The sequence below is a fragment of the Hylaeus anthracinus genome, unplaced genomic scaffold (assembly GCF_026225885.1).
Source record: "Hylaeus anthracinus isolate JK02 unplaced genomic scaffold, UHH_iyHylAnth1.0_haploid 12002, whole genome shotgun sequence".
NCBI lineage: Eukaryota > Metazoa > Arthropoda > Insecta > Hymenoptera > Colletidae > Hylaeus > Hylaeus anthracinus.
In genome coordinates, this window is record NW_026534349.1 from 6,690,790 (window position 1) to 6,972,064 (window position 281,275).

Consider the following 281,275-nt stretch of genomic DNA (forward strand, 5'->3'; position numbering starts at 1 on the left):
GGCCTAGGTGTGGAAGAAAATGAACCCCATGTCCCGATTGCGCTTGACAGTGGGCTCGATTTCTTCCGAACAAACTCGAAAAACGCACAGTCCGCGACACAATAGAGAATCGCGGCTCGATCGATCGCGATCGATAAAATAATTCGAGGCTCGACGCATCGCGTGTCGTCGATACCGAACGAGACACGTAGACGATCGATAAAAACGCTGATTGCATTCTTCACCGGCGTGGAACGAAGCGAGCATTTTTTCTGTCTGTTACGTGAAGCGAAAGCAAGAAGAGATAATGCCCGGACAGGTTCCCCGGGCTCTTTGATACCACCGGGAGGTTCGATATTTTTCACGACTCCGGTCCGACCCAGTTTCGCAATCGACTCGTGGCAGCGCGGGACCGAAATCTCCGAGACGTGGCCGAAATGCGTAACGATGAATTTGCTTAAAATATCGTAATCGGGTAGTCGGATACGTGATTACGTGTGCTTAATATTTGGAGAATAGGTAATTCTAGTCGAAAACGAAAGCAATTCGTTTGGGGATAACTTTAACAGCGGCCACGCGACTTTTTGGCTTGGGTAGAAACATGGAAACAAGGGACAATTTTCACTCGAAGAGGCAAGAAAAGGCAGAGTTCGATGTTTTAAGTTTGTCAAACGCATTCGGAAGGAATCTTCTTCGTTAAATTTATATTAAATTTTGATAAACTAAATGTAAAGTAAACGACGAGTGGCACGATTCAGACATCCGCGCCTGTTCTAGTCTATCGAATCGAATCGAAAGTATCGAAACGGGACCTTCGATTCCGAACAATTGGACTTTGAAAGAGATTAGAACGAGTCCCTCCGCGGGGGACACTCCGGGACGATAGGTCGCTCTCGGGATCATAAGAGCCACGAGCTGTATCTCTGTTTTCCACCGCGCCTCAGATCTTATCCGACCTTGCCGTCGGTGCATAAGCAATTTATAAATAATGTATGGCCGTTTATTTATACGCGAGCGCGCGTACGCGCGTAGTCCTGCGCGAACTGGGCCGTGGAAGGAGCGATCGAACAAAAAGAACGATCCCACGAGGAGGAACACGGGATCAAGGGGAGTGAAGAGACACGCGATCGGCCGTATTCGTTTTGGTCGAACGTGATTCATTCAGATGTTACGTCCGTGCTCCCCTTTAAACCGGTCAACCCGATACGAGGACAGCGTTACCGATTTATTCGTTTTTCCGCGACGCGCGCAGAGCCATCGCGTTTTCCGTTTCGCGGAACTTTTCGCCGAACTCGATGACACGCGATACCCGCGATTCTCCGATAATAAAACACTCGGAGGATCCTTATTTGACTAGACGCGTCGCGTTGCCAAGTCTTGGATTTCGGGCCGCGACTCGGGGTTCGCAGCCCCCAACGATCGGTACGGTCGACGAAAGAAAAAGTTGGTCGCGCGCAGGAAGAGGCAAGGAGCGCCGTGCAGCTCTTGCAACCAGGCGACATAAACACCGGACGTTTACAACGCGTCGCGAAGGGAGCGGCGTATGGAGGCGATGAAAAGAGAAACAGGAGAGAGAGGGAGCAAGAGGGACGAGGTGGTATCGAGAAAACGAGATCTGGCACTACGTTATGTCCGTTCGATTACAGATAATCACCCCTCCGCGGCCCGATCGAACCTCATCGACCTATAAATCGACACGGGGAAGCGCTTATAGTAGCGGCGGTTTCTACCCGATGAGTTATCCAATCGTGCTAGGCATAAATGTACGATTATTTCTCGTGGCCGCACGTGTTCCGCGGACGTATGGAAACCGCGATCGAGATCGTAAAGAACGCGTTAATCGCGAGATATCCCGTCGGGGGAACCGGTATCGATGCAAACACGCCGGATTCGATTCGCACCGCGCCACGAGGGAGGTTAATTGTCCACCGGGGAGAGCAACGAACGAGCCCTGGTGCCCTACGCCTTCCAACGGAAGCATCTTGATTACAAGTAAGCATTTTAGCTTCGAACGGAAAAGATCGCTCGACTTTCGTAATAGAAGTGGATGTACGACTGTGAAAACTATTCAGACATAGTTTGTGCATGCTTCCGGAAGCTACAAGACTTTACGTGTAAATAATTCCTGTTGTCTCCGAAAATTGCGCCCTTAACAATTGAAGAGTATAATAAAAAAAAGTTGGACCGCGTTTCGGTAGCTCCAGTGGCAAGGAACATTTCATCGACTCCGAAACAACCTATCGCCTGGACGTGATTAATGAACCTCGACGGTGTGGAAGAGACGAAGAAGTCGAAACATGGAGGACCGAGAAGCGTCTAGGATCTCGTGATCGAGGACGATCAAAGGTCTCGAGGGTTTCTGGTGGATGAAGCCCAGTCCGACGACGCGGATCGCGGCGATCACAAATTATCCGTCCGGTTCCGAGCAGCCGATCGCTGGGCAATATCTCATAGAGCTGTGTTTAGCCTATCACAAAGTGGATGTCCTTGTCGTGACCGTGAGGCTAATTGCCGGTGGTCAGCCGAAGAACGAACGTCGACGGAGGATAAATAGCGGTGACGATGGTGGTGACCGACGCCAGCCACGAGAAAGGCGAAATATCAACGCCGATTCCAAGGTGGATGTCGCCCGAACCGGAGGATTCCGCTTGCTGCTTTATTTTCGTCGTCGTTTCACCATCCATCATCGCGGGTCCTCCGAAAGGACGTCCTCTCCTCGATCCACGGCCGCTTATACGATGGAAAAGATGGATGACTCCCGTGATTCGAGTTTTTAACTCCAGTTCTTCGCCAGGGGGATCCCGACATTTCTCCGTATCGGTCGCAGGCAGGTACGCGAAGGCTCGTAAATGGTGAATTTGAAATGCACCGTACGCTTTTGACTTGGAAAACTCCACGGAAGAGTGGAAAAAGACTCTTTGGAGCCTGAGAAGATTTCAGCTTTGGGGTCTAAGGAGGACATAACTTTGGAGCCTGAGAAGAGTGTATCTTTGGGGACTCAGAAGGCTATAGGTTGGGGTCTATGAAAGCTGTAAGCTTTGGAGCCTGAGAAGGCTCTAGCTTTGGGATCTAAGAAAGCTGTAGCTTTAAATCCTGAGAAGGCTTTGGGGTCTGAGAAAGCCATAACCTAGAGAAGACCGCAGTTTTGCAATCTGAGAATACTGTAACTCTGGGACCTGACTTAACGTGCCTCATCCTCATAGCGATCCCTAGAACATAGACTGATACATTCGCAAAGCATTCATTCGTTGAAGGTAAACGAGCACGCTAAACCTAGCACGGCTTCGTGGGTAAATAGACGAGCAATCCGCGTTCGATAGTTCGCGAGACATTTAACAATGACTCGCGGAGAGATCGGAAATAGGAGGTTCGCTGGGCGGGGCAAGAAGAAACCGTCTCGGCCGGGTAAGTTGCCGGGTGCTCTCCTTCGGAGAGCCCAGCTACGCAGAAATCGCGTTACCAGGAACGGGAGGTTCTCGTTAAGAGAAACTCCGTAAATGTAAAGTCGACTGGTACAGATCTCTCATTGACGTACACCCGACCGGGGTTTCCTGGGAACAACACGATCGACTGCTCCAAACATCGTCCACCGAAGCGTTTTATTTTCGATTAACAACTGCCTGGGTACTCGGCTGACGCAGAAATAAGCGGCGAGAGGACAATCCGTTCTCCCGTCTAACTGCGAGTATCAACTATCCGAACGCGAACCCTTTTCGATTGTTCAAGGGACGTCGATGATCGTCCACTGGATAATTGGCACAGAGCAGGGCTTAGAAGCTGGTCTCTCTTATAATTCTTTTCCAAATAAAATACCACTATTCCGATTTATAAATTAGTTTCCCCTCCTCCGTCTAATTATAAAGGTACATAGATGGTTTTAGTTTTAGAAGAACAATCTTCTTTCGAACTCGCTCGCGAACTGTACTATCCCCCGAAAAACAGAGTCAAGACTTAAACCGGACGTAACCCGCCGAGACTAATATTAGAAGAACGGTGGAAACGGTACACCGCGTTTCTTTTCCATCGCCACTCGTGTCCTCAACGCGAATCGAGGGATCCCAGCTGGAGCGGCTCACCGGTCCCGCGGTGAGCGCGTTTTCAATCGAGTCCATATAAAGGTAAGATGCCTGGCATCGGCGGTCAACCACGACGCGAGGAAAAACGGTCGTTTCGAAGGAAAGGGGAAGCTGCGGCCGACCCTATGGCTTCCCAGATTCGATTAATCGCCGCGGGGCCATCGATACGGGATGAATGCACCGCAAGGGACGGCCACCGACGGTGCTCCATTCACTAGGAAACGAACGCAGGCGCGGGAGCTTTCGTTTGGCTACCGATCCGTCGCCGATCTCTTTCTCTTTCCGTTCGTCGCTGCGCGCAGGTGTACCGTTACAACTGGATACCCGTCTTTACGATTTTCTGCGGCGCTCTTTTTGCAATCCTACGCGTCTCAACTTCGTCCGGGGGCTCCCTCGATCGAGATCAATGATCGCGATACACACGCCCGATTCATAACGATCGCGACCGGGTAAAGAGTCTCCGTGCTCGCTCGAGGCTAAAATAATTATTTAAAAGCTCTATCCTTCTGTGGGTGAATCTTATTTTCGCAGTAGAAACGGGCCGATCGTATAAGTAAACGTAGATTTTTGAACATCTTTTCAGTCATCTTCGATAAGGAGTTATAATCACGCACGTTATCAGAAATTGTGCAATTTTTTGTTTGAAACGACATCGATTCGCTATTTACATATAGGGATCTGACGTTAAAGTGACGCTAACGACGCAATCAGTCGAAAATAATTATGACAAATACCTGCTACAGGACGTTCCTTCGAGAATCATCCCTGTCGTCTATTATTAACTGTGCACCACTTACCTGAAACAAAAAGGAAAAATCAAATTATCGCCAATGAAAACGATTCATCGCGCGCGTTAAGTCCCCAAAGGATGGCATGGCTTTTTAAAATGAAAACCTCCTTCCCGAAGCGCCGAATAAAATCCACAAAGGTTCTGCTCGTCGGCAAATATGACCACAAAGATAACCGCCATCTTGTGGCAAACCCATCGATTCGACAAAAATTGTTGCAACAGACCCGCGGTAATGGTTTCGTGGAATCGAGTAATGTACACAACGTTTCCAAAGGTGCCCCGCGATATCTGAAAAAAATACGAGATCGAGAGAAAATTACCCGGTTTTTCTCGACATCCCTAGCGGTCGCGGATCGGTTTTTAGGGCCTCGGAAATCTGCTGACGCAGCCCATCGTGATCGTCGCACCGTGGCGGCGGTTATTGTTCGCAATTGCCAAGGGAGATCTAAACGTACCGCTTGAAAAGCCTCGACACGGCCAGACACGCGGGATATCACGGCCCCGAGACAATTTATAATTCGATGATTATCTGTACGCGCGGCTATATACCGCGTGTGATGCCGATAACGCCGGAGATCTGCGTGCCAGCGGGGCATAAATTTCGCGTTAAAAAGGTTCGTCGTTTTCGCCGGAGTCACGACAAATTATTGATGATCTTATGGACAGGCAATAGAGATCGTTATCGGGGCCCTCGCTTCACAGAAAGGTCGTGTCGTGCAACACGACATCGCAAAAAGCTTCAAATACCTGTTCGCGTTGTGTTCCAACGGGAAGAAATGGCCACGCGCGTTTCCAAGCGGACACCGACTCGTGGGAGGAGACGGGGAACCGTGGACGTTTCTTGCATCGCTTTAACGCGGTTGCACCGAGGCTGGGGACGAGCCCGACGATAGATTCGACGCTGGAAGGTTGGGCAAAAATAAATCGGGACCGATCGTCGACTAGGAACGAACTGAGTGGGGAATAAGAGAAGATTTATGGAGAAAAATAAAGAGATGCGCTGGAGGGGTATTGGATTAAGAAAATTAACGAATTAAAAAGAGACTTTTTCTATACACTTTTTGTATACTCTACAGAAATGTTACCGAGAGTATCTAGAGTAAGTTGGAATTCTACCTATGGATGACAAATTCAGTGGAAAGAAGAAACCCGTCGACAGCAAACTGAGCCAAACGACCGCGTGCTCTCAAGGCCCAGCAACAAAGATAGCCATTCGGAGGCCCCGAGCAGCCAATATATTTCGCCTCGATTACAACAAAGTAGAGAATCGGCTTGGCCGACGAGGCGAGGGTTCAGCGCAAGATCAAAGACTCCATTCGTCGAAATGGACGAGAGCTTATGGAAATAGGGCCTGATAGAAGAGGCCCTTCGCGATAGCTTTCGCGCGTACGAAAGGTTCAGCGACGCTCCGAGGCGATACGGCGTCGCTTTAAAGGGCATCAGTATGCAGAAGGTCGTCGTGGCAAGAATTTTGGGCTCGTCCCGCGAACGGAGCAACTCGTGTCCCTACCCGTCCGTGTTCGCCTCACCTTCGCAGGCGGACAATAATTCCGCCAGACTTGGTCGAGCGTAACCTGTCCATTGTTAGCCGCATATATTTACTTTGCTTACGACGCGGGCCATAAGCGAAGTACTGTTATCCGCGGCGGTGCTGCGCGTATGACGTATCGTCGCGACGATCTTGATATTTCTTTCTCGCCTCCGCGACAAACGACGCCGTCTAATTTTTCGAAAATTAAATTGCAACGGCGCCACTGGATACTTCTTGAAAACGCTCGCTTTAGCGCGCTGGTAGAAGACTAAACTTCGTGTCAGGCAACATTTTTGGAAAAGTTCGCTATATGGACACAGAAGTCGAGCGACGCGAAAGAGATGCAGTCGGCCCTATAAATATACCTCTGTGTTTATCGAAGAATTTTGTCTAAATTAAATAACAGATTTGATATTTCCAAATTCATTTTTAAGGATACATACAGACGTGAAATTCATTTATGTACGTATTTATTATAGAAAATGTATTTGGTAACATCAAACCTATCGTTTCATTTATTGTAATCAAATTTCTCCGATAGACACAGAGGGTACGAATATGTACGGAACTGACCGTGTGTTTAATATTTCTCAATAGGCTCTTTCAACGGCGTCGTGCATATACAAGGTATTCTTAAAGTCTGGATACAATAATTACTCCTAACACGGTTGATAAAGAGAAACTTCTCCTCGCCACTCCGAAACGGTGCCCGCCATTTCGTTTTCGGAGGGCTCGGGGCTAAATTACAGGTTGCCTCGCACCGTCGACCATTTTCGCCGAGCAACAGCTTTTGCTCGCGATTATTTCGCCGCCAAGAAACGCCGAAATACCGTTGCCACTGCCTCGCTGGCTACGGTCTGGCGTTCTCGCGACCATACACGGACGATTCGCAACAAGAGATTCTACTTTGTGCCACTATTTCGCGTGGTCGCTGTTATTTACACGCGATTCGTCCGTGGCGTTTCTAACATCGATCAGCGAATAGTGCAACACTTACGGGATTAATACTACGGACCTATTACGGTGGACGTGGACGTGGACGTGTATCATCGAAAAAAGCAACCTGCAGCCATTGCGAAACAATCGTGGCACCCCGTATGCACGAGTGTCCCATTGTCTGACATCACCGCGCGATTTCATCGAGAGTGGAAACATAAAGAAGCAGGGAAAAGAAAATCGTTACAGATACGCTGTTAATGGTTGCGCAATAACACACGTTAATTATCCAACGGTCGAATCGCGGAATCAGGAATTACCTCCCGATCGTGAACACCGTTAATTAATTAAACGCGCGCGCGACCACACGAGCGCATGAGGCCTACGTCACTCGCACGCCCGCGACAGAACAGTATCGTTACACGTAGTTAGGTATCTGTGCGGGAAGTATTTCCCAGACTCCAGTCTGGGATCTGAAATTGAATCGATTCGAGGGTTGGGTGATAAAATGCCCTGGGGTCGAGGCAGCGCGATAGCGAGGAGTCTTCAACCCCTTGGTGATTGCCACCGTCGGGTGACTCGATTATAAGATGCGTTGGAAGAATCTACTCTGAATTCTTTTCGAAAAGAGCTCGGAATATAGAATCAATGAAGCCCAAACACTCGAAAATAACTGTTTAAGGATACTAATGCCACAAACACGAGAATTCAAGCTCGTTCATAGCATTGCGTTGGAAGTATTCTACGCTGAGACTTTCTCAAAAAAGAGCTCAGAGCAAGCACACTCGATAGGGCCCAAATCCTCGAAAAGAACTGTCTACGGAAACTAATGCCTCAAGCCCAAGAACTCGATCTCGTGTATACAATGCGCTGAAAGTATTCTACGCTCAGACGTTCTCAAAAAGGGTTCGAGTCCCACAGAATCATAGAAAAGAACTGTCTTGTAGTGTCGCAAACACGAGAATTCAGGCCCAAAGTGTTCGGTGACTTATGGTCGGTGTGTACGCGCACGGAGGCTCGCAAAGAACGCGTGTACAACCATGGGGGGGGGGGGGGGAGAGGGGATCGATCGTTTCGTCGGATCAAAATTTCAGGGGCAGCCCTTCGCCGAGCCCCAGGAAATTATTTCTCGAAGGCCACTTACCGAGGCGCTCACGAAGAAGTAATCGGACAGAAAATACGGAGCCGCGGACCGATAATGGCTGGTCGGGGCCCGACGTGTCCCGCGGGGCCCCACGGCTCTCCCGGTGAAACAACGCAACAGAACCGTGTACGCAGCTTTCGTCGATCGTTCCTCGTTCGATCATGCGCACGGCTACTTTTGATCACTTTCTCACGTTGCCAACCCGGAACGGATCGTACCGGGAAGCCCCTGATCACGGGAATTAAAGCGCGAATCCAGTTCGGGGGCCCTCCCGATTGCGAGAAAATCGCGATTAAATCGCGTTTGGTACCCTTAGCGTTAACCCTTTAAGTACCGTTGAAGACTACGGTCACTCGATGGCTACAGTCGTGCGTTAAAATTTTACATCGATTCGCAGCTTTGACTGGATACACGTACTAGTAAATATGAAATTAAGAGGGAGTGGCTCCAGAGCGCATTTATATAGGTGACACGATTATACCTCCAGAGTTCTTTATATAGAACTCCGGGAGCACTCGCATGCCTCCAATAAATTATGTGCATAATTCGTTCCGGATTCGGAGCCTCGAATAAACGAGTTTAACAAAAATGAATGCCGTTTCGTCCTGGTTTTGCCGAGTCTGTTCGTTCGTACTACTCCAACTTCTCCGAATAATCAGAATGTTGACAAAGCGGGGACTATCGAGTAGAACAACCGTTTTCTTCTTTTCCACTCGGAATAATTTCAATTTCAAACCAACCGAACGACTCAGAAAAATCGCGTAGAATAGCCAGCTCTAGCTAAAAGGGTTAACAGTACATAAACAAGAGTCTAGCACACACTCCCCGGAGTTTCAGGCAACTCATGACGAATAACATTAAGCTCCGTTAGCTCGGCGCACCGTGTACTTTCCGTCGGGGCCCGATCGTCACGTCCCTTGGGCGCCAGTGGGAATCCCATAGCTGGAATCGCCGCGGTACACGCGTTTCGCTATCCTAAACGCAGTTAGCGCGACTTCCGCGGCGGGAACGATACAACAGTCCGAGAGCGTAGCGAGCAGATCTCGGGTAGAGGGCCGCGAGAAAGATTGGAAAAGGTCAAATTCCTTCGATTCGAGGCTCTCCTCGTCAAATTACGAGCCACGAGACGAAGAACCGTGCGACCGAGGAGCCAAAGAAAGGTTGGATTGCGTATGCATTCGTTATTTGCGGTTATATGGGGGACAGCGGCGAAGAGAGAAAGAGCTAGAGTGGGGGAGGTGGGACAGGGGCCCAAGAGGGCCGAGGGAGGGGGGAGGAATAAACCGATACAGAGATACCGCATCCAGGCGAAAGCCGACAAGCCAACAACTCTCGAAAGGGTCCGTGTTCCAGGGGTGCTGGGAGGAAGACGGCTGGAATGCACCGAGAACAGGTCGCAAGGCTGCCGACATTCCGAAATTTGCAACGGCGTAAAGGACGGGGGGAACGTGTCCCATTGTGAGCGTTCACGAAATCGCCCCGCACTGGCCCCCGGAAGAAAAAATCCGAACCGGTGAAGCTTTCGTCGCGGTCGGACTCCTCTACACGCGCATGATTTACACCGCTATTTCTCAAACTCCACTTTTCTACCAAAAAGGAAAACCTGGGGAGGGGGGGGTGCCACCGAGGTTGGATTTAATTATTAACCCTTGGCTGGGCACTCGAACGAATAACTGCGATAAAGGATCAAGGTATCAACATTGTTTTACTTTAAAACACACACGCACACACACACAGAGGAAACAATAAGGATCGCCTTATCGCCACGATATCAACATATGTATATTAGGTTGTCCCAAAAGTTTCTTTCGTAATTTGCATTCAATTATTTTGTGTGGCAGTGTTTATATAAATAGACAATCTAATTTCTTAGATATTGATGTCGTAACATTAGACAAAATATTGTGTATGTATTACTTATTAATAAAACGAAAGAAACTTTTGGGACAACCTAATAATACATTCTCGAGCTGCCATTCGGCGGTACCGTACGCTTCGCAACGTGAATTGATTTTTAACGTTTTTATTTTGCCCCCCCCCCCCCCCCGTCTTTTACGAGGCAATTTTGCTCATCGACCGGATCTGTCCGAGGCTCCGTGTTGTAAATAAAAACCACATAGGAAGAAAGAAAACGGCACGATAAAAGTTCCCGTGTTCCTCTTCTTTTTCTTCTTTTTCTTTTTCTCGTTTTTTTCGACGTCAACTAACTTATGCTACGCTTGGTATTTACGTCCTACTCCATGTTTATTTATACATTATCAGTAGTTACGATTCGAGTGAAACGGAGGAGATTGACCTATGAAAAAGTTAACGTCGATTTCGTGTCGATGATGGTAGACGTTTAACGTTACCGCGATATGGTCTATTGGCCAGATTTATTGTACAGGTTAAATTTTATTCGTCACACGTGGGAATGCCGTTTAACGCTCTCACACAGTTCGAGGATTTTCACGGAATGGAAATAACACATCTGACATTTGCTATTTAAGTTAAATGATGGTTCGATGTCGCCTCACTGGACTCTTTTTGAAGATATTTAGCATTATACGAAGCGACTACGTAGAATTATTTTTCGATGAAATATAATTTCAAGATCGTTTCGTTACAGATATGGCTGCGACTCCGATCGACCTTGGACGTTAAGTTGTTGAACCCGCTTCGAAAATTGTAAAGTTATGCTTCGAAATGAATAAAATTGACCTTGAAATGTCGAACGTCCAACCAGTCGCTAAATATACAGTACATTTCCAATTTGTATTACATACATTAGATATCTCAAAACGGTGTTTTGGAATAGCCTTCGATCCTTGAAAATGTTGGCGTACAAGATTGATAGGCAAGGAATTTTGATGTTTCGCTTAATTAAATTAGAATTATTAAATCGGTATAGCGTATTTAATACAGCATATTTAATAGACAGTTACGTGCACACTTATGTATGAGTAGTTGGACGAGACAAAATTTTGGAGTTCAAACAAAATTATTTTGTAATGTCCGCAATTTATCATTCTCTCAAAAGCTGCGATCAACTCTAAATATGTATATGATAACGCCACTCTTATCTTATCCCTGTTGGTATCAAATTACATCAATATGTACACAATGTGTGCACATCACTCGGTAATAGTAAACATTCTTAGCAAACTCACGCTAGTATCGTCTTCGCTTGTACAACATTTAGCGTTAGTTCGCAGCTTTACCAACCGAATAAAAAACTTTGAACAAAATAACAAAAAAAAAATAGAGCATTTTTCAACGCAGACCTAAATCTCCTAAAATTCAGGGATCGATCGTCGCGCGTAACGTTACGGTAAACCGCGTCAACGTAATACGAAGAATAAAAGAAAGAGAGGGAAACACATAGAGGACTCGATACCATTCATTCCAACCTATACTAATCGCGTTCACCGGTACACGCTCTTACATAACCTCAACGTCCCTCCCGACAGGACCTTCGTCCTTCTCAGCCCGGTCCCGATCACGGACGCGCCATGGAATTCGAGGGCGAGCAAGAAAGAGAAAATGCCCGGTCGCGATGGACCGGGGTACGCACGACACGAGAGCAAGCGAGACGAACGTATACGCTTGGGCAGCGAGCGCGAGAGAGAAGGAGCGTGGTCCCGCGATCCGCCGAGAGCGGGAGTGAGAGAAAGACACCGACGGGGCACGCACACTCCCGGTAGAGAGAGCGAGACCGATAGAGTCCATCAAGCAAAACTCACCCTGTTGCATTCCAGAGCCTCCGCGCTGTGCTCCTCCTTCTGCTTGAAGCAGCTGCTGCACTTGCTCTTGTTGAATATGTTCGGCGCGAACTTCCTGCACTCGGCGCCGGTGCCACGGACGCCCGCCGTGCCGCCCGACATCGCGACACGTGCGAATTAACCGCGACGACCGGACAGCATCCTTCGCCTCTCCGTCCCCCCCCCCTGCCCCCTTCGTCAGGCGTTTAGAACCGCGGGCAACGCTTCCACCTTTCGTGCACGATTCCCTCTTCTTCCGATGTTTCCGTTCCGTAACCGAGTTCGAGCGACCAAATCGTTTCCCCGAGCACTTTTATTCGCGGCGCGATTTCGCTCCGTTCGCCACCAGCCGCCAGCCCGGTCTTCGGTACCCGTTACGTTAACGGATCCGAGTTAACAGGATTTCGTATTCTCGTTTACGAGCGAGGACCACGGCTCGCGAGCAATCGTCCCCCCCTGTACACGAAAATTCCGCGATCTTTCGAGATCCCACGAGAGTCGTAGTAGTCGCGTCGAAACTATCGCGTAACGCGATTATGTATATACGGCGAGACACTTCCCACCGGCATTCACGTTCACCGTTTTTGTTTACGTACACGAACCGGGGGTAGGAAGAATGCACAAGGACGTACGCCCTTCGCAAAATTTCGTTACGAATACCGAGAATGTTTACGCGATGTGTGATGTCACGCGGACGGAACACACACGCGTGCCGTTGTCGACATCGATTTCGACTCCGATTGGCAGCTGACTCTGTCCTTGTCTTCCACGCTCGTTTCTTGTTGACAATCTTTTCCCCGTAAACCCGCTCCGAAAGAGCACGTGGATCGTGGCCACTCCGAATCACACCAAGCTATTTATAGATACACTCGCGTGCACCGTAGTTAAATCACAGCACCCGTTCACCAATCTATCGATTGTTCGACGAATCGAATTCGTCGTGAACACGCGTGCGTGCCGATCGGTCGATCGATAGAGGATCACTGATCTCGTTGCTCCGAAATCGCCTCGATTTAGGAGGGACGTGGTTGCGACGTGATTATTTGGCTGCCACGGTTTACGTTGGATGGATTCTAGCACCACGAGCACCCACGATATCCTCGCGCGCACGCCTGTCTCTGTCGACTGTCACTAAGATAATCCCGGGACGTTGCACACGCGACGGCTACGACCACGACGACGACGACGACGACACTCGAGCACACTTACGACACGTCGCGTCGCGCTCTCCATGACAGAACGCTCCCGCGGACGTCCATCTGCGATCTGGCCCGTTTAACTCGGCCTCCGTGCCGTCCGCAGCGCTCACTCTCGCTCGATCGACCGCAGCGCGCACCTCGAGGCCAGTTACTACGCCGACGCGAAACCAGTCCTCTGCCTGGCCGGAATACAGGGTGTCCCAAAAATGTTGTAACACCTTGAAAGGGGTGGTTCGGAAGGTGATTTGAAACAACTTTTTCCTTAGCGAAAATATTGTCCGAGGCTTCGTTGAGGAGATATTCACAGAAAACCCCGACCAATCAGAGCGCGAGTATGCCGGTGGAGCGGCCGCGGTAGCGTAGGCTACGCACTAGGTGGCCGCTCTCGTATGCTACCGCGGCCGCTCCATCGGCATACTCGCGCTCTGATTGGTCGGGGTTTTCTGTGAATATCTCCCCAACGAAGCCTCGGACAACATTTTCGCTAAGGAAAAAGTTGTTTCAAATCACCTTCCGAACCACCCCTTTCAAGGTGTTATAACATTTTTGGGACACCCTGTACAGCGCCATGGCGTAAGAACTTCGAGCAACGGTTTCTCGTCTCTCTATTCTTTTTTCTTTTCGTAATGTTTTGTTGCCTCGTATGAATTGTCGTTAGTCTTTTTTCTAAATTGGCTCGAATCCCAGACAACCCCGAACACTTCTCCCTTCCCATAACACAGAAGCGAATATACAATGAAGCAAAATTTTGTACTCAAACCTCTGCGTAGAAAAGATCGCAAGAACTTATTATCTAATTGTATTGATATTGCGATCATTTTAGACGTATTTATAACATAGTTGGTATTTGATGACCTGAGTTATCACTCTAAAAGGCTATACAGGCTTTAAATCTTCGAACATTGTTATAAAATTTTCGAGATGCAATTTTCGTACCCCAATTACGATGTCATGTATCTGATCTAATAATGATGCTCCAGCTCATTTAACATTATGATTAAACGCCCTTCGTTAATTTAGAGTAAGGTGCGAGAACATTTGACTGTGAACCAAATGTTTCGCCATATCGATCGCTATAACGACTGCTAAATTTAGATATTAAGCATATTGCCAATAGGATTAAAAGTAAGCCGCCATAGATACCAAAGGATCTGTAAATCTGTATTCGATAGAAAAAGAAACGTTTCTTAACGCTACTTATCCGAGGAAATATGTAAATATAGAAGAATATAAATATTCAGAAATTGCAAATACCTTTACGATTAATGAATCGAGCACTGATGATCTTCGAATTCAGCTAAATTCAGGGAAAAAACTGGAAAATAACGTTTCACGATTTTTCAAAAGATCGCGTTCGAACAAGCCAGGAATACAGAGTACAACTTGAGTCAAACAAACGCTGGTATGGAATCAGCTGATTTTTGCATCCGGTCCGATGTTCGACATTTCTCTTTCCGGTTCATCCAGATCAACGTTCCAGTGTTTGGAAGACTGACTGTAAAGATGGTAGATGAAGCTGGTGACAGGTTCGTAGGCCAAATTATTTTCGGCTTATATACGAAATCTAATAACTCTAACTAGCGCCAATGTACACTACGAAATTCATTACGATGGTATAATATTTACTTTGAAATAAAATTAACCTCACATGTAATTCCTCGTATTCGAGAGATTAATCTTTCATAATCTCTGCTAGATATCCATGAATATTTCACTAAACCGTAAATTTCCATCTAAAGACGGGACTGAGAATAATTTCGAGTCAATGACAAAGTATTTATACACGTTGTATCTATTATTTTTGTGTATTTTTCGCTTCACCTGTCAGTTTTACCTAAATTTTCAACACCACGATGCGTATCTATTGCTTACCGGATTTCGATACAAATAAATTAAATTCTGCTTGAATATATAACAACGTAAAGAATATTGCTATATATGTTAAAAACGTATTTGTATTCAAACAAATGTGACGCTGATCAATTCCAATCAGCATCTTACATAACACATAAAAGGATTAATTTGTGATAAAGTTCATAGAGATTGGTTCCAATTATTCGAACAATACATATAAATATATCCTAAACTTGAAATCAAATCTTATAATTTGAATATATATGAATGATAATATTATACTTTAAATAGAGATAACCAATATATTAGTTGCATTTATACATAATTCTAATTATAAGCGTAAATCATATGACTTAAAGAAGGTAAATATAAAATTCTTACAGGGATGATTCCTCGAATGTTGCCATTATTAGGGAGGTATATGATAACGAAAATGCACATGAAACATTTGAATATGAGTTAGAAAGAGCCTTAGAGTCTGAGTGCAGCTTAATCGTTATCGAACCATCTAAATTAGGTGATGAAACCTCAAGATGGATAGCAGTAGGAAACTGCCTTCATAAGACTGCAGCATTGTTGGGCCTTGCAGCTATAACCACAGGTTTATCAAGTTTATATTTTATGTGCCATATTAATAAACATTATTATTTATTTAATTTATGTTATTATGTTTTACAGGTCTGGTTTGGGGTGATCGGCCTTTCATCTGTGGTCCACTAGGTTTTATATCTGTAATATCTTGTGGACTTTATACTGTTTCATGGCAATTCGATCCCTGTTGCCAATACCAAGTTGAAACTGACACAAGTAAGCTACCCCATGTAGAATTGTTAGCCGTTTTAGGCCCATCATCTCCTACATTTCTTGTAAGAAAAGATGACACAAGAAGAAGAATTCTCCATACCACTATTACACTTGTTGCATTGGGCATCAGTGCATGGAGGGTTTACCAGGCATTTAAGTGAAATGATAAATGCCTGAAAAGAAATAAACTAAGTTGTAAAAAGCAGTAAGGTAGGCCATGCGATGTATTCTACATAATCGTAATAAGGCCTAGCATAGAAATCTGTGAATTAAAAAAAGTTACAGATGTTTTCACATATATTAATGGGGATTGTTGAGGCACATAAAAGATCTGTTTTCATTTAATGTTTATAATTTTTTTTTTAATTTTTTGACTACCTCAGGTGAATGCTGGTTTAACAATAGAATGGAAGATATAAAAAGACGTAAAAATTAACCTATTCTATGAACCTATTCATTATAAAAGCTAATGTTTCTTAAAGCTCCACATTGTTACTCTATGATCTCCATCTTGTTGGAGATTATCAGTTAATTTTAATACAAAGAAAGACATGATTGCTTCGGTGAAACATCTACTGATATAAGTGTTCTTAGAGTTACACAAAATACAACCATACACCTGGAAAGTTGAATTTAGAATTATATATTTTTAGATTGTAAATAAAATAGATAGAATACACTGCATATGGTACACCGACAAGAATGTTGCCTAGATTTTCTCACCCAAAGGTACAGCCCACATTAAAAGAAAATAATGTCTATATGAAACCTTTTAAGGAGTATATTCCTTTAATCTTGCTATTTAGCAAACATATTAATTAGCATAATACACAGAATTTTTATCAATTACGTAAGACTTTTATTATGCAATACACAAATACATGGAAGATTAAAAATAAATGTCACAAACATTCCTGTAAGTGAGCATAATAATAAAGGTTATGTAATTTATTATGATAAAATTTTTCCAAAAACTTGCAGTCTATTGATATTCCAACAAATCCTTGCATGTGTTTGTATACACATTATAGATCTGCTTAATGCATAACAACATGTGTAATGTATTTCAAACTTGTTTTGACAATTTCAAACGAAACAAAAACTAAGCAACATCTTTTACAATTAATGTGTAGCTATATAACAGCCATAGCACAAAAGTTGCCACCTACATCACAAATAAAAACTCTACTACTTTAAAGACATTAACTACTGTATACACTTTTTCAAGATATATAAAAATATAAAAGTTTACTTTAGAAATTGTATGTTTTGTAATGTTGATTTACTTCATTCAGACATTATGAAAAAAAACTATGGTACAGAATAAAAATGAAAGTAGGTAAAATCAGCAACCATGGAATACTTTAAATAAGATTAAAAGTTTATCCTTTTTCCACAGCATGTGTTCAAAATTCAATTTATCTACATTATTACTGTTGTTATTAATCATTTCATGTATATTACAAATACATACTTTATTATAGTCGTATGGAAAAGTGAGTGATTGTAATACATTTATTTTTAATAAAATTAATGTCAATTAATTTATACTACAATAATCTGAAAAATTATACATAAAAATTTGAAACATTACTAATGAATAGAAAAAGCACAAATAAGTGTTCACAATCCTGCCATGACAACAAAGTTCGTACCAATTACTGTATATTTTGTGCAACAGTGTACATGTTTCAATTACTAGCCAAATATTTATCATAACAGTATAGGTTTATTATTCGAGATGATGCATAATAAACTATTAACAGTCAGTAATATCGTATTTCTGATAATTTGCGTGTTAGATAGATTCATTGTTGTGTCATTTATGGCTTGGAAAGATTTAATTGTTCAAGAATCTTAAGCATTTATTTTGTACTTACTAGAAAACAAAATTTCAGCAATTACTATCACTAAACTATATGTCCCTTAACGTTTCAAGTAATGGGTGACACATATGTTTAATAGTGCTTCTGTTTCAATTCCATTAAAATGTTTATAGTATTAAAATGTATATAATGTAAACATATTCCACTTTCGAGTGGCATAATAAAATATAGTTTGGATATAATTTTGTGTATCTCATTTACGAATATTAATTCTATTCTAAAAGTTAATGAAAAGTTTTGTAATTCATTACATTACAAAACTATTCATTACAATCTGTACTTTACATAAGGAAAATTTTATACATACAAAAGTAAACAGAATACTTTGTAGAAATAACAATTATATTAGAACATAGAAAATATAATACAAGAATAATCTATATAAACGCTACATCACAATGAAATTAGTCTTCTTTTTCTGACTTTTGCGCTCGCTTCTGCATTATCCAGAAGTAAAGCGATGGACATAAAGTTCGTAAATATACTGCAAGTCTTGGTGTCACTGGAGCTATTAATACATCTTTTTCCTCCTTTAATATTGCTTTCAAAGTACAATCTGCCACATATTCAGGAGAGTAACCTTCTTCTGTCGTTTTGTCCATAACTGCAAAGGAATGTTGTGTAAATAATTATATTAGATTCAGATTACATCTTCTAATTTACCAACCTCCATAAAGTTGTCCATTTCCTGTTAATGCATTAAGAGAAAGAGCCGTTCGTACATAACCTGGACTTATGACGGTAACTTTTATGTTTTGGTTAGCCAATTCTGCTCTACAACTATCACACCATGCTTCTAATGCATGTTTAGATGCAGCATATGCAGATCTGTCATGATAATTATTAAACTTTTACAAATTACTTTTAATAATTAATACTAAGTAAAAATTGTATTTACCTATACGGAATGGAAATTTTGCCTTGCACACTACTTATGCAAACTATGTGACCAGACTGTAGTTTCACCATAAATGGAAGTACAGCTGTAATAGTATAAATTTTTAAGTAGTAACAAAACATTTTTCTTTAAACTTTTGAATAATATTTACCTTTAGCTAAAGCGATTTGTGCAAAATAATTTGTAAGCATGACTTTTATATCCACATCCACATTAGTATTAACAACTTCTCCTCTATAAGAAATACCAGCATTGTTGATCAAGATATCAACTTTTCCATAAATCTCAATTATTTTTCTCACTTCAGATTGTAGGGAATTAATATCAGTAATATCCAATGGTAAAATTGTAGGAGGATGAGTAGGTATCGTCTAAAAATTGAATTTTAATGTACAATATATAATATATAATGTATAATGTATGTTAATAAATACAAACATACATGATGAGTATTCACTAAAACATTTTTTACTCTTTCCAATTCTGCCTTCCTTCTAGCAATTAGAATAACTTTACAACCACAGTTGTAAAAAACATGAGCTAATGCTTCTCCTAATCCTGAACTGGCTCCAGTGATGATTACAACCTACAATGTAAATTTGATATAAAAGTGTACTACGTTTTTAATTGAAATTATACAATGTTAATTGCATTTACCTTTCCACTGAGTGTTGCTTTTCTTCGTTTTGTTTGCATTATGTCAAAAAAGTGATATATCAACCATGGAATAGTTATTGGAAAGCCAAATAATTTAAATAACCACCATATAATACGCCAACCTTTCAACGTTTCCTGTTTCATGTTTTCGAATACTTTTATTCGATCGTAAGGGCGTAAGAATTCCACGTGCTTTTAAACAAGTGTAAAACGATATAGACTACACAACTACCGAAATCTAACCTTTACACTGTTTGAAGTGAGAATATATTTAATGACTTGCGAAACGAATGACTCATGTTTTTTTCTTTACTTGATTTTTTATCATCAGTTATGCAACAAATATACACGAATTGTAAAATGAACAACCTAACTAGCTGCTTATTTAAGATATTTTCAAATATTTTACTTGAACGAAAGGTCTATGGACTGTGGTCAAACTTTAGTTGCTCGGGAAGCTCTCATTTCATTCTGATATCATATCTAACGTTATCGATTTATAATGGAATAAAAATATTACGTTGTTAACAACAAGCATTAAAATTATGGAATTTTTAAAGTTCCAATATTTATTATTTGCAACATGTATTAGTTGCAACTACGCTAGCAGCTATCCTACCATCTTATTAAAATTTTTCAAGTGCATTTATTTCCTAACTCTACTCTAATATTACACGTACTAACGATTCATTCGATATTCTCGTTTAATTTTGTCATACGAGAAAAAGAATGTCGCGATACTCTAAACATAGCGAAAACAAGGAATTTAAAGTAATCGCATCCATCAGTTCCATTACGAGTTGCAAGTGTGGGTACCGTTCTATGATTGGCCAAAGTTGGCGCGATTTTCACAAAACTAGGTCAACTAATCTATCAAATTTTATGTAAACGATCTCGTATTATCGTTCGGGGGCAACTCGCCACGCGGTATAAGTATGAAAATCCATAGCAGCTACAACATATTTCTATCACGTTGTTTCAACCTAATAGCGTCACGTAATCGAGAGAAAAAAAAAAAGAAAAAATGGAGGAAACAAGTACTTTGTTACATATTTGCTTAACCGTACTACTGTATTATAGTGTTTACTACCATAGTGTCATTACCATAAGTTATTCTAATACCTTTAAAAAAATAAACATTTCATTTTGAGTTCAAGTACTGGCTATTTTATTAGGTTGTCCGGAAAGTTTCTTTCGCGAGTTGCACTCAATTTTATGTGATCCTGTTTATATAAATGGACAATCTAATTTCATAGATATTCATGTTGTAACAGTAATGAAGCAAAATGAATCGTGCACAATTCAGTAATGTAACATAAAACATAAAATATTGTGCATGTATTACTTATTAATAAAGCGAAAGAAACTTTTGGGACAACCTAATATCTTAACAATGATTTAAATTTTCCATTAGCTTCGAATTTTTCGCGCATAATACGACCGAGTGCGTTCTCGTTGATTGGTTCGCTGGCAGACGGCACTACTTTCAACGGCGTTCCGTGATTGGTCGTAGTAAGCGCGCCCCTGTCAGCTGTGCACCGCACTCGTCCGTTGTCCGTCGTAGACGCGGATTCGTGCAAATGGCGTCACTGCCAGTATGAGCGAGCGTATGCTGTCTAATAACGCGTACGGGCCTCGTCCGGGCGCGGCGCCGTGCGGCCCAGCCTGACGGCGAGCGTAAGTGCGACGATATTGGCCAAGTTCGAGGAAGTAAATCATACAAGGGGATCGTTAAATTTTACTCTTCAAGTTGCAACGGTGTGTACGTATCAACGACAAGTGGTGACACGCAGTGAGAAAGAGAGGTGAGTGCGAGATAGAAAGAAACTCGACGAGAATTGTGACCCTTGCGAGAGAAGTGCCGTGTTACGCATACCGTGAACGTAATTCGCGAAATAAACATTATATGGCTATTAACTAAGTTTCAAACAGGTTCTCGATGGTCCAACGATTTCTCCCTTTTCGTAAAACGTACTTCACAGAACTTTGACTGCGACGTTTAACGCAGACTTCTACGAACAATAAAAGCACGATACGATCTCTACGGGAACACGATAGAGACAGCCGATTTCTAAGTAACTCTTAGAACTAGTTAGACGAATAAAAAACAACGAAAAAAGGTTAAACGTACGCGTAGTGCAGTAGTTCGGATGTTACTCTATCGTGACAGGTGCCATGCGTGCATCATTGCCAAATGCATTGTGACGCTTTAAAGCAGCACGATAGTTCCGTATATATTTTTACGGGGCATTAACTATTGAAATCTCTAACAATTCGAATGTCTACTACCCATCTGTCGCTTCGTCGTTTTAACGCGATACAATGATCGAGAATAAATGTTATTCGTCGCATTGAATAATTGAAGATCCCTTATCGCGTTTCATGGAAATTTTTCTAATTCCGTTATTCTGACCAGCCGCTTAAATATATCATTGTTATCGCGTAATCGGAACGGCCATGTTTTTCTCAGCTAAAAAACACGTTTCTCGCGGCCACGCGCACGTGTGGGCGAAGCAGAATGTTTTTGTTTGCACCACGAACCAGTTCCTAAATACGATCGACACGGTTGCATAAGAGTTCAAGATGCGCCCATTTGAAAGGGTTCCCGACGTCTTGTGAGAAAAAAAAAAGTTCAAATCTATTATCCATGACGCGAAGGGGAACAAAATTCTTTTACCTAGAGAAAATAAAATTATCGTAGTACGACCGATGGGGGAACACGCGTGGCATTTTACGATTACGTCACAACGTAATGTGCTATCTGCTTATACTATCGCGTAATTTTCTGCTCTTGTAATTTATCGATGGAGACGAATTTATTGATAAAATCTACATATCCGTGGCACACGTTTCACCGATAGATAATTGAAACGATAACATTGCCGATTATAATATTCCATTCCTATAAGTGTAACGAACATTTTAAAAACCGCGAGGGAAGGCGAAAACCTTCGTAAACGAATGGATAAGGCTGTTAACCTCACTGATACGAAGTGACTTTGGGGTTAAAGGGCATTACACTTTTAAGATAATAATGCCGTGGAATATTAAGAGCGTTTGTTGAATGGAAGTGTAGCAGGGGAAATCCGTCTTACAATTAGTAAAAACACATGCGTAATACGAATGGAAAAATAACACATGACTAATAAATAATGTTCGTCGTTAGATTAGCTCGACTACGTATAATAGAACAATTTTAACTTGTCATCGTATTACATGAGTGTTATCATGTAAAATTTATTTACTTTTTACGTGTTTAGTAGATCGCAGAAGTGGCGTGTTGAAGCTGCTATTGTGAAACCTATTCTCAGAAAGCTGAGATAGTACATAGAATAGGAATAGGAAAGAATAAAACATAGCGCCGTATCTTAAACTATAATAGAAAATTTATTCCACGTGCGTATAGTTATAGCCAATGGCGGATCTAGGCACTCGGGGCCCGAGGCTAATGTTTTGTCAGCTTCTTGGTAAACGCGGCCCTGGTTACATCTACAGGGTGTCCCAAAAATGTTGCAGTTCCTTGAAATGGATGATTCGGGAGGTGATTTGAAACAACTTTTTCCTTAGCGAAAATATTGTTCGAGGCTTCGTTGAGGAGATATTAACGGAAAATACTGACCAATCAGAGCGCGGGTATACCGTTAGCGCGGCCGTGGGTAGCGAAGGCTACGAGCTAAGCGGCCGCGACCAATGTCCTTCGATGCACGTCGAGTCACTTGTTCGCGTACAAGCGCGGCCGCTTAGCACATAGCCTTCGCTACCACGGCCGCTCCAACGGTATCCGCGCGCTCTGATTGGTCAGTGTTTTCCTTTAATATCTCCTCAACGAAACCTCGGACAACATTCTCGCTAAGGAAAAAGTTGTTTCAAATCACCTCCCGAACCACCTCTTTCAAGGTGTTACAACATTTTTGGGACACACTGTACAAGCCGTGTAAACAGGATACGTTACGGTAGATAGTATACTAGTAAATTCCGTCGGATTCTCAGAGAAATATCGGCAGCTATATCTGGGTCGATAACTTGAGGGGAAAAATCTCGTATTCCCCAAACCGGTGTTAATGGATTAAACCGTAATTTACGATACCGACTCTTCGATCCCGATTAGATTGGACTTCGATTTCCGTTAGACGTTTTGGTAACACGTATCCCGGTGAATGTTTGTACGTAGCTTATTAGAAGTGTGCAACACGTGCCGCATATTAATACCGTTAAACAGATTTCGAGCCTTTCAAAAGTCCTTGAGCAAATTCGATTCTTATCAGACGGATTGCTTGGTTGGTGTCAGTATGACGCGGCGTCTACTATATCACTATACTGTAATTGTAGCGACACTATAGTGTCTACTATTCAACTATAATGTAACTACAGACTCTACTATACACCCTATACTTTATGCTCTTCTATCTACTACAGTACTATACTTCCACTACACTGTCAACTATACTATTATACTGGCCCTAAGTGCGAAGTCGTACTTGAAACTTACAGCTTCAACGATGCATGGAAAGTTTTATTTCCTCGTGACCCATTCGCGCAAATCATCTGATCTTATCTTCGCTCGTTCTATGGCATACCTACGTCCACGTAAAAGGAACGAACAGATTTGCGAAACACGGCTGTTCCTACGCGGATTTCGTTTTCTTACTTTCTTTACGACCTCTGTATACACACGCGTGGCTTATTTCCTAAATCGACGGCCAACGTGTTAATTAATTCTGTCACTGGAATCCAGGCTAAGGAGCTTTCTAACGTCCATTCAGTCTGGTTACGACGATCGACGCGTCGTACTTACGAAATTTAACGATCAATGAATGTTTACGTGTACAGTGACACGTATTTAACTGATTTAATACGGTTTTCTTTACGCGTTACGTCAATATACCGTTGCGACGCTAAGAATGAATAACAATCGAGCTCGTAGCCGAGATTATAACAAGTTGAAATAAAAACTTGATCAATTTAACTTCCATATGGATCAGGTGATGTAGATTATTTAACTAGGAATCGAAGTTATCTCGCATGAAAGTTGATTACTTTCTAAACTTTTTATTTCGAGTTATTACAAACTTAAAGGGTTAGTCGCAGTCGGGAAGAGGAAAAACGACATTTCTTTGTGATTTTTTTTAGTTATTAAATAATAATTTGCATACGTAACAATTAAGTATATTATAAAGCATGTTTTTAAAGAACTAAAAAACATTTTTTGTTTTAAGAAACGTTCAATTTATATCGTCATCACAGCCGATGACGTAGACAATGATTTAAAAACATAGGTTTGCGGTGAGCAAGATTTCTCTACATTGGTTTACCTGAAAACAAAAACACAGGTAGATTTCGAAAATAGATTAGTCCAGCGGGTCCCTGAACGAAGAATTTTGGAAAAAATTAATTTAAAACAAGATGGCGTACATTTGAAGTTGATTTTCAATTTTTTTCACTAAAATTAAGCGATTCAATACAGGATAAAAAAAAAAAGTATACCAGAAAGTAAAAAATCCTTCGATCAGGATTAGTCTAATATATTTTCTAAATCTACCTTCAGTTTTATTTTCAGGTGCACCAGTTTGACGAAATGAATTAACCTTTTTTTAAAAAGAAAAATTCTTTTATAATTCTTTAAGACATACTTTGTAATATATTTACATTTCATTAATAAAAATTATTATTTAATACCTTAAAAAAAAACACACACACATACTCACAAGAAACTGTCCGTTTCCATTTTCCTGACTGCGACTAACCCCTTAACAAGTTTCTTGGAAAATTTGGAAATGAACAGAGATCCGGGTTTTCGTTTGATAAATTCGTAAGGTATAATCCGTACGCGTCCGAGATTGATGGCAAAACGTGCGTTTAATTTTAGACGTTGTGTCATTGACCACCCCGGTGCATTCTGCCGGGCGACTGCATTTTCACGGAAACGACAAAAACAGCGATTTTAACCAACTCCGGCCATTCAACCGAGTGGCTCTCGGATTGTTTACAGTATTAATTCACGCGTCGGTGAATGTGTTCCACGGCATGTACGCGGTTCCCCGATTGTATTTATAAACAAGACGAAACGTCGAAAAAAGAGGAATCGTTTCGCGTTCGGTGGACGCGGTGAGCGGGAGAAAATTGAGCGGAAACAAAGTTCAGATTAACGAACGAAACGATAGGAAAATACTGCACCGAGTGTTCTAGCCTTATCGGGTCGCCAACGATAAAGACGGTTTGTTGTGTCTGGACGGTAAGTAGCCGGTTCTATCGGAATCGAACGCGGTCTCAGCCGCTAATGATTTCGCGAAACGGGGTCGACTAACACTACGGAATTCCGAGTATAGTGAGCGCGACCTCGTTTACGCGTTCGCGAGCGGGCCTGTCCCACGTTTTAAATTTCGAGATCGCTTTCCGGATGGTCGGGAAACTGAACACGGGAAAATTGTGTTCGCGCGATGGACCGGCTTCTTTTCCTATGTCGTCCTGGGGTAGCTCGAGCGATCGTTTATTCGCTTGCTAAGCAATTATAGTGTCGTTATTTGAGCTAGGTACTGAGCGATTGCTGCTCGATTATCGTGTTGTTTACTATACTAACATACAATGTTTATAGTGACGCCATACTCTCTACCACTCTATAGGTAGCGTGTCCGCTGCACTCGACAACTTGATAAGTATCAGGTTTAGTCGGATCATCGAGAACATTTCGTGAAACACGCGGTTTGTTAAACGGTAAACAGAACTCGAGAGCAGGTGTGCGAACAAGTCCCGACGCGACTGTGATCCGCAGAGTGCCGCCAAAGAGGGATGCAGGCCGAACTGATGTACAGGAAACCGTTAACGATGACGACCCCCGGACAGAGTTTTCATCGTCCTGCGGCGGTGAAGAAGGAGACCGGTGGAAGGGACTCCAGGGAGTCGATACACTCTGGACACTTCATGGTCTCCGACTTCGAGGCGGAGGCCCAGGACGACGAAGACGAGCTGGCCGTACCCGTTCCCGAAGAAGAGGCCGTCAAGTTGGCGATCATTGCTCCACCGGGTCTGTTGCACCAGAGATTCGCCAGCAGCTCCAGCAACGAGAAAACTCCTCAGCAGCTCAGCATCGAGACGTCCTTGAACAAGGTGTTCCAGTGCATGTCCCTCGCCTACAGGTGAGTTTCTCTTTTCCCTCGGGTTTCGTTCGTGGGACGTACTCAACGTATTATACAGATGGAAATAATTTTGTTATTCGTCATTCGCCGGATAAAACTTACAATAGTATTTGAAAGTTTAACACGTTGACTGCCAGATTAATACTCCTGAAAATTTCTACTGTGATTAAGTTTCGTTTCCAGTAGTCTGGAAATTGGAGTAGTCTTTCCAGACTACTGGAAATGAAACTTAATCTATTTTTACACCTTCATCGAAGTTTAAGAATTTCATTCAAATTTATTTTCTTTGATACTTAACATTCAGAATTAATTTTGTTTGTTCTTCAGTGAAAAGCACTCTCACCCATATATGGGTGACGTGGCGATCAACGTGTTAATCCTCCTATTATTCAAATAAAATTCCAAAGGTCACACTAAACACAACCTAACGGATTCACTAATATTTAAACACCACAGAGGTGATCACTTTGTGGACTACCATTGGAGCCATTCGATTCACCGTCTTCCAACATTAATTATTTTCACTGCCGTATCAATCGTAAATTTCTCGTTAAATTAATAAGAAAACAACTCCGATACCACTGTCTGCGTTGCCGTGCACCTCTGCCGTACCCCTCGAGTCTCGTCCGCGTCCAGCAGCATATGGCACCGTCGGGTGGATTAGGAGTTCGATTGCAAGCACAAACGACACTCTTGCGCGGAAAAAAAAGCGTACTTTGTACCCGCGACAATCTCAACTGAAACGGGAAACAATGGTGTGCACGTTTCGTATCGAACCCGTTATGAAAATACGGATCCGTTTGTTTTACAATAAACCACGCCGTTTTCGCAATCGGGTCCTTCGAGATATTAGTAGGCCAGCGTGCAGTATCCAGTTGTATTTTGAGCTCGGCAACCGGACAAATGCCTCACCGCCCGGCATTCCGGCTGATAAGAGACAATTGAATTAATGAAGAAGAGGCCGTAGAACCAAACGACAACATCGCAATTAAGCCTATCCAAGGCGAAGCCGTGGCTGCCTTTGCGGCAATTTCCGTTTTTCCTTTTCTTTTTTCGTACAAATCTTGTTTTCATCAACGCATCTCGATGACGAAGTCGAGAAGTTACGCTTCGTTCTTGGACGAATTTAATCAGTGGACTGCGTTCGTTCCACTCGTAGAAATGAACTTTTCACAGCGAGTGTTCTTTATGGGTTCTTTCTATACTTTTGGGGTGTCCAGGAATAGTTGAAGTGGTAGGTTCAAATTTACCAAAGATTAGATTCACTTTAATACGTTTCTTTTTATTTTGATTGAATGTCGTTGACGATACACCTGGAAATTTCTACCCTCAAAATATGCCTTGTTTATTAAGCCACCAGATTATTCCTAAAGGATGTGTACACGTAAACCGTATAATCCTGATTTTCTTTTAATTCAATTGTTTAGTAATCAAACGAAAATAAGACACGAGAGATTGGACTACCGCTAACAGTAGGAAACAATTACGAGCATTGTCTACACAATGAGTGATCGATTATCATGGATTACGCTGTCTGAATTTGACTGACACGAAGAATGTGTGGCGTATCTATTCTTTAATTCGGGAAAAACCTGTTAAATCCGCCATTCGGGGATAATCGGTTTAACGCGTACGTCATTATCGGGAGCTTTGCGTATGGTCCATCCCTAATTAATTCAACAACGAAGTCTTCGATTATTTTTAACACCGGATTCGGTCAGGCGCCGAGTATCTCTGTACCGGCGGTTATAAATAAATATCCGTATATGTTCCGTTGGGTATTTATCTACGATTAAACTTTTCGCACCGTGCACGCGACGTACCAATTATTTGGAAAGAGACACTCTACACGGGGGCGTGACAGTGTTAACGAATGTGTTTACTAGTCGCACTTGATTAAAGAATTAACGCAATCGTCCTCTGGAAATACTCGACGATATGATTGGATCAATTTTTTTCCAGGCTTCCAGAAACTACTGGAAATTTCTTTAAAAAAAAAAATTATTTAAGGAAAGTATTACAAATTTCTCGGACTGGAAAATAAATTGTGTTTACCGATAATTGTCTTGATTTAAAAATCAGAAGTAGGGGCATTTGTTAATTAAACGAGACAAGTGGAACATTCAAAATGATACTTAAGACGATAGGCTTAACTGAATTGGGTGCTTGCCACTTTAGGTAATCTTTTTTAATCCCTGTGAAACCTTTGGTTACATATCACCGAACTACCTTGTATCTACCAAAATTAGATTATTTAGGCCCGGGATTTAAACAAGCAAAACTATGAATTAAATTTCCAGAGGAGACGTTAAATAGCTTGTTTAACTGGAAGTAATATCCAACTATTTTATCGCGTACTTTCGTAGAAGACAGTTTCTGGCATGGAATCTCGAGAGACGTAAAAATATTCCAATTAATGAAATTTTCAGTTATCGCTCGAGTATAGTTATCAGACTTCATCTACGATGATTGGAAAGATCTGGTCGCTCGAGAGCCACCTTTGTCCGCGTAGGATACACGTGTGAAAAAGTCGCGAACTGTCAAGGCTGATCGAGTAATCGATTATATTTTTCTTTCCTCGGCGGCAACATCCATTCGACGTTAAAAGTTTAGAGATTGACGCGAGCGTAGCTCGCCAAGATAAACAAAGATTTTCCACGTGCACGGTCACGTGTAGCTAACCACAGATGCGAATAGTCGACCATAGTTAACTGCTATGGTCGACTATATTCGCCATAAAGTTAACCACGCTGCGGTTAACGGCGTTATACAAATGCCAAGTGCAATGTGGATGCAGGAACGCGAGTCGTAGGAACACAGCTGTGTTTTGGTTGCACTAAGTAATGACGAGTAATTACGTAAACAATGGACGAACTATTCGTTCAACTACGTTTGGCAGCGCGAGCAATTATCTCGCAATTTTCTGACGATGGTCAGGGATAAGAACAGGGAAGAGATTTCCTCTTCTTTGTTAAACGTGCATCGTATTTAATCATATTTCGAAGAAGGATATTTAAAAAGAAGAACACAGCCACGCGTTAGTACTCGGTTGGTACTTTGATGTAACAAAATTTTTTGTTTAAACTGGGGTTACAAATAACTAAGTGCGAAGGCACAGAATTAATTTCCACGCCTGAACGCATTATTCTGTCGAGAAAGTTGGAATACGGTGTGGATCGCAGAGTGACCAGTGGTCAGTGCATTGTTAATGATAATCGAGATTGGATAATAAACAAACCGATATCGTAATTCCACCGATAGCGTTTCAGCTATTATTGTTCCGCCTTCGCGATGAAAGGGTTAATCGATTGATGATGATTTATGTCGGAACTGCAATTGGACGCGCGAAGTGAAAAGGCGTATGTATTTTTATCTACAAGAGGAGAGAGATATAATTGTCACGATGACGCAACGTACGCCGTCCATCCTGAACAACAGGCTCGTAAATTTCATTTGCTCGTCGGAAAAAACGACAATAAAAAAAAAAAAGAAACGTACTTTCTAAGTTTCTATTACCCCGAGATAATATATATAGTTATCGATAGGCGATTATGGAAGACGCGCAGGCCGTTGTGGAAACGTTCGTTAAGGAATCGAGGAATTTGCTCTTTGAATCCCTTTAAGTGGATGGCCGTGCTCGAGATCGTCGCTAAAATGTAATATCTTATCGGTACACTCGACCATAATTCCACCTGACGTAATAAAGAACTTTCGAAACGTCAAAACGTTTAATCTTAACATTGTGGAATCGATAAGTATCTGCAGAATGGTCCAACGGAAAGAGGACACTTAGCCATCGACTATGTTTTTGAGCACGGATTGAATTTTATTGAATTTTTCATTTGAAATAATAGATTAAACACCTCTGCATACTCATCGAACAGATCCGTGTCGATAAGCATCTACTCGTTTAACATGGAATTAAACAAATAACGAATCGAAGAATGTTATTATCCTTATATCTATCGTTGGAAACTTTTTTATCTAGATCAGAGATTATTCGTTGGTTAAAATAATTCCAGTCTGAATTATGAAATGAAATTTCACGTTAACTGAACAAATTCCCTGGTCGAATAAACCCAGGAAATGATATTCTGTCTAGTAGTCATCTATTATTCTAATAATATTTTGGGTATTTCTGAGCAAAATAAAAATGTTGTCTTGAATGTTATCCAGCGTTGCACAATTCCATCTGCATCGTTGTTATCACCTATTTTTCTTCGACAGATAAAATGTGTTTCAAAGTTTCAACGATCGAAACTAACTTAAATGGTAATTGTCTTGCATGCAAATTGCAGCTGACCTCCGCGGTATGTGTATCGCAAGTAAACATTCTAGCCGGCAGACTGTTTTCCTTTTTTTCTACGTTTTTTAAAATTGTTCATCGAAGCCCATGTACAATTAGCTTTCAATCCTAATGAATCGATGTTAAACAACTCTGGATCACTAAATCACGGATTAAACTAATATCTACAAAAAATCAAACAAGAAATAAGAAAGTCGTGAGTCATGTAAAAAAAAAATCGAGTTGTGTTTACTATTTGATAATTACTATTAGATAATATTCGATATTAGATCGAATACGTATTTAAAAAAAAAAAAGAGGATGAAGTATAATTAAATCCAAAGTCATATAATGGCAACTAGTTAATTAGAGCAAGCATTAAGCTTCTTGGCTCTGATCTCGACACCTTCGATTTACTTTCCACCAGGGAAACGATTTTCCTTCGCGAAACAATTCGTGCGTTGTCACGAGTTCAGATCGTCTACAATAAAACGACACCGCATACATTATGCGACACTTGCTTGAACCGTTTCTAATGCCAGACGATTCTTTGTTGAACTTGATAACAGACTTTATAAATGTGTGTTTACACACGCTGTTACGCCGGAGCGCAATCCTTTCGTTAGGTAGAATTCCACGTTTCGCCAGCATTTTCACTCCATAAGCTTTCATAAAGCGTTCTCCACCTGGAGAATCCCATGGTCGAACGACTTCATCGCTCGATTAAATCCTCGATACCAGAGACGGGCAAAATTCTCGCTTAGATGAAAATTTCTAACAGCGAAGAAAAAATATATCATTTTCCATCAAATGAAATTAGAAAACAATTCCTTTCTTTCCGGAGTATTTAGCGTCATTCACATTCCCTCACCTCTTGTTTCGGAATGTTGATCAATTCGACGTTCGAGAGACTCGTATAGCGTAATTTTCGTTTCTTATCCTGAAGAGGGTTCTCGACACGTGCTGAAAGATCGGCGATAAATATTTTTTCCGTATAGCCGCTTGTACCTCAAGAAAATCTCGTGATAATGTATATCGGAAATCCCGAGATATATATAGAATATAATAGTCATCGCAAAATTAAATCTTAGCATTAAAAAAAATCTCAGATCTATAGGAACCAGACACGAACCGAATTAAAATTATTACTAGACTGCGGATTTTTATGCGTTTATAGGGAATTTGAATGTGCAAGAAACTACAAAATGCACACAGTGTGCAAGAATATAAAAAATGTTGAGAGTAAAGTTCATATTATAATTATTTGCGGAGTAAAATAGGTTTGTCAAGATTTTATTTTGCATAAAGATCCGCGGTTTAATTATTACACTAACTTCCTAAGAATTATTTCCCAAAGAAGAATCCGTTCTGGAACACTTCGCTCCCCATAAGTCCCGAAACGAAAACGAACAAAAATTAAAATCCAGAGAGCACTCGTCTCCCATTTCCACGTTCACAGTATATGTCGCAGGGAAATGATAAAAATAGAGATTTGATGAAATCCCTTAACTGTTTTAACGAAAAGATGAAATAATATTGTTTAGATATTGAAAGTACTCATTTAGTAAATCATGCGTTATTAAAAGTAGAATAGGTAATGCAACGATACTCATAGAAACATAAATTATTTATACGAGATTAATTAGCAAAAGAAATAGGTACTAGAGCTGATATTTTAAAAAACAAAAAGAATATTTTTAGGGAATGTAATTAATAAATAATTTATGTTTCTACGACTAGTGTCGTATTACCTACTCTACACTCAATAACGCATGATTTACTAAATTAATACTTTTAATATCTAAACAATCTTATTCCATCTTTTCACTAAAACAGTTAAAGGATTTGATCAAATCACTTACTTTCTTCAGGGAAATGACCTCGCAGAGTTGTTATTTTAACATCTCCCGTGAATTGATCACCTACCTTAGGGATTTCATCAAATCTCTATTTTTGTCATTGCCCTGCGACATATACATTATTTACGTACTCCGTATTTGATTAAATTCTGCACCGCCGTGAGGATAGATTCGACCTCGTGCAGCACACTTTGTTCAGCTTTTCCCGGCGATCGGGAGGGCCTGGTCTCGCGCGGGATCTCGCGCGACGCGTATAATACGAAAAAGTGAATCGAGCTAAATTAATGTAAAGGCCTATACGCACACGAGCCCGTGCTCGCGCGTGTCAACGTGTCTTTTATCATGCAAGGTCACTGCGTCATCGAACACACTTGCAATCAGACACACTCTCGTTCGACGTGTTCTGAAACGAGCGTCCATGGACAAACGCGACTGCACTCGTGCGAATCGAGATTGTTTTCCCTCCTTCCACGTTCCAGGATCTCCGCAGTTTCCTTTTCCCCGGGAACGATTAATCCATTTCACGGCAATTTCCCGACCCGATTCCTCGAGAGCTGTTCGCTATTATCCTCTTGCTTTTCCGTGTATTGGCGTATTCACGGTTCGTTATCGCGTTTTTCCAGTATGCCTCCAATATCTCGGCTTCTATTTTCGTACTCGTCTAACTTTACACAGGAATTTTTCTGAATGACCGCACGGGATTCCCCGAGAATGGATCCACGTGGATGGGTCTGCCTGTCGACTGAACTTTGAATTCAACACACCTGTTCTTTGTTTTCTTTTCTTGTGCCACGTCGGTTTCGATATTTATTTTTAAGTAATCCTCAAAGAATGCGTAAGTTTCACGATTCTATTTTTAATTATGTACGAAGTCTCTTCTCAAGCGGATATTACTTATAGTAATTTTTTGTACAAGAAACCCATAAAGGATGAGAGATACTCGATCAGCAAATTCTCTGATAAACAACTACGACAATCGACTCGTCTCCTCCTCGCGGGATAAATCGGCCCGTTAGGTGTACAACTGACAAATAACCTCTTATCTGATAACGGGAACCGCCCCAGTCATGTATAATTAATCGAGAAAATGTTCATTCTTTTCATGAATTTATCGTGAAAGCAAATAAATTCGCCGATCTTCCGAGCGCAACATATAATATTTGTACATTAATATTTTCAGACGTGACAAATTTATGTTCACCGTCGTTATTTGTCACAAAAATTCCGAAACCTTTGTAACGTCGGATATTGTTTCAATGTTACCGAGAAGTTTGTTTTATTTCAATCACCGACGAACTAAAAATACCATCGTTATTGCTTTGTTCAATCGCAACCGGTCGCGGCCTTGCAAACAAAGTAGTTTATATTCGTATAACACTATAAAAAACTTACGCTGCATAAACGGTTTCGACCCGAACGGTTATCTTTGCAAGATAAAATTATTTTACCAATATAAAAATATGCACAAACGCGAATACTTTCAACAATTTCACGCGAACGACTTGTCGAAAGAGAAACGGGTACTTTTTTTTTCAACTAATCATTGCTTGTTTAAAGATTTCATTAGCAGAATCACGGTTACTTTTGATACGCGATTGTTTTGGGCTAAATTTCGAAAATTCTTTCGTTAATTCTTTAATTGTTTTATTAACGGACGACGATGAACCACGTCGTAAAGAGAGCTGAAGGGGGCTCTCGACGCAGAGATAGCTTTTTAATCCGTCGTAACGAGGGAATTGTATTTCGTTACGTTGCTGCATTGCGTTTCATTACCGCAGCGTTTTTCATAGTGTGCCCCAACGAGGTCAACATTACTTTCATAACGCACGGAATTGAATATATAAAATATATTAAACGAAGACAAGGTTCAACAGTCTTCTAACATTTTGCCATGCTTTTTAACGTATTCGCGGTAGGCAATACAGTTCATTGCCGTAAATTACGAGAACGCTTTCGCTTCGTCCAACCACTTTCTTCTTTTCAATGACTTCTAACATAAATTAAGTAAAATTTCCCCCGTGGCGACACGAATGGATCAACGAGCCAAAATAATTAAAACTGTTTACCTATATAGGGTATGGATGTGAAACTCGATGATTTACGAGTAAATTCTTAAGATTAGATTAAGCATACTTTAAATTAAATTAAAACTACTGTATTATACATGGTGATATCATCTTTAATCGGCTCTCTTTGTCCAGTCGCATGACGAACTGCGTAGTGCTTTCACACCGAAGAGGGACAGATTTTTATTCGCGTAATGGATAACGAATAAAACCACCTTACAGAATGTGTTTCCTTCGTTCGTTCCATTTATAATTGTATTTCCTATGGAGTCGAATGTTATTCCCAACATTTTTAGTCTCAAAGTTCCAAAAACTTCAGGTCATGTCAAAAAGTAGATTAGGAAACCATCGTGTTGCATCTCGAGTCGATTTCGATAATTCCAGGTCAGGGATCCCCTGTTGATAAAAGATTTGCTTCGAATTTTGCGCCGAAATCCTCGTTTTTCTCTTCTTCTTTTTTTTTTCTCTCGTTTCAATAACGAGGCCAGACAGAGGCAGACAGAGGAGTGAAGTCACTTCTTGAGAAATCAAGAACAACGAGATAACTCTCCCCTTCGACGATAAGAATAGGTTTGCCATCTCTAAATAACTTGCAAAACGTAATCATAGTTGGACTTAGCGCGGGAAATCCCCCGAGTCATTTTAGGTTTCAAAATTGTGCTCGTAATTTTCTACGTCGAGTTACGTGTTCAGAGTAGATTATTCTAATTTATTTTCAATAAACACGGCTTAATGTTCAAAAGTATCACGCAGGTGCGCTCGATAAGTATTAATATAACCGTGCGATTTATTATTCAATGGATAGATAAGATAAAATAGAGTATAAAAATCTGGAAACCTGATAAGCGATTTGCGCAGGCACTCCTATGCTGAGAATCGACTATTTTTAATTAAGGGTTGCTTTATCGAGCAGTCCTCCTGGAATTGGTAATTTAAACATCATACTCTCGCGGATACATGAAATTTGGCTGTACGTGGTATGTTTCGTGTTCTGGCCATGTCGCTTTGGTTTCTCATCTAATCGTGCCAGAAAAATGCCGGCACGGAACTCGCGTGGCCAGGGTCTAATGTCAAGGACAACATCTGTACCGTTCATCGGCACGTGAATACCGAAACTATCGTTTAGAATTCCCAATGCTGAATCTGTGAACCAAGATTTTTGTTTTTCTTCGATTTTTGAAAGTTGTTGAAACACGTTATCGCGCGAAAATTTCGCCACGCATTTTCTTCGACGAGTTTATATTTAGAGCCAGTTGCCCCCGTTGAATAAACATAGCGAAGTGTTGATTCGACTACGGTTGAGTAAACATCTGCAATTTTCCAGAGTCGAAAGCTTCTCGAGTTTCGGGGTCCCTTTGTATTTAAAAAAAAAAAAATAATAATAATAATAATAATCAAGTATTTAGTTAAGGGTCTGATGATTATATTTAAATTTATTAAGCGATGCGCAATAGTGATTTGATTTGATTTAAATTTAATTTAAACTAATTAATTGTATGTAAATTAAATGTATGTAAAACAGGCGCATTAAGGTATATAACGTGTGCTATATAAACCATATTTGGTTTAAGGCAACAAATAAATAAATAAATAAATAAATAAATAAACGAGTGTTTACGAAAGCGACGCGTAACTGATCGACTTCTAATGTTACGAAAAATTGAGGGCTCAGAGCAAACCTGGGCGATAAAGCTGGATCAGCTCTCGCGTTGACTTTGAAATTTATCGGTCGTTCGAAATGGATCAAGTTTGAGCCGTTTATGGTGTCGTAGAAACTCGTTCAACAACATCCGCAAACTATACACGATAAATGTGTTTACATACCCCTCTGCGTTTATATCGAATTTCCCGCTTTCTGATGAAATGGACGCTGCTGCGTTATTATTCTCCCATTGCACGATGTTTGGACTGAATTTCAACCGTTTGTATTCGTCTGTGAGCTTTCAAATGTTTTATTTCAACGACGAATTGAATACGAGAATTAGAATACGAAAATGAGCAATGAATAATCAATGTATCCCTGATACGCGACAAAATAGTTGAACGAAACAGCTTTTTATTTGCATAATGTAATCTTAATTTTATCTTTACTTTACTAATTCCTTTCTATGTTTACTTTTCATTCTGTAAAGTAAACATTCTCAAGACGCTTTCAGATACGTATTATGACCTCCGATTGAAGGATTTTATTTATTATTAATTAACGAAGCTTGTAACTGTCTCCCTCAATAATTACTAACAATATTTAGTCCTCTGTTCGTTATAATCAGACTCTTATTTTCCGAGCGTGCCCGACACAGAAAGGTTCGAAAACGTTAACGTTAAATCGGTTTGTAAAAAGACTATTAACTGCTTATGAATAATTTATCGATGTCACCGATCGATTATTCGAGGCTGGCTTACAGTGGGTATGACGTATGGGCATTTGAATTTGTTCCAGACAGAAATTGACATCGCCCAAGTGGAATCGGTTCAAAGGGATCAGACTGAGATGGAAGGACAAGATCAGACTGAACAACGTGATTTGGAGGTGCTGGCACATGCAATGTAAGAAAACGCCCGCGAGAAATCGGATATGTCGCGAAACGGAATTGTGCGTTATCGATATGCATAGCGAAGCGTGGCTGCTCAAAATAACTATAGGATCGCTCATTCGAATCGTGTCGGTAAAGTATCCAATTTCTTTTAAATCGTAAAACAACCAACTAAATCGCCAGACCAATTGTTTCTGCAAAAATTTATTTAGATAAAATTTACCCGTTCACTTCACTTAATATATTCAATTATTTTCGCTGCAGTTTGTGACGAAAATAATTGGAGTAATCGTAAAATTTGCCTCTACACTCAGTTTTCAAAAGTATTAGAATATCGAGTGTTACATTACTTAACTATGTACATCGTTACAGGTTTACTCGCTTATTTTCTATCCTACTTAAAAATTGACCATGGACAATTGATAATTATCTCTCTATTTACTTAGTAACCCCATACAGAATTTAGCAAAACAAGCGAGTTGAATTTTGGATGAAACTAGTACCGATACAATTGCGCAGATTGCTCAGCCTCAGGCCTTTCAGCCTTGTTATTCGATCGGTACCTCGGTATCGTGGAAGACCGTGATCCTGTAATTGTTTTGAGCAGAGTAGAAAACACAGCGTTCGTAGCGAATAGCCGGAAGTGTTGTACAGCCCGCGAAACGCGTTGGCTGGCTAATTTTGCTGACCTTTAACAATCGTTCCGCGCGATAACCCGCAAAGTCGCGGTGATAAGGTTGTTGCTTTTTTTATTACTCCGTCGCGAGAGCCTCTGTAGCCTCGGATGAGTCGCCATGGTCAACAGTCCCGGTTCGAGGGTCACATCCGTTGATCGACTTACGCGATTAGTAGTGGATGCTTATTTTTCTTTGGACAAATCCGCGTCACTTACAGCTTCATATTATTAGTAAAATCGAGGGACGATGTTCATGTTTCGCCAGTTCCAGTCGTGTCGGATCGAGGGAAACGAGATGTTCCCGCAGAAGTGAGCAGTTCGGTTCGCAAAAGTGAGACAATCGAAGTTAAAACATCAGGGTTGGGTTGTATCAGGTAACTCGATTTTCGGTCATCTCGGTTTTTCGGTTCGACAGGCAGGAGGAAATAGGTAACGAAGAAGTTTTTACTAAGGTGACCAGTTTAGTTTGGATTAAACGTTACCCGTATAGTGTCATTATCGCAAAATCGAAGCACAGGATATATTCACTTGGAGTATAGAGACGTCAGGTCAAGTTATATGGGTCTAGAGCTCGCGGTGATTTTAGTTTGTTCTCGTTACAATGATACGATCGACGAAGAGAAATTCCGATCGTTTGCTTCCAATTCTAGGCTTATTTTTAGTGCCTCTGTGTATCTATGACAGAAGTTTCCCAAATAACGAGCGATAAATTCGTGATTACGAAAGGTCCCGATACCGTGGCTGTTTCATAATCTCGAGGAAATTCTGTCGAAACATCGAATGTCTCACTTTTGTCCGTGCTTTTCGGTCAGAGATGCTTGCACAGTTTTCTTTGACCTCGTCAATTTTTGCTTTCCTCCCTTAATCACAAAAATAAATAACAATTATCAAAGATCCCGCCCTTTAATTATCATTTTTTCCTAATGCAGCCAAAGCCGCCCGTCCATCGAATATTTTCAAACGAATATTAAACCGACGCGGAATCTCCCTCCGTCATTCGTAACTCGCGTAAAATTTGGCCAATCTTCGTCGGAGACGTTCGAGGAAAGTCGAAGATCGACAGCCAATCTTTTCCATCGTGCCTATCGTCGAAAAACAAAGGTGACGGTGATAAAGTCCTGTAATCTAAAGCCAAATTAAATTGATTCAAGATATCCCCCCGCAAAAATAAGACGGCACGATAGAGATATGCGGTACGTCGGCGTGAAGTTTCTGATAAAATAATATCTTGCACGTGACACGCCAGTGACAAAGAATCCCCGCCAGCGTCGAGACGCGGGTTTCTACGCGCTTTTCTTGTTTTCAAACTGCTCGCGGAATCAGTTTCGCGATCGCCGTTCGTCTTGGCCTACAAATTATACCGGTTGCCATTTGAAATTCCGTCGACGCGTCTCTGCGTTCGGATACGGCCAACTCCGAATCCGCCTTCGAATCCTTCTCGCGCTCGTTTTTCTGGCGATCGTCGCGTGAAACGATTCGGATCAGTGCACCCGGGAGAAAATCGAGGTAAACTTTAAGGGAAACGGGAATTCTCCGTCATGGAAACCTGATCGATAATTGATCTCCAGATCCAGACTCCCCCCGAGTTGCGATTCGCTATTCATTTATCGTTGGTAGATCCGAGGAAATTTAATTTACGGTTGCTTGGTACATTCGCAAGTGCGTCGTTCACATAGTTTTAATGTAAATACATCCGTACTCGGATTATCAGTAAATCATTTTATAATCAAAGAAACATGCTACGTTAATGTTGAAACCGTATAATCGATGGGGTTGAAATTCCTCGAGGCTCGAATTTTATTTTCATTTTCAATTGTGCAATGCTAATATGTAGCTCCTTTGAAAACGAACTATTATCCGCCACCTGCCGATGTCACCTTCGATTTAGAATCTTCCAGATATATTTACGAACAACTATAATATCTATTAACATTTTCTAGGTACAGTGGGTGTAGAAAGTATTCGTACACCGACCAATTTCCGAAAAAAAACTATGTAAAATTGTAATTTATTAACTTATTTTTTATAACTAACGACATTCTACATATTCTCAGAAATCTCTACAACAGATAGAGTAATAAAAGAGAAATTATAAAATTACAATTTCACGCAAAAGTTTTTTGGAAAATTGATCGATGTACGAATACATTCTACGCCCACTGTATCTAAATTTTAAAGACACTATTCCCAGTCGGTATACTCTTTTACCAGCTCTTATACCTCTTGGTCCCAACGTTAATTAAAACAATGATCGGTCCTCGTCGATACCCGATTGTGCAATCGCGTTCGAGACGCGCCTCGTTCACTGACATTTCGATCACAACGTTGCCAACAGCGTTATTTTTAAAGCTGAACGCGGCCGCGAGCCGACGTTGCATCGATTCGACGTTTCGATCGCGGAAATCGCGAGCGAACAGTAGCGATCGGTTGCCGAGCGATCGACGCGGCGGTTGATGTTCCTCGGCCGCGATTGTGTAACGCGACGTGTCTTGTTTATTGCTTAACAACGTCTTCGGTGTTTTCGACGCGGTTACGTAAAAATAACGGCGAAGGGGGAGGAAAAAACAAAGAATAACGAAGAAGACGTGTAATTTTCCTCACGTGCGCGCTCGAGTTCCTCGTTCGTTGACACGGAAACGTATCGAGGTGGCAGAGTCTTACGAGGACCGACATCGCCGGACGGTTGCGTTCGTCCTCGGTGTCGTCGTTGAAAATAACACGAAATTTTCTAGCGATCTCTCTCGTATGAAAGATAATTTAAGGTATAATTTAACGATGATTAAAAATTTTGAAACAAGCCTCTTCCATAAATTTGTTAGGTACAATCGAGTAGCTTCCTTCGCTGATAAAGTGGCTGATGCAACTATAAACAACTGATATAAAAAAGAAAATATCTTTTCTAGCAACGCAAACAATTGTTATTATTACACGAAGGCTTGCGACGTCGAGACACTCTTTCGATTAAAGTCGCTTGCGGAACGAAGGGGATTATAATAATCCGAATCGTCTAAAATATGGTGCGAAAACAAGTATAACGTATGCGTTCAAAGGTATATATGTATATATTAATAGCGTTGCTCGAATTACACACGGAAAAATAATCGTACCGTAAAAACATTTAACCTCTCTCATTTAGGATCGATCTTCCCGGAATTAAAGTTGATAACAGCGTTCGTTTGTCGCGATCGTATCATTGTTGCGGATAAGACGGTAAAACAAATCATTTGAATGACGTCAATCGAAAGTGTTCCGATGGATCTGGAGATAAAAATTGAAAACGAAATTCGATGATTGTAATGATGGCCGGGGGAGGGGCGGGGGGGGGGGATGTTCATACGTTGAAAGACGAATCGAAAACGTGGAATAATTAAATAGTAAAATGTCGCTGAAAATGTCAGTATTCAATAATATATATTCCTCAAGAATTATTTAGAAAATTACAGAATATTTATGCTATGGCGAACCTTACCTCTCTCGAAAAGGTCATTGACATCATAAATAATCGTCAAATGTATTCCGCGTTCTCGATTCGTTTCTTTTTTTTTTCTGAAGAATCAACTTTATTAGTAGAGAATCGACTCGCAAAGGACCATATAGGCTCTTGGTAAATTCGAGGCGTCGCAAGAGGGGCCAGTCGGCGTCGGCGTCCAGGAAGCTGGTTCCTCCTTCGTAACCGGATATCCTCTACCAATAGTCGACGATTATTGCGACTATTTCGCGACTACTCCACAAAATGCGTCGTCGTAAAGTTGGCATCGGGACGCCCGATTCTTTGCTCCAGCACACCGACCGTATCGAACACAGTCTTAGGTTAAAAGGAAGCTAACTATTCCTGCATATCGCCACGTATTGCGGTTCGATTGTCTGGAATATACTTGCGGTGGTTCGTATCCAATCTCCTTTATCAGTTTAACTCGCCGTACTCCAAACCTTTCGTCTCTCAATTGTATCTCTACCGATTATTAACGAACTTCTGCGATTATTCGAACTTCGAAACGTGTAATCGCAAAGCAAACAGCGAGAGAAATTAATTAATCGAGAAGGGTCCAGGGGGTGCGATGTAAAATTATTCGATTTTGTCTGTAACTATTTGCCTGAAACGGAACGCTGTCGGTCACCGGCGACCCGCGTGGCTCTTAGCGTGTTAAAACAGTTGCAGGATGTAGCGTTGAAACCTCAGCTAGGGGTTAACGATGCAATGTGATTTCGTGTCGTTTCAGTTATACTGAAGCAGAACACGTTGGTGTGCCAGTTCGCATCCCCGTTGGATGTTGATACTCATAATAAACCCGAGGTACGTTCACTCATCAAAAATTTAGTACTGTTACGTGGTTTTTAGTATCGTGACGAGTAGATTCTTACACGGAGTGTCCTTTTAAATTAAACTTGGTACTTTTGCTTGCTAACGCTAGAAGAAGAATATTAAATTTGTTTCTGCTATAAAAAAAAAAGAGTTTACATACTTATAACATTCCAAAACAAATATTTGTATTTAAACGAGAGGATCGTGCAAATAAAAAGAACCTTGGGACAAAGAGTGCAAAGGAAAATTCTTTGCATCGAGCCACCCGTTCGTCGACGTTATTTGCAAGACACTCTGTGTAAACGATTAAAAAAAAAAAATCTTTTTACCCCAGATTATTTGGTCGTATATAATTATGTATGCATATAATAAGCGGCGCTAACCGCCGACGGAATAGATCGAATTGCGCAAATTTTATCGCGTGTTTCTAACGCGAAAGAAATTCAAAGCTGTATAATAAATCATCGTTCGTTCGCATGCGACACGCTCGAATATGTGAGTGTAAATCAACGATGGTATCTCTTATCAGGCGGTGGTCTTAGAGGGCAAATACTGGAAGCGTAAACTTGCTGCTGTTACTGCGGAATACAAGAAATGGCGGATGTTCTACCGAAACAAAATCCTTGGTTGGACGAACAAGGATGGCACCGAGATGGTATTCGATCATTATACACTATAAAAATAAATACGACTATGTCATACTGTTCGTTTCACTCAGAGATGGGCAAAATTCTTAAATACAAAATTTCGAATAACAATTCGAGACAAACAAGCTCTTATTGCTCGAACGAAAAATAAAATTGAAACGCGGGAAGATAGATTATTATTTAGAATAATAAGAAACATAGTTGATAAAGGTATCATTATTTAAAATAATAACACGATTACGGAAGCGAACTTGTAGATCAAATAATACACAATTTGGCAAGGGAAAAATTGTACGAACCTTCGAAACTTTATATTGGAAAAACATCGAGTAACATATAATAATACGATGAGTCCAAATTGAAGTTGTAAAACAAATAGGAAAGTACATCCAGTAGTCGTTAACATCAGAAATGATAGCGCAGAAGCGAGGACATTATAATTACACTTCATTCAATCGTTATCGTGACAGTGTACAAGAAATTCGTAAAAACGTGTAATGCGATGCAAAAGTAATTACTAGCTAGTTTACCCTAATTATTAGGGTAATAGTATCAATATGCTTCTTCTATTATAAGATTTTGTCCTTCTCTGTTATCTAGTAACTCGGGTGGCCATATTTATTTCGATTCTAGAGAATTTGCCGTGCCCAATGGTGTTTCTCATTAATAGCAGAAAATGGATACGTTTCAGATGGAATCGATGGACATGTTAGATTGGGGCAGCGGATTGGGAACCTCAGGAAACTTCGGACCGGGTGTAGGCAACACACACGGAGGGACCAGTGGGACTCCAGGAGAAGAGAGTATGATGGTTGATGAGGATTACATGGAGCTGATGACTGATACGTTATTCTCAACAATCAGTTCGAATCAACCAATATACTTCCCCGATCCGAGAGAAATTGGTAATTCACCGATTCGAGTCGAATAACTGAAATTAAGAGAAAACTATATTTTAAAATACCTTTTTTTTTTCTTTTTTTTTTGCAGCTCGCGGAGCTAGTCTGGCGGATTTTATACAACCCAGCCTGGGACCGCTTCAGCCGAATTTGGACGACTTTATGGACACTCTTGAACCGCTCCAAGGTAAACGATTAACACCCTCTCCCCTCGTCCCTGGGAACAACAAACATGAAATAATTCATAATAACGGATTATCGGTCTTGTTTTAGAATTTTTAAATTCGAAGTTGCCTCCCGTGCCCGAAGAGGACGACATGTTTCGAAACAGCACGTTTAACTCAAACTACTCGGATCTCGATCTGATGACGCCCATGACTCAGGTAAACGAGATGGGCCCGGATGCGGCTGTAAAGAATACACCAACCACGCAACAGGCGACCCTGCCGCAGGACGACCAACCAAACGTTATTCAGAATCTTCAATACACTGCTAAAATATATACTCAACCGGAACCAACGAACACATTTAGAAATAGCATGTGAGTGTAAAATGTCATTAGTAAAGCGTTCATACGTGGGATGCAATTGTACATAAAGCGTCGATCGTTTCAGTACGCTGGGCGAGAACTATAGTCCCATGCATCAACCCTACGAGCCGTCGTCGACGAATCAGACCGTCAGGGAGAAGAGTAGGTCGAGCAGGAACTCTGCGAGGAACAATCGTATGATCCAGCAGCCACAGCAACAGCAACAATCGCCGCAGAACGCGTATCAACGTACCACGCAACCGCAAAATTCCGCGTACCAACAGGCTAACCAGCAATCTTTCCCCATGGAGATTCAGAATGTTCAAATGACGGCAGTACAGAATCAAGTGCAGATACCAGCGTTGAACGAACAGTCCGTTCACGCCGGTCAGATCTCGCCAATTGCTGCTGGACATGTCGAGAGTCTGGTGACCGTACAGCAAAGCTTCCCCCAGACGAACTCCACGGTGTCCACGCAGCACAGAGCCATCAGACCCCTGCCACCGGTCGCTCCTATGTCCACGAAGCCGTACAAAGTCGTTCAACCTCAGCAGTGCTACAAATTCTCCGCTCTTCCGCAAACCTTTAATACGCAGCAATGCAAATTCAACGCCAACAATTTCAAGGTACTCGCGATGAGCCGGTTCCCGCGGCCTGTTTTGAATAATGTATCGACCGAGCGAAAGAAGTTGCTAAACGATTCGCAGTCTGAATCAGATCCTCAATACGATTCGCAGACACACCCACACTCGCAGCAACTCGTCGCGGTTTCTGTAGAGCAGCCGTCGCAGTCGCCGATACAATTCAAGTGTCGCAAGCAGCCCGCCAAATTGCTACCGCAGCCCACCGCCTCGAACTCGGAGAAGGAGGAGATCTTCGCTGTACCTAAGGTTGATTACGTAACTTGCAACGGTAGTGCACCATCCAGGAGTGTTCACCGAGCGAAACTGGAGCCCGAGCCGTAGGTGATAGCGAGGGTAACAGAACTCCTGGAATATTAACTGGTAGCCAGCTGTTTTAAAAAAGAACGAATCGAATAATTTGTGTATGCTTAACTTCGTTAGGATTCGAGTGGTTTTTGGTCGCATTAGTATACTTATGGAAAAAGACCATATGGTAATCTCTTGATGATGGTTCATGATTTTCATTATCATATTAGTAAAAAATGTTGAAAGTGTATTTAAAATGTCGTCATGTTTGTTACGTATTCGAGTTTTATCGTCGCTTATACGCTTATTTTGCATGCTGAATTACAAATTAAGTGAAAATGTAAATAAGGTCTCTATAGATCTCGTTAAGGAAGAATTATTTATATATGTAAATTATGAAGAAAATTACTTCGCTTCATCTCAAAACATAGAAACCAGTGGTATCTTGGCTAACCGTTAGCGGTTAATATTCTAGGATTTGTTCGTTTCCGCCGTCACATTCCGCGAGCCTATTCAGGAATCGATCGTCCTGATGGTGTACTGTCCTTGTTAGAATCAGATTAATATGCAGTTATTTGTCGTAAGGTAATCGACACATTTTTTTCTCATGTTACCGATCATGTTTCGTTTCAGTATCAAATGAAACCGAGGAACAGATCTCGAAGTAGCTCCTCGCTAACCACACCGAGAATGCATCCGCCGCCATTAGTGTCTGCAACGAGCGATCCTGCTCTAAATCTAAATAACAATGTTTTGCTCGCGCAGTTACTCACGAATAGTATGTATTTTACGAAACGTAATCATTGCACGGTTATAATTATGCTATTACATTATTCGTATCGGCGCTGACGCGCGATCATTGAGAAATCGTACATGGTATTATACCTTTTCTCGATGACACAGAATATTATGAGAGCTTCAATATCGTTACATAGACACGTCTGGTGTGTACACAATGAATAGTCCGGCTGATAATATAATGTCGGCAATGAACCAAACAGCCACCACTATGAAACACATCTTACCCATGCTTCCACCTTCAGCTTCGCCTACGCAGGTGACGACCACACACCATATTACCACGCCGGTCACTGTCCAAACGATGCAAACTTCTACGGTACAAGCGCAACCACAACCGCAGGTACACTTGACGAATTTTCTCTAAACTTAATAAATAACTTTCTTCAAAATTATCACGTTAACACCTTATATAGTATCAGTTATCACAAGTTTCAAATTGATTTTCTGAAACAATCGTTAATCTAATCAGAGCATCGGCAGTTACGGTTAAGTTACCCTACGAGCGGAATCTAGAACATTTGAATTATCCAATGAGAGTTCAATCGTAGAGCCTTTTGACTTGATTCCCTCTAGTGCAGTTGGATCAGCATTAGTTCTTGGTTCAAGGCTACGATCTTTTCAACAAAGATACAGACTGGCGTGGCCTTGAACAATCAATTAAACTTGATCTTACTCGACACGTTCGGTACGTTATACCGAAGACCATTGAGTACATCGCTTCTTTAATAATTATATAAACTAATTATATAACGTTTATACCGTTAATAATATAGCCACGACTTATGTAATCGATAATACTTTAACTGTCTGTTGCACATTAGGCAATGCAACAGTCTTCTTGCAGCCAACAAATGTTATTAAATACAAACAACCAAGCACACCAGCCACAAAATAGCCCCGGTTCACCGAAGGACAATTCCAACGCGCACAGCCCCCAAGCATTGAGTCTCAGCCCTTTACACAGTCCGATGAGTATAGGAAGCCCGTTGTCGCCAACTCGTGTCTTCGTAAAAGGCGAGCCGGAACGGGGGCAGTACAAGGAACAGAGAAGAGTCGGGCATATTCACGCTGAACAAAAGCGCAGATATAATATTAAGAACGGATTCGACATGCTGCACAGCCTGATACCGCAACTCAGCCAGAATCCAAACCCGAAACTGAGTAAAGCCGCCATGCTGCAAAAGGGGGCGGATTATATCAGACAGCTGAGGTCGGAAAGGAATCAATTGAAGGAAGAAATGGATAGTTTAAGACATCAAATCGAGTGCCTTAATACGTCGATTAGGTAACAAATGTCCCATGGGGAACAGACTTTTCTATTTCTATTTCTAATGTTGTGTACTCACTTCATAAATCGTACATTGTTGCAGTAACTGTCAATCTATGCTTCCCGCAACGGGTGCTCCGATTTCTAGACAGAGGACTAGCAAAATGAAGGAGATGTTCGACGAGTATGTGCGCACGCGTACGCGAGAGAATTGGAAATTTTGGATTGTATCCTTTATCAAACACAGTAATGTAGCGCGTGCTTTGGCGAATTGGCGTTAACATACATCGAATAATGCAATTTATATTTCCTAACATAATAATTAGTTCAGTATATTGCTTGAGCCTCTGATGACTTCTTTCAATACTTCGGTATCAACAGCAAGTATCGAGGATTTATACAGAAGTACAATATTATGGGTCGAGCAGCATTGCTCACTCGTCGATCTCAGACCAGGTAGAATAAGATATCCATTGCTTATGCAGATTTTCTTATCCATTACTTATGCAGGTTTTCTTCTAATATTGCTTCGTTAACTCGTGTTCTTGCTTTTTATTTTAGCCGTTCTGAACTCCCTAAGGTATCTGTGCACTGCCACTGATATTCTGTCAGATCCTGGTCGCCTACCCGAAGAAGCACTCGCAGCAGTAAATCGCACGGAACGGCGACGATCAACTCAGTGACCAATTATGTTACGCAAATTCGTCGTGATACGTATTTGCGTACACGTTTAAGATTTAGTCGCGTACGAGCAGGAAAAGAAACAGTTACCGTAGCTTAAGTCACTTTAGGAAAAACTTACTTGAAAAGAATTCTTAAAACGGTCTTTTTTTAAAAGTAGGCTTTCAGGTTTCCTTCCGCAACGATCATAGTTGAGGAAAACACTTAAGTGCAATTTTCCCCGTGCCCTTGTCAAAATTGTGATCACGAGATTTGTAAAACCATACAAAAGAAGTGCGGGAAAATGTAAATGAATAGAATTGTGAACGATGTTTAATGAACTATAATATATATATATATATTTATATATATTATATATATGTACAGACTGTTAAAAATTGGAATACGCTGATATTTTAAAAACAATTTTCTTACATAAGAGTTATCGCAATTATTCGTATTGAATATTAACAAACTGAAAGTACATTTATATTTATTACATAATTGTGTAGTTCGCATATTTACGTTCATCCAGCATTAAGGAATTATTACATCTTTGAATTGCGGTAACGAAACTCGAGACAAATTTGTTTGTTCTCTTTTCATTGACTCATTGAATTTGTTGTAGTACTTGCCTACATGTTTACGTAATATTTAAAAAGAAAACAAGGAGAATATGTAGAGCAAACCATTCCATTAAATTTCTACTATGCTTATTTTGGACTAAGTATGACATTCTTGGCATTGACTAAAATGTTGATATTTTACGAAACTTATCTTACGCTAAAAATACAGAATTAGTGTTTTTTTTTTCTTTTTGAAATTGTTCTATTTCTTGTTAAATAATGTTTCTTTTTACTTTTAAGACGAAGACATTTGTAAAAATATATTGCGGACCCGAAGATAATTGTCGGTATATTTTTATAATAATCAAAATATACATAATTTTATGTTGCAAAATCTATCTTTGAATATTCTTTTACCGAAATTAACATACAAAATAATTATTTATGTTACAAAATGCGGATAACTGTTAAAATTTTTATATACTATATTTCAATGTACCTTAACTAGAACCGGTGCCATGAAATTGTATTGTAATAAGAAACTGGAGTTAGAAAACTATGCCTTTTGCAGTGAAAAATACAGTTTAAATTTGACTTAACATTTTAGAACTAATTTTAATTACGAATTACCCTCTATAATGAATATACAACCATTGATATTCGTATAGTAGCACAATGCTTGGAAAATAAAAACATTTCTATTGGAAAAAAGATCAACTGCGCGAAGTTAAAAAAAATGGGTTGCTCACAAATTAAAAGTATATATTATATACTAATAATGTTATGAAATATGAAATTTTTAATGTGAAATTTCATGTGATAATGTACAAATCATTTATAAAGGTTCAAATATTAGACCTTAAGCTGTAAAAAACTTCTGTATATTGTAACAATGTTATTGCCTTTACATAATTGTGTATAACAGAACGTTGTAAGCGGTGAACAATCTTTAGTAATTTCTTACAATTACCTTCTGTAATAATCGTTAAAAGAAAATTTACATATTATAGACGCTTATTCCATTAATGTTAACAATATACAGATGCCTTTTACTTACAATTTTTCATTGTATATGTATAAGTGATAAATAATATAAACAAATCAACGAAGGGATGTTTTTTTTGTACAATATGTATCATATAATCGTATAAAAACTCATGTACTGTTATTCGAAAATTTACTTCTATAAAGAAAATTTAAATTTAATTAACTTTCTCTTACTTTCTTATGCTGCCCTACATTAGAAATGGTTTATCACAATAAAAATACTATAGGTTTTCTATTATCTTAGCAGACATTAAAATGTCCATAGTCATTTACATTGCTGTTGCAATGATTCTTTAAAAATAATGTTAAATATTTTATTAATTAATAAATTACTAGTAATAGTTTATGTTGAAACAACAATCGTATAAAAATAGTCACTCTTATTTTTATTACAGTTTTTAAAATTTCAAACAATTTATTAACTAATTGGCAAATGAAATAATTTATATTATTGGGATAAAAGTTAAACATTTATCACAGACCAAATATAAAGATGTACTATTCTTTTCTGAAAGTGGTAAGATACCAGGTGTCTCCTTACAGATGCCAGAATGAGTACTTACACACTTATTTATTACCTGTCCTAAGCTTTTCAAATTCATACTACTGTCTAATACAAAGTTACAAGACTTGCATGTTATTTGGCTTACACTTTCTGTTAGATTAGACACTTGACACTTAGGGCAAATAACTTCTGCAAATTCTTGGTCTGCTGTTAATGCTAGAAATTCAATTTCTTCTTGCGCCATTCTTTCATACTCTTGTAAAATCCATTGTTCTGTATATAATGTACAAGATGTTAAATATGATATAAACTACTTTATACTCATTGTATCATTTGTATGTGTAAGTACAAAAGAGTTAAAGTATACAGAATAGACATATGCATAAGTTAAAAGATTTATTGAACTTACCTTCTTCCCCAAGTATTTCACTTTCAAGTTCTAGAGCTTCCTCTGGATCAAGAGGTTCGTCGATTACTTGAGAAAATGGATTCACATCTGGATCTAGATCCGTAGCAGCAATATTATTCAATTCTTTACGTACGATTTCGGTTAACGTTTCCTGAACATCTTTCGAATTGATTTCTAAACCAAATCTACCTCTATTAAACAACCGTCTCCGATTCTCTCGCATTCTCTGCCGACACCTCTGGAATCAAGTTCGATTGTTAACATACTAAATCGAGGCATAATTATTATATTGCAATTAAATTTTCGATGCTCTTTGAATGCATAAAATGACGATTAACCTCTCTTAGGACTTCTTGCAATTTTGGGGATCCATGTCTAATTTTATTCACACACTCTCGATTTTTTAATTTTGTCTTCATTGTTGGGCTTAGTGTGATATTTTCCATCTCGTTCGTACACTGTATCATGTTCAAAATTTCACGTAAAATGAATAGTGCAAAGTATATAACTTCAACGTAAATGATTTCAAGTGAGCAGGAGCGGACTAGGGTCAACGGTCAACTACGTCAGACGACATTGACAATTCCAGTAAAGTGCGGTAAATTTATTCTGTCTGTTTAAAGCGTTCATTAACACATGCGATTTGTACAGTTTGATATATTCAACTCGATCAAAAATATGAACTCATCGTTAGTCGTTCGTTAAGTAAATAAGCTCTCACGAATATGCCTCTAAAAAATATAAAAGTATTAGAATTAGCTGGATTAGCACCGGGGCCCTTTTGTGGAATGATATTATTAGAATTTGGTGCATCAGTTATTAAAGTAGATAAGGTATAGTTGAGAGAGACTTATTCAAAACTGCAAATGAGAAATACTTTCAAAATTTGCGTTTTTAATTTGTTTGTTTTTAATTTTCCTAGACTGTTGGATCACATGCTCACCCTGATGCTCTTAGCCATGGAAAGAGATCAATTGCATTGAATTTAAAAACTGCAGAGGGTACTAAAATATTTAAACAGTTGAGCGATCAAAGTGATGTACTTATAGATCCATATAGACCTGGTTTGTATTTTTTGTGATAATATTATAATTGGTAATTTGCAAGTATTTATTTATAGAAACTTGTGTTTTTTCAAATTGCTTAAATAAAAAAAGATAATATCAATTCAACAGGGGTGATGGAAAAAATGACTTTGGGGCCACACAATCTTATGAAAACAAATAAGGGACTTGTATATGCTAGATTAACAGGATTTGGCCAAAAGGGACCTTATGCACATATGGCTGGCCATGATATTAATTATTTAGGTTTATCTGGTAATATGAATTTATTATATTTGTAGCATTGATAAAAGAATTTGTATTTTATAATACTTTTTATAATACATAGGTTTATTATCTCTCTTTGGCCGTTACAATGAAAAACCAATACCACCAGTTAATTTGGCTGCTGATTTTGGTGGTGGTGGATTAATGTGTGCCTTTGGAATAATGTTAGCATTGTTTGAACGTAATAAAAGCAAGTTAGGTCAAGTGGTTGATACATCAATGGTAGATGGAAGTGCTTATTTAGGTAGTTGGTTATATAGAACTCAAAAATCACCTTTATTGTGGGGAAATCCACGTGGTAAGAATATGTAAGTATTCAGTTTCAGACTGGTACCAAATGCATTTAATGTATTAATTAACTTTTAATCATTTATAGTTTAGATACAGGATCACATTTTTATGATACTTATGAAACAAAAGATAAACAATATATGTGTGTTGGAGCACTGGAGCCACAATTCTATGAGGAATTTTTAGAAAAACTTGGCCTTTCGATCGACGAATTTCCGCAATTTGATCAATTTGAAGAAAGTCGTTTAAAATTAGAAAATATATTCAAACAGAAAACTCAGGCTGAGTGGTGTGCTATATTTGACAATACAAATGCTTGCGTAACACCTCTCCTAAATTTAAACAATGTTTCAAATCATGTGCACAACAAAGAACGAAATACATTTATATCTGGGGAAGATGATTTAATAATGCCAAAACCAGCTCCTCAGTTGTCTCGTACTTCTGGTAAATCAAAGGGGCGCGAAACGATTCCTGACGCTGGCGAGCATACAATAGAAATTCTCGCGGAATTGAATTTCACATCAGAAGAAATTGCTAACTTAATATCAACTGGAATTGTTACTCAGGGAATGAAATCCTCTAAACTTTAAACACACGTTACTTACTAACTTTTGTTGTAATTATTTTTGTACTTTTTAACACGAAAGTGTTTTATAGATCGGCGGGATTTTGGTGAAAAGTGTGACGAAAAAGCGTTACGCTATATCAAATCTTTTACTAGAAGAAACCACTGAATCTCCTCTCTGCACACCAGTACAGCGGTGCAGAGAGGATTTATTTGTATATATGCTCAATAAAACATACTGTAAGATTGAAAACAATTCATAGCATGGTTTCTTTATAAACATTTCCTAAATATATCTCTCTTAAAAGTGTTTCTAGAGTAGTCGTCCCAGACTGCCCACATTTATTCGACTGTTCATTGACTTTCTACAAACAATTTAGGCTCCTTATGTAAATAATGAGCATAGAAAATAACAAAATGGTTAGCGCATGTGTAATTACGCCAATAAATAATTTTTAAAAATATTTAATATTCGTTTTAGTAACTGTGGTAGACGTACTCATCAGCGTCGATAAAAAGATTTATGAAGACCGTCGATAAAGAAGAACTAACTGTTAACTTGATGATACTCGATGTTATTCATTTGATTGTCTTTTGTGAAATATAATTTAATTTTGTTTGCCTTTCAAATATTTTAATGCACTTTCTGTCAATCCATTAAGCAAGAGAGATCGTTTAAAATAAATACCAGAAATTGTTATTCAATCAAAACTTTTATTTAGTCTACATTAAAATATAATATGGGTAAATCTTTCCCATATAACCAGAACTAGTGGCGCTATCGGTGGCAAAACGCCCAAGTTTGTCGAGGAATAGTTCTAGGTTTTACCGCTAGATGGCGCTATCAAGGTCAAAATATCGACATTACAGTATATTTAAATAAATTGTTTTATTAAATTAAATAATAACAATTTAACTATACTACTAGTATAGCAGAGCTTTAAAGCGTATTAAAATTAAATTAGGATAAGCTTTTTTAACTTTTAATTTATTCTTTAAGTAGTGGCGCCATCTAGCGGTAAAAACTAGAACTATTTCTCGACGAACTTGGGCATTTTGCCACCGATGGCGTCACTAGTTCTGGTTACTAAAACAAATATTAAATATTTTTAAAAATTATTTATTAGCGTAATTACACATGCGCTAACCATTTTGTTATTTTCTACGCTCATTATTTAATTTTTTATCAAGTTAATTGTAAGGAAAATGAGATATTAAGGGGTAAATAGTGTCATATATATACATATATTTTGAAAATTAATTCGGCCTTCTGGCCGCGAAATGGCGATACCGTTTTCGTGTCCATGAATCGCAAGTTTGTACTTATATGGAAATTAAACTATTATGCCTGCATGTATTTTGATAAATTTGGCATAATCAAACATGCTCTAACCATTTTATTATTTTCTATACTTATTATTTACATAAGGTGCCTAAATTGTTTGTAGAAAGTCAATGAACAATCGAATAAATAGCGGTGACCGTTTCGTTACCAAAAAATGATCTGTAGGTGTAGTTGACATTGACAATACTTGCTTAATTCGATTGTTTATTAATTTTCTGCTAACAATCGAAATCGTAACAACAGTGGTCTTCGAATGTTCCTATAAACTCAGACTTTATACCGGGAAAATTATTTGCAGAAAAATAATAAACAATCGCAATAGTTTATAATTTTTAGTAAATTTTTATTGCTGACATTAAAGTCTCTAGCTAGTGAAAGTGTTCCTAGAACGTTGGTAATATCGGTTCTTGCGGTGTATGGAAGATAAATGTTGTTGTGATCTGTAACCAAGTAGATTTAATTGTTTATAGACAAATTTGTTTATATTATTATCAAAATGAATCCAACGGAGCCCACAAGTACGGAAACCTTAAGGTAAGTTAAAGATTGTGAGATATCAGAATAATATTACGGAAGAGTTTTTGCGATTACATTTAGCAAATTGCCGGTCCGCGATTTATAACATGTATTTTCGCAGTAAATATATAATAAGATATAAGAATATAATTTTGAATTTTTCAATTGTCTATTTTACAGTTCCAAAATGAAAGATGTTATCGACGTCTTAGCTATGCAACGGGAAAAGCGAAATACTTTACAAAAAAGTATAACTATCGATTATACCAAAAGTACCGATAGTTTTACAGTTTCGCGATTCATATTCGAGTGCGGTGAGTCTATGATTTATTATAATTTCATTTCAAAATTAAATTGCATCTCGAACACAGATATTCATGATTTTAATAATTGTAGGTTTAAAATTAGAAGCCCATCCATTAACTATCGCCACAGCTGCAACTTTATATCATAGGTTTTTAAAGGATGCTGCTCCTGGAGGTTACGATAATTATGTAAATAAGTTGTCAACATTATTTATGGACATCACACATTTTAGATAATTACATTTACGTAAATTTATCTATGTTTCAGCTAATTGCTGCCACCTGCCTTTATTTAGCAGGAAAAGTAAAGGATGATAATCTAAAAATAAGAGATGTAATGAATGTATCTTACAGTACTCTGCACAGAGGATCCCAACCATTAGAATTAGGAGATCAGTATTGGAGTATGAGGGACGCGATTGTTCAAGCAGAACTTTTAATTATGCGTATGCTAAAGTTTCAAGTAACTCCTGTACATCCACATAAAGTAATTACTAAATATTTTTTTATTTGTGGTAATTAATAATAAAATTTGCATTAAATATTTTAATTTTATCATTTTAGTATATGTTGCATTATTTACGATCTTTACAAGCATGGTTTGGAGAAGAGGAATGGTCTAAGTATCCTGTTGCCAAGACTAGCATGGCACTCCTGCAAGATTTTCATCATTCCCCTGCTATACTTGATTATCCACCGAATTTAATAGCAATTGCTTGTATTAATCTATCATTACAAATTTACGGCGTAGTAGTACCGTTAATGGATGAATGCGATCAACAGCCTTGGTTTAATGTAAGTGTTAAAAGTGATAATCAAGGTTGTAACCATAATAAATTAATTGCACACGTAACCTTTTAGGTTTTTTGTAAGGAATTGACAAGAGACAAGCTTTGGGAAATAATGGAAAAAGTTATGGCGGCGTACGACGAAGAACCAGAAACTAGAGATAACTGATGCACTGTAATCTATCCTTAATGTATAAAACATTCAGATTCATTGTATATTACACAGTTCTGGCATTCCTCTCATGAAAAACTGATAATGACAGAGTACAAAAATAAATCAAGATCCTGTATTTTGTATTTTTTCCAGACCATTGATGGTTTCTTTTAATTAATAAACAATATATTAATAAAAATATAAATAGTTTGTGATTCCCTAAACATGCTTTTCAATATTTATACTACCCATCCAATTCCTTGATATCCCTCTGAAATAAAGCAAAATGAAAACATACACTAGCGAAGTTTAATTCTAATAAATGAAATTTGTATATATTTTCTATTTCGTAATTAAGAAATCTTACGGAAAATAAAATTTATGAAGCACGAGTAAAAATCTATAATGATACGTAAATAAATCTTACACGAATAAAGAAAGTTATAATTATTTAAACGTTATTTTTTCGTAGAATGTTATTAAATAAAATATAACATTGTTTTGGTAATGTTTTTTTATGAATATAATTAAATGTGATTGATCCTGTGAGAAGCATTCTGCATCGCGTCCTAATACAACTTGTTTCGATTGGCGTGAAGTTAGTCGTTAGCAATTTACTATTGTTGTTACTATTGCTATTGTATATATGTATGATAAACAATACTTTTGTTGATTACAAGAAGTTGTTTATTTATTGTATTCGAATGCTAACGAAGATTCTCCCGACGTGTCTTGTTTATTTCGCAGCGTCGTGAATACACGTTCGATTTATAAGAACATTGAACATGACGTTATTGCGCGGTGAATATTTACGTGACCTGTGCAAGAGAAATTTGAAATAATTTCACAAAACTTTAATGACACTTTATAAAACACGATGACGACGATAGAGCAAATAGACACATCGTTACCGTTGAAAAAAGAACGAGAGGAATTCAATATCGAAGACATTAACGATGACAGTAGCCTCGAAGATATTAACAATCTCCTGTCAATATCATTACCATCTCTTTCAGCAAACAAATTACATTTTCCCACTGATCCTAACGATGAATTTCTTCGACTGACTACCACGGTATGTTTTTCTCTTTATACAAAAAAATAATCATGTATTAAACTTGATTTAATTGTTCATAAATGATGAAATCGAAAGATGTTTACAGTTTGCAGATTAATGAATTAAAAATGAATTAATATCAACAAATTATCTGTATTACAGGTCCGTTCTGTGTATTTTTCGTATCTTCATAAATGTTTACTCACCAATTACATTCTTTGCTATAAAGATAAAAATGAGGATATTCCATGCGATCGCTTGAAAAAGTGTGCGAATCAAATGGAGTTATATGCAGTTCGATCTTCGTTAGAAGCTACTTTGTATAGGCAAAATATGTTAAAGTTGGTAAGTTTAAGTATCAATATTATATGGAATGTAACAAATTGATTAGTAATTGAAGTTAAGATGCTTATATATATGTACACAGATTTCAGATGTTAAGTCTCACACCATAGACAAGAAAACTTATAAGAAATTAGTAATAGTTTTAGAAACCCCGCCAACTAAAGTAGACATTGGAGTTCAAACAATGAATTCATGGGCAGAGTTAGAAAGAGCTGATAACATTCAAAGTATCTGTATTACATCTAATTGCGAGGAACTATCCTCTGAGAGGCAAATGTCGCCTATCAAAAAGGAGGAGGATGTGACAAACAAAATTGTAACTCAAAATAATACTCCCGAAATTTGTGGTTATAGTGATACAGCTTCACCTATTGTAAATTCAACTTGCTTTGATGATATGGAAGATACTAAATTAAAAAATGAGTCAGACGAAGAGACCACTAATAAAATGGAACTCGACGACGAACAGACAACTCAAGATTGCAATATTTTTAATCGTATGCAAGATGATACGAGTACTCAGATTACACAGAACCAATTCGTTATTCAAAATGATGATGAAAATTCTCAGGACTCTCTATTACAACACATGGAAGACATGTTTTGCGATAGCGACGATAGTAGCGATCTCATGACGTTAATTGAAAAACATTCGGGTGTTAGTAAAGCTAACATGGATAAAGAGATAAATAAAATATGTTTAGAAACAGATTCTCTCCTTCCATATAATTCCAATGATAAAAATTGCATATCCGAAAGTAAAAATGGTACAAAGTCAAATCTTGTTAAAAGCAGTACTGTAAAACAATCGAATATAAGTACGGGAAAGTATAGTTTTAGTTACTATAAGGAGATGAAAAGCAGAGAAGCTAATAAATCGGTGTTACCAGAACCTGAAACCCCAGAAAGTAAACAGAAACGCAGAGCGAATAGTATTTGGTTCGTTGAACGTGTATGTCAAGTATCGAAATTAAAAACGAAAATGACAGAATTGTCTTTGAACAATTACAGAAAATATGGACGGGTAAAACAAAAATTTGTTGAATTGTTTGGAGAATCTGACGACGAAGAAACGATGCCAGAATCGCCGATTTGTATCGAAGATCATTTAACTGCATGTAAGGAGAGAATAGCCCCATGGATTGTAAAACATTTAATGCCATTTTATAAGAAACGACGAATTAAGGATAGACAACTTTTTAAATTAGTTGCAAAACACATAGCCGATATGCTCATTATCGAGAATACATTTCCTGGTTAGTATTGCGGTACTGTATTTTATTAAAGATTTAATGATAGTAGCGAAGTAATGTAAAAATTAATATAGATGTTTTTTCATCCAATATACTTTTTATTTTTCAGAGCCAGACTGCGTGAGCAAATATATAGAAACATACTTCAAAAATAAAAAATTCATTAGAACTAAACAGGATGTATACTTATAAATTACATAGTTACTTTAATCGATTAAAGAGGGGAAAGAAAGTATTCCTATCGCTTTACTAATGTAGACTTTTAAAGATTTCAAATTCGGAGCCACACGAAGAGTGAAACTGTACATATTATTTTAAAGAGAAAAATGCAATAAAGGAGTATGTTGAATATTGATTGTCCAAAGATATGTATACAGAAAGAATGCAGTATAAATGGGAAAGCGTGATAACTATTTTGCGTATAGAAATTTTGTTGAAGAACAATATAAAATTTTTCCATGAATATCCGTTAAAGCAATGCATCTTGAATAAGCGGCACTGCTTCTCTGTTTCATAAGTTCCTTACATATTTTTTTTAAACGAAGTAGAAATTCTTATAATTTTTTTACCAAACATCGAAGCTTTAAAGTAGTATGTAAGTCACAGTCTCAATTTTGTTATGCTTATTATTTATATTGATATACAATACTTCTATCTATATGTGAGTGTATATGCATGCGCATAAACGCACACATAAATATATGTACATTATAGTAATGAAATACACGTAATAAAAGTTCTCTTGTAATATAAAGTATAACTTAAACGAAAAACGGTAAAACAGTTTAATCTATGCCCTGTACACAGTCCCTTTGATAATTATGAACCTTTGAAGTGATGCTTATAATATAAATTTAAAGAATATAAAAACACAACGTACAAGTTATTAATTTTACTGTTGATTTCAGTACAATAGCAATCTTATCCTTGTATCCTATTCTCACAATGAAACAAGAAGTATATAACAAGGAGATTCAAAACGCCTTAGTTATATATGCTTTATCATTAATAAACAAAGAATTATGATCAGTAAATTTTATACTTTTAACATTTCTTCGTGTAGAGAATATCAAATTATAAACAATTTTCAAAAGATTTACCTCCATTTATAACTGGATTTATCTTATTTACCTATTTGCAATAGCACTGTTTACAAATAAATCTTTATGCTATTTACAAGTTATCCAGTAAAAAACTGTATAGCGAAAGATGAAGTTTTTACTTTATATTTTTTTTAGATGTCAAAATATATTCCTATGATGACACTACAAATATATAAACAATTTTATTCTAACTACTTCAAAAATGCAGAAGAGTTACTTATTATTTTTCTACTGAACAACTTGTAATAGTTTTCATCTTGATATTTCGTTTGTAAGCCATATTTTGAAATTTATAAATTTCATATATTTATATATTAATTGAACTGTTGTATACAATTGTTACTCTGCAAACTCTGAAAGTGATAAATGTCAAATTATAAATTTTTGCATAAAAAACCAGTACTATTATAATACCTTTAAACAAAACAAATGAAAAAATTTTATTATATTTTGCAGTGACTAATAATGATGCTTAGTAAGAAGATCCTTCCAAATGTTTAATTTTAAACATAAATACTTTCACAAATAAGTATTGTAATTTGACATCACAGTATTGAAAGCTCGATTAAATATTGCATAAATACGGAAGGATCTGATAAAAACTTTAGAATAAATTTTTAACACACTCAAATATGACTGTAATATCGAAGGTGGGGAGGAAAATATACTTGCGATAAGTCTTATTGTAACTTATGTATTACGTATTTTTCCAGGTACGTAGTTCTTGTCTATTACAGGTTCTTGCAGAAACATATGCAAACATCGTTCATTTTGTGCTAATGGGTGGCCTGCTATTCTGAAATATTAATGAAATATTTTTCATATAAAAACTTGTTCACATTAAATATACTTTATACTACATTAAAGAATATTCTATTATACATACTTATTAACAAATTCTTCTAAGCCTTTCCTTCTGTCTTCAATAAACTCATCTTCAAAAATACCATCATCTCCTCGAAAAGGCATTTGGCGTTTCCAAGCCTTTCCAGGTAATGGAGGCACTACAATCTATAAATTCATAACAAATAATTTGTATAATATTATCATTTGTTTGATTTCCACATTTGTCAAATTTATATGAACATATATAATCCATCAACTAACCTTGCTATCTCTTTCTAGTTCATTCCTGAGCCATTCAAAATCGCTATATCTCCTTCTTACTGTTGAATCTTTCACTTTGAAAACTGGGAGATTTGTCTGGAAAAACAATGTAATCTCATTACTTTACTGAACTTATTATTTTGTAAACACATTCAAATTGTAATTATCTAAAATGAATGATTTGTTTATTTGGTATTTCACAACTTAACTTCGTAATGCATTAAAGCTGTTCTAACGAAATTTCAATATCAACTAACATATTAGATGTAAACTTGAAACAAAAAGAAATTGCATCTGTGTAAATGTATTATTCGCTATTGAAATTTCGAAAGATATTTCACGTACGTTAATCTGAGTTCAATAAGTGGACCCAAGAGCACACACGTTTTGTGTATCTGCATATTTTTATCACTGAAAGTCAGATAGCAGCCACAGCCCATAATATATGTGATTGCCGTGCATAACGAAATCGTTACTGTCCATCATTATCGTCGTCGTAGCTACAATTATTTTCTAAATTGCTAAAAAATTACATCTAATACGTAAAATAAGCAGATATACAACAATCAGATGCCGCCTCTAAGTATCCCGATGAATGTAACAATATTGCGATCGAGATCAAGCATCGACTGCAATGCAGTACGTTTTCCACAGAAGGAGATAATCACGAAAAATACGGAAACAAAATAAAGTTAAAATATTCGTAAACCATTGAAAATTGTACGAAATTTAAGACGTAAAAGGTCCACGCAGGTATATGTCACGTTTAAGCGGCAAAAAGAAAGTTTGACAATGCGACGATAGTAATTAGCGAAGACTCGACGCGATGTGACAGATGAAAATAATTCTTTCGGGAGGATGACTTTTACTCACCCTCATGCGAACTTCGTAATCGGTATACCGTTTCTTGCCGACGCCGTGTGTGATTGGATTAATCACGTCAATCTCGAGGAAATTTGCAGGCGCTGCATAAGCGTCGTCCAGGGTTTGTTTTTTAACGTTTAAACGACGTGTCGCGTCTACGGTCGTATCCGCCATACCTTTCGATTACAAACTGAATAAACCACTTAAAAGTCAGCTAAAAAATAAATCCGACACGGTGGATAACGTGAGTTCGCCAAATGACAGCGGTGAGAAACTTGACACAATTCGTTCTCATGTGTTACGTCCGTGGTCATGGTGCAGGCTAGTGGAGATAGAGTGGAAACTTACGAATCGTGCTACGTATTTCCAGGGCTGACTCTACGGACTATCTGTTGGGCGCCTTTTGCCAGGGGCGCTGAAGTAAGAGAGAAAAAGAAGGCAAACTAAACGTAGTTAACTAACAAAACTCCATTGTCGCATTCAAACGTAATTTTTCATACAAACTAAGTTGAAAGTTACATCGGGGCACTGGTAACTGCCTCCCTGGACATCTGTATTACGTTCTCCAGAAGATTATCGATGAGTAATTCGTTGTATTTTGTATGTATTGTGAAAAATTAAATTAAACTTTATTATTTTTCGATAATCTTGCCAAGGATATATATACTTATAGTTACTTGAAATTAATGAACAAACTTTGTTGGTAAAGTACAGGAGAATCAACTGATAGTTCAACGTCGACTCTAGATATCGTATGGTTTATGAAAAGAACGGTGCTATTTAAAAACATTTAAAAATTGATTATATATCAGTTGCTGTAGTTACTGGTGATATGCCTGAAATAGGGCAAACACTGATGTACCGAAATAGAACAACTTTCCGTAGAAATAACGTTCGATTTGCGCTATTAGATTGACGTAAAAATAAAACTCGAAACGATTATAAAAGAATGCGTAATTGAAATATGAAAGAAACGAATTGCATAACGACACGTACTCGATTGTGATTAATCGTTACGAGTTTTGTTACTGGATACCCTCGGCGCTTAATTACCACAATGCAATCACAATTGATATTATATCGGGAGAAATGACAATTTTCATGATAATTTTGTACGCATACGGATCGAATAAAAATTGTTGAAGCATTACAATATTTGTCCTAAAAATAAATGCTCCTCTAGGAATGGTCGACGAAAGCTACTTCCTTATGGAAGTGGCCTGTGGGAGGAAGCAGGACGTGATGTTTGAGAAAGACTGCGTTAAAGCAACGATATTTATTGTATAAAACAAACGTATCCTCAAACAGTTACACGAACGTGTAATTCTACCGTTGTTTCTCTCGGTAACGATAACATTCTGAAATTTACGACATAGGTACGAGTCGATGGTTAAACATCTGGCTCACACTATTAGATGCGAGACGTCCGCGGTGTAAGCGGCTGGCGATAATCTGATATCATCAGCGCGAGGGATTGGTCGTTGACGGATATCGCTGTCTCCTGGCCATGCACGGCCAGGACTTCTTGGTGCCACGTTAGATCTAGCTACCGTGTCCACCGCTAGGCTCACGGTCGTAGGATCGTTTAGGCCGTTGCTTTGGATCCTTCGTTGAGCGGCTATCGAGGCTCGTAAGGTCTTCCGTTTCTGCGTTTGAAAGAAAAAAAGAGCAAAAGGTGCTCGATTAGAGGGAGCTTCACCGAAAGCTTTAATCAATCGAAAGAAATTTGGCACTCGCTTCTTTGCTTGAACTAAATACTATAGGACTTACATGTTATAATGCGATATTTCGATGTACAAAACTATAATCATACTTTTGCGGCTCTAATAATAGCGTAGTAGTAATCTGAAGCTTAATTTTAAACATGACGAAGCCGACTTCAAAAATACTTAATGCCAGATAAGTGAAGCGATTTAGGTGCAAGATACGACGTGACGATTGGTCACCGAATTTCCTTTCAACGATCGACGTCGTATTTTGCACCGGTTTTAGTAGAAGCCTGACTACTTGTATCATCCCTAAAGCATGTGTAGCGGAACTTGTGCTCGAATCTATGGTGTGTGTTTATTGGACGATCGTGTATTTATATTGTTACTAGGTCTCATAGTATTCCCACGCGTCGCTCCTACTTCGTCCTGGCTGCCTGCGGTTTACTGATAAACACAGAATTCTGAGGAAAGGACAGCGAAAGATATCGGAAAGATGTTTGATTACGCCAATGGAACTGCGCTTAGGTTTCTTTACCTCGATCGCGCCTCTCCATTTGTCCGCAGCGTGTCTCGCCAGTTCCATCTTCTTTTGCTTGCGGATCTGGTGTTTCTTGTACGCCACCTCGATGATAATCAGACCGATACCACCGATGATTCCGACACCCACGACTATGAACACACCGGCCATGTTCTTCAGGCCCAAGGTGTTGGGCATTTTCTCGAACTGCTCGCACTGTTGCACGTTGCCCTGGAGGATCCAATGTTTGTCGAGATCCTCCATGAAACCGCCTGAAGGTGCGGAATACGGTATAGTAGGTTCGTAAATTCTTGGCAAGTATACAAGTGTACAAGTACATTAATGAAAACTTTGCGTGACTTTAAAGTAGCCTCTAACTGTTTAGAGCAACGAGCGAGCCTTACTTTCGTGAAAGTCCAAGATGGCCAGGGTCACGGCGTCAGCCCATAAAGACCCCTTTTGCAAGCCAATTCCATAACCAGACCGACCAAACAGTTCTCCAGCTGTTACCAATTCGCAGTCCTGGGCAGCCTCGAATTCCAGTCGAGAACTGTCCCAAATGAAGGCCATAAGTTTCCTGCGAGTAGATTGTTCTCAATGCAACTGATTTCCAGGCGACGACATCAAGAAAAATTTTGTCAAGGCCTCGTTCGAGCTCCCCTACCCAATTTTTATATCTCTGATAGCGTCTTCGGCAGTGTCGTAATTGTTGGCTTCCATCGTGCGATACATGTTCGACAGCTCGACCTGTCGACGGAAGTACATGTCCACGGATGAACCCTTCACCGTGGCGCACGTTAGGTTCTCCATGGTGTTTCTGAGCTGCGAACGTAACGTTAAATTTCCGTCAGCCGTGCAACATTTCTGCTACCTTGACTAAAATCAATACTCAACGGCAGCAATTGTAACGATAGCGTATTCCGCGCGATATATGCATCGAATGCAGGGATTTGTCCTCGACGAATCAGATCGAGCTACGTTAGCTACGTTAGCTACGTCGTTTGGAAAACATTTGTTAAATTTGTTGTATTCTTACTCGAGCGTCGTTGATCCCAGTCAATTTTGTTTTTGGTCGTTCCAACACCAAGAACGCGGCCAGGTTGGCAGTGTAAGATGCCACAATAATCATCGCGAATCCTGCCCAGACCATGCCCAACACGCGAGCAGAGAAGCTTCGCGGAGTACCTGGGAAATCGTCGAGAATCGAATCGTCGTTACGTACAATATATTCATGAAATGCTTCGAAAAGTCTCGTTATCGCGACGACGTATCAGGGGGCACGAGAATATCGATATATTTTCACGCAACTACGTTTCTGTTGTCCCTTGTTTGATCGATTTAATTACGCTTCGGTTGGCAAAAGAAGATAATAGCACTCGCTATAAATACATTTCCCGAAGGTTCGACACTAATGATCGCCGAGAAGTTACGCTGCCCGAGGCAGTAACAAGCAAAGTACGTGCATTCTTCTATTCGCGGAATGACAAAAGGAATCGATTTGAGTACGAGGAAAAGAAATGTAATTGCACTTTTCCATGAAGAATTAGCATAATTGCGCTTTCCACGTGTATCGTTGCACCGATGGGAGAAAGGCAAGGTTGTTGGAAGGACGGATCTTGTCGTACAATTTGTTTCTCCGTCATTTCGATCTATTTTCAACCAGGAAACACGGTCATTCGGAATTGTGTACCCCATCCTGTCGGTAATTCGATCCTAGTAATTCAATTAACTGGGTAAGCATCGCGAACCTTCTCCGATGCCACTGTTGAGCAGGACTCCCCAGGCGAACCAAACGGCGCTGGACAAGTTGAGGGCGTCCTCTTCGGTACCGTCAGTGTTTGCTAGCTTGAACCTCCCGAAAGGCGAGAACCGGTCGAGGAGGTACAGAACTAGAGCCACTACGTGCACCGACACCATCACCAGTATCCAAAGGGTGTTGCTGAATGGTTGGAGGAACGATACCAGGGTCGACGATCTTGATGGCTAAAGATCGACGCGTCTTTTTAATATCGTTACCATTTCTATACTTGATACATCGTTTGCTCCATGCGTATACCGTACCTTCTTTTCAAGAATGGTGATGCCCTGATACTTAAAGGGCTTGCTGAATTCGATGAACTCTGCGCGCTCCGGATTGATCGTTAACGGTGCAACGATCATGTCTGCTGTCTCGTTGACCAGCTCTCCGATCAGTCCTGTCCACTCTTTCTTTCCTCCGACTGTAGAAATCCGTAATCTTTTAACTTGAGATCGTTTTTTAAATACTGCGTATATTCGTGGAGGTTCTTAAATTTACTTGTGATATATTTACTTAAATAGCTTCACGCCGCACCTGAACTATTTTTTATCACGTAGCTGCCGAATTGTCCATCGGGGGAGAGGGCTAAGCTGTAGGTGAAATTGATAGTTTTCGACAGTTCTTTCAACAAGTCCATGCAGTATCCCTTGCAGCAGAATGTTCTTGTCGCTGAAAAACGTTTAAACGAGTTGCAGAGAGTAGCAAAAATATGCATAAAGGATTGTTACTCGATGCAAGATCAATCTTACTGTATAATCTTACTATCGTGTTCGGTAGCGTTAAAATGAGGGCACAGAATCTCTTCTGGCAGGCAGGGTTCACCGTCGGTGATTTCACGAACGTAGACAAACGGCTTCTCCTCGATTGTGAGCACTTTTAAGTGCGTAGGGATCATGAAACCCTCCGGTTTGGCGCTTACTCGGCCAGGCCACGTTATGTTCGACTCATTCACGCTCAGCTTCATCTTGGTTCCATTCTGCGACATCGTAAGACGATAAACTCACCGATAACGAACTAATATCCAAATTAGACGAACATAGACTATTTTGTTAAAAGCGATAAGACACGTGGGATATTATGTTTTGGCTGACAAATTAGATATGTTATAGCTAAACATGCGGATTTTGTGCATTTATTTAATTTTCTATATTATTGTACGTCATAAATGCATATAATCCACAGTCTAGCTATGACTCATTCATTGGCTTCTCATTTATCTCGTAAGAAAATCAAATTACGTTTCGAGAATCCCTTAATATGCAGTTGTTTTGACTCGACGCGTTCTAGGGTGGGAAAGCAGTGCCTGTATTATCGATTACGAATGAAAACCTTCGCTCGAAGGTGCCGAAGTGTGAGCAAAGTAGTTTCAGTCTACGATCGTTTAATCGTTTCTAAGCAGAGCGCGTTGCTTACAGTTGGATAAAAGTACTGTCCAACGGAGACCCGTTCACCATTCTCCTTGATGTTAATGATGTCATACTCGGCGAAGATGCGGTCTCCGTTGTCGTCGAAGGCTACCCTGCCGGTAGCACCGACTGGCAATATTTGCTTGCGTATATACCTAAATAAATCAAATATAATAACATCGAAGCAGTCCAATTTTTTTAGCCTAGATATAGTACATTCTATCCTAGTATTTAATTTCATTCTCCTAACTAAAATTCTTATATTTATTCAACAGGTACTTTTATGTACGAGATCGAATCGTTTATTAGAAACAATAGCATGCTTGTACCGATCAGATTCTTAGTCGCGAATAGTGAAGACAAAAGCGTACTGAAATAGCTTCTTCCCAGTCTCCCATATGGCACCCGAGTCTCCGCAGTCCTTGGGCGCCACCGTGATCTCCTCCGACTCGTTCATCACCCTCAAAGCTGACACAAGGATCACCCTGGAACATACATTTCACTGAATCACAGGTCCACGCGGACAATGCTCGCACACACAGACATCCTAACGTTTAAAGTACAGCGGTTTTGGTGAACAATTCGGAATGTCCACCCGGAGAGATTTTGAAAGGTGTACTAGGAGGGTATAGAGATGTGATCCAGTGATCTGAAATCAGTTGTACATTGCTGTGAAATCAAGGTGCGTGTTTCTGCGTAACGCATGCAAAAGGTAGCATCCGGAAACAGTGTTTCTCGAACCTCGTGCACTCGCGGAAGTCTTAATGAGATTTATTTAATACAATGACGATCAAATCCTTACGGATCACGGATTCCTAGGGATCTATAGACCGCAGTTCGAAAAACCCTGATTTAGAACATCAAAAAGGACTTTCTCATCTTTCGAGAGGCAGATCGAAGAGCTGCATAAACTAGGTCTGGGACTACTAATCCTCGAATCTAAAGTGAGTATTAATGCAATCTTCGCTAGAAAACCTATTCGAAGTATGTGTTGGAGTATATATAATTTAATGTTTCGCTGCGCTTTTGTTCGGGATCTGACCGTGCCGTTTTACGCACAATTATTTTTCCGTTACCTAAATATATCGTCTCTATGGAAATAATAAAACCTGGTTGTTTTATTTGCCTAAATATTCAACTCAACATGTATCAGGGAATATATCAGGGAAATTTGAAGAATAGTCCCAGCCCTAGGCGAAAGAAGCGGCAAAGTCTTCGCATGCACATGTATCGAGCGTCTTTGAAATACATAGTAGAGAGTATGGTGGGTAACTTTGTCTAGACACGAAGCTACACGTGACACGGATGCGCAGACGTCAATGTAGAATTAGAAAAGGACTGACAGGCTATCTTCGATGTGAGCCTTCTCTTTCTCAGCGTTAATTAATTTCAAGCCGAGAAGACCTTCCGGTGCATTGGGCGCATCTAAGGCTTGCTCCGTCACGATCCAAACGTATCCTGCGCCGGTCATGTTCAATGCAGCGGCGTCTTGGAAGATCACGCTGGCGTCGGTCTTTCTGTCGTCGATCGGAGAAAAGAAACCCTTGAGATTCGAGTGATTCAGGGTACAACGATGCACTAGAAGAAACGCGTACTCACGAGGCGTACAAGAGGCAGACTCTGGCTTGCGCGTTCTTCATCTCTATCAGCTGGTGCATGAAGCTCTCCAAGCCAGGTTCGAACTCGATAACAGACTCAACCTGTTTGAAAAGACGCATGAATGTTGCAGCATCTATTTTTCATGTGATAGATACGTTGTAAATATAATAAACTGGAGATTATGGATAATCCCCACTAAAGTTGACAGTATTTGTAGGGAGCATATGCATTAACAAGTTTCCCCATTACGAGTTAGGGATTATATAAAATTGCCGGTCAATTTGATAAATGGGATTATGCATAATCACGTCGTATCTTTGTTCTATTAGAACAGATACATTCTATACATTTTCTATACAGTAACCACCCTTTTCTCTCGTAAACTTTACCCGTTAAAGATTCTAAGCACGAAGACGGGAAGCTTTCAGACCCACCTGTACCTTAATTTCGACATCATCCTCTAAGTTTTGAGAAGTGGTTTGAAACCGTCCCAGCAAGGCACGGCCGTCCGTATCGGAGCTATGGATGAAGATCACCTTCATGTAGTTGAAGTGTTTCAACAAATCCACCCATACGTCTGCCTGGTGCGAGTACGGCGGTACCGTGCGCAGAAAGGAGACGTGAATGTTCTGCAAGAATAGAGATCGTGCTTAATTGATGTTCAACGCGCAATTACATAATAATACCGGTAACGTGATAATGACGCAATGGAGGTATTACCGGCAATCTCATTTACGGAAAAACCTTTGAACGAGCTGCAATCTTTTCTGATCTTTTTCTGTAAACTCGTCGACTTACTTTATCCGAGAACGCCGAGTCTCTCGACGAGATCCCTATGACGGGAATGTGATAAAAACCGCTGGTGTAGGAAACAGCTGCTGGCGACAGGTCTCCCGTAAGAGGATGGGACACCACCACCGCGTAGACCTGCTCGGCGATCAGAGACTTGCACACGCTGAGTGCCATTCTAATTGGATTAGAGTCCATTTGAATCACCGTGTGCTTATAGGTCACCCCTTTGCTGACGTATTTCGAATCGAAGTTCAGATGCTGGAAAAACGGGACAACGAGGATATCCTTTTGCCATTTCGCGCTGGTAATTTCGATGAAATTGTGCACTGCCATTCGAAAGTCTCTGGGCATCTGGATTATTAGATTATTACAATGACCCATACAAATCTCAAAATATTTTATTTCTATTTAAACATTCTTAAATTATAATCCGTGATCATATGGTTCCTTTATTCTATGAAGTATTGAATAATCCTCTGAATTTGTTAACAGTTGCATAATAAACATGGTAACCTTACCGAGACTTCCAAGCGTCAATGTTAAGGAAAATCGCTCGACCTCAAAGACCTTCGAACGAATCATCGAGGTCACGTATAGTAAACACCGAAGCTGACGTCGAGAGGCTTTCGGTTGGTCTACGTTAACGAATCTACTTTGGGAAAGGCTCGCTCGCGCGTTACTTACGTCGATTGTTTTCCTGAAATGAGTTTTGCTCTCCTCATTGGACAATACACCCCCGATCTTAAAGAGGGTGGGATTGTTGGCCTGGTGTGCGGCGAGTCCATTGTACACCTCGTCGTTCGCGACAATTAGGAGGAGGAATAATAAGGCTCCTTCGTATTTCGCCATCGCGCGATTCGATCTGCGGCAAACGATAGATTCGAGAAATGTTTGTCGAGCAGCTGAAGGACAGAAGAACAGAGATCACAAAACCGTGGCGAGCGATAGGGCAAGTGCACCGGACAATATTATCCAGATAACAGAATTTTCTTTTTGCAATTTTATACGAATAGTTTTCTATGGACAGATCGAACGGTAACACGAATGGAGAAACAAGTTTTCAAACAGGTGACGTCAAGGGGATCCCTAAAGTGACTCATCGAAAGGACTACCGAGAACAGCTTTTGTATCGAGGATATATCACTGCTGAGGAACGTCATCCACTGGCGAACAACTACCTTCACCTTAGCTTCTGAACAAATGTGAATAACAACTCAGTGAACAAAAAGGATCTACGCCTCTATTACTGTCCTCGTGGATCATCTGAACGTACCGAATCGGGGCCACTCGCTGAACGTTCACGCGACTCCCAGCGATTCTAGCGTCCGAGGATTCATTTGGAAACTGTTCACGCCCTTATCGGAGTTCTCCAGCGAACGGACCCAGCGCCAACGTCGAGCGCGAAGGTAGATCTGAGACCGAACTCGGAGACTCATTGATCCGTTCGGATGCTGCGCACAGACTCCGTCCCCACTATCGCAATTTTAGGGTGTTATTGTATTTTTTCAGGGGATCTATACATTCGTTAACAACGGTTTTCCCTTCATCTCTTCTGTATCGCGTTCCAGGACTTCCAGCAATCGATTGGCGGGGTGAAAAGGGGGGATGCGTCGAGAGACATTTAGGGAAATTGTAGTCAAAGAGCATCGAAGATAGTAATTCAATTAAATCGTTTAATCATCCTTCTTTGCGATCGTACTTAGGCGTTATTATAGGCGTTATTCGTTGTTGTTCACTTATGCCGTTTGCGTTCGACTGAAAGTTCAACCACGTGAACCTTCGTGAACCAGTCAGGACTGTCTTTTGTTTTCCGTAACACAGATGTTTCGATCGATACTTCTCTTTATTTACAAATATTGAGATTTCGACCTGAAACCTTATTTTTATCGAAACAAAATATAGCCTATGTCCTTCCTTAATATCCAATCTATCTCCCTTGCCTAATTTCATCGAAATCTGTTCAGCGGTTTAGGCGTGAAAAGGTAACTAAGTTACTTTCGCATTTATAACATTAAGTATGGATTATCCTGGCAATCAATATTTAACATAGATTAACAGTTTCCTTTTGTATAGTGTATTAGGCTCATCCGGTATTTGATTTGTTCATTCTTCCTATGAATTTTACAGCCTTGATACAATCTAAGTCTGCTAAGTATACAAATTATCGTTCCGATGCTTCTACGAAGAGCGAACCAAGAGCGTCGTGGACGTCGGAACCTTTGAAACTTTTAGCGACCAGTGACGTCTTCCTCGAGCTCGTTCCTCCTTTATGAATAATTACCCCCACCTTCTGCGACGGTCGTCATCGACGGTCGGTGATGTCTGCCAGGCAACACGCGATCCCAGAATCGAAGAATCGCCGCGTGAATCACGGTCGTGGCTGCGGATCGATCGCCTGACTCTTCAATCCTATCGAGCCTGGCAACAGACGCATATTATATTATAGGTAAATAAGAAAAATGACCGAGGATAGGTTTAACCCTTTCTTTACTGGCGGGACTTATAAGTATTAATTAAACGCTGTGAAACCTATTGCGACTTTCAAGTCCACTTCTATGAAGTTCGTTTTTAATTGTTGGATGGCAGCACAAGCTTCTTTTCTTTTGGAAGCTTGTTAAAGACAATTCTATAAAATGATATAAGACCAAGATAGACGCCTAGATTATAAAAACTTTTGAGAGATTCAGTAAATAAAGGGTTAGCTGATTCGTAAACGCGAACAGAGTAGTTTGAGACGAGTTTATCACTTGGAGCCACTCTTCTCATCTGCCAATACTGCGTATCGAATTTTTCCGAGTGTCCCTGACCATTCGAAGACACCTAAAATCTGTGGTAGCCTGCGGTAGAACCTACCACAGGCTACTACATACACGGATTAATGTATAAGAAAATGATCGAATACAGTATTTCTGTTGTACGTTAAGCATTCCAAGCGACCAAGTACGAGAGGAAGCGAACGTTAAGCGTTTAAAGTCGTGGGTTCGGGGGTGGAAAAGTGGGTCGGTCGTAGGACAATAAACCGACAGCCTCATATTGTTTCCAGCCCCACGTGGTGGCGACTCGGCCGCGAGATGCCAAGCGCGTCGACGGCTCGACCGTGTATCGATCCCGTAAGTTTCCACTCGGTGGCGACCTCCTCTGCGTGCGCAGCCCTTTCATCTCGGTTATTTACCAAGCACCCTTAGACCGAGTAAGGAGACTCCTGGAGAACGTGTAAATGGTGAGGGGGAAGTCGTCGAAGGGCAGGTAACCGGGCCAGAAAACACGCAAGAAACGCAGAGAAGGGTCGCGCTCGTCCGCTGGAGAAACGGAAAGCAGTCCTGTTCGTAACGGGTTGTCGAATACCATCGACGACGAGACGAGAGGACGAGCCCTGGGGGGGTTGTACGTGGTCGGAGCTCGCGAACAGAGGACGTTGAAGCTCGCATCGAGGCGGACCGGGAGCAGAGGGCGTCGAAGCCAGTCGAAGGAAGACAGTTTGCCGTGTTAAGCAAACCGAGAGCGTAAAAGCAACGTAACTCCAATGTATTACGGTCCCCCTCGCGCTAACGAAGCCGTTGAAATATGTCGCTACCACGAGAATGGAGCCTGCAGGATTCGGTCGAGCGTGACACTGTCGCCTGTGCGACAGCGTCGCAGGAGATGGTCGGCGCTACAGTCATCGACGAGAACATGAATCAACAGAATCAGCTGGGCTCCCTGTTGTCGATCCACTCGGCTCCCGTCTTCGACCTGAGCAACGGCGTGCCGTCGCCGAAGAGGCCAGCCTCGCTGGCTGTCCAGGCGACGGCTACCTCCACCCCTATCGTGCCGCCCCATCTCCAGAGCCCGGAGACGATCGAGGACGAGGACAACGACAACCTCCTGACGATATCGAGCCTCACCGCCAGACCGTTGATAGCCAAATCGAGGGAGCTCAGGTCGACCAAGTGCTCCTCCGCGAAGAAAAGGAAGCCGAGAAGGTACGAGACCAAGAAGCCCAGGAACATCACCTATGTACCGTTGGACGGCGGCTACGGATGGGTGATCGTCTTCGGGGCGTTTTTCGTTCAATTCTGGGTGGCTGGCCTGGTGAAATCCTATGGAGTGTTGTACGTCGAGGTCATGGAGACATTCAAGGACGCCACGGCGTCGGTCGCTTCCTGGATACCAGCTATTCTGTCCTGTCTTTGCCTCGCACTGGGTAAGTTATAGAGGCGGGCAAAATTCTTATCCAAACGACTCTTTATATCTTAGACCTTGAACCAAACCTGGAACGATAATTCATATACTTACAATTAGCAAACTCAGATCTTATTCGAAACAAAATTATAACGAGAAGAAAGAATAATATAACTATGGTATCCGAGAAACGTCGCGGCTAGATCGTTATACGTTTACCTGCTTCGTCATCTATGACTCGAACAAAAATTTTGCCCATCTCTGAGTAATCGTCGGTTCGATTTCCGTCGGATCGATTCTCGACGAAAGCCTCGTGTTTCGTATCCTTGAACGTGTCGTTTAACGGATGTTCGTATGTCTTGCTCCGTACGCAGCGCCTGTGACGAGCATGCTGTGCCAGAAATACAGCTGTCGGACGGTCGTGTTCATCGGGGGATTGTTCTGTGCTTTAGGATTAACGATAAGTTACTTCGCCACGAGCTTGGTGCATCTCTTTTTTACATTTGGAGTCTTGACAGGTTCGTGGAGAGATCGCATGTGCTTTGATTTGTAATCCCATCGTGCCCATTTGTCAGACGTTCGTACGTTCCATTTGTGCAAGGCCAGTCTAAATGGGTATCGCGAAATTTAACTGGTACATTCCGCGCCTGAAAGCTGATGGAAATGTGCTGATAGCTGCGCATCGAGAACGTTTCACTTTGAGATGCATCTACGTCAGACGGTAACAGGCATTAATCATTTTTAGATAGACACAGACAGTGTTATATCGTCTATGCATTATTGTCAAGATATCGTATCGACGATCTCGCATAATTATATATAAAGTATTAAAACTTTGATATATCATGACTTTGAAGTGCATCAGAGCAAACGTTTTGCGAGCCCAATTTTGTCAAATCCTTTTTCTAAACGTCGAGAGACATAGAGTACCATCGCATTTTTGTGATGCCCATTTAGGCATGTCCTCTGCATAGGTATATACACGTATACGTATATGTAACGTTATAAACGGTGCTTGTTACGTAACGAAGCGCAGACACTGCGCTAAAGTAAAAATGCGAACAGGAACCAGATACCCGTACGATACGCAATATTGCTGAAACACGTTCGGAATATTGCCTTGCATATTTCGAGAAATATTTCTGAAATACACAGAGAATTAATCTTTCGAGAACGTTCTGTAGTTTCTAAAAACACCCTGTACGTGACATTGCTCATTAGCGATGGAGGACGTGTTCACGATTGTTGAAGATTAATTATTCCGTTCGTCTGCTTCCCTATAACGAGTAAGTCGCGAACACGGTTAAATAAATGACCCGTGAGATAATATTTTTATGCTACTTCCTAAAATATTACAACAATTTAAACATTTAACGCTAATATTTCTTGGGGCTGGAACCACATATCGAACTTTTTTAATGAAATACTATCAGCTCGGGTTACAATTAAATCTTCGAATATCTTGTACACTGATCAAGTACATGATTACTCATAGCACTTGAATAGTGTTTCGCGATAGTACTCGAATATTGAATCATTTCAACGATGCTAGTCCCACCATTCCTGAAACGAACGCTTTCTGTAATATTGTATGCGGTGAACGTGTGAACGATGGGCAGATTACTTATTCTCCGCTTGAAGTATAACTTGTGAAAACAGGTTCACCGTGAATGGGACAATTTCAGGTATCGGTGGCGGTCTGTCGACGACGCCTGGCATCATCATCGTCTCCCAGTATTTCGACAAGCACCGCGCCTTGGCGAACGGGATATGCGTATCGGGCACAGCGGCCGGCAGTTTCGTGTTTCCTCTTCTGATCGAGGTGCTGGTGGACAAATTCGGTTTCCACGGGACGATCCTCCTCCTTGGCGGTTGCATGCTCCACGTATGCGTGAGCGCAACCCTCTACCGACCGTTGGAGAACAACTATGCGCCCGAGGACGTCGCGCAGGTGTCGGTGAAAACTGAAAAGATCGAGATAGCGACAACGAAGGGGCTAGGGACAACGAAGCAGCAGAAGCTGGACTTGCTGTTCGCTAACGACGCGACCACCAAGCACAATCTGTTGAACGAATTGTTCCATCAGAATGGCGTGGTGGCCGTCGAGTTGACGGACAGCGAGGAGGAGAAGGACGTGATCGGCGAGTGCCTCAGGATGAAACCCATCTCGAAGATACGTAGCTCCAGTTTATTGCACAGCGTCGAGGATCTGTCGACGGACTCCACGTGCGTGTACAAAGCCAGGTCGTCGTTGAGATCGTTGAGATCGTCGGTGACCGCCGTGTGCGCTCCTCCCCAAACCGAACCTCCGGCCCAGGAGGGACCGAAGACCATCGTCCAGAAGATAATGAAGTACATCGATCTTTCTCTGTTGAAGAATCCACAGTTCATCATGATGTGTCTATCGGTCAGTCTCATGTCGACTGGAAGCCCTTACATGCTCTATTATCTGCCGGCGTACGTCCACGCGGCCGGTTACACGAAATCGGAAGCGGGCTACCTGGTGGCCATTTCCGCCGCTCTTGATTTGTGCGGACGACTGGGTCTCGGTTGGCTCTCGGACCTGCAGCTGTTCGATCGACGGAAAGGATACATTGGAAGGTACATTTAACGAGAAATAGACTTCCCTTACCGGTAGTTGATCACCATTTAATTTGTACGAGGATTCCTAAGACGTCTCCTTTTGAATAAAATACTCCCAGCTAGCTTCTTCGGGACTGTAACAAAACATTGATATAGAAAGTAAAAGATATTATAAAGCTTGTCGCATTTTCAATTACTAGGGTGATCAAAAACTGGTAGAAATTCAACGTTTGTCGTCCGCGAAGTAGGATTCCTAGTAACGTTTTATATTGCATTATTACGAGAATAAGAAAATGAAAGAGGTTCATTCTGATGATTTCTTAAATAAAGTATCAACTTCTCGATAAATTTTCATATATAGATAAAAGAACATTGAAATCATAGCACGCCGAATGTACTGGCATTACACAAATGAAGTATATTACTTATATAGCGAGATATAAACTACTGATGCACAAACAGAAATGTACTTCTAGAATATTCTGGAAATCTTCATGTAACGTTTCCGTAATGTCTCAGCAGTATCGTCTGAAATGTTGCAGAAACGTTGCTGCAACTTGCACAGAGGCGGGCATAAACACGTTGTTGCGACAACTAAGAAAATACTCCATCAAATATTTCAAATCTTACACACAAAAATATTTCTGCAATGTTCCGTGCTGTATGGGTATGATTTTCATTATTCTTACGAAACATAACGCCAAGTAATGTAAAAGTTTAATTATGAAAACAGAATCAACAGATACGTTTTCGTTATTACGAAGAGGAATTTATTGACATGTCTGCTTGTTTTTCTTGTCCTGTTTAACAGCGTGGTGGGTGCTGGAGTAGCTGTGTTGGCGATCCCGATGGCTCATTCTTTCTACGTGCTAGCATGCTCCGTTGGCATGTACGGATTATGCCTGGGTTGTTGGTTTCTCTTAGTTCCCGTCCTTCTTGCTGACCAATATGGAACCGACAAAATATCCTCCACCTATGGTCTCGTTAGGATGTTCCAAAGTGTTGGAGCAATTTCTATTCCACCTCTAGCAGGTATTTAACTATGATCTACGTTTATACCTGTAACATTCGTTTAAAAGGTTAATTACGTTTGAATTGACGAATTCAAAGGTACTCGATTCTGCGTAGTTGTTGCTGAGGTATTGTTCCATGGCTGTACTCCGTAATTAACGTCGGCGATATTGTCGTTGTTAACTAATTTTCAGGTTACCTACGCGATGTAACTGGAAGTTACACCGTATGTTTTCTCTGCATGGGAACTTGCATGGTCATGGGAGGTCTACCTCTGCTCCTGGTTTTTAACGAAGTATCGAAATCATCGAAGATTACCGTTAATGCCGAGAACGGTAATACGCAAGGAGAGGCGACCGTGAAAGAATAAAGATATTTTGCGAATGTGATTAACGAAACGAACGAATGTGTAATAGAAAACTAATAAATCGCAACATTTGTCGCTACAATTATTCCACTATGATGTATTGCTTGGTTCAGTTGTATTCGAAAAAAAAAAAAAGATTTACGATAAATACCTCGGTCGCGGCAGGTAAGGGTGATTTTCTTAAATTTTTATAAATGCACGTATCTAGTTTATTGGTAAATGAACGTTCTCATTTACACTGTTCACGTTTAAGTAAAAATCTTAACGTAGGATTAAAATCGTTGTATGTACAATGTAAAGAACTGCTTCTAAAACTGATTTACAATTGTAATTTGCCTTATATTATACATTATATATAAACAGTATGTACATCATATTTACATGTTACATTATGATTATTTGTAGAAAACGAAGAATTGCGGCAGGTTCTGCGATGAAAAAAAAACAATCTTAGTACGAAATACATATTTTTCATACAAACAGATGTAATTAAACACAGTGATCTTTAATAAAAGTTATATTCTTTTCACTTATGTCGCCTTGATGTTTATACTTGGAAGATAAATTAGTATAAAAAAAGAACGATGTCCGAGAAACTCGATAAACTGTTACGCGATATTAAAAAATAAAGTATAAAGAATTTATCACAGAGTGTACATTATTTTTAAAATTACAAGCAGTCGATAGCAATCTATTTTTCTGTTAAAAAGAATTATTTATCATTTCTATGAATTAATGTTATTCATCCATCCATAAAATTATGTAATTCTAAGTTAATGCTGCAGTGTTGTTAATTAATCACATGTGAAAAATCATTATATCAGTCTACTAATAATGGATGATATTAATTCTGATAAGAGACACGTTAGTAAGTAAAAAGAACTTAAGTTGGTTTCCAGGCTACAATGCTCATTTTGTTGTTTAATTCTTGTAATATTAGAGAGCATGTGAGTTGCTTCTCTGGTGACAAACCATTGATTCCTTCCATTTCGTCGTCGTCATCTAATCCGTTACTGCTTCCATTTTTCCCTTTGCCTTTCCCTTTTCGTTTCTTTTTTTTATTTAGTTGTCGGCAGTCTATGTCACTTGCAGTGTCTGTTGCTTTTCTGATCTATAGTGAGTAAAGGTATCTTATGTACCTCGATTTCTTAATTATGTATTTAATATTTCAAGTGGATAAAGTCTTACTTTTGCACTTTTCTTTGACTGTTTGTCATATTCCAAAGCATCATAATAATTTGGTTTCTCTCGCTTGATTCGATTGGTACGTCTGGTTTTCATTACTCCGCTATCAGGACTAGGAGGGCTTTTGATAGAATTACGTCTTGCATTAAAAAAAGAATGACCACATGGACATGCTTTACAGGCAACGGGTACCTTAATAAATAAATTTATTAAATTCATATACGATATATCAAAATTATATTTTAATCGTATAGGACAATTATAATGAAACATTCATTATATACACATAATGAGAGAACAATATATACATAAATAATGCATAAATGTAAAATTAATTCATTCTAATAAAAATAATTTATGTGTTTACGATAATACTATCACAAAAATATTCAATTCACAAGGGAGTACTTGGCTAATAACCAACAAAAGCATTTTACCATTAAATTCTATGGAAAATTACCTGCTGTTCACATTTGGGACACCCTTTACTGATTGTTTTCGTCTTTGCCATATTACGGAAATATATTTCATAAAGGATAATGTTATTTCTAATTAAAAAATTTGACTAGGAAAAGTATGGTTAAACCATATAAAAATATAATGACATCAGAGTATGAAAATAGCCTTTGTAGCGGTGAAAACACATTTTAAGAGCTCTCACTGTATCGTTAGATGCTTTTTCTCTCACTCAACATCACGCTAATAGGTAATGACAGCAGTAATGAACAAAAGGAACACAATTAAACTAATTCGTACTTCAATAGATAGATGGCGGTAGCAGTCAATTATGCGAATAAGCCAATCACAAAACTTTGTCGTTTCAATTGCGAAAGGTGTTTACGTTTACAATAATACTCCTATTGACGCCTATGATCGAGCTTCTTGATTATGAAAAATTAATATTTGCTTTTTATTACAATGATAGATGCAGCATCTTATGGAAGATGATGAAACATAAACTGAAATGGTATTGCAGCGCACTTCACATACATATTAGGGCGGTGACTCTGAAAATCACATTCAACCTAACCATCGAAATTAATAATGGTAGCCAACGTAAAAAACACTTTCCAATGTGTTCCTATTAAAACATTTTTGAAGCCTAACTGTACTTGATACTCTTGTTTAACAAGCTCTTCTATGCTCTAATCCAGCACTTGCAGCGAGACATTGAACTATTTTCTTAGATTAAGATGATGTTGATAATGACTTAAGGTCTTGTATTGTCCCTGAAGTGTGTATTGATTTTCGAAGTTTTAATAACAACCAAAACAATTCAAAATTAGAATTCGATTTATCAAGATAAATTAGATACTGCAATATCTATACACTTCGAGTCCATATGACGTAATAATTTGTTAAATGTTCTCTGAATTGAATAACAACGAAATATTTACCCCAGAAGTATTGATATACATTTGAAAATATATTCTGATTAGTCATCCTTCGTCAATATTTTAGCATAACAATTGGACAATAATATTAAAGCGTAACTGTAATTTCTAATTGCAAAGTAAATTCATAAGTTTGGTCTCAAATGTATTATTCAGTCAATCTTTTTTCTAGGACAATTTTCTTATCAGTTGCGTCAAGCTTTACTACAACTTTTCATATATGTATATATTTTATCTAATGATATCGAGAAATTCAAAAGAGACGTCCCTTAGATCTAAACTAGTCGACGCAAACAAATAACTGTGTTATGAGTACTTGTCCCCTCGACGACTGATTGTGTAATTATTATTTAACCGTTTCCCCGATTGCGTCAATTCATGTAAATACGACGATGCTTTTAGTAAACGAGTCTCGAACAACTTTGTTACGTTATTAAGTCGAATTATTTCTTTTTTTCTCACATTAGACTGAATTTACAATACTAATCTAAATAGTTTACGAATATCCTTGGTAGATAAAAATGTGGTACGGTATTTCATTTAAACCTTCATTAGCAATCGACAAACAAGAAAGACGATCGCATTTTTCTATTAATGTTAATCAACTTTCTCGTGTATTGGTAAAATTGGGTTTTAAAACGGTATCACGCGATTCGCCATAGCCGTATTTTTCCGCGCCGTTTAATATAATTTCTGCCTCAATGTCTTGCTCCTTCTCGATTCCCTCGCGTTACGATTCTTACTCGGGTTCATTAATTGTGCAGTCTGTCCCGTCGCTCTGATATTATTTCTGTACTCCATCGGGAAACGTTCGTTCTTTCTGTTGTTCGCTGTGACTGAATTTTCTCTGTCGATCGTCGTTTTGTTCTCGATTCGTAAAATCCGTTCGGGATCTTTCGTTTTGCAAATAACGCGATGACCTTTCCCCGGGCACCTCCTCCTACGATACAATTCCGTTACTGGGATCGCATTATTCAGCTGGTGTATGAAACTTATCGAAGTCACTTCAAAACTCTCTTTGGGCGTGACATTAACTCCAACATTTGCACAATTATCAGATACGTCCGCGTTCTGGCTACTATCAAGTACGGAGTACCTCAAACTCTTATCTGTCCTCGTATGTGAACGTTTCACTTCGTACTTTTCGTCATCGATGTTCGATGTATCGGTATTTCTGGCTTCTATTTTCTCTTTTCCTTTCCTGACTTTATGTCTTACTCGACCAGAGCGATAGTCATGCTTCGGCGTGTCCCTCTTCCCCTCTGCGACTGGTGCGTCATCACCAACAACATAAAACCGTCTCCGTTGGACAGGATTTTTCGTTAATCTCCTTTCTACACGAGTCACGGCTCTTTCATGTTCCGTATCATCGTGGAAACACGTTCGACTAACGTTTCCCTTCGATTCTACGTTAAACGTCGTTTCTGGAACGCTTCTCGCCGTATCGCCATCGTCACGACGACTCTCCTTCGGGATTTCATTAACATTTTTATTCCCCGCATCGTTTGGCCGTTTAATGCCCAACGAATGTAATGCTCGCGCAAGGTCTCTCTTAGAAACGGGTATTTTATTTTCCTCGCACGTGCAACAACGATTCTCGGAATCACGGACGCCGTTGGTTCTTTGTTTCCGCGTCATGGGGCACTTTGAAACATGATCTGTATTTTGTTCTTTCAGCTCGTTCGAGGATTTCTTACGAGCACGGGACCTCGTGTTGCGATCATCGCTAGATGCGATCTTCAGATAAGGACAATCACACTGGCAGCACACTAGCTCTAAATCCTTCGAACGAATCGTGTTTTTCTTTCCCACGTAATTTTGCCCATTAGCCTCCGCGTCGCGGGTTCTCGATTTCTCAAAACAACCACACCGTTTAACCTTCATCTGTTCGGAAATCTCTCTCTGCATCGCGATCCTCTGTTTACTCGCAATACCCCTCGGATCGGGCACGCAAAAGTCAACAGTTTTTGCGGCGAAATCTAATCTCTGCCGGCTACTCTCGCGATAAACGTTTTCACAATCCTGGCACAATACGTAGCCCGATACGTTCATTTCTTGGAACGGTACGACGTAATTTTGTAGTTGGCAGTTGCAACAGACCGCTTTAGGAGGCTGTTGTGTTTGAACAATTTCTACGTACTCGTTTACATGCTCTGCTGCCTTTGGCAACGACTGTTTCGTATTAAGCATCAATGTACCCATTTTTTTCGTTTCGCGAGTTGCCTGTTTATCGATGTGTTCTTTTGTTTCTGGAACATTGCGCATGATTTCCTTCGTTTCCTTTAGTAACTGAGATCTATCCACATATTTTTTACCCTTTCTCGTAATCTCCTTCGCAGTGTCCTCGAACTTCTCAAGCACTTCCTGCTTGTTCGTTGATTCGTTCCTCCCGTCCTGGGACGGATCTTTCTTAGCGTCGTTGTGCTTCTCGTTAAATTGACGGTATCTCTTTACAGCGCGTTCTATTTCAGCCTCGTCATCCCCGTCGTAATTAGTCGCAATTCGCGTAGAAGTCTTTTTGTTGCGAGTGTTTCGCCGTCTCGAGCATTTGACGAACCGTCGCTGCGGGAGAGACCTACATTTCCATGGATCAGGGATTCCTTGAGCGAAGGGCAAACCCAGTTCGTTCCATAGTCGGTCAGTGGCGAGACATCTGACGTAACGAGGTATAAAATTTTTTTGCAGGACACGTACCTCCGTTGCACCACAGCATCCTCTCGAGGCTAAGTATTCCCTCCAAGTGTCGGGAATGCCTCGTCGCAAGCAATCGCGATCGTTTTGCTCGTACCGAGACGAAATCGTTAAAAACGGACGCGCTTTTAATAATTTTGCCGTGGAGAATGGACCGCGTACAACCTCGCGAACATTGAGATTATTTTTCCGTAGCCGATTCGGCGACGTCCACTCGTACGTCCATCCGGTGCAAATTTTGTACTCGTCCGATTCCTTTATTCGTATCCCTTTTCTGCATCGAGTCCGTTTGACGAGACAGCATTGTCGATTCTTGGAACATCGTGCCACTGTATAGTTGTATACAGTATACAGGATGAATCATCTAAGGCTGGAACCTAAAATATCTCTGTTGCGATAAGAGAATATATCAAAGGAAATACTTTTTTCCAACAGAAATATTGTGATAAAGAATTTTTTTTAAAGTAAACCGACGTGTTTTCATTGATGTAGTATCGTCGTCGATAGAAAAACAAAGTACGCCACGTATTAGTACGTCGACTTTCGAATGACCTCCTGAAGAATTACTCTTATATAATCATATCTTAGTTAATTTACAGAGGTCGAGCGAGGGAAGATCAACATTTTTGATATTTCGAAAAATATAATCTTCAAAAAAAAAATATTTCCGTTTACGACGTAAATAGATTTCCCCTGAAATATTTTCTCGTGTCATTGAAAGTAACGGAGATATTTGGGATTTCAACTTCAGCTGAGTAATACTGTCTATTGAAAATAATAAAGCTCTGGCGAGATTTTACAATACATGCAAATGTATCGATATTTTTATATAGCGTTTGTATTAGAAAGTAGAGAACGAATAACAGAGATTGTCGTAGGAAAAATACATCAAGGTTTCTTACTGGCCGGATACGTTGTGCAATTCAAATATTTTGTATGAAGCTTACAAAACGTTCATCGATACAGGTTATGGAACAATAGTGTTTCATACATTGCTTTTACGTTGCAATCAAAATTCTGCAATCGCATGCCAACGATATACCGTCCTTTCCTGAAATTTATATGTTTTTCGAAACGGTATATCGAATTCTTTCGAATTATCCGAACAATTAATATTTAGTGGACAAATTTTTGTTTGAAACATCGTTTCTAACGTTTTACTTGAAGTAGGCTAACATCTATACATGTACTACGTAATATTGTTTTGTATAAAACATTCTGAAATTATTCAAAATTGAACTGTTGTGTTTTGAAGCAAATTTGTCCAAGTTTGTTGAAGAAAATGTTATAACTCACGTTATTCTTTGATTAATGTTGGTGAATAAAATAATTTTGTAGATATAATTCGTTCGACATACACAAATCTTAGTTCCATTACCTTGCTTGAAAAGATTGAATTTGTTTAGAAAGAAATTCGTATAACTGTCCCCAGGTGTATGCAGGGCTACCAGTCACTCGTATTACCAACATAGATACTACATTGTACTACGCACTTCACGATAAAATCAGTTGTGTCAGTGGAGTATTGTGCAAAGTGGCGAAAGTGTTTTTCTGATCAATGTCAATGCAAACATAAGCACGATGTCTTTGCTACGTACGTTGCCCACTCTTAATAACGCTACCAAATTAATATCGCGCAGCGTTCCAGCTGTGTCTTATCATCCAAACGTAAGTACTGATTATTTTTGTTTTCCGGTGTCGTTCCTAACCTGACAAAACATACGTCTTACGGCACTTTTAGCGATCAATATCGTATAGTTGCATCTATTATTGGAATACATAGACAGAAAGTTTGACCTTGATATTTGACTTTTGCATAGTTATGCTTCCAATGGAAAACCGCTTAAAAATACAGCGCAGTAAATACTTCGTATTAATAGTCCTGGAATTTTAGGTTATGTTGATATACGATTTCAATTAAATGCGTAAATTATCTTCTCGAAAGTTAATTAATAAAATGCATACCTATGTGAAAAATGCAAAAAGAATTCTTACTTTCACCAATTTAATACTAATATAATCAATATAAATAAATTGAATATTGATTACAAGGATCTATATGTCTTTACTACTTATTGTTATTACTTTATAGGTATTAGATCATTATGAAAATCCAAGAAATGTTGGCTCTTTGGATAAAAATGACTCCCAAGTTGGCACCGGGCTTGTAGGAGCACCAGCCTGTGGGGATGTCATGAAACTTCAGATTAAAGTTGACAAGGATGGAAAAATTGTCGATGCTAAGTTTAAAACTTTTGGATGTGGCTCTGCTATTGCCTCGAGTTCGTTAGCCACAGAATGGGTCAAGGGAAAGACTGTAAGTAACTATATACTTTCATGAGTTCTCTAAATAAATATAAATGTTCAATTGCCTCATATTATAGGTTGACGAAGCATTGAAGTTAAAAAATACCGATATTGCTAAAGAATTGTGTTTACCACCCGTCAAGCTACACTGTTCGAGTGAGTAATTTTTATCGTTTTAATTTATTATTTTATTATTTTTGAGATACAAAACCTACTTTGAATGTTTAGAGGAAATTTTTAAAATTGGTAGTAAACTGTACCGACATCTAACATATTAAATTCTATAAATCAAACAAGACATACGATTTATGTTTTAACTGAAAACTAATTACCATGAAAATAAGTTACAAATTTAATTTTTTTATATTATAGTGCTTGCAGAAGATGCAATTAAGGCTGCTTTATCAGATTATCGTATAAAGCAGGAGGCAAAATCAAAAGATAATACCTCAACTTAAATCTGATATGTTCCATAGTATTATGTAACATTACTTGTGGTTACTCTAGTTAGTGATGTTGTTAACCACTATATACTTTTATAGATTTTAGAATCTCAGCAAAGTATGAACTGTGATCAGAAATAAAAATTACTGTATCCTAATATATATTTAAAGTTCCATGTAAAAATACTTAGCTGTGCTTTATTTTCTTTTATGACAATGAATAAATATATTTAATTAAAAATCTGCTTAATGTAGAGTTTTCATTTACATACGTTTGTTGCGCATAAATACATGTTGTAAACGATCTATTGTATGGCAATTTAAACTATCGATAAAACAGTTTTACTTGTCTTCTTTTCATGTGAACATAGTATGCCACCAATGATGACGCAATGATGGCGGGCCGGGGAAAGAGCTATACCTCTTATCGATGAATTTTTTTTTGTTTTAAAGATTATCGTAATAACAATTTTATGCAAATTATGAGAGAAGAGATACCGAATAAGCCGAGCAGAAGTAACTACTATTTCACCTAATTCCACAGATAGCGAAAAATAAAATGTGTAATAGCACAAATTCATAGCAGTTTCCTTATAGCCGTGATACGGGAACAAATATTTACTCGGATTCTTGTATCTTTATTCATACAATAGAATTGCATTCCCAGAGATCGGTTTCCAAGAATCAGACTTCGATTCAACCGATTAAAATGAACGCGTTACACACGCCTGAGTTCGAAAGCGAGCCGGATCGACGACACGAGCATCCCTCTTTTAAACTGTCATCGCTACACCAATTGATGCTTAATAAGAAGGAATATAAACTGAGTCATATGCAGTTACTACTGTCAATTGCGCGTTTCAAGATAATTTGCGAAGAGGAACAATTACTTAGCTCGTTAATTCGTAATTTACGTTGCCCATAAGTTTCCACGTTGCCTATAATATATTTACGTCGATTAAAGTTGCTCTTATCTATACGAGATAAACGGATATTGATTTCAGCTTTTTTTCTTTATTAAATGTTTTCATTGATCGACAGATGAAATTGTTCACGTGGAATCGTCGTACATATAACTTTTAACGGGTCATTCATGTGTTACTAGATGTGCCACCAAACGTGTAATTATATAATATAATTATACAATCAGAAAATACAGCATTGGAGATATTTCAAATGCGCTTATCGCAATACTGTAGATTCAGTCAAGATATCTGTTACCTATATAACGGATGTATCAATATACAATCACGCATATGTTCCATATAACAAACGTGATAAAAAGTAAAGTATGCTACTTCGAAGATACTCGAAAGAAGTGGAGCATACAGCTCGGCGTTATAAAATTTCTTCAACGTCGAGTGATATAAGCTATTTATTGTGACATTAGATACTCGAAACAGTGGTAGATAAGCACTGCCTTTTTTTTGTTGTTATTCAAACTTCACGTAAGTTTTTTTTCCGAGCAAGAAATTATTAAGAAGTAAATCTTTAGCGGTACAACGACGTACTACGTTTCGAAAAATAATAATACCGTAGCGTTCACAATATTTTAATTACCGAGGCAGTAATTCGATCGTGTCCAGCTGAACACGTGTTGTACACGCGCCATTACTGTTTCGTTCTAATTCCCTGTACAGTCATCAAGTGTTTGTACGCACAATAGCTTCTCTGACAAACACGATGCCAGCGGTGCGCGATATGATTGAAACGATGCAATCTTGCCTCGCTGCATCACAAGCAGTAATTGGATGAAAATTGTTTACGTAGACTTCTATCGATATTTGTTTGCTTTGCGATGCACGTAAATAATCTATAGTCCAAACAACCGAACTGTAGTCGGATTCACGTGTCAATCAAATTTTACGTCAGAATACGCGACAGAATCTCGAACATACTATCGTATACGCTAAGCATTGTATTCTAAAACAACGATATTTTTACTAACCCTGTCTCCAGAGATACCTGCTCTCTACATTATCAAACTCTGATTTAATCCTATTATCGGTATGCACTCATTTGTGTTTTTTAAGCAAGTATATAACCAACAAATAATCTATTTACAACAATTGTCATTTACAATTTTCCCAGCAGGATAAGTACAGCTGGAAAGTAGTGCCTCTACTGTCGTATAATCTTTCTCAGAAACCAGATATAATATATTACGGTTAAAGAAGGTTAAACGGAAACAATTCCATGAATTAGTTCTTCGAAACTGAATAGCGATTTCTCAAGAGATGAGTCGTTTGAAATTTACCTTTTCGCGATAAGCCGAGACGAGAATCCCTTGTGACGATAAAGAGGCGTTTTCCAGATTGGCATTCAATATCGGGCACGAGGAATGCTTATCGCGTTCGATGCTTGTTTTCCCTACCTCGATTTCTCTATCCACAAAATGGGACGCATTTGCGCGCGAACAAACATTAAATTTGAATAGGGCGTTTCGATGCGGGGACGATTCTACATTAGTCCATGGGCCGTCCTCTCGTGTCCCGTCGTAAATTTTCCATTCCCTCGTGTTCCTCGGTGTAATCTCTTTTCCTCTATGCAAGCCTGGAATATAGAAGGTAATAGAGAAAGAGAGCTAGAGACAGGAAAGGAGAAGTATAAAGAGAGTATAACATTTACTAAAGGGTGGGAGAATCGTCGAATGCTGGAGGGAAGGAGCTCCGATGTCAGGCTGAGGCGAGAGTCATGGAGCATTTCCCCCTCCACGTGCACACCGATGCACGACCCTACGTATACATTAACTTAGCGCTTCGAGCAAATTCGGGGAGTCGAGAGAGACGGCGAATGTAAGCCCTTTACTTCTCGCTCTCATTGTTAGCATGACTGAAATCGACTTGTCGGCGAATACGATTCGATCTTGACTGACGGTCGTTCATTCACTCTTGTAGACAGACTATGTCAACGTTTTACAATTACAGTTGCTATTGATCACCTATTCAATCATCTTAACTGCAATTACAGATTACATTTTGCAATCATTAATTACTGTCGATCACCATTACGGGTATAATTGTAACCATGGTCAATCACGATCAACATACAATGTAGTCTGTAACTGTCGATTGGATTACGTTTTATTTAACCACCTTTTGATTGTACATCTGCCATGAACACATCAAATTTAGCTTTTATGTAACACAGATGTTGGAACGCTGGAAACCTTGTTTTTTTCCTTCTGTATACCTCTGTATTCTAGTTATCTCCTGTACGTTGCCACGTACTTTACACATTTTTATACCTGTATGGAACATAACATAATTTCGTTCACAACTGAATCTAAAAAAAGAGTAATTTAGCAAGGCGTTCCGATTTCTCAGGTGGTATTGTAATGTTAATCGCAGCGAGTGGCAATTACGCTCGTAATTGTAGCAATTGCACTTAGCAACTACGACTTTAATTGTGGAGTGACGATAGATATCGTAATTGCTGTCACTGGTAATTACAATTTTCCATCTAGAGGAGTAAACACGACCAACAGTCAAGATCGTATTCCTGTTTGCCGACAGTTCAGGCTTCAGCTGTTGTGTCCAGAGAGAGAAGGACACGCTCGTATTCGTTCTCTTTCTCGCATCCCCGAAGCTACCCGAAGCGGTCAGCTCACGTACACGCGATTCGGCGCGCTGGTGTACGTGTGCAGGGGGAGAATTCTCTATGACTCGCGTCCTCAATCTGACATCGGAGTGGAAGGGTGAAACAGGAGGACCAATGGGCATGGTGGGAGAAAGGATGAAGTAGTGGCAAGCGGCCCTGCGTGATACACAGCTGATCGGTCGTTCTGTGACGGAAGAGCTGTTTTGCTTGCGCGTCGTGCATCGCGGGTGGTGATATCGTCGACTCTACGCACGGGATGACAGTGAACCGTGCCTGAGAATCCCGTATACATGCGATTGTTTATGTGCTCTATGCAATTTGACAAAGTATCGAGAGCAAGAGATACGGGCGGTGGTGTTACCCCAGTTGTTAAACTGCTCGCAACATCGGCGCATTGCGGATCGCAATTGGTGGCGTCAGGTCAATTACATCGCGGATATTATCCTTTATTTCGAAGGAAATCGTTAACACGGAGAAGGTCTATGACCGGATCACGACGAAGTTCACCTTATCAGGGGAACAGAATAAACCACGGCGTAGGTGTGACTAGCAACAGTTTGAAATTGATGAAGTCCGAAGCCATCGGAGAGGAGGACACAACTGCTGATCCTGCAGTTTGTGAACATTGATATCGGTGCACTCACAGCTCCCTTTATATCTATTCCGTGTTTCAATTCAACGTGTATTCGCTCGTTATCGTTTACTTTCGAGCTTATTTCCTTTTTTTGGTTCTTTTCTTTCTTCATTTTTCGTTGCATCTATCCGTTCGTATGACTGTACACGGTAATCGCGCGTTAGTTTATTTTTCTTTGTAGCATTTGCGATCGGTTTCGCTTTTTCCTTCTTTGTACAAATTTCCATACGTAGCGTATGCCTGTATATGCGCGCGCGCGCGCGAGTGTGAACGTGAAAGAAAAGGTTGATGACAATGCAACGAGTCCAAGATCAAGACAATGGAATCAACATCAAATTCGGGGCGAGCAAAGGCAAGGGAAATTATAAGCTAGTGTCGCAGCGTTCGGAAAATGAGAAAAAAAATGTCAACGGGACCAACAAACACGGTGAGTCGTTATACATTGAAATTTATTCGAGTTTTTGAAACAATCGATGGTCGTTTATTTTTTTAATTGGTAATTCAAGTTTTGGTAAAGAAAAAATGTTAATACATAGACGTCTAAAAATATGTTACATTTCAGTCGTGAAAACAAAATTTTTTGGGTAAATTCTAATAACAGGTGCATCGGAGTCGTTCATCTTCTTCTTTCTTCTGTTTTCGTTTGCAGATTAAACTATATTTTATAAAATGTTCGTAATAAAAATGTTTCTCGCTGAATGGTTTGTTTTGCATCGAAGATAGGCAAGATTTTATTTGAATATAGAATGACTAATCCCTATAGCGATTTATTCATGATTCTCACGAATGTTTCCACATGCACGATACAGGATATATCATTATATCGAAGTATAAATTCGAATTCCAATTTTTATTGAACCAGTAATCTATAAAATTTTGTTTGTTTTATTTATTATTCGAGATTTTTATCTTGATAAATTTTTATCCATCTCTCTGGTATATTCTAAAATTAGAAAATGTTTCGGTATTTATCTTTGGCTTTTAACGTGAACATAGCGATTTGTAACGTAATATAGTGTTTACATACTTGTAATAATTTTTTTTATTGTAAATAAAAGTAGAAATTTTTAAATTATAAAGTAAGTAATATGATCTTTTTAGTAAGGTTTTTTTTTCTTCAAAAATATGTATTGTGATTGGATTGGTAATTATTTTGTTATTCAGTTAAAAATGTAACATCCGAAGAAGAACTAGTTCCACCGGATGGAGGATGGGGATGGCTTGTACTTTTAGCATCCGTCATGGTCAATCTTCTTATCCCAGGAACAGTGAAATCATTTGGTGTTCTGTTTGTTGAATTTCTTGAAGTTTTTGATACGTCACCATCTACAGCTGCCTGGATCCCAGCTTTATGCTATTTTCTATATAGTTCACTGGGTAAGATTTGCATATGTTTTTTCTAGCAATGTTTTTGTTGGAAGATTGTAACTTTTTATATAAGCCTTGTTTTGCTTAGTAACTTATTTTTGCTTGTAGGACCTCTTTCCAGTGTGTTATCGGTTAAATACTCATATAGAACGGTAACACTCATAGGAGGAACATTTGCTGCTGTAGGAATGATGCTGAGTTATTTTGCAAACTCTGTGGCCTTTTTGTGTATTAGGTAATTATGTTATTATTAACAAGAAAACATGTTCTTAATACATATTGCGTTCATCTCTAAGATACAATGTAATTAATTGGTTTGCTTTTAGCTATGGTGTTCTGGTAGGAATAGGAGCAGGATTGGCTTTCCCTCCAACCGTGTACATTGTAACTTCTTACTTTGTACGGTTACGTGGACTTGCAAATGGGCTTTGCATATCTGGTAGCGCTTTAGGTTCTATATTCCTTCCACCCATTCTTGGAATTCTTCTACGAGAATATGGATACAGGTATGTTTTTTGTTACATTAATGAGTAGACAGGTATGATCTTATTTTTCTGATAGACATTAAAATTATGATTTAAGAAAGATGGACAGAAAACCGTTCAATATGCATTTATCTAACAGTATTTCTTTGATTTAAATTGATATAATAATATTCCCCTGTGAATTAATATTTTTTTGGATATGTTTTCATTAATCTTTTCAACGACCTAGACAAAATAATAAAATTAAATTATGTTTTCATACACTAATTTTAATTGATTTTGACAAAATTTAATATATTTGTGATTTGTGGCCTTAATTGTCCAACTTTATTGTAATTTGTAACATTGAAATGAGTGTTACAAAGATACAAGACAATTTGTGTATTTTTTTTACGTGCATCTTCTCGTTCTCGTGAAGGTCTGTAAATAAAGTGTTCTTGTCGTAATATTTTGTGAAGATTACCTTGGTGAGTATTGATACATCCATTATTATAATTTATTAAATAAATGTAAAGTTGATTGATGTGCATGCACAGAGAGTCCCTCTCACGAGATGTACAGATAAACCACGCGTGAATTTGTGTACAGAACACTATTGTATATCTCTGTAAATTTACAGCTTTTATAGCTGATTTTACAGCTTTTCTATCAAACTCGTCGTCACTAAAGATAACGAACATTAACTTGTTCGACGTTTGTACGGTAATGTATACATACGTGTAAAGAAACATCATCGATTGTAGAGGAAGTGCTAGGCTCGCGATGAATTACCGACCTCGCCGTTATAACCGAGCAAATTTATATACTAACCCGATGTCTGCAACTGAAACGGCACATGAAGTCGTAAATAATGAGCCGCTCTCGACGTGTTTAGGTAAGAAACATATTCCGTTACATGCGTTTGTTTTTGTTTTTTTTTTTTTTTTTTTTTTATGTGTGTTTATCCGTATTTTAGTCAAAATGTACGCGACCCATACTTTCAAACCACGTAAACAATTACACTTTGAGTGATATGTTTTGACGCTATTTTAAATTAGACCCAACCACAATGTGAAGGTAGCGAGATGGATCGCAAGTACGCCTGGGCCATACGATTATGCGAGGCTTCCCGATTATGCCGTGATGACTTTCATTCATCGTAATAAGGACGACTTCCTTGGCCGGGTGGTTCATTTAAAAACTTCGCACACGATTGTTACAATCAAGATATCGCGATACGTTTCATGAAACGTTTAGTGCAGGGATGGGGAATCTGCGGCTCTCTCGTATATTACGCGAATCATTCATCTTCTTCGTTAATACGCTTTTTAAATTTATTTTTAATGTTAAGTATATTTTATAGTGGAAGATAGCGAGTAAATTTTTACATACACAGTGGTAACTGAAACGAGTGAGTGCCAAAGATATTCTTTCCATTTGGTTTTACATATTACAACACGAACAAAATCCAATACAAAGTCCATTTTTTTTGAATTGGAAAGGTGTCTACACTCGCATATAAACGTGATAGGTTAAGCAGTTTTCAAGTCACGACGAAGCAAATACTCGGGCAAACAAAAATTCCGAAAGCACTATTTCGGGCGTTGTTATCATTGAACAAGTCTATGCAATGTATGAATTAGCGAAGTGACGTGGTTCCCCACTTCTGTCTTTTTTAGTGTAAATACGATACAATTCTTAATTTACATAATTTGCATGCAAATAAGTATTACGATTAAAGTTACTGCTAGCCAACGTAAGTGTGTACATTTTTATTCGAAATACAAATACGTACGATAGTAGATAACACAATTTTGTCTTTTTGAATCGGATTCGCTTTGTACTCGATTAAACAGGAAGAGAACGACCCGTCGAACAATCAGTTAGCGATGCATAAAACCGTGTATATGCAAGTCTTTTGTTGTGTTTGCATACGTAATAATCACGTTCGCGAGAACCACGGAAACGTACGGGTTGACGTTGAAAGTATTTGCATATTTTTACGTGCACGCATTATACGACGGACGCGTGATGCTCACGTGTCTGGTGTTAAACATGTGGCAAAAAAAAAGAAAAAAAATAGACAACGATAACTTCGAATAACTCGTTTCATTTTTCGACGTTACGATTACTGGTAGAGGTGTTCAGTCATAATTGAGGAAAAAGAAAACAAATTATACTATTTATCGTTCCGTCGGACATGCGTTTTTATTTTGGTATGGTTGTTCTTGTTTCCTTATTTATTTAACGGGAACGTGAACGTGTGGAGTAGACGTCCTTATCAACTAATCACAAGTATGAGTGTACGTTAGATGATACTTCAATGTAAGTCAGACAAAACTGCTAGTTCGTGTTGTCATCATTTATTTTCCAGTTTTCTTTCCAGCAGTGGGGTGAACACTGTGCTGCGTCGAATGACGTTTCGATGAGAGAATTTTGGTCGTTTAAATAACGAATAAATCGCGTATCGATTAAATTCTAGTCATCGCAAATCGTGGAACGCGTTACGCGTGACGAATTGAACGTAAACCATTTTATTTCTACATACATAGTTGACTCGAATACCAAACAATAGATGCGTAAGGGTAAAATCTCTGTCACGTCTAAGCGTACCCTTTATTTTTCTTTTGTTGCAGAGAAATGTGTTCCATGGAAGAAGACAGGGAAAACGCGATTTCGAAGAAGATGAACTTCTCTTACGGCAAAGAATATTGTACGCGATCTGAAACATGGTATAAATATAACTGCCGTCCCAATCTATTTAAAACGCGAAGGGATGCGCGTCTCGTCTTTGATATTTCTTTTTCTTTTTTTATTAAATTTTGTATGTCGTTGCGTAGTTTGTCGAAGTGCTAGGTTTCAGGTCGTGGCACAAAATCGGATGCGCCATAGTCTGTGCCCTGATTAAAATATGATTAAGGTCCATAGACTATGGTACATCTGTACAGTACTTTGTAAATTATTTAAATCAATTATTTGAGAGTACAACAAATATTGAATTTACAAGTTATACCACACAAAGTAACCAAAGAACAAAATTAATTTATGCGAATGACTAAATAAGACTTCGCTTGTGATGATTTATCTGTGATAGTTTACAATGTGTGAAATCCAGTATTATTAAAAGTATTATAATATTTAAAGAAACAGTCAACGACAATGTCTTGTATGTTATGGATTAATAACCACAGACTCTATTAACGAAATTGTATATACGGAGTACCTGTAATCCACGGTATTGACTTTTATACTTTTTATAATTTATAAACTCTAAGAAATGCATTTTTATATGTTCTGATTATGTAATTAACTCCGTATGCAAGGAATATAAAGAATAAAGCGTTCCTGTAGACGCTTGTATTTATTATCTTCTGAATTACTTTCATTTTATTGCATCATAGTCTTTACATTAAGATCCTAATAAGACGATCATCAAATATTTAAAAATATCTCCTATTCCATTCCATGTTTGTACAATTATTAAACGAATGTGTTTGTATTCTCATTCATTCATTAACTGTGTAACTTTAATGTAACATTCATAATTTAAGAATGTGATATATTATCAAATTGTCCGATGTCTAGTAAAAGTAACGTGCCTACGTCTATATTTCGTTATATTTTTGTAATTGAATTTGAAGCTGCGCCGTTCACTAATGTTCGTTTCGATTCTATTTTGTTCTTCCCCAACAGCCATGGAATTACCTGATGACGATATTGTAAGCTATATCATTCGTAACGATAGACTGAACGATGTGCTAAAGTTTATTTTGCTTTTTTACAGAGGTGCAGTATTAATAATGGGTGCTGTCACTTTGAATGTATGGGCGAGTGCTCTGTTATACGAACCGGTGGAAAAACACATGGTGCCCGCTTCGCCGTCGAATAAGTCGAACGACCACGACTTGGAAGCAGCATCTATAATCGTAACTAGTCCCGAAGACGAGAAGAAATTGAATAATATGATTTCTTCCGCGAACGAGAAGGCTGCCCCGATAGTACCAAAGAGTGCGTCTAGCGTCGCATTAGAATATTATAAAAATACTCCGGTGCAAACGAGAACGAGAAAAATAAGTATGCCTACGGGGCGAGAAATAACCGGTCAAATGCACAGCACGCCAGCCTTGCACGCCGTTCCCGAACGTGGCGGTGATTTTGGCAAATTATCAAGACGCAAGTCACCCTTCCAATCGCCCAGCACGTCATCGTTCAATTACGTTAGCACGCCGTATCACGGGAGCACTCTTTCCTCTCTGCATCCGGAGAGAGCATCCACGCTGACTCTGAACGCTATATCGAACACGTTCTCGAGAAAGGCTACGGATGAAACGAACAAGAAGAACGAGGAGAAACAGGAGAATAAGTTCTTCGATTTCAGCCTACTCAAGGATCCTATATATCTCGTGATTTTGATCTCAAACTCGACGAACGCCGTCAGCTATACGAATTTCGTTATACTGCTTCCAGCGTACGCGAATTCTTTGAAGTTCGATAAAAACAGGTCTTCCCTTTTACTTTCGATCGTCTCGATTTTAGATTTAATAGGACGTATCGGGGGCTCGGCCCTCTCCGATGTCTCGATAATGCCTAAGCATTGGTACTTCGTTGGAGGGTTACTCGTCTCTGGAATCTCATTAGCCGTTTTACCGATAGCCACGGATTATATCATGCTGTCAGTTTACTGCGGTATTTTTGGTTTGGCGTCCGGTATTTACGTCGGTATCACCGCGGTTATCATGGCTGACATGCTGGGGACGGAAAAGCTAACTTCTTCGTACGGTATTTCGTTATTCGTCAACGGAATTATACAACTGGTCGGCCCGCCCATTTGTGGCCTTATATACGAACAAATTGGAAGCTACGGTCCGATCTTTAGCATCTTGGGAATCATTTTAGTTGTAGGTGCAGCTTTGTGGGGTTTCGTGCCGTTCATTAGAAAGAGACAACACGCTCTGGAGAAAGCCAATCAAATCGAGAAATTGTAGAGCATTCGTAGCCCGGGATCCAGGAATCTCGTGATGACGAAGAGCTTCGTTGTATGATTACTGTAGAAGTTAATATAGCGTGTTTCGGTATATAATGAGCATATAATTATGAAATACTGTGATGTTAGAATGAATGTTATGTATATACCACTGGCACTGTGATGACGTTATACGCGATCCACACGCACATTTTCAGGTGGATTGTTGGGAAACAATTTTCAAAAGATATATTTTTAAGAAACACGAAAGTTTCTCTTTTCTCCAAAAATTGGAAGTATCTTGCCTTACAAGTGCGGAAAAAAAATATTACTCCTTGAAAGTAAGTTCTCGTTGATATTTAAAGAAAAAAAAAGAGCACACTTAGGAACAACTAAGTACTTAGGCCAAAAACGCACTAGCTGCTGGTGCTATCGTAACTTAACGAAGAATGCAATAATATAATTTAGTGCACGTCAAATTTTCTTAGCATATATATAACCGCGAAAGTCGAATACTTGTTTCTACACTTCCCTTGTGAAAGGGGTAAACATGTATATAATTCATAACTATTGTAAACACTTGGACATTAAAAATAGGGCCAGTCAATTTTATTATTGATTCGATTTGTTTACAATTCACCGAAAAACATGCCTTACAAAATAGAATATAAGCACTTTGTAATTAATAAATTACATTTATAATACTATACAATATGTATAATAAATAATGACACGAAGTATGCATATCTAATTTGAAGCATCCTATAAAAATGGGTAACTACTTACACTCCAGGATTAATAAAGAAATTACTCATAGTCTCAACCTGTTTTATTGAGGGGCAATAACTAATAATTACTATTAAAAGAAAATTAAAGAGCGACCCTTTTGTTATTTTTATATGCTTTCTATGTGTAAATATAGAAACGTCTAACGTCTAATATACGATGTTAACTATATAATTTATTTTTTTTTCGATGCATCTTCAGAAGAAGATGGAATTTGTCGGAAGTTAGGGAACTGTTCCCATGGAGCAGATAGTTCAAATCTACGAAATTCTTGTGTTAATTCTAGTGGTTCACATACCACTCGCTTCTTCTCGTCGTCATAGCGTACCTAACACAGGAATACATTTTTTACATCACTTATATATTCAGTGTCCAAACATGTTAAGTTACCTCAACATAACCAGAAAGTGGAAAATCTTTTCTCATTGGATGTCCTTCAAAACCATAATCTGTAAGAATTCTACGAAGATCCGAATGATTACGGAAGAATACACCAAACATATCCCACACCTCCCGTTCATACCAATTAGCAGCATCAAATACACATTCTGCTGATTCTACAGGTGTCAATTCATCAGTGTATGTCTTTACTCTAATACGTGAGTTATATCTTAGCGATAGAAGATTGTAGATAAGCTAGAAATGATCAAACACAAAATAATACTTGTTATAAAGAATGTTAAAATATAGCACAAAGCCTTACCTCGAATCTATATAACCGACTAGGAACATCCATTGCAGTCATATCTGCCAAGCTAAGAAATTGAGCATTATGATGATCTTTTAAGAATGCTAAAGTTGGAACAATTCCATCGGGAGCAATTAATACTTCGAGTTCATCACCAGTAGTTATCTGAACCTTTTGTACAAATTTTGGTAAACATTCGGCAACATATTGACCAAATTCCTTTAAACTTTCTACATCCACAGTAGAAGATTTACGGACCGTTGCTATTGAATAATTAGAACATTTTCTGTATACATCTTTTCATATATGTTTAAAATATAAAATATATATTTACTTTAAAGGTTGACCAGATATACAAAAAGGTTAAAAGAAATATCAGTAAAAATTATTATTAACATACATGATAACATTAAATTATGACAGAATATATACGATAAATAATAATATTACGTACGTTGTATTTCTGTCTTTTCGGTTGTCGTAGTGTTCGTTCTTATTAAAGGAAAAAGATTTGGATAACCTATTGATTAATAATTTATTACATAATATGAAACACAGATGTTAAAGAATCTAAATAAATTTACTTACATTTTGGTGTCGCGACGGGAAAATTTCGTGAGATCTTCAAACAATTCCTCAATAGAGACGTCATCTTTTCAGGAAAATCTCACAGCATGAACTAAGTACACAGTACACCTACACAAATGTAAGCGCCATTTGTACTGTTCCTTATCACGCACTCTACTATAGAAGAAATTGACATATTTCGTATATGTGCACACTACACTTAAACCAAAAATTTTCGAGCCTTTTGTATACCATCCAACCCTTAAAAAAGGTTAAAAGATTTTTAAAATGAGTTTCTTACATAAATTTATTTACGTATTATAACTTGGAATTACAATTAAGTTCATACAAATTTATACGATTATTTCAGTATGGAAACTTATATTAAAGTAATTTTGTTTTATTTTATTATTTATTTATGTACATCATTAGATATAGTTGTAATGTTGCAATATAAAACTTAATTCTGTTTTCTCGTCTATTTATTTGTAAAATAATATTGCACATAGTTAAAATTAAAAGTACATATAATATTAAGTTGTATACAATTATCAACTGCACACAATGTTTTTTAGGGCACACTGTTGTTCAATTTTTTGCATTTCTACAAGTATAGTTGCCACAGCATGCCTTAACTGATGAAATTTTGATAGAGATAGTTCAAATATCTGACACTCTCCATTATTGAATGTCCATTCCATTATAATATGTGGCTCCAAAACCCTATTTATGATACTAAAAATGAAAAGAATAACAAATATATTTAGACTGATACAAGACAAAGAAAAGTACTTTTTAAAAGAATTAATATGTTACTCTTACCTAGAAGAAATGGTGATGTCTACACGCCACTTGCAAGATATTAAATGTGCATAAAACTTTGTTCTGTGTATTAGACCTGCTATCAACTCTGGTCTTTTCTGACCATACACAACCGTAGACAGATCATCAATACAATCAGAAGGTAACCTAAGGAATTAAAAAATTTGTTGGTTAAAAAATTATGTGATAATTGAATACAGTATACAATTGATTGAAAATATACTTTAATTCATCCAATGCTTGTCTGAATTCTGCAGGCTTGACGTTTTGAGACGATATGCCCAAGTGAACTTTCAATATTGTACAAATTACTGAATAGTATTCATCCACAGATTGTTCTGACACGTTATACTTTTGACTTATCCTGTCTAATATTCCTCCTTCTATGTGTTCTTGATTTATTGCTTTTACAGCAACTACAAATTACAAATTTCATTATTACTTGTGGGATAAGGTGTGTACTAAATTACAATCAATGTATATAGTAAAAGTAAACTTACTTTGTATTAAAGGACGAACAAACACCTTTTTTAACTCGGGCAAAACTTTAGTTCTATTTCCTAAAGCATACAAAAGTTGGGTTTGAAAAGTTGACATTTTTATTACGAATTCCTTTATTATACTTTGTAGTACAATGATTGTCCTACATCTGCTGCTAGATGACGCCACAAGTTTGATTAATCAACATTGCAGAAACCTGTGGAAACGTTCTATTTTTTTGTACGTATACTTCTAATAAAACAATAACTAATGAACTGAAAAGAAATCATTGTAATAACGAAACTTTCCGACCGAATTTACACTTCTACGAAATAGCAATCAGAATTCCCGATTCTTTTAACTTCGTTCTTTCAAAATAAAAATTTTGGGAAATCTTATAAGAAACAGTCTTAAAATATTACAAAGGGAAATTTAGTAATTTTTTTTGTAATGTAAATGCATATAGATTATTCTTTTATTAATGTCGATTATTTAGTTTTCCAATACGGGAACGTATTCTAACCGTTAAGTTATTACAAAGTAATAATGCGAGAAAAATTGATGATATGTGAAATATATTAGATGGACGTATATAAAATATAAAGCATATTGTTTAATACTTCAAAATAATATATTACATAAAGCACCATAACATCAAAAGTTGAGTTACAGTCATGCAACTGACCGTGTGGCCTAATGGATAAGGCGTCGGACTTCGGATCCGAAGATTGCAGGTTCGAGTCCTGTCACGGTCGAACGATTAATTTTTTATTTTTTTGGTTTTCTTTAACAGTGTAGTATGAAGTACAAATATAAAGAAACAAATGTTATACGTAAATAATTTATTTTTCAGCGAACTAGAAGAATACTATTCACTTCCTTTTGTTCTATTTAATTCTACACATGCATTTATTCCGTAATTAAAGCACGTGAATAAATTTATGAAGTGGAAGTACCAGCAACATTCTTAAAATTCTACAAACGTACTTATTGTATGGTAATGTTCATAATCTCGTAGTCCGTTGCAAAAGCGATTGCCACATAAATAATTAATAATATTATATAAAAAACATATCGGTGTAATAACTTGATCGTTATAACACGTACTCCGCTCGAACTAAGAAAAATAAAAAAGAATTCCTTCGAGCCGGATTTGAACCAGCGACCTATGGATGTCTAATATATCAAACGTGCCAACTACAGTCCACCGCTCTACCAACTGAGCTATCGAAGGATAACGATTTTTAAGTATAGTTGGACACAGGATAAGCTAAATTTCAATACAGGTGTAGTAAAATCGTTTAATTTTGGATTTATTATCAAAATTTAATAAAAGAACATTTTTCCAAATTAATAAAAAAAGTTACACCCAGGTACTGGAAACTCAAGTGTCGCTTATGGTTGACACTGCGACAACTTGAAACAATATTTATACATATTGCATGCCAGGTGTATCATAGTCATAAATTATGGTAGCATAATAGAGATCAGAGACTTATAAGTGGCAGTAGATTATTATTACCTAGTAAGAATTAAAAATGATTTAGCATGAGCTATGTGTTAGATGTATAGACTAGTTTGCTGAAAACATCAATATAACGGAATGCAATATTTACCATCTGTTTCTTCATAATGGGGCTATCATTGAGTCTCTCGATAAAGAACATGTGTAACGTGACCTCGAAACATTTCTTTCAATAGAAAAAAATAGGGGAGTCAATGTGACGCGAAGACGAAGGAAAGTAATTACGTTACTGAATGCTCTGACATTATCGCAGGCATAAAGGTCGCAAGTATTTTTTAAAATGCTACCACAGATTTTATGTCAGTATATTGGTTTTCTCTAATGTCGTGTTAAAACGTAATTAGAAGAAATATTGCAGTGTTAGATGTTAACGATCATAGGTTATATTATAGGTTATGTAATTTTTCTGAAGAAAAATAGAACTACATACGTAATTGGCGAATGTTTTTATTCAATATTAAAAAAAGGTTTTGGTAGGGGTCATCTGGAATAAATCTATACTATTACCAACTAAGTTAATTAACATGTACGTATAGTATCGTTCAGGGTCACCTTGCATATATCCGATCGATCTTGAAATACAAAAATCGTTGTCAAGTAGAACAATTAATGTGCACCAGTGTAAATGTTAATTTAATTATTGAGACCAATTAGCAAATTGCTAGTTCGTAATACGTGGTAATACGAAGCGACAATAACAGGTTAACCTCTTTAAAATTGTTTACTATACATAAGAAGACATTTGTTCGATCGTCGTATCGATTGTAATTGGTTGAACCGAATAAGCCTAAATAATTAAAATACGAATATCATCCTGTACAATACTAACTTTAGCTTTACTATTCAGTTTTAATGAATAGAATTCTATAGCATTTCGACCCTATATCCTCTAACGAGAATTTATGTTTTATTTCCGCGAAAATTACGTAATATTTTTTTCGTTTGAACGATTCGTATCGATTCGAAGCTTTCCTCCAACGAAATGTATCTGGGAGTGCCGCTTCTCTAATCAGAACGTAGTGAAACCATTTTGATAGAACCACACCTGAATGTCGGTCGTACTTTAGATCCTTTCTTTCGATTTTATTTCACCTATCAATTAGTATAAACGAGCACGTTGTGGCTATGCCAAGATTTATTCTATTTACGGATTCAATTACAATCATTGTTTATCGCTACTGCCACAAGGAAGCAGCTAATCTCTTTTTCCTGTTATGAAATTTATCATACTATTCCTGTCTGAAAAACATAAAGATTCTGCTTTTTTCTAGTATGATTAACATATGACTCTATCCTTATAAGTACATAGACAAACACATAATTTGTCGAGAGGTCTCTATTGCAGAGATGAACAAAACCCTAGGCTTCGAATAAATTTGAAGTTTGCCGATGTGTTTGTCTCGGTTCCTTCTTTGGAAAATGTTCAAAAGAGAAAACGAGACAAACATATCGGCAAATGTCAGATTTATTCGAAGCCTAGGGTTTTGTCCATCTCTGCTCTATTGGTCTCTTTTGAAACATGAGGGCCCATTGGGTCCACGCCAACTTCACTTGTATCGATCCAGAGGGCTCTTATGTCACCGTAAAGACCTATCGACAGATCATTCATAAAAACGCGGTATTATTGTTGCGATATTTCCAAGGCGGCATTCCTAAACATTCGACTTTGAGAAGCGAAGTAGCGAGTTCACGATTGAAGAAGCCTGTAAGTAGAATATATCAATATGATAGTCAATATCGTGCTCCACGGAAGTAAATATCCGATATTTCTCCGCCAGTAGCCGGAAATTCGTACAAGGCATAGTTCAGTAGCATGCAAATTACACGAAGATGAAAAATCCAAAAAATATCCGTAGACGTTTATTGGTTTAATCTGTCGACACGATCCACTCGTGTCTGTATTTCGCGACACTACCGTAATATCGGTTATCGTTATACGATGTCGTGATAATGTTATCACGAGGTTTAATTGCAATAAATGGATGCTATTACTGTGTACAGTATAATTGTGCGTAACTGTGGCGTGCAATAACAGCATACGGTACGAGAACTGTGGGAACCCGTGATACGCATTTCTCCCCCTGTATTAAATAATATATGTGATCCATGTGACTAGTCCCCCTTCGATTGCGTGTACACTTTTTACTTCAATCGCTAGATTTCGATAAAATGCAAATCGTAACCATTTTTGTATATTTCATCAATTTTCTATACGTTTATACATCAATTAGAAAGTCGAACCCCTGCCGTGACGTATGTTATTCCACCCCTGCGCATGACGTATGTTGTTCGAGAGAACCGCATACGTATTAACGTTAGTAACGTCATTTATGTTCTAGGTGCATAATTTACCCCTGCACGGTCATACGTCCCTCGACGATGGCGGCAAGAGTATGAAAACGCGTGTCGCCAACTGTCGGCTGACGTCGGCAGGTGGCGTAACGTATTCCCGACGTGGGAGGGTAGAACGGGTGGTTAATTCCCTCCAGATCGCGCTACTTCAACGAATAGTCTGGCAGCGAAGGCAGAGGACGAATGGAGAAAGAATTGGAGGGACAAAGAAGGTTAGAAGAACGCAGACGCGGATCTGTTCGGAACGTGGTGCGCCTGTGCGAATGATGACCGGGCTGTGGAGGACAAGAAGGAGGATACGAAGGAAGGGGCAGAGAATGGAACGTGGTAAGAAAAATACAGAGAAAGATAGGTGAGTGTAACACGAGAGAATTATAACAAAGCTAGGTAGAGGGAAGGGGCGTACTGGGAAAAGGAAATTATGTAGAGATGAGAGCGTAGAAATTTCGATACGATAAAACGAAACCGAAACTGAATTAGAAGAACGTGGGTCAAAAGTTATGTGAGAGAAGTACGAAGTAGTAATGGGGGTTAGTAACGTTGGGGTGTACTTAACCAAGAAATCACTACATAGAATTATATAACGAAACATCATGTAACAAGTAGAAGAAAAGTACTGATAAAAGGGTAGATAGAGTACAGAAGGACGAAACGATAGGTAACAGAGTAAGAAAGAGTAAACGACGAATGTAAAATGGTACAAGGGATCAGGGGCGTTCCTAAGATACTCACTAACCAGATACTCACTATGCCACCGCAAATTAATCGCTCCCTCCGTCTACTTAAAATTCGTTCAATTATATTAGGTTGTCCCAAAAGTTTCTTTCGTGAGTTCCATTCAATTATTTTCTGTGGCAGTGTTTATATAAATAGACAATTTAATTTCTTAGACATTGATGCTGTAACAGTAATGGAGCGAAATGAATTGTACACAATTTTGTAATGTAACATAAAACATAAAATACTGTGTATGTATTAATTATTAATAAAACGAAATAAACTTTTGGGACAACCTAATATTTATCTTTCTTGACATCTCTACTAAGCAAGCATGTAAGATAATAACACATACCTATTTATATTAGGTTGTCTAGAAAGTTCGTGCCAATTTTTAAGAAACCTTCAAAGGCACATTTGAGTCGTAATATACATTTATTTATATGTATATTTATTGAATTACATAGGTACTATTTTGTTCCACAACCTTTCCACCTTTTAAGGGATGTACATATGTATATATGTTATTTGTCTTCAGCCATTTCGACATATTCAGACCTGCACCACCTGTCAAAAATCGGCATGGACTTTCCGGACAACCCAATATATAACTAATAGAAATATGCGAAGTATATTAGAAGTACATGCTAAACGTTTAATTTATTATAAGGTTTAAACTAAAATTAAAACTACGGGAACATTTTGTTTTGGAATAAAGTAAAGCTCTAGATTTGTAAGGTGGCACACTGTGCGCCACTCGTGTGTCGTGCACCCCTTACGTTCGTTGCACGGCTCGCGCCTGGAGGGGATAGTAGTGGGGGTGAAGCAGAACAGGCAGGAAAGGTGGCGCTCTCGCGCAGTCTGGCGTCGTTGGCCGACGAGTGCGCGTGTAGGTCGTTGCTTGCCTACGATTCGATTCCGTCTCGTTGTACTTGCGGCTGTTTTAACCGCGATACCATCGATCTTCACCGTTCGCAAGGATCGTTCTATCAGTGTCGTAACACAGTTTACTATATGATTAACGGCAGGAAGCAAGAGAACTAGTTACGCCGGTCGATGAGCTCCTGCAACTTGTGCCGTGGAGATCCTCGCATACAGCGGTCGTCGGCCGATGCGAGGGTAATAAGGTAAAGTTTCTATTCGCGACGGTACGCTTGCGAGTTCCTCGATGGGGACTACTGTCCAGGCCGGTAGCGGATCGATTTTCACGAGGAGTGAAGCGGGAGCTATTGCGAGTGGGACAGAGAGAGAGTGAGTGAAAGGGCAGGCTGCGGAGTGAGAGACAAGAACGGTAACAGGGCCAGGAATTTGTTAATACGTGCACTGTCTTACCCCCGTTTACCCTTTGCCTTCTTACTATTCCCCACCCTTTTCTCGCGTATATTCTTCGTTCTTTGACTCGTATTTCGATTCTTCGTTTCGCAATTCTCGACTCTCGAAACGTGCCTTTTCAGCAATGGCGTAACTAGCGATTCTAGGACCCTTTTAGGGGTAGATAATCCTTCCTGTATTTCTCGTGTAATATTGAACGAAATTATACCGATTTTTACGTTTTAAGGAAACGTAACAATCAAACCTTGCGGAGGAAATATTTATTAAATTTTTTGTGAAACTAGGACCGCGACTCTCTTTATTATACAGCTTATATTTCTGAAAAAAAACGCGTGCGATTGAGAAACAGGGAGGGGTGTTTTGTCGTTACATTTGTGGTTTCTTATTTCGTTAATTTTTTCTCCCTGTTCCGCTCGGTTGTGCTTTCCGCTTTGGTTCGTGACACGCGCGCGCGCGCGCGTGTGCATACGTATTTCGCGATCAGAGGGACATGAACTCCTAAGCGAAACTTCCAAGTTCGAACACGCTCCAGTAACACCGCATCGACCATGTTATCATAGATTGATCGCCGAAAAGTATCTCGGATGAGAAATCGGTAGACTGAAAACGTTATCAGACTACCAGAATAGGCGTGGAATAAAATTTCGAATCCTGGAACGTCGATAAGACTTGGGAGAGGGTTTAGCAGTTTACTTGAAAAAACAAGACTACGATACATCAATTTCAGCCATTGTATCCCCCAGTGGCGTAAGTAAGGGTGTGCAGCGAGGAATACTCGAGCTTTATTTTCTAACATCTGTTAGCTATACGAGGCGTTTCCTAAGGTTAACCTTCCCGAAAAAATGAGGTACGACTTTATTTTAGTATTTTCGCAAATTAAAAGGTTTCCACCATAAATTTCAACGGGCCTGGGAATCGCTAGCCACGGCACTGGTAACTCTCCGTACACGAAGACGAAAGCACGTCTTTGCAAAAGTATCGATTTTTAAGCAATTCGACTCCCCCTCGATGATTCCAATCGACAAGTCGGAATTAGAATACAGGGACGATTAAACGGATTATTAGTAGATGCACGGGTGCGACGTTTAGCGACCTCTGCGTGCCAGTGCACAAACGGTAATCGCTTTAAGCGTGTCCTAAACGAATTAGAATTCGTTGACCGGGAGCGAGACTGACGCATCTGCAGCCGCAAGAAACTCGCGAAGGAATCGTGCCTGTGTGTAGATACGCGTGTAATCGTAACAGTGTTGAATTTTCAGTGTATTCCGCGTCTCTGACCCTCTTCCGCCCTCCGATTCTCGCCGGTCGATAGACCCGACTCGACGTGGGCACTGTCTCCGTCTCTCTCACTCCTTCTCGCTGGCTCCCGTGCGGCTCGTGGGACGGACAGAGACGCGAGCATAAGAAACATGGAACGAGTAAGACACACGAAAATCGTACGATCGCGGATTGCATATACGGGACGCAGTGGTTTCCATCTACGTTTCTCTGATCGATATAATGCGACCGCTAAGTGAACGTGGAATGATGTGTAACGTGATGACAAACAAAGTAGCGGTGAAAGGTTGAACGTGTAGACGAATTAGCTACCCTGTCGTTGGTGCGACGCCCGTAGTACGCGCTGCTAGAGTTAGCGGCAGGATGGTGCAAAGCGTAGGATTTAGGAATAACTTCGATAGGTTGTATTTCATAGTTGATACCACCCGAGGTGTGCAAATCTTTATGATACCTTGAATACCTTGAACGTTTCGTCGGGATAATCTGGAGTTAAATGATATCGAGTATTTTAGTGCAATTGGGATTGGAATCCTAGGGAAACGCTGAAGTGGTATCAATGTTACCCGAACGATACAAAAGTCTCGTTAGTTAGATGATAGAATAGAGGTTAACCTTGAATATCGTGTCCCTTGTTTGGCCATTGTTTTCTTAGAGCTACCGTTCTCGTTACTATAACTATTCGCGTTTGTATATAGGCGTGCGATAGGTTAACTCGGTGATAGTTTAACCCTTTCTACTCAGAGCCATCTCGTTGCAAATTGCCTAAACAGTGGTAACGCGTGAAACAGTCATACGCGTTGAAACTCATTTTCTTTTAAGCTACACGTTCTTTCTCTACGTAATATCAGATCATACTTCATTGCGTATCAGAGATGGGCCCTAGGCTTCGAATAAATCTGAAGTTTGCCGATAAGTTCGTCTCGTTCCCTCTTTTGAACATTTTCCAAAGAAGGAACCGAGACAAACACATCGGTAAACTTCAAATTTATTCGAAGCCTAGGGTCTCAGCCATCTCTGTTGTGTACAGTCCCGGACGAAATGATAGGATTTGATGAATTTGTATATTTCATGTAACATAATAGGATACATGCGTCCTATCATTTTGACCGAGCAAAGTCCGCCCATGTTTACACTTCTTCCTCTACTTTCTTTCGTGTACAAGATATAAACATGCAATTCTATGTGGATACTTTGAAGGCCATATCTAATATATAGGGTGAGTAATACGGCCAGATATCCTATTATGTTATATGAAATATACGAATTCATCAAACGTCCTATCATTTTGTCCAGCACTGTATATCACCAGGGCCGGCCCATTAACAAATGGAAGCAATTTTTGCTGAGATGCAAGACATTTTTTTAGCAGCGATGATTAAATCGAAAGGAGTGACAAAAATCATCAAAGTATTATTATTTAATATTCATCTTATAAAAAATATATAGCATTTGTAAATAAATAATTCCTCGTTGTCAAATTTAATAGTAGGATTTGAATGTGAATTCAAGCCCCGCAAAAGGTCACGCCGGCATTGTATATCTCAGTGTCTACGATATAGCGTATTTTGATTACGTTTTTTTTTTTTCGTGTCATTTGAACAGAAAACTTCAAGGAGGTGTCTGTATAATCGCTAACAGAGTTTGCTAGAATTACGACGTCCCCTCCGACGGGACATCCGAGTGCAGAAGGTTGACCCTTTGTCTCGCGAGAGGCAGGGTGGAGAAAGGGAAGAAGCGCAGAGGGATTCGCGAAGCATCGCGACCCGAATTAATCGGTACAGAGAACACCGGTCTGAATCAGGATTTCCGGAAGGAAACGATGCTTCTTTGCTCTTGAGATGGATCCAGGGCCCCCCCTCGAGCAATTATGCTTTTCGACTTCATCCGGCGGTGACTCAGCGACAGAGAACGTTACGAGGCAGATGCGCGCGGGTAGTTGCATACGGAATGAAATTTGATTCATTTTAAACGACCGGAAATTATAGCGCCTTCGTAACAAACGAGTTAATACTTTTGTCCATGTCTGTTAACGCACGACCAGTCTATCATCGTCAACCGAACAGTCAGACTTATTGCAAAGTTCAACTGATCAGAGATTTTCGTTGGAATTAATGGACGACTTTTCGATAAATCCTCTGCGCTAAAAAACGATTCGTCTAGCGGCGGGAGGGGGGCATTAAGGAGGATCTACAGTTATGCTGTAAGTCAATATAGAGTTACTATTGTCGCTTGATTCACGTAGTAGTAGATCCGGCATAGTATTTAGAATATTACAATGGTTCGGAATTTTATATAAAAATAAACAAATTTATTCGAAGCCTAGGGTTTTGCCCATCTCTGTTGTGTACAGTGCAAAATGATAGGACATTTGATGAATTTGTATATTTCATGTAACATAATAGGATTATGTTAAACCGAATTATGTTAAAAACTACGAAAATTAATTCTGAAAGTTAAGTGTCACAGAAAATGAATTTAAATAAAATACTTGAACTTTAATGAAGTTACAAAACTAAATACCAAAATAAATGTTTCATTACGCAGCTTCCAATAGTCCGTAAACAAAATTTAATCACAGTAGAAATTTTCAAGATTATTAGTCTGACAGTGAACGTGTTAACCGACCTGTGGGGGGAACGGTGATGCGTATGACTTGGTGTTTTTCAATTAAGCTTCCCACCGTCCAGGGGAACGGGAACAATGTTCTCGATCTTATCGGCATATTCGCGTTTCATGGGTTGTATACAATGAAAAAAATCGTTTCGCCCGAACCGCGGGAAATTACCGTCTTTATTCGCACGTTTTAATTCCTAAGATTAGACGTTACGCGACGGGAAGACGAAGTAACGGATAATGAGCGAAGTTGGCGAGCGGACAAACGAGCGCTTTCGTCGGGGCGTGTACAAGAGGGTCGTGCGACCAGAGCTTTGGAAACATCCCGATGGTGTATAATGATCAAGTTCTCGAGGAATCCACTCGTTGCCCCTTTCACGAGATGGAGATCCGTGCGGAAGATACTCGATTCTCTTTCCTGACTTTCAAGTACCTCAGGATTTACACGGTGCTTCATTTCCACGGGTCTCCGAATAATAGAATTTACACCATATGCTATTGGGGTTGCGAATAAAGTTTTTAGTCGTGTTTTATTCCGATAGGAGGCGCCGGACTTTAACATCTTTAACCCTTTGACCGCGGGACGATTTTTGCTAGAAATTCTAAGAGGCGTAGAGGTGTGAATTTAAAAAAAAAAATATTAGCTTACAGGGAATGATAAGACGGAACTGTTTTATATTTACAGTTTATTCATAGGACGTTTAGTTCCCCGAATAAAAGTTCAAAACATCGAGAACTTTTCGCTGAATTCGATTACATTTGAAATGGTGAAAATGAAAGCATCGTTAGTCGAAAATTACTTATTTGTCGAAATATTAAAAAATATCATCTTATAGAGGATGACAAGATTAAACTTTTTTTATATTTACAGTTTATTCGTACGACGTTTAGTTTCAGAGATAAAAATTGAAAACTTAGAAGACCTTCTTCTTGAAATTTAATTTTTGCAACGAACTTGTAACTTTTCAATTTTTATTTTCGGAACTAAGTGTCCTATGAATAAACTGTACAGATAAAAATGTTTCGTCTCATCATCTCCTATAAGCTGATATTTTTTTTTAAATTTATTTGACGAACATAAACATTTCTCTGAGCGTATATCTACGCCCTTCGCAGTCAAAAGGATATTCAAGGGCTGATTTTGCTCGTACGAAATTTTTGGCGATCGAGAAGAAATTGTTTCAGTTCTTACTTTGACTAATTTCTTTATAACATTTACGCTTCATGTATCGAATACGGCGTTCGCAATTCAAATACGACGTTCACGATCAGCTAGTATTTACAAAATTTGAAGCTACTTTTATTTTTAACTCATTCCGAGGAAACGATACGTCGTTTCGAAAGTCGTGGCACTTGTCTGATTAACCACGGATTACCAACGAACAGTTTTTGTTTTTTTTTTTTGCCGCGAAGACAGGAAGTTGTACTCGTACCGCGAAACCTTCTTTCGTTGTGTCTACGGCTTAGGCGACTTCGTCTGATGCGATTAAATCCTGGATACGTGCGCGACGAGTGCACCGCAACAAGTAATCTCGTAGGGTCTTTGTAGTGCTTCGAGATTATACGCTTGCGTGCTGGTTTGTTCCCATTCCCCTGTCTTCTCGATATTAGTCCTCGTTATTCTTTCATTGCGCGTATCTCGGTTCGCTTTGCCGTCGCGAAATTTTCCTGCCTAATGAAAAACCTCCGACGATCGCTCGACCCTAGAACCGTCCATCGAAGCACCGCTGCAACAGTGAGACGGATTTTCTGTATCGCAATTTTTATTATATTTTCAGCGTATTCGCAGTCGTTCGATGGAATTTTACTTTATTTTCATACTTTCACTTTCGGTAACGATTGTCCACCGATTCGGGTATATACAATTATATAGAAAGACCTAGCTTTCAATCGTTTTCTGTTGTAAAAGGAACGATTTAGAAGATACGTGAAAGCGATACTATGAAAGATAGAAATAGGAATGAGGAGTATAGTAGTGTAGAAAATTAATTGCATAAATCGCGGTGAGTTTTATTGTTGAAGAATAAAGAAAAACGTATGGAAGCGAAAGTATTAGGGAACTTTAACCGGTTGGACCACAAGTTAGGAGGAGGGGTGGGGGTGGGGTGGGGTGGGAGGAGGCTCTTAGAGAATTGGATTCCTGAGAAAGTGGCAGTCATTTAACTGATCCTCCAATTATTTTGAAGAGTCTAAGAGTCCATTAAGCCTAAAGTAGCGTGGGCGTATTAAAAGAAAAGCAAATTAACGATGCGCACGTTTGGGCCTAATTATCGCGAGGTGCGAAGCCATTTCAAGTTTTTTTTTTTTTTTTTTTTTTTTATTTTTTATTTTAACGTTTTAACAATTATATTATATTGTCTTTTTCAGAGACGACACGTATAAAAATACGCCATAAAATAGAGAGGAAAGACTTGGACAATAAAACGATGAATATTTTTTGATACGATCGGCGTTAACGAAAACTTATTTTCATTGATTTTTAGGAGACAAGTTTCGTAGGAGTCTCTCGTCGCTCGCATAATTATTCACTCTTAGCAACCATTTTATTATGGCATCGGCATTCCATGACGCGCAACGACGATATCAATTGTTCGGTCACGGAATCGTCTTACGTATCTACCGATCGTGACGTCCGCGCCGCGGAATGAATACGAACACGTGAACTATACTATCCAAAAGCGAAACGTTCGAAGCGCACTTGGTTCGTGCAACATAAAATTTTATATTGTACTCGTTGACGTTACCCGTGTCAAAAATAATTAATCGCGTAATATTTCCTTCCTGCGGGATATTTAAGTTTGGATTCACTGTCGAAAGAAGCAGTGAATCGAAGATTCTCTCCGAAGCAAATATTGAACAAAACGTGGCTTGGAAAAAGCCCAGTTTATTCGATGAAACAATACTCGTTCCAGTTTCTCGTAGACTTTCAATTCTGTTACGCTTTTGTTCGATCCTTCGTTTCCGAGGTAATCGACTTCGAATATCTCCTCGCTAATAAAGGAAGCATCGCATGGAAAAGATCTATTCTACGACTTTTACTTGTTTTTGAACGGGCGAATCAAACAGTTTGGCGAAAGTGAGATTCCAGCTATCTACTCGAGTCTTCAAAAACTGTTACTAATCGTTTTGTTTAGATCACAAACATACAGGTCCTCGATCATAGATTGAACGACAGCGGTTGAGAAAAACCGACTTACAGGAATTTCAAAACTAATTTATCATTAACGCAAAACTAATCTCGTAGCTCAGCTAATAGCGTAATCAAACACAAAGCCCGTCTCCTAGCGACTCGAAAACGCGAAACTCGCTTTCGTTTGATTACGTTTAAAAGCGAAAAACGAAAATGGATTCGAACCGTAAAATCGAAGTGGACGGCGTCAGCGTGTCTAGTCAGTCGGTTGTTCCTTACCTCGACAACCCTTCGTGTCGTGGGGTGACGACCCTACGCGTCTGGCCAGAGCCTCCCGGTGCATTTCGTATTTATTATTTATACACCGCCAAGTGTCTACATCCGGTGGATACGGCGCGGGAGATCCACTTCGTTAGAGCCCGTCGTATCGTGGGCTTCGCGCAAAATTATACAATTAAGGGCTTCCCCTGTCCCTTCTTTCGTACGAACGAAAGCTAAATTCGAGTGCAACGCGATACGACAGCCACTCGAATTTGTAACGCGACGAAGCTTTCGCGAGCGACCTTAAGTATTTTTTTTCCGAGATATTTGTTATCCCTAGTTCGTTTGATGATATTCAACAAGCAACTCTCGGTCGGCAAAGGCTGCGCTTGAAACTATTAAAGGCTCGGCAATCGCGTCAACTATCACTGAAACGTAATCTGCTTTGGCGGGATTGAAGCGCACAATTTGTAGGATTTCCGTCTTCATCAGGGAAGCTTAATTATTTACCGTTCTCGTGTTTGGTAACATCTGCTCGCGAAAGAAACCATCCGATTGAGAAATAATAGTTACCGGTAGTTACGCGTGAATCACAATTGTTTATATCGACGTTCGTCCCGCTGCGTTCCATTTATTATTTACAAGGAACGACGGACGCGCACCCTTTGCACGTGCGGGGAAAGGAGACCTTTGGAGGAAAAAAAAAAACACACGTACCACCAGATGCGCGCGAACGCTACATCCTGCGTGAAACGTAATATTTCTGTTTGTTGATCGTTTCGCGCTGGAGACGTATGAATTTTCGAATTTGGCGCACGGTTGCGCGGAGGTCGAATTTGCTAAACAAAAACGCGCGTCGATATTGATATTTCGCGTATCTCGAACGTTAAATATTCGATTCTCGTCGCGAGATAGGACACCCGATGTTATTAAACGTACAATAAACCGCGACGCGCGTAAATCTACATGTTCCGAGAGCTGGAGAGATTTTTTAAACAAGATTATTTCGCTATTCGGGCTTTCATATCGCGAACGAATAACCGATAACGTTGCTGTCACGTTTATTCGACGAATCTCGCTTCTATTATGCGAATAGAGAAGTAAACAAAAAACATGTGCGAACGAAACGGATCTCTGTTTCATCACGGACACCGTTTGAAATTATTTTTTAAAAAACCGTTACCGTTGTCTTCGAATTCGATAGTTTCGAAAAGGATTATGTTCTAGTATAAAAAAAAAAAAAAAAAAATCGCGTACCACGAATTCGACTTGTTTTTAGACGCGGAAAATCGATCACGCCGGTACCCTCGTGGAATATCGTACGATCGCTTTGATTCATGCGCGAAATCGGCTCCCGTTTGGAATTAATGTGTTCCACGTTGGATAACAAGTTTCATCCGTGTTCGTTTGCAGATGAGAGGGAAACTTTTCCATGCGATTTCTGCTCGAGCGTGATTCATATGGATGGAGCGAGACGAAAGAGTTAAGGGAACAAGAAAATCGTCGTTCCTCTGGTCTATGGGTTGGGCCCATCGTCGGATAGCGTACGTCGACCAGGATTGATCTTTCACGTGGCGAAATGTGAGTAACGCATTCTTCACGGATCCTCGATCGTTTTTCGGTGTACTAGCATCCCACAGACAGACTCGGCTAAACTTTCTTCGAAATCAAAACAAGAGATACGCTATAATATCCCACGCACGCTATGTATCAGGTGTAGGAATTCATTCTGTGCGTATGTTCGATATTATTAATATATATTTCAAATAAACTTTGAAACATTTTCAAACTTTGAAATTCAATGCATTTTAAAAACTGAATACTAATTAAAAGAAATTTGGATAGAATTCGTAAATTTTTATGAGAATACAAAAATAAGTAATACGACAAATGTTAGATTCTGTAGTCTGTAGTCGTTTCGAGACAAAATTTTAGGCCTGCAGACATTGTCGGGTGAATCGGTTTGACAGCCAACGTGGTAAAGTAAGAAATAGTTTAAACGTTATTATTTTACGTCGCATGCGATACGAGTGATTCGATATTATCGGATAGATCCCGTGGTAGTACAGACAAGTTTTTTCACGTGTCGGGTGTACAACACACTATCCTCGTTGATTTCTTTCTGCGTCTATTAATAGTACCTTCGAGGTCTGTGAACTGTCTCTCCGACTAACGTAGCCGAGGTCTACCTTCCTCGAGACTGTCGAGGCTTCTCCATCTAAGATCTTACGATTAATCGTTCGAAGCCTTTGGTAGATATACTTTACACCAAACGAGCCAATTTCTCCCCCTATTTGTCTCTGCTATAAGATTCTCGAGTCTTCATCGGAACGAAAATGGAACTTGTAGGGAAATTAATTGAAGTTGTGGTACGAAGATGAAAATATTAAAAATAAATATTCAGGAATGAGAGGTACGCTCAACCCCATAGAATGTGCAATTAAGGTCAACGACGAGCATGAAAAATATTAATTACGTTTATTAGAATGCACGAAGCAGACGAGAGACAAACGAAAGTCGGAAAGCAGATCGAAATTCAGTCATCTAATCGAATAAACAATTTATCGTTCAACTGCTGCTCGAATAAAAGTTTGCTCATTTCTGCCTATTAGCGACTCGGAATAAACGTGTAAAGTCTGCCGCAGCTGATACTGTTGAATCAAGTGTATTGTGTCATGCTCATGACCGAGGGCGTACATATAGGTTGAACATATTTGCTACTCTGCTACAAGTGTGCATACATATTTATAAACCGACTTACGTCTACGTTTGTGTTTAACGGTTCGATGCATACATTCTCTGCTGCTCACCTAACTCCTAATGAATTCTTAGCGCGACAGAGGTATTTCGTAAAGAAATCTCGTTCGTATTTATTTGCATACGTAATTATTTTCGCTTTTGTTACGCTGTCTCGGTCGAGGTTTCATTTAAATCGCGATTTCGTAATAATATTCGCGAGATGCGATTGTTATAGACTTGGTGTAACGAAGTTCCACGGTGTAGGCTGAAATTACCCGATTAATGAATATTTCACGAAATTAGATTTTATTAATGTTTCTACCAGTATAATACAACTTCCCTACGAATGATCCTTAATTGGGGATGGAGGGTTTTTTTAAGCACGTTGTGCAGTTTCCACCTGCATGGACTTCCTTCGCAGTGGTTTCTTACTATACGCATCGTTTTCGGCAGTAATCGGTTCCTTTAATACTAATCAATATGAGACTAATCTGAAATATGTTAGACAAACTACATTTTGAGGCACAAATGTGACTCCCTTCGCAGTGGTTTCCAAAACTTTTTAGACCCTCGGCCTTTTCAGTATACACATTATTTTCGGCGGCTCCTTTAATACCAATCAATATGAGACTAATCTGAAATATGTTAGACAAACTACATTTTATAGCACAAGCTAACTAAATACAAGTGTTACTATTTCATAAGACCTAATCTCTTTATTATTAAACTTTACCAATATTTATTATTCTTTCTCTTACATTTTTACATACTACATTTACATTTTACATATTTACAATATATCACAGTTTGGGAATCACTGCACTAGACCCTATAACGCAACGTTTTCGTAAACGAAATATCAAAATCGACCAGTACGCAAAGAGCTCCAACTAAATCAATGACCCTTGTGAAAGAAACAAAGTACCATTTCTATAAACTGGGGTTCAATGAACCACAGGGTCTCGAGAGAAAATTGATTCGGCAATTCTCATCAATAAAAAAATGATCCAAGAAGTAGGAAACCTTTTCCCTACGAGTGTTTAAGTATTAGAATAAAATGCATGCGAGGAAGGATGAAATCGTTATAGCTCAATGTTAGATAACGAACTCCAACGGGTAAATAAATAGTTTTGAACGGTTGGTCTCGTTTCAGAGCGGTAGCGATCATCCGGCAGCGATGCACGGGAGCCGGTTCTCGTAAAACCGAAACTGTGTTCGGCGAATTGCAGACGACTCGGGACTGGTCGGTAATCGCTGTCGGCACCGAGGATGGTGAGGAGCAGCGGCACTGCAAACGCATACCGGCGATGCACCAATTGCACCGACGTCGTTTATCGCGATGCCGTTGTCACAGTCTGTAGTACGACCCCTCGCGAATTACGATCGATCGGAATCGGGTACGGTAGGAACGGCAACGGCACTGGTACCTCTGGCAACACCAGCTACGCTACCAATTTCGATCAGGGAGAGGGCACGGCCGATTAGAGTCGCCTCTTTCTATATAACTGCCGAGCAGCACGTGATTCATGTAAGTCTTGAACCATTGATTTTTTTTTCTTCTTCTTAGATACCGCGAGCGATATCTTATTTCATTGTACACGTAATTATTTTCTACGTTTAGCCTACGCTGAAGCAGTTGAGGTTTCATTTGTTACGTTAAATTGCGATTTTGTCGAAATATTTGTCTGCGCGGAGTTCCTCGAGGATGGATACTTTTATAAAATCACATCTTCTGTGACGTACAAACTTTGGCCATCGGCGAACAATGTCGTTTGATCGCGGTACCGAGGATTGGTTTGTTGTTGACTTTGAGGGCAACTTTTGTTAGGTAACCGACGCACGTGTTTATGCAATTGTTATCGACGGGTTTCTTCAATTTGTTGGATTCATTTTATTTCCTTTTTGGATTATTCGACATGGGAACGCAAATCTTATCCAATAGGGACTCTACTTTAATCTTTGCTTTGTGCTTCTGTTATTCCGTGTCGTGTACGAATCATGTATCGTACCTTGTATTAACCTTGTTTCGTGTCCCGAAGAAGAACAGTAATACTTGAGTAGTATGAAAAGTTTCTCGGTAGATATATTTCTTTCGTGTCTTCGTAACGACTTTACTCGCTTCGGATAGAGAGACAAAAATTTCCTCCGACGTTGACCCATGGCTCTTATCAATCTTGCGACGAATAATGAATATTTGTTCGCAATATGTCGTGGTTACCTCCATGCTGTACCGCGGAGTCCTTCAGTTACGTATCTTTGCTTCCATTAACGTCCTTGTATTACACATTTCGCTTGTGTTCAAATGTCCAACCAAATTTCCATTATTAAATTCTTATTCTGTTTAATTTTACAAGCTCGTATATCAAATTCCCCTGTACATAGTTTCTTTAGAAGCAAGATCAGTTGGATTTACCAGGTGCATGATTGCATTAAAAACAACAAAAAATAACTAAAAGGATGGAAAGAAGTTTTTTTTCCCTTTGCTCGTTTTTATTAGTAACAGCATGACTTCCTCCACTATCCAAGACGCCGAATCAATCACTATAATATCGCAGCTAATGCGTTCCTAACGATCGCACGTATATCGAATGCACACAGGGTGTCTCGAAACCGTGCATTCATTCGCAAAGTTTGTAAAAAGTTCCAAAGATATTTCGAACATTCGTCGGTCGACGAATAACGTTAAAAGCATTTCTTCAAATATTTCCGATCGTCGGGACACATCGAGTCCGTCGTCGATAACCGCGCCAATTCAGTCCGCGAAGAAACGTTTTCCGCGATGGCAAACAAATTTGCAAACTGCTGGTCGTATTTAGTCGTTCATTTTCGCGTCGATAACGTCGTCTTCTCTCTGTTTGGAAAACACCGACAGCAGTCGTATCGATTAGCATTCGGTGGTTAATGGAAATTCTTTGTTAATTCGGATTCTACGAAGCCGTGCATGCACGTCACGCTTAATTCGATGACACAAGTGTTACGCCCGTGTAGCGTAATACGATGATTAACTGCCGATAAAATCATCTCGTTGCGCGAATACAGGAAAACTCTGTTTGCATTTCCGTACGTGAAACACGAGGCACGAAAGCGTTTACGGTCTCTGAAATAATAGACATTTCTACGAACTTTGAACGAACTTTTTCAGCAAAGGTAAATCATTCGAGATTCATCTTCTAAGATTGCGTTTAAAAAAGATGCATGTACCTGATGTAATCATTCTTGAACAGAATCGTATCTACTGTTTGTTTGTAAATCATTGCGTATACAAGCGTTAAGTTATACAGATTGAAAAATTCTCCTTGACGCTATTACGAACTACAGTAAAGTCTCCTTAAATGCACAAATTTCTCCAAGTTAAATATGTACACAGAAACCATCCTCACCATTGAGGGGAGGATAGCCTTTGAGAGGTCCAGAAGTTCGATCGCCGAGTAGCGTATCCGGGATCGGATATCCCGGTGAGACAACGATAAAACACACCGATGTATCCTGGTGTTTTCGGTCCGTCTTTTTCTTTGGTCGCTGTCCTCTACGTCGGCGAACATCAGTTCAGTCCCGAGCATTTAAGGCGACTTTACTCTAGTCATTTCCCTGCGCGCAGTATTCACATTCGATCAGCCAGTCGCATTTTACCTAATCACCCCGTGCACTAAAACGTCGATAACGACGGTAATTCCGCGAAATGAAAATAATCGTGCACCTTTATCGGTTGCAGCCTTTCGATCGGTCGTCAGGAAAGAACCAGTGCAACGAAAACAACAAATAAGCCGATATCGAAGTTTCGAGCGTGCGATGGAAATTATTTGTCTACTAAAAATACAAACGTTACCGCGTACCTTTAAAGTGATCCTCCTTCGATCACGTCGCGTTAACGTAAGGCACTCGTCGTGAAAACTGCCGCGAAAACTCTTGATAAAAGATTGCTCGACCGTTCGAGACAACCGAGTCTCTCGTCCGCGCTTTTCAATTTTTCACGTCTCGAGCAAGGGGGTTGGCAAATCGAGAGACGACAAGCAGAACTGGTGTCGGAATTATGCAACAGCTTCGGGCATAGAGATGCAAGCTTGATATAGGAAAAAACAACGTGCAGCGAATGTTTTATCGCGTAATTGCGTCGTCTCTCACAATCGCTTATGAGCGACGTTCCGAGGAATCGACGTTTCGTCTCCATCGAACTCGTGCCGCGATTTCGAAGCCATTATTTCCCGCGACGATCGTCAGCGTGATATAATTGTTCCAAAGATGTCGATTTATTTCGTAGATCTTCGCGGAAATGAAAATTCCACGCGTTATTGCGACTCTTTGTGAGAAAATAAGGGGAAAAGGTGGAGCGTGATTTTTTTTACTCTAGCTTTCGTTCGCGAGAAGAATCGCTTTGAAAGCGATCGCGCGTTGGCGCCATCCGACGAAGCGGTCCCGGTGGTTCTCGCGCTTCGGCGAGTACGCGCGATTTATTTTCAAAGTGAATTTTCTCGAAAGGGATGCTTGGCACGCGACGAATTTATCGCACGGCTTCGACTTTTTGCCGGCTAAGCGTTCGTCGTTCGTTTCGAGTTCGACGAAGCTCGATATTTTGAGAAATCCGAGGAACGGATAGACTTATTTTATTTCGAGCTCTATCTTACGAATGGAATTTTTCTACTCTCGCACCCGATTCTTTTCGTCGATTTCGAAGCTTCGATTTCATTGCATTTGCTTCCCCTAAAAACTCAAACCTCTTAAATACTGGGAATCCTTTATTCCAGCATTTACTCGCTTCGAAGAACTTTGATCAACAACGAACCACAACGAAAATCTTATGCGCTCGCGTTAAATTGGATTATGATCTTTTGAGAATGTTTAAAAACCGAAGAGCTAGCTAGCCATTTTCAAAACTTTTACTACGAAGTATCGATGTCGAAAATTAATTAAAAAAATATACACGTAGGACTTGCGATACATTCAAGGATGAAATTGATTCGAAAAGGTGGAAAAGGCTTTTCTGATAGCAACCGAAGGTTACTTTAGCTTCCTTCTCCCACTGTGCCACTCTCGCTCGATATCGTACAACGAACCAGGTTCACGTACTATCGGTTTTTTTGTTTCGACAGGCCACGATAGAGAACTATGGGAGAACCTTGACATATTCGCTGGCATATTGCTCGCTCTTGCACGCGCGAACGCTCAAATAGTGCAAACGACGAGCCTATCGATCGCGTCGCGACTGTTTCTCCCCGAGAAACGTTGCGGTCGCGACGAAAAGTTGCCCGATCGTCGATCGTTCGTTGTTCTTATCGACTTTCACCCGAAAGACAAATCGTAGCTTCTGCTAATCGCGTACTTACGTAGCTGCAAGTTGTATTCTTTTCGACATTCTTCGCGTTTCGGTATTTCCCATCTAATTATCGATCGTATATCGTTCTTATCGACTCCTGTACGAAACACCTATCGTAGCTTCCGCGAGTTGAATTCTTTTCAACGTTTTTTACGTTTCGGTATTTCATCCTTATCTGTTTAGAGGCAACGTGAAAAATTGAACCGAGAGAACAATGCGGTGTGATGTAAAGGGGAGTATAGAAAAAAAATGTGAACACGTTTATGTAACTGCGAGAATAGGAACATTATAGTTGCCTGTGGTTAAACAATATACTTATGCAACAGTGTCAAAGGAAGTTGTCGATCGTGGATGTTAGTTAATCTTTTTTTTTATATATATATAATACGTATGAAAGAAGGTAATTGGTGTAATTAGGATAAAGCTATTTAGCCAAGTTGTAAAAATTATGTGGTACATTCGGTTACGTAACGACTTTGTACATTGTACCATGCGAGCGTATCGTCCAATCATAGATAATTCATACAATTTTCCTATCGCACACGTTCGTTTTTTATGTTACACCGCATTGCTCGTGTAGATACTTTTCACATCGGAGATCAGAGCAGAACACGATCGAAACCTGTCTCACAAAGTGCTTCGCGCCGTCAAAAATATAATTCGTCATTAAACCAATAATCGCATACAAAGAGGTGCGTTGCATTTAGCAATAACGGTATCATTGTTTATCTGGCTCCTCTCGAGCGTCGCGATAATAAAGATACAGGTCCCAAGGCACGTTAGCTCAGAGATTCGGTAAAAGAAAGGAGTTCCAATTTCGACGATTTGGCTCCAATCAGGATGTTAGGGTATCGTGCGCGCTCTAAAACTTGGCACACCGTAATGGGTCACCCCGTTGATTGCGAAACGACACGTGCACTTGAACTGTAACGCGTATCGATTGCTTCGAACCGATCGAAACGCGGCGTTTCCTCGTCTTTCTTTTTTCGTCGATCGACTCGTCATGGTTTGTTTGCTGTTTTACAGAAATCGAGAGGACGAGAGCAACGCGCGGGATGGATTCGTGCGGGGTCTACTTGTCCCAGCTACGGGCGATGCTCGTGAGGAATCTCCTCTTGAAGAAGCGAGAGAAGCGGAAGACTACGGCGGTGCGTACAAGTTTCGCGGTTGCTTTGTAATCGCATTGCGTATAAAAAAAAAAAAAAAAGAAGAAGAAGAAGTAGAAGAAAACAAGAGCGCGCATCAGCGTTGCTCAAATATTTGTAATTTATTTTATCTTTACGGTGTGCGCGAAACATTGTTCGTTTACTGCCCGTGATAAAAGTTTTATTAGTGGGCTCCAGATATTTCCCAACCCCTTGGGGATCCAAGTACTATAGAATAACCACGGACGATCGACGCACCGATTAAATTGCTACTGTTTAAACCAAAATGGACGCAACTCTTACAACTAATCGCATCGACAACGCGATAGAACTAATTTATTTTCTATCTATACGCGTCTATCGAAGCGTTGAAAACTTGGACCGCCATGAGTTGATAAGCGCGAGATACGCGATTACGCGCGAAGAGCGTTTCGCAAGGTGTCGCGTCACGCGCATTTTTATTCCGTTTTATATACCCAGCGAGAGGTTTAACAATTTTATCGTGGAAAGCATTTTAATCGAGTGACTCGCGTTAGGAGGGCGGGGCTAAGTATAGACGCGAATACTTATTTTATGTATAAATCGATTCTCCCTGCTTCTAACGAGCTATATTTAGGTTTACTTTGCCCCTCTGCCCCCCCTCCCCCTCCCCCTCCCTCTGTGGTCGACCCTTTATCCCAGCAAATTGACGTAGAGGTTTTGACGAGCGGCGCTGAATTGTTCAAAATTTGATCATAGGAACGTGCGAGCCGAGAGACTGACGTTTTTCAAACTGTGAATGCATCGTTATGCTGTAACATAAAAAAAAAAAAAGGAAACGAAAACGTCGTACTAATTCCAGCGAAACTTCGTTTCACGAGTGACGCTCGCTTTTTTCCCTATTTGGAGGTATTTCTGAAACGATGCTCGGGGATATATACAATACATGTATATATTTAGAATCTTCTTTGACAATTGGAGATCTATTAACGCCGTTGAGATACAAAGGAGGCATGTTCTTTATTTATGGATACTCCATAAATAGCAGAGTCGTTGCATCAAATGGCAGGAACCACGTTTCGAACAAGACCCGGCGCTATTAGAAGCCAAAAACATTACTTATCGTTAAAAGGACCGATTAAAAGAGCAAAAGTGTCGTAATCGTTTGGAAGAGGAGCAATTATACTCCAACGGTTAAGAGTACCCCTGCGAATTGGAGGCTTCTTAAGAATGATATCCAAACCAGCCAAGAGCGCAACAATGGAATATTCTAACATATAAACGGATGCCTCGAGTTCCCGTAGAGGAGACCGCGGAATAAACTTCTCGCAAGACAGCGTTTTATAAACCAGAGTTATATCGGTAGCGTTGAAAAGCACGAAAAAAGAGCTTCTGAAAATAGCGACGAAATTGTACTCCGCTTGTTGGATCCTTACTGCAAATTGGAGGCTTCTTAAGACTGGTATCGAAATCATTTGAAAATAGAACAGCGTAATACATCGCTGTACTTAACCCTGAAGAACCAAGCTCTTCGAAATATAGTTGCAAGTATTTTTCAAATCGGTGACTGAATTTCATTTTTGTACGCAATTAGTCGTTGACACATTTTATTGGTTCTTTGACAAGCGTCCCTTTTTACTTGGTATCAGCGAGCATATACAGAAACAAACGTGTATAGACTCTTCGGGTTCGCGAGCAATATAGAAACAGTTCGGCGAGAAACTTCGAGCAAGTTTTTCCTTTGCGTCGGGGGATAATGAAAGCGTGCTGTAATTAAGCCAATAAAGCTCCGGTGTGAAATTGATGCTTTTGTTAAATTGTCAGGAACTTTAACGAAAGCATTTACCTTCTATTGGCTGAATTGTAGCACAATTTTATTTGCAATTTACTGAAAGGCTCTTTAGGAGATAGTACAGTAAAGTCCCTTTAAACGCATAAGCTCGGGACCAAACTCTTGTGCGTTTAACGTAGAGTACGTATATTTTCTGATGTTTGCCGACGAGCTTCGAACGTAGAGAAGGACAACGAATAAACACGAAGACGAAGGGAAAATACCAGGGTACGTCGATGAGTTTTACGTCGCCGAGATATCCGATTCCGGATCATGTTGGGATGCTTTTTGTACATGTAAGCAGACTTTACTGTATTTATGTATTCTTTGGTCAAAGGTGCCTCTTAATTTATCCAAATAATTTCTACATACCCTTATTATACATAAATAGAATTATTCTCCTATTATAACTCCCGAAGAGGACGTTTCACACAGCCTGAAACGTTCAGGTTCCAAACGGATCGTTTCCATACCGCTGGAAGAGCCAAAGAACCCGGACAAGAAAAACACATCGATCAGGAAACGAGCAAAAAGCGTCGATGACTTGGTCCGCGTGAAACTTATGCGCAAATAAGGTCTTAGCTTCGGTTTGTAAATCGCTTACCGCTATATCTCCACGGCCGAGGGCATAAATTTGTCCGTGCTCGACTAGCCAGAAGACAAACTTCTCGACGCGCAAATATTTTCCAAAGTAGAGAAATATTGGCATCGGCGGTACCTAAAAAAGAAACCCGCGCAAGTGCCAGCGAAATTACGTCTCCTCCAACGAACAGGAACGCTCGTGTTTCTACCACTCGGGAACATCCTGAGAAACCTGTACTCGAATGCAGAACAACGAAATGTTCTTGTACGTTAAATGAGCTGGTAAGACGAATCGAATATGCATTAGACACGAGGAAGAATAAAAAAAAATGAAACATACAAAGGAAGCAGAGAGGTCGGGGGCAAGGGAGAGAGAAACGTGCACGTTCGACGACAGCGTGCCGCGATTTGAATTCACCAGCGACGAAAAGTTGGAAGAAAAGAGATAAAAGAGGTCCGCGGATGGCGACGAAGTGACTGCGTTTCGCGGACGACCACGTCTGCCAACAGGGGAGGGCGTGTTGCCAATTCGTTTTCGGCGGGCGTTTTTCCGTGTCGCTTTGTGCCAACTAGGCGAAGGGTCGCCGCTGGAGAGAATTTTTCTGTTTTCTTCGACTTCCACCCCCGGCATTTTTTTTCGATCTGATTCACATCGAAGGAACAACAAATCGTTTGTTCGTTCGCTCGCGCAGGAGCGACGATTCTATTCGCGTTTCTGTTCCTCGAATAAAGTTCCGCCGTTCTTCGCTTCGCGGATGCTGCGCGACCACCGCGACAGGCTCTAGTGACTGGCGGTCTTAAAATAAAGACGATCGCGGGGGACCGTTTCGAGATTTCAATGTCGATTGCAACTACATTATTCTTAGTAAAACGAAAGTATGACAGAAGCATAATTGTATCTAAATAGCGCGTGACGCGTTACGAGCACCTTAGCTATGTATTCGGGGCGTTTCTTCAACGTGCAATTCGATGTAATATTTCGGTATGAATTTAGTTCGAGTAACGTAAAAGTTGTATTTGATGCGAATGTGATAAATGCGCCGATTTTGTCCATAATCGCCACTAAAGTTGGCGAATGTGATCAATTCTGGAACATTTACAGTATCGTCTCGAAATAAGCAACTCGGTCAGGACCGGCGTGTTGCTTATTCCGAGACAATACTGTAGACACCTCTTTAATAGAGACTAAACTTGGACTTCCTTAATATCTTGCTTAACCAAGTTCAACCAAGGTAGCTGTGACGAATCAGTAAAGTCCGACCGAGTCAAAACAGGGCGCACGCTAAGGATATCGGAGCGAAATTCCGCCAACTTTCTTCATGTTTTAATTTCTCTATTTATGACAAAGTACAATCAGATACAAAGGAATGAAACACCATTCGAAGAGGTTATTTCTTTCTGGGAGCCTTCTGTTTCTCCTTCCCCTTGAAGATGGTCGGATCGATGACGTTGATGGGCCCGTTGTTCCACAGCGAAGTGGAGATGGTCTCCGTGGGCTCGAGAGTGGAGGGCAGTAGATGCGGCCCGACGAGGAAGTAGACCTGCTCGACCCACGTGGGCAGAGGAACGCCAGCCACGCAGCACTGCCACAAAGGCAGGCCAAGATGGACGAGCATCATGCGAAAGTACACGGTGAATGTGTCGGCCAAGTGGTACCATCGATCCGCGTCCTCTCGATGCAACCAGATACCAGGAGACTCTTGCTCCGGTTTCGCACGGTACACCAGATAGACCTTGGCCTTTCCACTCGCGGGGAAACAACGGGCGATCTCGAACATTTTGCAGCCCCGCGAGTCGGCCGGCGGAAGCGCGATCGCGTTTTCCTGGCTGGCTGAGCTTCCTGGCTCCGTCTCTGATCTCTCCGGATCGGTTTCCAGTCTCGAGGACTCCGCCTGGGGCTCTTTACCGCTGTACCGTTTCAAGGAAGACAGACTGCCGACCTCCATGCGGCCCACCGAGAATTCCTCGCCTGCGAAAACGAGCGGTGGTCAGGGTTACAGGGAAATTTTGCAGAGAGAATACGAGCCCCGGATTCATTCGCGAGAATAAAAAACAAACGAGTCTCCCTGCTGCCCTTTCACCCACTGGCGTCGCCCGTTGGAGGGATTCGTTTGTTTTCATTCTTAAGAATAAATCTGGGATTTCGTTCCCTTTATTCGTTATAAAATTCGCCTCGACTCTAAAGCAGCGTTTCGAAAATAGAACCGTGTCGTTTGTGGTCTGGGCGATCGTGGTCGCCGTATGATTTTTATAACGTCATTGAAATGGTAAAATTAACGTTAAGGCCCCAAATTTTATGACGATCACGATTTCTACAACCTGAACGTAACAAATAAGACATCTTCGCCCTGTCCTGTCCCTTCGAAGAAAAGGCGAAGGAAATTCGTGTCACCCGGGCGAATATCTCCGCGAATAGCAGATGGAGAGTCAAGAGTTCCATGAAGCTTTTCGCGCCAGGTGCGAAGAAAGGCGAAACGAGAGTATTGATTTCTCCCGCGTTTGAAACGTCGCGAATGGAACTATCGAGCGATCGTTAATAATTTCTCGTTTAATAATTAGCGCGAGCTCCAGGGGACACGTCGATAGGAACAACGAGTAAATCGACGCAACGGACGCTGTCGAGGCGTCGACAAAGGAAATCCTGGAAACTCGCGGATAATTCTCGTAATGAGTTACCCGCTATCTCGAGGTTCCACAGAAGCTGAAAGCCGTCGATCGAGGCGTAGAAGTTCCGAACATCCTCCGGGAGCAGGCAGCAATGCCTTTGCTCCCAGCTCGCGATGGCCGTGCACTCGCATCCGTTTCTTCTCTCCACTCGTACATTTTTCACGTAGACGATATTCTCCAGAATCTTAACCACGCCTAGCGTGAGGTTCTCGTAAAAGGAATCCTCGGTAACGACGTCCACGTAAAAGGACATGGCTGCGAGTGCAGTCGCGAACTGCGGCGTGCAAAGAAATTACCAGCTCGTATCATTGATTCGCATAAGTCGCAAGCAAACGATAGAGTACAAATTTTGTACGCGTTCGTACTCCGATGTAACGTGCAATGAAGTTACTAGCTCGTATAATTAATTACAAGTAAACGTATTATTACAAGCAAACGTATCGATAGATTACAAATTTTGTACGCGTTAATACTCCGATGCTTGTACCTACGAGTCTCAGTTAAAGCGGGTCCGCCTCGTGTCCCTTGTACATTCTCGTAAGACCTTCATCTTCCAATTCGTCGCGACGTATTTTTCATTTTCCCCCCTGGATCATTGCGCCCTCTCCCACCCCCCGCAATGCTTCGCTGTATTCTTCCTTCGGTTGGAATTCCGTCGTCTCCTGCGCGGGTATTCCCAAGCTTCGCTGCGGGAGTCCGAGTCGCTTCTAATATTTGCGGAATCGAGGCCAGTCGACTAAATCGTCCGGTTGTTGATCGCCATGGTGACCGAATATCAAACCGAGGCACCGTGTCTGGTTTTCAGCGTTCGCCAGCCCTAGGGGTCGTCGGTATCGAACGCTTGCGCAGGTTCGCTTGCACGACAGGTGTGGGAGAGGGTGCAGGTGGACTAATTATTATGCACGCACGGGGGAGTTTCTTTTCAGGCGGCGTGGCACTGCCATTTCGAATCGGAATGATTGTATACTATTTTCGAGCGTGCATTATTAACTATCAATCGAGGGCAGCGACGTCGGGGCCAATTAGAGTCGTGTTTGAAAGGTTGCTGGATCCGGAGGTAAAAATGCTCCCTCCTTGGTGCGACGCGAGCACCCCTCCCACATTCCCCCGTCTATTATCCTCTATCCGCTATCTTGTCTTTCGACCTCGCTTCCCGTGTCAACCCCTTTCCGAACCCCTTCGTGCTCGCGTCTACGCGCGATCGTCATCGATCTTTCCGTTTAATCCGCATTTATGCTTTGTCGAGGATGTAACGGGATCGCGAACAAAAATACGAAAGAGGGATGATTTTAAAGGTAATCCATAATCGGTAAAAATACTACCGGATGTGGGTGAATTATATTTGAAAAATGAAAGGTACCAGAATTATGTCCGACGCGCGATGTACACCAGGGCGAGGGGTCGAGGGGTTAAGTCCCTTTTCACCTGATTAACACGCTCCGTTGAGGCTTCGCAGTTCAAGCCATACAGTACTGGATTTCACGAGATTCAATATTCGTACGTCGTGCGGTACGGAAATGAGTTTAGCAGAAAAAAAATTAGCGTACACGCTAAACAGGATACTAAACTGAAAGAACGTCGGAAGTGAAGACCTAATGTCTTAGGCTTGCGAATGGAGATATAATGGAGCACCTTAACGAGATCAACGGGGGGGGGGCGCCGCCTAGGGACTACCCGGAATTAGAACATTTTCCTTTAACAGTGCAAATAGACATCTAAACAATTATTAAGCCTTTCACAAATTGATAAACAAGTATTCCCTTATGAATTCAGCAATGGTTTAACGATCCCTTCGATTTGTCTTTTTATAGGAGATCTTCCTGCCACTTTGCACCCTAGGCGTCTTGATCGTGGTCAAGGTCTTGCCACCAAATCCGAATTATCCCGCAATGACAACGCAGAGGCAGGAAGGTGGTATATTCGAGGCGTTCAACAGTTCAAAGAATCACACTGTAGCCGTTGTTCCTAACTCGACGGAAACTTTGGTGAGTACTTGTGGTGAGTCGGGTTACAGATCCGATAAGATCTGTTGCTTGTCGCGTCAATGTCAACGTTGAGATTTTTAATCGTACAATGAAAACCGGTCTCGAGTCGTTTCGCAATGTTTTGCTTTCGTTTTAGAACTTTTTGAACTCTATGAACGCCCTGTGGTTGTCGATGTGGGATTATCCCGGCAAGCTGCCCTTGAATTTTATGGTGTTCGATACGAAGGACGATCTGCAAGCGGCGTATTGGCGGGACCCGTATAGCGTACCCATAGCAGTGATCTTCGAAGACTCCGAACCTATATCACAACGTCTCCTGTATGCTAATTGGATTCTATTGTACAATCTAATGGGATCTCTCGCGTGAATTGAAATTCGTATTTGTATGCTTTCTAGCTACGAGATAAGAACTAATCCTTCGTACACGAATCCACCTTCGCCGACCGAATTGTATTCCGCTCCAGTTACTTGTAGAAAGGATACCAGTCACTGGATGGGTGGCGTATTGTCGATAGAGACCGGTGGATCGTGCCCCGTAAACAATTACTTACACTCCGGTTTCCTTGCGTTACAATTGATAATGGACATTACAAAGATAAGAGTACGACCTTGTTTATTTCGTTTCGCCGAAAGATTATATTTAATAACGACGATATGCTAATGGTATCTGTGCGTGTGTGTGTGTTTTTGCGATTTGCAGCTGGATACAGGAAACGCTGACGTAACCGTACCGGATGTTAAACTCGAGATGTTTCCAAAGGAAGCTTTTACTGCAGGTAAAATTAGGATGTTTAGAATATTTGACAGATATCATCCTGCTGTACGTTTCTGCACGTTGAGTTATAAATAATGTCTATCTAATATTAGAAAAAAAGATAGTAGACTAATGATTATAGAAGAAAGAAGATACCTTTGTTAGAGAGATTACTTTTATATTTAAAAAAAAAAACTGTTTAATTTTTTTCTCGTGGGCATACTTCTAAGAATATCTTTTATTTAGACTGGATGCTGGCCTTTAGAGTTGTTATACCTCTCTTTATGGTTCTGGCTCTTTCGCAATTCGTCACTTATCTCCTGATCCTGATTGTCGGTGAGAAGGAGAAAAAGATCAAGGAAGGAATGAAGATAATGGGCCTAAAAGATTCTATCTTTTGGTAGGTTTTGCTGTTTACGGTAGCGCAGTTCACAGATTCTATTTGATTTCAGAAAGCAACGCATGTTTAATAACACGTTTCTTGCACGAAGCCAATCGATAGAGAAATTTGCACAGAAAGTTTCCGAATTTTGTTCGAACTCGTAAGAAATAATTCCCTTTCTCGTTTCAGGTTGTCTTGGTTCATTATCTACAGCGTCTTTGTCTTGTTGCTATCCGCTGTTGCGGTGATATTACTTTTTACACTTCAGATGTTTCAGCACACACACTTTCTACCGATATTCCTTTTAGTAGTGCTCTACAGTTTTTCCATAATCATGTTTGCTTTCATGATAACGCCGTTCTTCGACAAGTCACGGGTAAGCGTTCGATTAAAAGATATTTTATTTTCGAAATCAATAGCAGCATAAAAATATGCTTCGCTTCTACTTTCCAGACCGCTGGTGTACTAGGCAACTTTGCCGTGACGATATTAAGCTTGATGTACTTTATCCAAGTTTTTGTGAAAGACTCTAGTTCAATCTCGTTCTGGGTAGTCTCTCTACTCAGTCCAACTGGCGTTGCTTTGGCAATGGATAAGGTTTGTATCTAAGAGATGTATTATTAACCAATGTAGCACACGCTATTACCGAAAGATTGGCAATTTAAAGAATATGTTTATAGGCACTTGTACTGGATTTACAAGGAGAGGGGGTTAACTTCGACAATCTTTGGTCAGGCCCTGGTATACCGTTTGGAGGGAGTCTCATCATGATGACTTTAGATATATTTCTGTATGCCTGTTTAGCCTACTATTTCGACTCCGTCATACCGAGTATGTATTTCAAACATGTTCTCGTTTAATACGTTCCTTATTAAATAAACGTTTATTCTAGGCGAGTATGGAATAAAACGATCTCCCTGGTTTTGCTTTACGCCTCGATTTTGGTGTCAGAGAAAAGCTCCACGGGTGGGTTTAATGCATAATAATACAAAGTATCGAATGCATTGGAAACTGGAAAAAATTTTGTTCACAGTCGTATTTACAGGTACCGTCGTCGAATGGCGAGTCGAACTCTTTTATACCTGGCGAGGAAACCAATCGCGACATCGAGCCAGTGGTGCGAGAAATGAAAGGACGCGAAGCTATTAGGATAGTCGGCCTTTATAAATCGTATCACAAATGTCGCAAGCCAGAAATCAAAGCTGTAGATGGAATCAACCTAACCATCTACGAGGGACAAATTACGGCCATACTCGGGCACAACGGTGCTGGCAAAACGAGTCTCTTCAACATACTGACTGGTCTCACTGCACCTACCGCGGGCACTGCCTTGATTTTCGGTTACGACGTCAGGGATTCCAACGACATGCAAATGATCAGAAGTATGACTGGCGTTTGTCCGCAACACGATATCCTCTTTGATCTACTGACACCACGAGAGCATCTTGAATTCTTCGCCGCTGTACGAGGTATTCCAAAGGGAATGATTGAGCACGAGGTTAGTATTCGATATTATCGAATATTAAAATACCTATTGTTTATATAAAATCAAGGATTTGTAATCGAATCGAGTCGTTAACGATACTTTCTCTGATCATCTTTAGGTGCAGAAGACATTGAAAGACATTGACTTGAACGAGCAAGCGGATACTTTCGCGAAACATTTAAGCGGTGGCCAGAAAAGGAAATTATCCGTGGGTATTGCCATTATAGGTGATCCGAAGATCATTATCCTGGACGAACCGACTGCTGGCGTAGATCCTTACTCCAGGAGACAGATGTGGTCCTTTTTGCAATCCAGGCGCCATGGAAAAGTAATTTTATTAACAACACATTTTATGGACGAGGCAGACATATTAGCAGACAGGAAAGCGGTTATCAGTAAAGGAAAGTTAAGATGCTGCGGTAGTTCTTTGTTCTTGAAGAATAAATTCGGCATTGGATATCACTTAACGTAAGTCGAAAACATACTACCGTATTTCCTTGAAAGATGTTCACAGTTTGTTTTTATTTTACGCTTGTGCAATAGTAATTAAACAAATTTCGTATAAGTATTACCTTAGTGTGTGGCTGTATCACTTTCGCGTATCGAGGTCTGACAGGCGAACATCTTCTAAGAAAGTACTTTCAATAATAAAGCGTGCATTCGATACACATTTATGTTTGCATTATAAAAATACCACACAGATTGGTACTTGAGGGAAACGCGAGGGAGCATGCCATTTCCAGATTAGTAAGTTCTCATGTAACAAAGTCGGAGAAAGCGAGACGTCACGGGCGCGAGCTGAGTTTCATTTTGCCGCACAACTCCGTGGAAAATTTTGCACCACTTTTCTCAGCCATAGAACACGAGATTAGGACTCGATCGAGTCGGCTGGGGATTAGCAGTTACGGGGTTTCTATGACTACATTGGAAGAAGTGTTTCTACATCTAGAGAAAGACGAGGGCACCGAGTGCACGATGGATAATTTATCCAAAAAAATGGTGCGTAACCGTGCACTAAGCAGGTCATTGTCGTTGCAATCCAAAAGCACTTCTTATCAAAGTTTGCAGAACGAAGGTGTCACTGTTCAAAACGATGGTCAGGCGAAAGGTGAGTTCATATTAGCCCGCGCAAAGTATTATTGAGATCTTAAATGTATCGTGCTTAATTTTAGGCGCAGGAGATTTACCAGAAGGCATTCAAAATGATAGAAACCCTCCTATTCTCGGCCTCGGATTAGACCCCATAAAGATCCGGCCTAATTTCCTACAAATTCTATACGCTTTGCTCCGCGTAAGGATACTCAGGCTCTTTAGGAACATCCAGTTACTGTACTTCACTATCGTTGCGCCTCTTCTTCTGGTAGTCCTTGGCCTCTATTTGAATAGCATTCAAATGGTTGAAATCAAAATGCAATCTCTCAGATTGAACACTGGTACGTCATGTCTTTCGTTATTAAAAAGCTGTTTTTTTTTTATTTTATTTAAAAGTGCTCTGTCAGATGCTAAACTCTCCTTGAATATTTTTACTTTCCGTTCTTTGAGGAAGGAAAAAATTTGTTTGAACAAACGTATGTACGTATGTGTATGTCTGTTAACATGATTGGGTCTGTACGTCTGAATAGATATCAATGAAACTTTATATTTCAGTTCAACATTCTGATTTCAAAATCTGATTAGATTTTGATCAAAATTGGTCCATGGATAATGATGGTTAACTCTTGATTTTTATTTTTTTATATATATATATATATATATATTTGCTATTTATTCATTGCTTGCATAAACTACATTAATAATGTACTTGGTTAATGTTTTAATTAATATAGTTAGTTGTTTGTTTTGGCTTCGGTAGGCACATACGGCAACGAGACTAAAATTTTGTACGCGAACAGTACCGATCACGATATCACGGACTTAATCGAGGGACTCCATCACGACGTGAAGTACATTGACGAATACTACGGAAGTTTCGCAAATTTATTGAAAATAGCACCGCATATGGCCGCTTTCAATATTAGCGAGTACAATGAACAGAGGATCAACTTAACCGTCGCTTATAACGATACCATGCAACATTCCCTACCAATTCTGATCAATCTTTTATCCAACACCTATCACAGGTAAGATCGATAATTCTTCATTTCTAAATTATTCTAAATTAAAATATTTACACGCAAGATTTGTTGTTTATGATTAGGTTGACCTCGGACAAAAGTTTTTCGAAACCGATCGAAGTTAAGACACATCCCTTTCAGCAAACTTCCCAACCGCAGGAGTTCAATATTGGTACAGGTAGCTCTACTGTGTTTATCGGAATGCATTTCGTACTGTTGCCAATAACTCTAGTTGTAGACATGGTCTACGATCGAGAAGTAAGATATCTTCTTCGGATGTCTGTTAAAACATACACTAATTGTTTGACTAATTTTCAATCTTACGTGCCCTTAGATAAAAGCGAAGAATCAACTTCGCGTGAACGGTCTGTCATTTTCTATGTACTTCCTGACGTACTTCATTGTACTCGTCGGCCTGATAATGTTCATTTGCTTGTGCATTCTCGGCATTATATTTCTCTTCGATGTGCCTTCGCTTCAAGAAATACCAGCACTTATCACTCTTGGCGGTCTTCTGATGCTTTACTGTCCGTCGTCCATTCTCTTTTCGACATGTTTGAGTTATATCTTTGACAAGATGGACTCCGCTCTGAGTATCTTGCCCAATATCGCAACTTTCTTCGGACTTTTCCCTTTTATACTAGTCACAACTCTTGATATGCTAGGTCTCAGTAAGTAACAATCGCAAATAAAATAATTTTTTAAGGATCGAATCTCTGTAGACTCATAAACGTTAAATATCGAATAACTAATTTTTCAGGTGGAACAGCAGCATTTATTTTACATGTAATCTTTTCTTTGTTGAATACATTGTACGTGCCATATGCTGCGGTGTATTATGTAGAACGAGTCCACCTGATGTGCTCCATTAATGCCGCTTGTCATCATCTGACTATGTCCGATTATCTTACCACAGAAATTATTTTAATGGCCTTTGGCGTGCTACTGCATTGTCCGGTGTGGTTCTTTATACTTTTGCTGTTGGACATTAAAAAGAGTGGCGGCAACGTCGGCGATATCTTCAAGCACTTCCTGGTTAGAATATTCTTTACATAGTCTGGGCTCATGCTTGTTACTTTAAATGATCATTATATACATTAAATATCACAGCGTAACGGCGGTTCTATCGGCGAGGAAATAATGGAGAATTCGGATATCGGAGAGCACGAGGACGCAGACGTTAAAGCCGAGAGGCAAAAAGTTTTCAATCTCATTACGTCATCATCCGTTCAAGAACCACCTGTAGTTCTAGTACAGGTATTTAGTTAATTTTGTATTATTCGTTTAAACATATATACGCATTCAATTTTAATTGTATTAAAATGTTATATTTATTAGAACTTGAGAAAAGAATATCGACAAAGAGAGTCAGGATCGTGTAGTTGTTGTCTCAAACAAGAGGAAGAAGCTAATCAGATACAACGAAAGGTCGCCGTAAGAAATCTGTCGTTAGCCGTTGAACCAGGAGAAGTATTCGGTTTATTAGGTCATAACGGCGCTGGTAAAACTACAACAATGAAGATCATCATAGCAGAAGAAGCGGCCACTCGAGGTAGGGTGCAGATCGGTGGTCATAACATTAATTCCAATATGGCAGAAGCTTTCAGACAGATGGGATATTGCCCTCAACACGATGCTCAGTGGAAAAACATTACGGTTAGAGAACATTTAGAATGTTACGCTGCGATACGTGGCGTACCGTGGGGAGACATCGGCAGGTGATTCATTCAAATTCAAATTCAAATTCTTAAAGAAATAATTAGAAATAATGAAAATAATATAAATTCCGTTTTATAGAATCGTGGACTTATATCTTACTGGTTTACAAATTCATGAGCACGCCGATAAGCAGACTCAAGAATGTTCGGGTGGAACTAGGAGGAAGCTTAGTTTTGCCATGGCGATGATCGGAGGTCCAAAAGTTGTTCTAATGGATGAACCTAGTACGGGAATGGATCCTAGGTCGAAAAGGTTTTTATGGGATACAATTCTCGCCAGTTTTCAGGTTGGTTTCTTTAACAGAATATTTGTTTCGATCTGTGATGTCATTTTTTCAATGGTAAACTTCTTACGACAGGGTGGTAGAGGAGCAATTTTAACGACCCATTCGATGGAAGAAGCTGATGCTTTGTGTTCTAGAGTGGGTATAATGGTGAAAGGAGAATTGAGGTGTATTGGTTCTACCCAACATCTGAAAAATCTCTATGGTGCTGGCTACACCCTTGAGATGAAACTCTTAGGCGGCGATTGTACGCCGACAACACCTTCGGGTGACAGGATTACGGGTTTGAAAGAATTTGTTTCCAGTCTCTTTCCAGATGCAAGTCTGGAAGAAAGCTTCGCTGACAGATTAGTTTTCGGCGTTCCCCAACACGCAGTCAACTCGCTGGCCGAGTGCTTTATGCAGTTGGAGAAGGGTAAGCGTAAAACTAACAAGTGCATCGCGTAATATATCTTAGCGCTATGGATCGTTACTTCAATCGAAATTTGAATTTCTAGCCAAACTCGAGTTGGATATCGAAGAGTACAGCTTCAGCCAAACCACTCTGGAGCAGGTTTTTCTCAAATTTTCTCACTATGACGAAACTAACTCGGGAGAATGATAACTCGTAAAGAGGAATGTGTTTGTTCTTATGTGTTGCATAGTGATATAATCGTGGAACTGTTCAAGTCGTGCGAAAAGTGTGATAAAATGTTCTTCTCTTTGAGAAAAGTGATTTGTTCTGTAGTGTTCTGACGCGAATACTATCCAGAACCGCGAAGACAGGAACGTTCTTTGGATTCTAAATATCGAGAACATTATAATAGTTGCAAACAAGATTTCACATTATCATTCGATGCAGACTTTGAAGTTAAGTATTCCTGTTTTAATTCTGACGATCCTGTAAGTGAAAAATGTCGTAATACTTACGATACACATCGATCGACCTAATACAGAAAAAGAAGAATTAGATGGTATACCCTTTTTTTTATGCTGATATTGTTCCGCGCTGTTATGTTCATCAGAGAGTTACAGTGACTTCCTGGTGAGTGTAATAAATAAACAGACGTGTAAAATTGACTTGTAAATAGTGGAGACTGAACGATTAATCCCATTATCAACAGAAGCGGTAATAATACTATTCAACGCTCATCGTCTTGAAATTGTATTGTAATCTAGTCTATTATTCGATTCCTACGAATAGCTCTCGCAATTAATATTGCTGTGGAATTGGAACGTTATTATTATCATTATAAGTATATAAACATTCGTTGACAGGGAAGAGAATAAGGAATCAACGCATCAATATTAAATTCTTTTTAAACGCAGTGAATTCAATGAATTACCTATCTACACTGACATAGTGGATAACCCTGAAAAGGTTTGTTCATTTAGCAACATCTTTAATCGCTCGTAATTATTTCGAGCGTTGTTAACATGATGACACCGTTGTTTAGAGAAAGACGCCGCTATATCAAGAGAGAGCTGCATATATACAATCGAGTGACTTAAATTGTGCATATAATGTAGTATCTAGTATATATTTATAAATATTTCTCCAACTGGCTTGTGGTCTTTATCAAAGCCTTTTGAATAACGAGAAAGACACGATAGGTTGTTAATCTTGCCTCAATAGCACGTAAGATGATAATAATTTGACGTGAGACTTTTCGTAATGAAAACCATTGAAGCATGATAGAGGAATTTGAATTTGATAAAAGATAATATGTAGACAAATTTTTATGGTCCATGAAATGAAACTTTATTGCAACATACGCGTGTAGATTTGATAATTTATTCTAGCTAAATCTAATCACTATAAAGTTCTGTGCTAGCAATATTTCCAATAGTGTATTTACTAATAATACGTTCATTCCTCTTGACAACTCTGAATTTATATTTATTTAGTTTTTTTTTTTGCAAATATGGACACAATTACTCATCATCAGAAACAAAAAATCTAAAACTGACAAAAACAGTCATTTTCTATTACGTTATGCAAGTCTATGCTTTAAACAGTTTTTAAATTTGACAATTTGTAGGTAGGTGTAGGAAGTACTAAATGTCTCATCTTATACAGGTCAGACTGTAAGCATAACCAAATTTGGTATGTGTAAAAGGATTCATTATTGGAAGGAGGTAGTCAAAGGTATTGAGAAAAAAGTGTATGTTCTCAAAACTTTTCGTAGGGGAATGTTTTTGTTTTAGATGTAAACGTGCATACGCTCGATATCCCGAGGACAGAGTCTCGAAAAATCGAGCGAAAAAAAAATAGTAAAAGCACCATTTGGAGGACTGAATGAAATATTTTGTAGACGATAGCACATAGGTAGTAAAAAATTTAAATCTCATCATAAAGGATGTATTGATTTTTGTAAATAAAACTCGTTATAAGAATTATTCATATTATAAATATATATATGTTATATATATTATATATATATCATATATATGTATATATACATAGGAAGTATGAAATAATTTAAAAAAAAAAAAAATAAATAAAAAAAATATGCGCTCCAACACGCGCGCATTTATAGGGATTGTGTACATACGCACAACTCTCGTTCTAGCTAATACCATATGATATAAAATTTAGTCAATTATGGAATTACACGAATGAAAACAAAAACTACAGACAATTTTATGAGAATCATACATAAATATATAAATGTGCGTATATTTATATATTTATATGAAGTATAATATATACATATACGTATACCATTTTTTAAAACAAATGTCACAATTAATAAGATACACAAGGATATTATAAACATTCCTAAAGACGAGAACCGTTGCTGCATTAAGAGATAGGCATACTTGCATTCACGCCAATTAATTTTCTTTCTTTTTCTTTTTTTATCTGTAGTTATACCATCATCTATCTTCTCTACTGATATTAATCGCCACTTTTTGGGCTTTACTTTTTACAGCTCGTTCATACATGTCGAACTTTCATATCGATCGATATATATGTATATACACAAATAAATATACAGAAATATATATTAATATATATATATGGATTTATATTTATGTATGCAATTGAAGAGTTTGCAACGCTAATCATTTCCATTTCAAACATGTCTTGAATATAGACTCGAGGAATCACGCTCAACAAACGAAATTAAATTCCGTTACTAATCTCATTTTAAATTTCAACTTCCATTAATTGAGACATAATTGAGACAATTGATAAATGGCATAATTATCTCTTCTATTGCAAACCATTAATACTCTTTAAAAAAATATTGTAACAGTACCATATACCATTAAATTAATTTCAATTACATTTTGAAATTTAAGCCTTACTTATTCTACAGTGATTTCTAAGGTTGCTATCGAAAACTTTCTAGTACTTCATGTTTTCTACATCGTAACTATGGAGAAGTACATAGAAATATGATGCTGTATAACGCTGTCCTATTATTTACAGAATCTACTGAGATTCCGAGTGTACGTGAAACATTGTTTCCTTGCGAGAATGACCAGGTGCACATAGTCGAAACTTAAGCTTGTAAATTGAATGTAAAATTGATTGCCAATTGGTATGTATGATTTTATAGGAGTAATATATACATATATATATGTATCGAGATACGAACCAGCAACCATTGTCGGCCGGTTTTTCGTTTTGTACATCAACGATCTCGTTCGTACGAGTGAAATGAACGGCAAAAACGAGAGTTTATCCTTTGCACGTACGCACTCATGCACCCACGCGCGCGCGATCGGCGCATCACGACTTTGCGCGTATAGATAAGACACGCACTCACACTCAAGGAAATTAAGAGAGAAAGAGACTCGTATAAAATAGATACAATTATTAAATGCGATTATCATCATCAATAAGCTACACGCCGAATACACCCTGTCAATGAACGATTGACTTTGCGGAACTACGTATTTGTTGTGTAAAGTGAATGTAATCAATTGGTTAACGGAAGCTTTTTCACCAATAAAAAAAGATCAGTTAAACATTTACGAAGTGTCCTTCTTCAAGCGTTACGTGTTTTTTAATTATAAACAGCGACGCATTATACCACCGTGGAGTCCAAGGCAAAATGAAATTTGGGGGGGGGGGGGGGGGGTCTTTCTTGAAGAAGGAACGAACGAAGGACACTTTTAAATTAAATCCTCGTTTTATTGAGACAATAAAACAATAAAGGTTTTAGCTCAATAATGGTCATGCTTATTTGTAGCAATAGTAAATAAGTTTTTTTAGTGGAAAAACTTATTCTTCGTACGCTATAAGCAAGTAAGTGTAACGAGTGTTTTTAAATGTTGATTTTGACGGACTCCTTTGACGGATGCCCTAGGCAGATAACATTCTTGTCTTCAGTATAATGCGCCACTGACTGTAAAGCAAGAAGGCTAAAAAGTGTCACAAATACCGAGGAGTTTCTTGTTTCTTAAATCTATCTATTGTTGCTTAATGTATAATTTAGACTAATCAATAATGATACACATTCCATCTAATTGATACTATTTATTATGTACTAATTAGCATGGTTTAAGGATAAGCATATTTTCTTTTGAAAGACTTCATTTCGCGGTATGGTGCGCGTATAATAGAAATCCACTGATTTTAGATGATCTTTTGAGGATCTTACATTTATACGATGAATTAAACTCATAACATTTGTTACGGTATCTTCCGATATCTTACATTTATTTTTACTAGACGAAAAATAATATTCGTTAAACAAAATTATATTTATATAATCTTTTACACAGTTGAAAAGACAATAGCTTCATTCGGATTAATTGGCTTCGATTTTATATACAGTTTTTGTAAATTATTCAAACTCTTTGTGTTGTAAAAGAAAGATTTTAAACTACCACGAAATTATTTGTACTACTACATAGATAGCATGAATTTCAGGAATTAGCGTACAATACATATTTGTCCTCCATTTGTATTTATACTAATAATTCTTACGTACGTATATAATTATATATATATACACGTATATGTATAGTATATGCTTTCTACCGAACAGAATTTACATATAATGAAAAGTGTTCGTCACGTTTCGTGAACTGCAAGGCGTATCAAAAGATTTCTGATTATCCTTAACAATAGCGAGCCACTTTTACTAAGATATCTTGATGATTTGTTTACTAATGATTGCCGACGATAACGATAATAATTAACTCTGTAAAGGGCGTTAGGTCCGTCGCTTCGGATAAATAAATTTACAACTTTCAATTTATTGTATTATTGTTATATTACAATAAATATATGTATACAAGACGGTTTATAAAATTGCAAAGAAAATTTATTTATGATCAGCTCGTTTCATGATGTTCAACGTACGCATGGTGAATCACTTACAAGCTGCCTGAATGATTTATTGACTTTTAGCGAGAGACAAATGATTCAAGTAAATCTTACGTGGTTTCAAGGGCCAATCGGATAATATCCTCCTCGAAACCAAGCAAAATTTGGTCGAAGCATTTTCACCAATCGCTAAATGTTATTTGGATGACCTGCTTAAAGTACCTCACCCTGTATAACAATTATACTAACAAAATATCGTCCATGGCGAAAACTGTCCTAGATAGTCCTCCATAGATGTTCTCTATTATCGTTACCCATATTTTAAATGTTTCTCTGGTTATATGGTGACATCTGATAATTACCCTTTTTTACAGTATTGTTCAGTATTGTTACAGAGGAATTTCTGCATTTTTTCAAGTGCGCATGCGTCTTGTAATTTAAGGAGCATTTAAGATATGGCCGAGCTCAGAAGTTGCAGAGTCTTATTTGATCTTATTTAGAACCTTCTTGTCCAGGAGCTTTACAGCTAAAGTTTGGGTTAATGAAATGATCGAATAATTTATTAATTACGCAATTTGATTTGATAAGAGTCCAGTACACCAGCGCGTATATGTAAATACATATATATCAGGCAGGCGATCGCTTTAATTTGGTTAATTTGTTTAGAGTTGACATTAGTCTGAAAATGCGGGAAACGAATATCAAAGGCTCCAATACGAATTTTACGTCTGTAAAACTACTCTGTGTTATTGCAGACAGTACAATATTTGTATGCAATCGTCGTAGTTTGACATCATTAACGTTTGAACCAGTTTGAACGTAACACCAGATCGACACGTGAGCCACATTGTAAGTTTTCTTAACAATTTTATTATTAATCATTCTCGCGCGTAATTCTTTGTTTCTGTTTAATTGCCTAATAATAACTGAAAAATTATAAGGATGTCTAAATGCTACTACAAAAGTACTGCTTTTGCTTTCTTTGAAAATGATTTATTCTTACATCATGATTATAATAACATTTACATGCATATAATTTAATCGTAAGATTCTTCGCATTTTACATTCAGTTTATCCTAGAACGTTTTCCAAATTTATTGCTTTTTTACAAGTATGTCATTAAAAAGATCTTAACTATTACAAAAACACCTCTATTTTTACATATAAAATTTCTTTATATACACGATGATATATGTATAGAGAAATATATATTGTAGTACGGTTTTATTTCTATTATTCATAATAAAATCTTGTTTGTCTCAAGTTAATTAAAATACAGACACATATAACTGCATTTAGAAAATAATATCAGATTATTTAAATTTCATCAGAATTCTAAACATAATCTTTTAATTGAAATAGTTTTAATTTAAGATACATGTCGTAACTGTACATAAGAATATTAAAATGCATATTAACAAGATTTTATTATTTATTTCTATCAATATTCTTACATGGAAGGTAGTTATGTATTACTGTTACGAAATAAAGTTTCATGTATTTTGTTGAATTTATGAAATCAGAATAACAGCAGACTTCTGTGTAAGTCTGCAAGCTCCCTTTACTATATAACTTTACATATTTTTGTTACTTTCTGTTAAAAACATGGTACAATTATTATAAATCATAAAAAAGGTGATTTAAAAGTTCTTCTATATTCACGCTTTTAACTATCGATACATCTCTTGATCTCTGTTACAAAATATTGAAAATTACATCCTTAACGTGTATTATATAGCATAGTATATTCTAGAAACATTTCCACTTTTCTTTATCTCATAAAAGAACTGAAATGTTTATTAACAAAAGTAGAAAAAGGATGAGATTATACTAAGCAAAATATAAAAAGATCATTTCAATCTGTGAAGTAAATATTTCTAAATTGTTTTCTACCTTATGAATTCAATTAATTCTTGATACAATAAATTAATTACATGTCTAGTTCTAACTTTGTTCCTAATATGATTTTGAACATTTTAATCACTGAAGCAAAATATGAAATGATACTTACGAAACTAAAACTTTTCAGGACCTCTACACGAGAACATTTTATAAAGCAATTTAACAGCTATCAAATAATGTTTTCATTTGTCCGTGAAATTTCGAGAGGTCCAAATTGTATACATAGAAGTTTTAAATTCCTATTTATAATATATTACAATACATATATTTACCACGAATCGGTCTTAAAATTTAGGCTATTTTAGTGTTGAAATATCCCTAACTTTCATGATTAAATTATGTTTAAACCGAAGTTTAAGACTAAATAAAATTATTATACAACCGATCATTTTAATATTTTGTGCTACCATCGAAAACGCTTTTCATAAAATTCACATTTGTTCTTTACATGAGATCAAAATGTACGAAAATGGTAGCATTCACGTATGTTAATATGTTTGGTGAAGTTACTACAAAATGTTTTAAAAATGCAGTATTTTTTCTTCATTCATATTTGACGAAATTATTGCAATTTTTTACAAACTTTATTTTTACATCTTTTTTTTTCTATGAGACACATATAACTGCATTTCTTAGTTTTACCAATGATCAGGACAATAAGTAGAAAATATAAGAAAAATGCAAATCGTAATCTTAAAAATTCCAATAATTTAGAGTTTCCTCCTTCAGGTGGAGAGGTACAAACGATGATAATCGTTTGCTCCAAAAGCACAATTACATTTTGGACATTTTCGCTGTCGTGTCTCATATCTTGTACGTAAGCAATCCCAACAGAATACGTGAAAACATTTAGTCAAAACTGCGTCTTTGCGTTTTACTTTGCAAGAAGGACAAGTGAGAGTCTCTTTGTACTCCCGTAATTCTTCAGCCATTACTTCGTCCAAAGTTTCTGCGAGTTCTATCTTTTTCATCCTCTCTACTTTACGTCTCAATTGAGCTATCTCCTCCTGCACAAAAATACAATAATAAAAATAACTGAAGTTTCCTATCGAATGTTAAATAGTTTTCGACCTTAATAAATAGGATCAATCATCTTTTCTAAATCGTACCTGTAGTCTCTTTGTTTTGTAAGCTTCTGCTTCCAAGGAACTGGTTTTTTCAGCTACAACTTGTTGTGCTTCCTTCATCTGAGAATGATATTTTTCTAACCGAACAAAAAATATAATGTATACATATATATATAAATGAATATTTTCGTCAAAGAATATCCAAAAATTTATAATCAAGTCTCTTACCTAGATGAAGCTTTAAATCAGCTGCAGACTGAGCGCTTTCGATAGCTTTTCGTTTATGCATCTCCATTGCCTGTTGTCTCAAAGCCAATTCTTTTTCGACGGTAGCAAGGGAATTCTGCAGAAGACGTTCTTTCTCTTCTAATTTACGAACAACCACGTTGGCAGCTTCGACTTGCGTTGTTAACGTAGACACTTGTTCCTTCAAAACGTCCTTCTCTTCTCTGGCCAATTTGTGCAGTTGATTGCTCTTAATCCTTTCAGTCATAAGTTTGAAATTCGCGTCATCCTTTTCGCGTAACTGTTGTATCAATCTAGAGTTCTGTTCTTGCATGTCTTCGAACGCTTGTCCAGTTACTTCCATTTCGTTTAAAAGAGCCTCTTCTTCCTGGAGCCACACACAACTCTGTTCAGCATTATTCTCAGTTCATGGTTTTAAGCAAGATTCGTATTTCAGACAGTTTACCAACAGACCTGGGCAAATTTCATTTAAGATGAAAATAATATTTTTCCGTCTATTTACGAATAGAAAATTAATTATTTTTTTATTGAAGCAAATGACTATTTCATCTTATATTCACCTAGAGAATATGCTAGCAAAGTTTGTGCGAGTACCTGTGAAGTAAGGTAACATGTTATTTGAAATAATATTTCAAATAACGTTAGTTAAAACATGTCCAGATCTGTTTACCAATAGGTTAATAAGCTGTTCTTATTTGATTTATTGCAAATCGTTGATATGGGAATTTACCTGTTTCTGTGAAGCAACTTGGCGCTGAAGAGTATACGCTTGCTCCTCCAGCTTTTTAATTTTTATTTGTGCATCCTCGTCTGCTAACTTTTTGCGTTCCTCGCGTTTGCTTTCCTGAAAAGGGAATGCGTTCATTACGAAATAATTCTATATGTTTCAGGAAATTGTAAAACGAAGTCTTATAATAAACACGTACTTGGATTTTCTTTATTTGTTGGCGTAATTCTTCCAATTCCGCTCTCGTTTTTCGTTCAGCGGCCATTAATTGTACTTTATCTCTTTGCTCTTTTCCAACGCCTTTGTACATATCTAATAATAATTTCATTTCCTTCATTTCGTTCACAGCCTTTCTATAATTATAACGAAACAATGTTAAACGTTAAATAATAAATACATATAAAGCGTAAGGACTAAAATTCTTCACAATGTTAGTTCGTACGTTGTTTAAATATTATATTTGAACGTACTTCAGTTGTGCTTTCAGGTCTCTGACAAGTTCTGATTCCGCAACTTTCGTATCTTTATTGCGATGAGCAGGATCACGGTGTTCAGTTTTAACAGTTTCTTTCTTAATATCCTTCTCGCGTTTAATATCTTTTTCTTTTTTTAGAGTTGGAGAAGTTAATGTCAAAGAATCCGGAGTACCTTTATTTCCTTCTCCTTCTCCAACTTCAATAGTCTCAACTTCTTCTTCTCCACATTCTCGTTTTATCGATACGCCACTTTCTTCTTTAATCTACGTTAACAGAAACATATAAATCCATTATATTAGAAACTATTTTTACATTATTTTTAAGTGCAGATATATTATTTTGTACCTGTGTAGAACCTGGAAGAGAATTGGACGCGTCTTCTTCTTTTCCACTGCCATCCGAATTATTACCTTCCTTATTTTCCTGCGATGTTTGTTGACCTAATTTAGCTGTAAGATCCTCGATTTCTTTCTTTAGCTACAATAAAGCATTGGTATCAGCTACAAAAACCTCAAATTATTCGCATGTTTTTGTTTTCAAAATGTATAGTTAATAAAACATACTCTTGGTATTTCTGAAGAGGCTTCTTTGTATTTCCGTTTATAACGATGAACTTCACCTTTTAGCTGTTGATTATGATTCTGAAGAGATGTTATCAAATGTCTCATTTCTCTATTTATTGGTCCTGTTTGTTCATTTGCAGCTAAATTTTGTTCAAATTCGATTCTTAGCATTTCATATTCCTTTCGTAATTGTGCTAACACATCCTCCAGTTGTATGCATTCTCCGCGCAGTTTTTTTTGAGCCATCAATTCTTCGCTCTGTCAATAATAAATTTATATAAATTCTGTCTAATTTATATAAAGAAATGAATATACTTGCCTCCATCATTTCGATGTGACGCAAATGAGCGTTTTTGCTGGATTGTAACTGTTGACGTGCATCATCTAATTGGGTTTTCAATTGCATTGATTCATTGTATAATACAGAAAATTGCGATTGTAAACATTTGTACTCTGTTGTTTCAACGATTACCGATTCTGGAAGTTGTCGTATCTGTAAATATAAAATATATTTCAAATAGAATTAAAAATAATACTCGATACGATTTTCAGGCAATATTCGATTTTTTACGTATACTTTATTAGAAAGTAAAGAAGTAAACACAAGAAACAAGTAAAAACAAGTTAAACATGAATATTTATTGCACATGAAATTAATTTACATTCTATATCGTGCATTGTAAAGATTTGATATACAGAAACTAAGGAACTCACATCCATTTTTAATTTTTCTACTTCTTTCAATGCATCGCGATGTTGTTGATGCAATTTGTCCAATTCTTGTAACCTATTATTAGCTAACTCTCTTGTTTCTTCTAATTCTCTTTGTAAATCTTCGAGCTGTATAGAAAGCAAAATTAAACGAATTAATTTTAATTGAGAAATAACATTGTATCGACGAAAGAGTACGCCATACCTTCGTTTGCGAAACGCTAGATGCAACCAGGGTATTTGGCTTATTACTACCCTTCTCATCTGTACCATGTATTTGTTGAAACGCCTTTAGCTTTTCAATCGCTTCTCCAAGATGGTGTTCTAATTTATCGTTACGTGCTCGCACTTTATTCAATTCATACTGAAGATCATCTACTTGATTACGAAGTTCCGCGGCAAGTGTATCTTTTCCTGTGATAGTGTCTTGTAGTTCTGACATCTATAAAGTAATATATTCGTTGAAAAAAAAAATACTCACACAAGAATATAACTTGTTAAAGTAAATAAACTTAAGTTACCTTTAACGAAATGGTATGATATTTTTCATGGAGCTGTATGTTTATTGCTTGAAGGTTCCTATTTTCCATTTGTATTTCAGCATTTGCTCTGCGTACCACTTCATCAATATTAGGTGTCTCTTCTGAGATTAAACAGCATGTCAATTTATGTTTTAACTCATTATTTTTACAAAGACATGAAATTAAATTACCTCCATCAAATTCCCCTTTGAGAGCAAGAGTAATTTTTTCATTTCTTTGAGAAAGACGATCAAATGCCTGTACAACTTTAGAAACTGCACGTTTGGAAACTTGAACACGATTTGCTAGTTTATCATCCAACTCTTCCTTATCCCAGGAAGAGAGTTGCATGAGAAACGATGTCGTGGCTTCACTTTCATCTAGAATTAATAATAATAACTGTATAACTTACACATACTTAACGGAGTAACAGTCCTATACAATTTACTCCTTACTTTTATTTTCTGATTCATCTGCTGTTTCAGCATCAAATCTCTGAAGTAATACACGTATGTCTTCGTTTAATTGATTCCAGTAGCGATTTACAACATTGAGTACGGCATCATCCTGCATTTGTCGTTTTTCTAATTGTTCAATCCGTTGCCTTAATTCTGCCTCTACTCTATGACGCTGTTCTAACCGCTATAAGGATTAACGCAACAGAATTAAGTAACTACATGAAGTATCAAATATTTATCAAGTTATCATATATCAAAATTATTAAAGAATGATGCCAAATATTAAAATAAAACGAGTAAAAATGTTAACCCGATCTAGGTATTAGACAATATCTTGAAGTTCTTAATTGTTTAAATTATTATGTGCTAGCAATCTGATACCCATTTTCTATGATTGTGAAAGAAATAAACAACAAAAGTTGAGATTAATGGAAACAAAATGATATGTAAATACTTTTGCAATTGAATGTTTTTTTTTTTGCTGTTTTTTCAATGTTATCCCATTTTACCCGCGATCGTAAATTAGTGTTACGTCGAAGACTTCACCTGGGCCAATTTTTTGTTTTGAAATTGTAGAACTTTCATGTCCATTTCTTCGAGGGTTGATATAGGTCCGATTAAAATAGGTTCGAATTGAACTTTTTTAATGGGTGGCTGGGAACCCGAATCCCCGCTGTCTGCAGGTCGTTTTGACATTTTGTAGTCCTTTCTGAAATCAACGAACGAAGAAAATGCTTCACGAACGATACATTTGTAACACGATTTACAGTTCAGTGTCTACGAAATTTGTTATCGATCAAAAAGAATCCGTACCTTGTACCGTGTATTAATACCTTCAGCGATGCTCTCCACAAATACTTTGGAGTTTCGATATCGCTATGTCATTTTTGTACGTCTAAAACCTGCCGAAAAGAGTTTACTTTCGACAGATCTTTACATTTTATTGTAGATGATCGACAAAAATTACGTGCCCATAACGGAAGCCGCCATTGTGTCACAGCGTTGCGTTGCATACGCGGCAAATCAAAAAATAAGGTGAAAACATCGACATTCACCATGAATACGAAATCGACATAGACGCGAAACACGATCTCGTTCCCTTCTTGTACTCGCCGCTAGATAACTCTTACTCCGAGCAACTTTCTGTTTCTCGCAACAGCAACTCTAGTCTCTTTCTTCTCTACGCCCAAAAATTAAATTCGTTAATTATGCTAGTTAGTGACCCTCTGGCGCTAATTAAATTGAGAGTCCATCTATTGCAAATCGAGCAAAATAAAAATGTGGATAACATCGCCTGTTACCACGCCGATGAAAGATATTTCGTGTTGGGCTTGAATCACCTTTTTCCTTTATTTTCTTATAAATTGTTCGATACAAAAATCTTTAAATATTTGGGTAATGTAAAAGAACATAATTGTATCTTGTAACGTTATATATTTGATATATTTGATACGTTAATTTATTCATCGGTGAACGCTTTAAGAGAGTGCGATTCGTAGTAGGTTAAATTCAAAATTAACGCCAGCGTTTCCATAGAGATCCACCTGGTATGAAATTGACCGCGCGTATAGATCAAACTTGTGAAAAGAAACACTCTGCTCTGTCGAACAGACGAGAGGATTTTTTGAGATTTACATATAAAAATAGGGAAGAATGATACGCAATCGTGCATTCGCTTTGGTTCCTCCGCCCCCTTCGAAGTTCACCTTAAACGAATGGCATCTTAATAATCGTCATAGGTATATATATAATATAATCTAACTTAAAACATATACAAATTATTATAGATTAGCGTTATTATTAGTTGGTACTTTTCATATCTCTATTTTTAACGTTTTCGTTTCGATTTAACCAGGTACCGATGTTCCGAGGCACAGCAAGAGCTAGCGGACCGACTTCTAGCAGAGACGAAACGCGTATGCGAATTAAGCACCGAGAAGACAAAGAGCAACAAGGATGAGACAGATCACAGGCTCGAGGAGAAACTGGAGGACATCGAGTTTTGCAAAAGAGAATTACTGCGCATAAGGAAGGAAGTACTTCTCGAGAGCGATTCTCTATCGGTATACAAAGAACGCATCATGGATGCCTTATCATCCGTGAAGAGGAATGCCCTCGCTATTTGTGAGAAATGTCTAATTTTTAGGTCAGCATAACAAAAATCTGATTATGTATTAATCCGGATGTTGTATTAACAATCTTCGTTATCGCATTGTAGGGAACATAGGCTGGGAATCGATCTGGTTCGCGACGATGTCGACAGAGAATTGTTGAAGGAATGCGAGGTGATCAAGGGTGTCGAAAATCTGCTGGTACGCGTTCTGGAGCAAACTCAAGAACAAATACGCCGGCTAAAAGCAACGCTCTATTATATGGATCACGACCTCGAAGATAAGGAGAACAACCTGCGTATAGACAGACATAATTTGACTTTGAAAGAGACTGGCATGAATTTAAGCATTTATCACGGCACCTCGCGGCTCGATTTATCGTACGCGTCGCTCTTATAGTCCTTTTACTTAATTTTCCTGCTTTCTGTATTTGCAAAGCTTAATCGTTTGAGATTCATTGTTCTCTGTTAAGAACCATCGAGCTGAACGAGTGGGAAATGCAAACAAACAATAACATCGATGCCGCTTCGAAAGAGATAAATAGCGCCAGACCGATGCGTTGTTATATCGACACGATAATAAAACAGTCGATTGACGACTTGAACGATCAGAAGAACGCCACCGATAATGCTTTTATACGACGCATCGATGAAACGAAAGAAGCTAAAACGAAGTTAGAACTACAGCACTCCGAGGTGCGTGGTTCTGTGTAGCTCTAACTGAAACATTTCTAGACTTTATAGTTTACGGTTTATGATAATATCGTACTTCGACGAAAACAATTACGTATAATAGTATGACGATTCTGTAGATCACTCTCTTAATAAGTCAAGTCTTTCCCCCACTATTGCCCTAAAATCAACATAATCCTTATGAATATATAATGCAAAGTAGACCATAACGTATCTTATCTGCAGATAATGCGACAAGCGAATGAAATGAAAGACAATATCACGCGCATAGAGAAATCAATCGCGGAAAAAGAATGCTATTTAGCCCTGGCCCATACGAGACTCGGTAATCGTTGTCAACGACCTGGTCTGGAGCTCACGCGAGACCTGGTAGAGACCCAACTCGTAAAAGAAGTATACGATTTACGCAACATCGTGTCGAATTTGCAAACTGCTATGTTCGAGGTTCGTATCGTGAAATGGTCAATCAATTTGTTTTTTACTTTAGTGTTATTATTATACGACCGAATGTTATAGGCACAGGCATCGCTGCGCTACCTGCTGAAGACGCAAATTCAAATCGAAGAAGATATCAACATTAAAGCGAATACGTTGAAAATCGACGAGGTCGACTGCATGACTCTTCGTCAGAGTATGGACTATCATGCGTATTAAACAACTTATATACAAGTTTATTGGAATGTAATAAAAAATAATGTGTTGGATCTGTGTTACCTTCAAAGTTTGAATAACGCCATCTTGCATTTAATTCCCGCGACAACTAGATGTTTGCGGAAAAGGAGATTACGATTGGTGTACTCAGGGATAACTCCAACTTGTGCATGCGCAGGCACACTGTTATTAGCATCAGTAAAGTATCTAATACGATCGTAAAACTGGCACGCTTACTAAGGGCACCTTAGTCGCCCCAAAGAATGGATGCGTTCGGCAAAGATAAAGTTGTGATGTATTCTAAGCTGTTAGACTAATCGAAGCAGAGAATCCAAGTTATATAATAGTTGTCTCTGCTGAATGCACCCAATGATAGAAATATAAAATAATTGGGATCACCCATCGTTTTCTATAGCTACAGTACTGCAAGAGTTGAAGTCATCCCTGCCCCCACACGAAACGATTAACGACATTATTGTAGATGCATGTATACACACGAGTGTCACCTGCATTTAATAGTATGCGTAGTTTCCTCATTGCTCGTCGCAACTCGCAACTTAAAAACGTCAACATCTGATTCTCAACAGCACTACTGACATTCGTGTGATTTGATGACAAATGCAAATCGAATACGTGTCTCACTCCATATCACAGTTATACGTTACGGATAGATAATTCATTTCCTACTTGTTGTTTTCAATCGGATTCCACTTCTGAATTACAAAAAATGGCAAAGGTTACAATAAACTTGTTACCTGCAGATATAATCATATGCATCTTAGAAGACAGACTACTCGGTTTTTTGGACGTGGTTAATTTCAGTTCAACGTGCAAAAGTTTATATAGAAATGTCAATAACAATAATCAGATTTGGAGGACGAAATTTTTTCAAAGGTACGTTTATTCACGATGAAGTAAATAATTTCACTGAATATTACACGCTTTGTTGACTCTTAAACGACCGTTAATATCTTTTTGTCTATTTGGTGTATCGTGAGATTCTTAGTAATCTTCGGAGTAAACACGACACTTTAATGCTTTATTTACCTAATTAACTAAAACGCAGATTGCTATTTTAATACGTCGTATAATATTCTCGTTTCATAGAGAGTGTGCATAACGACGTATAAGCATCATTCGTATACATATTTTTATGTTATTGTTATGTTTATGTTATATAAAAAAATGGACATATTGAAAACCGTGCTTTAATATGAGAATGTTTTAATAATAAAAATAATATATGCTATTTTTTTCATTTGTGAAAACCTTAGATGGCCACTTTTGAAAGAAGTTTATCAAACAAATAATGAAGTAGATAGTTCAACGATAAACTGGAGGGACGAGGCTAAAGCTAGTTTAAACAGCAGAATGAAGTTGCTTTATCATCTATCATTGATGTCTAGTAAACACTATAAAAAGCATCTGTTATTACCAAACTCCGTGTTTAAGGAGTTCGATCATCTGTTTCTTGTGGAGGAAGGTGCTCACCCATTAGCTTATCACTTTCTTGTAGATGAACTTTTCAGCTTGATCAAAGCACCCGCTATGTAAGTATTACTTTCATCAGATGTGATATTTTGAGACTTTGTAGTATTGATTAATAATTTTTCATATCATATATATTTCTAGAAGTAGTAATCTAACGCATAGGTATTATGCTCTTAAAGTTATTCGATATTTAAAACACTGTCAATTGAGGAACGAATGGAAAAAGTTTACGTCCTTACCACCAAAGGAACAAACTTTGGAACGGGGAGCAGTCATTGTAGCTCAATGGAGTCAACCAGAAAAACATATATCATACTCATATATATCATCAGTATTGGATAATATAGCAGATCAAACTAAAGAAGTACTTAGAGAACAGTACCCGAATCACTCCATATTTTCGACTTCAGCAGATCAATTTAATGTTTGGAAAAATAATATTATCGACGATAATCAATGGAATGTTACGGAATCAAGACAAATAACAGATGCATTGTGCCAAGTATTATTCCAAAAATTAGGATTTTCTGGAAATAGCGAGATGTTTTATTTATCTGAAAATTCATTTATAGATTGTGTAAGTTATAAATTATAACCATAGAAATTCATAATAATTTTCAAGTACAATTTATGTTTATATAAGCAATGATATATTTGTTGGAGTAGGTCTTAGAACAGAGACGTGGAATTCCCGTAACTCTAGCGATAGTATTCGAAAGTGTTGCTCGTAGATTGGGTATCCATTGCGAACCCGTTAACTTTCCATCCCATTTTCTGTTACGATGGAAGGAATCGTAGTAAGTTTTCGATTTAACAATTTTTTTAACAGTAATTTAATTTCATATTTTATCTAACAATAAGTTATATTTCGTTTTAGTGTTTCCGGATCGGAAGGTGGAGAGAATTTTTATATCGATGTTTTCAATGGTGGTCAATTTTTAACTCAGAAAAGTTGTCCTAGAATTGGTGTGGTTTCAAAGTGTCCGATAGAGAAGTATAATATTCATACGGCGGCAACAGCTGTAGAAGTTTGTACATTTTTAAATAAACAAAACATTATTCCATATGCTTCTTCGACTGTAATACTCACCTGTAATTTTTAACAGGTAGTAAGCAGAATGGCAAATAATTTGGAATTTGCCTCCAGACAACACACTCATGATTTACACAGAACTGCAAGATTACTTTCTGCTCTTCAATTTCAACATATGATATTTCCTAATGATGCGAGCATAATTTCGAAGTTAGTTCGTACATATATCTTATGGAATATGGACGTAACGGAACTAGTGGAAATATTAGAAAACATAAGAGACTCGAAGGTATATTTCATATCGTTGATGCTATATGTTATAAAAAATTGTCTGCGAATTTCATTTAAAACTGTATTAAAATTTTGTAGACTTCAGAAGTAATAGCGAAAAGGCAAGCAAATGTTATTTTACGGTTACTTCAGGAACGCCAAACACATTTACCACGAGAGGTATGAATAATTATTTTAATAATTTCATAGGACCATGTTAATATTTCAATTACCACTTAGAATAATAAATCGTTGTGTACATTTTTAGAGAGAAGTGGAACCTAAGAAAAGAGTGCCAGGTATAACATATGCAGTAGGACTGATAATGAGGCACAAAGTATATGGGTATCATTGCGTGATAAGAGGATGGAATGCACGTGATAGTATGTCCCCGTCGTCTATGAATCAACTAGAAATAAGTGATCTAAGGTGTATCACCAGCCGAGATCAAAAAGTTTATACTGTATATGTAGACGATGGATCGTGTCGGTTTGAGGTTGAAGGTAATACTGATTTTATATTCAATTTATAAGCGATAAGGAATAAGCCGTTTCAATGGAATATTTCTGTTTTTATTAGAAAACCTGTCTCTGGCTCCGCAACCAGGATGGATAAATAATGATGCCATTGGTAGATACTTCTGCAAATTTAATGGTACTCATTATATACCGAACGAAGAAACAGCGCGAGAGTACCCAGAAGATGAAAAAGTCCGCAACGAATTACTTGCTACATATATGCAAAGTGATATGTAAAATGATACTATGCAACAGCTTCCTTATCTACTTGGAATACAAGGTAACGCTCATAGAGGAAATGTTCATTTCCGTATAACCTATTGTGGGATGAATGATAAGAAGTCATATTTTCATAACAGGAAAGGATAAAAATAAACATTTTAATTTTCGCGTTTCGTCAAATGTAATCTTTCGTTCTAAATAAATTCCTGTATTTTTCTAAATAGGGAAAAACAAAGAATGTAAAATCTTTCTGTGTACATGTTATTAAAAACTCAGGAATTATAGGTTATTAATTGTAATGGGTTAAGAAAAGAAACACACTACTGATTACAGATAACGCTTATTATATAGAATTAATAATGCTATATAATCGTCCAGAGAACGTAGAGTACCTTCTGACTTCTAACTCGTTCATATGTGATATAGATGCATATGAATATATTATCTGTAATAAGGATGAGAGGGTGATCAACGCTTTAATGATGGCACTACGTTATGTTCGTAAGTACCGTGTACTAATCGATTTATACTTCTTATTCAAGTATTTAAATTTTTAATGGATAGTAAACGAAAACGTGATTTGATCGGGAATAGTTTTACATAAATTAGTTATGGTTTAAATACACAATAAAAAGTACCAATGAAATATATTTATTTAAGTGTGGTCTTTAATCGATTTCACTATCGCAGGCTGTGCTCGACTAACGTATAATCGAAAGCAATCACATATAAATAGTACAAAATTTGTTTTCATAATATTTGCAATACCGTTACCATTCGAAGAAATAAAGCAAACTTCTTGAGTATTTTTATTCTATATAATATATTAATATTCAAATCTAAATAAGTGAACATTTACCGAAAAAGTAGCATATGTGTCTAACGAACAGTGATGAAGAATGTAAATTACATGGTATGGAATGATACCGAAGTCATATGTTTTTACGTATGCTTTTCTCGATCTGAAACATATTGATCCACGTTTTGACAACTATTAACATCTAATTAAAATAACAAAATTGTGTCATAACGAGTAGTGAATTATCGTCAAATTATTACAAAATATACGCGCGGTATGTTATATCTTATGTTTTTAAATATCGTTTTGTACCTGTTATAAGACAATTACTTCAATAGATAGTTCCACTTATGATAATACGTTCAAGTATATCAGATCTATAATCTGAGTATTTTTACTTTTCTTTTTATCACTTCTAATAAGAACAATTAACGTATAGATGAACAAAAAATCACAGTACACTTGTAATATTGTAATATTAAGTACAGCGGATGTAATTCAAGGAGAACTCGATGAGTGAGTTTCTTCTAGTGACCTGTAATAGTAATAATAATAATAATAATTTAATGTTACGTTTATAAGTATTCTGTATTATATAATTCTGTAATCGATACATTGTTAAGAAAGTACTTAAATTATTAAACATTTATATATGTCAACCGTGAATAATACTTTACCGATAAACATCAAATTCTACTTACTTTTCCGTAGTAGATTTATTGGAAGTATTATCGCTAGAAGATGGTTGTATAGTTACCTCCAAAACGCTCTTTTGACCTGAGATTGACATTTAAGAACGTCGTTTCAATGCTTTTGTATCATAGAGATTTTTAATTGTTTCTACAATGTAAATTTTATTTACTGTGTTTATGTTGATACAACGCAGGAGCCCAACTGTAATTGTTAGGACTCGGTACGGTATCAGTTGTCGCGTTGCTCGTAGACGGCGATGCAATATCGTGACGCAGCCACGAAACGCACCCACCTGACGAAAGCGCAGCTGATTTGATAGTGGCAGTGGTACATCCATTACTTTTTCCTTCAGATGAAACATTTTTTCTGTAAATAATATTTAAACAACGTATCAATTTTTGCAAATTTTTTTACGAATAGTTGAAGGGGTTACGTCACCTTTACGGAAAAAATAATTAAAATTTCTCTTGTGCATTAGATGGTAGTTGGAATAAATTGTAGCAATGACAAAAATTCTTCTTGATGATTCCAGCATTTTCGATATTGCAAAAATGAAACTTTTATGTATAAATAATATTATGTTTTCTATGAATGGTAATAAAGCCAATGCTTGAATTATAAAGAAAAACAAATTTTATTTCAGTTATCTCTCAAATATCTTTAATACTTTATAATTTCTACAATTTTTGAATTTTAAAAATTCCGTAAGTCATACGATAGAGAATACATTCAAAAATAATACTGCTCAAGTTTGAAGTCTCGCTATTTTCTTAGCTCGCATCTAATGTATACGTAAAAAAAATTCATTCCGAAGATTATTATATACTACATTCACAATAAGCAATTGATTTTCTCCGGGCGTATGGTATATCGTTATAAAAAGAATTCGAGAAGAGATCGTCTATCTCATCACCTTCAAGGTGACATAACCCCTTTAAAGTAAAATTCGTACCTTAATTTGTTGAAACAACTGGCAGTGTCCTTCTGAGATATCGGATACAATTGAATGGTTTCTAGTAATTGTTCGAATTCGAACACCTTACTATTTTCATTGCTTATCACGCTAACATTGGCAGAAGATGACGGCGAAGACTGCCGTCGCGACAATAAGTGTTTGGACACAATTTTATTGCTGTCCAATACTACTGAAAATTTATACGTTCCGTGTCATTGTACAGACAAATGCGATAAATTACAATTACGATAAGTTTTCGGCGTTTCGGTTACCATTTGGCACTATCAAGTCCGACCTGGATGTCTCCACCTCGTGGTTAATTCTATTAACTACAGATATCTTTGGAAGATCTTTCTCGCAATCTATCGAGTTCGAACGTGTAGCGGGTTCAGACCTCGTCTGACTTCCGCAAGCTATTAATCCGGAAACATCTTGCTGACAGATGTTAGATAGTTGGCCCAGCTTGGGTCGACCGCCGCACAGAATCTGCGGCTGACAAAGGTGCGAGGGACACGTGGAACGTTTATCAGAAAATTGCTCGGTGCACGCAGTGTCGAGTTCGTGGTGTTTATGCGAGAATGAAGACGATCCGTGAGTTGGCAGTGTGGCGTTGCAATGCAACGGGCTAGAATTATGATGTTGTAGATTCGTTAAAGAGGTTCTTGAATCGCTGGTATCATCCACGTGTTGATTGAAACATAATGACGTCCACGCGGAGTTTCGATCTTGCATTTCAAATAAATGCAATAACATAATTTCATCCTCCAGGCTATCGTTGCCGCGCAATCTGTAATGGCAAAATAAGATCGTTTACGTTATCATTGTGTATATGTATTCTGTATTCAACAACGAAGTGAAATAGAAGAGTTTCGTCATTACGCAATTACCGAATATATCATGCGAGCTTTGGTATTTATCTATAAATGTAACTTAGTAATGTATTATAATTTTATATTTTTTTTCTGAAGGTACCTGCAAGCATCTCCTGTACTGTCTCGATTGTTTTGTTGCTTTGTACGTTGTTTGTTTTGAATCCATGGTGTTAACGATTCTGCAACCTCTACATCGTTTTCTCCTGAAAGTATAGTTATCATTGATAAATAAATGAACGAATATAAGAAGCTAAACATTTTTGTTATGTTGGAAAAAACGATATTACTGCGAATAACGCAAATTAGATCATGGTTAAATAATTGTTTCGGATTTAATGAAACGTGTCTTTCAATTAAAGTTTTTCTGGGACTCCGATTATTACAGTACATGTACGGAAATATTTATTTTTTGTTGTAAAACCGAACGTAAGAAGAAGACGGAGATTAATTCGAAAATAGACAAAAGATTGTTCTAGGAAACTGCTTGAAACTGATCAGGAGTATGGGAAGTAGGATTCTCTTTCATAAAATTTTCGTCTGGCTTCTCATTCGTGGGATTTTCATTTTCGACACCTTTATCTAACTTGCATTCCCGCTGTCTACGTCTCTGCATATTTATAGAACCTCTGTTCGAACTTGTACCTAATTTAATGGTATGGCGTTACTACGTAACATTGTACTTTCAAATGCAAAATTATATACTAAGTATTCCGAATATCGAATTTTAAATACGATAGAACAGTTGTCATAAAGACTAAAGCATCGTTCGCGTGGCTAATTTGAGTTTAATAATTTATCTATCATTGCATAGTATAAAATTCAATGGATTCGAACAATCTAGAAAATTCAATTCGTACCTGACATGGTTTCATCGTCCACGTCATTTTCGTCGTTAGAATTGTCATCTAGAAGCGTTAAGTGTGGCTCGTTATGATCACAGTCGTCCAAATATATATCGTGTTCGCTTAATTCCTGAAGCAGATAAAGGTATTAATATTCTAGATTCTAGATTGGACTGCGAAAAACACTGGTCGAATGATCTTACTCCGCTATCGCTACTGCTGCTACTTAACAAAAGAGGCAATGGTTGCTGATTGAGCACCGTTGGTGAAGAATACGATGGAGATGGAGAATGAGCTCCAGTAGTTTGACAATCTCCAGAAGAACCATCGTTCGTACCATGCAGATTGGGCGATTCAGGTTTCACTCTATGTTGCTTTAAACTCGTTTTCGACGAGATGGAGGATAACGTCGACGAGGATCCAAGTGGACGGATATCTGAAAGCTCTACCAATTCGCACATAGGCATTAATTGGTCTCCTGACATTCCGCTATTGTTATTTCCACCAGGAAGGACATTTTGTACTGATCTGCTGTAACAATAGGTGTTAAAGTATATTGTTTTTATACAAAGTATGTTGTTTTATACGAAAAAAAGTACGATTCACCTTGTCGATGTGACGTTTGGATACGTTTCTATCGAACGAGTAGAATTGGAACTATGTAATGGATCTCCAGCAGCTTGCGACTGTTGCTGCATTACCAAAGGCGTTACATTCGACGTTGGTCCGCATAACGTAGCTCCACTAGGTACTCTGGTTGCTGCCATAGCACTTCGAGACATTTCTATCGCCAAACGCTGCGAATAAATATTTCAGTTACGCACAAATGCGTGGCTATAAATGTTTGAATACAGACGTTACCTCTTTCAGTTCATTAATTTGCGTGGCATATTGATTTTGGACAGTAACTAGTTGACTAATGTACCATTGTTGATCTCTGCAACGCTGATAAAACGTCGGTGGCCGTACCTGAAACCTGTCACCCATTTTTATATTATAACGCTCTATATGTAAGATAAAAAGAATTCTTAATATTTTACCGCAATATGAGAGTGTCCAATTCTGTATTCAAATATCCTTCGGTTGCAAGTAAATCTAATCTGAAGAATCTATTGTAACCCCAACATTCGCCGATTTCGAAGTCAGATGCGAATTCTCTAACGATGTTCTTACTTGTATCACGAGATCCTTGGTGTATCATTTCAACTCGATATTCGTATCTGATAAATAGAATTGTGATAGCAAAAAAGCGTTAATTAGAGAATCAAAAAGACGGATTACTTAATAAGAAGTAAAAATATTTTTCGTACTTAGATGTCTCCGGTAGACCAGCGCTTAACTCTAGAAAAACGGACAAATAATTTCCACGTACAACGCCATTTCCATCGGGGTATACTTTTAATCTCCAGCATAATCCGTTAACGTGTAAAGGCGCGGAATAAACTGGATCTGCTTTCAATTGTAGTTGAGTAAAATTTTGCATTGCAAATGTTGCGCTATCGTAACCAGGTACAATTTCGCTACAATAATGAATAGATGATTGTTTGTCTGTAAATATATGACGTTATGCTGTAAATTAAAATACATAGGATCAATGGTTCACCTATGAAAGTCCGCAGGAACAGGCGCAGTCACGAAACTCGTCATTGGTTTCTTTCTCACTTGATGTATCATTCGCGAGAGGTCTGCACTTTTGATAATAAGCTCAGAACGAGTACAAGTATGCAACTGCTGTTCCACTTCTTGCAGTAAAGCTTCCAATTGTTCCGTTTCTAATGTTAAAGAATTCTTTTGACCCATTAACGTTAACAGTTTAGCTTTCAATTGAGAATCCAAACGCGCTATCATCAATTCAACCGCATTTCTGATCTCTCTAACTCTCTCATCCTTTGCGGCTCTTACAGATTCGACATTACGTTCCTAAAAGATCAGATACAAGATAAGAGACGATTAGAGAATCTCTAAATCCTATATATAAAATTTGTACTTACCACTTCTTGAACAAGACTTATCAATTCCATTAACCTTCGTTTCAACTGTCCTACTTCTGCTTTTATTTGTGTGACATGCTGTTCATAGACCTCTTCTAATGGTTTGAAAGTATGCCCTGAATGAGTGCCACCCCATAAAGCACACTGATGACATATACATCTACGGCAGGTCCAACAATAGACGGATAGCTTCTCGTGATGCATAGTACACCTGCAAAAGAATACATAGACAATGACACAAATTATTGCAAACTCCAAGTTACAAAGGAAATACCTGTCTCTATTGGAGTCATCATGCCTAGAGTTTGATATGCTCACAGCTTGAAGTGTATCAAGTTGTTGTGTCACTTCCTCTACCCATCTACAATTTACCAATTCGTGTAAATGTAAAGAAGCTCGGCAGTGTGGACATTGAGACCGCTGCTCTGTAAGCCATCGCCTAATGCAGGTGTAGCAACACAATTTACTGCAGTGAGGACAAAGATGGGCATCTCTAAGCTTTTCCATACAAATGAAACATCGAAAAACTTCTGCCAGTGTCTAAAATATAATTAAGAACTTGTAACAATATGAGGTACATCTTTGAGTCTTACAGATGTATAGAAAAAGAAAGATGAATATTAGAAATAATTGTAATTCGTATTTTTAATCCAAAACAAATTTCAAAGTGAATGATCTATAATTCTATAGGAATGTGTAATAAATTTTCTGTATTTCAACTGTCTAAATGGTTCTGCTTAAAAATGCTATATTTGACTAAGAAGTAAATAGCATTCTAACAAGTTATAACATTTCTTCGTAGTTATTACTATATCATAAAACAAATAAAATGGGGCACCAAGAAATATGTATCTGCATTCCACATCATCAAATACAGTTTTGACATATAAATATCATATTGGATATTTACAAACCTCGACACTGTGATCATCCGAGTTTTTCGAATTAATAGATGTTTCCCTATTAGCCATCCTGTCTGACATTTATTAATAAAAAATTTAATTGGATATTATCGATCGTTAGATGTATCAGCAGCACTCAAAGCTACGCGGATCTCCGACATTTCATCTCGTGGCGTTCAACTATGTAACCAATTTATCGAAAATGTTATTTCCAAAACGTGTTCATTATTAACAATTGTTATTTATAAACTAGTCAGACATACACGAAATGCTTTTCAGGTACTCTAAAAAATTTGTAGCGGAGTATACAATATTGTCATGGCTCTTGACTCACGACAATGATTCGTATACGATGGTTGGTATACGTCATGAGTGATGATTTGCCATGAAGTAAAAATATTCTATGGTAAGCAGTGTAGGAAAGATTTAATCCCGTTAGACCATTTCTTTCAAATATATATTTCTGTATTACTTCCGTAGCATAGGAATATAGGAACCGGGCATAGCTGAACCCAGAGTGAAGCCATGTTCACCATATTACGTTGCCATTGCGAATTCATGAGACTCCTAGACATCTGTATAGAATCTATAGTCTATGGCTAAATGCGCATCCCCTATTCGCTGGTTTCCGACAAGAACCTCATTCATTTATTCTTAAAAGCAGTTTCCGGAGTAGTCTAGAGTAAGCTAAAGTTATTGTATAATATATTATACAATATATTTATTATAGAATATATATATTGTGTAATATACTCTGAAAATTTCATTCTCATATTCCAACAATTGAGATAACTGCTATCCTTTTTATTTAAGGTTGCCGCATAGCAGGGGCACCTCTGCGCCTACGAAATGGCAACCGAACCGACAAATCGGCTAGTATAGGTTGCCGCATAACAGGGGCACATCTGCGCCTACGAAATGGCAACCGAGCCGTCGAACCGGTTAGTATACGTCGCCGCATAGGAGGGGCACAATTCTTGGTGTCACTCAATTTGTTTCACCAGTTACTGACATGAACTTTTCATTCACTTTTGGGCAATTCCTGACACCTCCTCACACATCGTAACAACTTCTGACGCATCCTGACAACATGTACACATGATAAGATATAAATTTTAAGTTTTCAAAGTTATGAGACGACCAAAACTATTATAATATTTTATCAAATCACCCTAATTCTTCTGTATCACTACATCACATGTTATAATAAATATACATTGAAGGAGAAACATATCTTATTTATTGCAATTCACTCCCAAAACATACCTATCCATATTTCCTTCGTGCCACCTCTTCGCGTATCATGTGATCCTGATACCAGGAGTAAAAATCCGACATTTCCCATCACAATTTTGAGAGGAGCGATTTGCAACATTGTGGAAGTTTCGAGAGAAGCAATTTGCAACATTGTGGAAGTTTCGAGAGAAGCAATTTGCAACATTGTTGACTTGGCCAAAATGCAAAATTGGCCAGATTTCCGAAATGTACCGAAAATATGGCCCCTTGAATTAGGCAACCTGTACTGACAGATATGTCGGGCCGGTTGCCTGTCCGTAAGCGCCAACGTGCCACCTCCTCGCATATCATGTTCTCCTGATACCGGGAGTAAAATTTTGACAAAAATCCGATACGTACCATGAATTTCTCGTGTACCAGAAAATAGAGGGAAATTAAATAGAAATATGTCAGGAAATGAAGGGAAATTTGAGGGAAATGTCGCAGATATGAATGGAAGTTAATGGGAAATGTATCAGGAAATGAAAGGACAATAAAGGGAAATGTGCCAGGAAATGATGCGAAATTAAATGGAAATGTCGCAGAAATGAAGGATAATTAAAGGGAAGTGTGGCAGGAAATGAAGGAAAGTTAATGGGAAATGTGCCAGAAAATGAAGATTACAGAAATTAATAACCTATAACAAAAATTAGATATTCCAAATGTTGAATTTCTAAAAATATAGTTTCAAATATATAACCATATTTTTAATTATAATCCTATTTAAATTTCCTGCTGTAAATTGGCAACGTAAGATGGCCGATGTGCCTTCCCTCTTAGCTTCATACTGCACCACGTTCCTTGCCAGTCTATACCCGTTCCCTGTATTCCTATGTCCGTGGCCAAAGTACATAAAATATTTAGTATGATCGGATAAATATTTGGACATCGTCATAATTAGTGACAGTTGTTTTGATTGAACGGTGTAGATGTTTCATGAAATATTATTTATATTAAGTATAGGAAAAAAATACTGGAGTATTTAAATAACATTATCTCGTTTTGCTGATATATTGTTTATACATAAATAGATGTATGTGTATGGATTACATCTTTAGAACACGAATGTTTCAATTTTATAGGGACATCAATAAAACACAATGACATTCTTATTATCTGATGAAAGTGTTTAAAAAATATCTGTTTAGAAGATTTACCTTTTCAGCAATAATAATTGAATGATAATTGATCTTAAATGTAAATTAAAGCGTTAATGTGAATAGCGTTAGAGGTTATATGGTTTCTATCTTTCTAGGACTTATAATATTAATTAAATATATATTATCTAAAAGTGGCTACTTCTTAACATAGTCTCGCATTTTTATTAAAATTTCAGTTAGTTTAGTATACGTTGAATTAATGAATTTTATAATTGATTTTAGATTTACAATTTTGGCTGTATACATTAAATTACATTTAAAACAAAAACTTACGTAATGGCTGCATCACCACTGGTAAAAGTAGAATTACAAACCGACGTATACATGGTGTGTTTACAGCATGCCTTGTCGACAGAAAGTTTCGAAGTAATGGGCCTATTGATTGGGGATGTATGTACATAAGTTTACTTTGTTACTCTAGAATTTTACATATCTCTTGTCTACACAAACACATATCTATTGCTTTAGTATTAATTTATGTTAGATAGTAAATGGTGTTGCAAAACTCGTAGCTGTTACTATTTTACGACGTTTGGATAAAAAGAAAGATAGAGTTGAAATTTCGCCAGAACAATTAATGAAAGCTGTCAGCGAAGCAGATAAATTGACAGCTCAACTAAACCGTCCTGTGCATGTTCTTGGGTGGTATCATTCGCATCCACACATAACGGTTTGTCCCTCACATCTCGGTAAGTATTACTTCTATAGTTACAAAAACAAATTGTAAATTTATAATAAAAGCATCTTTTTAGATATTGGGACTCAAGCCACCTATCAGACTATGGATTGTAACTTTGTAGGACTAATATTTTCAGTATTTTCAGAAAGCAAAGAGTCTAAGGTAAATGTTGAATGAAAGTTATTGAACTGGTATGGTACATTTAATTTATTTTGCTTATTTTAATAATATGTTATAGGAGCAAGAAATCTTTTTAACTTGCTTCCAATCACATAATGGAGAGTCAAAAGAGATTCCATTAGAAATTGTACAAACGTCTCCGATATCGGATAATTGTTTAAAGGTACATTTTTAAATAATACATTTATAACTAACTCTACATGTAATTTTCAATCCTACATATTTAATTCCTATACATGGTTTAGACAATGACGGATTTACCAAAAATTTTGGTTCAAGAAGAAGAAGAAATGGCGGAAACATGTAAAGATCATCATGATATTCTCACCAGTATATATAATAATGCTGGTTAGTTTAATTATTTTAGTATTTGGCGGTTTCCATTGTGACAAAGAGAGAATGATCACGATTATTATTTACAGTAAGAACACGTACATTGGCTCACATAACCGACATAATCACGAAGCCTTTGGTACTGACATTTGAGAGAAGGATAGCTTTAAACAAATTACGCGCTGCTTACCTTCGAAAGCAATTGCAGGAATTACAAAACATGTGCAATGGATAAAAATGTCTCGTTTCAAAAATAAAAATAAGTATTGCGCCCTTTTTCCTCGTGTATTATAAACATAAGTATATTAAGTTGCATACAATTTATTATTGTGTAAGGTGAAAACAAGTTCCACGTACAGAATGTAAAGTTACTTAGAATAACAAAATATAACGAGTTTCTTTACTGTTCAATTTTTCACGAGATTTTTTTTTTGTTAACCAAATAAAAACAAACAAACGAACCTTTCAGTGATTATTTTTATTTTTACCTTTCACGAACAAAGTTCTGGCAATAATTGCACAGTTCTATATTTACACTACGAGAACAACAGTGTATTTAAATAGACTTAAATGTATTCAAAACACGGATTCTGCAGAACGAGAAAGATGTATAGGATGAGAAGGACTACGTGCTAACCTTTTGCGAGGCAGCTTTTCCAGAGTAGTTAACAATTTTGCAAAATCGGGTCGATTTTCTGCATGGTATGACCAGCAAAGCATTAGGATATCCTATAAAAATGTGAAGAAAAAGTCAAAATTATAAGATTATAGAAATTGAAATTTGAATAAGATCGAAGACGTCAAAGAATTATAATCAATATAATATACCTTCACATCACGAGAGGCTTGTAAATTAGCTAACGTTTGCTTCATTCCTTTTCCAACTTGCCAAATGATTGCTTCGGGAGGCTGTCCTTTAAATGGCCATTCTCCGCATAAAAGCTCATACCACACGGTCCTATGATAGGACACGTATTTTTAGATACATTAAACAAAAATACTTGGAATACTTGTTATATTACACTCAATGTTTATGTTACTTTGAAACGTTGTATGTTGAAAACCAAATGCTAAAAAGTTTTGTAATGAATAGAAAAGATACAATATAATAGTACATATACATAGCAAGATTATTCCTGAGTTGATACCTACCGAAAAGGTTTACTCAAAACGAAAGAATTTCGAAGAAAAATAAATCTTTTGGATACAATGTATTATACAATTATACTTACAAAGTAAAGTTATATTTTGTGTCAATTGTGTACTAACCCAAATGCATACACGTCGGAAGCCTCTGTAAAAGGTAACTCTTCCTGATCCCGATTTTGTTGCGGTCTCAGTCGTCGAACAATTTCAGGAGCTAAATAACATAACCAGCCAGGCGGTATGCTCAATGCATTTCCTTGTCTGTACAAGAAATAAAGGATGCAACATTTAGACTTACGATTTGCACTAAATATGCTCGTTTAAATAGAAAGTTTTACCTGTTTCCATAACAAAGCTTTGTAACACTGAATAAACCGAAATCGGTTATGACAACTTTTCCATTTTCTAAAAATATGTTTTTGCTCTTGAGATCTTTGTGAATTATTCCACGAGCATGAAGATATCCCATTCCCTAAGTAATAAGAGGCATGTTTCATATCTCGTTTCTTTCAAAAAATTGTTAAAAAATTATACAATGCTCTTTACGTGTATATACCTGAGAAATCTGTTGAGCGATGATAGTAGTTTTATTCATATTAAATTTATCTTTACGTAGATGAATGTGAGTGTAAAGAGTCATGCCTTTGCTCATACTAGTCACTATTGCCAAGCGAGGAGGCTTCATGCAAGCTCCCATAAATAAAACTAGATTTTCATGTCTAGTTTTTCGGAATGTAGCCACCTATAAATTTTAACGTAAATATATTTAAATCGTGAACGTTACGGTATTAAGAAATGCATTTATTGTACCTCTAACTTGAATGCTTCCAACGTTTTATCATCATCTAAATAATAGTCCATGTTCAAGACTTTAATCGCAACATTACCGTGCCAATAACCTCTGTACACTGTACCAAATCTTCCAGTACCTATAGGTTCTCCAATTTTCAATTCATCATAAGGAATGTCCCATTCTCGCATTGATAACTATAACGATAATCTTATTTAGATGCGATGACGAATCACTCAATGCAAACGTCACATTAAAGTTACGTACACTGTTTTGTCGTGGCCAACGACTGTCTCCTGGTTCTCCATCGGAGACTTGAGAATCTTGCGAATCAACCCTAACGGGTGTTCGTTCGGAATCTGTGCTAACGCTACCAGATCCAGAAACACTCACTGTTCTTTCGCTATCGCTCGACATATTTGTACCTTCGAGTCGATGTGTCTCTAATGTAACACCTTTTTCATTGAGTACAACATCTGGAAGTGAATTGTGATCAATTTTTTCTATGTCACAATGAAATGCAACGTATAATAATTTTGGTACCTGGAAAGTGGAACTGTTGTTTGGCAGGTGCCTGTGGAGTTTGGCTAGTATTGGCAGGTAGCAAAGCTGGACTAGAAGGCGTTGAGCTGTTACAGCTCGAGGTATTTGAACTAGAATCCGCGCCCTGGTAAATTATACATTTGTAAAGTACCGAGTGTTAAATGGATTTCATCTTGACATTAACTTCAAGGTATGTGTTTCTGACACAAACAAGGAATAAATTGATCGAAGAGAAAATATAAAGAAACGTGAACTCATATTCAACACACCTGAAAAGGTATGTTCACAGAAGAGTGTGGATGGGATCGTTTTCGATCCCTTCGATTTAAAGAGCTCAATAAATTTGAGTTGTGGTGATTGGGAGATGTTATACCAGGTTTGCTTAATATCGGAGAAACATTTACCATACCTAAAAATTTGTATTTTAGTCAAAAGTTGTTGGAAGAAATCAATGAATTTTTAACACTTATACGTACCATCACCTTGCCAAGATCTTTTAAACTCATCAATGAGTTCCTGAGGTAGGCCACAAGAAGGTGGTACTTTGGATTCACATTCCCGGTGACATTTATATTTACATTCTTTGCATTTTAAGCCAGTGTCCATAAACATTTGCTTTTCGCAATAGTCGCATGTTGTCATCATTTTAAAAGTTTTGGTAAAGCGGTGAGCAATTATATGGCCCATTCCTCGGGTTACAGTCGGAGTACGAGGTGACTTTGGCACTTGAAGACTTGTTACTGTGAGAAATGAGAATAAAACATTTTTATTATCATACATGAATCCTTTAGAATAGAGATCGTTTACTGAAATGTACTCACCTGTTCCTTTAAAACTGTTATCATCGCTCTCTGCACTAGAATACGGTGGTGACTTAACAGGACTACTACTATTCAGTAACAGACTTTCCCCTGTAATATCTGCATTACTGCTGCAAGATCCTGATTCTGTAGGCAGACGATTTCTTCTACCCACAGGGCCAACAGAATCATTACCACAACTATAGAAACAATAAAAAAAATATTTAATGCTTATCCATAGCTTTGATAAAAATAAAAACTATCGAGAGTTAAAGTTTTACCTTGAAGCTGCATCTCCATTTTCAAGACGGTTCGCTAATTGTGATTCATGAGATTTTGACTTAGTTAATGGAAACACTTCTGGTTGCGATATTGTATTTTGTAAACCTATTTGATGTTTTTTACAAGGAGGCGGAGTTGTTGGAAACTTGATTCCTATTATTAAACAAGAACATTTTATATTAATTATATAATTATATATAGTTTATAACGTGAAAGAATAAAAGGGAAGATTCGTTACTTACCGCGTCCTGTTCTTTGTAAAAGAGGGGTAGAAGGAGGACTAGCTGATGATAAAGACGTAACGGAAGAAGCTTGGGCTAATATATCACTGTTAAGATTATTGTTGTTGTTATGATATGGAATGCTGTCTTCTGAAGGAACAGAACATCTGGTTGTACGACATCGAGCTGGCCTAGGAGACGCTCCGGTACGTAAATGGTGTCTATCCCAAGAATCCCAATACAAGTTCATATCGCTATTATCCATATCGCCTCGTAAAAGAACATCTGAATAAGACGTAATGTCGAATGAAAATATATACAAAAAATATATTGTTCGATGTTTCAATATAGTTTAAGTCTTACCCATATACCGACGAAGATTGTGCAATGCCCTACAAAGTCTACGAAGTTCTTCCTCGTGTCTAACATTATTTTCTCCCAACATACTACCTAACTCATGCTCAGACTTCTCCTTGAGAGCTTCGAGCGAGTTAGCCTTGGAGCAAACCATCTGAAAATTATTATGAAAGCAAATATCTGCCAAATTCTATACATGTACTAAAATTTATTAAATAAAGATAATGAAAATTATTGGAAGAATGATTCATACCTGAATGGAATCCTGTGTAAGTCCCACTACTCGTAACCATTGCTGCAGTGATGGATATTGTCTCATCTCTGCAGGCAATGATTCTACAGCCAGTTTGGCTTTGGTTACTAGTTGCTTTGAATATAATTTGATAAGCTTTCCCTGAAATACATATTACTTATGTTTACAACAAGAAAAAATAACATGCTTTTGGCACAGCATTTGATATATGTATGTTCACAAATATGTATAATTATAATAAGCTGTTTTAATTTTATCATTAACAATGTACAATAAGGACTCAACTTTTTATATTATTTCATCTGTACTTTAAGATTTTCTCAGGACTCATTTTTTCCACTAATTTTACCATGATGTTCATAAGATCTTATTGGTGAGATAATATAGCAAGATTATAAGATAGGCAACAAAGTAGCAATCATAAAGGTACAAGGAGAAACCATTCGGTATATATAAAATTACAACTGTTAAGGCAGTTAAAATTGGAATTAGGCGAATGTCAAATTGATATCAGAGTTTCTTTACATTCGACAACGACTGGTATAAGTATCAATGTATCAGTTATCAATATTTAAAACGTATTCTGAACGTTAATCAGCCTTACCGTATACAGGGTGGAAGAACAATAACGGCAACGATAATAAATGGTCGTAAACGCAGAACAGAGGCGTAAAAATACTCGCGCGCATGCAAGTGCGAAACGCGAATCTATAAAGAAACGCATTTGCAACTTGTTGACAACCACACGAAACAACCCTTCACGAGGTCAAGGCGATCGTGGCCGAAGGTAACGAGGCAAGAAGAACAACGGAAAGGAATCGAAGGACAATTTCTCGTATTACCTCGAGCGTACGAATTTCCTGTTGAGTGAGTTCAGCACTGGTGGAACATTGGGTCCTCAAGCCCTCGAGCCGATCCGCGGAGATGTCAATCATGGATTGAACGACATCCAAGGCTCGACGGATCTCTTGTTCCGCATCCTCGCTGTCCGCCATCCCGCGCCACAATGACGGTCCCTTGTTTTGTTGCACGCGAGTCCTTCTCCTACTTCACGGGCATAATTCTCGTCGCACGGGACCTGTGTCGGTCGCGGATTTATCGCTGGCTCTCCGCGTAACCAAACCACTTATCAACATTGACAACCATCTTGGCCGCCTATCGGTGACGTCAATCGGTGCCCAACAATCCGGGGTCTCAGAGCGTTCATTCGAACGACTCTATCGCGTTCGTAAAAACGCTATATCGCGTCATCGTGGCTTCCATTTAATCGCAGGTCATGTTCACACGACCCTATAATGGGTGTGTTCCATTGAAAGTCTGATCTCGATCCGTGATCTATGTTACTAGAAACTATTTATTATGGAATTATTCAGAGATGGGCAAAACCCTAGACTTCGAATAAACCTGAAGTTTGCCGATGTGTTTGTCTCGTTTCTTTCTTTGGAAAATGTTGAAAAGAGGAAACGAGACAAACATGTCGGTAAACTTCAGGTTTATTCGAAGCCTAGGGTTTTGCCCATCACTGGAATTATTTGGATACAAAATTTATATATTAATCCGTAACTGTTACCTTGGTATTTATTCGAAATGATTAAGACGAACGAAAGCAGAGAATACAAGAGAGAATTACTTACATATTTATTCCAGCGAAATGCACTGGCACGCGATTGGTACCCGAAGCTGGTGATTTTTTCCTCCCATGAATCCACGAACTATCTAAGAATTAGTTTGAAAAAGGAACCAAAGGTGATTATGTTACCAGAGTTGATATTCTTCGTTGGGTGGATCGTAGTTTTGAGAACGTTTATTACAACCTACATAACCATTTGCAACATTTTATGCACTCTGTATGTGGTTAGGGGTTTCTTATCTAGCTGTTTCAGCCGGTCGATGAGTAATGATCATTTACTCGCTACATATCCTGGCTCGGTGTCATATATTCGTTTGACAAAAATTCTGTGTCGTGTGTTTGAATTGTGGAATTTCGTTTAATTACTGGTGTTGCATGTCAGCGTTAAGAAGGACTTCATAGAAATGGTGAATATAGATACGATACAAAAGAATTATCCGCTGCACTGGCTCGTATGGAATAACAACTATGTAGAACTCGAGGACGAGTTATCTTCGAAGCTGGTACGTACGAAAAAATTACATCCGATTATTGAAACGCGTTCGAAGAAATCGTATCTGTCATAGAGCAGATGTCCTATTAAAAGCGCGAATTACATTCGTTATCTCCGAATCATTTTACTAACCAAACGCGATGAATGACATTTTCCTTACATCTTGTTTCTCTCTCCTTTTATTGGATAATAATAGCGGCACTGAGAAAATTTAATTTGCACGTATAATAATGAAAAATAATAAGAAAGTACGTTTATCAAACCTTACATCACGACAAACACGATTAACGTATGTAAATATACGTGATATTGAATGACAACAATTTAGTATTGCTATGAATTTCTAAGGAAATCTTAGGATTATTGAATTAATTTTAATCAATCGAAATGAACTACATTCTATATGTTATTTTGAATACATTATTCGGTATGCTGTCAGAGAGCTTCAAGAGTGAAGCCTCATATATGTCAGAAACCATAAATGTTCACTGACTTGTAACTTTCGATATTATACTTTGAATATATCATTGATCGATCCTATATAGCTTGTAAAATAATTCCATAAAAAATGATGAACCTTGTAAAATGTATTTTAAATATTTTTTAATGTATTGTATTGTAAATAAAAATGATGTTTAATAAAGAATCATTCTGTAGAATGATATTGAAAAACGTGATAACAGAGGACGAACGCCGTTGATGTTAGCAGTAACTTTGGGTAATATCAATTGTGTTGGAGTATTATTGCAACACGAAGCTAATGTCAATACAGAGAATACTCAAGGATGGAGTGGTAAGTACAATTATTTGTTATACTATACTTATATTAGCATACCATATAAATTTTCATTTTTCTGCATTTTTCTAGTGGTTCAAGAAGCAGTTGGCACAGGAAATCCTGAGCTATTACAGATGGTGCTAGCACGTAGGGATTATCAAAGATATTGCAATCGGGTAGCTGGTATTCCAGAATTACTTCATAAACTTAAACAAGTGGGTTCGTTAGAACAAAGCAGAAAGCGTAGTGATATTTTGACGAATATAAACCAAAACGAAATAATATTTTCAGGCTCCTGATTTTTACATAGAAATGAAATGGGAATTTACTAGTTGGGGTAATTAGAAAAATTCACAGTTTTTATTGTTCTCTTTAAGTACAAGCTTTAAACTAACGTTTTGCTTATTGTTAGTTCCTCTTGCCTCTAGAATGTGTCCTAGCGATACTTATAAAGTATACAAACAAGGCAGTAACGTGCGAATCGATACCACATTATTGGGATTCGATCATACCAATTGGCAACGCGGAAATCGCAGTTACGTTTTCAAAGGACAAAGTAAGCATTTGCGCATTATTATTATGCATGGGTATCGATATACGCAAAGTTTATTTTAATCTTCAGGTTTTTTGAGTATTTTTCCTTTTACATTAATAGTAGAATCTTTTATTTATTCTTTAATTGTGTATATTAAATGCAAGCTGCATCAAATGTACCTGTGGCAATTAGATGCGAAAGGAGTTATGTATTCAGTATGGTGGGACAAGAGTCAGGTGACAGAATTACTTTTACAATTAATGTGGTGTACAAGACTTTAGAGTATATACAGTTCCACAAAGTAATGAAAACTTGTCAAATAGATTTGTTATGTAGATATTTACTTTCGTTTTAATTTGTTATTATCTTTATTTGATTTTCATTGTTTTCGAAAAGTTTATGTAATATATTGAAGCTTGCAATGGTAAATGTGTATGTCACGCAATTATATAATTAACTGCTTCTAATATATATTCATTAATATTATTGTACGAGTAAGTAATTCAATATTCATGTATCTTTAAATATAAAATGTTTGAAAAGATATTAGATTTTATATAACTACTAGCGGTAAAGTATAACGCTAATTAGTTTGAATCTTAGTTTGCAGAATAATATATAAGTTCTATTTCAGTAATAGTTTCACGAAAAAATATTTTAATATAAAAACAGAACTTTTATTTATGCAGATGATGGAGCAACGATGATGGAAGTAGATCACGAAACACGAAAAGTATACGTTGAACATATGAAACTTATAGACGTCGATAATATACAATTAATGGATCCCTCTGAGGAAGGTGTACTAGCTCGACTAACAAATCCTATAGTTACTACATATATAGATACGGATAAAATTAGTTTTGAACGGTAATTATACTCTCTATTTTACTGCTAGATTCATGTTTGGTATGAATTTTTTATAACGTTTTCTTATGTTTCATTAGCAATAAAGCTGGCTTGTGGGGATGGCGTTCTGATAAAAGCGAAATAGTAAATGGACACGAGTGTAAAGTTTTTAGTGCAAGTAATGTAGAATTAATAACGAAAACTCGATTAGAACATTTATCTGAACCTGATAAAATAAGGGCTCGCGCTCCACGTACGCCTTTACAATCATTTCTCGGCATAGCGGAGCAACAGCAAGAGAACTGCATTAGTGCAACTACTAGTGTAACTTTCTTGTTAAAAATATTTTTAATATCAACAGTACGTTACTTTCGGAATTATATGTATTAAATTACTTGCTTCAGGAAGAATATAACAATGTTGGAAATCCGTCTAACATTACAGCTGAAGAGTATTTTGATCCAGACGTTGATTTAAACGGAAGAGACATAGGTAGACCAAAGGAAGTAAATACGAAAATTCAGAAATTTAAGGTAATTTATATTGAAATTATATTTTTCATAAGAATGTAATTTTAACGGAGTCTATTACTTATTCATTAAATAAACGTATAGGCGACTTTGTGGCTCAGCGAAGAATATCCATTAAGTTTTCAAGAACAAATTATGCCAATCGTCGATCTCATGGCAATATCTAGTTCTCATTTTGCAAAATTAAAAGATTTTATTCAAATGCAATTACCAGCTGGATTTCCCGTAAAAATTGGTAAATTTTGAAGCCTTTTAAAAACATATTAGGTATACTGATGTTTGATCAATATATAGTTATATTGTGTTTTATAGAAATACCTCTTTTTCATATATTAAATGCGAGAATAACGTTTGGAAATATTTTCGGCATGGATCAAGAAGTACCACATGTAGGCCATTTACTCGAAACTAACAGAATGACGTGTTTAGTCGATGATACTTGTTTTGATGCACCTATGGGATACGTCAAATTAGGTATGATTTCATTATACCTCGTAACTATTAGCTAAATTAGCGATGTATAAAATTTGAGACTCGAGACTCGGAAGCCTACGTTAACAGGGCTACTTGTTTTACAGGTGCTGAGGTTAGAACGCAATTCAGTATTGAGGAAGAAGATGATCTATTACAGTTCGCTATTCAGCAGAGTTTACTAGAAGCCGGAAGTGAACGTGACGAGGTGTGTATCAAGTTTCCAATGTTCGTATTTTACAAAGCAGATATTAATTTAAATAAATTCCAACACTTAATCTAATTCGAACTATTAAGGTTGACATATGGGAAGCGTTAAGGTCTCAGAAACCATCACGGCCAACGACACCTAACATGACCACGGAAGAGGAAAGGCAACTTCAAAGGTATGGAAACATCATACTTATAGAAATGCCGTTCCGGTTATCTTGCTTTGATTTGAAAAGTTCTAAACAGTTTATTTTGCATGTGTTCTTGCTCAACAATTCATGTTCAGGAAGGTGGGTGAAGGATACCTGTTACAAACGTTGGTCTTACGATACTCATTTAAAGAGAACTCCAAAATATATTTTGTTAGGCATTGAAGAAAAATAGCTTTTTCATTTGTTTAGAAATCCCATTTTTTCGTACACTCTGGCAGTCCAGACCTTTTGTACGCATTGACGTACATAGACTAACAGTGCTAGACGGTACTTTTAATGTACGATACCTTAACGAATAACAATAAATTTTAACTATTCTGTTTAATACAGAGCTATTCAAGCAAGTCTGGCGTTGTACCAGGAGAGTACTGTTGCATGTCCGAGTGGCCGGAGTAGTACGAACAAGACGAGCGACATAGAGGATCCCGAAGCTCTCGAAGACACGACAGAACAATTAAGACTAGCATTAAGATTGTCTGAGCAACAGCAATTAGAAGAAGAACAGCGTCGATTACTCGAAGAGGAAACGTTCCGGCAAGTATTGGAGCTGTCTCTGACAGACAAGTGAAGTTTAAAAATGTGCAATAGTAATGAAAGGAACTCGATCCAGCTATACTTCCACGATCACGAGAAATCTTCCGGCCGCGCGATATCGAGACTGTCAAACGAGAAATCATTTCCTACGATTCGTAAAGTAAAACTGTTGCTACAACAGACATTTGTTATTATGGTATAAATAGTTACAGCGTACAGGTCGAATGGTGAAAATCACGTAGCATTAACTATGAAAGTACATGATTTTAATTTATGTTATTTATTTCTTAGCTACATTTTATATGAAGGAAATATGTAATAGTATGAAAATGATGGTACGTAATGCTCAGAAGTCTTGAAAATTACAGTTATATTTCTGGCAAAAAAGTCAGGACATTTTTCTTTGACTCTCAAATCATGTTCGAGGTCAAACAAAATACCAATCAAATACGAATAAACTTCTTCTTGTTGAAAGTACGTACTGTAAGTTACGACTGTCAATATTCAAAATAAAAAGCTTGTAATTCTCAAGCCTCCGATAAGTTATTCGTTTGTCCTCTCTCCTAGAATTAGATTTACTTCTCCGAAATTTCTAGCATCAACATCTAGTTGCACTCAATGGATTAATATTTGAATTAACGTTCTGTGTAACGATATGCTAAAAACTGCCTCCCTTAGTATTTGGGCAATTAAAACTATTCCAAGTTCCTTTTTATACCCGTGATAAAGTAATTGTAAGTAGTGTTTCGATTTATTAAGAGTAGTAATGTAATGAAAGTTTGTTATTTATTCTTTATAGTTTATACATTCTAGATTATTATTCAAACAAATCATGTGTACGAAATAAGAAATCATTAATTAACCTGTTGTTAGCATACAGCAATTTATAATATCGAGAATCAAATATAATTTTACTACATATCACTGTTTCGTAAAAATTTCTATTGAAAAAGATAAATTATTGCTTGTCGAGCGACTTCTTTATTACATAAACTAGTCGTTCGTAGCATAATTGCGATACATTAATTATACCGTAATAAAAAGATATATTTCTACAATTAGTATGCAACAGGTATAATTAAGCGTATAAAATAATATGTACGTAGAAAAATCTGACAAAAATGTTCTATGCTTACCAAGCTCAGATTTTGTTAACGGTAGTCGACAGTATCAGTACTGCCATTGATGGGCTACTCGAATTCTGATTGTGCCCTAAAACAGAAATAATAATGTTTTTATAATAAAATGCGTCCTGCAATATAAAATTTACTCCGAGAAATATTTTTACAGGATTCCAATTGAAAATTAGATATACTTCTGTCGATATCTTTGGTACAAACCTTTTAAATATAGTATTTAATATATTTGCACTCTGTACAAAACGTTGTTCATTCTTATGCGCTTGCTGATGCCACTTTTTACGTACAGAATTCCAATGTTTTCTATGTTCTCTCAACAGTGTTTCTCGTGACTTCAAAGATTGTCCGTCCTAGAATATATTATGCATATTTATTGATTACGATATAGTTAATGATTGAACTCTTGCGGATAACATATGTGAATTTATCCAAATGACATCTTACATAATCTAAATTTAATTCTTCCTTTTCTCTAGATATTGGCGAAGGTATACGATTTTTAGGTATAGCTTCTTCGCAAGGCAATGGAGGCGGCAAATAATAAACATCGCGAACTTCTCCATTTGTATCCAATATATTATTACTTATATTAATTTCGTTTATTATTTCTGGACTTGGACTGCGTACTCTGAAAAGTAAATAGAAGTATAGATTGTGTTGTTTTTTTATATACAACTATTTTTTAATTTTAATATATATAATTAGAAATCAAATGGTTTCCTGCACAGTATTTTACGAGTAATATACTTTAAAGTTATGTTAATATTAGCATAAATGGATGTGAAAATGTAATAACATTAATAAGACAGTTAAGATTATGTATGAGCAAGCATCAAAATGAACGAATAACATTTATATAATACAACCTTCATCATTGTTTTGCATTACTCACTTTGGAACAAGATTAGGATTCCTTGGTTGATTAGCCATCCAAGCCCTGCATATAGGATAAAGCGGTGTATCTTCTTGAAACTGTGCTAAATCAACACTCCGATCAAATAATTTCATTACATATGTATGGTGAAACGATGTATCCAATTGCACTTGTCTGCGACGTCGAACTTTTCTTGTCTGTTGATTACCCACTGATTTTGTTCTGTACATACTATCACTAGAAGTAACAGATACTTTAGTAAACATAAGACAGAAATAATTGTACATATTCAATTAATATTACATTTTTTTCAATTGATGTTTGTAATCTTGCGATGAATTTTCTTCACTGGAATCTGCAGATGATCCTGTATCACTATGTTGAAGCAGTTCTCTGAGAGCTCCTTTCAAGCGATCTCTGGCGACAAGAACATCGCTGTCTCCTAATTAAAGTACATTTCAAGTTTATAATATAACAAAGAATACAGCTATTTTGAGAATGAATATAATACAATAAATTATTATAACTGTAATGAATTAATAATTATTACTAAAATTAGTAAATATAAATAAAATATTTTCAAATACCCAATTCATCTTTTATTTCTAGTTTTACACGTCCAGCAAGCGGAGCAGGAGGTGGATGAATATTTCTTTTCTTTCCCATCTAAAATATGACAAAAAGTAACGATCATACAAGTGCTTTCAATGGCTCTTATTATTTTTATAGTAGAATAAGAGTTTACCATAAAAAAAACATACCTTTTGTAAACACTGTATTTCATCTGCACATCAAACTATAGTTTGTAAAATAAAATACTTTCTATTTAAATAAAAGAATTACTCAAAAATAATTGTTCGAAAAGAGAATATGAGAAATTAATATGTATCTAACAGCTTCTATATTATCGAAAATTCAAATTTTCTAGGTTAGTTGATGGAGTGACGAGATTGGATGAAAACAAAATAATCTTAATTGTACTTTTGTCTTATTCACAATTCTATTGAATAAAGGTTATCACGTTAGTTTGATAACAAAATTATCATTACGAAAAGTCACAAGCCAAACAATTTCCAGTAACTTCGTATACTGAATGACACGCGCTAGTTTTTATCAAAGATACGGCACAATTCACCATTGGATCGTTCAATACAGTTCAATCGGTTTAATCTTTCGAGGTTCTCATTGGTACGTTCTAGCTTTTTTAATCTTTTTAAATCGATTTTCATTGCTCTTACGTTACGAATATATTCAATTAATTATAGTTTTGTAAAATAGCAAATAAATATTTTAAAAGATTGTACCAAAAGCTATTGTTCAGTAAATATCAGATCACAACATACACAACTCCAAGCTAACTTGTTTTGTAATTTTGTTGATCGTTCGCAATTTTTAGAAATATTTATATTACAGATAGATAAATATTTACGAGATGCAGCTACTATTAAGCATGCAAATATTTATAATTGTAAACATGTGCTTAACGATTTCCTTTGCGCATAATTGCATTTTGTACAGTGAAGATTATAAGTGTAAATTAGGAACGAAAACACCGTACAGATTTATAGCTAACTACGATGATTTTCCTCTTGAATATAAACGTATGTACATAGACCGATTATTTAATTGTTATTTATGACAAGTTGCGTGATAAATTAATGTGAAATAATATTTCTTTTAGGTTGTGTTCCAAAGAAGATATGGTTGGTTTTGAGACATGGCACAAGATTTCCTGGCTCAAAGTTCATAACACCTATGATTGAAAAACTGCCAGAATTACAAAAAATTATTCTAGATAACTATCAAAGAAATAAAACAAGTCTTTTCGCCGAAGATGCAGCGTTATTAGCAGCTTGGAAAGTCACCCTTACAGAGGATAATATCATGAAATTGGTAGAGGAAGGTGAAAATGAGATGATTGATCTTGCAGAAAGATATCAATCTAGGTTTCCTACAATCATGCCAGAAGAATACGATAATCAAACTTACAGGGTAAAATAATATATTCTCCATTTCCATTCTTTTGTCATACTTTATAAATATTAAATTAACATTAAATTTTAGTTCAAATACACTGCCAACCAACGTACCGAGGAAAGCGCAAAAAACTTTGCTACCGGTTTATTTGGCAGGTACACCAGTCAGAAAGTTTGGTATCCGGATGCAAAAGACAAGGATCCTGTGTTAAGAGTAATTTTCAATGTTCTATTTTAATAGATAATCAATTTCTTGTTACTTAATTATTTTATTTCAAGTTTCTAGTTTTATAAACGTTGTCGTCGTTGGCTTCTTCAAGTGCACGAAAATCCAGACGCGCAAATAGAGAATGAAAAGTTTTTACAGACTGAAATCTATACCAAGATGTTGCAAGACGTTTCGGAGCGTATCGGTTATAGGGTCGATCACGGTTAGCGTAACGTACTTAAATACATATTGGTTGGCAGTACGAGAAATAAGAAATTTAAATTTCAGAAATCGCATCCTTGATGTACACGATGTGCGGATTTGAAACAGCGTGGCATCCAAATATAGAGTCACCATGGTGTAGAATGTTTTCTTTAAACGATTTGAAGGTGAATTTTTAGGATGGTATACTTAAATTTACATTATTTTAATAGTTTCACTTTTTTTTTGAAATCTATCGTAGATATGAATATTTCAGGTATTCGAATTTGCAGAGGATTTAAAAAAATATTGGGTCGACGGTTACGGTTACAAATTAAATTACGAACAAGCATGTCCTGCATTGAGAAATATGTTCGACTTTGTCACGTAATTATTTATTTTTCTTTCAAAAATGTGTGAAGTAGTATATAACTAAAATTGTAAATTCTCTCACAGATCAGATGATGGACCATTAGTATCGGCATACTTCACTCATTCGGGTACCATTTTGAAGTTGCTGGCTTCTCTGCGAGTTGCACAAGATGATCAGCATCTAATGCATGATATGTTTCCGCTGTATGGAGACGATAGAGCGTGGAAGACCGGTATTATTGATGCGTTTGCATCTAACATCGCGTTTGTTTTATACAAGTAATTATCAACCATCATTTTGTATATATGCGATGATTTATACTTCATCGTATTCTCGATGCGTGTCATTTTTGTTTCAGTTGTTCACCTGTGGGTCCTAGTCTCCTTTTTATGCATCAAGAAAGACCACTCTATCTCCCAGGGTGTCCTTTACATGTACCGTGTCCGTTATCTATTATGAGGGCGCTATATCCTGATCACGAAGTAGAGTGTCAGTTCGACGCAATGTGTAGCATCGAAGAGGAAAGCACGCAATTCGAAAAAGATGCGGAATCATAAAGTATTTAACAAGAGAAATGAACTTTTAGTCATCTTTGTAAATTATACAAATAAACAACTATTTTTCTAGTACGTTTAAATAGAATAATCTATCCTATATCTGGTCACAATATTTGAAATAGATTAAATACAGATGTACAGATTCTCCGAGTTCCGGCCCAATTCATTTGCTTATGCAGATTTTTTACGCGTGTATAGGGTTGAACACCACGAGCGTTTTAGAGCACAGCGAGCACGCGGTACATTGTATTTCTATAATTCAATGTATGCGTAAGGTTGCGTAACGAATTAACCACTCAAGTCGAGGGCTTACCGCGTAGGTTTTACCGATGTAGAATAATCCGAGTGACATATAACCGAATGGTGATCGGTAATCGGTAATCCCTGTCAGAGGGTGTGCATCGTTGGTGCAACGTACATAAAATATCGATACGCGTCGCTTGTCGATACTGTCACTTCTCTCATACTTGGCTCTGAAATTTCCCCAATATAAAACGTCGTGGGCGTTAGCTACCACAGAGCCGATTACGTTGCGAATAGAATCATATTCGCGAACGCAACGCTGTATTTACTTAACAAATAGTTCAGCTTTATGCTAGAAGATGTATCAAGAAAGCTCTAATAGTTTAGCTCTGTTCTTAACAATCTGATAGTGCAAATGTTAGTAAAGTTAGTAAATTAGTACTTACAGGTCGCAGAATTCCGTTCAGGCGATTGATAAATGTAGAATTGTTAAGTTTACCCGAAACATGACTTCCTAAAAACGGTCCTTTCGTCGAATATCTGCAGAGCTGGGCGCCATAGGCGTCCAAGGGCACGGCGAGCACGTAAACTAGCGGTGCCACAGGGAATTTTCGACTCTCGCTTCTACCGTGTCTGGAGCGTCGAATCGCGGCACGTACGCGGGCATAAATCTGACGCTCGTAGGAATCTATGAACAAAAGTGCAGCCACTTACACGCGCGTTAAGTACAATTTATGGAAGGTGTGGGAATATAAATGCACGACGTATCATAAATTTCAGGGTTGGATGGTTGAAGGAGAGGCGTAGAAAGAAGGTGGACTGAGGTGGCTTGGCGAAAACCAGCTCCCTTCGACCCGAAGGTACTAACGATATTGTTCGGGGCATTCGCGAGCGCGGAGTTCGTCCTCGAATTCTCAAGAGGAAACAACAATTTATTTTATCGGAGCCACGGAAATACCCGAAGGACCAGTCGCAAATCACTGCCTCCGCGTGATGCTTTACGATGGAATTTCTCTATCTCTTTCGAGCACTCGCGCGTCCTCGTTTCGCTTTGCTCGTCTCCTTTCTTCTCCTTCCTTTTGCTTCCACAGCTGTTGAATACAACGGGGGTATTGCTGTCGGTTAGAAGAGGGAGCATCCCACGGCGGAGACGATCGTTTTGCAGATGGAGGCGTAGATCATCGAACGTTATGAAATATATAATGAAAAAGGTTCTCGGTGAGAAATGGGGATACGTCTGGCATTCGCGATATATGTATACGGTTGGAGCCATAATCCAAAGCGACAAGGCTGACGATATAAATATGAGATATACGCACGCGGAACGGCGATGCATCGACGCTTGCCCCTGGTCCAGACGGCCCCCTCGGGCGACCAGGGATGATTGAAGCCACCTTCGGTCGTGCTCCTTCGAAAATTCAACTGCAAACGTTGCGACTTTCTCGTTTCAACGGTAACCACCGCAGGGAACGAAACGCGGAAGGGTCTGCTCGGGTCGAAAGTGGATTTCCACGGAAGTCGAATCTTATAGGCGGTTTTAAGCGGAAATATTTAAACTTCGGGCGACGACGAGGCGCGTATAAGGGGGTTTATGACTTCGTATTCTGTTAAACTGAAAAATAATTTTAATCGAGGACGCGCGGAGTTTGTTAAACTTGTCTTGAAAGAGTGTACGCATAATTTAGGTAGACGTCAGACATTAAATCTTTCTGCAGTTGTTCGGTTCGATAAGACCTAAGGAGCCTAACCCAAACCTAACTCAGACCTAAATGCTAAGAAATGAATACCACCAGCAACGGAATGGGAACCCGATTGAGGGCAGGGTATCCTCGATTTCGCAACGATAAAAGGGCAAGCGGTTTGGGGGATAATTCCAACTCGATATTCGAAGGTTTTCGATTTCTTTCGCGAGAGCTGATCGTCGCTAGGTACTTATAAACTGGAAAAACGATGATTCGGGACACCGAGCACGCCGGTGGCGCGGTTAACGAAGTAGTCGCGGCGCCCCGCGCGACGCATTCCGCCTGGCCAGAGGTAAATTGAAATTGGACGCAGTGACGCGAATTATTATAATCCCGAGGCTGCTGCTCGGCTGCCACCGGAAGCCTTGCGGCGTTTTTCCTGCCGTCCTCTCTCCTTGTGCATCGCAGGAGTACATAAAATTCAGACCCAACGTTTCCATCTGCTTCCACGTATTCCTGGGGCTATTCACTTCAGATTCGTCTTGCCGTGGTAAACGCATGGCGGACACGCTGGCAGACTGTGTTCCAGCTGTTGGAACTTAAGAAACTTAAATAAAATAAATGAGAATGATGGATTTAATTGTAATTGTATTACACGTCGATACGTGGTAAGATGATTGGCGCAATTTGTGTCGGTCGTGACCAGGATAACACGGGTGAAATTAAAGTAATAATGTAAAGCAATAATGTACTTACGTTCATATCTTCTGACCGAAGAAGAGGAGAAGCTTCTTCATTTTCAACTTTCAAATAATATAGAGGACATTTTTTATGAAATATTTGCACTTGCACTTAATAAAACAGGGAGTTAATTCCGTCGGTCTTAAATGATTGAAAACTTAGCGACCACGGTGAAGTTCTAGGTAGAAGTATTCTACTCCTGATATTGGTGCTAGACAAATTTCTAATTGTAATATTTAATAAAGAAGCCGAGAAAAACGTTTTCGAAAGTAAGCTTGTTTCTCGCTAGACTAGACGCCTAGCTTAATAATCGAAATTCGCGGATGCATTGTGCTCGAAAAACGGTGGAGCGAGTAACGTCGAATAATTCTTCGTTTCAAGCGCAGCAACAGCCATACGGGCTATCGATTTTTCACGGGTACCTTGTAATGCTTCAACGTCGGGTTCAGAAGCGGTTTAGTCCTTCGGTGTAAATGTTCCCATTAGGCCGCGGCAGGCAAACGACGAAAGGAGGAAATCCTGCAACGATAAACTACCGGCAGGATGAACTGGCTCGCTGCAGTTTAATGTTCGACGCTGCTAAACTGCACGCGCTAAAGCGTGACGCGCGTTCCGCATTAGCAGTCCAACCTTCCTTGAAGAGCCTGGTTTTCGCGTGACGGCGGTGTCGCTGGCAATAAAAACGCGAAATTGATTAGAATTTTGATTAGAATCGACTAGAATTATAGATATGCGAATGCAAAGGCGAAGAGATGTTCTACCTTCGCGCGGAAAACGAAAGGTCTCGTTCGATAACGCGCTCGAATTTCTGAACGGCGGACTCCTAAATAAATTAAACGCCTCGCTACCGCCATTACGTTCAATTATCGCGGTGGCAGCCCACATTGGAACCCACGTAGCGACACGTGTACACCGTGTCAAAACGCAGCGCAGTTTCCACGATTTCGACGCGATTCGACGGCAATCACTTTAATGATCACGCGTTGCTCCATTAACGAAGCGTCCCGAAGGGTTTCTGGGCTTTCTGAACGAACGAACGTCGTCAACGGCGGTCGTGACACGTCGCGTTGAGCCCTTTTGAACGCGTGAACCCTTCTGCGAGCTTCCTCTCGTCCGTTGCTACAGTTTCCATGGAACAACGCCTCGATTCACCTGACTGGAGCTCTTCGCTGCGTTCAACGGAGACACGAACGAAATGGATGACATTCGGAAGCCCAGTACTTTGTAGCACCCCCTAAGCTGAGCCTGGTACCTTCTAGGCCTCCTAGATCTCACCTACAAAAATGTTTACGATTAATTTCCTCCCTTTCGATTCACTTTTAGATCAAGATACATCTCCTCTCAACTAGAGCGGAAAAAAACTACACACCGAGGGAAAAATCTTTCGAGCAGAGGGAGAGAGAGAGTGAGAGTGGGCTAGAAAAGGGGGAAGTTCGTTTTAATTAGAAACAGGACCACGTGGAAGATGAAGGTACAGCGATGAAAGTACGCCGAATGTATAATTGAGTCGAGTTTCAGCGTGGTCCGTTGTTCGTTGAAGAACAACCGTGGTCGAGGAATACTCGAGGCGAGAACTTCGTTTCAGGATTGCATCCCACCGAGAACGTGACAAGGGCTGAACGGACAGATTTAATGACTATTTGATGAGCCAAGTCGTTACGCTGTAACTATTGATAGAGACGCTTTGTAACTATTAATGAACACCCTTTAACCCTCTGACTGCGGATTGCGAGAATTACAACCTGCTGGGACGCGCCATAAATTTTGTTACAACCTTCGTAAACGATGGTCCTATTGTCGTTCGATGATTTATCGAAAATTTCGTTCCAGCGTGTCGAACGTTCTGTTAAAATTCCTTTTATTAATGCCATCGGATTGTTGGTAAAAACGACCTCCCCGTGTCGACATAATTCCCGCATCATGCCCCCTTGTTTTATTAAAATTGAACGAACGTTTTATTAAAAGCATTCCTTTCGACGTTGGCATTGTTTCGTCTTTCATAACCCGTTATTGAAAATTTCACGGGTAACCGAAATTTTCTGTTATCGCGTCTCACCTGGGACAATTTTGTTGTACAATGATAACGAGAATTTGATTGACATTTTCGGACGCGGTTGCGTCGTACATAGGGAGGGGGATAGATGTAAAATTGACCTTTTTTCCATTTTCGTTAGTGTAAAATTTGTAGGGGGAAGGATCAACGAAACATTTTGTTACGCATTGTTAGGTATATTTTTCACTTTTAAGCTGGACTAGCGAGTCTCTCGTGTTTCAGGATAACCATTTTGCGAGGCAAATAACGCAGAGCGCTATGGGGAATGTCTTCCCGCGACCACTGGGAAGCGGGGATTCGTAGGAGAAGGTAAATGTGAGAAGAAACCTGTAATTTAAAACTGTGTAAATAACTTAATTGCGAGGGTATATTTTCTTGCATTATCTTGGACGTACCATGTAACAGACGCTTCTATTTCTGAATTCTAGTTGAAGAAAATTGGACAAATGTTTATTACCCTTATGTAGGAACTGTTTATTTATTGCACGGACGAAGAACGGAACTTTAAATCAACGTTTTGTCTCCTAATCGTTGTAATGTGTATTGTAATCGTTTAGATTTTATAGTATCGATATAATCATTTATATTATATAGTACAATTTGGATTCATTGTACTGTGACATTTGTAGAACTTCGAAATACACGATATTTTTTGTTGTATCTTTTGGATTTGCTAATGAAAGAAATTGGTTTTTTGAATTGTCCCGTTTTCGAAAGTCCGACATGTAATGATCCGTGCGAAAAATTATCTGAACTTAAATCGAGTCGTATATACAAATTTAAGTACCCTTGTGCTTCATTTATTGTTATGACAAAAGAACTCTAATAGGGAATTGTAGATGTTTACATGATGCAATCACGTATATATCATGCAAACTTTGCGAGTTCTCTTTCGGGTAAGACACGTGGAAATATCATTTTTCTTCAAATAAAATAATTTATTGCATAAATGCGTATTAGTACGAAAGTTGCGATAGCATTCGATCTAGCTTTTTCCGAATAATTTCGTTGTAGGCGGGTTTCGAGGGAATCGCGAACTTTACGCGAGAGTTTAACATCTCCCATCATCCAAGACAATTAGCTATCGACTCCTTGGATTCATAATGCATCGCACGTGCATCGGAGTCAATGCGGTTACACGGCTGAACGGAGTTAAACACGCTCTTCAGCCTACATTTGGGATGACGTTTACGCATGGTCGCGTGAGCTTATAGAGATCCTGTCCCAATCGAACGTGTTCCCGTTGGTTGTCTCGTTTCGCTAATCCTCCTGTGTAAAGAGCGTCGCTGGCATGGCAAGGTGGAACTTCACTCAAAATCCGATAATACGTTTTGTCTGGCTGAATTAACTCCAAGTTCTCTGGGACGGTATGGTATTGTTGAAACTTATTTTAGAACGCTATAATTGCGTGTAACTCGATAACCAGACTGCGAATGTTGTGCATCTATAGACCATTTTATTCGTAATGAGATATGTAGCATTTATTTAGACAAATTGATCGACCTATTATACCATGTCGCGTAAAGATTGTACCGTTAGTCGGTCTGTAACACTAGCTGCCAGCTATTAGGCGCGCGGACGTTGTCCCTAATAGGCGGGAACCAGTGCTACAGCCCCAGTGACCGGGTTGCGTCGAATCTGCTGAGAAAAGAAACTTCAATTTAAGGATTTTAATAGGCTACCGAATAAATTGATGCATTCCTATAAAATATAATGCTATATTATTATGGATGAAAATGTGCAGGGTGTTTCATTCAACGTGGAATGTTTAAATGTCTCACGAAGCGCGTCGAAGCCCCTGATAGACGGCAACCGGTGCCACCGCTTCTTCTTTTTATCTCCACTTATAAATTTTAATTCGTAGTTTCCCCAAGAGAACGCAACTATCCACATCTCCCAAATAAATATAACAATTATTACCCGAAAAATATTCTCGAAAGAGCGAAACACCTCGACTTCGGACCGTTTAAGAAGGTCGATATCTCGGTTAGTATCGATCCTGGCGAAAATGTATACGCAGCAAAAATCCCTCAAAATTTCATTCCCGGCACTTGTTCTCATATGGATTTTTGCTACAAAAGCAACGCCGCGCGAAAATATCGAATATTACAGGGCCGATGCCTCCCACGATTCACCCCGTGGCTACGAATTTTGTTGTATCGTGTATGCAACATATACGCTCCAAGTTTTGTCGCGATCGCTTTCACAGTTCCCTCGGGAGGCGGCAATAAACGTACGTAACCGCGTTTTATTAATACAGAAACGATGACGGGAAGGATTCCGACGGTGACTGCTCGAAGTTGTACAGGCGATCGTAAAACGATGGAAGAGATTAGGGGTTGAGGGTAGGATGAAATAGGTTAATAACGTAGGCGAAGGAAAGGAGACAATGGATTGATCAGGGGGTGGAGGAAAGCGAATCGGGGCCAACGACCGGATTAAATGGTAGTTAGTAGGTGGGATAGGTTAACCCCTTAATTGCGCCATTTTGGTCCTGCGAGCCTTACCCCTCGGTACGGACGTTTTCAGTCACGTTTGATTCGTAAGTTCGCCTTACGTAAAAATAACGTGAAAAATAAAATAAAAGAGGTCAGAACACTCGGAACTAGATATATAGAAAATAGAGGGAAAATGTTTAGAAGATAAGCCGTACTTTCATTCGGATCTCCATTCTTTAGTACCTTTTCGATTTTTGTTAAAAAAGGTGAAACAGAAACACGCGATTAACCTCGACTCCGCGATTCCTGGAGGGGTGTTACATTCGCGGCGGTCGTAAATCCATTTTTACGGGCTTTCGATACCGTATCCCGGCGAATCAATGATCGCCTATAAAAAGGTATCTTACTCGAGGCAGCGCACGTATCCGTATTCTCTCGCTTAAATACGCGGCATCTATCATCCCGTATTGTACGCGATATCGCGGCTACGGTTCGCGCATCTATCAGCCGAGCAATATCGCTTACACGGCCCGCTAAAGTCAACCGTATCGGCGTATCAACGCGCATCCAACGGATGTCCATCAATTTATTTGTTTCATATAGTCGTGCGCAGAGGGATGGAGGGATCGTGCCGCGACTTTCTTTTTTTTTATCGGGGAAACCTTGGACCCCACCGACATCCGCCGATAAACCACCGATTCTCGACTGATTGATATTAAACGAGAATCAGGGTGTCCTTATTGTGTGCGTTCGTGTTAAGGGTGAATAATGGCGGCGGACGATAGGGCGTATTTATGCAATCGAACGAACTCGAACTCGAACGTTTTCCTACATTATCGCTTGCCATAAATGCATAAATATCTGCGGTCTAGTTATTAGGGATGCGCATAGTGTATATTATTGTTATTGTAGTATCGGGGAATTTTTAAGGGAGGTATCCCTTATACAATAATTGGGTTAGAAGTATGCAATGAAGTATGTTCGTACGAGGTGTCGTTGAGAAAATTGATCGTGAAAATTTTTCAGATAAAATACGACGTATAGATAGTCTGACTACTGTTCGCTATTTCTACTTACAGCGCGTAACAGCAGCGCAAGTAGAGTCAGCCAACAATGGTCAGACACGCCAGTCACCTCAGGCGCGCGTCCCTACTCAAAATTAATTTTCTCGTTACGATTACCTTTGGTACCGGTGTAATGACGCATTAAATAATCGCGGTTGAGAGAATGGCACGTGAATTCAAAATGACATAAATCTAAAGCATTCAACTTCGAGCTTAATATGGATTTTAAAAGGTAACCACGAACGAGCTTGCTCCGAAATTAATAGGCCAATTTCTCACAAATTTAATTAGCACGTTCATCTCATTCGTAGTAGGGTATATCCCGTTCTATTCCATTCCATATTCCCTTTGGTAAATGGATCGTATGTGGGGGACTAATTGCTCGAAACCACTTGATTGTTGCCTGCGGAGTCACTTATGATATTACACTATTTACGGAATGCCTCCTGGCGTGATTGATACCGTCATATCCAGCGCGGCAAAGTAATTTACCATTAAATATGCGAAACGTACCTTCCGTATCGTGACGTAAAAAATTCCATTTAATATTAGGTTTAACATTACATTTAATAATACGTATTTTTCGTCAGCAGATTTTTCTTTGTTCAGGCCTAAACCACAATTGCGCCGATAAAAGAGATTAAATACATCTTTGAAGTCACGAACGTTCGTCGCGGTGTCACAGAGCAAGTCGTCGAATTATGCTACATCGACGATTCGAATTTCTGCAAGCAAAGCAAAACAATTTCCACGGTTACACCATATAATGCACACGACTAAATACGTACCGGGGAAACTCGCTCGAGTCGTCGAGCGAAACGTCGAATCGTCGTTTCCAATTTTCAGCAGAAATTCAGCAAACGATAGGAGTCTCAATAATTTCGTCGACTAGACGAAAGACGTCCTCACCCATTCGATTCCATCCAAATCGAACCTATCCCCTGCGAGAGACTCGAGGTCTTGGCGAAACGAAAACAACGAGGGCCCTCGATTACTCTAATTGCGTGGTTGAAAAAAAAAAAAAAAGAAAAAGAAAAGGAAAGGAATGAATTAAAACAAGTCGATAAGCAGGACGGTTAAGAGTGGTCTCCTCGACTGGATTGCGCGCATTCATCGATCGGGGATCCCTGTTTACCACCCTTTAGGAAACAGGGCCTCCAATCGAGGCACGCAGGTGCGTGCTTGCGTAGCTATTCGGTAATTACTCGCACCGTATTCTGGGCTTCGCTGCAGTCGTATAATTATTTCTTGAATTAGCGACACTACCCTCGACGGGTGAACGCGTTTCCCAGTGCTTCTGCGTGTCTGGAAAAATGTGAAACCAGACGAGTTCCGCGAGAAACGCTTAATGATTCCGGCTCGTTGGTTACAGAGAGGAATCTGAATTAAATTAAAAAAAAATTTCTTTCCTCGGTGATCGTCACGAACTGTACCTTTAAAAACATGTACTTTTCGTGTATTCTACTTGTACATCGATGTTTATATAGCACTCGTGTCGTAATCGAACCGATTAACTTTCCGTGATTACCTAAAATTTCGATTAAATTTAAACAAATAATATTTTACATCGTTGGACTGCGGATATTATGCGATCACGGTGGATGCTTATATGAAAAACGTATGCAAAACGTGCGCGTGATACGTTTCGTAAAGTAGCATAATAATAATAATATTTAAAAATATAAATATTACATTCGGAGTCTCTTGGGTTTCATAATTTTAGTAAATTACCAAAACGTCGAGGGGAAAGATGAAATATTTATTTAGAAATTGCAACGTAATATATAGAACGCATATAGATATACCACAAAGATACGTGATTGTACCAAAAACGAAACGACAGAATTTATGATTATTCACGAACCCTTACGTGTCACCCTTGACATTTACTGTAATCAAACAAGTGAACGAGGCTTAAAGATACCTTTTTCTATCGAGTGTACAAATATTTCACGTGACACTAAATGCGATATAATTTATATGTTTAATATAGGAACTGTAAATAGAAGTTTGCAAGTAAGTTTGCATAAACCTAGACACTCAGACTTCGAGGTACCCAACCCCGAACGTAAATTTCTCTCACTTTCTATTTCGCGGTGCTCGGTTTCACCCGGGTCAAAATATTCCCTGTTTCGTTTCGAATTTCGTCCACGACCCTCGCGATCCTCCCTTGAGGCAACGCGCAGAATCGTCGGAATAATGACGTTCCATCCTGTGTGTGCAGCTGCACGTGCATGTGGTTACCAGGGGGTGCGTTAACGCCTAGGTTGATGCACCGACGGCGGCATCCTCCATCCACTTGCCAGGTAATTGCGTTATGTATTGACTTGGTTTACCGGAGCGAACGGGAAGGTTCACGTACGTCGATGGGTGGTAAAGGGGTGAAAGGAGGGTGGGCGGGGGAGGGAGTGCAGTCGACGAGTTGCATATTAATTATCTGATAATTTCCAGCTTAACGAGCCACCACCCCTCGCGACTACGTCGCGCTTTTTCGCGTTCGAGGCTCGAGGGGTTGCGATTGTTCGATCTCGAAGTCTGTCGAGGGACGTCGAGAGATCCCTTTGCAAAAGGGACGGGGATCGTCCCTTTGATGGAAACTGACTCTTCCCACCCCCACACCACCTCCTCAAACTCTCACCCCTCAGGAGGAACTTTTTTTTCGTCTCTCTCGGTGGAGACGATTCGAGGGAGTTCGGAACGTGTTTCGAGAAAAAAAAATTCTAGGAGCGAAACAAGTAAAATAATAACAGTAAAAGATCGCAGGAGCTTTGAAGAAAATCACGAGTGCCTACGAGATTAATTACATTAATTAGATAATAAAAATATCGAGCCTCGTTAGCGACCGACGATTGAATTTACTATCGAACGATTGATCTACAAGTTTGAATTGTGTCTCCAGAACGAAACGCAAATTCTGAGTACCGAAATCCAGTGTCACGTAATCGGTTGAATATTCGAATCGGAGTCGCGTAATCATTTTTTCGAAATTACCCCGTCGACTTGTTGAAATTTGTTATTGCAACGAATATCGGGAGGAGGGAAAAACACACGGACCAAGCGTCAGACACCATTTCCAATTAAACAGACATGAATGTAATATAAATACGGGCGCGTCGACGATATAGCCCCAATAAAATGCATATTTGATTATTTATTTTGAATATGATTGGAATTTTAAACCGACGCGTCCCGCTGTCGATAGATTCATGAATTTCAAATACGGCCACATTGGCGGCGCGACGCCATCGTCGCGGCCGGAGATAGGAGAGTAATTTCGAGACGTCGGGGAAGATATCCCGGCATTCGAAAATAGACGTTCGACCGTTTCTTTTTTCCAGTCGCGCGAAGGAAATTGAGAAAATTCAGTGCGTCTCGAATAAGAATAAACCCTTCGTCGTCGAAGAGCGAATTATCGTGTGATTTTATTGGACTCTTGTTCGCGTGGCGCCCATGCGTTTGAATTATTTACGAACCGCTGGCAAATAATGCGAGGAAAAACAAGAGGATATTTCGCGCCGCCAGCCTCGTCGAATTCGCATGCGTCACCGAAACCGTATTTCGTCGTTTCCTGGTGGATGACGTCTTTGTAATAACGAAATGTAGAGGATTTAAAGATTCATTGCTAACAGTAACGTAAAGTGAAGGGTACAGCCGCTTCTTTTTTTATTTTAAGGCCACTTTACTTTACAAATCCAACGTCATTTTAAAGATTATAGTAGATCACTTTAACGTCTTGAAAAATGGAATAGGATCTAAAGTTCTTTCATATATAAGTCACAAGAAAGAGAAAAACTTAGTTTCATACATAACAAAAAATAAAATGTAGGTACTAATTAAATCCTAGAATTAAAACTGGTAAACAAAACAAAAATTCTTGAATTTTTGATAGGGCAACTACCACCTTAAACTGATGTATTTTCCCGCTTGTATTTAAAGACCGATAGACATTAAATAACTAATCCTAACCCCGAGCGAGCGATTAAAAGAGACAAACCATTAGGAATTAACTACGGGACGATTCCTAAAATATTCGATTCGGTGGCGTTCAACGTTAGACTCGGATGCTCGGAAGAAAACTGAAAAGGTGTGAGGTATTTTCATAAAGTATTTCGAAAGAGGCGCCCACCGTTCAGCTTGTCCCGTTGTATATCACGCCGGGATAAAAGTTTCCGTTGTTTATTGCTGAAAAATACAGCCGCTTCGTGGACTCGTCGAGGGAGGCAAGGACTGGAGGGGGACGAAAAAAAGAATTAGTAAAATGTGGTTATAGTCGAGGGGGAGGGATTTCCACGATGCGCGTGAAACATTGTGCTTTCCAGACACGGGCGAACGTTATTCATCGCTCGGTTCTTGGGTTCGACCGAAAATTTTTCCGACGATTCCGAGCCCGCCTCGGCTCTCAGCCTCGAGGGAAACTCGAAACTAGTGGATTCCGGACGCGTAATCGAAGCTCCGTCGGGCGAAACTTCGCTATCGCGTAATCGTGCATCTAATTGCTCCTCTAATTAATAACGGGTGTTGTAATATGAAAATTAAATCGAAACCTAGCAATTGCGGGCACGGCTTAATTTTCTTGCTACTAAGTAATGTTTCAGGGTCGAACTAAACAATAGGTGGAGGTAGCTGTGTATTCTTCATTTAAAAATCGCGTCCAACGCGTGAAATTTCGCGTACGATTTACATTTACTCGTCCGTTTCATGAAACGAAACTAAAATAATAACAACGGCTTAAAAGTTCACCTGCCGCGCCGTGTTTCCAGCTCTTTTGAGCTGCATATTTTTCTTGAGATGGCAGTTCCAGCGGGGGATGCTTTTCCCCCTGTGCCTCGCATCACCAAAGGTCTGTTTCTAAAGCGGCGGGTGCTTCAGAATGTCTGGGGATGTTACTTACAGAAAAATATTCCTCTTTCTCGTCCGAAATTTCTCGGCAACCGCTAACGGCTAAGTTCTCCGGCACTTTGTCCGTTTCGTTTGTATATTCCAGCTTCTTTGCGTAATATCCGAACCGCTTACCTCTTTGTTATCTCTTTTTAGAGAATGGTTTCGCTAAATTGCTCCTAAACCTGAGTCATCGCTTATTTTGGAGAGAGGCTTAAAAAAAAAAAAGAAAGAATGGACAATTTCACCGATTTGACTCTTTCTATGAATCTCCACCGAGTGGAATACATGGAACACCGAGTCGAAACTGGTAAAAGGAACGAACTACCCCCTTAACGCGCGATTGACACGATTTTGATTGTTTACTTCGGCAGAGATAGCCAAACAAACGATTAATTTATAGGAACACGGTTATAATACAGCGCAGAAGAAATGGGAAGTATCAGAAATTAATAGCACTTCGTGTTTCTCGTTTCGATGGTTATAGTTTTATGAACGGTCGTTTTCTGCTTTTTTACGAGGAAGCCATCAGGGGCGTCTCTAGTCGATCCAGCGATTTTCCCTGGAAGGGAAAAGGGATGGGTGAGGGTAGACGTCGGTCGTTGAATGTTGAGGCCACCCGTTCCTCGCTTCGTCTTGCCACGCATGCGAGCGAGCATTATGTATAAGATACGGCTATGTGTTCTCGCGGTGGAACGCACAGAGGCAATGCAAATAAGCCGGCTTCCGGTTCCCCGTGTTTTCGCGTGCAGAGTTAGCACGTTTCCATACGAATCCTTCGAGGCGCGAGCCACCGAGACGTCTGGGAGACGTTCGAATCGTTTCTGCAACTGCAACGTGGAGAAATTAGATTCTTCCGCTTTTACGGAAAAAAGAGAATGTACATGTGCATTTTCGATCGTGGATCGTGTAATTTGTAGATCGTTAACGCCTGTGAGAGCGTGATAGAGAGTTAAGGAGAAGCCATCTCTACGTTTCGGAAATATAAAAGCAAGAATATTTTTGTTATCCAAGGGAGCGATTTACAATTTATTTTATGAACAGTATTTATTTTGTGCGATATGCAGGAAAGCTTCGTTTATAGTGCGAGTCTACTATTTAGATTAATGCTTGTTCCTCTTCTGTTTCTGTTTTTTTTTTTTTTTTACAAATATGTCTACAGGTGTACATAGAGATTTCACTCGAGAAGACCAGAAGGCAAGACGTTGCTCTCGCGACGCTTAAATTTATTCCATGTATACGAATAGATTGTTTACTTAAAAAGCAACTAAGTCCGAATACTCTCCGCACAAAATGAGATAAGACGGGACGTTCCCCCCAGACGGCCTTTTATCCGGAGCCCTGTCTTAGACCGCCAAATGAGAAACTTCGCGATGTTCACAATTCTCTTCGAAAAGAAAATGAAATTCTCTCGTTCAATTTTTATTCTTCCAAAAAAAAAAAAAAAAAAGAAAGAAAGAAACGGTGTGCCTGGAAAAATCTCCCGGGGAATTCCGAACGACTCCTTCAAGCGCTTCGTTAAATTCTGAATAAGGGAGGTCTCTAAAATTCAAGGCGAAGTTCGAGACGGTGTACAACACTATTTCTAGGAATCTGGAGGTGCCTTGCCCGATCTGCGTGCAAAAAAATTCCTTGAGGAATTTTTACGAAAGTCAAGGGTAGTGTCCTTCTATGGATACATCTCTAATTATTTAGTCGAATACAATTTAGTTTTCGAAATAATTTCACTTTTAATTAATTTTACTTTGAAAGATAACTGAAACGCACCTAATAAAATCTTATCCTACCAACGATCGCACGATCGAATATCCACCACCCTCCCCTACAAAAATCGTTGACCCATCTTCTTCGAATTCCTCGTCGAAACCCTACTTCTGCTAAAAATTGAAATCGAATTTGGCGGAGGATGTAGGGAAGCTGGAGAGCCAGATATCGAAGTGGATTTCTATTAACCGTAGACGAATGTATTCTTTCCGAATGGAATTGAAATTTTCCTGTTCTACCCTCGCCTCGACCCGGTATCGACTTTCATTCAGCTTTGAAAAAATTATTCCTCGCGCGAGGGAGGCGTGCTTTACAAAGAAATGAAATCCAGAGGTCGAGTAAGATTTCACCGCGATACCTCGCTCTTTCCCAGTTCGGGAAATTTCTTGATTCACGTAGTCGTTGGGTGCGTTCGAGGGGTTCTTTCATTGCCGTGCTCGGGGCCAAGATAAGCCGGCAGGCTGGGGGCAGAGAGGCGGAAGCCACGTCTTCTTCTGGTTCGCGGGACGACAGGAAAACCGTCGCTGATATGCAAATGCAGGCGTCGCGGCCGCTTTCTGCTAATTCGTTTTGCGTTCTCGCCTCTCGCCTGTCGTCTCGCAGTTCCCCTCGTTGTTATCGTTCATTTTCGAGAGCTAACACTGCCTTTTGGCTTCGTTCTCCGCGGCTCGAATTACGCGTTTCCGCTTTCCGAACGATCATTGGTCCGTTTAACCTCCTCCTTTTCCGTTTAATCGTGCTTGGAGTGTTCGCGAGATATGTACTGCCGAGATGTACAAAATATGTACGATATATATATGTTACGGTGAATGTGATAAACTGGGGATTAGCCATAATCCCCGCTAAAGTTGGCAAATCTGATGAATCATGGAACATTTATTAAATTGATTAATGATTTTACGTAATCTCAAACTCGTGATGCGGAATGTGATAAACTTGTTAATGCATATGCTCTTGATCTAACTGATCGTTGAAACTAACAGCAAATCATATCAAAATAGTAAACACGACATGAATAGAGAAATAAATTGAACACGTTCGATCTTTCAATGCTCGGTAAAGTAAAATCCGCCGTCATCGATTCTAAGTTTATTTCCTTATAACTTTATAATAAAGCGTTTCTGAGCAAACGCCAAATAAAATTTTGTCTTATTTCCACTTGTAGGATGTGTTCTCGAATTTTGTCCGTTAAAACCCGGAACACCCTGTATTATTCCGTTACATATTCTTCGATGTAATATAATGTTTCGTAACGCACAAAACGCTACAATAAATATCAGTCCCTCGGCCACGAACACTTTTCATAATTTACCGTCGTGGACAGTCCTTGTACTTGTTTACCTTTAATCAATAATGCACGATACTCCAATTATTACTGCAAGCTACTCATAGGTCACTTATAGTCTACCCTTCGACCACAAACTGAGATCAAACTTTCGAGCCCCGCGTACGATAATATTGGGAAGTTTCGTTCGTTCTGCCACCGGAAATTGTTTCGTTCATCTATCGTATCCTTCGACCACCTTTCGTACGTCGCAATTAGGGGTGCTATAGCACGGCGCCGGCCTCGTCGCGAATACGAGGAAAGAAAAAGGCGACTCGCGTAGCATTAACGAAGCGTTCCCAGAGAAGTGGGTCACACCTGACTGCTTCGACGCCTGGAGAGGTGCACGGCCATGCAAATGCGCCAGGCCTTTTTCGTTGTCTCGCTTTCAGTCTTAGTTGAGCGTGTACAGTTTATAAAAGGCACTCGGTAACTCACTCCGTTTCAGTCGCGCGATATGGCGAGCACCACGGAAGCGATACCAGGGTTGTTCCTTGGGCACTTTACGTCCCGACGCTATCTCGAATATACAACCCTTGTATATATCGACCCTTATCGCCAAGTAACGTTCCGTTCGATTGTACTTGTTTTCATGGACACGCGTGTCCCCCGAAAGGGAGTACACAAATTACCGAGACACTCTTGTTTAGATGAAACAAGTATGTATTTTTAACACTAGGTTTAGGATCATTCCGACCCGTTCCTAATTTCACAAGATTTTACAGAGATCGTTTGTACATTTTGCCAACCATTTATATCAACTGTTATCTATATAAACAGACAAGGACTTTAATTTTAGTAAATGGACTTTGCTTATTAATCGCGTGCGCTCGGGTGGCCCTTCCAGGGCGACGTATGTAATTTAAATGTGATTTTGCGAACGTACAATTTCAATTTCACTTATATCAGAATACAGCTAATTATTAATTGAAATAATAATACATCGAGTCATGAACGTTCGTAGATGTTTCTCTTCGAAGTAGAGATTTTGGTTTCACAGAAATTTATTATAAAAATGGACCGGATTTGATTCTATAGAAAAATGCCTCGAGTGCAAAAGGTGAAAGCATTACTCGAGTAATAAAAGTCTGTAGAAAAATCTCCGTGAATCTAGCGTTAATTCTTCGAGATGGAAGATGTCTAGCCTCTCTATAGCTCGGGCACCTCGGGATTGCCAAACCCGTACCGTAGCTACGATCGAACATTGTAGCTACAACCCTTGAGGAGCAATTTTGCAATAAGTTTCCTTGTATTATAAATTCAAGACTACATTTGCCACTGGTTCACCAATCATTTTAAAAACCTTTTTTAAACGTGTCCTTGCCTCCACCCTTCGCGCCCGCAACACGGTTCGCGCCTGTCTGCCAGCGGCCGTGTAGCGTTCGCAGAATAAAAAAGCCGTCAGCGCGCGGAATTGTTTAAATTTCAGCTGGTCAGGAACAGCCGCGGAAAGTGCGACTCGCGAGGCGGTCGACGATCTCAAAAAATATGCGAAGCGACAGGAACGACTCGTAACGCGAAAACCACGTACGAAAACCGAACGTTCTCTCTCGTAGTTACGAACGCGACAAAGAGGAATAAAATAACGAGGATCCTTTGCTCGAAAATATAAAGTGTGAAATATACGCGATGCACATAACGACGGGAAATTAATTCTTCGCGACTCCAAGTTGCCACGAACATTGTAAGAATCTGCAGAATTTGCCCCGAAGTGAGCTGAATATTTTTCGAAGTAATTCTCCGGCGCCAATTAAGTTCGTGTTAAACGACGGTCGTGTGTCCGTTCGCGGAACACGTTTCGCCGCGAAATTGCGACCATTCTCGAATAAACGGGCGATGTAACGAAAGGGGCTGCCAGACGCAGCGAGATCCTCGTGTGTGTATTAAATTCGTCATCGTAAATTTCCATAAATACTTCCGTTCCTTTGTCTCGCGAAACGAACAACCCCCGGCGACTCGAGGGTTCAAGAGTCGCACGAAATGATTGCACGTCCTCCCTTAAGGGTTTATGTACAGTTGGATACACACTAAAGGGAGCTTTTGAAACAATGATAATGGAATTTTTCTTTCCTCGACGTGTACAGTTTGTAACTTCGTTGAAAGGTGAGCACATATTTTTTTCCCAACTTTCCAGGGGCTCTGTGCAGATTTACGTTTCAGACTAATTTACTCTTCGGTTGGGTTCTTCTGGGGATGGGGCTTGTAATTCTTAAGGGACTCGCGGAATATATTTTTAATAAGAAAAGGATGTACAGCAAAGACCGGATAAGTGCAAGACGGGATTGACTGGATAAATGCGACTGCTTTTTTTGGTTGAACCTTTTTCTCTTTCACTCTCTGTCCTTTTCTACGCTCGAGCCAAATATAAACACAGAATAGAAACCTCGACTGGATAACTGCAATGTTTCGGTCCCGGTTTTCTTGCACTTATCCAGTCTTTACTGTACTGGACTGTAGAAGGCTCTATTTCAGAGATTCCTTTTAACTCAATTAATTTCTTTTCGTATCAGAACTTAGACTTAACCAGTAGAAGTAAGAAATTAAATTCGAAAGAGTTGCTTGCTTTCCTAACGTTAGTATCGTACAATATTTAACTAAAATGGGGGAAGTTCAAATCCCCATGCCCCTTTTCACGGTACTCCTACACGCACTTAACTTTGAATTTCCCTGACTTAAGAAATGCTTTCGCAAATCCTCCTCAGTTTAAACAAAAATCGCACTCTACTGCGCATCGCCACAATTACCTTTCGTAATATCGAACTCGGAACAAATTCGATGTTTTCTCCGTACACCTTACTTTCAACAGATACCAAACTGCGTTCGCGATACTAGGGTGGACGGAGGATTCACCGGAGGATACCAGAGGATTCCCGAAGGGCGACAACGACGAGAGCGAGACGACGTAAAACTGTGAAGCGAGACCGACGTCGTAATTTACTCTTTATGAGCGGACTTCGCTCTATCCCTTCTAGCATTCTTCGCTACGCACACGCTCCGCGTTCGTTCCCGCACGTACGAGACGGTGTCGTATTCTTCTCCCGTGCTGAACACGTACACGTGGTAACGTCTTGGCGCTTGTGTGGGTGCCGGAGGAGATCATGCGGGTAGTTTCTCCGAGGAAAACGGACCGAAGTATGAGGGAAAATAAACTGCTCGCGACGGGCACCGCGACGCTCGAACAACGAGAATAATGAGGAGCTATTTGTTAAACGTTCGAATTTCGAGCGGTGGGGGAGACCGTCGTTCGCGATGGTCCGAGACGGTTGCCATCGAGAGAAACATGCCTCGAAGAATGTCTGGATGCTGGAGATTCAAGGTAAAGGATTTCGTGTTTGGAGAACTTGGGGGTGGCGAGTGATTCGGGTGGTCGATTGTGGGGATTATTAAGTGGAGAGGTTAGGTGGCGATGGTTATTGGTAGGGGGTGACTCGAAGTGATCGTTACCGACGTTGCGAGGGTTGACGATGACTATCGATCAGATAAAGGTGGGGAAGTGCGTATTCCAGGGCTCGAGGTACAGAATTTCGTGTTTGGAGAACCCGAAGGTGATTGCAGAAGAGAGATGATATTCGATTGTGACGATTATCAAGTTGGGAGAGTAAGAGTGGGCTATTGCCAGGTTTGTGAGGTTTGACCGTGGCTACCAATTGGAAACACCTGACGAAACACAGGTAGCTGGTGAATGAAGGATGGCTGGTGATGTTGACGTTGAACTTGACGAGTGGACGTGACGAAACGTCGAGTTATTCTGATAACCTGACGTTTACTTTCTTCAATTTTAATTTTACTGAATTTTGCTTAGAGATTCGATCTGATCGTGGTGAAAGAACGACTACGGGTCTCGATCGTCACGTCGAGCAACGAATATTACCAATAGACAGCGGAGACATGGTTGTCTTATTAATATCCGACACAGAAGCATCGCTCATCCGCCATTCAGGGGTGTGTGCATTACCGGCCCTCCTGTTTCAGATCCATATTGACGGCACTTCGACTAAGGAGATTCACTGGAGATAACCCTACTTGGCTAGATCGGATTACCATAATTCTCTATTCTCCGTCGAGAATACTCCTAGCATCGATGACTGCGATCTAGTAGAGCCTGATGGCATTCTATTCGAATCAATAATATCGCCCTGATTGGCGGCCGAGCGTAGCCTTAAAATCGAGGAGTTCGGTTCCCGGTTGGAAAGCGGTTTATCGAACGACTCTTGTTGCTCTCTCGCGAATAAAAGAGAGTCACCAGAAAGCCGAGCCATAAAGGGAGGGAATTATCGAGCGAAGGTAAGCGATAAATCCGAGGCGCTTTTTAACTGGAAACGCCCGGTTCTAGACCTTTCCAATTTTTCAAACGACACGCTTCCGCCCTCCGCTTCCAGTTATTCCTGTAATTCTTCCATCGAATTGCCGGCGTCCGGAAGTTGCGCAATTTTACGACTTCTGTTCCTTTTTAAACTCCACGGTTGTTACACTCGAGGAAACTTCCGCCAGGCCCCCCGCGCGTTGCCCCAGCTTTAACTCGCTCGTTCGTCTACAGTCGGTGAAACTTTCGCAGGACCGACCTCGTGATTAGCATGTATTGTTCGAAGGGACGGTTTGATCCCGATGAGAAGGAAGTTTGGCGACGGGAAACGTTGCGCAAGGTCGCGTTTGAATTCCACAGAGGCAGTTGGAGCTTCGAGGGGACAAGAAGGGCTGGTGCGAGCGACGAAGGGGTAAGTATTGTTATTTATACGAATTTGGACGTTTGGTCGGAGTTACCCATCGATACGAGTTGACAAGAATTAAGTGGGGGATGTTTACCTCGGAGGCGACTACAATTCCCATAGCGATCGAGGAAAATAATCCTTACGAGAATCTATGGAAATGTATAATGTATAAGAACGTATGTATGTATAAGAGACATTTGTATGAACCATTCGATGTTGCTGGAAAAAATTGCCGAATATTAAGTGGAGGATATCTGCCTCGCCACATTCGACAACATTCGGTGTCCATAATTTCTATACTGATCGATACATCTTTGCAAGAATCTATGGGAAATATTGTTCGAAGCATGCACTTTCACCCTATATAAGAGATATTTGTATCACCCACTCGTTGTCGCCAGAAAAAATTCCCAAATATCAGCATTCCTTAACACCGAAGTTCGAGTTATTGTTCCGGCGTAATACCGCGTCGTCCTAAAAGGGTAAAACGGTCCTCTCTCTCCCTCCCCCTCTCCGTTTCCGTTTCAGTTATTCGAAACGCTCGACGGTTCGAGATTAAAGTTCGAATTGAACTGGAACCGCTTTCCTGGAATCGGTTCGAATTGGGGTTAATTAAGGATTAAGAGTAAGGAGGCTTTCGTGCCGGGGATACGAAACAGGGGCGTACGATTGAAACACCCTTCTCTCTTTCTTCGTGAATAACAGAGAACGCCACTCGGTGCCGCGAGGAACCTTGGTAAGTATCATACGTACCGCTAGGAAGAAACGGCTGTCGCTGGGAAAGTTTTCAACCGGGCCAGAGCGGAATACTCGTCGTCCCGTGATTTGCATTCGCTTCCTGTTGCGTATTAAAGGGTGAAAAACGTTGCGACAAACTTCCATAATGGTCCTGCAAATTGTGACTCTTGTAAAAATTTCCCTCGGCTCCCACCATAAACCCCCTCCCCCCAATCCCATCCTACCACAGCGGGTGAAATATGATTTGTGCTTTCTCCAAGTCCTTTTATTAGGCGGAAGTTTCCGTCGGGGACGTATGGATGGTTATACGTTGGGTTAAAAGCGGTCGAATTTTTCAAGATATTCTAAGACATTCCGAGTAATTAATTATATCGCCATTCTTATCGATTACTAGTATCGTAGAATTTGGATTTATTGTGATGTGATATTATAGAACTTCGGAATATACAAAATTTTTTGTTGTTTTCTTTTAGACGATTCACCGGACGAAACGAACTCGTATGTATCATGCAAACTTTGTAGTTAGGGAGTAACGGGTATAGGCTCAGAGCACTCAGCTCTCGATATACTCTTGCCTGTTTTTACGGGGATGTAATATCATTTTTCTTAAAATAACATACCCTATGTTACTCCAGAAAAAGTAAGGAAGTTCAAATTTGGCATGAATCGATTAAGTAGCTTTCGAAATTTTTCGTCGAGCGATTTTTGGCGCGTTTCGAACCCTGAGAAATTAATTATCGCGCCGATAGACAAGGGGTCGGTCCGCCCTGGAGCCCGGGGAACGTATCGCAGGGCGGGGGACGGGCCGGGATCGATTGATCTCTTGTCTTTGAACACGAGACACTATTTGCTTCTGGGTGTATACGTAGTTACCCGAAGCTTTGGCGGGTCAATGCATCGAATCGCGGTATCGAATTTCGGGTGTGCGAGACCGTTCCGACTATGCAGCTTCCAGTGCGCGCATTACCGACCTTGTAGTACGTGCCATCATAAACTAAGGCCCGCAGATAGGTATTTGTGGCCAACGGTTCCATTTCCTAACGCGAATACATTCACGACGAAACGGTCACGGCGATTGTAACCGCCAGCCGAAACTTTGGATTTATACCGGTCGCGCGATATCCGAATCAGAGGGTATTTCCGCGTCCTCGACCCCTAATATTTCAACGAACCGTGGACCACTCGATGCCGTTCAGCTTGGAATTTTTAAGTTATCGCCCCTTGGATCCCGTGTTTAATTCATTAGGTAGCAAATTGTTACCGTTTCGGAAGGGGTGGTTCCATGGATTTCTTTCTATCCTAGGCACGCGCCATGAGTGGACTCTCGATATTTCATTTTCAAAGTATTAACGTCGAACTTACCACGTGGCAGGTTAACATTGTGGTAGCACCTCGTGTCCTCGCCACTAGAGGGACACTCAGCATTACAGGGGCTGTGGCGGTGTTTGTAGCTACAGTACGGGCTTAGCAACCCCGAGGTACCTAAGCTAGAGGAGGCCAACGGGCCCCAATAGATGAGAAGTAAGAGATATTGCAAACAGTGTTAAAATAATTCAGGAGTCATGTGAGACGATGATAAGAAGAATGGAAATAAGCTAGTAAGAAGTATGCAGTAGTGCAATAACTTTGTATAATAAGTTACGCACTTTAAATGAACGAACGAACGAGGAACATCACTGCGCGTACCGAACATTTCGCACGAGTCCTCGGTCACGCCTAATATTTATACAGAAGCCATTCCCAACCGACCTCTAAACATCCAGACGCAAGACCGCCAGGTAGCTTTACTGACGCGTCCATTAGCAGACCCAAAACAAAGCGCTCCCTTCCTTTTTTCTTCCCTCCCTCGCTCTCCCTCCACAGGCACCATCACCACAACATCTGTCTATCTCGTGATGATGTTGTACATCATCCTTTAAAAATTTTAATTCTAAATATTTCTTGACCTTTCTAACCACCATTCCCACGCAATAATATATAAAAGAAGTCGGAAAGTAAACTTGCACGTGCCGTCGCTCCGGAAGTTAAGAAGAAATTCCCATAGCCACCGTAACAAACGTTATTTCCATTGTTCCAACGCAGATTCCCCCCTTCCACCCTTTTATTTTTAACGACACGGGAGATCCCAGTTACAAAGCAAACCGATTCATCGTCGACGCGACCAACCCCTTGAAAAACAAGGGAGATCTCGTCGGGGCTCTCGTCATCGTACGTTGCTCCTGGATTCCGCTCGAGGCTTGTACAATTACCGCCTGGGCTCGATGAAACCTACACTAGACACGAGTGGCAGGGGATGTAAATTAATTTTCTGATCTCGACGGGTGTGTATCGAGCCGGGGATGGATGGCTTTTGTGCGGCCGTCTGTCGACGTTTAAAGCCGCCCACGAGTGCATCGATTGCGTCTGTTCGCGGTAAAGCGTGCGCGAGCTGCTAGGGGATCGTTGGATTGTTATCGATCGATTATTCGCGGGCGTAAGTGAACAACGACGAATTCGCGGAGAAGGGAGGTGCATAAAAAATATGTCCCGTTGTAAATAAAACTAATTTAATGGCTAACGATAAAATGGTTGGTAATGTAATCTGCGAGAACGGTTGACCATTCGCTTCGAGAAGTCAATCCAACGAATGTTTCTTTTGTTTCCTCTCCTCGCACTCTCTCCCACCACTCTCGCCCGCTATGTATAGCCATTTTGAAAAATTCCAGAACGTGAGAGTACGTCGTCACACGCAACTTCTACACAGCGATAGCGTTCTCTTGTACTATGGAAACACTGACTTGGAGGTCTCAATTTGTTTGTTTTTTTTTTTTTAGGAGTGTAGGTAGTTTGGAGGATGTTGGGAAAAAGCATGGGAATAAATCCTGGAAGTGCAGGTAATTTGGTACTAGGATTTCTGTACCGACGAGTGTAGGGTCCATTTTATCTCGGGGAAGAAATAAAATTCGCGAGAGAAAGAACGTTCCTCCGGAAAGAAAAACTCGGCTGTTCTGTGTCTATCGCGTGTTTCAGGTCGGCACGAGGACTGTCTTTACTTTATAAAATTGATATAAAAAAAGAAGATAAAAGAAAACTGTGAAATCGATATTACAACTAATAAGAAATACGTGGATTATAAAATTGATAAGTACGTACTAGGAATATTTGGAACAATCCGTCTATCGAAGATGACCAAATTAATTAAACGAAATAATACGTATTTAGTTACACGATGAGTAGATTCGACCAACGATGTCTCGACTCGATGATAACCAGGAATAAGAGAGAATTGAGAAGTACGAGAGTAAGAATCACGACTCCGTAGCTAATTAAAATTATACAGACGTAAATAATCTACCGAGGTTTCTTCATTTGTGATTAACGTTAGATATTTTAAACGAATAGCAGAGGTGACCACGCGAGCAAGACACCGACTGCCATTAGCCCCGATCCCATCGAGCGGGGAATTGTCACGAGGAAGCGTTTCGACACGGTCCCTCGAGTAGTCGAAACCGATTTTCACGCATCGCGGAGCAATCGACCAACGATTCGCGACCGAGCTAAGCTAATTCGAACGGACGCTCTAACAGCTGTCTCGATATTCACGCGTGCACATGGCCTCCGTTCTGCTCGACACACTTTCGAAAGTACGCGATCGCGTTACGATTACCTTCGTACGGTGATTGAAGCGCCGATGAGTCGATGATCTATGAATTAAACGCAACCAACGAAAAATAAAATACCCCTATCCATCTATGGAATTCTCACGAATCGTCTAAATCAATTTTCAAATGGAGTAACGTTAACCTTATCTAATAAAAATTCTAGTTATTCATCGGTATCACGACGACGCTACTCTTTAAACCTCTACAGCCTAACAAAAATCGACAAGTAGAATTCTTTCACTTACTCCCACAGACTCCTCAAACAATTCCTAAATCTTCCAAACGTAAAAATATCAACACCGCCTCAACTTGGCATCACGGAGACCACCGGCATCACGAGTGTCTCGATGACGTTTCCTGGTGCTCTTCATCCATCCGCTCTCGAATCGCGCCACCGTCGAACAAAAGGGGTTGGAAACCGAGTCGGAAAAGAGCGCCACGTCGGAAGACCGTTTCGCGAAGGGGGTCGATGACAAAGGTGCTCGATGGAGTTTGACGGTTGATCGATAGCTCGAGGAGTCGGCGGCGCACAAAGGCACCGATCAAACGGCGAAGCTGTTTAACGCTGCTTTAACGTCGGCCACGCGTCGCGGCCACGGTTGTGTCCCGTTTGTCTGTGTTTATCCACGCGCTCGTGCGCGGAACGATATTTGCCATAGGAAGCCGCACAATGGTCCGTCACACCGCAGCACGACCATGCCAGACGCGACGTATCTACGGCAATGCGGAACACGCCGATATACCTGTATTCGAGTGTCGATACCCGACACTAATCGCCGTACCTGCGCTCTTCGCTTTTTGTTCTAGCCCCGAATAAGAATGTCAACTGTTTGGGGAGGTGGCGAGTCATCTTGCATTTATTCAGTCGATCCTGTCTTGTACTTATCCTTACTGTACTCTGTAACATCGATTCGAGTCGTTCTACACAACGACGATCGAGTACATTTATGAACAATGTAAATTATAATAAATATAAATAAATGCACGCTAACATTTTTTTGCAACAGCCACTATAATACCGAATCGGATCGTTCGAAGTCCCTCCGTTGTCGACGCATGCAGCTGAATAACAAGGGCGACGATCAGGGCGGTCGCGTGTTCGGCTTTCGCGATGGGGTCGTTCATTTTAAAACAAAACAGATAATGCAAATCAGGATTACGCGGAGGTAGTTGTAAAATCGGCTCGGCCGGCGGTCGACGATGGGAATCCATTTGTTCGAAAACGCTGCTAATCAAGCTTCTAATCCGTCGCTTAAAACTGCTCGAAATGAGAAGATTAATCGGTTTTTTGCTTCCGCGCTCTGTCAGCTCTTGTAAGTACTTACGAAGGATTAGAGCGCGCTCGTCGCTGCAAAAAAAAAAAAAAAAAAAAAAACGCGAAATCCTGCAAAAGATGCAGCTTTGAGCGTCGATGCACCTCCGACCCCTCCGCGAGTCGTCCAGAAGAGGCGGACGGAGATAGCGAATCATGGACGTTTAACCGCGACTCCATTTATCGGGGAAACAATAATTAGGGAAGTAATGGAGGGTTGGAGGTTCCGGTGAAATAGCTCTTTGATTTTAACGATGGAAAAGACACGAGATGGATATAGAGAAAAAAGTAAATGGAGACGAAGCCCAACCGTTGAGAAATAGGATGCAGGAAGGCAGGGATATATAAAGAAATACAAGAATTGTAAAATGGAAATGGAAAGAAGTAATTGCGGGTTGCAAGGACGTGATGACGATGCAAAGGAATTGACAAATATTTTTACGTTTGGAAGATTTAGGAATTTTTTTTGAAGAGACTCTGTGACTAGGCGAGAGAATTCTACTTCTCGATAGTTGATTTTTGTTAGGCTTTAGAGATGGATAGGCTTCCATTGCCACAATTGTCCTAGGCACTAATTTCGCGCAGTCATTACAGGAATTCAGGTCAGGCAATTTTTCTAGATTTTCTATTAAATATTGTATAAATATTGTATACAGTCTGTGGTACGACCTAGTATTTAAATTGACGAGCTATTAGCTTAAACAAGTCTATGCCACGACAAGCAACATCCCAACGACCCTCGATTCTCAAATTGTTCTCGTCCAAATAAGTTATTTCGCACCAAGCAGCATTACTCGCATCTCGAATCCGGCGAGACAAGACCTTGAACTTTTCCATGACGCGTAAATTATTCGAAAATATTTTCCCAACTGTCCAGGGTTTCCTAAAGGATTTTCCACGGAAGAAACTTTCTCAGCGATCCAGACGCGACAACGCCACCGATCGCCACTTCCTCGGGGGGATATAAGGGGCTCGAAGTGAAAAGAACTCTAAACGGCAATGAAAGGCCGAATACCGAAACTCGATGCTGATAATCCTCCGGAAGCTCCTCCAGCTCTCGCACAGTTTGTTTCCCGAAGGAAAAAGTTCGGCCCCCGTTTGGCACGCGAGTTCGAATCCTCTTACTTTTTATTCGGTTTCTTCCGTTTGCGTCGAGTGGCCGAGGAATGTGGAAATAGACGTCCGATCAAACTTCCCTGCAAGAATGGAAGCGTAACGTTTCGTCGATGCGCTTTGAAACTCCGATTGTCGAGAGGGGATGAATTGTTCAAGCGTAACCTCTCGTACGACATCTGACCGACTTAACGTTTGCGTTACATTTCTACGTAGAACGAGATGGAAAAGAGAATGCGTGGCCACTTTTTACATCAAAAGATTTTATTACAAGTTCCTAGCCATTAACTCGTTACTAAATACAATCTTTCGTCGCGAGTACAGTAAACTCTCCATAAATACACAAGCTCGGGACTGACCTTGTGCGTTTATCGTAGAGTTCGTATATTCTCTGATGATTCCGGATCATGTTATACTACTCGACGATCGAACTCCTTGGCCCCTCAAAGGGTATACCACCTGAGTGATTGGGATGGTTTCTGTGCATTTATGGTAGAGAAATTTATGCATTCATGAAGACCTTACTGTAATAGCGAGCTAATGCGAACTTGCAATAAGACCTTCTGATGTAAAATAGTTGTATACGAAATTCCATTTCAATAAACTGTCACCTCAATTCCATCCAACAGATGTTGACGTTTTCTAACATAGTAACCTGTCTGTTGTTAAGAAACAAATTTATACACAGCTTCAATACCTACGTTTTCTCTTACACAAAAAATATTTATCTAAATCTAGAAAAAGAATTCCTGAATTTTACTTAAAACTGCGTGTACCTTCTCGAAGAACTTCGACTCCAAGGCTTACCCTCTTCAAAGAATCATCCCGCATAAACGAACCCTTTCACAGTAACTATCCTCCGCATTTATTCTATCTCAACAAAAAAATTTTATTCCACGTCCTCAACCCCCCGTCTTTGCTTAACGAATCGGCCCCGAAGACTCGACCCGTCGCGTCGCGGAACCTTACAATTTTCAAAATGAAAGGAAAGAGAAAAATCCGTCGACCGTCGCACGCATGGAAACGAAGCTCTCCCCGCCGCGCTTTGATCCGCGGGAAGCTCGGCTCGACAAAGGTCTGAATGCCGTGGCGGCTTTCCAATTTACCCGCAGGATGTTCTCGCGCTCGTCGCTGAAAAGCGGCCAGCCGGAGATCATTTTTCACGTAGGTTCAGCGCCCGTGCCGGTTGTCATCGGTAAAACAGGGATTTAAAAAGGTGAACAAGCCTGTCGGGGTGTTCCCGCGTAATGGGGACGACGTGTGGCGAGGTAACCGTGACGTTTTCGTCGTTTCGTCGACCGCGTCTGGCGAAACGGTGCCGACGCGACGAGAGTCGCGCTCGTCGTTGCCGTTTGCCGTTCGTTTGCACGCTCCGTTGGCCGCGTAACTGTGAATATTCCGTCTTCCGTGCATCTGTTGCTCTCCCCCTTCCGGTCGGGAGATTCGCGCCATTCGAGAGAACGGTTTCGCGATCGTGTAATTCACGGGACTGAGAATTACGCTATAATTAGCGCGACTTTGATTCTACGGGACTGAGCTTGGTAATTACTACTACCTTCTTGTCTGGTGAATGTCTCTACCCTGGCAATACCATTTAGCGACGATAAACTGGATCCTGTCATCATTTCCCAAATGTTGCTCGTCGGGAGCCATTCCTTGCGCGAGTTACTATCCATTTATTTGCCTGGGATGTTTCCTTCGTGATATCGAGTTACGTCCTTCAGGAACTCGATTCGATATGTATATTCTGTATCTGCTTTACTGTCGAATCAAATATCGCGGAATTTGTTAACGACGATTGTTGACTGTTGGATACTTCGGGCCCTTGGCGACTCGAAGTCTAAGACCCCGACGGTCAAAAATAAACCAACACCGGAAAAGGTCTCTTGGAGTTAGTTTATGATCTGAAAGAGAAAGTCAGTAGACCTTTTTCTGAGACAAGAGGGCACCGATAGTTTTCGTTGCATTTTTCTACCGAAATACTCAGTTCGATCGTAGTTTTCTTGAGAGCAACAAGGTCGAAATAAAGAGTGTCTTATAAAAGGGAATAACTGAGTGATAATTATTTTCTAGCCCCAATAACCGATATTGACACACTTTGACAGCTCAATTATAATAATTAGACTGTGAATGTTCGTGCGTTAAAGGTTTAAATAAATGTCTCTCAGGCAGAAGATGCAGAGGTGTTCACAGTCGAGTTTCGTAACAACGTTCTCGACTATTAAAAATTAGCACAGTTTCCCAGTTTCGGCGATGATTTAACACGGTTCTAATGCGACGATACGTTAGTCGAGACCAACGGGACACTCTCAGGTTTTCAGGACCGGTTGGCTCGAAATTATACCCAGGGAAATTTCGCCACGGTGTATCTACGCACGCAATTTCCTTGGTAACGTCATCTATCCCCTGTTTCGCGCGCGTCAAAATTATTATCTCGTTAGTAGCAAGTTTTCGGCCGGGATACGTTGAAACTTCCGCCCGGCAGGAAGCGAGCGGCCCGAGAATACACGCCCGTGTTGCTTACCAGCGAAATCGGGAGCCGTCGACGTTTTGCGAATGAACGTTGCCCAGCGCGACGCTGGGTGTCTGGGCGAACAGTCGTCGGTGGCCGTGGTCTCCAAACAAATGAGATTTCCGCCCGAGGGATACGCGCTAACGCATTATTCGTGGTCTTCGAACGTTGCCTGGTGTCCATCGGGGAAATAAAAATAGTCCATATCTGTCTCGAACGATTTAACGCGTTAACGTCAGACATCGGTGGCTGACACTGGACTTTTCGTTTAGGTCGCGTCAGCTACTATGATATAGAAGTTGACATAGTCGTTGAGGGAAAGGTGACCCGATTTTCAAATCTCAAATTAGAGATCTCATTTTCCAAGTCAATATAATCTTAGCGTTCGTGGCAATAGAATGCTAAGAAAGCATCTCAATTTGCTGACAGATACCAGAAAAATAGGCCTCGAGTGCAAAGGGTTGATATATTCTTAAAAATTGCTCCTTTTTTTCTTTTTTTTTTTTTCTTCATTTCTGATAACAACCCATGTCTGACGCAGAGCGTTCAATGATAATACACCGTATACAACGTACAAGATCACGGATTCGAAGGGAACGATCGAGATTACATTCTCTCGTTGAAAATGCTCCGAATTCGATCCATCGGGTTTGGCTTTTAGCGAAACGTGCATATTTTAACGACCTTTCGCGGAGTTCTTCCGCGAAACGATCTGCGAAAATATTTTCGCCGAATGCCGTCTAGAAGGGCGTGAAAACGGGAAACGTCGAGCGGTATCAGCGTCGATTCGGCCACGCTAGCCTTTCAATTACAAATTTACCGACGGATACCCAGCAAAACAAGCACCGCATTCAAATGTAAAATACGCATCTGCCGTTCGGTGCTCGCGGTATAGAGATAACGTAAAAATGCCCTACGCAAATGGTGGATCAATACGCGGGATTTTCGGTAGGGCCGGGGGGAGGAGGGGGGGCAAGGGGGGGGAGGAGGAGAGGGATTCTGAAAACTTCTGCACGCTCGATCGCGCGAACGTTTGAAAAATCATTCACGGAAGCGACGAAAGGGATCGGAGGGAGGCGAAACTATCGGAGAATGGCCATGGAAATCCTCTTAGTCGAATCTGGTAACGGTTTATAAATGAAATTTCCAAATTGCACGTTAAATCCGCTGACCGATAGGGAACACACGAAAGAAACGAACTTTGGCTGTTTCGGAATGGGCGATTCGATTTCGTTCTTCCGAATATCGCCATGGTGAATCGCTTGGAACATCGAAAAATGAAAAGAAAAACAATCATCGCTTTTTTCCCTTTTAACTAAAACTTTAGGGGATTCTGAACAGTTTTGTGCAGTCAGAATTTAATTTGGAGCACTGGAAGCGGTAAAAAAAAAAAAAAGTGTTCTCGAAGAAGAAAAGAATGACGGTCAAATTTTCGGGAGACCGGAGACCCGGGTACCTTGGTTACTGCCATGGTGTATTGTTTTCTAGGGTAAAAAAGACGGTGAATTATCGAAAAGGCGGCGTTAATCGATTTTGATAAAAAGAAATAAGATTGGGTAACATTTATATCAAACTTTTGGTTTTCTGCTTTTCCTGAATTATGTATAGAAACGATAAGAACTATGAGCAGACCGAGAATTATTTTATTCCGAATGGTTAATTTTAAAGAAATGTTCAAAGTTGGACAGAAAAGTTGAAAAGTACGCGCGACAGTAGCTTTTCTTGGAATCGAAACATTAAAGAAACTAACCCAGACCTAATCCGGACCTAACCGTTTCTGAGAAACGTGTACCTTTATGAAGTAATCTTCGCTCGCTAAAACACCATATGCTCCGACCCCCTTAATCTCTCGACGAACGCATTTTAAATGGATTTTTCTTTTGGTTCGATCGAGGACACACGAACCAAAGAAATCTTTACTTTTTCAATCGATTTCGTTACACGAATACACTGCTTCGCGTTTTACTCTATTTAATTTACGATTCACCGGACCGAGTGGACATCCCCCGGACTCTCTAGATCCTCCCAAAGACCCATCGCAGTCTCGAATTGTTGCTCGTGTTCTAGGAGAGACAATTCATCGCCATTAGCGGAACTGAATAAAGCGCGACGCGTGAGAAGAAGGGGAAGCCATCGATATCGGATCGAAAATCCATCGTTGGGAAGCATCGGGGCTGTCGTTACCCGAAGAGACCTCTCTCCTCTTCCAGGGTGTCTCGCACCCTTGGGACGTATAGAGAATGGGCACACGGCGGCGAGAGGGAGGGGGTGGGCTGCTCACCTCTTCCCATTACGTCGAGTGACATCCAGGCTAATATCCTTCCACTTCCTGTCACTCCATCCCAGTGTGTCTATTCCCATCCTGGTGTGTCTGTACGTGTGCGTCGGGTTTGCTCACGGCCCTCGGCCACCGGGGAATATTCGAGGGACCGCCGCGTGGAAAAAGGATGTCGTCGCTTCTGCGATCACCCCCCAACGGAATTCCCTCTGGCGATTTTCGACCCGCTCCGTCGAAACGTCGACGCTTCTTAACGTTCCAGTCGACGACGCGGCGAGAAACTAAACGCTGCGAACGATTAACGCGGTCTTAACGATTCGATACGTGTCGAACGAATAATATGAAGAGCGAACTCGAGAATCTATGGATGGAGCATGGATTATTTGAATGCGTCATATGTACATATTTACGTGGAACCTTTTCGTGACGTTCCTTACAATTTTTAGCTTCTCGAATGGCAAGTCGGGGGGAATTGCTCGATTTTATTGAAAAGAAAATTAACAGATTTCACGCTGATTGCGAGAATCAAGGGATAGAAAATCAAACTCGATAAAAAGCTTTTCTCCGTTAGCACCCCCCGAATTCCAGTATCTCGCATCTGTCACAAACGTTACATTTCCTCGTTAGCACCCTCCTTGTTTCAAAAATAAAATGATTCTCAACTAGGAGACACAGTCTACAAAAATAGAAAATATACATAAATAATATATAAATAATATATATAACATGTGTATAAAATATACATTTCGAATCGAGTAACCTCCACCTTTTCGAAGTGTGTTAATAACGCGACGACCTTGTAACTAATACTTGTCAATATTAATACGCATCTCGTTCGAGTCACACCGAGCTTGCAACATACTTTCACAACGCTTCCAAACTAACAAAGGTAAACCTCAACTCGTGCCTACAGCATCGATCGCCACGAATGCTCCCAGGTACAGCAAACCGCGCGCAAACTACCGAACGCTCCCCCGCAAATATCAAAGACACCCCCTAAACTTGGGAAACTCGCGTCTCAGCCTACCCGTTGAAAAGCGTTTATCCCCGCGAGACGAAATCCCATCGAAATTCAGCCGGGCAAAGTAAAAAAAAGAAGACGTCGGGGCCAGGCGAATCTCGACTCGTTCGATTTCGATTCGCGCGCATAGAAAAAGTTTCGCGCGAGCGTGATACCGACCGGATCCAATCCCGTGCTTTGATCCTCGCTTTGCATTTTAATGACCCATCGTCTGGTTGGCTTTAACTCGTCGTCGCCGGCACGAAAAAAGAATATAGCAAAAAAAAAAAGGAAGGAAAAATGCTCTACAGGAAGAATATTTTGTCGACCGTGAGACGAGCCCGGCTTTTGTACAAGCTGTTTGAAAATCCTCTCGAACCGACGTAAAAACAGTCGACAGCCAATTCGCGGGGATAAAAGGGCGAGCACTCGCTGCCCCCATCGCTCCGAGAGAAAGAGAGAGTGAGAAATTAAATGGTACCGGTTGATTAAAAAAGTTTCTCCGCCGGTTTCGATATCGCCTTTTTTACCACCTCCGCCCCCCTCCTCGACGCAGAACGAGGCTGTTTCACCTGGCGTTAATTGTTAATTAGATCGACGTTGCGCGATACTACGAACGTTGTAGGACTCGCTTCGGTACGTTTTAACGAAGCCACCGGTTTTAAACCGGAATCGATGTAACCGTGGCGCTACAATTGGCAGCGGCGGTGAATCGCGAACTCGCGTGTCCGACCCTCCTAATTAACCGTCCCGGAGCGTTCCTCATTTGCGAGGCAATTTGGCGACTCGGCTACCGGGGAGATCAAACTTTGAAATTACTTGGCGAGCGCACGCTGGAAACGCTTTGAAAGCCAGAATTTTGGGGAAGAAATTTTTCGTGGGGGGGCGGAAAGGAACGAACGATTAGAGGATTCGTTTAGGCGTCACTCGACTAGGGAATAATAAAATTAGAAATTCTAATTTTAACTAACTAACTACTGGATGACGCGATGGGACATTTTGGAAAGAGTGTTTTAGCGGAATAAAAATTTGAGATAAATACAGGGTGTCCCGTAACTGGCGGTCCAATGGAGTAGACGGTGATTCTACGTGAAAAATTGAAAATGGAGAATAAAATTTACTCGTGTGACGCTTTATTTTAGAAAAAGAATAAGTTTGAAAATTTGTTGGATCACCCTTTGCTCGCTTGTATCACCGGTTACGGGACACCCTGTATAATAGAAGCGATTGGTGACTGTTCGCACGTCGCTCGACGATTAAACTTAATTATTTTTACTGCTTTAATCATTTAAAATTACTTATTACTAAACAGTAACTATTTATTGATATACGTCAAGCGAAAATGCGTGAAAATACGATCCCGAAATAAACGGAAGAGTTTGAACAAACAGAGCGCGAAAGAATCGTGTTTGTCGTCCAGTTGCGAGATCGAGCTCGCAAATAACACCGGGTGAACTGCGATCCTTTATTAATGGAACGTCTGTTGCATACGTTTTCAGATTCTGCCCGATTAAAGGGGATTTCTCATAATAATTATTATGTACACCCGTGGAGGCGTGGGAGGGAGACGGGTCGAAGGTCGGGACACCGACCCTAATTAGCGCGAGTTAACGTTTCTCATTTTACGGGCAATTGGCCGAGCCATCGCGCGACCAAAGCTTCTGTATCGTCGTTTCCAGCGAAACTGGACCGTACCGCGAAACCTCTGCTGATTCGGTGCGTATAAAATTTGTAGCGATACAAATTATAAATCTTTGTCGCGCCCGAGTCGCGTGCAGGGTGAATCGAGGGATTAAGCGTAGCATGATTAGTAGAGGTGGAGATAAACAAGAGATTCGACGAGAGGAAGCTTGCTCTGGTAAAAACGGACGAAAAGTAATAATTAGACTGCGGATACAAATGGAAACAATATGCAAGAATATAAAAAAAGATTTAAAGTAAAGTTCACGTTACAGTATTTGCAGAATACAATAAATTCTTATTTACATTTAATTTTTGTAGACACGTTCGCGAAGATTTTATTTTCCACAAAGATTCGCAGTCAAGCAATAATAATACATGCATTCCAATAAGTATTCGTACTCTTTATGTCCATCGGAGAAAGGCTGAATTAAACGATAGGTTTGACGTTTCCAAATACATTTTTCATTACAAAATTTATTCGGGAAAAGTCAATTAATTTTTATCCGCATAGTACGTTTCACCTATGTACATAGATACAACCGTGCGAAGTTGACATCCGATATTGAAAAAAATTCAAAATTTTCTTTTTGCAAACGTTTGCCTATCAATCAGTTGGGATTTACAATTCAATTATAAGCAATTCAATGTTGCCAACGTGAACATTGAATTGCTTATAACTTTCAAATTAAAAAGGGATAAGCAAAAAGTAAATTTTGAATTTTTTGATTATTGGGGGCCAACTTCACATTGGCCCCGTCTCCTTCAAAATTGAATTGTTTATAATTTTTAAACTAAAAAGGGGCAAAAGAAAATTACAACGGAGCATCGATGGGCAAACGTTTGCAAAAAGAAAATTTTGAATTTTTTAATATCGGGTGTCAACTTCACACGGCTCGTGGACACGTATTTTGTATGTACCGTGCAGAGTCGAGAAGTTAGCCAGTGGGCCTGTTTAATTATTCTTTAATTTCCTTCCTATAGTTCCCTTTGTATGATTCAGGAGATTATATCGTAATTAGTCAGACGTCAACACCGCCCCACTTGTCTCACGTATCTCTAAACGGATCCTATAAAATATCAAACCTGCCCCTTTCCTCACACATTACAGAGGGAGGGAGAAACCGACGACATTTCCGCGTTAATTTTCCTATCGTTCGAGTCCCGGATGGAAGCCTCGTCTTTAATAACAAGTGCAGCTTTTAATTAGAAATATTTTCGAACGAGACGCTTCTCAATTGAGAGGGGAAAAAGCTCTTCAGAAGGCGAGCTTTCGCTCTGAAACGTTCCAGGAGTGCCCCAAGGTAGCTTTTTACGGTTTTAACGCCGCCGAGATCGAGTGTTTCTGCTTTTGAAATACGACTGGCACAAAACGCAGCGAGAACATAGAGGCACGGGACGAAATTAACTGAAAGATGAGACTCGCACAATTTTATTCGGACACTTTTGCCGCGGAGGTCGTGAAAGGTGTTGGTAATTGCCGTTGTGGTGGTGGTGGCGGGGGGGTGGGGGGCGGGTGGATGGGGGGCGACCGAACTTTTAAACGCATTTAAACCGCGCTATTAGGGTACCGGATAGGAAAAGTAATTTGCAGGAGTTTGAATTTTAATCGCGCTCTAACGACACGCCCATCGAAAAACCACTCGATGGGAATTAGCGCATTTAAGCAAGCGTCGGTTCGAGGACCGAACGGAGTTGGCGCAATTGTTTTCGTAGTCAGGGACAAACGGATGGCGTCATCAGGAATGCTGATCTCGGTTTGGTCGCGAGACGATCCGGGCGACAAACTTCTGTCCGTTTCAGCCGGCAAGTATTCGAGCTAATCGTTACAAATATTGTTCACCTTGATTACCTAAGAGGGTATTCTAGTCGTTTTTGTTTTGTTTTGTATCTTAATGTGCATGGATTTGCACTGTAACTCTTATAAACTATGTTGTACTATAACTTTCTATAGAACAAATGACTTTAGACATTATAAAATATATATATATATGTCTCTGTATCTATTTAGTACTCTAGTCTAGAACTTTCAAAATATCGATTTCCTTTTTACGAATTTTCTCAGAGTGTAGAGATACTTTTCTCAGGGGGCCCTGTACAAGATCACTTGTACCACGTTTAATTTTTATCACTTTTAATTTTAATCACTTTAATTCCTTATAGATTCAATATAAAAAAAAAAAAGAAGAATCCTCAAGAAGAACTAAAAATTGACGCCCCAGACCGGAATACCCCCTTAAACGTTTCCCGAACAATCGAGTTAGGCAGCTTTTCCCCGACCTATTTCTTTTGGACGTTTCCTCGAACGGCAAATCTCATTTTATATTTATTTCTCTCGCGGGCGTTAAAAACGGTTCAGGATTCGTTTTCACCCAAACTCGTTTGCGAGGCGTCCTTTTGAATTTCGGTTTCACGGTGGAACGAAACACTACGCTACTGTTAAAAAGGTTGTTAGCGCGGCCGCGATCCGGGTTTAAAAACGTCAGCGTTCCGCCAGCCACCGCGTTTCTCGCGATAATTATTGTCTAGGAGGTTGAGTGGCCAGTTCCAGTGGCTCTAATTAGCGTTAGTCGACGTTTCTTCTTTGGGGGGGCCGCGCCCCGGCGCGGGGGCACTTAGTAGGGCCTTTTGACGTGACGCTATCCTCTCGAAGAAACGCGGAACATTCCACGTGAGCGTGATTACCTTCCATTTTGCGCGTTTCGGGCCCATCGATTCGAAAATTTCGATACTCGAGATCGCTAACGGAAGATTTAGGCCCAACGCATAGGGGCGCAACCGATTTGAAATTAGTGTTGTAAACCGTTTGCGCTCTTTGTTTTACCTACTCCACTATCTTTGTTTTACCTAGATCCTATAATTGAAATTTTAAAATGGGGAGGTAGCTGAGACGATTCTGAACTACGATTTCCTTTTCAAAAATGTCGGTGGGGGCTTCGTTTGTTCGATCTATCAAAATTTTGATGTAAAAAATGTATCACGCTATGGTCGACTAATCGCAGAACGATGCGATGAAATCATCCAAATGGTTTAGAAACGTCGCGAACTTTTTCGAATACATAAATTAATTAAGTTTCTAACGTGTTATCGATTTTATAATTCGCTCCTGAATACTTCGCATAATTTTGCTATTCTTTATTAATAAACAGGTGTCTTCCATTTCCACCGAATCAGCTCTGCATCGACACCGAAGAAAATCAATTAAATACAGCAGTTGACAGCAGTTTGACAGCAGTTTGACAGCAGTTCTCCCACGGTTTTAAAGCGAACTTCATTATTTATTAGGAGAGTATGCGCGCGAGAAATTCGTCATGAAACACAATCTGGCCACGTGAAAACCGTTTGATTCCCATACACCGGCCGTGAATATTACCGTGGAACCGATGAGGACCATAATTGATCCGATCGCAATAATTACCGACCCGGTCTTCAAACACTAATGCGATATAATAATAGCTTTTTGTTCGGCGTTACAACTGCGAAACGCGCGGTAATTATACAAATCATAGCCGTGGGGCGTGTAAAATACGCGGCGGGCTAATTTCGATCACCGATACGACACCCGTCGACCACTCGAGAATCGAACGTAGCGAAACGACTACGCGTTGTAATTACCAGAATTAATTACGATAGAATCGTAAAAGAAGAATATTTCATTCGGTGATTAGAGATAAACAAGAAAACTTGTCGACTGTGGACTTTAGTAATTTTTTCAAGTATCGAGCTTATTCACTTGTAAGTAATAAACAGTGAGTCGTGGGGTCAAAGGGTTAACAAGACGAAACGCGATTCTTCAGTTGAGGAGGATACCTCGCACCAAAGAAATATCAACAACAGCGTCCCTATTCTTCGGATTGTCACTTGAAACCGGGAACGACCGTGAGTTGTCGCGCGAAAGTTGAAACGTTTTGTCGACTGAACTTCCTTTACGAGGAGTTAATCAACGTTTAACCGAGAAGCCTCAAGACTGAAAATTCTCCTGATACTATGGCACTCCCCCTACCCCCCTCCCTCTACCCTCGTTAGGAACATTTTTCCCTTGGTTCGCGAAACTTGGGGAAAGGAGGGAATGAAATTAAAACCGCCGCGAGTTACAAGGAGGTATCGTACCCGGGACACTTTTGCATTTAGATGACCATGTTAACGAGCTGTATTACCCCGTTCCTTCTCTGACGTTCGCTTCCTGTTGCTCCGTACCTTTTCCCCGCCGCAGCGACGGCCAAGTCGTGGGAAAAATTCCTAACTGGGACAACGAGACCCTAGGAAACGGCCAATTCCCTCTTCCTTTGACACCGAATATGTGCTTATGTAATTGCTCCCGGAACAAACGAACGCGGGCTCTGTCTGGAGCTAATTAAGCCGCGGAGTCAAATTACACGTTCGACAACGGTTGGCTTTACTTCCTGACTCAGCGTCGATCATCCTGCTAACTGAATTTTCCACTTGCCGATCGCGCGCGTAGACGAGGTCGATGACGAGTAAGGATTCCTTTTTCAACGCGTGGGTAAAATCGAAGAATCGAGATTTCGAGATTTAAGTACGTGCTTTAATACGAGGTGTTAGATTTTTCGATGTTGTAAAGATCGATCGGATATTTCAGGGAAAACAGAGCACGGTTGAAATCGTGGACGCCTTGTTAAGTGCCGGATCGGTATCGATTGCTTCAGTAAGAATCGAATCGGCTTTTGTTTTCCAGCGCCAGACGCATTCTTTTCAGATACGCGCAATTTAAACAAACGTTCATATAAACGTGACAAGCCGAGTGGTAATTTTTACGAGCGCTGTACAAGGATTAAATTGTGTAAATATTTGTGTTACGTAAATTATTTTGCTTTCGAATTCTTGACTCTCCAAGTCCTCGTTATCCGCGTCAGCGTTTCCTATACGATTTCAAACGGCGACCAATTTACATCTCGAGGAGCTCCCGCGTTATTTCATCGTCGCGTAAGTTTTAAAAACATCGAGCGTTCTCTTTTCGAATCCAAATGGTCGTATCCTAAACTTCTCCCCGCCGGGGTGGACGGAGATTTGGAAGTCGTACAGCTCGACGGTTGTACAGTCGTACGATTCGGTCACGAAGCAGTTCCCAACGGCGTATGGGTCGGCAATTAGGCCGGTTTAATCATCGGTATCGGTGGCCACGATTCGGTGCCGTCGAACGACAGATTACGTTCCCGTCGAATATGATATTCGCAATTAACGGTAATGCCGCGTGCGAAATTACTCGGCTAAGTCAGCTACGGTTTAATAATGTAAATCAGGAAGGCGGGGGTACGCGCGAAACTTCCCCGACCTGGAATCAATTTCGGCGAAAGCCCTCCAGTGTCAAATAGCTTGAACAAACTTCGAATCACGTTGCGACAGCACCGACAGCAATACACACACTACCGTTCGCGAGTGTTTGCCCACTCGGGGGACAATGATATATATTAAAGAGCATTCTGGTCCCCGGCTTTCGAGCTATTTCTACGCGTGTACAAGAACACCGCGTGACTCGATTCCTTCTGAAAAAACGCGTCGATATGGGGAAACGGAAGCGACGAATAATAACAGAAATCACGAAATACCGATCCTTGAACACATCAACATTCTTGGATGTTGAAAGACACACGATCGCGTTAACAAAAAGTGAAACGATATTTGGAAAACAGAAAAGATACTAAAAATGTGCGTAAAGATATTTGAACCAACATCTAACAATAAGGATAACCACATAAAAGACGATCGCTATAATAACCAAAGGTTGATGCGACCTTTAAATGCGACGGTTAAATGTGTAAGGGAAGAAAAATTTTTTTGTGAGGGGCTTCGTTTTTAAAAGAATCAACATCGAAGATTCTTGGGGGCACGCTTAGCGAACGAGCAACGTGTCCGACTATGGTCAGTCATTTCTACTCGTAGTCGCGTAACCGATCGAGTAGTTTTTCGGCGAGTATTTTTTATGATATTTACGAATCAATCCAAGTTACCTCGGGCGGCTTCATCGGATGACGCGTTGTTCCAGGCGACGCGTAGAATTTCGTGAAAAAAAAATATTATACCCGCCAGTGTTTATTCGCTCGTGTAAAAGCTGCCACGTTTGGTTTATACCGTCGCGTCGTTGGACGAGGAGCGAAACTAAAATATTTCTGAGCTAACGTGGCGAAGAATATTACTCGAATTTCATTTCGTATCGACGATAAAAGGGAGAGGGAAGTGTGTCGTCGCGAAGGGAACACAATAACATCGTCGCCAAGGGAGGGATTCCTCGATCGCGAAGGAAATTGAGCTGTGATAAAGAAGAAAAAAAGAAGGGAACGGTTCTTTCTCTATGCATACTCGAGCAGTCGACATAATTGCGAGGCACGATTTTCTCGATGTGGTTGGACGTAAAATTTTCTACCTCGGTCGAGTCTGGAAAATCAGGACTGTCTGTTCTATAGGGATCTAAATGTTTAGGCAGTTGAAATTATACATTGAAATTACCCTTTATGGGACTGTACGGAGTATCAAAGAAGATTTAAGGGGTTGGATGTCTAAAACCATGCTTCTTGATCGTTTTATCGAGTGGATTAGGAGAAAAAATTCCTCGCTCGTTTATTCGAAACCGCATGCATTTCTAGATAAAATATTGGATATGAATTTCGTCAAACCTGTATTTGTGGTGGATTTATTGTTCGGGTAAAGAGAATAGCAGTAGAATTTTTAAAAATAGCTACGGGAGCAGGTCTGGTACCAAACTTTTTTCCGAAACAAAAAGAAAACAGAGAATTCTTCTCATGAAATATGTAGACGAAAAATTGCAAATGGTAGCAAAAGAATGACCTTTTCCGAATATGACAAGAGTTACCAGAACTCGTAGAGTCACTCTTATTTCAACTCGCGTCTTTTATTAGAGTTTTCCTTCGGAAATTACTCAAACAATTCCAAATCGACCCTGAGGATTTACATCAACGATGCAATCTCATACTAGCCTTCTTCGCAAGCTTAATTTCAGACACCGCCGCCGCAAGGAACATTCCCTCCAAGGTTATTTCTGACAGACCCCATTCTGCTCGTCGCTGTCTCGATCCTGTTCGGCCCTAAACGAATCAACGCATCTACAGGAACCGTGTACAACCCTCGCACGACGAACCAGCGCGTGTCCCGTCACGGGACAATCATCCAGACCGTGTCCAAACGACAGAGGCAGCTCGAGGGACAAGGACAAAGGGACGCCGTCGGTTTCACGCGTTATGCTTCGCGAAGAGGATCACTCTCTCGAAATTAATTCGAGCTGGACGAGCCAGGACGGAGGTAAGAGGGTGGGAAACCACGTTGGCCTGTAATTTACATCGTTAGGCATCCCTCTGGGTTGCCAGCGCGACGCCGACGGTTAAGTAATGCCGGGAAAGTGTAGATCGATTCGAGAGCGGCCGCGGGGATGTAATACGGGACATCCGGCGCAACCCTGGCCAGGAATTCGCCGCAAGGATCGTGAAATCCTGTTACAGCGGAGCGGATGGCCATTTAGAGAGACAGACGTTCCGGTCCCGCGGATTACAGGCCAGAGAGGACGTTTGACTCGAGACAATCCATTCCGTGGGGCCGAGGGGATGTCTCCGTTCGGGAGACCGGTCCACAGGCGAATTTTGAATCCTCCTCCTCTCGAGGACTCGTATCGACAGATCCTGTATTTACGGCTGGAAGAACTCCGATCGAGGGTCGAACGTCCCTCGGGACTTCCGATGATTAACACGTTGGACGCCATGGCCGCCAAAAAGTCGGTGACAGAACTTTTCATTGAGAGAATTTTTTTAGGATGGAGAAAAATAATTAAATCTGTCGAACTTTCAAACAAATATTTTCATATATATTTCGGTAGTCTGTATACATTTTTTCATCAAGAAATATTGAAACAGGAGCCGACTGTGACGCTCATTTGCAGAGTAATTTTGGTATGAAACAAAAACAAACCGAAAGAAATTTTTATTCTCACACGTTTTTGCTTTTAGGTGAACTAAGAAAAACTAGAAAGAAATTGTGAAATTCGAAATGATTTCAAGTTCGAAAAAGACGTGCTTTTTGGAAAAAATAGAAATTAATTTAAAGTGATGAAATAAAGTGAAATAATTTCAAACTTCACAATTTTTATCTGGTTTTTCTTAGTTCACTTAAAGGAGAAATGTACGAGAATAAAAATTCCTTTTGTTCTTTTTTTTTTTGTTTCGGACCAAAATCACGATCTGTACAATTTCAATATTTTTCGATGAAATAATGTGTACAGGCTATTCAAATATATATGAAAATATTTGTTTGAAAGTTAAGAAAGCATCTCGAGTTGCTGGCAGATGCAATAAAAGAGGTCTCGAGTGCAAAGGGTTAATGTCGTAACAGTAACGAAGCAAAATGATTCGTGCCCGATTCAATAATCTAACATTAGACATAAAATATTGTGTGTGTATTATTAATGAAATGGAAAAAACTTTTGGGACAACCTAACAGATTGTAGTCAACTTTCGAAAATTTAGCTCTAGAAGGGACGTCTTCTTGTAGTCATACTCAACCTACAATGGTTTCCCACTCGAAGAGTTCCAGATGAATTCCACGAAGACTTGCTAGCTCTAGTCAATTACGTCGCAAACAAGGACTTTCTTCGGACCTCCACCGAAAGCTCACGGGGCTTCCTGGCCGGGTGTTAGCGAAACATGCGGGGATTATCGAGTAGGTTAATATTCACACTGGCCTCGTCACGCGCCAGGGAGAACGTCCGCGCTAAAGTGGTCCGACAAAAGCGTGACTCGCTAAAAGCTCGAGGTAGCCCGGTCGCGAGCGGTCCCAGGGAATTTATTAAGCTACAGCACCGTCAATTTACGACTCCCGAGAACAACATAATCCCGAGGAACTCGTGCAGAAATTTCCTTGTCGATCGGTCCGCGGATTGCTCAAACGCTCGTGCTTCGGTACGGTAAAGTAGAAAAGTGGATCGCGGGTCGCTCGCATTCCGTGGAAATTGAGCTTGCGGAATACGCCAGCGTTTTTCCGCTTTATCCCTCCCTCGGACCGATTCACGTTTCGGGCTTGTTCGGCGTGTTCCTTCTTTTCGTTCCTTTCACTCGCCGTTTTTCCCTTTCCTTCTCTTTTCGAGAGAACTAATCTCGATCTCGACGAATTAAAGCTGAACAGGCGCTCTCCTTGAAGCTTAAAAAATGTTCGGAGTTTTCGGGAGCCCCGTGCGGGGAAATCGAATTTCGACGAACTCCGCGGGGGCTCCTTCGTTGAAATATTAATTCCCAGGTCCCGAGGGCTGGCTCGGATTAGAAAACTTGCGAGGGTTCGCCGATTCATTTCCATGTTTCATGTTTGGGAGGGTCTTGTGTTCTCAGAATTGAACATTTTCAGACTCTCTTTTAGCTAACTTCACAAACAATTTCCTCTTTAAGAAATTCCATCTCTCGATACATTCATCCCTACGAAATCGTAAAAATTAAGAATCCCAGGCCCTCCTTTGAACATTTTCATTTTTAGACGTAAACAAGTCATCCGGATGACCCTTTTCGAGTAACCCATTCGTCAGATTCGCTTTCACGAGATTTCCACTCGGGCCAGTTGGTCCTCTCAGGCGATTACTCGTCCTTCGTCTCCTGAGCACGTAAAAAGCCTCGCAAGGAGGACGCCGAAGAAAACACCGAGAACAGAGTCGAGGCCAAGGGTCGGGAAAGAAACGAGAGGCCTTGGAAGAGTCGAGTAGCGAGCTGCGGCGCGGTTATGAATAGCGAAAACCGAGACGAAATCTGGGCCAACGGTCGGGTTGGGTGGAAAATCGCCGGTTACGGCTATGGTCGTCGGCCGACAGATATTAAAGGCCCACCGTCGTCTCCCGGAGTCTCTTAATGCCTCTTAATTAACGTCGACGAGAGGCTCGCTCGTGTGCATCCCTTTACCACCTAGCCGCCTTACCCACCTTACCACCTCGCTAACAGCCTACGGAAATTGCTGCGGTTACGCGTCGTCGTGGAAAGCACGAGAGACAGACCCTCGCGAAAGACTCTCGTCCGCGTGTTTTTCACCAACTTCTTTCGCGACTAAAGGTCTATTTACACATATCCGTAATGTGTCAGTTCTGTATCCGTACCGTATCAAGAATGCCCATTCAAAAACAACAGAAGAATATTTAGAATCACCGACACTGATGGAACATTACGGAACTGAACGAATACGGAACTGACACGTTACGGATATGTGTTACGGTGTACGAACAAATGAATGCATATACAATTGATATTATTCGTCAGAAGTCAATCCAAAGGAATTAAATTCAGAAGTAACTCGAGGAACTCGAACGAATATTTCTCCGGTCTTGTAATATGGTGAAAACAAAAGAATGGCCTTTCGTCACCTTTACGACATAAATAAATGAAACGGAAGTAGGCATTTTCTGGGGCGCGGAAAAGACGCGAATTGCGTATTCGTAACCAACGTCAGAAATTTCCAAACTGTCGAGTCGCCGGTCGAAAAAGGGTGGGTCGAAAAGCCAGGGGCTTTTGAAACGACGACGTCAGCTCGGTTGAAACTAGTTTCCAACTAGTTGGGCGGGATGGCTGATTGGTCGTTAGAAGGTTGGGAAAAAAATTCAACGGCTTCGACGTGTGTGCATACATACAGTCAGTCCCATAAGTATTCGTACCTTCTATGTTCATTGAAGAAGTTTGTCTAAATTAAACGATAGATTCGATGGTTTCAAATCAACTTTTCATTATTAATACGTACACGATAAACATGATATGTCACGCATGTATATATCTATAACGATACATTGATTTGGAAACGTCGAACCTATCATTTAATTTAGACAAATTTCTTCGATAGACACAGAGGGTACGAATACCTATAGAACACTCTATGCAGGGTGTCTCAGAATTAGTGTAAGAACTTAGCGTAAGAAGAATTATTAGTGTAAAGAAATTAGAATTAAGTGCAAAGAATTTAAGCGTTGCGGAAGAAGACTCAAAAATGGAGGTCGAAGAGTTTAATAATCGAAGATTCGAGTACATATAAATTTCCTATAATAGAAATTTAAAAATGACGGGGTAACTGAGACGATTCTGAACCACAATTTCCTTTGCAAAAATGTCGAATGGTGCTTAGTTCTTGAATTATTAACCAGAAACCATCGACCAATCACAGCGCCCGAGTAAATAATTTTCGTTAATTATTCGAGAACGGAGACTCATCGCAGTCCTAATACAAAAGTCCTACTCAAAATCAATTCTGTAAGACAGCTTTATACAATTTCACGCGAGCAAAAGGACCTCTCGAGCACGTGGTCGCGTTCGAATACCTCACCCAGTATATGGAAGATAGAGGATTCGTTACGTACGGGCAGATGCGTGGATTGACGAAGTGTAAAATCGCCAGGGTTCGAACAGCTTCGCTGGCGGAGTGGCTGGTCGATGAGGGAGGGGGCGTGTAATCATGGAATTCCGTGGAATTAGCCCGAACTCCAGGAAAATTCAGGCCGCGGAATCGATTTCCCTCCAGTCCGAGGGATTTTCACTGATTAACGCACTCCGTGGAACGCCGAGACCCAGTTTAAGAGTCTCGGGAGCCTTCAAACGGCATCCAGGGGTCCACGGTGAACGGGCGGGTCCGCGACCAGTCGTCGCGACGTCCAACGGCTGGGAACAAAGGATTCCTCGGGCGTGTTTACCGGGAGGGTGCTTTTAATAACGAGGAAGCTAATTAAAATCTCCGGTGGAGATGAAGTTGCCCGAGTGCGTCGCGATATAAACGAGTATCCTTTTCTCCCCCGGTTTTCCGAGCGAGGAAAGGGAGGACGAAGACTCCTGGGGAAGAGGGACAGTCTTTTTTCCAGGCACAATGGTTTAAAGACTGTTCCTTGGAGCGAGAGTAACCGTGGACGTGACTGAGTACACGATTCGACTGGGATACGCGGTTAATTAAGACGGGGAGGGCTTCCTTGTGATAAGGAAGTCTGGAACTGTTGTTCTTAATGGACGAGGTATTGTAACGTTGTTGCTTCGAGGCATGGGGTATGTCTTGTGTCGAGGTTCGAGTCAAGTTCTTGTAGGCTCTTGGTGCTGATAAATCCTCGGGCCATTCTTTTGTTTTCACAATGGCATATACAACTATTGCTTCGACTATAGTTGATTTCTGATGGTTTGTCTAGAAAGTTCGTTACAATTTTTTAGAAAAATTCAAAGACACGTTTGAATTTAGGTATACAGTTATTGAATAACATAGGCACCATTTTGTTCCACGACCTTTCCACCTTTTAACGGATACACGCAGGTTGTTTGTTTTCAACCGTTCCAATATACAGAAAAGACTGGATAAGTGCAAGAAAATCGGCACCGAAACATTGCAGTTATCCAGTTGAACGTAGAAAAGTACAGAAAGGGGAAAACAAAGCAGTCGGCAGAAGAGTATCAATCGATTAGGATCATAGTACACTGCTCGCTCGTCGAGCGTCAAAGAGGGAACCCCGCAATGGTAGCGATATCCTGTCTTGCACTTATCCAGTCTTTACTGTATCCAAACCTGCACTGTCTATCAAAATTCGGTATGGACTTTCCAGGCAAACCAATATACATATATACATAAATGGATTATCGATGCATATTCACAGAAGTAGATGGAAATTTTATTCCAAGATCCACACCTGTCTTTCTCTCCGTGTACACGAAGAATATTTTTAAACCCTCGCAGCTACCTTGCATATCGCCGCGATCGCGAAGTAACTGTTCCGCACGGAACAACAATTACAATGACAGACCTTCGTCCCTTATCTGTTCGTCTATCCGTAACCTACGGCGAGCTTTATACTAAAATACACAAACGCGGGCGAACCTTTGGTCGTCGTCCGATTGTTCGCGCGGCTTCAAACGGAATTCGTCGTTCCTTTTCAATCCTCGCCGGTACGGTTACTCTATTTCCAGCGATTCGGAATAATAAAGATCGTCGACGGGTTTCCTATTGTTTCGTTGTTTTGCGGCGATAACGGAGCTTTCCAGCGTTCGTTCTAGACCCATTGTTCCACTTTTTTCCACCCCTCCCTACGCCTTCCACGGTACCGAAATTACCGTGAAATACGTTTCAACCCCTTGTCGGTCAGTTCTGCCAGCTGTTTAAATCGATCCCCGGCATTAATCTAGAATCGTGGGAGGCGCATTGTAACGGCCAATTTGCTGGCTTTATTTTCCGGGGATGAAAGTTGATTGAGCTGTTGCGGAATTGATTGAATTTTTTTTTTTCCGGGGGACGAGTCAACAACTATCCGGAGGATTCGGCTCGTATCGAATGTTGCGCTCCCATGGCAAGCGATAAAAAAAAAACCCTCCGCGCTCAAATGGCGCTCATGTTACATCACGGAGAATGACGCGAAAGGGACGTCGCAGAATTGATCGACTCGTTCGTTGGAATAAGGGAGAAAATTCGGCCGAAGGTACGGCCTTTGAAAGGAAAATGATTTTTATCGATACTGTATATTTTAGCTCTCACCCTGTGAATTATTGTAAGTTAAGGAGTTTATATGAAATCCATTGTAACCCAATCCAAGTCGAACGAATTCTTATCTTATTTTGTAATTTAACGAATACAGAAGACAGGCTTCCGCGAGTTTCGTTATATCGTTTTTCGAAATGGTTGTCCAATCTTCCACCAAGTTCGACAGAGAGCGAAAAGAGCCCTCTCGATATTAAAATTGAATTCGAATTCCGTTTTCCTGGCGAATTGTCCAGGCTGCGTGTTCGCGATTGCGAGGGAAAGTATTGTACCCGTGTTTCCTCTTTAGCGATTCCCTTTGGCGGAGGGACATTGTCCAGGGGAATAATAAGATCCGCCTTGGTCCCCCTCGTTCCCGTTACCGACCCGGTTAGCCTGTATTTCACCTGACAAATATTAATCTCGGAATGATAAAAGGGATCCGCTCGTACATCCCGAACGGAACGATATTATCGGGAAATTGGAAGTTACGGCTGACGAGAATTAAAGGCAAAGTATTCCAAATGGGCTTCGACGTGTACCGCGGTAATCTAATTAATGCGACGAGTTCGGTCGCGATAATTCAGCTCATTACCTCCGAACGGTGACTCGAATTCGTCGAAAAATATTCCGGAACGAGTCAAGGGTACAATTTTTGCAACCGTTCGCAAAGTTTTCTCCCTACATTCACGTCCTTATGTAATTTTTACTTGCAAGGGTATTCGTAAAAATTGTTGCGACCTGAAGAGGACATAAGGGGAATCATTATAATTTATGCTGAACGAGGAAATGTTTCCAAGACTTTTCCCAATAATATTATTTGAGTGGTTAATGTACAAAGGATGTATTTTGAAATAAATTGGAATTGGTTGGAAACCTAACCCAGTAGTGGTAACTTCCGATAATTATTATAATTTATATTGAACGAAGAAACGTTTCCAATCCCTCTCTTAATAACATAATTTTAGTGGTTAAAGGATAAAGGATGTATTTTTAAATAAATTGGAACAGCTTGGAAATCTAACAAAATGCAATCACGCGATTCTAAACCTAACCCACTTCGAATGCGATCTGTGATTCAAAATCATTCAAGGTCAGGTGCACAGAAAAATGTATCGTTTCAACCGTGCCGTTTTATTCATTCGCCAGATTTACGAGCTTTTTCGAGCAGATCACACGAACGATCGCGCCTCTCCTCGAAATAAACAATCGTTTTAAACGCAAACAATCGCCGGAACGAGCGATCGGTTACGCGAGAACGTGAAACAGAAAAACCGTCCGTCGCGTCAAATTTATTAATTGATTTATTTCAATCCCTCTCTGCGATCCGATTTGTTCATCCGTTCCTATTTTTTGTATTGTTTTCATTCCGCGTGTATCCCCTTTGCGCCGGGGTACTTCATCGAGTACCCCTCGATTGGATCGTTTTCGATCTCGATTTCCAAGCGGTTGTCGAAATTACGCTCGTCCCAGGGAGTCGACGTTATTGACTCGTTCCACTTGAATATCAAAGCAACCAAATATCCTGACCGTCGGAGTCAATATTACCGACTCGTTCCACTTAAAAATCGTCGCAGCCCCGAGTCTTATCCAAAGTAGTCAACACTATTGACTCGTTCCGCTTGATAATCGTCACCGATCGATCCCATAAGAGTCCTCGATCCTCGCTACGGTGCCAATTACGTAACCTAAGGCGATGCTTCCAGGGGTGATTTTAGACCTCCCCTCGCGAAAAACAAGGTAGGACACAGAAATCGACCGGGAGAAACATCTTTCGTAGGTCCTCGACGACGGAGGCGTGGACTCAACACGGATCGTTCCAAGTTGGTTCCGTAGGGGATCTCCCTCGGAGCGACAAATCGTCGAAACGAAGAAACGAGCCATAAGAAAGTTTTGGTCCCGTAGATAATGCGACCGTTGGAAGAGTTGGACTCGATCGGGGCGAGTTTCCGTGGGGAATATACACGATTATCCGGGCGAGGGCAGAACGATGAAAGCCAGAAGGGTACGCGGAAGTGATCAACGTGTCGGCGGAGGGCTTACAAGATCTAGAGACGCCGGAGGTTTTCATTACGGCACAATAGGCGGTCACAAAAGGGTCATGGTAAACCGACGCTCTCCGACCCCCGGTGAACGTCATAATTTCCCTCGGAGTTCGCCCAAACCGACGGAGTTCATCCCTCTTTTCATCCCCTCCGGGCTTCCTCGTTGAAAAACAAGGTAATCGGACAGCGCTCGAAAGCAGCCGTCGAAAAACTTTACCCCTGATCGTGAATCGGAAGGGGAGGCATCGATCCTATCGTCGTCGAGCTTGAATAACGCCGGATGGACTCCGTTAAATAAATACAGGGTGTCCCACGCAACTGGAACGTGCCTCGCGAATAGTTGGGAGTAGAAAAAAATGTCACTAGTGAAAGTTAAATGGTTTCGGATGGCGCGTAACGTGCAACTAATTTTATGGACTTTTGTGCATCGGTGCACCAGAAAAATGTGACTGCACTTTTTTCATAAAATAGAAACTTATATCTTTTACGGCGCAGATCGATGCAGTTTCCTGTGCTCTACAAATAGTACCAACATACTTGTGCCATAAACTTATTCCTTGGGAAGTTATCGATGGTAAAAATATTATATTTTTTCTATCGCTAATAGTAAGTCAATTATTCAAGCGGCCTGTTTTAACTGCCTCGCCCTGTATACCAACGTAATAAATAATCTTTACCGATATCAATTATCGAACTTCCCTAAAAACTCGAGAAAATTCGAGCTGGTCTGGTAATATTCGGGAAATTAATGGCGACGAGCCGCGTGTTGGCAACAATGTCCGCCGGACAGCGCGATCGAACGAGGAGGACGAGATCGCCATGCGATGATTCCATTTCCCGCGACGACACGTGTTCCCACAGTCGGCTGGAAATGGAAATAACAGCTGGCCACTCGACGAATTGACTCGAGCGGGAATCCGATACTCGAAAAACGAGTCCAGGATCGACTCACGGCACACACACCCCCCCCCCCTCCCCGCCATCCCTCCCTCTATTTCCATTTTTTTTTCAAGGCAATTTTCGATTCCCAGTCGACCGGCACCGGGGAGAAAATCGACGACCGTTCGGACTCGTAACAAATTGAACCTCCCACGCCGCGCAGTAAGAGCATATTTTTTGTTTCTCTTTATCTTTTTTTCCCCCTCTCTCTATTACTCCACCCTTCCAGTCCTCCTCTTCTCCCCTTCCGCGTCGCTTCGTCGCCGACCTTTCACCCTTTTTGTGTTTTTAATTCTTTCGCTGCTCTTTCATTTCATTTTTTTTTACACGCCTCCCCCGAGTTCCTCTTTTGCATTTTTGTTGTCTCTCCCGTTTCGTTGGTCTACCTTAAATTTCTCCGTCTAATTTTTCACGATCCTGCTCCATCCCCCCCACCCCCACCCCCACCCCCGTCCGCTTCCAATTTTTTTTTCTTTCGTCGTGATGTCCGCTCTACGAGGCTGTTTCTCGGAAATAGCCTCCGTCGAGTTGAAATTTTCGAGTAATAGGAGTCGGTGATATCGACTCTGTCCGAGGGCGATTTCTATGTTGTATCGACATCCTCCATCCCTTTGCATTACATTAATCGGCACGGAGCATTTATCGTGCAGTAGCAATCGCGAAAATGATTTTCGCCGCGCTAGCAATGTTCTCGACGCGATATCAATCAATTACGTTTAAGCTAGTCGCCGATTATTATCGCAATTTGTAGCTGCTCGATTTGTTTGCCACGTTTGCGGCCCTGTTAAATGCGATAATTTTCAATTAATTAGCGTACACGCCGCAATATGAAGTAATAACTACAGTCAGTGTTTAACCGTGGGCGCGTATAATCTTCGCAGCGCGCCGTAATGACGCTTGCACAAGAATTAGCTAAATTAACGTAGGTCTGTTAAATTAATTAATTTCGACGCGTCGCGCGCTTGGGGGGGAGGGTGGTGGTGGGGGAGGGGGTATATCGCCATTATCGAAATTAAGTCGAGGGAAACGACGCCGGTGAAACCTTTCTTTTATTCGTACGAACAATTTTTGTACCTAACGACTCGTAAGTACGGACGTTCATGAAAATTGATTTCTTTTACCTAAAATAAAAAACACCCCTTCGTAGATTAGGTGTTCAATCAACCTGAGGTGATCCGTGTTATACACGATTGTAACTCCGGTTGAGCTGCCTAGTTTGAGAATGTAATTTTGTAGGAATGTATAAATAAAAAAAAAAAATACTAACAGTAAAAATCTATTTTCTAACTAAGAAAAAGAGAGTGCCATCTCGAAGCTTATCGACGCACGCGATTATAAATTAACCCACGTCGAAGTTGGCGCCACCCCAATATTCACGTGAAATAAGACCCCCCGCGTGCTTTCAATTTATTTCTATACGCAAAACCTTTCCCTCCTCGGCCCACTCGTGCAATATGTTAACGAGCAGGATTATTTCCAGAAAATTACACACCGTTCATACATTTCCGCGTGTCTACCTTCCTCGTAATCGTTTTCGGATAGCACCGAGTGTCTGCAAAGAGTTTCCCCAAGGATATTTGCATACCTCACGGGACCTCTCGTATAAACACCGGTATCTCCTTTCTTTCGATGGGTAAATACCTCGATGGGAATTGTAGCCCGTCGTCGGGTGAGAGAGATCGAAAGCTCCCCCTGATAACCGATCCTTAATTCCGTTAGTCTCTCATCTTTCCTAAGGCGAGCCAGTCTGATGGACAAGTAAGTCGGCCGGATTATTGGAATCTATCGATAACTCGATGAAAACGATACCGCCGGGGCGAAACACGTCTCGCGAATGAAAGCATCGATAAGACCGCGTGATTCTCGTTCGAGCGAAATTTTTCCTTAGAAGATCATCCCGTTTCTCGTTCAGTTACTCCTACGGTGTTTCGACGTATTATCCACGCCCATTTCGAAAAGTAAATCGACGTACTTTTCTCTCGACGAATATCCCCGTACGATTCAATGTTTCCATGGAGATTTTTCCTGAAGATCTAGTGGTTTTATTTAAATATTATTAACACTCGCCGTTTCTTTCTGTCATGATGAATCAGTTTCACTATTCTTATATTGAATTACAGGTACAAAGGTGTACCGATTTTGCAAGTTGGTGAAGAAGAATATTGGGTATATTAGTGAAATCGAACTTCGTAAGTAAAGAAACTGTTATTGTTGATGATGATGGACGTTTCGAAAGGTAAAAGAAAACATAGCGTGCCATTTTATGAATCTATTTTTACTGTAAATGATTCCGTACGTAACAATTACAACCATAGTTAATATATTGTAGGATATAACCGCTAAATATGCTCTCCCGCCAACAAAACAATTTGCTAGTATTCTTTTTAAAAGGGCGACACTTTAAATTCGATAACAACCGACATCGAGACTTATTTAGAAATATTCCACGAAATTCCGTGTCTACCGCAATTTACTTTTTCCCACCGCCATCGCTCTTTTAGCAAATGCTTGAGCATCCAGGAAATATTCCTCCTCGCGTCTGCCTCGAGATTTTTTACGGGCCCTCCACGTTTTTCCTGTTTCGCTGTACTCTCGCTAAGTCCTTCGTACGAGATCACCGTCGCTCGTCGCATTTGCGGTGCATCCTGCGAGATTGAACGCTTCTCCCTTTTATGCATTTTCCAGGGGCGAACGTGGCGGGACAAACGTAACAGGGAAAAAGGAACGCAATCGATAGTGTTGAAAAAAAGAGGGGGAAAGAAAACGAGATTGCAAGGGGGGGATACATTCTGCATGGACTACTGTACGTGCCATTGTTGTAATTAAAAAAATAAAAAGAAAACGACGAAAGAAATATTTTCGAATATCGATGAAATTGTTGCGAAGACGTGTGTCGTAGGGCGAATATTCACCACTGTGTTAATATTTTGTCGTGTGACATTTGATGTGTAAATATTAAATACGATAACATAACGCGAAACAGGGATGCAGTGGGGTGGATTAGAATTTAAATCTGTAAACTTGCGATATTTTTCTACGAGATATATCATCGAACAAATATGAAACATTTTTTTTCTCGCTGAGAAAAGAAGAATTAAAATGACTCAACGGAAATTTCTGTTTTCCCTTTAAAGTACGTATCGTTAAATACGAAGTCATTCGATGACGCACGACTCGTAATTTATCTTTCTTTAATTTCCCGAGAAGCCTCTCCTTTCTAACGTTTACGCTAGTATATCGACGAAGGAACGAGACAAACAAAATGTTTTTTTTTTTTGCTCGATAAGATACGTCTCGTTAAATAAAAATTCATCGATTGCTGCACGCCTGAGACCTCCACATCCACGAATACCGTCCCCGAATGAAAACGAACGAACGAACGAACGAAATGATTCCCGCGTTTCGCGAGATTCTATTACCAGCTTCTTGCCCCCCTCGTCGATTCGATTTCAATAGAACCGGAACAAGAAACTCCCCTGAAATCTCCTTAGCAGGTTCCCCGCGCGGGAAAAAGGAAGAAAAAACATAACACGATATCGTCCCGTGGAAGGAAAGATAAGGAATAATAAAAAAAAAAAGAAGAAACGAGAGATTAATCGAGCCGAAAGCGGTGACGCGATTACGAGTAAATTGGATCTTTCGTTTCACGATTTCTTCTCTCCCCCCTCCTTCTATCTGGTCCTTTTTTTCTCCTCTTTAAAGAAACGGGAGGAGAGGCAAAGAGCCCGCAAACTCGATTCAAGTGGCCATTAAACCTCTTCGAAGTAACTGCTCGGACTCGTTCGTTTCGACAGTTTCCACGGGCTTTTACGAGCGTTTGCGCGCTCACCTTGGCGACGAATTATATTAAACAAGGCGATCCACCCGGTTTAAAATACTGTCTCACCGCGTCGAGGGCTCTTCCAGCTCCTAACGTTTCGCGTACTCCGCTAATTGTATTTAGAACCGTCGTTATCCGTTTCGTGAGCTTTGCCGTCGTGTGTCTTCTTTAAAGAATCATACGAAACGGAATTAGCGATGCCTGGACCTCTGGAAATCGATCGATTATTCATGGTCGCGTGCTGGGATCGATGGAAGGGACCAACGAATCGAATCCTACACTTTAGGATCGCCGATACATCTCAGTGCAGGAGTTCAAATGGGAGAGGCTTCTCTGAGAATTAGAAAAAGGAGAAGTGCGAGTCGTCCGATAACAAACCATTTTCTCGTTAAAAATTACGTATCTTGAAAGGTGAAAATAAATTTCGCGTGGGTTGTTTTATTATCGATACTCTAGAACGAACGTCTCGAAGAAGAGGCTCATTTAGGAATTAAAAAAAAGACAATTAAAGCCACGTTTGGGAATCGCGGAATTTTTTGATGGCGCGTGTATAATACTACAGATCAGCCGCGTAGTTTCCGTGTGTCTTGAATTTTCGATCGAGCCGAGTGGAAGTTTCCCATTATTGTTTTTCAACCTGGGACTCCTACGGAGAGGAAAGTCTCCAGTGAAAGTTTCTGTTTATCCAGAAAAGGAAACTCCGAACTAACGACCTGGTATGTAAATAGTTGGTATTTAAAGAGATAATGGGACGCGCGTAGTTTAAAACCGACCGATTCTCTTTTCCACGTCGAATCTCCAGCGTTAACGAATTCCCGTAGAAATTCAGCGGGGGTTGGGCGACACGGTGGCCTATTTCAATCTCGACGTGTAAACAGTGGCAGATGCATATTTTACTCCTTCGTAGTTTCACGGTGTCCTTCCGTTACTAATATTCTTTCGATTACGTTTCGTCATCTAGCAGTAAACAGTGAACGTTAATAATATTTCGATAGAACCACTGTCATATGAAACGAAGTTGAAGCTAATCACGGTCCTAGGAATATATTCATGCGTTAATGACCGTTCGTGTTAAATAATTAAGCTGTTAAAACATCATTCTATCTTCTGCCAAATGGAAAGGTCATTTCCGTCGTCAATTCGACTCAAAACCGACCACAATTCTCCTAACAGAGGATTCGATAAATTCAGAATTTATTTCCCCGTGAAAAACGAGGGTATAAATTTTAATTCGTACGTCTTCGGCGGAGAAGAATTATTTTCAAGACCGTTTCGAATCAATGGACGATTGAAAAGCTTTTACCCGCCCAATGGAACGTTCGATAAATATAGAATTTATTTCGCGCTAAGTACGAGGAATTAAATTTCAACCTGTTTCTCTTCTAAGCACAGTAATCATTTTCCAGATTGTTTCTGGGAAAAAAAAGACGATTTACCAGCCTTTGGTGTTTAACAAAACGTTTAATAACTCTCGATTCGTCGATTGGCGTGATATAGGGTGCGCCCAATTCGGCTGACTTTATATTTCATTCCCCGACTCTTTATTCTTCCTAACAAAAACTACGCGGTAGTTTTTAGAAACTTCGCAACTTTGCGTTCACGCGTGGTCTGTTTTTGTAACGGCTGCTAACATTTTCCAGGGCACGTCGACCGTGGAGAAAACGTCGTCCGCGCTTTCCGCGCCGAAAAAAGATGAGGATAATGTTTGAAATAATAAAAAAAACAAAAAAAAAAAAAAGAACGAGGGAAATGGTGGGTGCGAAGGAGGTCAGTTCCCGTTGAAAAATCACGGACCAAGGAAAACGTTAATTTTTCCCTTACTGTCTCATTCCATGGACATTATCTCGCTATTTATCTAGCCCCTGGTGGACGGTTCTCTGTCCTAAGGGAAAGCTGAACGTACACCGAGCCAGATGAGAAATTGCGCGATTTAATAAAGCGGCCAGTTCTTTTCGAGGAAATAATTGTTGAAACGCGAGCGCACGGCGTCGTTACCTTCGCCCCGGCAATTATTTCGATTTTCTTTTTTCCATCGGCAATACTTTTTTATTTTGCTCGCTCGGGACCTAACCCCGCTCTTTTCAATTTCATTTTCAGCCCGTCCGAGACGCCGTCGACGTTTATTCGCGATATTTCGTACGATCGATACGCCCCAAAGAGCAGCTGGAATGTTTTTTCGATCGGAAATTGCAAAAAAATCCACCGGGGACTGAAAGTTCCCGTGGGCTATCGCGGGGGTAGTATTCGCGACAGCGGCAATTTTACACCTGGGGAGAGAACTTAGGAGCCCGAACGCGCGCTTAACGAGAAAACAATCACGTCTTCAATTTTCGCCAAGCGGTTCCGTAAATATTTAGTTTTCATTTTCTCGAGAAGTGTGTCTAGCATTAATATTGGTCTTAAGCGCGGTTTCCTCTAACCAGGGCGAGGGAAAACACACGGTTACACGTTTTAAGGGCGTGTTGTAGGTGACGCGATGATCTCGCGTTATTGCTTCATTCGCGTGTTTCTACGTGGCCGTTCAAAAATTCATCCGGTTTGAGAAAATCACGAGTCGAGTTGATTTTCGATGCGCTGGTGGTAGAGTTAGTAAGAAATAATCTCTTTGTTTATAAATTCAAAATATTTGTTGTCTATGTTTTCCTTGTTCGACAGAAAGACATTGCGAAAATATGAAATTTGACATCCGTTTAAATAACGAAATGTATTCTTAACTAGTCAGCTGTGACTAAAAGTATAAATGGCATGAATTTTTGGAAACGACCTAATATACAGGATATCCTAAATTCAGCGTAAGAATCGGAAATGGGGGGTAGCTGAGACGATTCTGAACCATAGTTTCCTTTGCAAAAATGTCGGATGGTGCTTCGTTCTTGAATTATTAACGAGAAACCATCGACCAATCACAGTGCTCGAGTAGCACGCGCTCAGCCGCGAGAGCATAGGCTCAAGTCAGGATTAGCTGGTGGTTTTTCGTTAATAATTCAAGAACGAAGCACCACTCGACTTTTTTGCAAAGGAAATTGTGGTTCAGAATCCTCTTAGCTATCTCCCATTTCAGGTTTTTATACTAATTCTCAGACAGCCTGTATAGCCTTTGCTCCGTATAGTCTTTTCGATCCAATATTACTCTGCGTTTGACGATTATACCTGTCGTATCTTAATTCTCGTGACACACATAGGCGCTCTGAAAGGAGGATGCCACAGCCATCTGTTTAAAAATCTTTCTTTTCCTAATCCAACAGTAAAAAAATAAAATACCAACAATGTCCACCATTAGTTAATCCACCATCCACGAGACTGGACCAACGAGATTCGCGACTTACGAGATTGCTTCCTCTCTGGCGAACGCCTCATCATGGCCAGGATTCGACTACCGTCCTCCGCCACCTGCGTTCCACTCAGGGCTGCCTTTTTGCGCGACTGTTTCGCATAAGAGCGGTAACGGAACACGATTTACAGGTCGAAAATAGAGCCGCGAGTGAAAAGCTTTTAGTCCTCCGTACGTCGGCAAATATGTGACTAACCCGAAGCTCGGGGGCGCACGCGGGTCAGACCCGCTTCCATCCACCTGTGTAATCGTTCCACCCGTCCCCACCCCTCTGCCTCTGTAGTCGTTCCACCGTGTCTGACCAAAATCGCGTCCCCTTTGAACGCGGCTTTTTGTCCCCGTGGTGCAAACGAACTTCTAATAGACCTCGTGCTTGAACGGAATAATTGTCAGGGCGACCGCTGATAAGACTCGCGTCGCGACGCCTGTGCTGTTGAATCGTCACATTTTGACGCGAGAGAAAACGTGACTGGGTGGAACAGCTTGGTTCCTAGGGTTGCTGAGGGTTGCTGGCCACTAGGGGAGGCCCACTGTAGGTTACTCTCGGATTACTCGGGTGCTTTATGTAGGGAGTCTTATGAGAGGTTGTGTACTTAGTTGAAGTCTTAGATTTTTATATTTATATAGCAGATGCCAGGTAGTTCTATTGAATAGTAGATACTATGCTTTTTAAAGCTCTTGAGGGACGAATTTTAAGTTTTGGATTTCTTATAACAATTTTGTCTACTCCCTCTTTAATACTTAATTCTATATTTTTTATTCTATTGCGTTCTAAACATAATGTCAATGCGCCTCAACAGGTTGGAACTCTTTTTTTCTAAACCGATATCGAAGATACTAAAGCCCTCGTTACAAGCCCGGCAAAATTCAGGGGAGTTCAAGGAAGGAGTTGGTCGATTTCTCCTACCTCGATTCCCTTCGCGTAGCTAGTCGATTGTCTTAGGAGCTTCAACTCCATCGAAGCAACCACAACCGACCACGGAAAATCGTTTACCCGCGAACGTCCGACCTTCTTTTCATCCGACGGTTGCTCGATCTTCGGTGAAACTAGCTTCGTCATCTCCCGAGTCGAACTTCGCCATCCATCTTTCCTCCCCTTTCCCATCGGATGGTCCTTTCCACTTCATTTTTCACGTTGCTACGACCTCTTTTTGTTTTCCCCCGCAACCTTGTTCCCTCGACCGAGCTTTGTCCGTCCATTTCCTTCAATTTCATCGCGTCCCGTCGCCGCCTACCGCGTTTCACGGAGCATTCCTCGACTAATTTGATCATTTTGTTTCCATTTAGCGTTAGCTTCCACTTAGCTTCTTTATTTTACGTCATCGCCGGCGTCGTTTAAGACCAAATTGTTTTCGTTCCCTTTATTTCCGACTCGGGCTCCTTAAAATGTTTACCATTTCTTTGTTTGTTTAGTCGCGAAATTCTCTTGGGTTACCTTTCGCGTCGGATTCTAACGAACGCAACTTTAGCGTCTGCATACTTGCGTAAAACGAAAGGATCGTACGTCAGGAGATGACAACGTAGTTGTGGGGAGTTAACGAATTTTCAACGTTTTTTGAGGCGAGAAACGCGATTCTGAAGTCGGTTTCTCGACAAAAAAATTTTTTTCACGTGGTTTATTTATAAAACTCCGAATTATAAGCAGCATTTCAACAATTTTCATCTTTTCCAACGATCAATGTTAAAAATCCGCTGAAATATTCCCAACCACGAATACAGTAAACATGTCGAGCTGTAGCGTTCACAGCGCAAAATCTGGCGGAGCCTCCGTCGCATCTGGACGCGTAACGAACCTGCCAATTACATGAACGACCATAAACGCGGCGGATAAGCGCACGCGGCAAATCGATACACCGATGATTACAAAGAAAAACAAGGAAACTCCCAGGGACAACTGCGAGCACAGTAATTTCGTTCGTGGACGTCCTTTCTCGGTGGACGGTGAGCCCGACGAGGTCAGGAAGGAAGTGGCTTCGTTGTTTCCCGTTGTTTCTAGCGAACCCCCCGCTCTCGAGGATGTAGGTACACATTTACTCTTCCCGTTCCTCCCCCGCTTTACCCAGTTCTTCGAGGTAATATTAGCGAATTAGCAGCGAGCCAACGTTAATCGATGATATTATCGACCCCGTCGACGTTTCATTGCGATATCACGGAAGTTGGACGACCATTTTTCCATCCCCGCCGCCAGGAAGTTATCGATAAGCATTGCTCGACTCGGTAATGGGCTTTACGAGTTGTTCGAGCGAGCCCCGGCTAACTCGCGAGAGCGAGGATAATTTTATCGAACAGGACGACGTGGGGTGTAATGAAAAATTCTTCGTCGTCGAGCCGTGTTATGGCCGACTAATAACCGGGAGCGTAGGACTTCAATGTTAGTCGATTTCTAATTGAGGAGAAATTCTGTTACAAGAATTAGGGGCTTGATCTCTAGGATATGCGATTTCGTGTAAATACTGATGAAAAGTTGGCTTGTGGACCTTGTTAGCGCGATATACAGTTAAGTCTCCATAAATGCACAAGCTCGGGACTAACCATGTGCGTTTATTTATTTTAGTCGATTTCTAATTGAGAAGAAATTCTGTTACAAGAGTTAGGGGCTTGATTGATAATTATTGAATAATAAAACAGTTTCACTGTTGCATTAAATTGTCTCACCGAGTAATCCGATCCCGGATCATGTTACACCGCTCGACGATCGAACTCTTGGACCCCTCAATGGGCATACTGTGCATTTATCGTAGAGAAAGTGCATTTAAGGTCTTACCGTAATCTCTTTGATTAACCTATAGAGCCACGTAGAATTCGACGTATCGTGTAGATTGTAATATACAACTCTGTACTACAATTAAGGACATTATACTGTGACCATTAGTATCCGCTAGCCAGCTTCTCATCTCTGCACGGTATATGCACGACGTCTACATGAAGAAAATGATAACACGAACCACCGTGTACGTTGCGTTGCCATGGCTATCTTTAACCACCGCGCGCGCAATAAAGTTTCGTTTTACATGATAGAATGGCCCTCCATAAAGCTAGGTTTTCATCGTTTCGCTTTACCCATCTCGCGTTTCACTTTTGCACTCCCCGGTTTCGTCGCTGGATCCCGTGCACGCCTTTACGTGTTCATTCGCGCGGATCCGTGTCGCATGGCTGTGTCAACTCCATTCGATCCTGGCCAATTTCGTCCATTTATTATCGCGAAAGAGAACGGAACTCTTATCCGTTACAGAATGGCGAAACTCGAAATATTAAACTTTGCGTTTGTCGAATTTATAAAGTTGGAGTTGTTTATGAATATTTATACACGCGGGGATATTACGTTGTAACATTAAAAACGAAAATACCACTTTCCAGGACTTTTCGAACCAGACAAAACTTTTACGAAAACATCATTTATCCTTTGACTATCATTCAATTGCTTGAATGTGGAAAATTCAGAGCGATAACTATAGTGCGGGCCAGTAAGTAAATAATTTTTTCAGAGACCGATCGTTTTGTTTGGTCCAGTTTGGGAAACTGTACAAAGCGATGTCTTCATTTTTTAATTTTACGCGAAGGTTGAAAACGCGGATCGAACGAAACCGCCGCGGCTGTTTTACAAAATGTTTTCCCTGTCCACGGTTTCACTCGAATCACAGCGAATGAAACGGATTAAGGAAAGGATTAAAGCTCGAGGGATCGGGATATATCGGTTCCCTGCGCTGGAAAATTAAACGCAGCCAAGGAATGCAAGGGAGACGGTTTCGCAAGAAATCTCGGTTAAAGCTGATAACCAACCGCGCGGATTCGGGTCTTCCCCAGTTTCATTTGCGATTACTCTATTCCTCATCCTCGGGCACACGGAATTTCCACGCACGAGTATATTCCTATCCCCGTGATCGTCGATACCCGAACATTCTCTTCGTATCAATTTCTCGTATCGTTCATCTCTGTCCCATTGAGTTACTATCTTACCCGCGAATATCTGCTGAATCGTGTGTTTGAAGCGAAGAAGAGAAGTACAGCGGAATTTATCAGACCGAACCTCCGGGCCTATCGCCTCTATTCTCATTTGAAAATTCTGAATAACTCGAGGATTCGAATCTAAGTCAAACTAACGCGACAGAAGATGAGAAAAATTGATGGTAACAGGATACGAGAAGTGTGGAATTTTTATTAAAAATAGCCGTAAACTTTTCGGACACCCCAATATATTTATGAATACATTCCACGGCGATAAGTGATTTAGTCATTCGTGATCAGTGATCAGTAGACTGCGGATTTTTATGCAAAATAAAATCTTTGTAAACGTGCCTACAAAAATTGAACCTAAATAGAAATTTATTTTCTTCTACAAATATTACAACATGAATTTTACTTTCGATCTTTTTTATATTCCTGCATATTGTTTCCATTTCGTAGTTTCTTGCACATTCAAATTTCCTATGAATGCATAAAGATCCGCGGTCTAGTGATCAGTCATTTATTGTGTTTTCCCTATGAAGTCTATTCATAAATATTCTCTTACAACGCCAATCATTCGTCTGCAACATTACCTAAAACCTAAGTACCTAGACGCCTACACAGCCCCGACACCTTTTCCGATCGACGTCCTTCAACCCTTATCGTCCGCCCAACGCGAGTACGTTCCACCAGTATCATCGTCCAATTATCGAACGATCAGGACTCGGTGCTGAACGAAGATAGCAGGTTAGACACACAGAGAGGGGAGCAAGTTTCTGGCGAAAACGATAATCGAGAAACCGTTCGCCGAGAAGTCATCGTGCTCGAGATCGGGGGCTGCAACCTGCCTCGTCTTCGGATTCATTTCCGTTTGCCCGCCCTTCACCCCGTTGTTGCCGAAACTCGCTGGGATTGTAGCGGCAAATACCGCGATCCGCAGGTACCCACATAGGTGGTTGTGCGGCTGAGCGCACAAGCCTGCATGTATGTCGGTACTGTAACGGTACGGCGGCTGAGGAACCGAGATTCCGCGAGTTCTTCGCGGCTGTTTACACGAGATAGGTGTATCACCGGGCACTAACTAGGGCGTCGCGCCGCGCCACGCCACCCCGACGCTGGATATTAATTTTCGAGACGCGTCTAATCTCGCGTAATGCGTTCGTGATTAAATAGTGCACCATCTCCGTCGTCTCCCCACCCTCAAACCGCGATGTCTTTTCACCCTCGATCCCTTTTGTCCCTCTTTTTCCGCGAGACTCCGTCGAGAGTCGTGGATTCCGAACCGTTGGGGGTAGTCGATGGATTTTATCGATGAGGGGAGAGTACATTTACGAGAAACAAAGGGAAACTGAGAGGAAGTTTTCACGTCTGCCTTCTGACTCTGTATTTTGGGTCGTTTTTTGGAATTGGGGGGATTTTAAGTGCCGGAAATTTGGAAGATCAGACAACTTTGAATCTAGGTAAATCTAGGTGTGTCAATTTTGCATACTTTGCAACACAAACTACCGAACCACCTGTACATGGTTCCCTATGAATCTACGTAGTATAATTCGATCTACATCGTTGTGTCTAGCACAAAGTCCTCGTATGTACACACCTGCTAAACCCGCGCGTTATTTATCAATAAATTTTGTTTCCTTGGTTTCAACATATTCCTTTCAATGTCCCTCGGTTTCCCCGGAATTTTCCAAAGAAAATATGTAGATCGAGCCGATTCCATCCAGAGCTTGATTATCAGACGCCATCTCACGATTCATCTTCGCTGGTTCGTTTTTAATCTCGTCATCGGCGCCATCGGCTGGCGACAAAACGAGGCGGATCGACGATGCTCGCCCCGTCGAAAAAACACCGATCCATCAAGCGGATCGCGTTTTCGCGCGGTCCGTTGGATCGTTTTTTCCCAAATTGCGTCTCTTCTATCGGACGATCAATGAATTGGACGAACGACGACGAAAGGAAGCGGAAGGGGAAAAAACGTCGCTCCGCGAGCGACGAGGATGTCTCGCGTAAATTATGATTCCGTGTACCTGATCGAACGGGACGCTGTTTGGCTGCGTTGGAACGGGAAAAAAGATCCAGGAATATTTTTCAGAGAAAAAATGATTTCGAGACTGTAACTACGCGCACTATAACTATGCGTAATTATGCACTTTAAATTCAATTCGGTATTGTCTGGAAATAAATAACTCGGTCGAGACAGGTGCGTCGCTTATTTCGAAACGGGTACTCGGGTCGACTTTGTTCCCGAGCATGACGAGGGTGAATCAGTACCAAAAGGGAGGATTCGGCGTAGCGGCAAACTACATAAACTGATCGCTCGAGCATGGATGTTGTGCTTTTGAGAATGATAGAAGATAACATGCTTTGTCATTTTAGCACTAGTCAAATCGAACGAATGGAACGTATATGTACAACTAACAGCAATATTTTAGAGAATACACATGCCAGAGAAAGAGAAAACATTACACATATTCTGTGCTCTTCGCACTCACGGGCCTCTCGCTTCAAATAAAAAGGTGGGGATAGCGAGTTGCTTATTTCGAGGCAGAAAGCAGTTGCTTATTTCGAGACGCTACTGTACCTACGAATAAAACGCCTACAGATCTTTCAATCGTTTTCAACCCCTCCGATTGCCTCGCTAGTTGTTGGCGCGGATTTGCGTCAACCGCGTCCTAGAGGATGCTCCAGTAAAGAAACAGCCGCCTGTCGATATTCGAAGCGAGCCTTGAGAGCTAAATTAGGAGAACTTCGTTCCCCTGCCGCGAAATATCTGCATTTTTACCGACGCCGAGGATTTCCGCGAGCGGATTGCCGGATGTTCGACGGGGAAAGTCGCCGGGAAATATTTGCGTTCCTAGTGGATCTACCATTGGGAATTGGATTCCGGGACATGCTACTTTGTCGCGGAAGAACAATGTCGGAAGATGGCTGTTCTTGACATTGGTCGGGAAAGCAAAATTTCTATGTAGAAGATAGACGAGGAATTTGGGGAATAATAGATGTTTAACGCTAGAAATATCGTAGCTACTATTACCGTAGCTACTAGGGATATTGTTTAGTGGGCACTGTTGAAATAATCACTCTTCTCTGTGTAATTGACAAGCTATTACAAGATTTAATCTTATTTATTTTGTGAATCTCAGATCGAAGCACTATAGATTTTATACGTCTTATACCAACCACGTTCACATTTTAAGTAAAATCTGAAGCAGCTTCGACTCAAATTCCCTTCGTACAAAAATCAGAAAATAGAAGTAGGTTCGATTTACCTTAAACTTCCACTTTGTGAATAAAAAATTCCAGAGCTTTATACCTTCCATACCAACGTTTCTCACATTTCCAACAACCAATTTCGGCTGAAATTTTGTTGCACGAAACTCAGAGAATAAAAGTCAATTTAATTTCACCGTATGCCTCCATTGGCGCATCAATATTCCTTCTTGAGGGGGAATAGGGGGTTTACTGAAGACCACGTTGGCACGTGATGTATGTAAAATATTGCGTTCCACGCGAGAGAGCTCCGTTCTCACGTCCGTCGGACGGCGTGTAATATGACGATTTTGTAATTTTATTTGCAACAGTAATGTCGCAGCAATTTTCCACGGACGTTTCCCAGCGCCGCGGTCGTAATCGCATCGCGAACGCGTATTTCGCGTCGCTGTCGCGTCAGGTATCAATCAGAGCCGTGTTTGTCGCGCGTGATCTCGCGCGCGTTACCACGCGAGCGTGTAATTTTATTTCGGTCGGGGGATCGCGTTGAAATTAATGGCGCGGCTCTCCGATGCGTGTGTCTCGAAATGAATATGGTCGTGTTTCGTACAGACTTTTCGCGGCTGTTCGAATAATTTACTACCGGGACGGTCGAATTAATAGAAGACGCAGTAATTGGCACGTTTGGAGACGAGGGAAATTTTAACGTAATCGCTGATGGTACGGAGCGGTTCGTGCGACTATGAACAACGAGACTTGCTATCTGGAAATAATATTTTCCATTAAAACTGTTCCCGATACTTCGACCTTCGAATCGATTTGTTATTCCCATAGCATTTTCATGAAAAGTTTCCTGGCTTGGCATTATTATTACGTAACAATGTTACTGCGTTTCCATCGAGTCTAATATGACGTTCTTTATATCCTTTGCAACGCGAACGTAACCGTACACACGTCACCGGTATCCGGAAAAGGTCGACGGTTGCAAAAGCGTATGCAAATGACGCGGGAACGAATAAAAGACGGGATTCGAATGGGTTTTGTGTTACCTTTGTTGCTCGTATTTCGATAAACCTCTGAACGTACTTGTATTACGCGCAAATATGTATGTTCCCTATAGCTAGGTACACGCTCCACCCCGCCCAGATTTACACTAGATTTATACGCCACCCGTTCTCGTGTATATCACATTGATACACGAGATAAAAATGTATAAGCGTCGTTGTCAAAAAAAGAAAAGAAAAACATATAAAAAGCAAACCGTGGAAATTTATTATTATCTAGCGATAATTCATTGCGACACGTTTTCGATCTAGTATCGTTCGCGTCGGTTCTAAAGTAGGGAATAAAAATAAACTCTGTGATGCTAGATCGTCGAAGATTTTTCAAAAAATGTCCTAGTTTCGCCAATTCTCTACGTTTTCCTGTACTTCGTGTTCCGGGGGGGGGGGGGGGCCTTGAAATTATTCAAAACGCGCCGTGCTGTTTCGCATTAAATGTACATTAAATGATCTCGGTTGGCCGTTTTCGTCGATCCACTCGGAATCGTGTACACTGTCGGTCAAAAGTGCGGAATCAAACCTTTTAAGAGAGTCGAGAAATCGTTCTACGTGTAATTACTAAAGATAACGGTCTTCTAGCTAATCAGCTTTTTTTTTTATTATTATTTAACCTACTCCTTATTAAAGAACTCGCCGTGCACCTAACGCTAAAACAAATTCCTTCAGATACTTCTATAAACTTGTACCGCACAAGGATGAAGGCTCGCGAGAAATCCGAGAAGCGGTATGCAGCCTTCTGATTCCGAAATATTTCTCGCCCCTCTGGGTTAAACTCAGTCACTCGTCACGTGACTCTGATCTTCCATCGCTGATCCACGGACGAGCAGCGCCGGAGAAGAGTCTTGAATTAATTATGTTCTCTTCGGGATGTTACAGTGGCACGTGTTTACATCGTTTCCCTTATTAATTTCCACGCCGCGTGTGTAATCTGACGGCGTATTTCGCCTGAAATCCCTTCTATACCCTCGCACCCCCCGTCATTTTGCTCTCTCGCGTTTTAGGGAAGCTCTCCCTTTATCGCGGGAGACGTTCCTCTAGGAAAAATAGGTTCGAAAAAAGTATCTCTACGATTCTCTTATTTTCCGCGCTTGTTGCCTCCTTGCGCTTCCCTTTCGCCCCTTCGCCCTTTCGCCGCGTCTGCGCGAGTCGTGCAATTTCAGCGTGAAATTAATTATCGTGATACCATTAGTGGCTCAAAATGGCGTCGCCGCGGGGAACCTGTACGGGTTCGCGCGGTATTCGCGAATAATCCGAAATTCGAGGAGAATTAATCGCAACGTGGCGCCGATACGAGCATTTTTAATACGCGTGCTGCAAATATTCGTATTTATTTTAATGGATCATTATGAGAGGGAGAAATTGTACTATTGAAGGTGGCGGGGGAATACCCAAGCATTTTTAATAAATACGCTTCGAATATTCGTGTTTGTGGCTCTCGTTATTTTAATAAATGACGCAAGCCAGGAATTATCTTACTCTAGTGGTGGGGAGTAAAAAAATTTCTATGTAGAAGATAGACGAGGACTACGTAGCTACGAGACATTGTTTATTGGCCACTGTAACCTTTTGTACAAATGGAAATTAATGATGACGTGATGTATCTCTGAACATTTTTAATAGTATGTTTCGAATATTGATTTTCATGCTCCTCCTTATCTCAATTCGATTTCGATATTCGATATTCGATCGTAGTTTAAGGGAGAGCATGCTAAGGAATCATGCTTTTCCATTTTGCATTTGCGTTTCGGTGACCTAGGGCGTTCGATTGATTCCGATCCCGTTATAGTTTTAATGCATCGATTCGGTTCTCCAAGTTGGGGTGCCCCGAAGTTCCAGAGTTAAAAACACTCCAAACATTCACGAATACTTCCAACACTTCGAACCGACCTACTTCTACATATCTCCGTTCCAATTCCACCCCCTTTCCGGGTACCATCGCAATCCCCCCCCCCCCGGTAACGATTTCCTAGATTTCGCAATCTTTAGCATTCGAACACGAATAATTATGAAACGAGCGTCGAAGAATGAGTTGGCTTCAACTTTCTGTAATACTTTTCGAAACGCGACGGCTCGCAATAAATCCAATTTAAAAATGTAAATTTAGCTCGTAGCGGTCAACATATTTTTCCCTTCTTTCTTTTTTTTTTTTTTTTTTGAGCGCCGTCGGCGATTTTCTATTTCGAATTCGGGGTCCCGCGGTTTCGAGCGGGCCAACTCTGGAAAATTGAAATTTAATACTCGCCGATACGAAGCCGCGTATAATTCCTGGCCGTGATCCGGCGCTAATTACGACGAATTATCCGCGATGAAACGGCTCCCGCGCGAGGATTAAAAATCATATTTTTAATAATGGGGTATTACGTTCAATTGTGCGCCAACGATATTTTAATATTCCGTTTATTTGGATTGGATGTCATTGTGTTAGGATTTTTGGGGAATATATGGAAATACTTGTGCGACAAGGAAGGAAAAATAATTCCCACGTGTTCCTAGTTTATTAAACAAGAGGACCACGGAGCTAATAATACCAAAAGTCGAATTCGATTCACCTAGTCGAAGAGTAGACCGCGATTAAATTAAGAGAATTTGTTTGTACGTGTAACAATACGCTCGTATTAATTTTCCCCGTGAATAGCCGTGTTCGTGGACCCGTGACTGATTCGCGAGGTAGTTTACGATCCCCTTTCGCGCGATCCGTGTGTACGACATATGTATTTTTTGAACTGGGTTAAAAAAAAAAAGAAAAAAAAAAAAAAAGAAGCGACGCGCCACGTAGCCCGTGAAAATCAGTAAAATGTTTCGGTCACTTTTCACGCCGTCGTCATGATACGCCTGGGTCGAAGTGCATTTTTCGACAGGCTAGTAAAAAATCTGTCCTTTCGCCGCGGCCTTTTGTTCGTTTTGCATTCGATTATGCTTGTGTGCTGGCCGTTCCGCCATATTGCACGGTGGCCTCTGTTCGCCAATCCCTTTTTAGTTATTGGAAAAATGGACCTGCTGCTCTCTGCTCTCGACAAAATTCTGTGCGTTCTATCACTCGGACCATGTAATAAACAAGAACAAGTAAGGACGAGTTTATCGTTTGTTAATGTAAACGCGTAATTGACTACGAAAAAAAAAAAGAATAGAAAACTTTACGTTCGTGCGAAGGCGAAACACGCGACTCACACTTGGCTGCGATATGACGCAATAGTGAATCGGAATGCGATCTCCAATGTTTATTTACCTAACGGAGTGTTCAAATTACGAGGTCTACTGCTTCTTTTTCTACAATAGTCCCACATCAAATCAGATCTTCCGAATAAACTAAGGAAACCGTTTAGCCCACTAGCTAAATATTCTATTCGTTTCTTCGTGATTCATTCCCATTTTCTCTTGTGCAAGTAACAGGTGTTACCATTTATAACAACGGACGAATAAATCTTCGCTTTAATTTCAAGACAAAAATATAAGCCCGGAGTACAACGTAGAACTAATACCAACAGCTTGACACTGTTAATATAAAATTTAACGATGTCCATGGAAAAATTAAATGGGACTCACCCAAGAAACGGATCACCACAACGCGCGTTAAAAAGTGGGAAATTGAAATATCGGGGAAGCAGCACCGACATGTTAATGTACGTTATTACACGCATTATCGTTAATGCACATTCGGCTCTAATAAACTTTAAATCCCGCGTACGCGCGTCAGCCTTTAACGAGCGTCAAAATTAATACGCATTAAGCTTCCAGTCACCTGAAAAATACAAATATGTCGCGCGACAAATAGTTGTCCGTTCGATGTGTGAAACTTTCTTTTTTATCGCGAAATTTGGTTACAGCATCCCGTTCAGTTTACCTAAATGTAAACGAGTCGCCATTTCGAAAGAGGTTCTCTCTGAATCCACGAGTGTTTTACTCGGAACATTAATTAACGTCGGAATTAAGTACAACTCATTTCAAATCAAGACATGAAAGAAGAAGGCGAAGGTACAAGGTGAAACGTTTTAATTAAAACATTGATATATTTCGACGAGCATCCCGAGCTGGATCAGCTGGAAGGAGGATATTAAAATGTCGAAGAAAACGGTCGTTCGTGTTCTCGGAAATTAGAAATATTCCGAATGCTATTTATAACTTATAAGCGGCCCCGATTCGAAGCTTATCCTTTTCGAAATAGTAAAATAGCTGGTAAACTTTTCGTTCGCTCGCCCCGCGTTCATGTCGCGGATATTTTATCTCGCTTAATAAAAGATTATTGTTAAACAGTGTCTCGTTGTTGAACGAAGTTTTCAGAATGATCCCGTTCCAAATATTAATTAGTCCCCAACTTGAAGAGCGTCAAATTGCAAACAAAGCACAGACGGAATTGCATAGGCTTTTCTACCATCCCGAAAGTTCCAATAATATTTCGAATAAATTGAACTTTCAGTTTTCTCTAACTTTATAATATCACGGGGGATTGTAGATTCATGCATTAATATTTAATTAGTACGTGTAGCTTCGGTCGCATATGCGCTACGAAAACACCATGCGCTCATAGAAATGTTAATTTTCAGATGAGAAAGGGTCAATACGAAGACCTCGAGTCAACTCGACTCGCATGGTAGCTTAAACCAGCCCTCCTCTTCCTCAAAGGGATAATAAATATAAATGCGCAGCTCCAAGGGTGAAGTTACTTCATCATCTGTTAATTGCGGGTTGCTAAATAGCTTTCTGTGTTACTCTACGTCGCTACTAGTGTTTCCAATTTCGATCATTCTATTAGTGGTAATTTGTACGTTATTAAATAAAAAACAAAAAAAAAAGAAAGAGGAAAAAGCGCAGAGGAAAATGTACATTTTCGTTCGATAAATGATTTTTCGTTAAATTCACAGATAAAACATTTTTTCAGGGAAGTTTCGTGGAATTATAAATAGTGAATGCGTGACGTAATAAACGGTTAACGGACTGGAAATTTATGTCTGATATTAGAATAGTTTTAAACCGCAGAGAGGGTTCGTTACGTTGAATGTGAAGCGCGAGAAAGCAGGGCATGTATAGTACATACATAGTAGAGCACGCAACATACATAGATAACGTGACCACATCGAACCGAACCAGAGGCACCGACTGCAAAATCGATTATTAATTGTTCTTGAAACGTGCACGTGTCTCGCTATCGAATACTTGAAATTTCCGATATTTCACGCCAGCGTCTTTCGAACCGGTGGTTCTCGAACATATCAAAGGGGAAGAGAGAGCAAGCTCTCGGGAACATGTGAAAATATCGCTAAATTGTCTATCGGTAGTAGCAAAAACGATGAAAAAGGATCTCGATACTAAAATGCTCGAAGATTCGCAGCTGGCGAAACTATTAGTACGAGTTTGTTACAGTTAGGTTCCATACGAAGCAACAGAAGCGATTGCGTCAAATCGCGTATAATGTACTATACGAGTACATCCTGTAACGTTTATTCACTCTAATGATCCTTTCTCCGAATAATAATCTTTATCCATTTGAAAGAAGTGAGAAAACCACTGTGGTTTTATGGATCGTCGTGGTGAAATATTAAAAAGCTTGGAACATCAAAAAATGAAAGAATCGCTTTGAAAAAAAATTTTTTTTTTATTAAAATTTAAGCGATTCCGAACAATTCTACGCAAAGAAAAGTGAATTTGGAGCACTAGAAGTAGTAAACAATTTTTTTTTTTTAGAGACTTTGTCCGCTTAGTCCGCTCGTCATTTGTTCCTGGGTTCCGGTAAGTCAGCGATTTTTGATACTGTGCTCCTTGTACCAGCCGTTGTTCTGCTCGACGTACTCAACAGATTTTGAATACACTATTGCACGTCGAACACGTTCGCGCCCATAGTTAATAGGCGTCGTTATTAATTTTCCACGGACGTGTGTTACAATTACGGTGGCGCGGGAAAAGAGAAGTCACAATCGTTGCTCGACGTTCCTCGTCGTGGCTACGAAACGCGGAGTGAATCTTCGCTGCGCGCGCAGCGCTTGCTGTTGACCCATCGTCATGGCAACCGAGCGACGAGTCTACGTTTAAGGTAGACGGACTATGGCCAGACGTCAGTGCACGCGAGGACGTCGAGTCGTAGGTACATGTTCTTTTTTCCGATCGGATCGTGACGTTCGTCTACCCTCGCGTCTGTCCTAAGAGTTGATACAGTGCTTGTGTTCTACGTCTTTAAGATCAACGGACAACCGCAGGGTCCGTGAGGCCAGAATTCGCTGTCGTTCCAGAGATCATGGAGTGACTGATTGCCGATTAAACGAACAAGGTTAGAATTTACAATTTTGTTCTCGCGATGCGTATACGTGTGTATGGGTTTTCTCCGATCAGGAAAGCGTTAACGAAGAAAAGATTATAACGCGGTCGTTGCTCCGGAGCACGGTGTTGTCGTTACGAACGGAGTTCGTTGACTAGCGTTTGCTTCCACGGCAAAGTTGAAGCGATAAAATGTGTATGTAATCGCGAACGCTGTTCTCGCTAGTGCACGGAAAGCGTGATAAAAAGAACCGAGTACCCCGCGAAGTTAACAACCGTTGACATTATGCTTCAACGTAATAGCCGATGGAGTAGTAAATAGCGCTTTAAGAGGAGAGTAAAACGCGCCAAAAAGAAAGGAAAATGGCGCCTCGTTTGACGATCAGTGTTCGACTACGGAGCTATTAGTCGATTAATATCGCAGATTATGAGTCGCTAGGAAAAGGATCCGTAAATCGTTTATGGCTTTTTATTACGTACGAAATAGTTTATTTTAGATTTGTACTTGAAATATTTATCACGCAATGCAGAACTTTTTCCTGTATATTCTTTGAAAATGTTTCATTTGTATGTTTCTATAATGCTCGACCAGTTACACCTTTCAATAGTTTTGGATGTCGCTTGGGAGAGAGTTGAGGGTACTATATTTGACCTTGCAATTTATCATTTCCCACGTAATTTCTAAGTAAATAAATTAGAATTAAATTACTTCAAAGTGGAAATAAACATGGCTTCCGTTTTAACGATCCAAATTTGCGTACGAAGGGATGTTCGTAGCAATTCCAAGATTACCGTTCAGCGGAAAACACGGGTAGCCATATTTTAATGTTGGTAATGCGAAACTGTCGTTACTAACTAGCGTCGCGATGCGCCGGGACGCTAATGGAAACGAATGTTTCTCAAGTGGTCCGGCTCTGTCAACCATCGTTCGAGTGGTTCGCTCTGCTTTTAGTTTTGAAGATCAGGTTAGGGGCAGAGTGCGCCGTTTATCAAGTTACGATGAAAGCGGTCGTTATCTTCGAGCCGAATGCACTTTCGTGATTTTTCGGTGCGTTCCGGTTTTGGTTAGATTAAAAGCTTCTTCCACGGACTCTCGACCCTTTTAAAAACCCTTTGGCTCTTTCCCATCGAAATTTTTCCGATTTCTGGAAATCTTGATTCCAGCTTCCTCTGAAATAAAAATTTCATGCTTGCTACGATCGTTAATCTCAATTTTCGTCTATCGCGGATTACAAATTCTTGGTTTGATAACGCGTTGATCGAGCGTATTTTTAATATATTTAACGTTCTTGATCTCGTTGAAGGAGTACATTAACAAGGTCAAAGTATTTAAATATATTATTAATGTTCTGGGTTAGGTCTGGGTTAGCTCTTCTTTATTTTGTGAATTAATCTACGAGCATCGCACTGAATTTTATTCATAGGTATTTCATGTCCTGTTACACCGATTAAATATTTGAATTCCCATTACGGGTTATACTTGATAATAAAATACCGAGGCTATTAGTTACAGATAATCGTGTCGTTAATAATAAACCATAGCCGTACACCTACAGTCATTTTTCGTTAATTATCAACGACAGATTTACATAGCCAATGGGATCGTTTTGGTTAGACGGAGCTCGATCTTTGCCGTTAGCGACGGGTTCGGAACAGGTCGTGTTATTTATAAATCGGCGCGTGAAAACATTTACCGAAATTTCGATCCGCGGCATAGCTACCAGACGTCGTCGACTTCCGCGAGTTTCAAGGTTATTGACGCGCTCGCGTCCAAATATTTTCCTTTCGAGTAACCGCCTCGGTCTTGTTTTCGTTCCACCCCTTCAAACGGAGGCCCGTTCCTCAAACAGACTCCGAAGAAAACGGTCTTCGACCGCTCCTCCGGCTTATTCCGTTCACGGATCCCCGTCGGCATTTGCATCCAGCTCGCGTAACTTATCCATTTACGCGAACCGCCGGAACGGAGAAGCTGAGCCCGGTTTTCCTTTCGTTGAAACTGTATTGCGAGCGTCGCGACGGACGGCTGGTTTTCCTCTCGTTCGAGCGAGTTTCGAAACGTGCAGCGACGCGCACCGTGGCGTTGAATACCCGTGCGGGGTTTGCCGGAGTGCCCTGGACTTTTGTTGGAGCTAAAATGGAACTCGATTGATAAGATTTTTCCTTGAACAACCGCCTCATCCATCGAGGTTACCTTTCGGACCATTTTTAGCTGCGTTCCCTCTTTCAGGGTGGTCTAAGTGTATTTTATAGAGGGTGATTACTCTTACATTTTATGGAAAAATTTGTTGTGTACAACAGTTGCGATATAATAGTTTTGTATACGACAAGTATGTAGTGAAAAATTCCAAAACTAAAATGTCGGTAGGTTTAATGTTAAAAAAATAATTTAGGAAGTAGTACATCCACTAAAAAGTACACAGATCTCGAAGAGGTTAAGGATCCCATACTAACTCATCTTCCAAGATCCAAAGTATACATCGTAAAAATTTAAAAGCCTCCCGGCTATCTCGAAACGACATCCCCTTTAAAATTTGGAGAGACTTCCCGATTTCGATATATCAAATATTTCGCGACCACACACGCGCCTGCGCGCACCGCTCAACAATTTTCAAAGAGTAAACTTTTAATCGCTCGTCGACCGCGTGTTTTCAACGGGATATTGCGTGTATCTGGTTGGTTATTATAAAATCGCGACGCAATTCGCTCAGCGTGAAATCGTTTAATAAACGACATCCACCCTCTGTGTATTGATGAATTTTGAGGGGTGCGACGGGATGAGGGGGTTCGGTGAACGTTGTTCGCAATTTTTCACCCCGGACGGGAGGGACGCGTGTATCGCGAAAATCCGTGCTCTGTTTCGTAAACACGCGAAATTTATCGGACAGCTATTTTTTTTTGTTCGGGTGAGTCGAGCTTGTTAAATATTTTCTTCCAGAATCCTGTTGAATATTCTCCCCTGTAATCTTGTTACGTATTTTCTGGCCGAAGAGGACAGAACCCCGAATATTTTCCACGTTGTTTTATTTGAATATTTCGCCGTGGGATTTATTAGACACGTTTAGAAGAGCGCTTGTTCTCATCCTGAATGTTAACGCTGAAACTACCGAGCCAAAACTTGGAATTTCTTCAAAAAATCGCTCGATTATTAACGAATTAATTTTATCGAGTAATTAGTTTATATCCACCCTTTCTCTAACTAGGAAGGTATAGTTATGTATACATATAATAATGGAAATATTTTAGTCGATGTACTTTTGGCACGCGAGAAGAATGATCACGTAAACTCAAACTGCGCGTCGAACGTCCCTACGGCGCAGCAATTTCTCGACGAAAATTAAAGAAATGAAAGGACGCACTTATCATCTGACGTTCAATTGATACCGAAGCGTGAAAGTTGTTTTGTCTCTCGGGGGATGTCAAAGAGCAGCCTTCCGTCGTCCTGTTACCGTGAGAGCCACCCCCTTCTTTCCTTCCTTCCTTTATTCGTTCCATCCATTGTCAACGGGGCTGGCGAAAAAGAAAGTCGCGCAGAAACACGATTTGTCCCGCGAGTTCTACCGCCTCGTTGCGCTTCGTCTGCGATTGTATCGCGACAGGGACGGAAACGATGCATGACCTATACGGCTGCGCTTATTTAGACGTGCACGCTATTATTGGTCACAGTTTCGCTTTGGTTGGATCGTGGGGGATCCAGGGAATGTCTACGATCTGGTCAGATGTTGGTTGGAGGGCGGGTTTAGTTAGAGGTTAGACATTGGGTTTGTAGATGAGATTTTTTTAAGGAAAATGTTTAAGGTCAGAATATTTGTGATTGCCTTGCAGTGTAATATTTATTCAAAACATTTTGCATTGCATTACAATATTCATTTAAAATTCTTCCCTTATAGAGGGTGGGTCTACTTTTAAGCTCCTGAATATTGTAGGGTAGATGAGATTTTTTTAAGGAAATTTTTTACATCCGAATATTTGTGATTACCTTGCATTATAATATACATTTCAAAATTCTTCCCTTATAAAGGGTGGATCTAGTTTGAAGGCCTTGAATATTGAAGGGTAGATGAGATTTTTTTTCAGAGAATTTTGTAAAGATCAATGTGTTTTGTATTCACTTGAACGATACCCAGGAAAAGGGGAGAGAGATTCAATCGTCCTATAAGACACGAGGTGAAAGTTGTATCGTCCACCTGGTCCCGGGTTCAACCCTTATCAGACCGTGGCATCCGTTTCTCTGTCGGAGGAACGAAGTTCGACAACGTCCCTCGCAGAATTAACTTTGCAAGATATGATCAACGCGGCTGTAATATTTAGACGAAGATTTGGATCGGCTCCAATCGCGTGAGGCCTGGCTCGGTTTTATACGGCGATGCCAGATAGAAAACCGTGAGATTATTTTTTCGCGATCCGCGCTGGAATTACGATATCGTTCCGTTCCGTGGTTTCGAGGAACGAATTCGGAATGGAATCACTTTTCTGTCTCCTTAACGAGACCTCTGGTATCGAACAGCGTACAGGATCGGGGAGTCGAGGATTTATCCGCGAAACAACTGGAAAATATCGTCCAACTCCCTGGTGATTTTTCAAGTACAAATAGAGCATTTTCTTTCTTTCTCTGCCTTCTCTTCTTTTCTTCTGGTTCGAGCGATCGACAGATGGCATCAAATCTAATTAATAAAAGCGTCTTAAGAAGTTAGCCCCTCAGGTACGATCGATTTTGTCGCGCGACAGTCAATTAATACTTACACATTTTTGCCGTGCTTTTTCCAGAAGAATTACCTTTCGAATTGCATCATCCTGAACCGCCTCTGCATCGTTCATTAATTAATCTCCGCTCTCGATCGCTTTGAACTCTGTTTGCCTCAAAGATCGAAGAGCCTCGCCAGATGTATTCGCTGCGGGTAGATGGTTTACGCGCGCGACAACTGCAAATATTTTCTAACGGCTCGCACACAGGACGGCGATTTTTCAAGTGTATCCGTCCCAACAACGCGGCTCGCAAGTTTCTGCTGTATTATTCGCGGGGCGGACAGTAGAAAAGCTTTAAGCTCGATCTGGCATCGGACCAATTTCGCGTCGATCGCGCGGACCGCCTTGTACGCGTTTCCACGGGTCCAGAGGGGATGGGGAGTGCTGGATCAGAGAGTAAAAAAAAAAGGAAACGGAGATCGTGAATAACCCCATCGGCGTGTAATGAGCACGCGAAAATGTCCCAGGGCGATTTAATAAACCGATACGAGTTTTTCGGGGTCGCGCTTTGATTTACCTTCCTGCATCGGCGATATTATCTCCGCGGCAGGGTCGATTACGAGCGTTGCCGTGCCACCACGGAGCAAAAGTGGAGTGTCTCTCGGTCGGGTTAACATTTTATCGGGCCGAGGAATCCGATCAACGCCCGTGTATTCGCCGAGGCGATAATGTAGGTCGAAACTCGCGATACGCGAGCCTCTATGCGATTCGAGCCGCGAATCGAACAAAGAGCGATATTCCTCGTACGAAAGTGAGGCGATATCGCGGTATAAAATTCTCTTTTGAGCGACCCGGTTTCGCGGATAAACGGCTTTGAGAGTGCGCCGGGGGTTGATTAATTACGCGTTTCTGAATTCGCGGAGGGTCTTCCTTGCGTATGCACGTTAATAAGACGGTATATTGGGTTGTACAGATCAGGAGCGTAGGAAGAATTCATTGTAGGAAGATTCAGTCGAGCGCGTGTTTCGAAAATCTTCGAGGCTGGTTTTCTCGAGGACAGTGACTGGTGCGAGAAAATTTTATTATACATTCTCGTCGCGATGTTTCGAGAGAATCGTTTACCTTCGAGTCACATGATCTCCAATCACTTCGAATAGAATATGGTTGCCTTTTAACTCGTAGGTCACTGCGTGTCATCCAAAAATGGCAGTCAGAGCTTTCCATTAAGGAACGAACAAAATTTAATCCGAGATCGTTTTACAGCGAAAAGAGGAAACTTTTTCTTAGTACGCGCCTTAAGAATATAGAAAAAAAAAAAAAATAGAAAATAACAATAGATTTGTGAGGTATTTTTCATTAAAACATTTTCCGGGCGTTTGAACGGTCCTGTATAATAGCCGGTTCACTGAATTCGTAAAATGTCGTCGCGGTCTTTCTTTCCCTACAATTAGTCGCCGGCACCTCGTGAGAATCCCCTTAAGACGGGGCGACTTCGCGGCGCATAACCGCGAAAGGGCCGGCTTAACTCGCGAAACGTAATTAAAGCGCCTTAAACCCCCCCAAAGTTTTCCATTTTGCGTTAATTCCCGCCTTTATCAGACGCGGCACGTTCGGTAAAACGCTCTTTTTAAATACCGGGCGAAGTTTCGCCGTTGGCGACGTTGAATAATGTGTCGATGGACGCGAGAATTTCCTGTTAAATTACATTTTAATGGTCTGGCCGCCAAGCCTCCATTCAAGAATTTATACAGCGACGAGCATTGTTAACTTAAGGAGCTTACGATAATCGCTTGTGACATTGGAGAGGATTAACTACATTTTTTTTTTGTATGGAAGAGAATAGATAGATAGAACATAGATAAATAGATAGACTTTAAAGAAGCTAGAAGAACAAAGTAATATTTTTCGAAAGTTGTTCGATACGAAGAGGCAAATCGAGTTATAGTTGGGGCCGGTTAGAGGCTTGCCAAGAATCGAAACGTTGGCAACAAGAATAGAAAAGTGAGAATTGATGGCTGTTAATCCCGAACTTACTACCCGTCGGGAATGATCGATTCACGCGTCGGGGATAACGGGAAAGAAGCTCACCGAGAGTCGGTCGGATATCGCAATGTTCAAGTCCGTGCCAACTGGAAGCTCTTGATACCGTCTACCAGTTGCGGACTGTTTCCATCATACTCTAAATTCCAAGTTTATATACGTCGTCGCTCGGGCACCATCTGCGCGGAACGCACGTGCTGGTCTAAATTTACTCGAGCGCTAGCATCCTTCGAATTACTGTTCTACTGCGCTAGATAACCTTATTACAATTGAAATTACCGCGTTGCTGGCCGAGAATCCGCCCGTCGCCTCCCGTTTCCGCCCTTGGCTGGAGCTTTAAATAATCATCGACGCGCTTTGGACGTTATCGAAATGATTATGAGCGGAATAACATCCCATTAATTCGCAGCGAACGCGTTCGTTATGACGGCTCGGCCGTACGTCCCAAGTATTATTGATGAAATAAATAAACGAAAACATGCGTACGGAGAGGGGCTTTTAACCGTTAAATAATAATGGCCAATATTTGCCGGGCGCGCTAGTCATTTAACGCAACTTGGATTCGAGACCCTCTCAGGCTTACAATTGTTACAGTTGAAATTTTCCGTTCAACGTTTGCGATGCAAATGGTCGAGCTCGATTCTCGCCTACCGATAATTCGAATTAAATTTCAAAGTACCGATGAAGCGTTTAGACCGTGCTCGTTCCAATATTTAGTTTTTAATCCCGATGTTTGTACGTTTCTCACTCTAACACCTTGCGAAGAAATTCGCAAGAAATTCGTTCGTTCGTTCGTCATTAAATACTGCATACCTTTATTAATGTTACACCTCACCCAGTCTCCGATGCTATTCGGAATACTAAATTTCCCAAATTTGGACTCGACATAGTTTTCCTTCGGGATGCAGATGTTTCTGCATTCGCGATCTTCGTTTCTCCCGTTGAAACGGAAACGCGACCCTTAATCCCGCTGGCCGATTTCCTATCCGAGCGTTTTCCCATCTTAGGGATTCGAATGGAGTCTGCACCGTGTAAAAGCACCTGTTAACCCTTTGCTCGCTGGTAGTACTTGTAAGCCGTCTCCGAATCTGTCCGGGAATCTATTTCGCAAATCTTCTGGCCGTACTTCGGTGTAGGGAAAATGTAATCCACGATCGCGGTTGTTAATCAGCGATCGCTGTTAATGATTTACGAATACTCGTACACGATTGGACTCTGACGATGCATGATTCAATCTGTACATTGCAAGCGATCGCTGATTCATTTCTGGACGTGATGATACCGTTTTCTTTATTCCATAAATTTTGTCTACGATATGAACGAATATAAACGAGGTGCTTGTTCTGTGATTGCTAGGTTTGGTGTATCAACCTCGATTACAAATAGATACCATGTACACTACCGCTCAAAAGTATCCGGACACTCGCGAAATACATATGCACTAGTAAAAGTTGTTTACGTACGTGAAGCAGTGACCAAAACCTAACGTTTTAAATCGAAAATAACGTACGTGGACCGGTACTATACTAAAATCAAATACGGGATTCGTCGATGTATCTCTCTGCGGCATAGAGATGAAACAGAGTGGAACTTGAGATTTTGTATTTCAGGAATTTTATTTCTGCGTACTCGTTATATAACTCTTACATCAAAATTAATTCTATTACGATACTTCAGAAAAAAAAGAAAGATATCGATAATAATTACAATTGATATATGCGTTCTAAATACTTTTCGTACAAAGTTAAACTACGTTTTATAGAACAGAGGCAAATTGTCCGGATACTTTTGAGCGTTAGCGCGTGTACCTTCTCAGATTACCGTCAGGTTGTCTCTAAAACCTGCCACCTAGCCAATAGACAAAATTCCCATGCAAAGGAAAACTTATCCACCTCGCAATCTCGAGACCTGATTTCCGTATCTGCGATCGTCGCTCGTTTCGTATCCGCGTATATCTACCAGAAGGGGTGGTTCCCAGTCGCCTAGATTTCCCTCGAAGAGTCGTAGATACCACCAGCAGAAGGGAGGGGACGTGCGGGCGGAGGCGCAGAGATAAAAAGAGGATTAAGATGCGAATTCCGCGGACCCGTTCTTCCGTGCAATTGTAAACTTGTACTCGCGCGAGTCGTAAATTTCGTCGGCGCCGGGGCTCACTTTTAAAATTTAGCGTTCGCGTGTACGTTGGGTGGCGGGTGGCGTTCATTGTCCGTCGCGAAGAAAAGTCTAAAAAGTTCGAGTGGTACCGCCACCACCGGGCGTGCTTGATGCATTGATAAGGAAACCCGCGGAAGGTCTCAGCGGCCCCTTTATTTCTTACGCTCGTGTCTTTTCACCGCGTGGCTGGGAGATATGAGAAACTCTCGGGCGGCGCGTTGTTTCCCCATTAATTGGAAAAAATAACTGTGTGGTCGCTGTACACTTTGGGACGTGGAACGATGCGAGCGAGAGTGACTGCCCGGCTGGGGAGTGAATTATAACGTCGGCCGGAGTAGCGGTCTCTTTATCGTTGCTTACTTCGAGTCTCGTTTTATTCGTTAAAAGTTTGTGCTGCTCTCGAGCTGTAGAACGGAAGGATAGAGTTTGAACGATCGATTTTTGGCGAAGGCGAGATGTCGGAGTGAATTTTTAGCGTGTAGGGCATCTGGAGCTCTTAACGAATGAATACTGCATACCTGTATCCGGGTGAATTAACTTAATTAACCCTTTGCACTCGAGCCCTTTTTTTCTGGTATCTACTAGCAACTCGAGATGCTTTCTTAGTATTCTGTTGCCACGAATGATAAGCTTGATCAGGTCACCTTTACCTTGTCGACAACCATTTTATCGACACTTCGAGTTACAAAGAAATTAAACCCGAACAAATATTCTTGTTGGGCGATTTACTGCGTCACACCTAGTGGTGATCAAGAGTCACCTGTCGGGTGCAAAGGGTTAATGTTACCAGACCAAACCGAACTCTTACCACGTAGGTCACCTTAACGGATGAGTAATGCGTACCTTTTGTTGGATCATAAGAAAAAAAAAAAAATACTATAGGTGCATTCTTGCGTCGCCAGGCTACCGAGCGGCGTAAAAGTTTCATTTCCTTTGTTCGGCATAGAGAACGATTAGTGTACGATAAACCTCGATCGACGAATAAAGTGTCTATTTCGAAGGTGGCCTCAGTATTATTCAGTTTTGTCGAATTTTCTCTTCCTAGAAGAGAAAGTTTTTCGTTTACAAAAACCATCGCTGCACGTGTATCCCCATCGAGGGATAACGAGCCAAGTCACGTGTACACCGCTCACCCTTTTCCTCTATTTTCGGACTCTGTTGGAATCGAAGCTGGGCGGCATAATTTTCACGTGCGCTACTTCCACCCGCGCTCTCCCCGACCCCTCTTCTCGTCGTTCTCTTGTAAGAGAAAAATGTTCTTTCTTTAATGACGTGTCAGTGCCGCGAAACTTAGGGGAGCTCCGTTTTCTATTAAAACTTACTCGGAATTGTTTTTACGCGGCTCTATCCTTGGTCGTCTGGCGAAATTGCTCGCCTTGACTCCCGAGTGCCGCGACAAACGCTGTTTAGAAACGTTAACGAACGAGCGTACGGCTGCTCGGGATGCTTCTTATGATAACACCGATTGCTCCCGGGGAAAACGACGTTGTCTGCGCGTTCTGCAGTTAATTGCGTGTAAATATCGCCGCGAGGACGCGTTTCTGATTCGCGACGGTTAACGAGACGCGTATCGAGGACGTTGGAGTTGGCGCCGGATTAATCCCTTGGCTAATTTGTGACATCGAGTCAGAGCGGTGATAAGTTTATAGGCTATAGTTTAAAGTATTGAATCGTTTTATGGTACATTGTCGCATTTTTAGTTAGTGGAACGGATCGCATATTATTGTAAATATTGATATAATAGCTTACATATATCGCAAGCTGTGACAACTAAACAAAATCTGTAATTCTCCCCTGTTATTCGCATTTTAATTCCGTTATATCGTTTACCGCGTAACCGATACGTTCGGTTCGACGATACACCGTCAACTATCGACTGACGTTCGCGGGGCGGTGTTGACGATTTCGCCGCATCAACACAGAAATAAATACGTATCTCGCTAATTAATGGTAGCTGGATCGCGTTCGCTCGGCTCGACGTAAATATTGAATCGGGTACCCGGTCTATGGATAAACGCTGATACTCGGGAAACGGCGATAGCCGAATCGCGGAAATTGTTAATCACAATATTTGAGTATGGGTCGCTTGAGTGGTCGGGAAGGATGCGCTATCTCGCTCGTAGTTCTGTTCGTCGAAATATACGTTTAGTCTTTAATACATTTCACTCTTTACACACACTTACTATATTTATTTTCCATCGGTTAACAACGTACGGGAATTTAAGTCGAAATATACGAGTCGAAGTGAAATTGAACGGAAATGGTTAATTTACTTCGACTTCAGGGACCTCGCAGAAATTGTTCTTCGCAGAGGACTGAAGGCTAAAGTTTCAGAGACGATAATACTTGGAATTTGAAGGCGATTGAGATAAATTTGGCCCTATCGAAGGATACTTTCTAGATGGGAAGCTTAGCTAGTTAGGGGGCGTTTCGAGGACCGAGGAGGAATCGAAAATGGCCGGAGACAATCTTTTCCCGCGACGAAAGGGAAGATAGTATCCTCGGGGGTAGGAGAGCGTAAATATCAGAGTGAAGACACCCTCGTAGGTGGCAAACGAGACGATCTCGGGCCAACCTAACTGCTTTTGCACCGCGGCGGCAATAAACATCTCCCTTTCTCTTCTCGCCGGTGCAAAAGAACCGTTCGAAAGAAACCGAGGGAGGAAACGCGGCCCATTCCACGCCACTTTTCGTTCCTCGGGACTGCTATTTTCCTCCGTCCGCACCCCCGGCCAGACGGCTAACCTAGACACGTCGAATTTCCGGCTACCTTAGGGCGCTCGTTTTCAGTCGACGACGCGACGGAAACGCTCGCCCAGCCTGTCCTACAGCTACGAGATAAAAGATTCTTCGTGCTCCGCGGCCTTTATGGTGTCAGGGACGGGTAGACGTAGATGCCGTTTCGTTTGCGACCGGGCGGCTCTGGAAATTCGCGAAATAACGTCCAAAGGGTTCAAATCTGAGGAATCTGACGTCGTTGGACAGGGTTGTAATAGGATAAGGCAGGTTAAATCTGGTCTTCGCTTTGAGCATGGTTCAGGAATTGCTCGGCGATGGAATATTTAATATTCGATGGCTTTGGGGCAGAATATTTATATTGCATGAAGCTTATTCAGAGAAATTATATTTAGGATAAAGCAGATTAATATTGGTCCTCGCTTTGGGCATGGTTCAGGAATTATTTGGTGATAGAGTCTGATATTTAATATTCGACGGCTTTAAAGCAGGTTGAAATCGTTCTTCACTTTGGGCATGGTTCAGAAATGACGATGGAGTCTGGTATTTGAAATTTTATGATTACAAGTATGACTTCATAGTGTTTACATTTCAAGTTAGAGAAAACAACGGTATAGTTTGATGTCAGCATTTTATTGTGTGGACAGTTTGTGAACGCTAGATTTTAATAACCGAGCGCTGAGAAATTGATTCACATTCAATTTGGCCATTCGAAGTGGGTCCCGAAACTGGTTGAACTCGATCGGCCCGTTCGAAGCGATCAGATATAATACCGACTCCTCGTTGCTTGCTCGTGGCGCTAATATTATCAGCAGACCTAAGAGGAACAAATTCAACGAAGCCGAAACATAAATTTCTCGTAATAAAATACAACAATAAAAGTTCCATTTAATTCCATTCCGTTTGCCTCATGAATCCCAAATAGTTTGATAATTTAAAAATGAATGGTTACGTTATATATCGTATGTTTCGTTCTGATATTCTACAGAAATTATTTAGGAAAATACCGTCTCCGTGACCTTTACGATATTAGAGCTGGAGAAAATGGGCGGTACGGTTTGTGGCTGGTATCTTCGCGACACGGGGACGTCGTCTCCGCGACGGGATTATAAAAATAAACTTTCGAACGGTTAATGCTGAAACTGCAAAATTGCCTTGCAACGGAGAAACCCTGTCGTCGGGGGGCGAGACACGATTCCGAGGGATTTATCGTTTTCGATTATGCGTCCCAGCGTGGAGCAACAATTGAAACGGTAGTTAATTAAATGATTTGGAATTTGGAATTAAGCTGGACGTTCCATCGAGAAGAATTCTTACGCTGTTAGGTACTCTTTTTCTTTTTTTTTTTTTCAAATTTTTTTGCAATTTTGTTCATTGAATGGGAAATGGGCGTCGAGGGTGTAGTGGGAACGGGTGTGATATTATTTTGGAATGTTTTGATAACTTTTATTTTCGTCATGAAGGGAGCATTGTATATGTTTCGATCCTGTTTTGTCGAAGCATTTTACGTACTTCGATGTTCCAATCATTTTGCCTCCTGAACCAATATACAGGCACACTGAATGGTAAATTTTTTTTTTTAAACGTTTCACCAACTTTTATTCAGAGTTTTTGAAATAAATTTCGAATGTTTCGATCCTGTTCTGCCGAAATATTTCCAGGGTGTTTCGATCACTTGTATATTTACCTCCTCGAATAAAATACAGGGAAAATTGTTATATTATTTACCTTTTATAACAAAATACGAGGGAAACATATAAAATGTTATTAAAATCGTTTTATTTGAACTTCGTGGACGCAAATATCTACATTCAACGTGGTTAATAATATTATCCTAACCGCTCAGGTTTAATTAAAACGCTTGAATATCGATAAAAAACTAAACAGTGAACTCGAACTCGATATACTGAAACACTTTATTTGACCTTAAATTGATATTCAGAGAAAACGAACCAAGGAATAATAAGTCAAGACGAGTTCCGATCGTTTCTCTTAAAAATATATACACCAACTCTCCTCGGCCGCGAAGAGGAACGTAAAAATCGTAACGAGCGAACGATCTCGACCGCGTAACTTTGCGGTATTTCTCCAGACTCGGATAGAGCGAGGGTCGAAGTATCAGATGAAGAAAAAGAAACGGTGAAGGGAGAAGTGAATTTTGTCCGTAGGCGAAATAAAAGCTCGGAGAACTTGTTAAGAACATACAGCGTTGGGGCTGGTTCGCCCAACGATCTTCCGCGTGCCAGCAGTCGAGGAAACTTGCAGAAAAGTTTCCTCGAAGATCGGCATTTTTTCAAACAAATCCCAGGTTCGACGCGTACGCCACTTATTATAATCGATCTTATTTCGACGAATTAAAATTTGATTTCTGATTCCATCGATTACCATGTATGTATTACCATTTTATCGTATATAGATTTATGTATTAATACTATTCGCTTTTTTCTTCTAAAATATTTCACCCGATTCCGTCGACTGCTATGAATTACATCGCTAAATCAATTTATTTAACAACTCCATTCGATTTTCCTTTCATTCTATATACAATTCTTTCTATTTCTATTGAAAATCGTTTATTTAAATCGTCTTACAAACCAACAAAGTGGAAACTCTTCTCTTATTTATCATCAAGTTTCGCTCACATTCAATGATAATTGTCACCCGCACAGAGTCTGAAATAAAAAAAGAGATCGAAGAGCGAAACGAGTCGCGGAACTTGGTCCGTCGAATGTAAAACGGAAAGTTCGCTTTCTCGCCTCGCCCCCTCCCCCCCCCCTCCCTGTCGTTTACCGAAAAGTTCACCGGAGAGGGCCGAGGGTGAATCCCGTCGAAAAGTTGTCATATCTTGCCCGGAATAAATTTCCACCCTCCCCTTCGTAGGTTCTCGTGCGCCACTCGCGATAAATGTTACGAAACAAGCAATTTCGTCGTTTCAACCCCCCCCCCCCCCCCCCCCCCCCCCCCACCCGGGAAAACTCGGCCCTCCCTTCGCGTCTCCATTCGTCGACAAACCGCGAAATTTGCAAGTAAATGAAGGGTTAGAGGGGGGATTTAAACGTCCGTCTTGGCAGGACCTCGGTTTCTCAGCTGCGCGAGTTTGAACGAAGGTAACGAGGACCGAATTTACGCTCCGGTTCGAGGGGGGACAGACAGCGAGGAAAGAAAAGGGATCCCGAAGGGGGTGGAGGGTGAGCACGGGAGAGACAGACTCGCTGCCACGGCATTAATTAATCGTCCGAACTTTTAACGGAATCGTACTTCGTCCTCCGCCCTCGCTCGCTGGTTCCTCTTCCACCTCATTGTTCCCTCTCGATTTTTGCTGTCGCTCTCCGTCTTTCCGTTCGCTCCACTTTCCCGTGTCCCTTTCGCTCCATTTCGCTTTTCTGCGTTTTCCCTCTTTTTGTCAGGTCTGTTTATCCCCGCCTTTGTATCCCCGTTGTTGCTCAAACTTCGACCTCAACCCTCGACGAAGGAACTGTCGGCAGACCCTATCGAACAGGACTCGATTCTCGCCCTTCGAATGCGACGCGATTTTGAGCATTTTTTGAGTGCCATCGGGTGTGCCATGATTGGTTGACTCCAGTTTGGGGCTCTAGAATGATCACGGGGGTTCTTCTGACGGACGTAGATATTCTTTTGTACGTTCAAGACTGATGACTCTATGAAAACATTTTTTGGAGATTTCGTGTATCAAAGAAAGGAACGCAATGTTTAGATAGAAATATGAAATGTATCGTAAGAGTCGAAGTCAGTGATGGGCGAAACCTTAGGTTTCGAATAAATCCGAAGTTTGCCGATATGTTTGTCTCGTTTCCTCTGTTGAACATTTTCCAGAGAGACAAACGAGACAAACACATCGGCAAACTTGAGATTTATTCGAAGCCTAGGGTTTTGCCCATCTCTGGCCGAAATGCGTTCAGCGTAGCCGATCCGATGACGACTTGCGTTTGAGTTTCGACCTTTATGTATTCTTTACGTTTTATGTGTTTATACGTCGCGTGCCAAATACTTTAATCTAAACAATAATATACGTAACTTATGCGCAATTTGTTTGAGTCCTATCTCACGCCTGCTTCCTTTCCCTTACAATATAACGTACCACAAGACGAATACCAAATTTCACCTCAGTCTTGTTTACTCTACACATACCCTTTCGATCGAAACAATCTACACCAGGAACCATTTTCCCCAATTCGTCCCTCCCCCGTTTGAGAAACGCTCGTCTATCCGCCTTCGTCCCGTGTCTTTCCCTTCGTTTCCTCTTTTTGTCCCCTACCCACCCCCTGGCCAACCCTTTCTCCCGCGCCACGGCGGTCCCTCCGCTCGTTTTATTCAGATTCCCCTCCATCCCCCCCCCCTTTTTTTTTCACCCGGCCTCTGTTTCGCTTTATTTCTACCTTGTGTTGGTCTTTCGCTACGCTGGCCCGCTCTTCCGCAATCCCGTGGTCGCCGCAACCCCCGTCCTCCAAAGTCACACAACCCTGCGCGAGCCGCAGACCGAACTATTCGTCATTCGGCGCCCGCGAACGTTGCGAAAACATAAATTTCCCCTGACGAGGGACAACTTTTCGAACTCCTCTCTGCGACCGGTCCAGCGGAGCCATGAGGGGATTCTTCCTGTGGAAGGGGTGAGGGGAGGGGGGTGAGGGTGAAAAGTCAAGTGCCAGGCAGATTAACTGGTCAGGTGGGAGCGACTCCACCGGGCCAGGAATTTATTCTCTTCCGTCCTCTGTTTCGAGTTCGTTGTGGTAATTAGTCGTTAAAGATCGACCTGTGCTCGGGGTCAGTTTTGGTCGACCATTGAGGAGGACGGGTGTTTTATGTCCTCCAGGTTGCGAAAATGCCGAATTTTGTCGATCTCTGCAGAGAAAGAATCGTTTTATTTTTGGAAATAAAAGCAGAGACGTTGGGAAAGGTTGGGAATGTTTATCGAGAACCTTCGTGCGGTAAACGTGCTCGATTTTGTCGAAACTTGTTTAGAATTTTTTCGAATCTCACGCGCAATTTGAACTCTCCGCCTGACTCCATTTCCGCGCCATTGGAAGTGTTTATTAACGCAACTTCTATCTGGACAACGATGCACAGCGAGATTCGTTATAACGAGAGACGATTAAATGTAACCGTACCGAGCGAAAATTCAAAGCCGATTTTCTCGATAACAAAGCCTCGCGTGAAAAACATTTATTCTACATTTTCGACTTGTGTCTTTGTGTAAAATCACCCACCCTTTGCGCTGGTACCAACAGTTACCGAGCACACTGTATAACACCCACTCCCATCAGGGAGTTGATATGAAATTTAATTGACGCAGTTCGCAAAGTTCGTGATGCGCAATGCTATTGTTAACCCTTTGCACTCGAGGCCTTTTTCTCCGGTATTGCCATGAATCCTGAGCTATCTAGATTCGAGAGTAAGGTCACCTTTACCTCGCCGACAATCATGTTATCGACACTTCGAGTTCCAAAGAAATTAAACCTAAAGAAACATTAGGTATTGTAGATTTCCTTCGTGAAACCTAATGGTGACTGACGGTCACCTCTCGAGTGCAAAGGGTTAAATGCAAGGTCATACAAGGTCTTCCAATAGGTACCCCATTTCATCTACATATATTCGATTAAAAAATAAAAACCTAAAACCCCTCACCTCCTCCCCCTACCCATGGAAAACCCTTTGTACGACAAATATTTCAGTCGATGGACCAATCTCGCCCCATCGTACGGTGTCAATTCATGCTCGCGAAGTTTTGGGGTTGAACCTCGTCGCGGCTTTGTCTCTCGGCCATTACGGTCGTTAATTAATGTAATTAAGCCTGACGTCGTAACGGCCGAGGCAAAGGGATGCAATGATTACAGCTGACTGTTCCGAGATTAAAAGCAGTGGAAGGGGAGGAGTGAGGAGGGCGAGATTAAAGAGCAGGGCGGGGGAAGTGAGAAATCGAGCGATCTCGCGCTTCTTTAAATACAATCTTCGCGTCGAGACTTAGAGCGGCGAGTTCGCAATTAAAGAGGCAATTAACCCGACTAGACGTTATTGGAGATTGAAAATCATTCTGCTTTCGATGCAAGGGTAGACAAACTTCGTCTTTTTATTAAATTTCTCTTAATAAAAATTAAATTGGTACGGTTACATAAGGTTAAAAATAAGGTTATTTTGATAAGAAGATAAGAAATGATGATATTCGGATCCGGTATTTTTTAGGGCTCTTGTTTCTAAGAAATTGGGAATATTTTGATGTTTGTCATATTGTTTATGTATCATAAAGTGTGCTTCTGTAAGTGCGATTAGACTCTTTTTTGATAATAACAAGACGGTTGCCTTATATTCGAATAATACACAACCTAGTTTCTACTATCTTTTAATTTTACGTTATGCAACAGTTCGAGTAATTAACAGTTCGAATAATTGACTGTAATTAATTAGAAATCGCGAAGTAACTAATAAACGTTCGTCGCTTACGCGTTGATGACGTCGGGTGGCTCTGCTTCGACGAACGGTTTCGTTTCGTGCGGGAATTTTTAATTGTGCCAAGCTGACGATAAACTGAGCATGGGGATGCACGGTCAAAGGTAGCGAATTTTTCATTTCCGACGAAGCTCCGTCGCAGGAGGCGAAGAATCCGGCAATCTGAATGACAATTAACGAGATTTCGCTTTACCGAGAGGAATAAACTCGCGCGGGATTATGCAAATTCGAAATCGTACAAAGGCGTCGTCTTTCGTGCGGGCGAATATTATACACGGCGGAGCGAAAGTCGCGGCGCGATACGATACCCTAGTGGCTCTCAAACCGAGCTCCGTAATCTCTCTATCTCTAATTCTTTCGTTGGTATTTTATTATTCTTATTTACCCCTTTACAACCCCTTGAAGCTCCCTTTCGAAAATCCTTCGTTTCGTCTTTCGAAACCGTCCTCTCTCGTCTCTCCCTCGATCGAGTTATCGAAGCGTGGAAAGACGAGTTCCACGCGCGACAATTCTCACCGCGGCATCAGTAAATGATTACACCGCAATAAGGTCTCGTTAGCGAGCAGCAGAACGCGCGAGGGAATAAGGAAAACGCCTCATCTCGCATGCAACGTGCGATAGAGCAGGCTCACGTAGTTGCAGGCTCATTCAGTCGGGACGACATGAAGATGGTCATAAAAAGGAACTCTTCGACGCGAACGAGAGAGAGACCGGAAATTAATGTCCTTTCCGACGTTTCTCTCGGCGACGACGAAGCCAGGACGAGAAAGGAACAACGTGGTAGAATTTTGCTCTCACGTCACGCGATACGCCCTTTGCGACGAATTCGCGCGGGGATGCGGTTACATCATCGTAGGGTTTCCTTTGCCGACTCTTGCGAGGCTGACTAAAATTTGAACGAACCGGTCATCTAGATCGGAATGGCGCGGAAGTGGCGGGCTCTTCGACTGCTGCTCTGAAAAGTCTTCTTTTAGGTAGATTCGAGAGGCCTGAGACAGTTGGGGTCGTGTTTAGGATTTAATTGGAATGAAACGAACGCTGGTCCGAGCATTCCCTTTCACAGAATGTTTGTTTGTACCTTAAAGACTAAGAAAATATTTTTTTTTTGTTACGCAAATGCATTCTAGAAAAATGGCCCAGCGCTCGATTGTTTGAAGGACCATTCGTGGGTCCCGCTCGGGGGGTTTCAAATGGAAAATATTTGAGTTTCTTTGACGATTGGTATTTCAGGAAGCATTCCACTAAGAAAGAAATTACAATGATTCGCAATTAACTAAAAGAAATTACAAAATAAAATCTTCGCGAACGTGCCTACAAAAATTGAACCTAAATAGGAATTTATTTTATTCTGCAAATATTATAACACGAACTTTACTTTCAATCTTTTTTATATTCTTGCATATCATTTGCATTTTATAGTTTCTTGTACATTCAAGTTTCTTCTAAATGCATAAAGACCCCGCAGTCTAGTCATCTATAAAATGGAGAAATTTATTTTTCATATCGTTGATAAAACGAGCCAATTTTGGAAGAAGTACTGGAATCTCCAGCCCAGTTTTCGAAGCACAAACATTTCTTTCGTCAATTAACGCGGAGATGTAATCGTTAGTAGTATCTCCCGCTCGAACATCCGCCTCGAATTTCTTGAAGTAAATCGTGTCCTTCGAGAGCTATTCCGCTTTCTTTCCCAAGGGAAGTTTACGCTACACGGCGCGCCCTAATGGCACTTAAATCGTCCGCGACATAATTCAGTTCCAATAATCGTCCCGGTCGTTAATGTGTCGTTTCCCCCGATCACGTTAATTCTCCTCTTTGGGGCTTTACATATCGCGAATCGATTACTGGTAATGGAGGTATAAAAATAAGAGAGATCCAAGGTTTCAAGCTCTCTGGTGCATTATCGAAATCGCGAAAGAACATTCGTTAATAAATTGTCGAGTCACCCGTTTTATTTTCGTGTATACTTGAAAAGTCCCTACTCGTTTGTACGCAGCTTCTATGATAACAAATACAGTTATTAGACCGCGGATATTTGTGCATTTACGACAAGTGTAAATATGCAAAAATATACAAGAATGCGTATGAATTCATAAATATATAAAACATAAAAAATAAAATACATGTTACAACATTCGGAAGACGAAACATACTTTAATCTACGTTTCTGTTCTTTATCTGCGTACATAAAAATTTGAATTCGCATAAACATTCGCAGCCTAATAATTGTACTTCAAGTTCGATACTTGTACTGTAAAATTACCCTTTAAATCAAATTCAAACGAACAAAAATTCTGGAATTTCTTGAAAAATTCCAATCTTTTAAAATTCAAATAAACAACTAAAATTTAACATTGTCTATCACTTACCAGAGGAACTCGAGAAGAACCAATTACTAACTCCAGATATTCCAAAAAACCTGCAACCCTTTTACTCGATTTTCCAGAAATTCTATTCCTCCGTTATCTTCCATCGCCGCGAGTTTCCCAAGATTTCCAAAGCGTGGCGAAGCACGCGTCATTAAAAGTTCATCAGGAATCGATGAAAGCCTCGGAGAGGGGTCGAAAGAAATCGTTCGACGCGAGAAACAAATTACTCGGAAAGCGCACGAGCGTCGCGGTGTAATTCACCGACGTTTGGCAAAAAGTGGGCGCGATTGGTCGCGAAAGATTTAGCAAACGTTCGCTCCCGAAGTAAACACCCCGCAAAGGTATTCCGGAGGGAGCGATAACTCGCTCGCCATTCATAAATTACCGTCGGACAATTTAACAGAAACGAGCCGTCGAAATTGCCTAACTACGTTGCCCGCGACGAAAGGAACCCCATTTCCTCCCTATCGCCGTAGGGTCATTCGATAGTTTGTCCTAATGGGGGTTGCGATCATTCGAAACGTGATTCCTTGCAAATCGTCGCCGTCTCGTTTGCGTTATTTCCATCGTTTCCTTTAAATTTCGATAGAAGAGTCAAGGACAAAAGTCGACAAAAAAAAAAAAATATAAAGAATCGTGTCTGATTAGATATCGCGTTACCGCTCGAGGGGATTGGAGTCGACTTCAACAAATTCGAAATAAAATAATTGGGTAGATAGTACGTAGTCTAGGTACAGCTTTCACCGCCAATTTTTCCAAACGAATAAATTTTACGAATTTTCATTTTGATAATCCTTTGCTACGCGAAGCAATGATTCCTTTATCAACGCGCGATCAAATAAATTCACGATACGGTTCGTGTTGCTTTTAATTGTAAAAACAACCACGTTAAAAATTACAAGGGAATCGTAGCGGGGGATGGCTTCCAAACCAGAGGGTAGAATAACGTTAATAATAATGGTAACGTTAACGGTAATTGCGACGAAATAAAGGAAACCTGAAAGCTGTTATTATTGCATTACCATTAAAACCACGGCGTTGGACTTGCCAGTGGCACGTGTTAATGAAGCAAAGGCGCGCCAAAGTAAAAAGGTTTAAAAACGAAGCGAGGCAAAATGGAGTAATGCCTGGACGCAAATGATGAAACAGAGGGGACGAAGGAACAGCGTTTGGAAGCAACGAAGAGAGAGAGAGAGAGAGATTGGGAGGGAAAGTTACCACGATGAAAGAAACGAGAACAGAAACACACGGACGCACGTGAAGCGAGAAATACAAGGGAAATTAGGGGCTAAGTGCAATCCGACTGCGCCCCGAGGAGGCAGAAAGAAAGCCCCGCAATGCTACCTAAAGAGAGCATAAGTAAGAAACAAGAGATAGCGGCGAAAGCAAGGCGCGGAGGGGAGTAGTATAATTACATGAGAACAAAGAAGGCAAGACGCGATAAAAAGCGGAGAAAAGGAGCATAGAAGTGAAAACAGAAACGCGTACAGACGGATAAAGAGCGGAACGATAAGGAGTCCGTGATATAGGCGAGCGCGGAAAGAGATACGGAAACAAAGAAGCAAGATAGAGCAGCGATTCTTAACCAACGTGCCGTGAGGACGGGCAAACCCGGCGGTCGCGACTCCATGGCCGCTTATCTGATGAATTTTTACTTTTTACGAGCTCTACGACTGTTACTAAAATGCTCCTAACATATGGCCCCGGTGTTCAGTTACGATAGGAGAAAGAACGTAATTTAAATTAGTTTTTCAACGTTCAAATCAACGGATTACAAGTGCACTCGGCGAATATAACCATCGCAGAAGAATAAGCAAAATCAGAGAATCGCAAAAACTAGAGATCTGATTTTCGAAGTCAATCTAAGCTTAGCCTTCGTGAAAACAGAATGCTGAGAAAGCATCTCGAGTTGCTGATAGATACCAGAAAAAAAGGGCTCGAGTGCAAAGGGTTAAAATTTCGATTCAATTGTGGGATAATGGGTTATCGAATGGGTGAATCGAACGGGTTAAGAAACGATTGATTGTACATTTGCAATAAAAAAAAATTGAAAAGAGAATTTTGTTGTAAGTATCGTCAAGGCCACCTTCGTCTTTTTAAAAGACACTTTGTATTTTGGACTTAAGAGTATCACAGTCAGTGTCAAAACGAATCAAACTATCTAGTGTATCGTGACCTTGGATTACCTCGAAGGAAAAAGAAATGAAAATTTCAACGAAAAATGACGATCTGCTCGAATGGGTAATAATAACTCGTGTATGGTTACTTTAAAGGGTTAAGGAACCACTGTGCAGTGATGAAAGAGGGACGAGCAACAAGGACGAGAGATATCCCCGAAGAGGGATAGGGTCGAGGGGGACCAGGAGGTACGGCTGGTAGTGGTGGAAGGAGAGAGAGATAGTCGCTATCAATTTTCCTCTAATGGGAGTGCAGCGGCGTAACGAGGTCGTAGGAGAGGGCCCGGAGAGTGTCGCGAGCGATCGCACTCGCGGTAACGAACTCAGGACACATTGTGTCGGCGACGTTAACGACGTAACGAGAAAATCGACGGCGACGACGTAGACGACGCCCGATGCCAGCTCGACGTCCTCCGATTTTCCCTAAATTTACCACGATTGCCTCTTTAGGCGGGCCATCCGACAACCGCGGAACTGCATGCCGACGTCGACGCGGAACGCTCGCCTCGATCGTTGACTCTCCTTTGCCTCACGAGCTGGAGGACACTTCAGGAATGTTTTATAATCGATCGCAAACACCAGACCGCCGTTTTCTGCTGGTTAAACGAGAATTTCGTTGGCCAGTGTTTACGAATGGGGGCTCGCGGACCTCCTTTGGGGTCCATTTATGACGCAATTGATTGCACACACACAGTCACTCCCATACGTATTCGTATCCTCTAGAAATTTGTTTAATTTAAACGATAGCCTTCGTGTTTCCAAATCAATTTTCCGTTATAAATATTGGGTTGTCCGGAAAGTTCGTGGGTATTTTTAAGAAAAATTCAAAGGCATATTTGAATTTTGATGTGTATTTGTTAAATTATATGTGTACCATTTTGTTCCACAATCTTTCCACCTGTTAAGGAATGTACACATTTTATTTGTTTTCAGCCATTCCGATATATTCAGACCTGTACCGCTTACTAAAAATCATTATGGACTTTACAGACAGCCCAATACATATACGCGAATAAACTTCACACATGTATATCTTTACAATTACATACTTATTTGGAATCATGAAGCATTCGTTTCAATTAGACAAATTTCTTCAATAAATGCAGGAGGTACGAATACTTACGGGACCGACCGTACAGTTGCAATTAAAGGTCTATTTACACATATCCGTGACGTGTCAGCTCCGTATCCGTACCGTATCAGTAACGTCACGAATCGGTGTCGGACGTATGTGAACATGCCCATTCAAAACCAACAGAAGAATATTTCAAATCACTGACACTGATGGAACATTACGGAAACGTGTAAATAGACCTTAAACGTGGAAGATTATGTCGTTCAATAAACCAGCGCTTCCATTTTGTTACGTACAGAAAGAAACTTTCTAAAATCTGAATTTCAAAACGTGTTCTTCTAATTTCCTAAAAATTCGAAAAAACAAAAGGACTGCCTCCTTATCGCTGCACACCCCCCAATTGCACTCGACGTTCCCTCCACTCTGCTGCAACGCAGGCAAAATAAACCAGTGTCGCGCCGAAACAGAGTAACTTCGTACCTTTCATCGCATTCCATGAATACGCGTAAACGAAAATGTCGCGCGTAGCCCCGGTACCCCCGCGGGGCACGGTAGCTCCCCCATCCACAATTGCCATTCGCAGGCGAACGCAAATTTTATTTGTCAGACGTAACTGCGAACGGCGTGTGCACGGTGGCATAAACGTCACCCATTTTCCCTCATATTGCATTACTTTTCCCCTTCCCTCTCACTCTACCAACCCCCGTAGGCCCCACCCATCCGCCCCCGGAGCCACCGGTTTCCTGGTCGACGTGACGCACGCACGAACAGTTTCACGGGTTTGGAAACTGCGGGAATTTCACATACGGAGACGAAATTCAGAGAAAAGCAGAGGTCGTCGCGCTCCGCGACGACTCGGTCGTTACGTCATTAGCGTCGTCAGCTCGTTTGCGATACTATTCGACCCGACTCTTGGCCCTCGTTACGACCAATCGTCGATAACTTTAAAATCTGTCCCACGTTCTCCGACGCCACCCTATCGTGTCCTCCGCTCCCGCGGGATCCGTTTCGCAGGATCCGTTCCGCCGTTTCTTTCTCGCCTCGTTGTCGAATCCTTTCGTTTATCTCGCGCACGCGAAACGAGAGATCGTTATCGGTCTTTGGTGTGCGTTTGTTACGAGCAGGGTTTCAGTCCGCGTAATCTCGCGGGACATGCGCGAGAAACGATCGAAATTTACAAGTGGCGATCGCGACGTATCGCTTCGTCGTCATAATTTCTCGAATACCACGACCGAGGCACAAAGAGCCACCGCGAGTTGTCGGCGTTCCGCGATTTTTTAATTATAAGTTTTTTCAAGCGTTCGCCCCCCGGGGAAAATAAAAGCGCAGGTATCCCTTTGAAGCGAGGTCAGCGGCGAGCGAGAGGTCGAAGTCTTCTTCAATTACTTCGCTCGAGGATAAAAACGCGCCTAACTCGAGTCGTTTCGCGTCGTGTAATATCATTTTTTGGGGGGAGGTACGGAGCGTCTTGGAGGCAGGACTTGTCGGAATTAACGTGTATACAATGCTTTGAGGACGCGGTTTCCGTGTCCCAGCGTCGGTTTTTTTTACGCCTTTGAGCCAGCACGGCGAGGAAAGTGGGTCGATTTCGTCGTCGACTGTCCCGGGGAATGAAAATTTATGAAAAACTTCCCCCCGTTACCTCTTGTCTTTGTGCGACCGCGCGGACTCGTCGGGGGAGGCCCTCGAGTCGCGGTACAAAGGAGCACGGAACCACGGGAGAAGAAATTGTTGCGAATTTAGAGCGTTTCGTCTAGGTTTCTTTTGACGGTTCGTGCCTAGACGGGGGAAACGAGCGATTTCTCGAGCCGGAATAAAGATGAATCGGGGGAATTTAAAAGTCGGGTCGGTTCGATCGGTCACTATTGTTCGAACGCGTTAACTCGACTCGGATGTTCACCTTGTTTTGTTTTCGCTCGTGACTGTTAAGTTTGTCTCGATCGATTATACAGAGTGTTCAGTAACTGGTTGTACAATCGAAAAGGGGGGCGATACTACATGAAATAGTAAGTCGAAAATGTAGAATAAAAATGTTTCATAGGAGGCTTTGTTTTCGAGAAAATCGACTTTCAATTTCCGCCCAGTACGGATGCACTTGATCTCACTGTAGATCTTTGTCTCGATTGAAGTTATGTTGATAAACACTTCCAAAGATTATCGAACAAATCAATATGCACGAACAAATCAATTCTGAAATCGAATTGTTATAGAAAATAAACCTCATAAGAAACACAACTCGCAGTTACCTCAGAGCAAATTTTGATCTCCCTGTAAATTTTTCGCGAGTTCTCTCCACCGAATCTGTTAAATAAATAAAGCCTGGCTCCCGATGAAAGAACTTATCGCGAAATTTTTCCCGAAAAGCCGTTATTACTTTTCACCATCTGCGAAATTTCCACGAACAAACAGCGCGCTAAGTAGACAATTCCCCGAGATTAAACTCGAGTTCACCCCGATAGGCCAGGGTCCGCGTTCTTGGGCTGATAAAAAAAGAAGGAGGGTAGTCTTCGCCCTCTGCTCCTTCGGTGAACTACGTAATCTCATTTTTCGAGGCTCCGGCACCTCCTAGGCTCGATTCGCTGGGAATTAACGCGGAATTCGCGACGCTTTTGTAACCCTTTCTAGCGCCA

General features: G+C 40.2%; 28 protein-coding genes, 3 long non-coding RNA genes and 2 other non-coding genes across 77 annotated transcripts in view; 17 read left to right on the forward strand and 16 right to left on the reverse strand.

The window, feature by feature from the left end:
* Nucleotides 1-13,461, reverse strand: part of LOC128892257 (protein outspread) — a 191,485-nt gene extending 178,024 nt beyond the window's left edge. For all 6 annotated transcript variants that reach the window (XM_054152540.1, XM_054152539.1, XM_054152545.1 and 3 more), the window contains exon 1: nt 12,179-13,461. In XM_054152540.1, the coding sequence (XP_054008515.1) occupies nt 12,179-12,319 (141 nt within the window). In that variant the 5' untranslated portion in view covers nt 12,320-13,461. The remainder of the gene's footprint in view (nt 1-12,178) is intronic.
* A 1,339-nt stretch (nt 13,462-14,800) lies between these two features.
* On the forward strand, nt 14,801-17,954 carry LOC128892269 (transmembrane protein 11 homolog, mitochondrial). Its single transcript, XM_054152566.1, has 3 exons — nt 14,801-14,921; nt 15,633-15,850; nt 15,928-17,954. Exons 1-3 carry the CDS (start codon nt 14,899-14,901, stop codon nt 16,212-16,214), a joined length of 528 nt encoding a protein of 175 aa, XP_054008541.1. The 5' UTR covers nt 14,801-14,898; the 3' UTR covers nt 16,215-17,954.
* Nucleotides 17,955-18,260: 306 nt separating this feature from the next.
* Nucleotides 18,261-20,615, reverse strand: LOC128892292 (dehydrogenase/reductase SDR family protein 7-like). The gene is made up of 6 exons (XM_054152622.1): nt 19,495-20,615; nt 19,280-19,423; nt 18,989-19,208; nt 18,838-18,922; nt 18,607-18,767; nt 18,261-18,543 (listed from the first exon to the last, which is right to left on the reverse strand). The coding sequence occupies exons 1-6, from the start codon at nt 19,636-19,638 to the stop codon at nt 18,344-18,346; spliced, it is 954 nt and encodes a 317-aa protein (XP_054008597.1). The 5' UTR covers nt 19,639-20,615; the 3' UTR covers nt 18,261-18,343.
* A 208-nt stretch (nt 20,616-20,823) lies between these two features.
* Nucleotides 20,824-49,249, forward strand: LOC128892279 (MLX-interacting protein). Of its 8 annotated transcripts, none has more exons than XM_054152585.1 (16): nt 20,824-21,299; nt 26,264-26,627; nt 37,278-37,384; nt 42,268-42,341; nt 42,880-43,005; nt 43,689-43,902; nt 43,988-44,083; nt 44,170-44,437; nt 44,511-45,051; nt 45,163-45,315; nt 45,988-46,132; nt 46,290-46,495; nt 46,977-47,440; nt 47,526-47,649; nt 47,749-47,878; nt 47,984-49,249. In XM_054152585.1, the coding sequence occupies exons 2-16, from the start codon at nt 26,281-26,283 to the stop codon at nt 48,103-48,105; spliced, it is 3,117 nt and encodes a 1,038-aa protein (XP_054008560.1). In that variant the 5' UTR covers nt 20,824-21,299; nt 26,264-26,280; the 3' UTR covers nt 48,106-49,249. The 8 variants fall into 8 exon arrangements, with proteins under 8 accessions (XP_054008560.1, XP_054008561.1, XP_054008564.1 ...); XM_054152586.1 differs by having other exon boundaries at nt 46,398-46,495; XM_054152589.1 differs by lacking the exon at nt 26,264-26,627 and adding an exon at nt 41,615-41,930.
* A 178-nt stretch (nt 49,250-49,427) lies between these two features.
* On the reverse strand, nt 49,428-51,211 carry LOC128892297 (RIP-like protein). Of its 2 annotated transcripts, XM_054152630.1 has the most exons (4): nt 50,948-51,211; nt 50,799-50,847; nt 50,610-50,702; nt 49,428-50,473 (listed from the first exon to the last, which is right to left on the reverse strand). In XM_054152630.1, the coding sequence occupies exons 1-4, from the start codon at nt 51,074-51,076 to the stop codon at nt 50,139-50,141; spliced, it is 606 nt and encodes a 201-aa protein (XP_054008605.1). In that variant the 5' UTR covers nt 51,077-51,211; the 3' UTR covers nt 49,428-50,138. The 2 variants fall into 2 exon arrangements, with proteins under 2 accessions (XP_054008605.1, XP_054008604.1); XM_054152629.1 differs by having other exon boundaries at nt 50,610-50,847.
* LOC128892291 (alpha-methylacyl-CoA racemase) lies at nt 51,186-52,923 on the forward strand. The gene is made up of 5 exons (XM_054152620.1): nt 51,186-51,442; nt 51,532-51,673; nt 51,785-51,928; nt 52,002-52,248; nt 52,317-52,923. Exons 1-5 carry the CDS (start codon nt 51,335-51,337, stop codon nt 52,822-52,824), a joined length of 1,149 nt encoding a protein of 382 aa, XP_054008595.1. The 5' UTR covers nt 51,186-51,334; the 3' UTR covers nt 52,825-52,923.
* A 1,594-nt stretch (nt 52,924-54,517) lies between these two features.
* Nucleotides 54,518-56,061, forward strand: LOC128892294 (cyclin-Q). Of its 2 annotated transcripts, none has more exons than XM_054152626.1 (6): nt 54,518-54,678; nt 54,841-54,974; nt 55,057-55,154; nt 55,234-55,452; nt 55,530-55,773; nt 55,839-56,061. In XM_054152626.1, exons 1-6 carry the CDS (start codon nt 54,641-54,643, stop codon nt 55,910-55,912), a joined length of 807 nt encoding a protein of 268 aa, XP_054008601.1. In that variant the 5' UTR covers nt 54,518-54,640; the 3' UTR covers nt 55,913-56,061. The 2 variants fall into 2 exon arrangements, with proteins under 2 accessions (XP_054008601.1, XP_054008600.1); XM_054152625.1 differs by having other exon boundaries at nt 55,530-55,760; nt 55,827-56,061.
* Nucleotides 56,062-56,322: 261 nt separating this feature from the next.
* Nucleotides 56,323-59,176, forward strand: LOC128892288 (uncharacterized). Its single transcript, XM_054152617.1, has 4 exons — nt 56,323-56,982; nt 57,127-57,309; nt 57,392-58,565; nt 58,672-59,176. The coding sequence occupies exons 1-4, from the start codon at nt 56,785-56,787 to the stop codon at nt 58,752-58,754; spliced, it is 1,638 nt and encodes a 545-aa protein (XP_054008592.1). The 5' UTR covers nt 56,323-56,784; the 3' UTR covers nt 58,755-59,176.
* Nucleotides 59,177-59,333: 157 nt separating this feature from the next.
* LOC128892300 (sorting nexin-12) lies at nt 59,334-61,964 on the reverse strand. The gene is made up of 4 exons (XM_054152632.1): nt 61,646-61,964; nt 60,773-60,868; nt 60,552-60,676; nt 59,334-60,461 (listed from the first exon to the last, which is right to left on the reverse strand). The coding sequence occupies exons 1-4, from the start codon at nt 61,808-61,810 to the stop codon at nt 60,356-60,358; spliced, it is 492 nt and encodes a 163-aa protein (XP_054008607.1). The 5' UTR covers nt 61,811-61,964; the 3' UTR covers nt 59,334-60,355.
* Nucleotides 61,965-62,897: 933 nt separating this feature from the next.
* LOC128892282 (glutamate [NMDA] receptor subunit 1) lies at nt 62,898-70,889 on the reverse strand. Of its 8 annotated transcripts, none has more exons than XM_054152602.1 (18): nt 70,731-70,889; nt 70,142-70,319; nt 69,464-69,715; nt 69,100-69,294; nt 68,666-68,766; nt 68,410-68,583; nt 67,438-67,551; nt 67,074-67,221; nt 66,423-66,636; nt 66,195-66,329; nt 65,924-66,081; nt 65,611-65,845; nt 64,899-65,047; nt 64,527-64,684; nt 64,267-64,439; nt 63,881-64,134; nt 63,732-63,806; nt 63,141-63,282 (listed from the first exon to the last, which is right to left on the reverse strand). In XM_054152602.1, exons 2-17 carry the CDS (start codon nt 70,304-70,306, stop codon nt 63,762-63,764), a joined length of 2,670 nt encoding a protein of 889 aa, XP_054008577.1. In that variant the 5' UTR covers nt 70,307-70,319; nt 70,731-70,889; the 3' UTR covers nt 63,141-63,282; nt 63,732-63,761. The 8 variants fall into 8 exon arrangements, 7 of the variants coding, with proteins under 7 accessions (XP_054008574.1, XP_054008572.1, XP_054008573.1 ...); XR_008461038.1 differs by having other exon boundaries at nt 63,209-63,282; nt 63,732-63,789; XM_054152599.1 differs by lacking the exon at nt 63,732-63,806 and having other exon boundaries at nt 62,898-63,282; nt 69,106-69,294.
* A 239-nt stretch (nt 70,890-71,128) lies between these two features.
* On the forward strand, nt 71,129-78,112 carry LOC128892285 (monocarboxylate transporter 12). Of its 4 annotated transcripts, XR_008461039.1 has the most exons (7): nt 71,364-71,903; nt 72,382-73,640; nt 73,993-74,136; nt 75,304-76,219; nt 77,013-77,233; nt 77,407-77,744; nt 77,985-78,112. XR_008461039.1 is itself a non-coding variant. In XM_054152610.1 (6 exons), the coding sequence occupies exons 2-6, from the start codon at nt 73,022-73,024 to the stop codon at nt 77,030-77,032; spliced, it is 1,824 nt and encodes a 607-aa protein (XP_054008585.1). In that variant the 5' UTR covers nt 71,129-71,903; nt 72,382-73,021; the 3' UTR covers nt 77,033-77,170. The 4 variants fall into 4 exon arrangements, 3 of the variants coding, with proteins under 3 accessions (XP_054008585.1, XP_054008582.1, XP_054008584.1); XM_054152610.1 differs by lacking the exons at nt 77,407-77,744; nt 77,985-78,112 and adding an exon at nt 76,744-76,868 and having other exon boundaries at nt 71,129-71,903; nt 77,013-77,170; XM_054152607.1 differs by having other exon boundaries at nt 77,407-78,112.
* LOC128892302 (UPF0547 protein C16orf87-like) lies at nt 77,894-79,900 on the reverse strand. Its single transcript, XM_054152635.1, has 3 exons — nt 79,225-79,900; nt 78,768-78,956; nt 77,894-78,690 (listed from the first exon to the last, which is right to left on the reverse strand). The coding sequence occupies exons 1-3, from the start codon at nt 79,273-79,275 to the stop codon at nt 78,463-78,465; spliced, it is 468 nt and encodes a 155-aa protein (XP_054008610.1). The 5' UTR covers nt 79,276-79,900; the 3' UTR covers nt 77,894-78,462.
* Nucleotides 79,901-82,703: 2,803 nt separating this feature from the next.
* On the forward strand, nt 82,704-85,844 carry LOC128892301 (iron-sulfur cluster assembly enzyme ISCU). Its single transcript, XM_054152634.1, has 5 exons — nt 82,704-82,824; nt 84,282-84,517; nt 84,942-85,166; nt 85,234-85,312; nt 85,529-85,844. The coding sequence occupies exons 2-5, from the start codon at nt 84,431-84,433 to the stop codon at nt 85,612-85,614; spliced, it is 477 nt and encodes a 158-aa protein (XP_054008609.1). The 5' UTR covers nt 82,704-82,824; nt 84,282-84,430; the 3' UTR covers nt 85,615-85,844.
* LOC128892303 (uncharacterized) lies at nt 82,835-84,480 on the reverse strand. 2 transcript variants are annotated; one of them, XR_008461040.1, is made up of 4 exons: nt 84,343-84,480; nt 84,146-84,231; nt 83,752-83,900; nt 82,835-83,542 (listed from the first exon to the last, which is right to left on the reverse strand). It is a non-coding gene; the product is annotated as an uncharacterized LOC128892303 (long non-coding RNA). The 2 variants fall into 2 exon arrangements; XR_008461041.1 differs by having other exon boundaries at nt 84,146-84,227; nt 84,343-84,458.
* Nucleotides 85,845-89,333: 3,489 nt separating the features above from the next.
* LOC128892287 (monocarboxylate transporter 9) lies at nt 89,334-97,240 on the forward strand. Its single transcript, XM_054152616.1, has 5 exons — nt 89,334-90,260; nt 90,998-91,210; nt 91,310-91,436; nt 91,528-91,707; nt 95,450-97,240. Exons 1-5 carry the CDS (start codon nt 90,122-90,124, stop codon nt 96,648-96,650), a joined length of 1,860 nt encoding a protein of 619 aa, XP_054008591.1. The 5' UTR covers nt 89,334-90,121; the 3' UTR covers nt 96,651-97,240.
* LOC128892295 (NADH dehydrogenase [ubiquinone] iron-sulfur protein 3, mitochondrial) lies at nt 97,221-98,848 on the reverse strand. The gene is made up of 5 exons (XM_054152627.1): nt 98,691-98,848; nt 98,557-98,622; nt 98,118-98,365; nt 97,805-98,050; nt 97,221-97,742 (listed from the first exon to the last, which is right to left on the reverse strand). Exons 1-5 carry the CDS (start codon nt 98,752-98,754, stop codon nt 97,590-97,592), a joined length of 777 nt encoding a protein of 258 aa, XP_054008602.1. The 5' UTR covers nt 98,755-98,848; the 3' UTR covers nt 97,221-97,589.
* A 110-nt stretch (nt 98,849-98,958) lies between these two features.
* LOC128892299 (COMM domain-containing protein 5-like) lies at nt 98,959-100,153 on the reverse strand. The gene is made up of 4 exons (XM_054152631.1): nt 99,992-100,153; nt 99,715-99,907; nt 99,492-99,638; nt 98,959-99,404 (listed from the first exon to the last, which is right to left on the reverse strand). Exons 1-4 carry the CDS (start codon nt 100,086-100,088, stop codon nt 99,221-99,223), a joined length of 621 nt encoding a protein of 206 aa, XP_054008606.1. The 5' UTR covers nt 100,089-100,153; the 3' UTR covers nt 98,959-99,220.
* Nucleotides 100,154-100,653: 500 nt separating this feature from the next.
* On the forward strand, nt 100,654-100,726 carry Trnar-ucg (transfer RNA arginine (anticodon UCG)). Its single transcript has one exon. It is a non-coding gene; the product is annotated as a tRNA-Arg (tRNA).
* Nucleotides 100,727-101,109: 383 nt separating this feature from the next.
* Trnay-gua (transfer RNA tyrosine (anticodon GUA)) lies at nt 101,110-101,205 on the reverse strand. The gene is made up of 2 exons: nt 101,169-101,205; nt 101,110-101,145 (listed from the first exon to the last, which is right to left on the reverse strand). It is a non-coding gene; the product is annotated as a tRNA-Tyr (tRNA).
* Nucleotides 101,206-105,404: 4,199 nt separating this feature from the next.
* On the forward strand, nt 105,405-137,215 carry LOC128892277 (cholesterol transporter ABCA5-like). Of its 6 annotated transcripts, XM_054152581.1 has the most exons (27): nt 105,405-105,692; nt 114,593-114,760; nt 117,072-117,446; nt 122,256-122,377; nt 129,245-129,418; nt 129,555-129,736; nt 129,815-130,019; nt 130,119-130,194; nt 130,419-130,572; nt 130,744-130,930; nt 131,008-131,151; nt 131,235-131,385; nt 131,447-131,520; nt 131,588-132,052; nt 132,159-132,508; nt 132,742-133,039; nt 133,109-133,148; nt 133,213-133,473; nt 133,893-134,160; nt 134,238-134,412; nt 134,489-134,825; nt 134,915-135,189; nt 135,265-135,411; nt 135,493-135,872; nt 135,952-136,159; nt 136,232-136,571; nt 136,654-137,215. In XM_054152581.1, the coding sequence occupies exons 4-27, from the start codon at nt 122,285-122,287 to the stop codon at nt 136,755-136,757; spliced, it is 5,088 nt and encodes a 1,695-aa protein (XP_054008556.1). In that variant the 5' UTR covers nt 105,405-105,692; nt 114,593-114,760; nt 117,072-117,446; nt 122,256-122,284; the 3' UTR covers nt 136,758-137,215. The 6 variants fall into 6 exon arrangements, with proteins under 6 accessions (XP_054008556.1, XP_054008550.1, XP_054008555.1 ...); XM_054152575.1 differs by having other exon boundaries at nt 132,742-133,148; XM_054152580.1 differs by having other exon boundaries at nt 131,600-132,052; nt 132,742-133,148.
* Nucleotides 122,791-129,156, reverse strand: LOC128892293 (tubulin polyglutamylase complex subunit 2). 2 transcript variants are annotated; one of them, XM_054152624.1, is made up of 3 exons: nt 127,925-129,156; nt 127,443-127,707; nt 122,791-126,735 (listed from the first exon to the last, which is right to left on the reverse strand). In XM_054152624.1, the coding sequence occupies exons 2-3, from the start codon at nt 127,684-127,686 to the stop codon at nt 126,155-126,157; spliced, it is 825 nt and encodes a 274-aa protein (XP_054008599.1). In that variant the 5' UTR covers nt 127,687-127,707; nt 127,925-129,156; the 3' UTR covers nt 122,791-126,154. The 2 variants fall into 2 exon arrangements, with proteins under 2 accessions (XP_054008599.1, XP_054008598.1); XM_054152623.1 differs by having other exon boundaries at nt 127,443-129,156.
* A 3,070-nt stretch (nt 137,216-140,285) lies between the features above and the next one.
* On the forward strand, nt 140,286-151,704 carry LOC128892290 (tektin-1). Of its 2 annotated transcripts, none has more exons than XM_054152618.1 (7): nt 140,286-142,271; nt 149,630-149,832; nt 149,949-150,239; nt 150,312-150,584; nt 150,677-150,899; nt 151,122-151,340; nt 151,413-151,704. In XM_054152618.1, the coding sequence occupies exons 2-7, from the start codon at nt 149,747-149,749 to the stop codon at nt 151,548-151,550; spliced, it is 1,230 nt and encodes a 409-aa protein (XP_054008593.1). In that variant the 5' UTR covers nt 140,286-142,271; nt 149,630-149,746; the 3' UTR covers nt 151,551-151,704. The 2 variants fall into 2 exon arrangements, with proteins under 2 accessions (XP_054008593.1, XP_054008594.1); XM_054152619.1 differs by lacking the exon at nt 140,286-142,271 and adding an exon at nt 149,283-149,488.
* On the reverse strand, nt 144,013-149,099 carry LOC128892281 (E3 ubiquitin-protein ligase Bre1). Of its 3 annotated transcripts, XM_054152596.1 has the most exons (16): nt 148,907-149,096; nt 148,640-148,802; nt 148,091-148,277; nt 147,827-148,015; nt 147,636-147,757; nt 147,320-147,556; nt 147,118-147,243; nt 146,723-146,896; nt 146,404-146,661; nt 146,186-146,317; nt 145,835-146,103; nt 145,564-145,717; nt 145,368-145,481; nt 144,620-145,022; nt 144,434-144,528; nt 144,013-144,331 (listed from the first exon to the last, which is right to left on the reverse strand). In XM_054152596.1, the coding sequence occupies exons 2-16, from the start codon at nt 148,787-148,789 to the stop codon at nt 144,050-144,052; spliced, it is 2,892 nt and encodes a 963-aa protein (XP_054008571.1). In that variant the 5' UTR covers nt 148,790-148,802; nt 148,907-149,096; the 3' UTR covers nt 144,013-144,049. The 3 variants fall into 3 exon arrangements, with proteins under 3 accessions (XP_054008571.1, XP_054008569.1, XP_054008570.1); XM_054152594.1 differs by having other exon boundaries at nt 147,636-148,015; nt 148,907-149,099; XM_054152595.1 differs by having other exon boundaries at nt 144,620-145,004; nt 147,636-148,015; nt 148,907-149,098.
* A 389-nt stretch (nt 151,705-152,093) lies between the features above and the next one.
* Nucleotides 152,094-156,461, forward strand: LOC128892286 (F-box only protein 21-like). 5 transcript variants are annotated; one of them, XM_054152615.1, is made up of 10 exons: nt 152,094-152,441; nt 152,822-153,097; nt 153,180-153,615; nt 153,705-153,832; nt 153,916-154,066; nt 154,145-154,360; nt 154,441-154,521; nt 154,610-154,844; nt 154,921-155,139; nt 155,415-156,461. In XM_054152615.1, the coding sequence occupies exons 1-9, from the start codon at nt 152,275-152,277 to the stop codon at nt 155,094-155,096; spliced, it is 1,866 nt and encodes a 621-aa protein (XP_054008590.1). In that variant the 5' UTR covers nt 152,094-152,274; the 3' UTR covers nt 155,097-155,139; nt 155,415-156,461. The 5 variants fall into 5 exon arrangements, with proteins under 5 accessions (XP_054008590.1, XP_054008587.1, XP_054008588.1 ...); XM_054152612.1 differs by having other exon boundaries at nt 152,096-152,441; nt 153,705-153,835; nt 155,219-156,461; XM_054152613.1 differs by having other exon boundaries at nt 152,096-152,441; nt 153,705-153,835; nt 155,306-156,461.
* Nucleotides 156,274-162,530, reverse strand: LOC128892278 (E3 ubiquitin-protein ligase TRIM37-like). Of its 3 annotated transcripts, XM_054152582.1 has the most exons (17): nt 162,399-162,530; nt 162,148-162,315; nt 161,508-161,773; nt 161,234-161,444; nt 160,846-161,162; nt 160,553-160,762; nt 160,283-160,462; nt 160,104-160,218; nt 159,849-160,039; nt 159,446-159,773; nt 159,258-159,372; nt 158,501-158,603; nt 157,801-158,315; nt 157,526-157,718; nt 156,743-156,939; nt 156,582-156,657; nt 156,274-156,415 (listed from the first exon to the last, which is right to left on the reverse strand). In XM_054152582.1, exons 2-17 carry the CDS (start codon nt 162,214-162,216, stop codon nt 156,379-156,381), a joined length of 3,123 nt encoding a protein of 1,040 aa, XP_054008557.1. In that variant the 5' UTR covers nt 162,217-162,315; nt 162,399-162,530; the 3' UTR covers nt 156,274-156,378. The 3 variants fall into 3 exon arrangements, with proteins under 3 accessions (XP_054008557.1, XP_054008558.1, XP_054008559.1); XM_054152583.1 differs by having other exon boundaries at nt 159,446-159,770; nt 162,148-162,446; XM_054152584.1 differs by having other exon boundaries at nt 157,526-157,715; nt 162,148-162,446.
* LOC128892304 (uncharacterized) lies at nt 162,436-163,352 on the forward strand. The gene is made up of 3 exons (XR_008461042.1): nt 162,436-162,541; nt 162,616-162,817; nt 162,949-163,352. It is a non-coding gene; the product is annotated as an uncharacterized LOC128892304 (long non-coding RNA).
* A 916-nt stretch (nt 163,353-164,268) lies between these two features.
* LOC128892296 (lys-63-specific deubiquitinase BRCC36-like) lies at nt 164,269-166,173 on the forward strand. Its single transcript, XM_054152628.1, has 7 exons — nt 164,269-164,443; nt 164,793-164,960; nt 165,055-165,259; nt 165,323-165,411; nt 165,488-165,592; nt 165,675-165,777; nt 165,852-166,173. Exons 2-7 carry the CDS (start codon nt 164,847-164,849, stop codon nt 165,995-165,997), a joined length of 762 nt encoding a protein of 253 aa, XP_054008603.1. The 5' UTR covers nt 164,269-164,443; nt 164,793-164,846; the 3' UTR covers nt 165,998-166,173.
* A 48-nt stretch (nt 166,174-166,221) lies between these two features.
* LOC128892284 (kinase suppressor of Ras 2) lies at nt 166,222-171,351 on the reverse strand. Of its 2 annotated transcripts, none has more exons than XM_054152606.1 (16): nt 170,997-171,351; nt 170,155-170,295; nt 169,908-170,055; nt 169,566-169,829; nt 169,323-169,476; nt 169,063-169,241; nt 168,718-168,981; nt 168,511-168,650; nt 168,242-168,365; nt 167,966-168,153; nt 167,719-167,895; nt 167,465-167,650; nt 167,247-167,380; nt 167,032-167,169; nt 166,591-166,720; nt 166,222-166,491 (listed from the first exon to the last, which is right to left on the reverse strand). In XM_054152606.1, exons 1-16 carry the CDS (start codon nt 171,147-171,149, stop codon nt 166,339-166,341), a joined length of 2,673 nt encoding a protein of 890 aa, XP_054008581.1. In that variant the 5' UTR covers nt 171,150-171,351; the 3' UTR covers nt 166,222-166,338. The 2 variants fall into 2 exon arrangements, with proteins under 2 accessions (XP_054008581.1, XP_054008580.1); XM_054152605.1 differs by having other exon boundaries at nt 167,966-168,174; nt 170,997-171,350.
* Nucleotides 171,352-172,005: 654 nt separating this feature from the next.
* Nucleotides 172,006-176,927, forward strand: LOC128892492 (ankyrin repeat domain-containing protein 13D). Of its 2 annotated transcripts, XM_054152935.1 has the most exons (14): nt 172,006-172,287; nt 172,935-173,070; nt 173,146-173,270; nt 173,347-173,392; nt 173,468-173,611; nt 173,755-173,826; nt 174,280-174,460; nt 174,538-174,763; nt 174,844-174,972; nt 175,054-175,204; nt 175,282-175,443; nt 175,548-175,648; nt 175,738-175,826; nt 176,193-176,927. In XM_054152935.1, exons 1-14 carry the CDS (start codon nt 172,189-172,191, stop codon nt 176,428-176,430), a joined length of 1,899 nt encoding a protein of 632 aa, XP_054008910.1. In that variant the 5' UTR covers nt 172,006-172,188; the 3' UTR covers nt 176,431-176,927. The 2 variants fall into 2 exon arrangements, with proteins under 2 accessions (XP_054008910.1, XP_054008911.1); XM_054152936.1 differs by lacking the exon at nt 173,755-173,826 and having other exon boundaries at nt 172,008-172,287.
* A 236-nt stretch (nt 176,928-177,163) lies between these two features.
* LOC128892494 (protein lin-37 homolog) lies at nt 177,164-179,529 on the reverse strand. Its single transcript, XM_054152939.1, has 7 exons — nt 179,171-179,529; nt 178,997-179,075; nt 178,713-178,851; nt 178,428-178,646; nt 177,980-178,163; nt 177,737-177,885; nt 177,164-177,608 (listed from the first exon to the last, which is right to left on the reverse strand). The coding sequence occupies exons 2-7, from the start codon at nt 179,073-179,075 to the stop codon at nt 177,587-177,589; spliced, it is 792 nt and encodes a 263-aa protein (XP_054008914.1). The 5' UTR covers nt 179,171-179,529; the 3' UTR covers nt 177,164-177,586.
* LOC128892493 (multiple inositol polyphosphate phosphatase 1) lies at nt 179,459-181,796 on the forward strand. The gene is made up of 9 exons (XM_054152937.1): nt 179,459-179,597; nt 179,823-180,010; nt 180,091-180,401; nt 180,474-180,599; nt 180,672-180,816; nt 180,882-180,982; nt 181,072-181,181; nt 181,251-181,445; nt 181,526-181,796. Exons 2-9 carry the CDS (start codon nt 179,842-179,844, stop codon nt 181,722-181,724), a joined length of 1,356 nt encoding a protein of 451 aa, XP_054008912.1. The 5' UTR covers nt 179,459-179,597; nt 179,823-179,841; the 3' UTR covers nt 181,725-181,796.
* Nucleotides 181,797-181,849: 53 nt separating this feature from the next.
* LOC128892495 (uncharacterized) lies at nt 181,850-185,643 on the reverse strand. Of its 2 annotated transcripts, XR_008461091.1 has the most exons (5): nt 185,152-185,643; nt 184,813-185,060; nt 182,414-182,655; nt 182,021-182,197; nt 181,850-181,976 (listed from the first exon to the last, which is right to left on the reverse strand). It is a non-coding gene; the product is annotated as an uncharacterized LOC128892495 (long non-coding RNA). The 2 variants fall into 2 exon arrangements; XR_008461090.1 differs by having other exon boundaries at nt 182,021-182,655.
* A 69,100-nt stretch (nt 185,644-254,743) lies between these two features.
* The window catches only part of LOC128891630 (protein rhomboid-like), a 129,945-nt gene continuing 103,413 nt past the window's right edge, over nt 254,744-281,275 (forward strand). The window contains exons 1-2 of one of the 2 annotated variants that reach the window (XM_054151269.1): nt 254,744-254,778; nt 254,877-254,965. The gene's annotated coding sequence lies outside the window, so the exon portion shown is untranslated. Of the gene's footprint in view, nt 254,966-281,275 lie in introns of both variants that reach the window. The other variant, XM_054151268.1, reaches the window with a different exon arrangement.

Coding starts and splice junctions, on each gene's coding strand:
- LOC128892269 (XM_054152566.1), top strand. CDS start 14,899: ATGGTAGATGAAGCTGGTGACAG. Junction 14,922..15,632: donor GTAGATGAAGCTGGTGACAG/GTTCGTAGGCCA, acceptor AAATTCTTACAG/GGATGATTCCTCGAATGTTG. Junction 15,851..15,927: donor CCTTGCAGCTATAACCACAG/GTTTATCAAGTT, acceptor TATGTTTTACAG/GTCTGGTTTGGGGTGATCGG.
- LOC128892292 (XM_054152622.1), bottom strand. CDS start 19,638: ATGAAACAGGAAACGTTGAAAGGTTGGCGTATTATATGGTGGTTATTT. Junction 19,424..19,494: donor AAGCAACACTCAGTGGAAAG/GTAAATGCAATT, acceptor TTTACATTGTAG/GTTGTAATCATCACTGGAGC. Junction 19,209..19,279: donor TTTTAGTGAATACTCATCAT/GTATGTTTGTAT, acceptor TTCAATTTTTAG/ACGATACCTACTCATCCTCC.
- LOC128892279 (XM_054152585.1), top strand. CDS start 26,281: ATGCAGGCCGAACTGATGTACAGGAAACCGTTAACGATGACGACCCCC. Junction 26,628..37,277: donor TGCATGTCCCTCGCCTACAG/GTGAGTTTCTCT, acceptor AATTTGTTCCAG/ACAGAAATTGACATCGCCCA. Junction 37,385..42,267: donor GAGGTGCTGGCACATGCAAT/GTAAGAAAACGC, acceptor GTGTCGTTTCAG/TTATACTGAAGCAGAACACG.
- LOC128892297 (XM_054152629.1), bottom strand. CDS start 51,076: ATGATACAGTGTACGAACGAGATGGAAAATATCACACTAAGCCCAACA. Junction 50,848..50,947: donor TGCAAGAAGTCCTAAGAGAG/GTTAATCGTCAT, acceptor ACTTGATTCCAG/AGGTGTCGGCAGAGAATGCG. Junction 50,474..50,609: donor TGAAATACTTGGGGAAGAAG/GTAAGTTCAATA, acceptor CATTATATACAG/AACAATGGATTTTACAAGAG.
- LOC128892291 (XM_054152620.1), top strand. CDS start 51,335: ATGCCTCTAAAAAATATAAAAGTATTAGAATTAGCTGGATTAGCACCG. Junction 51,443..51,531: donor CAGTTATTAAAGTAGATAAG/GTATAGTTGAGA, acceptor TAATTTTCCTAG/ACTGTTGGATCACATGCTCA. Junction 51,929..52,001: donor TAATTATTTAGGTTTATCTG/GTAATATGAATT, acceptor TATAATACATAG/GTTTATTATCTCTCTTTGGC.
- LOC128892294 (XM_054152625.1), top strand. CDS start 54,641: ATGAATCCAACGGAGCCCACAAGTACGGAAACCTTAAG. Junction 54,679..54,840: donor ACAAGTACGGAAACCTTAAG/GTAAGTTAAAGA, acceptor TCTATTTTACAG/TTCCAAAATGAAAGATGTTA. Junction 55,155..55,233: donor CTGGAGGTTACGATAATTAT/GTAAATAAGTTG, acceptor TCTATGTTTCAG/CTAATTGCTGCCACCTGCCT.
- LOC128892288 (XM_054152617.1), top strand. CDS start 56,785: ATGACGACGATAGAGCAAATAGACACATCGTTACCGTTGAAAAAAGAA. Junction 56,983..57,126: donor TTCTTCGACTGACTACCACG/GTATGTTTTTCT, acceptor TCTGTATTACAG/GTCCGTTCTGTGTATTTTTC. Junction 58,566..58,671: donor TATCGAGAATACATTTCCTG/GTTAGTATTGCG, acceptor TTTATTTTTCAG/AGCCAGACTGCGTGAGCAAA.
- LOC128892300 (XM_054152632.1), bottom strand. CDS start 61,810: ATGGCGGATACGACCGTAGACGCGACACGTCGTTTAAACGTTAAAAAA. Junction 60,869..61,645: donor ATTACGAAGTTCGCATGAGG/GTGAGTAAAAGT, acceptor TTGTTTTTCCAG/ACAAATCTCCCAGTTTTCAA. Junction 60,462..60,551: donor TTAGAAGAATTTGTTAATAA/GTATGTATAATA, acceptor TTAATATTTCAG/AATAGCAGGCCACCCATTAG.
- LOC128892282 (XM_054152597.1), bottom strand. CDS start 70,306: ATGGCGAAATACGAAGGAGCCTTATTATTCCTCCTCCTAATTGTCGCG. Junction 68,584..68,665: donor GTCTGCCTCTTGTACGCCTC/GTGAGTACGCGT, acceptor GATCGACGACAG/AAAGACCGACGCCAGCGTGA. Junction 64,685..64,898: donor CTGGGATCAACGACGCTCGA/GTAAGAATACAA, acceptor TTACGTTCGCAG/CTCAGAAACACCATGGAGAA.
- LOC128892285 (XM_054152607.1), top strand. CDS start 73,022: ATGTCGCTACCACGAGAATGGAGCCTGCAGGATTCGGTCGAGCGTGAC. Junction 73,641..73,992: donor CTGTCTTTGCCTCGCACTGG/GTAAGTTATAGA, acceptor CTCCGTACGCAG/CGCCTGTGACGAGCATGCTG. Junction 74,137..75,303: donor TACATTTGGAGTCTTGACAG/GTTCGTGGAGAG, acceptor GGACAATTTCAG/GTATCGGTGGCGGTCTGTCG.
- LOC128892302 (XM_054152635.1), bottom strand. CDS start 79,275: ATGGCAAAGACGAAAACAATCAGTAAAGGGTGTCCCAAATGTGAACAG. Junction 78,957..79,224: donor GTCCCAAATGTGAACAGCAG/GTAATTTTCCAT, acceptor TTATTTATTAAG/GTACCCGTTGCCTGTAAAGC. Junction 78,691..78,767: donor AGTCAAAGAAAAGTGCAAAA/GTAAGACTTTAT, acceptor TACTCACTATAG/ATCAGAAAAGCAACAGACAC.
- LOC128892301 (XM_054152634.1), top strand. CDS start 84,431: ATGTCTTTGCTACGTACGTTGCCCACTCTTAATAACGCTACCAAATTA. Junction 85,167..85,233: donor AATGGGTCAAGGGAAAGACT/GTAAGTAACTAT, acceptor CTCATATTATAG/GTTGACGAAGCATTGAAGTT. Junction 85,313..85,528: donor CGTCAAGCTACACTGTTCGA/GTGAGTAATTTT, acceptor TTTATATTATAG/TGCTTGCAGAAGATGCAATT.
- LOC128892287 (XM_054152616.1), top strand. CDS start 90,122: ATGACAATGCAACGAGTCCAAGATCAAGACAATGGAATCAACATCAAA. Junction 91,211..91,309: donor TTTTCTATATAGTTCACTGG/GTAAGATTTGCA, acceptor TTTTGCTTGTAG/GACCTCTTTCCAGTGTGTTA. Junction 91,437..91,527: donor GTGGCCTTTTTGTGTATTAG/GTAATTATGTTA, acceptor GTTTGCTTTTAG/CTATGGTGTTCTGGTAGGAA.
- LOC128892295 (XM_054152627.1), bottom strand. CDS start 98,754: ATGACGTCTCTATTGAGGAATTGTTTGAAGATCTCACGAAATTTTCCC. Junction 98,051..98,117: donor GTCGGTTATATAGATTCGAG/GTAAGGCTTTGT, acceptor GATCATTTCTAG/CTTATCTACAATCTTCTATC. Junction 97,743..97,804: donor CACTTTCTGGTTATGTTGAG/GTAACTTAACAT, acceptor TTCCTGTGTTAG/GTACGCTATGACGACGAGAA.
- LOC128892299 (XM_054152631.1), bottom strand. CDS start 100,088: ATGTCAACTTTTCAAACCCAACTTTTGTATGCTTTAGGAAATAGAACT. Junction 99,908..99,991: donor TGTTCGTCCTTTAATACAAA/GTAAGTTTACTT, acceptor TGTAATTTGTAG/TTGCTGTAAAAGCAATAAAT. Junction 99,405..99,491: donor GACATCACCATTTCTTCTAG/GTAAGAGTAACA, acceptor TTTCATTTTTAG/TATCATAAATAGGGTTTTGG.
- LOC128892277 (XM_054152575.1), top strand. CDS start 122,285: ATGGATTCGTGCGGGGTCTACTTGTCCCAGCTACGGGCGATGCTCGTG. Junction 135,190..135,264: donor ATATCTTCAAGCACTTCCTG/GTTAGAATATTC, acceptor TAAATATCACAG/CGTAACGGCGGTTCTATCGG. Junction 136,160..136,231: donor CAATTCTCGCCAGTTTTCAG/GTTGGTTTCTTT, acceptor TTCTTACGACAG/GGTGGTAGAGGAGCAATTTT.
- LOC128892293 (XM_054152624.1), bottom strand. CDS start 127,686: ATGTCCTTTTACGTGGACGTCGTTACCGAGGATTCCTTTTACGAGAAC. Junction 126,736..127,442: donor GTGGAACCTCGAGATAGCGG/GTAACTCATTAC, acceptor TCGTTTTCGCAG/GCGAGGAATTCTCGGTGGGC.
- LOC128892281 (XM_054152594.1), bottom strand. CDS start 148,789: ATGTCAAAACGACCTGCAGACAGCGGGGATTCGGGTTCCCAGCCACCC. Junction 148,278..148,639: donor AAAACAAAAAATTGGCCCAG/GTGAAGTCTTCG, acceptor TAATCCTTATAG/CGGTTAGAACAGCGTCATAG. Junction 147,244..147,319: donor CTAGCGTTTCGCAAACGAAG/GTATGGCGTACT, acceptor CTTTCTATACAG/CTCGAAGATTTACAAAGAGA.
- LOC128892290 (XM_054152618.1), top strand. CDS start 149,747: ATGATACGCAATCGTGCATTCGCTTTGGTTCCTCCGCCCCCTTCGAAG. Junction 150,240..150,311: donor GAGAAATGTCTAATTTTTAG/GTCAGCATAACA, acceptor ATCGCATTGTAG/GGAACATAGGCTGGGAATCG. Junction 150,585..150,676: donor ACCTCGCGGCTCGATTTATC/GTACGCGTCGCT, acceptor TTCTCTGTTAAG/AACCATCGAGCTGAACGAGT.
- LOC128892286 (XM_054152612.1), top strand. CDS start 152,275: ATGGCAAAGGTTACAATAAACTTGTTACCTGCAGATATAATCATATGC. Junction 153,098..153,179: donor TTGATCAAAGCACCCGCTAT/GTAAGTATTACT, acceptor ATATATTTCTAG/AAGTAGTAATCTAACGCATA. Junction 154,361..154,440: donor AAAACATAAGAGACTCGAAG/GTATATTTCATA, acceptor AAAATTTTGTAG/ACTTCAGAAGTAATAGCGAA.
- LOC128892278 (XM_054152582.1), bottom strand. CDS start 162,216: ATGTCAGACAGGATGGCTAATAGGGAAACATCTATTAATTCGAAAAAC. Junction 157,719..157,800: donor GGACTTGATAGTGCCAAATG/GTAACCGAAACG, acceptor ATAAATTTTCAG/TAGTATTGGACAGCAATAAA. Junction 156,940..157,525: donor AGTTGTTTCAACAAATTAAG/GTACGAATTTTA, acceptor TATTATTTACAG/AAAAAATGTTTCATCTGAAG.
- LOC128892296 (XM_054152628.1), top strand. CDS start 164,847: ATGGCTGCATCACCACTGGTAAAAGTAGAATTACAAACCGACGTATAC. Junction 165,412..165,487: donor CAGAAAGCAAAGAGTCTAAG/GTAAATGTTGAA, acceptor AATATGTTATAG/GAGCAAGAAATCTTTTTAAC. Junction 165,593..165,674: donor TATCGGATAATTGTTTAAAG/GTACATTTTTAA, acceptor TACATGGTTTAG/ACAATGACGGATTTACCAAA.
- LOC128892284 (XM_054152605.1), bottom strand. CDS start 171,149: ATGGCGGACAGCGAGGATGCGGAACAAGAGATCCGTCGAGCCTTGGAT. Junction 170,296..170,996: donor AGGAAATTCGTACGCTCGAG/GTAATACGAGAA, acceptor TATGTATTTCAG/GGAAAGCTTATCAAATTATA. Junction 169,242..169,322: donor AATGGAGATGCAGCTTCAAG/GTAAAACTTTAA, acceptor TTGTTTCTATAG/TTGTGGTAATGATTCTGTTG.
- LOC128892492 (XM_054152935.1), top strand. CDS start 172,189: ATGGTGAATATAGATACGATACAAAAGAATTATCCGCTGCACTGGCTC. Junction 172,288..172,934: donor ACGAGTTATCTTCGAAGCTG/GTACGTACGAAA, acceptor ATCATTCTGTAG/AATGATATTGAAAAACGTGA. Junction 173,612..173,754: donor TTACGTTTTCAAAGGACAAA/GTAAGCATTTGC, acceptor ATTAAATGCAAG/CTGCATCAAATGTACCTGTG.
- LOC128892494 (XM_054152939.1), bottom strand. CDS start 179,075: ATGGGAAAGAAAAGAAATATTCATCCACCTCCTGCTCCGCTTGCTGGA. Junction 178,164..178,427: donor AATCCTAATCTTGTTCCAAA/GTGAGTAATGCA, acceptor TTTACTTTTCAG/AGTACGCAGTCCAAGTCCAG. Junction 177,609..177,736: donor TTAAATACTATATTTAAAAG/GTTTGTACCAAA, acceptor TTTCTGTTTTAG/GGCACAATCAGAATTCGAGT.
- LOC128892493 (XM_054152937.1), top strand. CDS start 179,842: ATGCAGCTACTATTAAGCATGCAAATATTTATAATTGTAAACATGTGC. Junction 180,817..180,881: donor CGGTTATAGGGTCGATCACG/GTTAGCGTAACG, acceptor TTTAAATTTCAG/AAATCGCATCCTTGATGTAC. Junction 181,446..181,525: donor ATCGCGTTTGTTTTATACAA/GTAATTATCAAC, acceptor TTTTTGTTTCAG/TTGTTCACCTGTGGGTCCTA.